General features: G+C 41.1%; 2 protein-coding genes and 1 pseudogene across 3 annotated transcripts; 1 reads left to right on the top strand and 2 right to left on the bottom strand.

The window, feature by feature from the left end:
• Positions 1–5768: 5768 nt before the first annotated feature.
• On the bottom strand, positions 5769–211300 carry PTPN14 (protein tyrosine phosphatase non-receptor type 14). 2 transcript variants are annotated; one of them, XM_054520476.2, is made up of 19 exons: positions 211123–211300; positions 122868–123195; positions 110079–110248; positions 73134–73231; positions 70188–70255; positions 60915–60985; positions 58507–58594; positions 54756–54844; positions 51766–51853; positions 50551–50633; positions 47852–47909; positions 43718–43796; positions 40257–41734; positions 34886–35029; positions 33151–33369; positions 29649–29777; positions 26422–26656; positions 21548–21711; positions 5769–15104 (listed from the first exon to the last, which is right to left on the bottom strand). In XM_054520476.2, the coding sequence occupies exons 2-19, from the start codon at positions 123039–123041 to the stop codon at positions 14976–14978; spliced, it is 3564 nt and encodes a 1187-aa protein (XP_054376451.1). In that variant the 5' UTR covers positions 123042–123195; positions 211123–211300; the 3' UTR covers positions 5769–14975. The 2 variants fall into 2 exon arrangements, with proteins under 2 accessions (XP_054376451.1, XP_054376447.1); XM_054520472.2 differs by lacking the exon at positions 211123–211300 and adding an exon at positions 209989–210677.
• LOC112133865 (AP-3 complex subunit sigma-1-like) lies at positions 141502–143173 on the bottom strand. The gene has a single exon (XM_054520484.2). It carries the CDS (start codon positions 142579–142581, stop codon positions 142150–142152), a length of 432 nt encoding a protein of 143 aa, XP_054376459.1. The 5' UTR covers positions 142582–143173; the 3' UTR covers positions 141502–142149.
• LOC134761314 (keratin, type I cytoskeletal 18-like) lies at positions 189188–192115 on the top strand (annotated as a pseudogene).
• Positions 211301–243088: the final 31788 nt, after the last annotated feature.

Genomic DNA, 243088 nt, shown 5'->3' with positions numbered 1-243088 from the left:
CTTGTTTGGGACCCTTTAATGTTGGGTGACTGATATGTTTTTGCCATGTCCCCACCCAAATCTCATTTTGAATTGTAGCTCCCATAATTCCCACGTGTTGTGGGAGGGACCTGGTGGGACATAATTGAATCATGGGGGTGGTTTCCCCCATACTGTTCTCATGGTAGTAAATAAGTCTCACAAGATCTGATGGTTTTATAAGGGGAAACCTCTTTCCCTTTGGCTCTCATTCTCTCTTATCTGCTGCCATGTAAGATGTGCCTTTTGCCTTCCGCCATGATTGTGAGGCCACCCCAGCCACATGACGTGTGAGTCCGTTAAACTTCTTTTTCTTTATACCCAGTCTGATAAAGACATACCCGAGACTGGGTATGTCTTTAACAGCAGTGTGAAAATGGACTAATACCATTAGGAGACACTTTGGTCCACCCAAACTTTCATAGTGCTGTATTAAGACCTTTGTTTTAACCCCATCAATGTCTGTCTTATTCATACCTTTTTTTGGTTTGTTTTTTTGAGATGAAGTCTCACTCTGTCACCCAGGCTGGAGTGCAATGGCATGATCTCAGCTTGCTGCAACCTCTGCCTCCCAGGTTCAAGCGATTCTCCTGCCTCAGCCTCCCAAGTAGCTGGGATTACAGGTGTGCACCACCATGCCCGGCTAATTTTTTTTATTTTTAGTAGATATGGGGTTTCACCATGTCGGCCAGGCTGGTCTCAAACTCCTAACCTCAGGTGATTCACCCACCTTGGCCTCCCAAAGTGCTGAAGTTACAGGCGTGAGCCACCACACCCGGCCTCATCCCATTTTTTAATAACCATTCAAGGTTTTCACCCTGCTGGGACAAGTCTCTTGACTCTTTCCCTTTCTTTTTGCTTTTTGTTTTGCCACTATCAATGTTTTCTTTATTCACTCCATTTCTTAACCATTTAAAAATTTCTACTCTCTTAGGATGAATCCCTGGACTCATCCCTCTACTTTTCACACCTATGCCTAATTCATATTTTCCTGTGAATCAGTCTAGTGTTTTAATTAGCATCAGTAAGAACCATGAGAGGAAGCAGAGATAGCAAATTTGATAGGGCTTCTAAGACTGTTGCTCAGTTTTGCAGCAGTAAAGTTATATGTGACACCCATGCAAAAGATGCCCATGCCTCTTAATCATAACATTGACCATGATCTTGGCAATGGGCATATTCAATGGGTGAGTGTCCCAATTACCAAAAAGCCAGTCCCACATGACTTGCATACACAGTTTATCAGGTACTTCATCAGAGTGTTGCTTTTAACATTTATAGGGGGAGTTGGACAACCTCACTTCTCAGAGTAAACATACCTCACAGTGCCTTTTATCCAGTCCACCAGGCTGGTTGTTTCTTCAGGAATAACCTGCTGTGTGTCTGTGTCAGATATAGCCATCTGCGATTGTTCCACAGTGAGCAGTGAGTCCTCTGTCAACCCAGACATGCTCTTCCGTTCTGCAGCATTCAAAACCAAAGATACTGTCTCTAAATCAGTTACTCTCAGAATCCACTTAAGTAAGGGTTTTTCAGGAAGCTGATGATATTGATCTACAAATGGGACAACTCTTCCACACTATCCCCCCTGGTTTCAATAGTTTATTGGTTGTACCTTCCCCCTACACACACCACCTTCTTAGTGACCAGACGTCTTAGAGTTACCCTTGTTGTCTCCACATAATTCTAGCCTTTGAGGGCAGCTTCAAGGCTAGTGGCCAAAGTTCAGACTGACCAAAATCTGAGTTTGGTTTAGCATCAAAGTCTATCCAGCACTCTTTTAATTTCACTTTAGCGATTACAGATATAACAAAAACCAAGGAGTTATATATTCTGCTCTATTCCTATTCATTTACATTTCCTTATGCATCCAATGAACCAATTCCTCAGCAGTTAGATCCACCTCCAAATTCCATTTGTAACTTAATTTTAGTCACTGATAACAGCACAGCTGTCATGCTGGTCCATATCGTGGGTGACCACATGACCACCCTGGAATCAAAGGTTCTGTGTCTCCCACCCTTTCATCCTTTTTCTTCCCAAACCACTTTTCCATTAGCTAGGACCATTCTAGTGAATCCTAAATTTTCTGACACTAAATAATCAGGGTCTTTCTAATCCCACTTCTGACACCAATATGAGCTGTTTTGACTCACAACAGTTCTGAAACCAAATGTGTGGTGTTTTTGTTTTTATGCCTCACAGCAACCATTCTCTAACTCTTCAGACACCAACTGTGTGTCCTACAATTCAATTCAACTCTGACACTAACTACCCAGAGTTAGTGTCAGAGACTACACTGGTTTAAGGGCTCAGTCCCACAAGACTGCCCTCACTTCAGATGCCAGTCACAAGTTATTCAGGTTCCCAGGTTAACCATACTTCTGTCTGACTTGGCTACAAAGTCAAGGGGTTCCCACAACACCTCCCCTATTTTATGTTCATTAATTTGCTAGAATGGCTCACAAAATTCTAGAACACACTTTACTTTCTATTACTGGTTTATTATAAAAAAGACAAATGAATAGGCCAATGAAGAGGGTGAACACAGGGTGAAGTACGGAAGGCTCCTGAGAGAAGCTTCTGTTCCCATGGAGTTGTGGTATGCCACACTCCTGGCATGTGGATGTATTCACCAACTCAGAAGCTCTCTGAATGCTATTGGTCAGGGGGTTTTATGGCAGTTCCATTACATAAGCATGATTGATTAATTAACCATTGAAATTGACTCAATCTCTAGGATCTCTTTCTTTCCAGAGGTTGGGGATGGGGCTGAAAGTTCTAAGCTCTTAATCAAGTCTTAGTCTTTCTGAAGGCCCGCCCCCCATCTTGAAGCTATCTAGGGGACCACTAAGAATTGTCTCACTACAGCTGGGCGTGGTGGCTTGCCTGTAATGCCGTTACTTTGGAAGGCCAAGGCAGGTGGATCACAAGGTCAGGAGATTGAGACCATCCTGGCTAACATGGTGAAACCCCGTCTCTACTAAAAATACAAAAAATTAGCCAGGCTTGGTGGCGGGCACCTGCAGTCCCAGCTACTCGGGAGGCTGAGGCAGGAGAATGGCATGAACCCGGGAGGCGGAGCTTGCAGTGAGCCGAGATCGCACCACTTCACTCCAGCCTGGAGGACAGAGCGAGACTCTGTCTCAAAAAAAAAAAAAAAATGTCTCACTAAAACAAAAGAGGCTCCTATCACACTAGATATGAAATTCCAAAATTTTCTGTGATACCACATGGCCATTGCTTGTTTTGCTATTTGTTAATGTCTTTCGTAATAACTTCTGAGCTCTGTATATATTGGGGTATTAGCTCCTTGTCATATATTAAAAATATTTTTATTCTAGTTTTCTATTAACTTTATTTTTCATGATCCTTGCTGTACAAAAGCAGTTTTCATCTTTAAGTGAAGAAAACTATTACTGGTTTATTGTAAAAAGTAATATTAATTTTTATTTAAATCTTTGCTCTAGCTAGAATTTTTTTTTTTTTTTTTTTTTTGAGACTGAGTCTCGCTCTGTTGCCCAGGCTGGAGTACAATAGCACAATCTCGGCTCACTACAACCTCTGCCTCCCAGGTTCAAATGATTCTCCTGTCTCAGCCTCCTAAGTAGCTGGGATTACAGACATGCGCCACCACGCCTGGCTAATTTTTGTATTTTTAGTAGAGACACGGTCTCACCACGTTGGTCAGGCTGGTCCCAAACTCCTGACCTCGTGATCCACCCACCTCGGCCTCCCAAAGTGCTGGGATTATAGGCGTGAGCCACCACGCCTGGCAGAATTGTTCAATAAGATATACAGGCCAAGCACGGTGGCTCATGTGTGTAATCCCAGCACTTTGGGAGTCCGAGGTGGGCTGATCACTTGAGCCCAGGAGTTCAGGATGAGCCTGTGCAACATGGCAAAATCCCATCTCTATAATAAATACAAAAATTAGCCAGGCATGGTGGTGCATGCCTGTAGTCCCAGCTACTCGGGAGGCTGAGGTGGGAGGATCACCTGCACCCAAGAGGCACAGGCTTCAGTAAGCCAAGATCGTGCCACTGCACTCCAGCCTGGGCGACAGAGCGAGACCCAGTCTCAAATAAATAAAAATAATAAAATATCCCATGGTATTCCTTAATAGATTTTAATTTTCATTTATTGAATTACTTGTTGAATTATTTATTATTTTCCCATGCTGATTTTGAAGGGTACCATTATCATTTCTCTAAGACTTTGGTTTATTTCTGCAGTATTTCATTCTACTGATCTATTCTTGTGCCAGTAAAATACTCTTTTATATTGTTGCACTGCAAAACTTTTAGTGTATACTAGGGCTAATCCTGGGTTCCCTTGAATTTTTCTGGTGGTGGTGTGATTTTTTTATTGGACTTGCACTACAGTCAGTGATATACAGAGAACTGGCCTCTTCATGAGTCTTCCTATTCAAGAATGTGGTAAGTTTATCAATTTGTCTAAGTTTTGCCTCAGAAGGAGTTTTGCTGTGTTTATACAAGTCTCATTTATTCTTTTTGTTAGATGTTTGTTTTCTTTAGCTGAGTTTTTTTTCCATTATGTTTCTTAACTAGTAAATCTGGCGAGTTTTTCCCATTTATTTTCATTAAATAAAATAAGAGGTAAAATCACATAAAATAGCCGTATTTGGTTCTGGTATTGTCATCTTATTGCATATTTGTGTGTGTGCGTTGCTGTTTCTTATATTTATCTTTAGTTTTGTGGGGAATTATTCTGTTTCTTTCTTTTTAAAAATTTTCTTCCCCAGCTCTGCTAACAGTATATTTGGAGACAAATACGTCTACTAGGTTACTGTTTTATCTCTCAATTATATAACAAACCTCTACTTTTTCTGTTTATCAACCAAAGAAAATAAACTGGTTCTATTTGCTCAGCTCACAAAAGAGAAAATGAATTAGTGTATCTGTTCTCCTGCCATTCTACCCGATTTATCTCCATTTTCATTGGCCTATTTTGTCTATTATCATCTTTTTTTAACATTATGTAGCCTTTCTTTCAATAATTATAATTGCTTTGTTGCCACAGTCGCCATAGAGAATTAAGTGTATGTTTAATGAGATTTGCTTGCCATATCCTTTCACCCCAGAGTGGCTTACAGTATTCTCATTTTTTTGATGTGAAACTAGTTGGGATCTCTGGTAGTTCAATAACCGCTTGTATAGTCATGGGGTTGTCAATGCATTACTGGGAGAAGTTGTTATACTTTTCTGTTACTTACCAAGGATACATAAAGCATCTACCCACATATGAGGGGTTCACCGTGTATGTGCTATGGTGGTTACTGGCTGAAAGTCTGGGACAGGACGGCCACCTTTAAACCTAGAGACAAGTTGAGCTGTTATAAAGCTGAAAGGCAAAAGCAAGAATTTAAATTTTCTACAGCAGCCTGGTTGGTGCCTGCCTTTTCCACATCAACAGTTTGGTACCTGAGTAAATGACAGTGAATGAGGAGTGAGGAGGGGCTTGGAGCTTAACGAGGCTTATTGCTGCATTTGTGAGAAAGACCCATTTCTATGTATTCTTCACTCCACTTGCCTAGTGATCACCCCTTTCAGGTTTCCTCTAACAGTGACAACCTTGGGAATTTCAAACTAAATCTTCAGTATGATAAGGTTATGCAGGACTAAAAAGTGGGTAGCAATAAATGGGCTTTAGAAAACAAAGCATGCAGGTTTTCCCAGGCACTTTCAACTAATGCAAACATATACAGTACAGAAAAGAGAAGATGTAACTGTTTTCTCTGAAAAAAAGGTTTATTGCATATGGAAATCAATAGATATCTTTTACAAAAAAAGGTTAGAATAAAGATCTCACATTTGTAAAGGCACATATGAAACATTTTATAGCAAGCACAAGGGCAGTGAGAACATCAACAAGGTCCAATATCTAAATAAGACTTTATAAAAACAGAGAGGAAACAGTGCAAAAAATACTGTCAAAGTCAGTTCTATACACCTCGTAACTGTGTATACAACTGGCAAGCATAAGCTTATTTACTGATATAAAATAGCACATAGAATAGCATACATAGTTTTATTTTAGGCTTTTCATATTATTAAATTGATAGGGAGTCTATACCAAAGTACAGTTGACATGAATATTGATAAAAAATCACTCCCCAGCTTAGGGAATGTCCTATAAACATCTCATCCCTCCCTCTGCTTACAACTACAGTTTGGTAGTAAGGAGACTGGGCTTCCATCTTGCAAGGTGGCAAGTGGCCACCACGGGTAGAATGTGCTCTCAGGATCCCAAGTCCCAACCTGGAATGCATTTCTTACTGCAACAACATAAGAGATGGTGATTAAATGTCTGGGTCAGCCCACAAAAGCCAACCAGATCTGGCTATCATAGCCCTCCATTTGGGCTGTGGTGGAGGTCAGTGGGCTTCTATGGGCTGACCCAAGAACCTTAAGAACAAACCGGTTTCTAAGTTGGGGACTTGTCTGTACATCATTTCAAAATGAAACCTAATAAATATCATTTGTTTTGAATGATACCAAAATTCACAACATTTTGTGAAACAAAGATCAAGGAAAGCATCAAAATACTGAAATAGGGAGCACAAGCCTAGTCCAGTGAAACAAACTAGATTAGCTTGTTACTTGATGTAACACAAGTTACATAAGGTTACACACGTTTATTAGTAATTTGCATATTTAAACCTTTTTTTCCACTGAAGTATCCTCAAGCACATTAATTAGCTATTGAAGGAACAAAGGACATACATAGGAACTCATCTCTGATGAAGAGTAACTTTATGTCAGAAAGGAGAAGGCTAATAAATTTTTAAGATTCCAAACAGTGGCAAGAAAGTTCAAAGGAAATTGCAGTAAAATTGTACAATGTTCAAGTTGAAAAAAAAATGGCTCTGAATTACAGCATTCAGTTCTATGCTCAAGGTATGTATTAGCTAACACTGCAGTTGTCAGAGGTGGGAGGCCCCTGAGAAATGCTGAGAACGCCAGGCACCCCAGCTCTGAGAGCCACCCTAGCTAAACTCAAAGCAGCATTCTTGAGATTTTAGCAAAAGGCTCCGCCCCAAGCCACAAAAAGATCCCAATCCAGTCTTTTCAGCTTTATCCTCTAAAACCTTTTGTCAGATGAGATAGCATTTGTGTTTCCCAGGAGGAGAAGGTTGGGGAAGAAAATGAAGATAGCTTACATACAGATTTTGGATGACCAGCTAATCTTACCCCTTCCTAGATAAGTGAAAACAGATAAAATGTTTCTGGGCAGCCCAAAGGTTTACCACCTGTTTCACTAGAATGGCCAGTCTGTGTAGAGGCTATAATGACGAAAGCATTCTCCCTGCAGGGAGAAGCTAGAAACAAATGGGTCTTCCTACACATCAGTCTGCCAAATGCAGCCTCTCTCAATCTATATAAGTTCACCTCGAAATAAATATTAAGTACTGCTGTCATCATTGTTTTAAACAGAGCGTCTTTCATTTCTTCTAATAGTGACTGATTCTATCAGCAAGGGAGCAAAAGGGTGAGAAAGGGAGCTTCCTGCTTGCTGAGTTTTCTAGCTATTTTCATTCTGGTTATTTTCATCCACCAGATCTTTTTTTTTTTTTTTTTTTTTGAGACAAAGTCTCACTCTGTTGCCCAGGCTGGAGTGCAGTGGCATGATCTCGGCTCACTGCAACCTCCACCTTCCGGGTTCAAGAAATTCTCCTGCCTCAGCCTCCTGAGTAGCTGGGATTACAGGCATGTGCCACCATGCCTGGCTATTTTTTTTTTTTTTTTTGTATTTTTAGTAGAGACGGGATTTCACCATGTTGGCCAGGCTGGTCTTGAACTCCTGACCTCAGGTGATCTGCCTGCCTCAGCCTCCCAAAGTGCTGGTTTGATTACAGGTGTGAGCCACCACATCTGGCCATTTGCCAGATCTTATTCTTTGAAACTATACTAACAATTTTTAAAAAATTAAAATAAGATTTCCTAATTACATATTTTGGAGAGGTTTAAGGCAATGATTCTCTGACGAGGTTTAACTCTTTCATCTGGGTTGCACTCATAGGGTAGGTAAAGAAAAGAAAAAGTGTACTATTGAGAGTTGATCCATAAAGCAGATGGGGAAATATGAAAAGGCAGCAGAGGCTGGGTGTGGTGGCTCACACCTGTAATCCCAGCACTTTGGGAGGCCGAGGGGGGTCATCACGAGGTCAGGAGTTTGAAATCAGTCTGGCCGACATGGCAAAACCCCGACTCTACTAAAAATATAAAAATTAGCCGGGTGTGGTGGTGCGCGCCTATAATCCTAGCTACTTGGGAGGCTGCACTCCAGCCTGCGCAACAGGAGCGAGACACGATCTCAAAAATTAAAAAAAAAAAAAAGAAAAAAAAGGCAGCAGACCCTAAGTGAACAAGGTGCTCATGGAATGAAGAGAGTGACAGCACACAACAGTCCCACCCATTCCCCTGAACAAGACAAGGAACACCAAAGTCACTGCATGTACATCCCAGTTTTGTTGCCTGAATATAAACATGACTTGCTCTAAAGGGGAATGTGCTCTGCAGCACCTCCGAGATCACAGGGGAGAAGAATCAAGAAATGCAAGAGCCGGGGCTGCTAACTCTGGGAGCCACATGGGTAAGCAGAATGCTCTGCTAACAAGCAAGGCAAGGAAAGGTTGCCAGCAGCAGGCGAGGGAAGATGGTGCTTTTGATCAGCAAATCCAGGCAAATATGATAAACCACACATCATAATCCATGACATTCATCAAGCTCTACCTCAACAGTGAAGACAGTTTAAAACTATGAGCTAGGGTGAAACAGACTCCAACACTGCCGCAGGCTTTCCCTAGCATGCCACTTGGTGGTTTCCATCACTCTGACATTACAGAAAGGGAGGCAGGGAGTAAGAGAGGCATTCCAGAGTTCAGAAAATTATTTGTGAAACAGAGAACTTTTGGATAGCAACTTCAGGACTGATGCAAAAATCCTTCCTCTCCCTCTTCCCATTTATAGAAACTCTTGGGCAAGTTTATGGCACTTCTGGGAAAGAATGATCCTGATGGCCCAAAGTGTGGCAGAAGGAGCAATGACTTTCTACACAAATGCTTGTCATATTCAGGCTGCCCAGTAGCTCCAGCCCTCCTGCCTTGTAACTCAATGTCCTTGAAATTTATTTTTAAAATGGGAAGGCTAAACAAAGCTCCAAACGGTAGGAACTGATGCACATCCTCCTCTTTACTGTACCAAACAACGATCATTTTCCAGTCTATGAAATCGATGGATGCCAGACACTCAATGCTAGGCTCATGGACATTTTAATAGGGAATATCTTAGTTTGGCCTTGAGAAAGAAGATGAAGCTATATTAAGCTGGAAAGATAAGAAAGGTAGTCTACTGAATTAAAATACTTACCTATCTGAGTTTCTAACAGAAACACAAAAGCTGAGAGCAGGCTGGATAAAGGCTGAGTGTTGATGGGGCAAGCTGGTGGTCAAGTTTCACAGGGCCCCCTGAATAACACTGACTTCTGGACAACACATTTGAGGTGGCAGAATTTGATGAAATTTCCCCCACATTTCTCCCTGGCATGTTGCTGTTACTTTCAACAGATGCCATCTGTAAGGTCCTTTGCCCCAAAATGTCTTAGAAGCTTAAGTAAAGACAAGAACTATTTTGCTTCCTTGCTCAGTGTTCAAGAGAAGTATCAAATGCAGTTTAACATCTTACAGCTTTATTTCCACCCTATAGGGCCAACTAGTTTGCCAACCATAAAGCTGTAGGCCATTGGAAAATTTGTGTGGTTTCTATGGAAGACCCAAATTTCTCCATTTGGAAACCATGCTGGATGAGCTGTTGCTCTGCTCATGAAAAGAAATCACTAAATAAGAGCATGATGAGTGTCTCAAAACCATTGGCAATACAATAAAACACAGCAGCAGAATAACTGTTGGTAAAACATGGGAATGCTCAATTCCCTAAAAGGGCTACCCTAAGAGCCCAACAGTAATTATGTGGTGCTTCCAGAAATTTCTTACTCTAGGAGCTCCATAGAGTTATTTCTGACACTGAGTAAGAACACAGGTCTGACCCAATCCTATCCCTTGAATCTGTGCTCCCTGGCACACATCCTAGAATGCCCTGTACCCTCTATACCCCCAACCCCCCAACACCCCCCACCTCAAGGGATTGACAGATCTTCCCCAAACGAAAATCAGTAATGAAACAGTTGTCGTTTATCAAAGGGGGCAATCAAGGACCCTCTGCGAATACCAGAATCCATGGATGTTCAAGTCTTTTATATAAAATGGCATAGTATTTGCATATAACCTATGCACATCTCTTGTATACTTCAAACCATCTCTAGATTATTTACAATACCTAACTCAATGCCCACACATCACTTCATTTGCGTGAATTCAATGTAGTATCCAGCACGTGGCAAATGCAACTTTTGGTTTTTGGAACTTTGTGGGTTTCCCCTCTTCCCCAAATATTTTTCAATCTCTACTTGGTTGAATATAGGGATGTGGAACCCACAGATATGGGTGGTCAACTGTACTCATCATCACCATCGAATACACCATTAGATGGGGAAAGAGAGACTAGAAGGCACATTCTGTTTTTTTGACAAAGGACACTTTTGGGACCCATACTTCACGTAACAAGTAGGCTGAGGTCAGCTAATACAGACTGCTCATCGGGAAAGGACAGCAGCTAAAAACCCCAAAGTGATATGCCTGATGGCCAAACTGGCTTAAGAGAAGCTGCAGTGCACTATCTACCTCTGCGACTTCCATGTCCCAGGAGACGGCCCATTCACCAAGTGATGCAAGGATCACTATGAGCAGGGCAGCACGTTCATGAAAAGAGCTGGGCCACCCAGGTACACCTTTTGTGTTCATTAGCACTGCTCTGGAGAAATGACATCTGGTGTTGAGACCCACAGTGTATCAGGGGGAAGATATAGGTGATCCATGCGAATACTGTCTATTGGCAGAAAATATGGTCCATTATTGGAAATTTCATATGGGTCAATCTATATTAAGCTGGAAAAATAATCAGCTGGATGAAAAGGCCAGCCTGCTGTACCCACTGGAGTTTATCACTGAAAAGCACAAGCTGAAAGACGGCAGGATAAAGGTTAGGTAGGTGTAAGCTGTGGTCAAGTCCTACAAGGCCCACCCTTAGCAGTCTACAAAGACCTTCTCTTCAGGCTGATAAAAGAGGGGGCCAGAGATAGCCAAGTGACTCTTAGGAAAACAATGGCAGTTTAGCTATAATTTTAAAAAGTGGTTACTCTTTTCAATCTACAAAATTAAAAGTAAAATTCTCTCAATTTAAGCTCCTCAAAAGCTTATGATTCAAAATATTCCATATAGGTGTTTTTACCTTCTCTGATCTTATTGTTTAACTCTGACTGAATAGAGCAGCTCATTCATCTTTACTACTATGTAATCAATGCTTAACATCCTTTTTTCATGCAACTAAATCCTCCTTTACTTCTTATCTGGGGAAAGACGTGCATACCAATGTCTATGCTATCTGTAAATGCTACCAGACTCTGGCTGAAAGATGGTATATCCAGTATATCCTTAGAAACCAAAGAAACCTCAGCAGGAGATTCCTCAGCTAAGCCAGCAGGCTCATCTTAAGGATGAAGACATCAAATTCAGCCCCCATGATTCAGGGACCATAGTAAACAAGGATGAATACCTCGGGTCAATGTATCCAAATGAATGTGGATGAAAGAAACCAAACAGTTCAATTGGAAAACCTCGAAAACAGCGGCTGGAAAATGTTTGATGGCTTTGTTGTGAGATGGTAACTTTTTTTTCCTCCATTTTAAATTTTCTCCCTTCAAATCCAAAGTGCAGCAATAGACACTGACAGCTCCAGCTTCAGACTTGATACATCATCAGGAAATCATTCCAAAAGCTCTAACTAGATAACTAATTTAATACACTTTGCTTCAAGGTTTATTCCTTGGCTTGCTTCCCAGATATAAAGCATCTCTGGGCAATTATTATGCAGATGCCACTGAAAGGACTTTAAATGGCTGCTGCTAATTTAACAGGAGATATGTTGGCATTTACTGGAGATGTGAAAAGGAATGCAAAATGTGCTAAAGAACCAAAGGCATTTGTTTTTAAAAGTGAAATATGTGGAACAACTCTTAAATGTTTTCTTTTGGGTTCCAATATAAACTTTGGCTAGAAAGTTGAATATTAAACCTACTTCCTCCCTGCATTTTGTACACTAATGAATATTCCCGTAGCATACAGCAGGGACAGTGGATGAATTTCAAGGAAGCCCATGAGCTCTGACGACCTCAAAGACACACCAGATCTATATACTGTCCACATGAGACATTTAACAGTGCCCACCTTGGGGCTTAGAGATAAAAGATAAATACTGATGTTGTTCATCATGCAATAAACCAGTAACTGAGACCACCTGCTAAAACATCCCTAACAGTAGAATACCCAAGGATGGAAAAATCTCCAAGGAAAGGAAACAAATACCTTTTTGCTTATTGATGAGCTTCTTATAATAAGGGTTATAAGCTCTGTTCCACTGAAAATACATGTAATACTAATGGTTTTCTTTCCAGGACATACAACAAAACTCCAGAATCTACAAAGATAGCAGATTACCGTCCTTCACTGAGTCTTCAGTCCTTGAAGTAGAAGACAGAGGTGAAGCCCTCCATCCCCAGATATTCTAACTGGAGTACAGCTACCACAACACCTGGCGAGGTTGAAACAGAGGATTCATATTCCAAAGAACTTAATGGGGAATATGCACCTGTTGGCATATGGTGATGGGATGTCACAAAGGTGTACTTTTTCTGGTTGATTTGATGTCACTCCTTCATCTTTTTAGCTCGGGGGGACAAAAGCAGCAATGAAGAAAGGCATATGGAACTCTCACAGCAGTCAATTCTAAGAAAAAAAACTGCAATTAAATTTTCCTTTCTCCTACATCTACAACTAGTTTTTCTTGACAACCTTTTTTCCTTTTTTTTTTTTTTTTTTGGAGGCAGGGTCTCTCCATAGCCCAGGCTGGACTGCAGTAGCAAGATCACAGCTCACTGCAGTCTCGACTTCTTAGAATCAGGTGATCCTCCCGCCTCAGCCTCCTGAGCAGCTGGGACTACCAGGGCATACCACCACGCCTGGCTAATTTTTGTACTTTTTGTAGAGACGGGGTTTCATCATGTTGCTCAGGCTGGTCTCAAACTCCTTAGCTCAAGCAATCTGCCCGCCTTGGCCTTTCAAAGTGCTGGGATTACAGGTGTGAACCACCGTGCCTGGCTGACTACAGTTTTTTAATTGCAGGTTTGTTCTTTGAACTGACCACTGTGGGCATTCCATGCCTTCCTCCACTGCTGCCTTTTTCCCGAGCTGAAAAGACAAGGAAGACGTGGCATCAAATTAACTAGAAAGAGCACGCCCTGTGACTTCCCATCACCACATAACAACAGGTGCATATCAAAGCTATACTCAAGAAAAAGTAGACACAGAATGATAAATCCCCCAAAATGCAGTAAGAGGAAAAAAGTACAAAACATGATTTATTGTGTACCAACCTTGGAAATTCAGAAGGACACTGACCAATGAAGCCACAGGAAGAAACTAAGAACTGGGCTTCAAAGTGAAGATAACTGACCAGAGAGTGGATTTTATGAAGGAGAGGAAAGAAGCACAGGGCTTCACCAGTGACAGTTCTACCATTGTTCATCAAGTGGCCCCAAGTTTGGACTATGGGGTCCTGAGTGGGATTAATTCTGATCTTGCAGGCCAAAGCCTGAAGATGATACCAGCACAGTGGGGGTCACATTTGATGTGTTTCCTGGCCAGGACTCCTATTATGTAGCTAAATGCCACACAGCTCCCATAAATCAGCTTCCCCATCTGTTTCCTTGATGACCTTTCCAATGACTTAGTGACCTCAACTTCCAGGTCTCTGTCCAGCACACACATCTTATGTAAATAAAAAACAATGATCATCAAGGCCCTGCCTGAAAAACACAATCCTCAAAGGCCCTGCCCGACTTCTTTCTCTTTCTAGGTCCGCTATCCTCTCTCAATCAGGGTAGAGCCTTAACTGCACAGATGGCCTGGTCCAGAGCCTCAATGCCACCAGACAGGGTCCTACTGAGCAAACAGGAGAGGTAGCAACAAATACCCAAGGTACAGTCACCAGCAGGGAAACACAAGCTCCAGAGCCCAGAATAAGGGGTGGTCAAGAAAAGCACAACACAGAGCTTGTCTTTCGGCCCCAAAGATGGCAATTACTGCACTGTAAAGGCAGCACTGTCTTTAGCTATTCTGTATTTAACTCAAGCTTGGGGGGGAAGTTAGGGTGGGGTGTGGGGAAGAGGAGACTACTGAGGATCAGGGGTGGAAATGAAGAAGAGAGGAAACTGTCTATCAAGGCTCATGAGCCCCAAAATATAAGAGAATCATGTTTGTTCCTTCAGACCCTTTTCTTTATATTTCAGGATGAATTCATTTTCTTACCGTCTTTGCTTTGGATATAAGCAATGAATGATGAATGAATCAAGCTGATAAACGAATTAAGCTGATGAATTTCATGGTTGGTTACAAATCTGGCTGCAATTTCACAAGAGATGTGCTCCCTCATTCCTCTGTCCCCAAAATGATCCAGCAGGCAACCTTACCTGCTGACATATATTACAATACAGATCAGTCAAGATGTGGTTCAAATGAAAAGTACTATATTACTGGGAAAACTGCATTATAATAATTCATAAAAGTTATTCCAAAGGGGAAAAAAATAAATTATCTCATATAAAATAATACATGGTATGCATGAATAATCTTGGCTACTCTCTTCAGAGAGCCTGTTTGCTGCCAGCCACCTGCACTTCTGCGTGGGGAGATGTTGTCTGGAGATCACTCTCCTCCAGCACGATGGGGCTGGGTCCCTCCTCCAGGAGCTGAACTGGGGGGATTAAATGAGTCTGGAGTTTTGGAGGAACTGGATGAGGACTTGGTAGACAAACTTGTACTGAGCGATGGTCTGGATCATGAACATCCTCTGCTCCCTGAGGAGCCTCAGCATCATGGGCACTTCCACCTTCTGCAAGAAGAGAGAGAAAGCACAAGGTCCTGAGACAGGAGGCTTCCCTTTGAGCGTTCCTCATTCCCTCATTCAGGAAGCACTCACCCACTGCCCATGTCCAGGTACAAGAGAAAGCAAGGGACTCTGCCCTGGCTGGGTTTTATGCATCAAACAGTTTATACCAGCAACTGGAGAACCTGGTCATCATGTGTCACTGGTGGGATATTTTAGTTTTATTTAATTTCAAATTTTCTGAGAGGGTCTTGCTGTGTCACCCAGGCTGGAGTACAGTGGCACAGTCATAGTTCACTGCAGCGTTCAACTCCTGGGCTCAAGCAATCCTCCTACCTGAGTCTCCCAAAGTGCTGGGGTTACAGGCGTGGGCCACCACACCTGTCCTGGTGTATTATTTTAAATACAGAGTAGTCTGCTGGATAAAACATAAAGCCTGGAGTTAGACCTGAATGGTACTCTCAACTCCCCCACCAGGATTTAAGACATCTCAGGGTCTTAGTCTCCTCATTTGTAAAATCAGGATAATAATGCTTTCCTCTAACAGCAGCGTGGCCTTGCCCTAGTTACATTTCCTCAGCAATAACATAGGGTATGAAATAACATCTGCCTCACGGGATCAAATGATGAAACACATATCAAGCATTTAGTGCACAGTGAATGCTTAATAAATATTACTTATTATTCCTTTTTTTGTTTGTTTGAGACAGAGTTTCACTCTTGTTGCCCAGGCTGGAGTATGATGGTGTGATCTCGGCTCACTGCAACCTCTGCCTCCCAGGTTCAAGAGATTCTCCTGCCTCAGCCTCCGGAGTAGCTGGGATTACAGGTGCGCACCACCACGCCCGGCTAATTTTTTGTATTTTTAGTAGAGACAGGGTTTCATCCTGTTGGCCAGGGTGGTCTCGAACTCCTGACCTCTGGTGATCCGCCCACTTTGGCCTCCCAAAGTCCTGGGATTACAGGCATGAGCCACTGCACCTGGCCTCATTATTCCTTTATTAACATTAATAAATGTTATTAATGCAATTATAATCTCACAGGACTGTGGTCATCATCAAGTGAGATAATTTAAGTGTGAACCTTTAAAATGTCAAAGCACCATCTCTGAACACCAGTCCTACTTGGAGTAAAAGCCTTTAACTGAGAACACTTTTTTTTTTTTTTTTTTTTTTGAGACGGAGTCTCCTTCTGTCTCCCAGGCTGGAGTGCAGTGGCTCAATCTCTGCTCACTGTAACCTCCGCCTCCCAGGTTCTAGCAATTCTCCTGCCTCAGCCTCCTGAGTAGCTGGGATTACAGGCACGCACCACCATGCCCGGCTAATTTTTTTTTTTTTTTTGTATTTTCAGTAGAGACAGGGTTTCAGCATGTTGGTCAGGCTGGTCTCGAACTCCTGACCTCGTGATCCGCCCGCCTCAGCCTCCCAAAGTGCTGGGATTATAAGCGTGAGCCACCGTGCCTGGCCGAGAACACCTTTTTTGAGACAGGGTCTTGTTCTGTCGCCCAGGCTAGAGTGCAGTGGTGCGATCATAACTCATTACAACATTGACCTCCTAGGCTCAAGCAATCCTCCCACTTCAGCCTCCTGAGTAGCTAGAACTATAGACACACAACACCACACCCGGCTAACTTTTAAAATTTTGTGTAGAGACGAGGTGTCACTCTGTTGCCCAGGCTGGTCTCAAACTCCTGAGCTCAAGCAATCCTCCAGCCTTGGCCTCTAAAAGTCTTAGCATTATGGGCATGAGCCACTGTGCCTGGCCTTGAGTCTTAAATGAGAACATTTTGAGTATTAAATGAGATTGCCTATGTGTGAATTCTTTGAGAATATATACAATGATATATACTATCATTAATGAAAGGAAATTAATACAGTGTCATGGGTACTTGAGCAGACCAGAGGCTGTCATAGTGTCCTCTCCCCTCATCTTCACCACGTCCATCCTCCTGGACTAGCCAGGACACATATGGCTGGAGCACCCCTGAGCTGTGGAAGCCATGGTGGCCTCAGCACATTCACTCTGCTCTGGGAGCTCTTAACCCAGGGCAAATGATGGCACCCAGGAAGTTTTCAAGGGCTAAGCAAGTGTTTAAAAGAAAATAATAAAAACTCAGCTGTATGCCTGACTTTCTAACCTTTGAACCTTAAAAAATAATTTCAGCTATTTCAAAACCATGTATAGTTATGACATGACATGTGCCATCAGTCACTCTTGTTCAACACCAACTAAGGAATGCACACCACAAACTTGTGATGTTGCCTGGGCTAGAGTGCAGTGGTGCAATCACAGTGGTGCAAAGGGACAAAGTCAAGTCCCTGCCTAATAAGAAAAGAAAAAAAAGGCATGTGAATCTTCGAACTATGAATCAAAATACAGAGCCTAGGTTATGAGCTTCTGATGGTAACAAGTAGGTCTCTGCCTAAATTATATTGCAAAGTGACCAGTATCATGAGATGTGACCTAGAGCCACCTAATAATGAACTTAATTTCATGTTTGATGAGTATTACTCTGTGGCACTGAAGATAAAAGAACAGAGAGAATAAGGCTGTTCTCCCCTACCCACCAAAGGTTTTAGCCAGGAGGCAGGATCACACTGGTGTTCAGAGCACAGGTTCTGAGTAAGGCTTCATCTGCTGAATCTCAGCTCTACCACTTCTTGGCTGTGGGAAGTGGGCACATTACTTCATTTACCTATGACTCAGTTTCTCTTATCTGAGGATACTGATATGGTCTTGGCTCTGTGTCTCCACCCAAATCTCATGTTGAATGGTAATCCCCAGTGTGGGGGGACGGACCTGGTGGGAGGTGATTGGAACATGGGGGCAGATTTCCCTCTTGCTGTTCTTGTGACAGTGAATTCTCATGAGATCTGGTTGTTTAAAAGTATGTTGCACTTCCCCCTTTGCTCTCTCTCTCCTGCTGCCATGTGAAGACGTGCTTAATTCCCCTTATCCTTCCACCATGATTGTAAGTTTCCTGAGGCCTTCCAGCCATGCTTCCTGTACAGCCCGCAGAATCACGAGTCAACTAAACCTCTTTTCTTCATAAATTACCCAGTCCTCAGGTAGTTCTTTATAGCAGTGTGAGAATGGACTAATACAGGTACTAACAGGACTTAGCTCACAGTGTCACTGCAAAGGCTACTTGTGTTAATACTATCAGGCTCTTAGAATAGTGAGTATACATGGTAAACACTAGACACAAGTTAGCTGTTACGATATTATTTTCAATGTTGTCACCATCACCACCTCCTCCACCACCACATCCTCCTCCTCCTCTACCATCATCCCCATCTCAATTACCTGTAGGACTGAGCCTAAATGACAGTATATTGTCTGATATGGACAAGTCTGGGGACATGACAAAGAAAGTTCTCCTGGTCTTCAATGAAAGGGTCCCAGCTGGCTTAAAGATTCATTCACTCCCACAGGCTCTGCTCTTAACTGCCCCCAAGCCAAGGAAGTACAAAGCAGTTGACACTTGCTCAATCTTGTCTAGAAGACATTTTCTCCTCCTCACTTTATGAAGGAGGTATAACTTATTCAAAAAAGCAGCAAGATCAAGATATCTGCCCTTTGGCTACTGAGATCCTAACCTTTTGTAATTAGCTGTAGCTGTAACAGACAGCTACATCCAGGGGACTGAGTGTCCTGCAGACCATAAAACGAGTGCTTTCTGAAAAACTCTATGCACCTTAAAAAGTCTCAGCTAACACTCAGTGACCGAAAGCACTGGGCCACAGGGAGCTTCCCAGAGCAGCCTGGGACAGCTGCCCCCACTCCCCACTGCACAGCTACCAACCTCATTGTAAGTGTCTGCGTTTCATTGGTTCCGCTCAACTTTTCTGTGTTTAGAATGAGACTGAGAGGGACAAGTCCAGGAAAAAGAAAGGCCATTTCATTGACAGAATTAAAACTGCATGAATTACAGACTAAAATATAAAGTATGCTAAATCCAGAAGCTGTGGAAAGAAGGCAAGGGAATTTGGACAGGAGAAAAATGGGGCCCACAATTTAATGTATATTTGTTAAAATCCTTGCTTGAAACACAAAATAAACTAAACATGGTCTACTCTTCTCCCGAAATAGGGGTTTGGATCTTACTAGCCAGGCCTGAAACAGTACCAGAACAAAAGGAGAGCATTTTTTCCCCCCTAACCATCTACCAATAGCAACCATGGGAAATAGGACAGATAAGACTGGCTATATTTGTGCTAGGGGAAGAGAAGTGAAAAATATGAGTCATCTTGCTATCTTTGAATATCAATGGGAACAGAAGTTCTTTTTGGGTTGACCACGTCCTAGCAAAGAATGTTCTGGCATGCAGTTGGGCACTGAGGAAATCCGCTATGTTTGGACACACCATAGAGCATTTACCCACCCTGAGCCTTCACCAAGTCCACAGGAGGCCACACTGGCCAAATCCCTCACTCCAAACTGTTCCGGATTTGATATGCCTTGTCTGTGTTCTGCCAGACCAATAACATCTGGTGTTCAGTGAGCCCCCATGTCATTGCCTCACTGAGGCTCAGCCTTTGATGGGTCTCCAAAGAGCTCAGAACAGAATAGTCTTTCATGTCACACAAGACAGAATGGCTTCTTGAGTTGAAAAGGGGAAGTGGGGAGCGGAGCACAGGGAATGGGGAAAGAAGTGGAGTGGCCAGGCTTACGCCTGTAATCCCATCAACTCGGGAGACCGAGGTGGAAGGACTACTTGAGCCTAGGAGTTTGAGACCAGCCTAGGCAACATAGCAAAACCCTGTCTCAAAAAAAAAGAAAAAAAAGAAAAGAAAACAAGGGGGGAATTTGGTGACAAAAGTGATATGAAGGGAAGGAAAGGATGATTAGGTGGGGAAGGTGATGATGAGGCCCTCAAGCCATGCACACACTGATTCTACCTCATCTTATTTTGTCTTCCTAGCAATGGATGGATTGAGACTCAGTGGCAGATTACTCATTGTTCTAGAGATTTCTAGAGACCTCTAGTAGTGACAGGAATAGAGAGGCAAACAATAAAAAAATCCTATATGGGGCAAAGTGGTAAAAACTCAGAGGGCAATGACATTTCTGTTATGTAGTCTCAACTGATTCCATGATGAGCATTTCGCTCAAGCTTTGTTTTATGTTTTTCTAACATTAGGCTACAGTTGGGATTGCCCCTTTTCCAATTTTTAGCAGCACAAACATTCATTCCCATGGACAGACTAGAAGAGTCTCAAAATTATCTTTTCATAGGCAGAGAGTTTAATGTCTAAGCTTAGCATTTGTTGTTTTCCTGGATGATTCAATATGACAAACTTCATGTAGCAATATTTAATCTGATTTTCAAACGATTCATGCTATTGAATAAATAGGTATATTATCATATAAATTCCTCCACAGAGTTGCAACAAATCATTCTGTAATTTAAAAACTACCAAACCACAAGTTTCCTTTAATTTTTCAAGCCATATAATTTGAAAACTGAGTAAGAACCAAATCTTATTCAGCGTTTGGAGGCAGAGTGAAGACAGGAAATAACTCTGGACCCAGACACAGAAGACCTTGCTTCTGGCTTCAGTACCACTGCGTAAGAGCCACATGGCGCTAGACAAATCATGTAATTATTTCTGGGCCTCAGTTTCCTATTCTGTGAAACAGGAAGAGTGACATGTTCATGGCTCCTCTACTTGGCTGATATGGCAGGCAAAAGCCCCTTAAAACTTCTAGTGTCCCACGTAGTTAGAAGGTAGAGCTATTCCTTAGCTTTTGACTGCTGTTTGTCTCACCTACACAAAATCGAAAGTCTCTCAGTGTAACTCCCTAATCCTATAGCAGCAAAGGAATGCCATGCACCTTGTGTGCACAGGCTCAGCAGCACCCCACTTCTGCAGGGAGAAGGGGTAGGGTGACCTGCCGATGCAAAGACGGGGATGTTTGCATGCTCAAAGTATCTACTCTGCTCCGCTACACCATGCAACAACCAGACTAGACAAGCAAACAACCTCCCAAACCTCACTCTGAAGAATGAAAAACATTTTCCAAGTAGACACATTTTCACCTAGGATTTAGGCCAGAACACATCCTAGAAATGCAAGATGCATCGAAACTATATGGGGTCAAATAACTCACCATGGAAAATTACCCACAATAAAACCAGGCTATCTACAAAATGCCAAAGACTTCTGGAAGTAGAAGCCGCCTAAGATCACATTTTCTAAGTGTTTTCTATTGCATACCCTCATTTCTCCTCTTTTATCTGGGTATCTACACAGAGCAGTGGGAGGGCAAAAAGATAAGGAGGGCTGTAAATGTCAGAGTCAAACTAGGAACCAGGAGCCTGGAAAACTCTGGTCGGGAGAGAGGAAATTAACCACTGAAAATGCAAGGGCACAGGCAAAGGTTTGGCCAGGGTGTAGACTTGTTCCCAAGGTGGAGTATCCGGAGAGAAGCCCAGAATGACTCACTTCGTTATGCTCCAAGCAGTAGATCATCAGCTCAGAAAGAATGAGCACGCCGGTCCTTCCCACCCCAGCACTACAGTGGACCACGATGGGCGGGTGCCGGTTCTTGGTGCCTTCCAGCATGCTGTTGGTATGGCGACGGACCGACTGGATCTCCTCCAAGTAGGCTGCAGGACAAAATGCAAATTCTGTCACCAAAGTCCTCCATGGCTTCGCATGTAAGTTGGGGAGCGGGGAGCAGACGAGAACTGATGGTGAATGTGTGTGTATGTGTTTTTTTAAGTGACAATAATTTATAGTTCTTACAAGACACTAATTATTTGGCTGGTACCCAATGTACAGTCCTGGATCCAGAAAGGACCAGCTGGGAGTCAATTAGTTCATGGGAGAATTTGTTCTTTAAATTAAATAGTTCTTTTTTAAAAATTAAATTCTGTTTTCCTCTCTGCAAATCCCTAAGTCCCTCAAGCAGATGATTCTAGACATTACTTACAGCAATTCCTGCTATTAACAGACTGGGATCAGAACAACTGCTAAGTCCCCTTGAAACGCCCGCCTGTCAGAGCCAATTTCTGGTGGGGAGAGATCATCCATCTGCCCCTTCTTCCTTCCCCTCACTGATGAGTGAATGTCAACTGAGGCTTGACTTCATTTTCGGATTTTAAAGTAGACTTTGGGGAGTCTGCGTTTCAGCATGGATTCCACGGGGCTATGTGAGTAGCCCAAGATGAACCCCCTTTCTAGAGGCAACATGTGTGTGAGGTGGAGGGGGTCATGATACCCCCCCCATGCCTTCTAGCATCTGCTTGGCTCAGCAGGGCTGTGCAGGGAGGGGTATGTTCATGACTCCAATTGGGCACAAAAGAAAAATCACAGGATTCCAAGCCTTAATGACTTTTTTCACAACCATGACAAAAGAGAAAAGTATAGAAATATAATCCTCAGATACTCCAAAAACCCCCAAAATTTAATTAATAATTTAGATTTTGTAGTAGCTCAGGACAGAAACAGGTTTAAAGGTTCTTGATACTCAGTGAACCTCATCCTAAAGCGAAAGTGTAAACCAGACGATAGGGGAAATGTTTACATTGTAGAAGAGAAATAAGTAGGTTTGAACCATTCAAATAATTTCAAAGCACCTGTTTACAGACATATATAAATAATCCATACTTTCCTTTATAAACTTATCTAATTATAAAATAATCTGAAGTGGTTTACCAAAAAACCAAACTATTATTATCACTACTACTACTGCTATGATGATGACTAGTAGTAGTTATTAGTACTAGTCATAGCAGTACTACTAGTAGTAGTAACGTACAATGAGATAGGACAAAACAAAAAAGAAAGAAGGGCTGGGCGCGGTGGCTCATGCCTGTAATCCCAGCACTTTAGGAGGCTGAGGCGGGCGGATCACCTGAGGTCAGGAGTTCAAGACCAGCCTGACCAAGATGATGAAACCCTGTCTCTATTAAAAATACAAAAATCAGTCGGACATGGTGGCATGAGCCTGTAATCCCAGCTAGTAATTCCAGCTACTCAGGAGGCTGAGACAGGAGAATTGCTTAAAACCAGGAGGCGGAGGTTGCAGTGAGCCAAGATCCTGCCATTGCACCCAAGCCTGGGCAACAAGAGCAAAACTCCATCTCAATTAAAAAAAGAAAAAGAAAAGGAGACGCCGTGAGATGAACAGAGGGAGTAGTTACTATTAGGTACCAATACAAGCTAGATATTGTGTGTGGAATCTTCTTTACAATTTTTCTGGGAGGGGGAAAAGACATTAGGCAACTGAGTATTCTATCTGACCAAAGGCAATATTTACATACAAAAGACAAAGCTTTACTTGAGCTAAATTTAAGGAGAAAAATAAAAGAAATGTTGGGTAATACAGTAGATGCCACTTTCAAATAGAGCTTTTCATGTAATGAAGAGAAGGTGGATTCAAAGGATGTTTCCTCTATCAGTCATATTAATAAAGTTCCTTGTGCTGTAACTCAATAAAGACTTCTGGAGGGCAGTAAACAATTTGGCTCAGGTACTCTGCATCCACGTAATCTAATTTAAACATGGGCAAAAATATTTTAAAACCTAGGAGAAACAGATTCAACAATGCTAATGCCCTGCACAGAATACGTGTATGGACTTTCCTAAAAGCATAATACATACATTTACATTCTTTAAAAATACTATGTATTGGCCGGGCGTGGTGGCTCACGCTTGTAATCCCAGCACTTTGGGAGGCAGAGGCGGGTGGATCACGAGGTCAGGAGATCGAGACCCCGTCTCTACTAAAAATACAAAAAATTAGCCAGGCGTGGTGGTGGGCGCCTGTAGTCCCAGCTACTCAGAGAGGCTGAGGCAGGATAATGGTGTGAACCCGGGAGGCGGAGCTTGCAGTGAGCCGAGATTGCACCACTGCACTCCAGCCTGGGTGACAGAGTGAGACTCTGTCTCAAAAAAAAAAAAAAAAAACTATGTATTTTTCGGTAATTTAGACAGGCTTTCCTTAACTGGTTCTGATTTAAAAGACTATACTTTAAAGTGCCTTATAAGCTCACTCTTTCATCAGAGCTGTTAGCCAATCAACGAACTGATCTATTTATATTATTTCCCTTTTCTGCTTCTTGGAGAAAATTTTAATAAGTCAATTAGCACGTGATCAGCTGAAAGAAATACAATGAGCACTGTTAGGAAGAAGGGACATTCTGCAAAGGTCACTGCCCTTATTTCAAGCTACAGATAACAAGCCATTTGACTTCAGGCAAATCACAAGTCCTCTCTGGATCTTACTCTAGATTCTCTGATTCCAATCATCCTTCTACTCTCTGCTTTCAGTGCCAAACCCCTCAAGTACCATCGTCACTTTCAGGAAATGAAATGCTTGTATTGCTGGATAAGTACACATTGGAATATTTATTGGAACTTGTAAATCAGTATTTTTAGGTCTTGAGAACGTGTTCTTTCCCTCTGTCATTCCCCTTTTCTCCCATTCTAAATGAATACCAAAATAAAATCAAGGTTTTGACATTATCCAACATCTGGATCATGGTCCCTCCATGGCGGTCACAGGTCTTCCACTAGCTGGAGAGTCAACAACAGAGCAGGCACAAGGCTACAGGGAGCATCTGGGGCTCCCTTCCAGGTGGATGAGTAAAGAATGGGGTTTCCTGACAAGCACAAGACAGTTAGGCGAGCATGTGGAAAGCAAGAGGGAGAGAGCTGCAGCCACCGCTGAAAAGCAGAGGAGGGTATCAGATCTCATCTTTGGACGATGATGACTGGCCTGTCTTTCCCATTAGGCTCTGTGTGCCTCGAAAGCGAAGACTGAATGAACTCAGTGTCATCTCTGCATTCTCAGAGCCCGATCCAGTGCCTGGCATGTAGTGGGTACATGTCCAATTTGGGGCCTTTCAAATAAAAATACTGCACATAATCTGGTGAATTAGTTTCTAATATAACCACATTCTAAAAATAGTTTCAAAAACTACAAGAGGGTTTCAATACTTCTTAGTGTCTTCATAAAAATATGAGAAAGTACTGAGATGTACAACTGTAGAGAAATATAGGGCTTGTGAGATGCAAACCTTCATGTAAAAAATTTTTTTAATGTTATTCATTTATATTTATTTATTTATTTTTGAGATGGAGTTTTGCTCTTGTAGCCCAGACTGGAGTGCAATGATGCAATCTCGGTTCACTGCAACCTCCGCCTCCCAGGTTCAAGCAATTTTCCTGCCTCAGCCTCCCCAGTAGCTGGGATTACAGACATGTGCCACCACACCTGGCTAATTTTGTATTTTTAGTAGAGAAGGGGTTTCACCATGTTGGCCATGCTGGTCTCAAACTCCTCACCTCGGGTGATCTGCCCACCTCGGCCTCCCAAAGTGCTGGGATTACAGGTGTGAGCCACCACACCTGGCCTATTTTTAAATTTTATTTCTCCTTTTTTTTAAAATGTGCTAAAGTGGACACAACATAAAATTTACCAGTTTAACCATTTTTAAGTACACAGTTCAGTGGCATTAAGCATATTCATAGTTGTGCAACCATCACCATCATCCATGTCCAGTGCTTTTTCCCTGTCCCAAACAGAAATGTTGCACCCATCAAATGGTAATTCCTGCCTGGGCACAGTGGCTCACACTTGTAATCCCTGCAATTTGGGAGGCTGATGCGGGCAGATCACTTGAGGCCAGGAGTTCAAGACTAGCCTGGCGAACATGGTGAAACCTCATCTCTACTAAAAATACAAAAATTAGCTAGACATGGTGGCTGTGCCTATAGTCCCAGCTACTCGGGAGGCTGAGGCAGGAGAATTGCTTGAACTTGAGAGGCGGAGGTTGCAGTGAGCTGAGATTCTGCCACTGCACTCCAGCCTGGGTGACAGAGTGAGACTCTGCCTCAAAAAAAATTTGTAATTTCCCAATCCCCCTTTGCCCTAGCCCCTGGTAACCTCTTACCTCCTTTCTGTCTCTGACCTTGCCTATTCTAGGAACCTCATATAAGTGGAATCACACAGTTTTTGTCCTTTTGTGACTGGATGATTTCCACTCAGCATCATTCCTCAAGGTTCATCCTTGTTGTAACATGTGTCAGAATAGTTACTGATTAAATGAGTAGCTAAAGGTCTGAATCAAGGTAGAGCCAAAATGTTGATCATAGTCTTAGCTTATGTGCATGAAAGGTAAACAGAATAAGTGACATGTATTATTATACTCTGTTCTACATAATAAGAAAGGAATATATATTTCAATATTATAATACTTTTGCCACTTAAGAGAAAGCATCCTCTTTTTCCATTTCATCTCCAACGGATGGATTATTGACACAGATCATAAAAGTCAGTCAGGCAGCAGACTGGGAAGAAAAACACTTACATAAAAATCCTTGGACATCCTCTGGACAACCGTGATCTGGCCAGTCAGTATATTGCAAATGCCACACTGTCCTTTCTTGCCCAGACAAAAGGTGCTTGACCTTCAAGCCCGTGGTTGCATAGCAAACAGAATCCGTTCGAAACTTCGTGGTGACCTTGAACTTGCCATAGGTGGCTGAGCTGTGCTTGGAACCCAGTTTGGGCCAGTATCGGTGGCTTTTGGTTCGTCCACCCTCCTAAATCACATATAAAAGCAAAATTGGAAATAGGTCAAGGGAAGCTCTCATCTTTTTAATCCTAAAATATGAAGACAGAAGAAAATGCAAATAGCTTCTAAATCGCTAGTTCAGTAGCACTTTGCAGTGTCTACCACAGGGTAGATCCTATACATGGCTAGTTAAGACCAATAACACAATTTACGTGACAGTTACATCAATGGAAAATTTAAAAGATTCACAACCGAGGTGCAGTAGAATGTTAGAGAGAAGTGCAAGTGCAAAGTCTAGAAGCAGGAACAAGCTTGGTGCATTCAAGAAACAAAGGTCGGCCGGGCGTGGTGGCTCATGCCTGTAATCCCAGCACTTTGGGAGGCCGAGGCGCGCGGATCACAAGGTCAGGAGATTGAGACCATCCTGGCTAACACGGTGAAACCCCATCTCTACTAAAAATACAAAAAATTAGCCAGGCGCGGTGGCGGGCACCTGCAGTCCCAGCTGCTGGGGAGGCTGAGGCAGGAGAATGGCGTGAACCCGGGAGGTGGAGCTTGCAGTGACCCGAGATCACGCCATTGCACCCCAGCCTGGGCGACAGAGGGAGATTCCATCTCAAAAAATAAAAATAAAAATAAAGAAACGAAGGTCTTTGGGGTGGCTGGAGTGTGACATGTGAGGGGGTAGGCGGTCGGAGAGGAGACTGGAAAGGCCTCACAGTCCATGATGGAAAGTTTGGATTTCACCCCATGGGCATGGGAAGTCATTCAAAGGTTTTAAACAAGGCGGGAAGGGGTTCCAGCAATTGCCGTAGGTCACGCTACTCCTTTCGGATATGCAGCGCAGAGCTCTTTCTGTTACAGCCCACTGACTGCTGACGCTGTCTTTATCTAGTGTCGATCTCACATTTGTTTCAGCCTGACCAATGCGTTTTAGTTCAATCTACAACTAGAACTGAGAACAGCTGGTTACATCACCATTCTTTCTCCCTTGATTTTATAAACTTTTCTGAGAATATGTACTGTCAACCATTTACACAAGGTCTATGTTTCAGCTTTGCACAGTTTTAAAATCCCTGGAGAAGGGGAGGAGTGTGGAGGAGGTGGTAGCTGAGGAGATTCAGGGCAAGGAGTAGGTGGTGAGAGAGAAGGAGCACTGAACACATAGAACTGCAGTGGTGACGGGCTCTGGGAACTCTGATGGCTGTTTAGAGGAACATTAGAGTTCCTCTTGTAAAGCAACACATCTTTGTGGAATATATAAATTACCTTGCCTGGCTTCATTTGGTTTAATTGAGTCTCCTTAAGTTGGAAGCTTACCTTCCTCTTTTATTTACCAATCCTGTGAAAGCAGATTTACCTCAAATTTACATTTCTGCTGAGTGTCTAAATCAGTTATGGATTTTAAAAGACTGTAAGTCCCCAGCTGTCCCACAGATTACTAGATGCTACTTTGTCTTGGTAAGGCTGGCCCCTTGTCACTCCGGTCTCACCTCCAATGCCACTTCCCAGAGGGTCCTTGGCCACCCCCCTGATCTAAAGTAGCCCCCAGTCACTCTCTTTCTTAACCCTTTTTCCATTTTTAAAAGTTTTCTCCCTTGAATTTATGCTCCTATTAATAAGGTTTTTACTTCCAGCCTTCCAGCAAGTGTGCAACATGATACAGAGCCTGGAGCTCAGGGTTGCACATCATGAAGCCACCCTTTAGTAGGAGTCCCCTAGTGTGAATGACAGTTTTGCAGCTGAAACCCACATAAAGAGGAGGAGGGATGAGGCAGGAGGACCCTGTACTCACCCAGACCCACTCTGGGCTGTAGTTTTCCATTTCTGCCACGGCACTTACTGCTACCTGCACTGATTTTATTTGTTCACTTTTGAATGTCACTCCCACTAGGACATAAGCTCTATGGGGACAGGGATGGTGCCTGTCTGGTTTACCATGTACTCCTGAAGTTAGCACAGATGGTACGTTGTATTTAGGTGAATGAATGCCTTGCAATGGTGTGATCTGATAAGGTGATAAATCTATTCTAGAAGCTTTAAGGAGGATTCATTCTCTTTGTGGGAAGGTCAAACAGGTCAGCCCAGGGAAGTACAACTGGCTTTAAAGAGCCTGATGTCCCTTTCATTATTTTCTTCTAATGGACTGTGCTGAAAAGCAAATGCTCAAAACAGTCAATGAAGGAAAATATGACTTCTTCCTCCTCAATTTTCTTTGTTCCTGACGCCTTTAACATAGCTAGGAAAGGCCACTGCAATACCATGGATATTGGTAAACACACATGAAACTAGTCCCTTGAATGATTTCAAAACATAAACTGGAATTTAATGAAAGAAATAAAAGAAGGTGGTTAAAGAAATTTTGAGAATGTGACAAGAGAAGAAACACAACACTTCTCCCCGCAAAGACAGCAAGCTGAACACCGACTGGACTGACTGGCAGTGTAGGCTGGTTTTTTATAAATCACATAGAGTTCTCTAGTTACAGCAGAAAAACTATGTTTGGCTTGGCAAAAGAAGAAAAAGATATTTTTTCTTCCCCCAAAGAACAGAGGCCTCTCCAGGAACAACAGCTTCTGGTCTCTTTTTCAGCTGATAAGCATGGTGGCATGTGGAGCTGGGTGCCAGGGGTTGGGCATCTATGTCGATTTGCCCAGAGCAGCCTGAGACTCCCAAATTCCAGTGGAAAGATCACTGTTTTCATTTGGCACAGAAAGTCAGCGGGTTGAACTAAAGTCTGTCATTTTTGGTTTTCTGTTGTTTTATTTTCAGTTTAGTGCATTACAATCCAAGGAAAAGAGTTAAAAGCCGGAGGAAAAGCTACAACAATCGATTATCTCCAGGGGAAAAAATTATCTATCTGGAAGTAAGAAAATAGATGTATACCAAAGAGAAAAGCATTTGCAGAGAAACAGCACTGCACGAAGAAGCACAGGGTAGCAAAGCTGACAGCACAAAGCCCATCTTCCGGCCACCCTTTCCCCTGGGGAAAAGGACGTGGAGTAGGCCATTCCCCTTACCTCCTCTGCAGTGACCATGGCAATCACATTCACTCCCTGCTCCCACACCATCTGCCAGAAGTCATGGCACGTGTGTGGCAGGGGCCCCTGGGTGGCTATGTAGTGCCATTCTGCTCCGCCAACCACCACCTAAAAACCAAGAAAAGTATCGGTAAATAAACCCCAAGTCCGGACAACATTACCTGCTGAACACCTGTCCATCTGTATCCACCTTAAAACCTTGGATATATTTTTGGGGCCAAATGAATTAGTTCAATTAACAAAAACCCTGAGACTACAGAGGCTAGTGTAGTGACACATTCTCACATGAAAATACTTTTTGTCACTCAGGCCTATTAAAATATTTACCTAATCCTGATTTTTGAGACTGAGTCTTGCTCTGTTGCCCAGGCGGGAGTGCAGTGGCACAATCTTGGCTCACTGCAACCTCCACCTCCTGGGTTCAAGCAATTCTCCTGTCTTAGACTCCCAAAGAGCTGGGATTACAGGTACTCACCATCATGCCCGGCTAATTTTTGTATTTTTGTAGAGATGGGGTTTCACCATGTTGCCAGGCTGGTTTTGAACTCTTGACTTCAAGTGATCCGCCCATCTCAGCCCCCCAAAGTGCTGGGATTACAGGCCTGAGTCACCAGGCTTGGCCTTTACCTGATCTTTGTTTGCAACTCACAGTATATGCAAACTAGTGCCTATTAAAAACCATACACATACACACATGTATATATGCATATATATGAACATGTATAACTTAGGATTTACTTGTTACAGAAATAATAGTTAATGCTTACTATGTGCAGTGTACTCTGACACTTTCCATTGTTTTTTCTAGTCTATTTCATGGAAACACACACACACACACACACACACACACGGTCATGACCACTAAACTGATTTCACATTCTACTACTGTGTTGTAATCCAGTTTGAAAAGCAGTGCTTCATGGCATCCAATTAAACAACAAAAACCAACAACAACAAAAAACGACCATGAAACAACATCCCTTTTGGAGCATTATCTTTCTCCTGTGGATCTGAGATGAAGTGTATCATCAACCTCTGCTGTCACTGCTGCTCTGTGGTGCCATGCACGGCAGAGATGCTATGAATGCTCTTGTCAACAGCATATATTTTATCAATAACTTCACCATGGTAGTACCACGGCATCCAACTGAACTACAGTCATGACATGACTTTGCATAATAAAATTATTACCCCTGCAGCTCAGGGTGATCAGGGGAAGATAATTCTACAGCTATAAATACTAGCTGCAGAGAACCATAAATAAGAAGTTGTACCCAAAGTGTTAAAGGTCATGCTGTCAAGGTGAAACGGTGGCCTTTGGAGGAATTCTTTCTGTTCTCTCTTCCAGGTGTGTGCCTTGATATTGCAAAGTCAGGTCCCTTCTACATCTATACAATGCAGATCTCTGGAGAGTTCAAAAAGCAATGAAGTAATCATTGTTTGAAACTTTTTCCCCTCATTTATTTGATAAAATTGTATGCTAACTTGGTTCAAACAAAAACCATGTAAGTTATTGTCTCATTACACAAGACATGTTTAGGTCAAAGCTGGCAAGAAAAATCCATTTTCCAAATACTGGTGGGAGATAACATTCATATATTTGCTGGCTAGGAGTTTGGTTTATCCGTGGAATTGTGATTTTAAACATTAGCTTCTCTGGCACCCAATGTATAGGAAACATAAATACTTCCAGAGAATGCTGCTGCTGCCTGGGGCCTTTCAGTATATTCCAAGTATTGACAGGAGGGTATTAAAAACTGCATTAAAAACACAACAGGCAGTGCTGCTGAGGTAGATTTCACAGATGTGATTCCACCTCTGGAGCAAATAAATCTCTGTTCTGTGTTAACGGCTGCTTGGAACCCAGGGGGGAAAACATTGGCAAAATATACTTCTCTATTCCAAAACACAGGGACAAGTTCTTGCAAGCTCCATGGGTCTATTAAATGCACCCATGTCTAACCCGGATCCACAGCATGAAATGCGGGCCACAGAGAATACCAACGAAGGGAATGCTTCTCGGTTAACAAGGCCTGATGGGCACAGTTTATACAAAGTGACAGCTTTTTTCAGAGAGCAGATGGAAAATAGTGGAAGAGATCTGGCCAAAAGAAGAAGATAATATAATATTTCTATGTAAGATTTTCATAGACACTCTATCAAGAAGCAGCTGTGTGATGTGCATCTTTGTTGGAATACATTACTTTGGTCATTGTTTCATAATATAAACTAAGCCCATGAAACCCACCACTGACAGTTTATTTAAGAGTTTCCTAGAGTTCATTTTTTACTTCTCACTCTCAAAAATCCAAGTTAAAATTAGTAATATGACCTATGATAGTAACTCTTTTATATTTCTTTTGACAGTACTTTCTAATTATTAAAAACTATGGTTATCTGTGTATATTAATAAAAATAGTATATACCCAAACATACTATACTTTTCCCATTCTGTATCAAAACTAGTTATAATTGATACACAAGCTAGATATCTAACTAGCCTTTTACAGGCTTAAAAAAAACCTGTTAATAATTCTGCTACAGTTGAGAAGTCCAATGAGGAAAGCAAATAATTCTAGACAAGGCCGAAAACAGGTTTCTAAGGCTATTGATCACAGTGGACTATTAATTGAAACTTGTGTTATTTAACAACACCTATAACACTGGCTTTAACATTAATAGATGAACAAATCTCCCACTTCAGAGTTCAGAGCAAATGGTGACATTCTAAATAAGTATCCTCTGTTAACGGGGACTCTGAGGAAGGTAAGCTATTTAAGAAACATTTAACTACAGGTACACATGTATCCATAAGTCAAAGTTTTTAACTGCAGAAGTGCTAAACTGTGTAATACTGACATATAAAGGTTTGAAGTATTTGAAATAATAACAAAAATTTAGTAACACAAATTAATTGACTAATGTGGCAAATCTTTCAAGATTCAATATTAACCACACTTTTATAGTGTAGGTGAAAATTACTCCACTCTTCTAAATACCATGCAATAATAGGACTTGCGCTTTTATAAAATGCATAACCTGCAGTATTATAAGGGAGAAACAATGGTTTCTATTGTTATTGAACATAACACTTTAATGTCAGTAATGCAATACCTGTAACTTCCAAAGTCTCCAGCACCTGCTAATTACAAACTGAAAAGGATAATCTTCAGTTTTTACTGTGAGTATAGAGAGAGTTACAGCCCACAGAGAGAAGGAAAAGTTAAAGCCTCTGTAATGAGCAAGCTTCAGAAATCGCTGACCTGAGTTTCTTCCTGAGGCTGCTAGACTTCCTTCTCTCTGCAGTGATAGACATGCCCTTCCACTTGACTAAGAAAAGCACAGGAGTTCAAAAACAATCCCTGAGGGTCTGGGGACAAGCCAAAAGGTACAGTTGCAGCCCACACATTTTCTTCTCCCCGCATTTTTACCTTTAACCCAGCCATCTTTAACAAACCTTCTAACAGGCTTGCCTTCTTACCTTGATGTGGGAGGCGTTAATGTATCCTGTGTTATTTTCTTTGGTTGGTATCAGCTCTACTCGATTCTCCTCATAGGGGACAACTTCACGGATTCGGCTGCGCTCGGCATTTTCTGGCAGAGCTGCTGTGCTGAAAATGCCATTCGCCTTTTTCTTTGGAATTTGCTCATATTCTGTGAACACCATTCCCTCTTCTAGTTTCTTCTTCAGGGTTCTGAACTGCAACAGAAATTGATCTTCAGCTCTCTAAATTATCTGATCCAAAAACTCAATGAAACAATCAAATTTCTTTAAATATTCAGCGATTGTGTTGATAAGAGATTTCAAGTTGTACAATCAATATTTGGTTTGTCTCATTATCAACCATATTGATATTTTCCCTTGTCTAATAACCATTTTCCTTCTTACTCATATTATAAGTAGAACAAATCTGCAAGAACTAGCAAGAGCTGAAATACAAAAATCAGTATTTTTGCTATTAACAACTCTGTTTAAAGTCCTAACGATAAAGAGACTCTTAATTATCCAAACATCCTTTTCTCCACCTATATAGCTGCTTTTTAAGATGATACTGGTCCACAGTTCTATAGCTCTGAGGATTAAATCTCTCTTTTTTCCTCCTCCCTGGCCAAACTACTAATTACAATAACATGGTATTAATTGGGTTAAATGATTCCTCTGAAGTCCCTTCTGGCTTTAAAAACATTCTAATTCTGGATACATACTAGCAGAAATCGAACACCCTGGTGTTATTAGTACTCTATTACATTTATACAACCTGCTTCTTAACCTTCTGACAGCAACTTCGGGAACTAAGGATACACCTTTCTTCACTTCTGAAACACTACTATGCAGCTGCTTTCTGCTTTTCAAAACCCATGTTCTCACAATGCATTATCCAGACAATTATAAATCAGCCTCATTTTATGGTCATACAAGGGGACAGCATTTTTAAAGAACTCTATAAATGCTTGGATACGAGGTCATGTCTTTTGAGGGAAACATGGATGGAGCTGGAGGCTATTATCCTTAGCAAACTAATGCAGAAACAGAAAACCAAATACTGTATGTTCTCACTTATAAGTGGGAGCTAAATGATAAGAATTTATGAACACAAAGAAGGAAACAACAGACACTGGGGCCTACTTGAGGGTGGAGGGTGGAAGGAGGGAGAAGAACAGAAAGGATAACCATGGGGTACTGGGCTTAATACCTGGGTGATGAAATAATACGTACAACAAACCCCTGTGACATGTGCTTACCTATGTAATAAACCTTCACATGTGCCCCCAAAACTAAAATAAAAGTTTAAAAAAATAAAAAATAAAAATAAATGCTTGGATAAAATAATCACTTCCTAAGAAGCGGCAATTGCTCACAAAAATCATAGAAATTCAGAGCTACCGCAAGTGTTTAACTTGTGCATTTTACAAAACAGGAAGCGGGCCCAAAGAAGTTGAGTGACTTGACCAAGTCCTACAGCATGTTAGGGGCTGCTGGTTTTAGTCAACCAATGATCCGCCAACCGGACAAAGCAGGAAGACCAGAATGGAGAAACATGAGATGCTGGAAGGGACTGATTTAATGCAACACAGTTATACCTGATCTTCCTAATCTCAGATTGAAGAAAGAATGCATCACACAAATCTCAGTGCTGGCATATTCGGGCAAGGAGGGTGTTTTGGGATCCCAAGACTACAGAGAAGGAATCACATTTGACAAGCCTGCCACTTACCCTCTCGTCCATGGGAACCCGGCTGGCATCAACTCGATTCTCTTCCCGCCCTGAGACTCGAGCCACCGAGAGCCCGTTCAACGCTGCCAACATCAGCGGCCTCTTCTGTGCCTCCAGGCCTGCCATCTTCTGCTTCTCTAGATTCTTGCGGCAAGAAAAGGCATGTGCTCATTGTTTATAATACTAGTAGAATGTTGGAATGTGTTTTAATCTCCTCAAATCTGTAACTCCCCAGCCAAGGAATGCAGACAATCACCATCAGTAGGGCAAATTCAAACACAGCCTTCCCACTATTCCCACTGGGCCCCTGGAAGCCAGTTCCTACAGGACTCCTGAGCTTTTATTCTTAATTAACTCCTTAGCTAGATAGACCAATAAATAAGAAAAAAGACTCCCTACAAATACACCCTGCCATAGGGCAAAACAAAACAAAACAAAACAAAAACAAAATAGGGTACATGCGATACACTTTAGAAAGACAAGGATGACAGGCAAGGAAAAGAGAAACAGGGTTATATGAATCATCTAATCCAATCACAGTGACAGACCTTCTGCACAGATGGAATGGAGCAAAACTTGTAAAACAGTTTGTTGTTGATTGAGAGATCCACACAGATAAACTGTAGAGAAAAATCTTCCTAAGTTTCCGTCCTGATGGGCTAATGCTGAGGACGTTAATTCTATAATTAATCTCTGGTCCTTGGAATACCTAAGGGTGGTGTCATCCCCAGAATTGAGAGCTGATGTGGTTTAGCAAACCCACTAACACCAAAGCCTGGCTGGGGTCATCTAAGATGATCCACAGGCATTACCCTTCAGGCTTCACCCAGAGGGCCCACAATAACAGAGACTGTGCCTCCCAACACAGATGGTGGGACATCACTGCATGCCACTGAGCTATGGGGGAACATGGACTCCGGCACTGAGCAGACCACTTAAGGAAAGGTTTTGATGTTTACACCTGGTCCTGGTTTGTGGCTTTTTGATTTCCATCCTCTCTGCCCTCACCTCTAAATTGAAATTGGATTGGGCAGGGCTGGTTTTTAGCCTCCTGCTGTGCTTCCTCAGGTCCTTGAAACTGACCGAGTATGAAAAAGATCTCTTTATGCTCACTTCAAGCAAGCCACGAAGGGCCTTTCCTAAAACTAAGTGTGTCTTTGAAGTTAAGGGAAGAACACAGGCATTCCTCATAGAAGCAGATGAGTTTTGCAGGGTTTAGGATTTTGATTCACACTGAAGGGCAACCAATTTGCAGATTCATTTGACTGACACAGATGAAGAGCCATTGAATCCTTGGTTTCTTTTCAAGCCTTGAGAGACTTTTTTCCTTATTCTATGATGTATAAATTCACTCCCCAGGAAGAGGTCTTGACGGAGCCATCCCACAGGGTTATGAATTATTCTAATTGCGGGTGGGAGGACTGCATGACGCCCTTCCATGTGTCTCTACAATGTCACCTACAATCAGAATGAAGCCTGTGTGAGTGACACTGACAACAGGATGCCTGTCCTGGTGGCAGCCGACTCATCAGACAAACCAAAGGAGTATCTCAGAGGAGGTTACTGGGAGAAAGTGAGAAAAGCACTGTGAAAGGAAAATACCTTGGGCCCCAAATCACTAAGCTAAAAGGAAAAGTCAAGCTGGGAACTGCTTGGGCAAACCTGCCTCCCATTCTATTCAAAGTCACCCCTCTGCTCACTGAGATAAATGCATATCTGATTGCCTCCTTTGGAGAGGCTAATCAGAAACAAAAGAATGCAACCATTTGCCTCTCACCTACCTGTGACATGGAAGCCCCCTCCCTACTTCAAGTCTTCCTGCCTTTGCTTCAAGTTGTCCTGCCTTTCCAGACAGAACCAATATTGACTGATGTCTCATGTCTCCCTAAAATGTATAAAACCAAGCCATGCCCTGACCACCTTGGGCACATGTCATCAGGACCTCCTGAGGCTGTGTCACAGGTGTGTACCCTCAACCTTGCCCTCAACCTTGGCAGAATAAACTTTCCACATTAACTGAGACCTGTCTCAGATTTTCTGGGTTTACAGTACCCAAGGACTTGCCACCAAAAGATATAATATTCTTACAAATGGCCCTGGTCTCGCAATTCTCGGGAACCCCCGGGGGAAGATTCTGGATTAAAATTTTTAGGTCTGTGTTTGCTTGCTGCTAGTTTTGGGGAGAAAGAGTTTTTCTTTTTTTTTTTTTTATTTCTGTCACCTCTTTCACTTGGGAATCTATTTTCACTGCTCTCCAAAGTTTTGAGAAGGCAATAGTTCTGGAAAATGGGTCCTGAGCTCCTCTCAGCAGTCCTGCTTTCTTTCTACCTGCACTGTAAGGCGACCCTAACTGGGTCTAAGACAAAAAGTAATTAACTTGTCTTTCTTGGGAAAGGATTATTACTCAGTGATAAATCAAAGTATGTCCCTTTGATCCTTCTCACTCACCCTATCAGCTTGTTACCAGAGATAAAAAATAATAATAATAATTCACAAGCTCTGATCTGTGATCAAGGGCCTTTTCTTCTCAGTGCATCAACTTCTGGCTAGGGGACTACAAGCAGGGAAGTATCTTCAAGGAAGCAGTAGGAGCCAGAATGAGGAACTACAAAAGCGGCTGAACCATCCATCAAATAGACAAGCAGCTCCAGGAGAGCTGCCCAGAGGGCAAATTCTCACCATACCTGCACACCCCGCCAGCCCCTGAGTTTTCTTTTGCTAAAAGTTTCTCATTGTGTTCTGATCAAGAGGGCCCTTAGAATGGCCATCACCTCTCATGAATTCCCATCGAGCTGGCAAAAACTGCCCATAGTGAGGAGAGCAGAGAAGTATCTGACCTGTGGGGATGCTGCTTAGGCTACAGGGTGAGTTTTTGCATTAAAAACAAAACAGATGGAGACTCATCTTGGGTTCAAAGCCACTGGCATTGTCACCACCTTGCCTGGCCTCCTGGCTCACTGAAGAAGCTCCTAATCCACCTCTAAGTTCTGCCGGTGTCCTTGAGCTCCTGAGTGTAGCAGATTTGGGGAAAAAAAAAAATCAACAGGGAAAATGAAGTAGAAATGGGGTAATTATTTTCTTGAACTAAAGGTTAATGGCTAAAATTTGCTAGTCATTATTACCCACATGAATGGAATGGAAAAGCATCTGGAGAAAAAACAATAGTGAAAATCTCCTTGTTCCTTTGTGATAATGCAAGGAGCTCTAAGGAGGAGACCCGTGCCAAGATTTTGGCTACAGGCTATTTGTTTAATACGAGTAACAAGAGAAGAGGATGAATACAACCAAAATGAGGTTATGGGACCATGTGGACATCATTAAGTATCAAGTTGGCAGGGGAAATAGCTAAATTAAATGCTTAGACTGATAGGTTCTTGATGCTAATGTTGCTTTTAAGTGGTCTGGAAGAAGTATTGAAAAATAATTTTCTACCAATAAATTGCTTTCTTCCATGCTGGGAAAGCTCTCTCCCAACAGCACCCACCCATACATTTCTTCCATTCCAAGCCAAAGGTTTTCTTTGCTAGAGGCAAAGATACACCTTGCACAATTTCCTTCTAGGTTTGCAAAAAGTCATGCCTGTATAAAAATCTCTTAGCACTACTCTAGTGGGGCTGGCCAGAACTGTGAGGTTGAGAATGTTCTTAAGGTTTTCCAAAAGTAACAAGGTTGCTACAGATTCAATTTCTGACCCCAGGAACTTGGCTTCCTTAAATCCTTGGGCCTTGATTGTTCTTTTCAGGTTGAATCCCAGTGATGGGTTAGGAAGACCTGGAAATGAAGGTGGCCTAATGGAATCCATCAAAGCAAATTTTAAGTTACTACTGTTTTGGAGTTCCTAAAATTAGGCTTGGCTACCTTATGGTGCAGCCATGGTGAATGAAGAGAAGTCAATCTGGCTTTGATTAGTTCTAGTTAATAGGTTTTTTTTAAAAAAGGAGTGAAAATGTTCATGGCAAGCAGCAATGGAGATTTTTTTTGTTTTTCTGAGACGGGGTCTTGTTCTGTCATCCAGGCTGGAGTGCAGTGGCGCCATCTCAGCTCACAGCAACCTCCGCCTCGTGGGTTCAAGTGATTCTCCTGCCTCCCTCCTGAGTAACTGGGATTACAGGTGCACGCCACCACACCCAGCTAATTTTTGTATTTTTAGTAGAGATGGGGTTTCACCATGTTGGTCAGGCTGGTCTTGAACTCCTGACCTTGTGATCTGCCCACCTCGGCCTCCCAAAGTGCTGGGATTACAGGCGTGAGCCACAGCGCCCAGCCGAGATTTTTTAAAGTAGCTATAATCCAAACATTTTCTCATTAGTAAGAGCAGATTCGCTTCGTTGTTCTACATGCGTCTGCATAGTCCTGTTCTGACAACTTAACTGTCTCCCCAGATTGTACAATATATTTTTTTAAAGCAATGAGGTTTAGTCCTGTCATCCAGGCTGGAGTGCAGTGGCAAAATCATAGGTCACTAAAGCCTTGAATTCCTGGGCTCAAGCGATCCTCCCACCTCAGCCTCCTGATTAGCCAGGACTACATGCTCCTGCCGTCATGTCTGGCTGGTTCTTTTTTTTTATTATTTTATTTTAGAGATGAGATCTCATTATACTGCCCAGGCTGGCTTCATACTCCTGGCTTCAAGTGCTCTTCCTACCTCAGCCTCCCAAGTAGCTGGGACTACAGGTGTCCCCCACCATACCTGGCTCTGTACATATTATGAAGAAGAGCTATTCATGTCTAATACTAGGATGGATCTTCAAGTGGTAATATGTATGTATATATGTATGTGTGTATTCACGTATGTGTGTGAATTTTTGATAGAATAAGTTCAATGGAGATTTACCCAATTACTAAGTTATATATCCAATTACTATAATTTTCTTGAATCTGTGTGAAACATCTATTGAAAGAAAATCTGAATAGAAAGCTAGACATATCACAGTCCAGACAATATTGGTGAGTCTTGACTTGTGGATCTATACAGAAGGCGGTATAGGGATGTTGCTCTTTAATATCTAACTGGATGTGGGGGACAGCTTTCCTTCAAGAAAACAAAACACTAAAAGACACAGCAAGGTGAGCTTCCCCAATACCAGCTTACCCAATTGGAAGTCTGAGCCTTGAATAAACAGCAAAATGCTGGCTCAGGCACTGGCCTCAATAACGTACCAAGTACACCTGTTAGAAGCCACAAATGAGAATGGAAGATTTATCTGAAAGGGCAAAAACTCAACATTTTGTGTAATAAAGTACTACCTTTTAAATGCTCAATGCTTCCTTAAAAACCTACCACATTCCCTGCATAAGCCCTGCCCCTTGCTCAGTGCCTGAAGCATGTGCGTTCACACTGGAAAATGCCCCGGGAGAGGAGGACACTCACCCTGATCATCATCTCTCTCTCTATAATGCTGTCTTCCAGGGAAAACATTTCAGACACAGGTCTCTCCTTCACGGGCTCTTTTTTGACCCGCTCCTTCACGCTAGTCAGGTCGGGTTCCGAGATGGATGGGCCAAGAGAGGCCCCGTTGACAGCCGTTGGGTCAGTCCGAGACACGCTGATGGCCTTGGCCGGCCCATGCCTCAGCACCCTGGCTCTGGCCATGGCGGGAGGAAGGCTGGCTTGGTCCTGCCTCAAAGCCCCATTGCTCACACTCTTCCTTGGGCCGGGGTACTCAGGCGGGGGCTTGTTGGGGATGCGGGCCAGGGCCGCCTGCAGCTGGGCACTGTACTCCATCTTCTCCCGGAGCATGGGGATCTGGGGCACCGATTCTGGAGCCTCCTCCTCCTCCTCCTCGCTCTCGCTGCTGTGGATCAGCATGGTGGCATCAGAGAAGGTCTTCTTGTGGTGATACTGAGGGAGCTGGGGGACCTCGTGGCTGCCTGACCCCTCCTCGGGCGGTCCCTGCTCCCGGAGCGTGTTGCGGCGAGCCATGGGGAGGTGGAGCGACTTGAGCGTCATGGCCTCCATGCCCCGCACCATGCTGTTCATCACCTCCAGGCTGTGGCGCTTGTTCACCGTGCCGTGGTGCTTGGTGGCCGTGAGGGGCTCGCTCACCTCCTGGAGAGACTGATGGACCACCGGAGAGCTGTCCTCTTGGAAGGTCTTCACCGAAAGCTGCACCTTCCGGGTCACCAGGTCCGGGCTGCTGCCGCTGACGTACTTGTGGCGGTGGCTGGCCAGGTCTGGGGTGCTGGTGGCAGGTCGTGGCCGTGGGTAGGGGGGCGGTGGCCTGAAGAGATAGTTCTTAAGCATGTGGGCCGTGCTGTAGTTATGGCTGCCCTGAAGCTGCATGTTGGCCAGTTCTGGGGTGCTCACTGTGTGCGAGATGGCGCTTGCCCCCGGCTTGCTTGGTACCACATTATTCTTTGGGTTCCTCTGGTCAGATGGACTGACAAGTTTGTTGCTGTAGACCCCCTGTGGCCCATAAGGGACAGTGTAGGGGTGCCTCTCCCGCATCTCCGGTTGGCTGTACACCAGATCCTCTGGCTGGTTGTAGGCATGGGTGTTGATGATGTTGAGGTTTCTCAGAGACTGGCTCTGGCTGTCTGTATGCAGGATCCCCCTCTTCATCTGGCGCATGACTGTCTCATAATCGGGGGTTGGCCTGTACGAGGGCACGATGATCGCGCTGTGCCGGTGGCTCGGGATGTAGTCGGCCCGCATGATGTCACTCCCAGGGATACTGAGGTTGGAGGATACAGGGGAGGCCTGGATGAAACTTTGCGAGCAGTTGAGGGAGTTGACGCTGTGAACGCTACACACGCTGCCATTGGTGACAGTGCCATTTAAATAATTTAAGTCCAGGCTGTTGTGAGAGTTGCAATACAAGGCTTCTTCATTCCCGTGAAAAATGCTGTCTACAAGAAGTCAAACAAAGGCACGTGAACCTCCAAGCCATCCTGCCACAACAAAGTACATCCTCATACTCATGAGGTGACTTTTAATTTAAATAAGTCATAAAAAGTGAAATCCCATGGTCTCCACCCACATGTTCTATAGAATAACGGATACTATCTTGGATGAAATGCCAACATACAGAAAGAACACCTTAAGACATACTGAAAAGAAAAAGGGAACCTAATGGAAGAAGGCATGCACATATTTGGAGTAAGTGTCGCTTGAGGAAGTTCTCAATTTTGCCATAAGCTTTGAAATCAGGCACCAACAATGGCCCTCCAGCTGGGGAGACCTGTCCTCTTGTGCAGGGCTCGGCAACAGGACTGAATACTTAGACAAGACAGTCAAGAACTTTAATAGGGCAATAGATTTCAATTACTAAGTACTCCGAGCTGCTCTTCCTGACGGCAATGGAAAAAGCCCCTTCACCCAGGGGACTGCAGGGCATTCTAAAGACACAAAACAAATGAAGTAGCCAGGGTGTCAGCACAGCTAGTTCATCCTGAGCAGCAATAAAGGGCAAAATTAGAATCAAGAGTTCTTTTCGGTAATTCCCCAAATCCCCTCTAGATCTGGTTTCATCACTTAGGTCAATTCAAGTAAAAATTAATTATAGTTTAAAGAGGTACCTAAAGAGAGAAAAAGCAGATTTCTAAAATCAGGCCCATTCTAGGTGTCTGGTGTTCTCTTACACACACACACACCCCCCAAGGAAGGCAACCTCTTGCCTTTCTGTGGCCAAAATATATTCATTTTCACACTAAAGATTTAAACATGAGAAAAACAGAGAAACAGAAAATCAGAGAAGGTGAAAAACAGAAAAGGTGACTGAAGACATTCGACTGTCTGAAGAGGAGGAATGTGGAAAGAGATCTGATCAGATGACACAGGAACAAAAAACAGGGGGAACACAGAGACAAATGTGCCGCAATTTATCTGCCTCCCATGGGGTTTGGCGCCTTCCCATAGAAATGTGGTAACTTTGCCAGTCTCCTTATAAAAAGTACTATTTTTATTAAATTAAATAGTCTTGATTGTCTTGGTTTTCATGCTCACACTTTCAGACAGCAGAGGATTCAAAATGGCCAGGAGTTGATAACGTAGAAACTATATTATCCATTTACTACATTTCCAACATCCAAGGTTTTCTACCATCTCTCTTTTTGAAATGCAGTTAGCATAATGATTACAAGTTACCGATTTTCATATATAAGTTCCATCATTAATCTCTCTGTATTCCAATTTCTATAACTGTAAAATAGAAATAATAATAGTACCTACAGGTTTATTTTAAGGATGACATAAGACAATATATAGCAAGTACTTACAGCAATACCACAAGTGCTCTATGAATGTTAGTTGTTATCATGAAGTCATTACTAGCAGAAGAAGCTTTTTCACACATTTTGCATGGGAGGTGTTTTGGGAGAAACAGAGGAATAAAACAGATTTACCTTACTCAGAGAAGAAAAAAGCAAGTGTACCAAGAAAGGGGCTGGAGAAAGAGATGAGAAAAACAGCTAAAAGAAAAGGCTGACTTTGTTTATTTCTTCCAATTATTCCGCATGCCCATCTTCTACGTCACCACGAAAAGCTGAGTGACTGCCACGAACTTTCTGATACTGGCAATGAAGGTGAAGTGCATTCACTTGGGCTGAGCTGTCACACTCTCTTCTCTAAGCTCCCTTAGGAAAGGGAGGAGAAAAGGACTTGCTCGCTGCCTTGGCCCCGACTCCCTGAGCAGCCAATACTGGGGAAATTTTTTGATCAGAGGTAACTGATAGTCTAGGCCTTCCACAAATTGAAGCCGTTAGCTACTGTCATTCAGACGATGACAAAGTTGAAAAGAAGGCATCCCTGTCATCTTTTTTTAAAGCCTTCTTTACTGCTTACTGGTATTCAACTTTTTGTCTTAAGAAGGGAGAACAGCAAGCCAGAGTTACCTTGCGAGGTGTGCGTTTCCGAGTAGTGCTCACCACACTGGACATGAACAGGAGGCAGGATGTACGGCTGCTGCCTGGGCTGAAACAGAGAACACAGAGGAGGTGGGGAGGCCTGGGCAGACACGGCCAGTGACTCACACAGCCGGCCCAGGCACATGGCAGTCCCGCCACGTTGTCAGGGAGGCTCGTGGCAGCCGCTGTCCCCGCCACCCCTTTGACTCAACCTTCTTCTACCCATCTGCACTCCCATCTCATCACTAAGTTTGGAACTGGAGAAACGGCAAGGGAGAAATGAAGTTGGTTCAAGATCAGAAAGAGAAAGAGGTTACCATCAAAGACTAAATGTAACCATTTACTATCTATATTCTAATATACTTGCAAAGTTCTCTATGCTTTCTTTCACAAGAATAACTTTTAGAAAAGGCAAATTATTCAAGGCAGGCAGATTGACTGAGCTCGGGAGTTCAAGACCAGCCTGGGCAACACATTGAAACGCCATTTCTATTAAAAATACAAAAATTAGCCAGGCATGGGTGGCTCATGCCTGTAGTCCGAGCTACTTGTGAGCTGAGGCAGGAGAATCACTTGAACGTGGGAGATGGAGGTTGCAGTGAGCCGCGATCGCGCCACTGCACTTCAGGTTGGGCAACAGATTGAGACTTCGTCTCCGAGGAAAAAAAAAAAATTATCTGGGCGTGGCGATGTGCACCTGTAGTCCCAGCTACTTGGGAGGCTGAGGCGTGAGAGTCGTTGAACCTGGGCGGCGGAGGTTGCAGTAAGCCAAGATCATGCTACTGCACTCGAGCCTAGCGACAGAGCAAGACTCTGTCAAAAAAAAAAAAAAAAAAGAAAGAAAGAGAAAGTAAATTATTATAACCCATCTCAGAAATGAGAATAAGGGGGACACCTGTTTTGTTCTCAAAATTCCATTCACAAGCTCCTACACATCAGCATAGCTGTGCCTGAGACCCCAGTTCACAGCTCTACATCAACCTTAAATAGGAACAGGGTTAGTGTTAAGCTGAGCCCAGGGTGAATCTATTTAAATATCTAAAATGTGGCCCACAACAATGAGTGTGTAGCTCTCAAGACCACTTGCTGACCTTCCCCATTGCAGAACCAAGTGTGCAACGGGCCCTGTCTACCCACTACCGCAGTGCAGAATCTTTTCCACAGTCTCTTAAAGATGGCTATTTAGACTGAACCTGAATAACTTCATGCTGCAGAAGAGGGACAAGCTTTCAGAGAAAAAAACAAAACAAAACAAAAAAACTTCAATGGATTAAATATTTGGTGAACCAACAAAGGAAAGACGGTTATGCACTAATGTAATCCAGAGCAAGCCATTAAACCTCAGTCGGTCTCAGTTTCCTGTCAGTCAAATCAAGCTCCTCTCTCCCCCTACCTCAAGCATTATCCATTTTATTTACGTATTGAGGTTCCAGGTAAAAATTTGTTTGAAATAAGAGTTTTGATTTGCGAGGGAAAAAACCCTCAAAACCCTTATGTTTGTAAGCCACCAAACAGGATAATCTTTCATATTTCTTTTCTTTTTCTTTTTTTTTATTTTCTGAGACATTGTCTCACTCTATTGCCCAGGCTGGAGTGCAGTGGCACAATCTCGGCTCACTGCAACCTCCGCCCTCCCGGGTTCAAGAGATTCTCGCTCATGCCTCAGCCTCCCTAGCAGCTGGGATTACAGGCGCTGTGCCACCATGCCCTTCTAGTTTTTGTGTTTTTAGTGGAGACGGGGTTTCACCATGTTGGCCAGGCTGGTCTTGAACTCTTGACTTCAAGTGATCCACCCGCCTTGGCCTCCCAAAGTGCTGGGATTACAGGCGTGAGCTACCGTGCCCAGCCAATCTCTTATATTTCTATTAGCCTTATAGATTTTAAAGGTTACTATTTTGAGAGAAGAATCTGAGATCAAACCAAGAAACCCAAATCCAGCAGGGGTCACACTTTCTCAGCATCCCTCAATGGAAGAAACGCACTGGCCAAGAGCTTGAAGCTGGGTGAATAACTCATCATTTTCTCTGCCACAAACAATGCTTGATCTTCAAAGGGGTAATAAAAAAAGGGATCCAAGAATTAAAAGGAATCAAGACAGAAGAAATGAAGAACTGAAATCAATCTAAGAAAGCAGTTCGGGCCTACCAAAGAAAAGGTGCTATATTCCCAAGTCTCCCTTTGGCTGATTTTTGAGTTGCAATTTAAAAATATTTTTCCTTTTCTTGGCAATACATAATTCAACTAAATTTTTCCATGGTCGCACAATCATTTTAAGGCTTTAAAGAAAAACACAGTGGGGAGAGATTTGTACAAGGGAATAGAAATACACGGCAAGGCAAAATTGGTTTACTGTCTTTTCTTGCCTTATTTAAAAAAATCCAATAAGTAAGTTACGGTTTATGAACTGACATAAATGAGCAGACTTATGCCAGTTCACAAACAGCATTGTCAAAGGACAATAATAGCTAATCCCTCAAACATCATTTCAGGATTATATTATTTATTTCATCTCTTTATATATTCTAATACATTATTCCATTTCTTCCCAGACCTGCTAATAGAGAAACAAACTTGACGCCAAAATATAGACAGAAGAGGGCAGGTGAAAAACAGCAATGAGAAGTCCTGGTTATCAGCAAGGAAGCCAAGAGACAATGTTATTTGCTTTTACTCATTCATTGTGAGAAACTCTTGGTGAAATGGTTTAAACCTAAAGGACAGGGGAAAGAGGGAAGCCATGAATTGGATCAGAATTCCTATAAACTGTCTTCATCCGAATAAAATAGGTAAGCCTCTGCATCCTCTCTGGATAATGAGGACAAGATAAGATCACAAGAGAGCTTTAAAACACTTTGCCTCCCATAAGGTTTCAAGGGTGTAAATGAAAAATTATTTTGCTAATAAAGACATCTATACTCTAAAGAAGGGAAAAGGAAGATAACATTCATAAAGGAGAAGAATAAATAAATCAGTGCCATGAACACATCTATTGGTACTCAGGGGAAAGCCCAAGGTATCTCTTAGATCTCCAGGGCCCAGGACCACATGTGAGCTATTGTACATAATACTGAGAGAAATAATATTCACACAGGCACTCAGGAATTACTGCGATGATACAATGGCTCAACTCAAGAATTCAGAGTCCACATCTAAGCATTTTCCAGGAAATAAATTTTTCTTAAAACGTTCCCTTCAAAAGACAACTTAAAGACATGCTATAATGTATACATTGAATATGAAGAAAAATTCAATTGCATTCTATCAACTTGAAAGAATTGTTGATCTAGAGAAGTTAAAAGGTCATATGTTTATCTTGATTTTGTGTAAAAAAATCATAACCTAAAATAAAAGAATTGTGAGTTAAAACAAATGGAAAACATTGAAGGAAACCAATTCTTAACATCTGTTATCCTTGAGTAATCCTCAAAATAAAACACAGCCTAAGACAGAACACATGCATTGAAATTAATTGTGTTTCCTTATTCACATGATGAGGAGAGCAGCTTAAAACAAACAAACAAAGAAGAAAGCAGCAGCTAAAGCTAGGTCAATTCAAACTCTGCTGGCTAATTAAAGCCTAAAATTATGGAAGTGCTTTGGAAATCTGATTTTTTTTAAAAGGCCTAAAATTAGGAAATATGCAACCAATTTTCCCCATCAGATACTCTGCCTGAGACCATCAACTAGATCCGTTCAATTTTTGCTCACTTAGAAGGCATTTTCTCACTAGTTTATTAAGCTCTCTCTACAGCAGTGAACACAAAGGAATTTGTGGAGCTCGTAACTGAAGATGTATCTTCACACAACAACCGGAACAGATGAGCAAGGGAATGAAAACACACCATGGGCTGTATGCGGATGGAACATGGTCCCACGGGCCTGGAATAAGACCTACCCTCAGGGTAAACCCTCAGCCTCAGCCACACTTAGAGTAGTGGTGGGCACGGATGGGTCCAAGGGGGACAAAATGGGTGTGCATCGCACCTGCTTGACAGAATGACGCCTCTGTGTTCTCACAAAATTTCACCTCATCATGATGCCCTCATCATCCCCCCACCTCAAATTAATAACAAAGAATGCTCAACAGTCAGATCACTTGATCACTGCAGCTTCTATACGTACCAGAGAGGACCGGCTCCAGGTGGGCTGGCGTCTGATGGGGGGTGGAGAATTTGACTGTCTACATGAAGAGGTGAAAAAATGAGCATGGTTATTATTGATATAAAAAGACCAGATAGACAAGGGAGGGAGAAGAAGAGAATAAACAAGACTGGTAATCGTTACATCAAAACATAAACGTGGCTTATTTCTGGGTGGTAACACTAAGAACAATCTTGATTTCCTTTGTTTTTCTTTATTTTCAAAATGTTTGGATAGGATACTTTTAGAATAAATTTTACAAAGTAATATTAAACAAATGGAGGCTTATTTGTATAGAAAGACTGAGGGAAATAAGCCAGACTGAAAAATATCACATTACATGGATTTTAAAAAATTGTACTTTTTCTACTGTTGTATATATGTAAAATCTTTCAGGTTTTAAAAAAAATGCAAGAAAAAATATTTTTAAAATACTTCCAGTCAAATGAAAATACAAAATAGATACAATATTTTTAGTGTGACCATATAAAGATACTTTTTATTAAGATAATACATTTTACAAACATTGATCAGATATTTTCCAGACTAAGAACCAACATATTTTTAAATGTAGAGATTAAAAAATGAATTGGAAGTATTAGCAAATTCTTGAGAGTTGAAATCAAAGACGCCTTCAAGCAACAGGTCCCAAATGCTGTAATATTTTCCCTCGTTCTCAGTGTTACCATAAAAAAAAAAAAAAAAAAAAACCAGGACATGTACAGTTTTTTATTAAGGTAAGTTCTTCAATTTAAAGGACTCTCCTTATTCTGAGATTTCATCCTTCCTACTTTTTTGGCGATAAAATACCTTTTATGAAATGATGGCAGTAATATAGCAATGGTGGATTTTTAAATGACTGGCTAAATAATACAATATTATCAGACCTATGTTATATATACTGCCTCCTAATTTTTCTCCCTATATCAAGAAATTGAGGAGCCACTCAATTGAGCTATACCTCCAAATGACAAGCAGCAGCTCTGCAGGAGCAGAAAAATCAATAACGATCTTTTAGAGGTCAGAGAGTATCACCCTCTGGAGAAGGATGCTGCTGTGCATGCATGGAGAAGGATGCTGTTAAGATTATGCCAGTTCACAGAACTCCAGAGGGATGCCCCAGGCCATAATATCATGCTGGAATGCTGAACTACATATGGAATTTAATGGGAGAGAGAGAGAGAGAGAGTGAGTGAGTGTGTGCGTGTAATTTTGAGAGTGTGCCCCAGGTTTTAATCAGGTAAGAGGTTAGGAACCTCTTATACTTGGTTAGGAAGAAGAAAGAAATAGTTATTACAGAAGCAGAATTGAGAAACAGAATTTCTTCTTAGTTTTCAGACTAATACGTGATGTTCACTAATACTGGAGGAAAAGACCACAAAAGAAAAATAAACACTCCGTAAATTTTATAGTAAAACCATCTGCTGAGCTGTGGTTAAATCAGAAGACAAGAGTAAAATCCAGTTCTCAGTTTTTAAATTCACCCTACAGAAGTCAAGGATAGCATTCTTGTTCATGTCAAAGACACCCCCAGAAGTCAAAGGCAACAGCAGAGTAGAAATACACAGAAGTGACCTATCAGGAACCTGCTCAAGAGAATGGTGTGGTGGGACACATGCGAGAATGTGTCTAGAAGAAACATACAGCCACTTCACTTGCCACTCCCCGATCAGGCCTTCTTCTGACTCACATTTGCAAACCAAGCGGGTAGGCCTAATACTATCAGACATACTTTCAGACCCCGACAGTGACCAATTGCAGTGACTGGCTTGAAAGAGCCTCCACGGTGTGGAGAAAAAAGTCTGCCATGACCTGGCGCTCCAGCTATAAAGCAGCCGCATTCTTCAGCAGGAACTGCTCTAGGACAATACTCTACATACTCTCGGATGTGTCCACTGTGGGAGTGGAAAAGCAGTTCTTCTCTTGCATTTATAACCCTGACGCTCTTTGAAACAAAATTAAACACATTGGGCGCCCAAACCACTGAATGTATTCGGCTGAGGAACGTCTTTTGAAGGTAACCAAGAAAAAGACAACGATAGAGTGAGTCCCAGCACGCTCCATCTGAGGTCAGGCCGCATTTAAGTGCCCTCATCACATGCCTCTTTATCATCTTTATTTCCAAATTAAATTAAAAAAATACACACGGATTTGTGACACCTATGAGTGTCTTCCACATCTTCCTCTAATTACCCTGGCCTCTCATTTACAGTCAGATGACATGACCCAGGAGCACACGCAGGGTTAGCCAACTGTGTAAGCGACACGGGGCTGAGGATGACAGGAGCGTCTTCTCTTTCAAGCTAGCTCGTCACTCTGTTACCCACTTCTGAACACACTCCGCGTCTGACACGAAGGGGCACCCTGGCAAATTGGGAACTGCTCCGCTTCTCCAAACTCCTAGCAGAGGGTTGGAAAGGCGCTAATGTGGGCCAACCCATCCAGGCAGCCAAGCATTCACAGTCAATTTGTGAATTATTCTCTCGCTGGGCATATGCACGACACTAGACAGTCTTCATCATTAAAGTTTTCATTCCTGCCCTGGCTTTAGCTTACTTCATTAGCTTCTACAAGGAACAAGGAAAAACAGTTAATAGGAAAAGAGATCTACAGCACCCCAAAAGGACATTGATTTAATCTGACAAAGCCATCCAGTCGGGGGGGACTAAATGTTTACTTACTCAGTGCAGATTTTGTTTTGTTTGTAAAACTTGTGTCGTGTGGCAAACAACCGAGAAATATACTTGGCATTTTCGATATCATCCTTGGAAAAGAAGAGACAGCGAAAAAAATAAACATTTGTTGAATTAGTTATACATTTCATTAAGATTCTTCTGAGAAGGGACACATCCCTTCCAACCTTCATCTCAAGCACAAAATAATACATGGGCCAGCAAAGTAAACCAACCTGCTGAATTTCAGAGCAGCTATGCCTACAAAGCCTGCCAAAGACTGGCAGAACCTGCTGTCTGCTAAGGAATCCCTATGTCCAAAGTGCTGGGGTGACACTGATGAACCGGCATGTCTTTACGTAATTCCCAACCAAGTGCTTTCAAAATAAATAACTGAATCAAGGCACAGCATAGAATAAACACCAGACTTCATTAAATTGGAGGCAGAGAGATGCCTTGGCTCTCAAGGAGGCACTCAACAGAAGGTCAGTCCCTCAGCTACTTCAGATTAAGCTAAGGCTATTATGGGAAAGAAAACTCAGGTCCTCCAGCAAAAGCAAATGGAATGCAATAGAATCAGGGGTCACTAGATGAGGGCTGTAACCAGAGTGCTGAGGAAGGCGGCACGCCAGACAATGTGATCCATCACACATAAGGCAGTTGGAGGGACCAGAGTCCTAGAGTCAAAAGTCAGCTTGGAAACCTGGTATTTTATTTTATTTTATTATTTTATTTTGTGAGACGGAGTTTAGCTCTGTTGTCCAGGCTGAGTGCAGCAGCGCGATCTCGGCTCATTGCAACCTCTGCCTCTCGGGTTCAAGCGATTCTCCTGCCTCAGCCTCCCGAGTAGCTGGGACTACAGGTGCCTGCCACCACACACGGGTAATTTTTGTATTTTTAGCAAAGATGGGGTTTCGCCACATTGGCCAGGCTGGTCTCGAACTCCTGACCTCAAGTGATCCACCGGCCTCAGCCTCCCAAAGTGCTGGGATTACAGGCATGAGCCACTGCGTCTGGCCGGAAACCTGGTATTTTAAACATGAGTATTTAATCACCACTATCCTGGAATGAGTAATGATAGCATTGACCAAGTATTAGAAAGCATCTCTTCAAGAGAGTATTTATTATTTCAAGATAGGGAGAGCAAGGAAAGGACATTAGGAGTTGAAAAGTCCAAAACCGGTGTCTTGTCAGACCCTGCCTCTGTTTGTCTGTTTTGCTTACCGTGTGAAAGAGGGCAGTCTCTTCTTTGTTGATGAGCTCCACTAGAATGGTCGACTTGTTATGAGTGATATTCCCCATGTCATTCCACCTGGTCAAAAGAAATGTCACTGTGTTTACCCAAAGATGTTCCAGGCATTTATGATACAGCAGAGGAGGGCTGTTTGCTGCTATCGAGTCTCATTTTACAAACTATGATTTAACTATTTTTTAAGTGAAATGTTCTTTCAAAAGAGAAAAGAAAATGCAACACATATCCATTCAAATCGCTAAAAATTCTATGTAAAATTTGTCTAGACATCGCTATCTATAAACTATAGTTTTCTTTGTGACTAGCAATGAGGAAAATCTGCAAGGGACTTTTGCTTCTCCCTCTCCCATTTTCTCACATTTCCAAAGTGACAAAACATTTCCCATGCTCACCACTTTGTAATGACGGAAGAGCACGTATTATTAAAAAGTCGTGTGTTTCCAGGAACCTAAACAGAAGAATCCACATATTCTGTATTGCAATATGCACTACAGATTCATGATGCCACTAAGAAAAAATGCCTGTTGAAGCAGGAATGACAAGAGAGAGCTTTCAGGCTATAGAATAAACTTTTTGACTTTTGGACTTAGTGTCAGCTCCATATGCCTGCCGGTAAGTATAAATCAATTGACTCTTTAATGTGCCTACACTTTGGGACCCAACACACACACACACACACACACACACACAAACATACACACACACCAACACACACACAAGGAGATATACCAAAATAAGCACCAGATGAGGAAAGATAAGCTACTGCTTCCCATCCTACTTGGAACCAATTTCTAACCATCTTTTACCCTTCACCTGGTGCCCCAACCTATAATTCCCTGCCACCGCTTTGTCACTGATATGATGCATCTGCTCATTAATACTTCTACCATCCTCTGTTTGGATAATAATTTTCAGACTCAACTCTGGGAGTCACCTTCTCTAGGAATCCCTTCATCATATCCCCCTACCCACACATGAGGAGAAGAGCCCACTGCAGTCCCCTACCGGTCACCACATTGCATTATAATTTTTACTTCTGTGACGAGATCTCTAATGAGACCAAGTAGACCACAGGCTCCATACTGGGAGCAGGGATTCTGCCTTCTTCATTTCTGTGTTCCAAGCACTGAATCGAGTACCTGGCACAGATCACTCAATAAATGTTTGCTAGAAGAATAAAAAGCAATAATATTGCCTCTCCACTGTATAGAGTCCAATTCTTACATCAGCTCTTTATGGCAGCTATTTTTGCTCCCACTTTAAAAATGCGGCAATATAGACACAAATAAGTACCTGACTTAGCACGTTTACTCTCTGTGTCAAGGATGGATGAGTTCTTTACCTGGGGTTTCCAGCCTTTCCTCCAGTCATCATTCCCTTATACCAGTACTAAATGTTTTTAGATACCTCTGCTGGGGCAATACTCTCTAATAGTGCTGCACCCAGCTTGCTTCGCAACCTACAGTTCTATCAGATTACATCTACGTGGATTCATAGCTACATGCTCCTTAGTGAAGGTCTCTAGAGATAAGAGATATTTGGTTTCCTCTGGCTTCATTCTTTCAAAGCAACTGCTGAAATCCTAGATATACTCAGAGCCCCACCACATGACTTCATCTAGTGGTATAATTAACATGACACTACAGTAGATGTGAATTCTCATCTTGTAGTGGTTTCAAGATAAATGAAAAGGTCTGGAAGCAGTTTCTAACCAAACTAAGCAAAACCTGTGAGTGGCTTATGCTCATGAAATTTCCAAATTGCAATTTTCTTCTATTTCACTTCAATAGCTGATGTGCAAGACTTGTTTACTTCTCTGCTGTGCTGTAGGTTCAAACAGAAACTGAAACATTGATTTAACTATGAAGAACTGGTAGAACACAATGCCTGGATAGCTTTGAATGGGTATAAAAATTTATAGTTACAACTCTGCACATATTTACATATTTTCCTCAATTAATTTATACTTTGTGGCAGATATATGGAGCTGACACTAAGTCCAAAAGTCAAAAAGTTTATTCTATAGCCCGAAAGATCTCTCTTGTCACTCCTGCTTCAATAATGTCTCTATTCAGAGAGCAAGATAATATCATAAAAACAATGACAGACTGGGGATCTAGGAAAATAAAAGCCTACCAGGAAGCTTTTGGTTAGAAAACTGTCTCAAAATGACCTACTGTAGTTACTGATCCAGAGAGTACATGGCCAGTTAAGAGTCACTTCCAGAAGGTGGGCTATGCTTGCCTCCAAGAGCCATCTTTGATAGTGTGCCCTGGATACACAGATCCACCTAACAGACACACATACAAGAAAGCTGTTCTTCCAATCATGGGCCATGTTGCCCTTGTAAATGAAAGCTAGAACACAGTTTTTCAGATCGCTGGCATATGATAAAATCTATGGGCACCAATACAAAGCAAGCATACTGACGTGAAATGCAGGGGGGAGACGGCTGCATCTCTACACTGGTGCCATTCCTGATAAATGGAAAAGAGGACTGAAGTGTCAAAATAATGAAAAGTACCAAAGCCCCCTAATTCATCATAATAAATAGATTGCTTTTTCAAAACACATTTTTAAAACTAATCACCTTTTGTTCACATAAAAATCAGTTTGCACTCTTGTGGCACAGGTGGTTCAGAACAATGGAAAGAAGTGTTCAGATGTAATGACTGACTGGAGAGCCAGTTTTCAACCAGACTCACGAAGTTTAGTTTCACGCTTCTAACTCAATAGGGTTCAGCAATGTAGTTCCTGGAATCAGGTGGGATGGGTTTCTACGAAAAGTGAGATGAATTTAACTGCTTAAATCCTGCAGAGGGCTCACCTTATATGAGCTGAGAGAAGTCAAACCTTATCCACAGTTTGGCTCTTAACTCATTTGGATGTTAATGTAACATTAACATTATAGTTCCTCAAGGTGAAAAAGAAAAAAGAAAAACAAACAAACAAATAAGACTACCTGTATATTACTGCTTGTCTTCCAATTCTGTTCCTCACGAAAATCCCCATAAAGAAAATGCCAAGGTGTACACAGTTTCCATGATTGTCCTGGGTAAGACCAACAAAAGATACTTGTGATGACCCATGTTCACTGCAACATTATTCACAATAGCTAAGATATGGAATCAACCTGAGCGTCCATCCACAGACGCATGGATAAAGAAAACGTGGTACATGTGTACAAGGGAGTACCATTCAGCCTTAAAACAGAACAAAATTGGCATTTGCCACAATACAGATGGAACTGGAGAACACAATGCTAAATGAAATAAGCCAGGTACAGAAAGACAAATAACACATGTTCTCACTTATACATGGAATCTAAAAAATTGAACTCATAGAAGGATAGAGTATAATGGTGGTTACCAGAGGCTGGAGAATGGGAGGAATGGGGAGACGATGGTCAAAGGAAATCAAGCCTTGTTAGACAGGAAGACTAAGTTCAAGATATCATTGTGACCATAGCACAGTTAGTAACAATATATTGGTGTTTGTTGTTGTTTGTTTGTTTTGAAACAAGGTCTCACTGTTGCCCAGGGTGGAGAGCAGTGGCATGATTTTGGCTCACTGCAGCCTTGACCTCCTGGGCTCAGACAATCCTCCTACCTTAGTCTCCCAAGTAGCTAGGACTACAAGCATGCACCACCATGCCCCGCTAATTTTTTTTTTTTTTTTCCAGACAGGGTCTTGCTATGCTGCCCAGGCTAGTGATCCTCCATCCTCGGCCTCCCATAGTGTTGGGATTACAGGTGTGAGCCACTGTGCCCGGCGACAATGTATTGTATTCTTGAAATCACTAAAAGAGTAAATTTTTTTTGAGACGTAGTCTCACTCTGTTGCCAGGCTGGGGTGCAGTGGCGTGATCCCGGCTAACTGCAACCTCCACCTCCCAGCAGGTTCAAGCGATTCTCCTGCCTCAGCCTCCTGAGTGGCTGGGACTACAGGTACATGCCACCACGCCTGGCTAATTTTTGTATTTTTAGTAGAGACAGAGTTTCACCATGTTGGCCAGGATGGTCTCGACCTCTTGACCGCATGATCCACCCGCCTCGGACTCCCAAAGTGCTGGGATTACAGGCGTGAGCCACCGTGCCCGGCCTAAAGGAGTAAATTTTAAGTGTTCTAACCACAAAGAAGTATGTGAGGTAATGCATATGTTAACTGGTTTGATTTAGCCACTCCACAATATACACATATTTCAAAACCCACAGGTATCACATCCCATTTCTCACCCATGAGTAGAATAAATTATAGATGACATCATAGCAATAAGGTGACCAGATGTGTCGGCAGAGTCAGGTCCTACAGGAACTCACCCACCACACATCCTAGTGGACTATATATAGAGAGAGATAGATTTTTTTTTTCCTTTTTTCTCAATTTGTCACAACACATGTCCAGTTTAAGAGAGAAGCTCTGGATTTTCTCAGATTCATTGGCATTTGGATTTTCTCTTTCATGAACATCTATTGATGTCTTTTATTTTTTAACCTTACCAAAGTTTTTGTTTTTTAAATCGTTATACATGCAATAATTTGAAGAGTTGAATATTCTTCAGGGCTTGTTTAAAGGAAGCCAAGAGGAGACCTGGCCCTACCACTTCCTCTGCCCAGAGGCCAAAACTTTCACCTGTTAAAGCTCTCGATGTGTCTCTTTGTAGCTACCATCTCTGGCCCTTTCAGTGCAGAAACTCCCATTCCTCAGTGCAGGGATATTTTCTCGAATAATTACCTTTTGTTTCCCTTGTTCACACTTTTTAGAACTCCCATTATTCAAATACTGGACATCCGGGACAGGTCCTCTAATTCTTTTATCTCCCGTCCCCGACTTACCATTACTTTGTTTTTTGGTGAGACTTTCTCAGTTTTATCTTCTAACCTGTCTATTAAGTTGTACACTTCTGATATCACATTTTAAATTTCAGAGTTCATTTTTGTTTTCTAGATGCATCTAAGTACCTTATTCCTTCAAGGAGGCAAAATTAAAAAAAATATACATCCTGAGGCTCACTGGATAGTATTTTGAGCAGGGGGTTCTTCTTCCTGTACAACATCTGCATCTGCCAGTCCACTGCTGCTCTTCTACTCTTGAAAATTTTTGAGGAACCACTCATGGAAAAGTCCATGCTAAATTCAAGTATTTTTCCTAGGATATATCATGACATGCTTTTTATTTTGTCAATAAGAACCTGTACCAATCAAAAGAGACTCCAGTCCTACTCACAGTCTTTCCCTGCCTATTTTCTTGTCTGCTTTTTCACTTATTGCAGAGCTGACCACATCACCACCCCTACTGATACTGTTGCTCCCACCTTCATCCTTGGGTCACCAGGAATCATGCGGTCTACAGGTGGTCACCTTAGATATGCACACATATGTGGGGGGAAAGAGAGGAAAAAGAGGCAGTCCAGCTCAGTTACCCCAGCTTGGCAATGAGTCAGAAGCGCCTATCTTCCAACTCAGAGGAAGGTATTATAACCCTGTTGGTCCCACTAAAGAAAGAACATACTAGAAAGCACATCAGAACCAACCACAGCAGATTTCAACATGACCTCAACTGCCCCTGTTTCCTGCAGTCCACATTAAAAAACAACACAAGCAAATTGCCATAACAAAACCTCCAACTTCCAGGGATTGAGAAGTCAGTTTTCTAAAAGCAGAGAAAAGTTTACTCTGATTTTTCTATGACCCAAAATATGACTATATATGGGCTGCAGAAATATAAGTGGGACGCAGATGGCTTCATAAGGCATTATTGCAAGGAAAATGGATTACAACCCTATGAAGGGCAGCTATTAGAGAAGCAAAAGAAAATTAAACAAATCCAAAAAAGAGCCATTTAGCCCTTTCTGAAAGCTGCGGCCACCCTGCTCGATTCCACTTGATGCACATGGGCAGTTCTCATTAAGGCAAATTGCAAACGTGCAACAGAGGGGGAACTGAACACTTATAAAACAGCCAGTGGAGATAGTCTGGAGTGAAATGTTTGTGCTGAAATTGCACGCATCTCCCAAATTGCTGAAATGTGCCAGTTGCTTTAGGTTTCTGATAAATCTCCATTTTTTGTAAAGTTGGTCAACAGAGAGCGGAAAATGAGTTTGGATGATGGGCTCAGCTCTATAAATGACTATGCTCCATGACCCCCCCAACCACATCCACTTCAGGAGGTGGATGTGCTGCAAAGGATGCGATGTGCTATAGCAGTTTCCTAGGCATAGTTTCCATAAAACACCAAAGGGGTTGGGAACCCACAATGGAGGGCCCTATAAAGCTGGAGAAATAAAGCATGATTGTATACAAGAAACGTTTCATTCTACCTCACAAATGATTATCCCTGTGTTGGCTCAATGAAGAGAAAAAGAGAATAAGAAAACTACTGACTAGAGTCTTCATTAATGTTACACATGACATTGGCTACTTGTCCTGTTATAAGGCTGGATATCAGCCTTGATACCTCCAAGGTGCCGGATTGGCTGATGCTTGGTACTCACTTAGATGGACTGTCTTATTCTGCTGAGGACCATGGCAAACTTCAAAATGTCTTGGTTAAGAAAAAGCATTTGTTTATCTATAATAAATTGGACTTGTCAACTAATGCTGCACAGCAAAAAGAAGGCCAAGCCATTCTGGCCCACTGCTATCAACACTGATTTTCCAAATGCCAGTACCGGTCTGAGAAGGTTAAAGCCAGCATAGGGCACAGCATATTACCTTTACAGGGAAGATTTCCTGTCCAAATCCATCCAAACGTTCAACTTCATTGATGTACATCAGTTCAGCTTCTGCTGGCAGGATTCCACTAAAATCAAAATAGCATCGAAGGAAGAAATGGTTAAGGGCAGCCAGTGGAAGATCCCACTCTCCTGATGGCAAATTCCAGAGCTGTGGTTTAGCTCTAGTTTCTGGGAAGAGCAATCATTACCCAACTGTGAGGGTAGGGTGCATTACTAAGTAATTCATTAACATCTTTCCCAGTAGCCTTTTACTCAACAGAGAATAATAAGAGGAAGGTAAAGTATTTAATTAAGAGCCACAGCCCTAAAAACATGAAATCATTATTCCAGACATCCCTTCGAATATGTTGCCTACTTTAAAAAGAAGTTATTTTTCTCCCATCTGGGAGAAATCTTCATTATTAAAAAAAAAAAAGAAAAAAAAGGAAAAAGTTTATCATGAGGATAATATTTTGGGAGTCAAATGGCCATGGCTCATGCCTATAATCCCAGCACTTTGGGAGGCCGAGGAAGGCGGATCACTTGAGGTCAGGCAATCGAGATCAGCCTGGCCCATATGGTGAAACCCCGTCTCCACTAAAAATACAAAAATTAGCTGGGTGTGGCGGTGCATGTGCCTGTAATCCCAGCTGCTCGAGAGTCTGAGGCAGAAGAATTGCTTGAACCCTGGAGGTGGAGGTTGCAGTGGACGGAGATCGCACCACTGCACTCCAGTCTGGTTGACAGAGGGAGACTCTGTCAAAAAAAAAACCAAAAAAACAAAAATAAACAAACAAACAAACAAAAGCCATGATGAGAGAACTTAGAATCACTGTATAGGCCTTGATATCAAACTCTTGGTGCTTCCCTGAATTAAAGCTTTTCTCTTTTTCTTTCCTTCACCTGCCTGCCACCCAACACAGCACTTCAGGTCTTCACTCTCTCAGCACAGGCTGCCTCAGGCTTCCCAGATTCTCGAGGGAAGGGAGGGAGGGAGGGAGGGAGGGAGGGAGGGAGGGAGGGAGGGAAGGAGGAAGGGAGGGAAGGAAGGGAGGAAGGGAGGGAGGGAGGGAGGGAGGGAGGGAGGGAGGGAAGGGAGGGAGGGAGGGAGGGAGGGAGGGAGGGAGGGAGGGAAGGGAGGGAGGGAGGGAGGGAAGGGAGGGAGGGAGGGAGGAAGGGAGGAAGGGAGGGAAGGGAGGGAAGGGAGGGAGGGAGGGAGGGAGGGAAGGAAGGGAGGGAGGGAGGGAGGGAGGAAGGGAGGAAGGGAGGAAGGGAGGAAAGGAGGAAGGGAGGGAGGGAGGGAGGGAGGGAAGGAAGGGAGGGAGGGAGGGAGGGAAGGAAGGGAGGGAGGGAAGGAAGGAAGGGAGGAAGGGAGGGAGGGAGGGAGGGAGGGAGGGAAGGAAGGGAGGGAGGGAGGGAAGGAAGGGAGGGAGGGAAGGAAGGAAGGGAGGAAGGGAGGGAGGGAGGGAAGGAAGGAAGGGAGGAAGGGAGGGAGGGAGGGAAGGAAGGGAGGGAGGGAAGGAAGGAAGGGAGGAAGGGAGGGAGGGAGGGAGGGAGGGAGGGAAGGAAGGGAGGGAGGGAGGGAAGGAAGGGAGGGAGGGAAGGAAGGAAGGGAGGAAGGGAGGGAGGGAGGGAAGGAAGGAAGGGAGGAAGGGAGGGAGGGAGGGAAGGAAGGAAGGGAGGAAGGGAGGAAAGGAGGAAGGAAAGGAGGGAGGGAGGAAGGGAGGGAGGGAGGGAGGGAGGGAAGGAACGGAGGGAGGGAGGGAGGGAAGGAAGGAAGGAAGGAAGGGAGGGAGGGAGGGAAGGAAGGAAGGAAGGAAGGGAGGAAGGGAAGGAAGGGAGGAAGGGAGGAAAGGAGGAAGGAAAGGAGGAAGGGAGGAAGGAAGGAAAGGAGGAGGGGAGGGAGGGAGGGAGGGAAGGAGGGAAGGAAGGAAGGGAGGAAAGGAGGAAGGGAGGGAGGGAGGGAGGGAAGGAAGGAAGGGAGGAAGGGAGGGAGGGAAGGAAGGAAGGGAGGAAGGGAGGAAAGGAGGAAGGAAAGGAGGAAGGGAGGGAGGGAGGGAGGGAGGGAAGGGAGGGAGGGAGGGAGGGAAGGAAGGAAGGGAGGAAGGGAGGGAGGGAGGGAAGGAAGGGAGGGAGGGAGGGAGGGAGGGAAGGAAGGGAGGAAGGGAGGAAAGGAGGAAGGAAAGGAGGAAGGGAGGGAGGGAGGGAGGGAAGGAAGGAACGGAGCAGTTTTCAAGTTGACATTCACCTTTGCAGAACGGAAGTACAGAGCTGAGTCACGTGGTGGAATAAATACAAGTGTGTTGGCTCAAGCCCAGAGTTGCTGATAGGGAGATGGATACCTCCTGCCCCATGGGCAGTAAACATCTGTTGTGCAGGCAGCCCCTTACCCTCTGCCTGCCTTACCTGTGGGCTTTGTGTTCTTGGGCTACCTTCTGGGTCAGCTCCTCCAGAACAGCCTCTTCCAGGGCCAAATCCTATAAGAATAGAAAGTGCTTAAGGTCACACGAGGGTGTGGGCATTTGCTATTTTGCTTGCAAATCTTAAAGCTCCCTTCCTCAGACGTTAATGATTAGTCACATTTCCTCAATATCTCCTTTACTGCTGTAGAATTAAAGGTTGTAATTTTTAGAACTGAGTTATGATTTCTACTGTTATAACATGGCTCTCCATTATAACAAGTTATTTCCAGGTATATTTTGGGTTGCCGCGTAAGTTCTGTGGTGCCAGGGAATAGCTCTTTTCATTCATTCTTCCTTATCTGCCTGCCTCTCAGATGTATGTTTATAAAAAATGCTTTGCATGTGCTTACATATTTCTAATGATCGGGGTATAAGCCAATGAGTTTCCAGGCCATCATCCCTTCAAAAGTTGAGCCTAGGAAGGGACTGTGCCAGGCCTTTCTGTATACCAGGAAACGAATTCAAAACTACTGAAGGCAGAGTAGGCTCATTCTGATATTACTTGATGGTCACAGGGGCAGAGGAAGCCATGATGGCTAAAACATCTCCAGAGAGCTCTGTAAGGCAACAGGTGTGTAGCTGACTAGTCAGCCTCTCTACCAGCTGAACCCCAGGCCCCTGGAACCCGTGACATGCTGACTACTGTGGGCTCAGAAGAACCAATTACACATATTTTTTCCCAACTCCCCTTCCATAACACCACGGTGGGAGGATTTACATCATGGAAATGGACTTGCTAAATGCTGGCCAGGGAAGCACTGCTTAGGACGGTGAGACAGAATCAAGAGGAATAATCCAAAATGGGCAGACCAAAGCAATACTTTCTGGAGAATTTGATAGAGGTAGAAATTCTAGAGTTTGTCTCATGCCTGTGGTGGCCTGGAGCTCAAGCCCCAAGCCAGTTGCCTCTAGCTTTCCCGGGCAGCAGATCCCACGCATTCCAGGCTAGTAAGCACCAAGAAGGGCACAGATGGGCACCATTTTTCTGTGAGATCCAGAGGGGATGTCAGAAGGAACTCTGAGCTACACCCTGATGCTTACCTGAAGCTCATCCTACTAGGATGGGAGGTAGGGACTGATGTTTTGGCAGAAATTATACCAAATGCCCCATTCCCTTGATTCTAAAATACCATTTATATAAAGACTCATCTCCAACTTAACTTTTCATGGATGAAAACACTACCCCTAAAAATGTACACCTCAAAACTGTGAAACACATCCCATCTCAAATCATTAAAATGTGAAAAATCAATATATTTTAACACTGGAAAGCAAAGACATAATTATATGCTAAAAATTCTATAGCTCTGCACGTCCTGCTAATTCTAGAGTTCACGAGAAACTTTAGAGCAGACAGGGAATTATGACAGCTCTTACTTTTCACGTAACCGATTAATTTGCGGTTTCCTGTTTAGCCATCCATTGAAATGACTCAAGTCCATGACAGGAAATAAGCTCAACATTTTTAGTTTCATGTTGTGGAGTACCAAAGATATCATAAGGCTTAGAAAGTTAGCTATGTATGTGCATCTAGGTATTGAGTAAAAACCCCATTAATTTTGAAAAGCTAATGAAGGGCATGTGGCAACAGAATATAAAATAAAGTGAAGATCAAAAAGTGTTCCATTAAATCTCCGTTTCCTACTTTTAAAAAAGAAGCCCAAAGGTACCCCCTCTGCTATTGTTCTCAACTTAACCGCCTCCATCTGCACCTGGGGCCTCCCTGAGGTATGTGCCCCGCCAGGGAGAGGGCGAGCATGGCCCTGTGGGAATGAAAAATGGCAGAATGCATGCCTGTACACAGCCACACACCTGTGGAGCGCCCTGTGTACTTGACTTTGTTCTTTTCTCTGCTGAAGAAATGCCATTTAACAAATGCAGTTACTTTATAAGATCAAACACAGCCATTCATCCTATCTTTCCTCCCCCACCAAAGGAATGCATTCTCTTTGAAAGCTCCAGTGGAACCAAGGAGAAAGTTTACACCCTTCTAAGACTACCCCCGGCCTACTCAGCAAGGTCAACACCTGGGCCTGGCATGCAGACCATTCTTCAATGTGACTCAGCTTCCCCTTCCAGACCTCCTTGCCCAAGAGGTCAAGCCCCAGGCTGACGCCTCTTCTAACACACACGGCTTTTACATTTCCATTCTCCCTCTGGGAGAACCATCCCATCACATCATGCAGTATGAAATGCCACATCATCCTGACGTCCTGTCTCAGCTACCACTTCCCTCAATAGGGCTCTCCTCTCTCCCCAGCTGGACATAAGCATTTTCGCCTTTTGACCTACCTCTTCCCCTTGTGCGTGTCTCTTCTCGTATTCTGCCTACTGCATTTCTTACACAGTTATGTGTATACTCGTCTTATCCTTGATCCTTGTCTCCCACCCTCTATGAGAGTACAGGCTCCTCAAGGGCAGCAATTCTTCTTCGTATCACTTAAGGGACCTATCATAGGGCTTTTGTGCAATGACAGCTTATAAGGGCTAAATATATAGTAAGTGATCAATACATGCTTCTTGAACTGAACTCACTATGCGACATGTAAATTTCATATTGTCAAACAAAAGTTTAATTACACAGAGCTGATTAACAATCACTTGTACCTTCTGCCTGTGCTCTGTCTGTTCACATAACAAAATCCAAAGAAAAAAAAAGCATAGAGTGATGTTACCTGGAAAACACACTCCTCAACGGCCTTATATTTGCAAGACATAGAGACAGAATAATAGTGCTAATAACAATAACAATATGACAACTAAATAAACAGTTATTGAGAATTTACCATGTGGCAACTTGTATTATGTATTTCATACTAGGTATTTCACATGTATTATGTCTTTTAATGCTCACAACGAAATTAGGCTTGTTATTCTCATTTTTAGATGAGAAAACTGAGGGTTGGAGAGGTTAAATAACTTGCCCAAAGTCATATAGCCAATAAGGGGCACAGCTGGGATAGGGTCACAGCACTGCCTAGCAAAGGTGCCATGAACTTGCCAACCACAGGTCACAGTGCACCCAGGATACAATGGGGCAGGGACAGCGGCTGAAAGTGGACAGCTGATAACTAAAGCCTAGGAATATTCACAACTCAGATAAGGCTTCTGCCACATCATCTTCAGCATCCAACAGGACTTTTTGGGATGACGAAAGTGTTCCATATCTGAGCTTTCCAATACAGTAGCCTCTAGACACATGCGGCTATGGTGCACTAAAAATGTAGCCAAGGCCGTTGCAGTGGCTCAGCCTGTAATACCGGCACTTGGGGAGGCCAAGGAGGGCAGCTCACTTGAGGCCAGGAGTTTGAGACCAGCCTAGCCAACATGGTGAAATCCCATCTCTACTAAAAATACAAAAATTAGCTAGGCATGGTGGCACGTGCCAGTTGTCACAGGAGGGACTTAGGCTGAGGCAGGAGAATCGCTTGAACCCAGGAGGCGGAGATTGCAGTGAGCTGAGATTGCGCCACCGCACTCCAGCCTGGGTGACAGAGCGAGATTGTCTAAAAAAAAAAAAAAAAAAGTAGCCAATGCAATCTAGCAACTAAATTTTTAATTTTATTTAACTTGCATTAATTTAAATTTGAATGTAAATATCCACATACGGTTAGCGGCTACCACCCTGAAGAGAGCCATTTTAGATCCAAGAATAACAATGTCAATATTTGTCTGTCCAATGATGAGATTTATGAAGTTTATGCTGTTTACATATCTGATTTGCCTAGAGTTTAGTGGAAACAGTCTCATTCTGAAAGAGGTATGTTGCACAAAATAACTCCTTTACTACTTCATAGCACTTTAACCTGTCAGAGCATTTTACCATCTACAAACTCATAAATATCATGCTGGTAATCACCTTTGAAAACTCTGAGAAGCACCCAAACCTGGTCTCTTCCTAAAGGCAACGTAATAAAGGCCTTTAATGAGAGTAAGGCGAATAAAAAGTAGGAAATTATCAACCCTCCAATACCAACTACCCCATTTGACACAAACATGTACACACTGTAAAATTCTAAGGTTTGAGCCTCACTTTCCTCCCACCAAGCACGTTGGGAAACACCCTGACTTTTGGGATGAGCTTCTGAGACATTAGAAATGTTGACTCAAGCATACTGACATTAAGCCCTATGAAGAACTGCTCTGTTAAGTAACATGTTAATCTCTGGAGTTTCATTTAATGAGCAGAATTAATAAGGTATGAAAACAGCAGGCACAGCAGATAATACCACTGTTTACTTGGAGGGAAATAAAATAAGAATGGAGGCTGGACACAGTGGCTCACGCCTGTAATCCCAGCACTTTGGGAAGCTGAGGCGGGTGGATCACCTGAGGTTAGGAGTTCAAGACCAGCCTGGCCAACATGGTGAAACCCCGTCTCTACTAAAAAAACAAAAAATTAGCTGGGCATGGTGGTGGGCACCTGTAATCCCAGCTACTCGGGAGGCTGAGGCAGGAAGCGGAGGTTGTAGTGAGCTGAGATGGTGCCATTGCACTCCAGCCTGGCAACAAGAGTGAAACTCCGTCTCAAAAAAAAAAAAAAAAAAAAAAAAGAACGAATGGAGTTATTCATGAAAAGTTAGAGATGTGCAATATTCCCTAACCATTAAGACCAAGATTAGCTTTGGACCAATTTAGACTGACCTCATGCACTAATATGGATAATTCTAGACTTACCTATCCTAGTCTCTCAAAACCTAAAACCTTTGTCACCAGACACTCTACTTTCTCCCATACGCCATCACTGATAAGTTGACAGATTTTACCTATTTTACTTCAAAATATCCCTTGCTTTGCTTTCTTGTTTTTCTTTCACTAACACCTAAATTATATCCTTTGCCCAGAATACAACAGATTCCCAGCTGACCAGCTCGAATCCAGCAGTTCTCAAAGTGTGGGGTCTGCAGAACTCGAAGGAGCCCATGCATTCTAACTCCTCAGAAGTTTCCAGTCTCATCTGCCACAACTCCCCTCCAGTAGCTACAGTCAAACCAGCCAGTGGATGCTTTCTGAACACCCAGGCCACACTGCCTCTGCTCCTTCTCTGTCTAAATCATTCCTTGCTCCCTATCTCTTTGCCTAATAGCTCACATGCCATTAGTCTTTCAGCCTTCCCTAATCCCCCAAGGGCATGTGACCTCTCCCCATATAAAATTTTGATCACACTTTATCACGCTTGGCTTTTTATTCTGATTTTGCAAACTTCCTATTTAACCAACCACTCTGTAGTATCCTTGAAAACAAGAACCATTTCTTATATAATTTCATCCCCTGGGTGTTAGTCTCCCAGGTCAGTGCTTGGGGTGAAAGAGTTGACCGAAAAAATAAGTAGTGAATGATCATGATTTCTGAAACCAGAGCCAGAATGTTGATTGGTTATAGCTGTTCCCTAAAAATGACTTTCAAAAAATTTTAATCCCTCCTCATTAACACTCTTCTCTTTTACTCTGAAGCTACCCACCAACAAACCAACCAACCAACCAACAAAAATTTCCCAGGGGTTAAAACCTAGTCTTATCTTTACTTCAACCCAGGAATGGGCATTTTACTTTATTGATTCATTCTAAAATGTTTGTGAGCACAGGCTGTGTGCCAACAGGGTCCCTGTTTAAAGACCACAGAACTGACCATCTAGCTGACAATAATAAATACATACATATGTACATACATAAGAATGAATAACGCCAGATACAGAACTACACATAGGAAAACTGGTTTAACAGGAAGGATGGTGAGGGTGTATGAGACAGGTGGTCAAGGAAAGGAAGAACTCTCTGGGAGGTAATATTTGAATTGCGACCTCAATGTCATAAAGATCTGGAGCAGGGCATTCCAGGCAGAGGAAACCCACCTACAAAGGCTCTGGGGTAAGAAGCAGCTCAGTACGTTCAGAAAAAAAAAGAGCCAGCGTGCCAGAGGGTAGAGAGTAAATGAGAGAGAGGGAAGCAAAGCAGGGAAATGACTTTTTTGTTAAAACAAAACAAACCTTTAATTCTATTGACAAATAATAATTGCATCTATTTATGGTACAATGTGATGTTGTGACACATGTATATATTGTGGAATTGGCAAGTTAGTCTAATTAACATATCCATCATCTCTTATAATTATCATTTCTTTGTGGTGGGAACATTTAAAATCTACTCTTTTAGCAATTTTGTAATACACATTATTATCAACGATAGTCACCTTGCTGTGCAACAGATCACCAGAATTTATTCCTGACTTTGTACCCTTCGATCAACATTTCCTCCTTCCACCCAACACTCAGCTTTGGTAACCACCATTCCACTCTCTACATCTGTAAGTTCAACTTCTTTTGATTCCACATGCAAGTGGGCAGTATTTGTCTTTCTGTGCCTGATTTTTCACTTAGCATAACGTGCTCTACATTCATCCATCTTACGGCAAATGACAAAATTCTGTTCTAAGGCCAAATAGTATTCCATTGTGTGTATACACCATTTTTACCCATTGATCTGCTGGTGAGAACTTAGGTTGTTTCCATATCTTGGCAATCATGAATAATGTGGCAATGATCATGGGAGTGTAGACATCTCTTTGACATACCATTTCATTTTCTTTAGATATATACCCAGAAGTGAGACTGCTGGATTATATGGTAGTTCTATTTTTAATTTTTCAAGGAACCTCTAAACTGTTTTCCAAAATGGCTGGAAGTTATACCTCCTTTAGGCCTCATGCTCAATAACACTTGTTATCTTTTACTCCTCATGCTCAATACTCAAGACTTTACTCCTCACGCTCAATACTCCTCATGCTCAGTAAGACTTTACTCCTCATACTCAGTACCACTTGTTATTGTTCATCTTTCTGATAACAGCCAATGTAACAGGTGTGAGGTGGTATTTCATTGTGGTTTTAATTTGCATTTCCCTGATGATTAGTGATGCTGGGCATTTTTCATATGTCTGTTGGCCTTCTGTATATTTCTTTTGAGAAACGTCTATTCAGGTCCTGTGACCATTTTTTTAATAGGGCTATTTGTTTTCTTGTTGAGTAGTTTGAGTTCCTTATATATTTTGAGCCCCTTATCTGATGTATAATTTGCAAATATTTTCTTTCAATGTGTGGGTTGTCTCTTTATCTCTGTTGTTTCCTTGTTGTACAGAAGCTTTTTAGTTTGATGCAATCTCATTTATTTATTTTTACTTTTGTTGCCTATGTTTTTGGGGTCATATGCAAGAAATCGCTGCCCAGACCAACGTCATGTAGCTTTTCCCCCATGTTTTCTTCTAGTGTTTTATACTTTCAGGTCTTACATGTAAGTCTTTTTTTTTTTTTTTTTTGAGACAAAGTCTTGCTTTGTCGCTAGGCTGGAGTGCAGTGGCACAATCTCGGCTCACTGCAACCTCCACTTCCTGGGTTCAAGTGATTCTCCTGCCTCAGCCTCCTGAGTAGCTGGGACTAGAGGCGTGCGCCACCAAGCCCAGCTAATTTTTGTATTTTTTTTATTTTTATTTTTATTTTTTTTATCTTTCAATTTGCATTTCCATTTATTCAAATATCATCACATTGAACGCTGTTAATTATACTCTATTGTTCAAGACATCACATTTATGTCTTTTTATAGTGGCATCAGTAGAGACACTGACAGATGATATTCAGCCTCCCTCTATTGGGGAACAAGGCGAAAACATTAACCTGATTAACCCATGTTACTTCTCTGGAATTATTAGTGAATGTTTGTTTTTCTTTTTCATGCCACCAATATTTGTTACACCTTACAGCTTATTATACATACGCATGTGTTTGAAAGCTAGGAGATTTCAATTTACTTTGTCTGGCAGCTCTTCCCTAAGTAATTTTTTTTTTTTATTATTACTACACTTTAGGTTTTATGGTACATGTGCACAATGTGCAGGTAAGTTACATATGTATACATGTGCCATGCTGGTGCGCTGCACCCATTAACTCGTCATCTAGCATTAGGTATATCTCCCAATGCTATCCCTCTCCCCTCCCCCCTAATTTTTGTATTTTTAGTAGAGATGGGGTTTCACCATATTGTCCAGGATGGTCTCCATCTTTTGACCTTGTGATCCGGCCACCTAGGCCCCCCACAGTGCTGGGATTATGGGCGTGAGCCACCGCGCCTGGCCACATTTAAGTCTTTAATACATTTTGAATTTATTTTTGTACAAAGGGTGAGATAAGGATCCAAATTCAGTCCTCTGCACGTAGACGGCCAGTTTTCCCAGCACCAATTGCTGAAGATACTGCCCTTTCACCAGTGTGTTCTTGGCCCCTCTGTTGAAAAATCTATTGGTTTTAGATGTGTGTGATTTACTTCTGGGCATTCTATTCTTTTCCATTGGTCATTGTGTCTATTTTTTTGCTAGTCCCATATTGTTTTAATTACTACAGCTTTGAAATACAGTTTGAAATAAGGTAGTGTGGTATCTCCTCCTTAGTTCTTTTGCTCAAAATTACTTGGGCTATTTGGGGTCTTTGGTGATTCCATATGAATTTTAGGATTGTTTTCTATTTTCCTGAAGAATGATGTTGGAATTTTGATAGGGATTGCATTAATTTGTAGATTACTTTTGGCAGACATTTTAACATTATTGATTCTTCTGATCCACAAAGATGGGGTATCTTTCCATTTGTGTCATCTTAAATTTATTTCATCAATGTTTTATAGTTTCCAGCATACAGAATTTTCACCTCCTCAGTTAAATTTACTCCTAGGTATTTTTTTTTTAATGCCATTGTAAATGGGATTGTTTTCTGCCAACTCTCACTACTTCTATTAAACATAGTACTGGAAGTCCTAGCCAGAGCAATTAGGCAAGAGAAATAAAAAGCAGCCAAATGAGAAAGGAAGAAGTAAAATTGTGCTTGATGATGACATGATCTTATATGTAGAAAACCCTAAAGATTCCACAAAAAAACTGACAGAACTGAGAAACAAATTTAGTAAAGTTTCAGGTTACAAAATCAGCATAGAAAAATCAGTAGCATTTTTATACACTAATAAGAAACTATCTGAAAAAGAAATTAGGGAAGTGTCTTGAGGCAGAAGGAGGCATTTATACCTTCTCAGTGTGTTTTATAAAACTTGCCCCTACTTTATAAACCCATCGACTTTTTCCCCAGGGAACATGCATATGTAAATTCCTTAAATTTTCTAAGGAAAGAACTAAATGTCCAAAGAAGATAGAAAATTAATTAAGAAAAATGAAATTACACTTACCATAGGAAATAGCACATACTCTCTGAGGAAATCTTGAGAATCAAACTGATTATAGTCTCCAAAATCAGCTGAGAAGAAAAGAAGATGGAAGGGCAGTATTCATTATATGAAATTAAAGATGGAATAAAATAGGGCAAACTCATCACCACATTATTCTTCACATTTCATCCTATTTCTCACTACTATTAAATAAAAATAGTGCCAAGATATGTTTGACATAGTTACTTTTATCTAACAATATGGTAAATATCAGCATGTAAGCACCACTACATGAATTTTTAGAAATAATGAAGAAATTTGAAAACAATTCCTAAAGGCCATTTAAAAAAATTTAAACAAACCTATATCTATCTGTTTGTTAAATATGCATCAACTCATATCATAAGAATATCTGCCAAGAAGACTTTTTAACTCAAGGTTAATCGGGAGAACTGAAGAGCCAAACCCATCTGCATCTTTTCATATATATGCAGCTGGAAATTCCCACTGTAAATCACCCTTGGCAAGCAACCTCAAATATCTTTACACCTTCTAAATAACTTCACATGTTACAAGATGCCAAAAATTCTGTTTTCCCTGTTTTCATGTCACCGTGGTACAGTTTGAGCACATGCTAAATGAAATATATAAAGTCTTGCTTCTTATCTTGCTTGCTCTCCTAAAAACTAAACCTGCATGAAATTTTAATTTCATGTAAAATATTTAGCATCAGATAGAAATGGATCCGGGTATCTTTAAGGTAACAAGAGACATAGGATGAGAGGATACACACCCCATGCACCAATGTTGAGAAGTTGCTAGAAGGTAAAAAATAAACGTCAACCTACAAACTCAGCATGTAACAAATTACCAATTAGGTGCAGCATTCAAGAATAGCAAACATCACTCGCTCTGCCTATTTCCAAGTTCAATAATTGATTATCACATTCCACCACAACTTATATTTCTGTTAATGTATCTTTCAAAAAACGCAATAAGCGTTCTCAAAAAAAAGTTATTTGAAAAGGATTAGTTAGAGGAGGTTTCATCAGACTGAACAGCTAGCTTCAAGGACCCAACAAAAAGGGAATCCGGAGTAAGTTCACCAAATTCCTCAAGGATCCTCCAATATCCAGGATGCCCACAATAAGCCTAATGATTGAGTAGTGACAGGAAAGAGTACATGCAGTAAACAAAGCTTTTTATTTATTTATTTACTTTTTCAGAGACAGGGTCTTGCTTTGTCATCTGGGCTGGGGTGCAGTGAATTGATCATAGCCCACTGCAGCCTCAAACTCCTGGACTCAGGCGATCCTCCCACCTCAGTCTCCTGAGTAGCTGGGACTACAGGTGCACACCACCATGCTGGGCTAATTTTTTATTTTTACTTTTTTTCGTAGAGACAGGGTCTCGTTTTGTTGCCCAGGGTGGTCTCAAATTCTTGGTTTCAAGTAATCCTCTCGCCTTGGCCTCCCAAAGTGCTGGAATTACAGGCATGAGCCACCACATCCAGCCCAATGAAAGCTTTTTAAAAGAAGAAAGACCCAATTTGACAATGAGGGACATATTGATCTTTCCCATTATTTCAACAATGCTACCTCTGATTTCTCTATCATAACTGGCAGTTGTTTCTTCCCCTCCAGTCTTTAAGCAGACAGAGGTGATACATCAGATTTTGCCTGTTTCCACCCACAGAATTACAACAGAAGCTAACTGTATAGAAATTGTACTCCTAACAGAAATTGTTAAGTTGTTAATACTTCAGAATGAAAGAGGTCAGGAGAAGGGCTGCCTCTTCAGACACTTAGATCTGAGATGATTCAATTCAGTCCAATGTCTGGGATGGGAAGTCAGTTCCCACCTTCTAAAACAACAGTCCATGCAGGAAGAACCCAGCTGCTGGCTGGCTCACACTTGCAGAGAAGCTGGTTTTCAAGAAAATGACTAAAAGGAAAAGTTTCTTTTCAAAAACTATATTACCATCTTCTTGCTTTTTTAAAAAAATGTTTTTAATTTTTACTTTTTGAGACAGAGTCTAGCTTTGTCACCCAGGCTGGAGTGTGGTGGTGTGATCTCAGCTCACTGTAACCTCCACCTCCCAGGTTCAAGCGATTCTCGTGCTCCAGCCTCCTGAGTAGCTGGAATTACAGGTGTGCGCCACCATGCTTGGCTAATTTTTGTATTTTTATTAGAGACAAGGTTTTACCATGTTGGCCAGGCTGGTCTCGAACCCCTGACCTCCAGTGATTCACCCGCCTCAACCTCCCAAAGTGCTGGGATTACAGGCGTGAGCCACCGCGCTCGCCTAGCTTGCTTTCAATATGGCCTATCTTGCTTTCGATATAACTGAAGGCAGTTAAGCCACCACTCAATAAACCATAATGTATAAAATATACATATAAAGTCCCACACATAACAATTTAGAGAAGGCAAAAAACAGCTATGTAATATAAACCTATATAGGATGGGTTGAAAGATAAATTCAGTCCAATACACATTTGTTGTTTCATGTTACAATCATGGATTTTAAATTTACCTCTTTAACTGCATTAGAATACATTATACTATAATGTTTAAAGCTATCACACTCAAAGAAGTTGTGATAGTAACACCTTTGCAGCATCAAGCCACAGAATATGACCACATTGTGCCTTGGAATAATTCTGAGAAAATGTTCCACAAACCCTGAAATGTAGCCTTAATTAAAGGCAGAATAAAAGCTGGTATTTCCTCAAATAAAACTGTAATTATACAAGCATGAGCAGTTTGCAAACAGCTTTGAGAAATCTACCGCCCAGCCACCAAAAATCACTAACTTTGCATTTTTCACGTAAGATAACTTGAAATAAAAAGGGAGCATTACCAAGGGATCATTTAAGTAAATCTAACTTCTCACTCTGAGAGGCCGGCAACACCATGATCAAACAGAAAATGGAATTTCACATGCTGCTCATAACTATGTCTTACCTTGCACAGCTAGGCCGGCTAGCCGAATCACCTGGTCCAATGTACATCGTAATCGCCCTTCAAGCACATCTTTTTTGACTTGCAGGTAATACTGATATCTGTTCATGGGAATAGAGGAACAAACAACCTTAAAAACACATACTTGGAATATATTCCCACAACATAGATGCCTCTAGATGTAAAACCTTGTGTACGCAGCAGGACATGCCTGTGATGCTGATAAAGGTCATTTCTATAAAAGATGGAAAGTGACCTCTGCCTGTATTTATCTTTGTTTGATGTAGCAGGTGCCACATCCTGTTCATTCTGAGCTTGAGAGGATTCTCATCACATCACTTATTTGTAGGCCAGCAGGATAAACTACTGATAAGGACCAGGTCCTCATAACAGAGTCCAAGAATGAAAATACTTTTGCACACCTGGAGACCCATAACAACACGACTGCCAAAGCTACATTCAACAGTGTGCGTTCCTGAATGCATTCTAGAAACACATCACCTTTCAAACTCATAAGTTTGGTAAGGCAGATCACAAACAGGCCAAATAATTTGTAATTCCACTAAAAAATCAAATACAGTTTTCACCTTACACATCTGTGAATCAGAAAAATCTAATCTGATGCAACCTTCCAAACTGAAGTAAATTCTCAAACCAGCAAAGTACAGATGGACAGAATCGTGCTCAAACACATCAAGTCTCAGACTAGACAAGTGCCCTCAGGAGCTAATACAGTGTACTGTTTCCCTACCAATAAAAAAGCACTCTTAGAATTACCTAAAACATTTAGAAAATTTCTCACTCGACGTTTATTTCCCAGGACTCCACTTCCTTTGACCATACTCTCAACACACAATCACAACTACAACAATCACACTTCTCTAGCATTAATTCCTGGTAAATGCTAACAATCCTTTTGCTCCTGGTAACTATAACTCTGTATTTTAACTTCACTTTGGCATCTCAATCAAGGGAACCCATAAGTGAACCAAAGCCCAACTTTCCTGGAGAGAGGCAATCGGCGCTGAGAGCTAATTACTGCTGGCTCTACCATGCTGATGTCACAGGCATCATTATACAACAGTCAATCCAATGCCTATTTGAGGGAAGGAACTGGGCTCCGTGCATGCTCCAGTAGAGTCCTTCTCCTCTCCTCTTGGGTGTACTAAACAGGATAAAGACAGCCATGCCACTCTTTGGCGGGAAAAACCTATACTTAAATCAGAAGGGCAAACACTGGGAGTTACTTAAAAATCCTTTTTAGTCAAACCTAATATGGGCTAGAAAAAAATCACAAAGCAAAACAAAAAGCAAAATCTCAAAGTAGGAAAGAATGGTAAATTTCACCAATTCCTACTAATTATAAAATGTTTGAATCTCATCTACATGCCATTCATTCCTCCTCATCTTTCTGGAGTGGTTTTGACTTATTTGCTGCTCTCCAAGCCAGAAAGACAAACAGATATTTTAACCCATAGCTATCATGCATGCACTTTCTATGGGTGCAAGTCTGCTAGATGCTGAGTAGTATCTTGGAGAGTGCTAAAACAGTCTCCACCTCACAAGAATGCATATATCTTTTTGATCACTGTGATCATGTTTTTGTCTAGTGTACTATCCAAGGGTTCAGTGATTAAGAACCAAGGAGTAAAACATCTGAAAAGGTGTTAACCTGGCATTATCTGCCAGAGGTAGAGCTTTGTTACCTGTTATCTTGGAGATGAAAATGATCAGCTAAGATTATTTATTAGAGAATACCTTTGGGAGTAGACCAGTAACCAATTAATCTGCCACCAAAACAATAGCTCTAGTTCTTAAAAATCTGCTGCTTCCAACTTTCATCTATAGCTATCATTTCTATAATGTGTCAGCAAGTTCTGTTACAGATCCATTCTATCCTAGGAAACAGTGACTCACAATCCACTAGCAAGGAACACCAGGAACGTTCCTAATCATGTAGGTTGGCTGTAGGATTTTGCTGGAATATAAAAATAAGGAGCTGAAGCAAGCAGGGCTCTCTCCTGGAAGCCATCCAAACTAGGAGAGAATCTAAACAGCAGCAATGATAGGGTGCTATTACCACGAGATTGTGGGTACTACTGTGTAAGACTGCAGAAACGAGAATGAAATTCAAACCACTTTGGAAATTGTTTGGCTGGTACAATTTTGCACAAAAGGCAGTTTTATAAAATATTATAATTCTATCAAATATGATGACTAAATTTGACAACAGGAGTTGAAATTCTGTTTCTAGAATGCCTGCTCTTTGCTTATTTCTCATTAGCAATTCAATTATAACAGTAGTAAACTATAACAGTGAATTCTATTTTGGAAGCATGCAATTTCATGGAAGTATACTCCACCCTGTCATAGCTTTGGGTGGAGGGGAAAAGGAAAAAAAAAAAAAAAAAAAACAATTTTCATGCCAGGAAAGTAAGTATTTGCCAACTTTCCAAAGAGATCCTCTCTGAAAATCCAAGCTCACAAGGAAAACTTTCTAATATTTTTCATATTCAAAGACCTGGAAATAGTCCATCTGACTCTTGAGGCCCAATGAATGGTTTTAGGTTAGGATTCTGCTCCTCCTCTAAGAATTGGTGAACATAATTATGCTTCTCAAATAAAGGTAAAATTTTGTATTTTCAAATTTTTAAATTTTGTTTTTAAAGATTAACTTTTTATTAAATACAGATTTCTCGGGGTGAAATAAAAAAAGCGTCCTAATAATCAGTGTTATCTATTGGGAACTAACATGCTATGACCTAGTCTCTGGAGGCCTCATCTATCTGGAATCTCCTCATCTGATGGTAAGAAAATAACTGACTTTTCCAAGTCACTTCCTCCCATAGGAGTTTGACATAGTACTTTTGACAGAGGTATCAAAGGATCCCTTCAAAATTATAGCCCATAACAATATCTTCAACATTTAGAGATTAATTGCTAAGATCTTTATGCTCTCTTTTAAATTCATGTATGAGGAATTTATCCCAGCACGTCTGCAACTGTGTTTTACTTGCAGTTCTGTTCATTCTCCTCAGAGTGAGCAGGTCCGTGTGGTGTTCTGAAAGGCATGGGCGGTATTACCACAGAACTACAAATAAGGCACCAGGAACTCAGAGGCCGGGTATGCATTGCTTTTAAAATATCTCACCCACCCCTCCCCACAAGTGAAATCTTCATTCCAAGTCCAGTTCAGCAGATGTGCCCAAAACAGGATACAGCCATGTAAAATGGTTAAAGCCTTGGCATCTGATTTTGGTCACACTACCACCCTAGGATGCAACATGCTCAGCATAAGTCACAGGATGGTGAAGACAGGAGAAGCAGGGCCCTTGCCACGGTTCCAAATGTCTGCTGCCTTCCCAACAGGGTCATGCGTGCCTACCTTGTTATACCTGGGACTAGCTTTGGGGCCAGTGAAATGGGAATGGAAGCGGGAAGTGATTATTGCTTCCAAGCAAAAGTGTCCACAGCCAGTGACCGGTTCTCCACCTCTGCTTCCCTTTGCCCTGAGACCTGCAGTGAGCAGGGAGGGCAGGTTGCTCAGTGAGCCTGCGCCCTGGGCAAAGACAGCTGGGAACAGAGGCTCAGATGACCCACAGTGGACCTGTCAGGTGGGCAGCAAATAAACCTTTGTTTGTGAAAGCCACAGAGGCTTGGGGGCCATACATCACTGCAGCATGATGGAGCCTAAGCTATTTAATAAGGGAAGGATTTTTAAATTCCCAGTCCAATCCTTTCATTTTTTAGAGAAGGCAACTATGTTGAGGGAGGAGAATGACTCATCCAAGGTAATACTGCTTCCTTAAAGACATGGCCAGAACCAGATCTGAGCATGAACAACCACAGTGACGAAGGCAGGATCTGATCCCTGCTCATTCTGGGCAAACCACCGATTTCACTGAAGTCTAAAAATAAAAGTGAAAATAAAACACCACTACCCGGTGATTTTTATGATGCTTCTAAAGAAGGGCTTCAATCACCAAGCTTTTCCCCACCCCTACTTAGACAGTCTGTGCTACAGCATATGAGGCAAATGTTGAAATGAGAAACTTTTCCATAAAAATCCTATTACAGGACATGTTTCATACTGTGGCCAATGGTTATTCAGATCTGTTTTTTCTCCCGGCAGCAGCCTCTGAGATATTTCACTTTTCTGCCCCAGAGATAGAAGGAAGGGAAAGAAGATCGAGTTACACATTTTAACTACATGTTAATTTTCGAAGAAGTATGGAGGGATAGAACTAAAATCTACAGACCAGAGTTTCTGATTGTAGGCTCCCACCTGGAAGGAATGGCTGTGTCCAACAGCAGGTACAAACTGGGCCCTTATGTGTATGTATTTCTAAATGCAGATTTTTAAAAAGTAAAATGCAATGCGTCGTCAGTATCACGCACCGGTCTTTACGTGTTTACACTGAGCAGCTTCTATATCATCGATCATAAATAATGTTACCCAAATTTAATAGCATATATCAACCATTCATTACTCTTTCTCCCCCTACTGCTCAAGGAGGTCTGAGTAAGAAAGAAAACTTTCTTTCCTAGTTTGAAAAACAGGTTAGTGAAAGCACTCTGTAAGCTGTAACTACCAACCTGCAGAATCATTATCATCACGCACGGCTCCTGGTCTGCTCTTCCCTCCTCTAGAGTTCAAATTTAGTTAAACCAACTTATCTCTCCCCATAGGCACGGTCAATAGGGATGTGACAATTTGGAGAGAGGGGCCATCCTTAAATTCCTCACTTTTTGAAGACTTTCCATAAAACTACTGGAGTGGAGGACCAGACCAGGACCCGGAAAGACAAACTGTCCTGTCACTGTTATTGAGAGCAGGGTAAGACTTAAAATGTGCTTTCCTCACTAGAAAACTTCCCTCATAACTAGTAATATCAGAGGAATCTTGCTAGAATGTACTGGAACCCAGTTCTCTCAAGTGCAGCATGTACCAAAGTGCCAGACAGCATTGGTTTCTGGCTGATGTTATATTCTGCAAATGGAAACAAATGGAAACGTTTCTCTACTATAAAAGACAAAAAAGAGGGAAACGAGGACAAGTAGTCCTAGAGTCCTGGGGTACAGGAGAGCAAAGGGGAATAATTTAAAATCTTAGATTGACAGAGATACCCATAGGAGGGAACCAACACATTCCATCCATTCCAGTGGGTGTTCACAGCTGTAAATCCAGATAAAGGACAGGGTGGCCCATGCTGTTCTCGGTCTGCCAGGACCAGATAAATACTATGTATGCAGGCATGCAACCAGATAAACCTGAATGCCTCCCTCCCTCCATCCCTCTATCCTCAAAACTCTTGAGAAGAATTTCAGTTTATGACTACTAAAGTCTAATAATGCGTTTGATACCTGACCCATGCACTATCTAAAAGCTTTTACATTTAATGACTGTTCAAGTTGACAGTCAATTAAAAGCCTGCACTGTCTAACAAACTACAAAGCGAATACTCCTGCAACTATGCAAAACTGAAATAACCCCATAGGGAGGGGGAAAACACAAACAAACAAAAGGAAAAGCTAAAACTAAAACTCTAGCAAAGATACCCTTAAAAGGGAAAGTTTTTCTTCTAGGCTTTTTCGTACTATAAGCTAACACGTGTACATGCATGAGAAGAAAAGCATGTGCATATACCCAAACATAGACAAGATTTTCTTGGCAAATGTTCAAGTCTAGAAGTTTTCAACATTCATTGATCAATAAATACCCTATTTTGCCAGAGACACCCAACTTCTTAATAAGATTCCTTCAGTTTCAATGAGCCAAAGGATTGCAATTATTTCCTAAAAAGGATAAGATTTGTTTAAATGCATACAAAGACACACACAGGCCTTAACTAGTGAAAAAAGGCCAATGATAGCAAGGTGTTGCAAAAGAGAAAGACATGCCACAACCTGATCCTTGCTTTCTGCTCTTGAACTCTTGCATTAATTATAACAAATTACAGGGAATCCAAGTACTGTTTATAAGTATAATAAATTCCCTAATAGTAGCCTATCATCTAATCAGGGGTTCTGTTTAGAAAAGAAAAACTCATTTCTGAAACACATCATAGAGGGAGAGACAATGTCCTGACACCACTTCTTTCTGTCCTATCCTATGCTATTGGGTACAGATTTCTTTATAGCAATCAATCCACAGGATTTAAAAGAGCCTGACATGGTTCCCTGCTGAGGGCTATGATGCCCTGAACTAGGAAAACTGCCAACAGAAGTAGAAATAGTTAGCATCGAAAGAAAATACTGTGCTAAAGTGTCTGATGTTAAAATGAAATGAGTCTGTTTTGATCTGTCTTAAAAATCTCCAATGACTTGGGAAAGTTTTGCAGTTCCTTCAGAAGTTAAACACAGAATTATCACATGACTCAGCAACTATGCTTCTCAGTATATAGCCACACAAACTGAGAACACATGTTCACACAAAAACTGATAACATGAATGGCAATGTTATTCACAATAGCCAAAAAGAGGAAACAACCCAAAAGTAGCCAACACCTGATGGATGGATAAACAAAATGTGGTCTCTTTAAACAATGGAATATTATTCAGCCATAAAAAAGAATGATGTATCAATACATGCTGTAACATGGATGAACTTTGAGACATGATGCTAAGTAAAAGATGCCAGACACAAAGAGTCATCTTGTGTGATTCCACTCATAAGAAATGTCCAGAATAGGCAAATTCATAGACAGAAAATAGATGAATGGTTGCCAGAGGTTGAGGGAAGAGGAGGCTGAGGACTGCCTACTAACATTTTGAAATCAGACAGTGACAGTGGCTGCATAACTTTGTTAAAACACTAAAAGTCACTCAATTGTATACTTTAAAGTGGTTAAAATGATGGATTTACTCAGCACCATAAGACAGCGTGAGGAGAAAAAAAAATTTAATGGTGAATTTACATTATGTGGATTTTAGCTCAAAAAAAAAAACAGAACAAAACACCCAATGATCCTAATCAAGAAAAAATCCAAACTCTTGACACAGCACCCAGGCTCTTCACCATCCAGTCAAAACTATTTTTTTTTCCAACTTCATGTCTCACCACACACCCCATACCTGTGCTGTCATAAGTGTGTGGTGCTCCACAATAGTTGCCATGTTCTTTCCTGCCTCCTCGCCATTTCCTTGGTCTAACCGCCCTTGTCTATCCTCCTCCATTCGCCCAGTCATCTGTCCATGCTCCAAGGCTCAGAGGAAATGTATCTCCTCTCCAAAAGTTTCCCAAACCCTTTCAACAAGTTAGTGAACTCTTTCACATCCGCCACTATACTTCCCCCAGGCCTCTCCTGCACTGGCACCAGCGCCTCCCCAACTCTGTCATGATCAGTACCTGGCACTAAGTAGATGCTCAATAAACATTTCTGAGTAGATGAAATACTGACAGAGAGACAAAGACAGAAGAAAGGAGGGAGAAAGGGAGGAAGATTAATCACCTCCTACTAAAGCTATTAGATGTTATTTCTATAATATGAAAGAGCACCTAAAAATTCTAGAAATGGAACTAAGCAGGAAGTCTTGGGAAACTTGTCTTTATGCAAAGAGCAAAACTACTCCTTCAGTGTGAAATGTTTATTTATTTTTAAATGACTTAAACTGATCTCTGAGCTACCATGCAGCAAAGAAAGAACTCAAGGATGAATCACAGTCAGGGACCAACAGCATTAAACCAGGTGGGCAAAAGGAGCACAGATCAGGGAACACCAATGCTCCATGCTAATCAGCCAACCAAAACCACTCCTCTAAATTGCAGCTGTCAACTACGGAGCCTCATCCCTCTTACACTAGCCATAAATATGTCTTGACTCATAAGCTCAAAATACATATCTGCCTGCCCTGAAAATCATGTGTTCATAATACTACCTACAACTCACTGTAGGAAAAGGGAGCTCAAATTATATCTGGAAGCCGGGTGAGTCAATTGCCCAAAGATTTGTCTTCCTGGTAAACAGCCACGTTCCCGGCTAAGGATTCTGCATAACATCCTTGAAGCTTTGGTGAGCTACCAGGCGGAAGTACAGTGCTGTTATTACTGATATGCCTGGTCTGAAGGATAAAATACATAAAAATCAACAAATGAAAGGCAAGAAGATCATCTCTGTGAATGGCGCAAGTTCTTCTCTAGAATCCCTAATTAAAGGTAGTCCCTATCTTTTCACAGGTAAGCAACTGCTAAAAGATGTCAATTCTCTGTCGATGAAGTAATGTCCCAGAAATGAGTAGGAAATACTATGTGCTTAATAAATGTCTGATGAATGAATGAGGCAATGGAAGTAAATACTTAATTCTATGTCCCTCGAGACTATGACAAAAATGGAAAGAATAGAATTTCCTGCCAAAAGCAGAGGCTCATGTCAGTCATCTCAGCACTTTGGGGGGCTGAGGTGAGGAGATCGCTTCAGCCCAGACCAGCCTGGGCAACATGGCGAAACCCAAAAAAAAAAAACCAAACAACAAAACAAAAAAGGAGAGCGAAGAGGGAAAGGGGGAAGGGAAGAAGGGAGAGAGGGAGGGAGGGGAAGGAAAGTCAGCCAAACTAGCTGGACGTGGTGGCATGCACCTATAGTCCCAGCTACTCAGGAGGTGCAGGTGGGAGAATGAATTGAGCCCAGGAGTTTGGAGGCTGCGGTGAGTTGTGATTGCACCACTGCACTCCAAGCTGAGCAAAAGAATGAGACTGTCTCCCCGCAACACCCCCGCAAAAAAGAAAGATAAAGAAGAAGAAATTCCCAGCCCACGTTAAGTCATATGGCTAGGCACATTTCCAGTGACCACAGACTCTGTATGGATGGGAGCGCCATCTACATTCCTTACTCCAGCATCTCTGTCACTGTAACCATGAGCCCACTTTCCAAGTTTTGTCCCTAAGAGCCAGCCAAGCCTAACTTTAAACTTTGGTTGATGCTTTGTTTACTGGCCAGTCTAAGTTTTGAAAATTTCTAATTGCTAGCTTCCAGGCTTTAGTGCTTCATCACTGCAGGTGCCCCTACTCACCCCATGCTCTCTTAATCACTGAAGGCGCATTTTCTTATATTCACAGCTTAAAAATATCTGAGTACCTGCCGGGCATTGTGGCTCATGCCTGTAATCCCAGCACCTTGGGAGGCCGAGGTGGGTGGATCATTTGAGGTCAGGAGTTCAAAACCAGCTTGGCCAACATGGTGAAACCACGTCTCTACTAAAAATACAAAAATTAGCCAGGCATGGTGGCTCACGCCTGTAATTCCAGCTACTAGGGAGACTGAGGCAGAAAAATCTTGAACCTAGGAGGCAGAGGTTGCAGTGAGCAGAGATCGTGCCACTGCACTCCAGCCTGGGTGACAGAGTAAGACTCAGTTTCAAAACAAAACAGTAACAACAAAAAATCAGAGTACTGGCCGGGCACGGTGGCTCACACCTGTAATTCCAGCACTTTGGGAGGCCGAGGCAGGTGGATCACGAGGTCAGGAGTTCAAGACAGCCTGGCCAAGATGGTGAAACCTGTCTCTACGAAAAATACAAAAAGTAGCTGGGTGTGGTGGCAGGCACCTGTAATCCCAGCTACTCAGGAGGCTGAGGCAGAGAATTGCTTGAACTTGGGAGGTGGAGGTTGCAGTGAGCCGAGATTGCACCACTGCACTCCAGCCTGGGCAACAGAGTGAAACTCTATTAAAAAAAAAAAAAAAAAATCAGAGTACCACACAAGTAACCCATATTAAAAGAACACTTGAAAACACAGACATAAAAAAACAAACACAAAAGCTGGATGGAATGTTTATCAGAAATAGCAAAATAGGGGCTATCTGCTCAGAAGTCAGCAATATAAGAGATAATTCAGAGATCCTGCTGGATGACTTTAATTTCCATAGCATGGACCTGTGGTGAGACAATTGAGTGAGACATCTCACTTTCTTTCTTTCTTTCTTTTTCTTTTTTTTTTTTTTTTTAGACAGAGTCTTGCTCTGTTGCCCAGGAGGAATGCACTGGCGCAATCTTGGCTCATTGCAACCCCCATCTCCCAGGTTCAAGTGATTCTCCTGCCTCAGCCTCCCGAGTAGCTGGGACTAAATGTGTGCCACCACACCTGGCTAAATTTTTTTTTTTTTTTTTTGGTATTTTTAGTAGAGATGGGGTTTCGCCATGTAGGCAAGGCCAGTCTGGAACTTCTGACCTCAGACGATCAGCGTGCCTCGGCCTTCCAAAGTGCTAGGATTGCAGGTGTGAGACACCGTGCCCGGTCCGCCCACCCTACATTCCATGTGGCCACTATGATCCATGCTCAGCCTCTCCCCAATCACAGCAATTTAATAGTAAAGATTTTATGCATTTGTAATGATAACATGCCTATCCATCTCTATTTTTTTTTTTTTTTTTTTTAGTAGAGACAGGGGTTATGCCATGTTGGCCAGGCTGGTCTCGAATTCCTGGCCTCAAGTGATCCACCTGCCTCAGCCTCCCAAAGTGCTGGGATTACAGGCATGGGCGACCAGGTCCAGCCCATCAATCTCTATTTAGCACCCTACTAGCCCAGAAGTACCTTGAAGGCGGGAACCACCTCTCTCTATTCTATAACTCACAGACTCAGTAGATGATCCTAGACTTGGTAGTTGCACAAAAAGCATTATGATCATTTACTGACTCAGAGACACCTAGTGGGTAAAAAAGAATGCTTTTCTGGAAGTTAGCCACCCAAATAGTTTGCATAAAACAACACTGGACTCAGCAGAAAGAAAAAAACAAAATCACCTATATTCTAGGTATTACATAATATAAAGCCTTTCCCCAGTCAACAAATTGGAATAACTCATTCCGCCCTCTGTGTTCCCATTGATTTTGTAACTTTAACATGGTACTGATCAAACAACTTAATTATGTGCATCTATTTTGCCTCCCTTGCTGTTTTATCAGACTGCCTTGTTCATGTCTGTATTTCTCCCAACAGACCGCCTTACTATGCATTTACATTAAAGCAGGATATTATTATGGCCACATATTTAAAAGACAGTCAATTACATACTGGCTGAAAGAAACTTTACATTGTTCCTAGAGTACTATGAAAAAAATAATAAAAACACACCACATGTCTATCAAAAGCTTTGGAAGAATTGAATTCTCCACAATTGGAATTTTTAATAATTTCTCTAGATATTAAGAAATCAGAGCCTTCAAATAGTTATTAACAATGATAGCCTTTTGCATTTGTGGAGTTGTTTTCCAAGAATTGTCACGTGTAATATTTCCTGTCATTTAATATTTGCAACAACCCTGCAAGATAGCCACTATGGGTTCCATTTATCCACGGGGAAATGGAGCCTCCCAGGGGGTAGGTGACTTGCCAAGTCTTCTGATTTTACAGTCAAGTGCTCTTTTATTACAACATTGTGCCTGTGTAGTAGGTTAGTCTATAGTTTCTACAAGTCTGCAGCATAAATCTCAAAAAAAAAAAAAAAAAAAAAAGGAAGGAAGAAGAGAAAAAATCTACAGAAGGCTATAAACAGATTACAACATGAATCTGTTGACAACATAATGAATTTTTAATGTTAGAAATGAATAATTTTCTTTTGTAGAATCTTCAAAGCAGCTGAAGACATCAAATGTGGCAACAACTGCCAGAGATAAAATACCAAACCAGCAAACATCTCACTGCCCAAGAATCTAGTATCTATCTTCCTATGCTGTGATTTCTGCCAAAATCATGCTTGATATTTTCAAGCATGGAAATGTCTCTCTACAATTCTTCCTTTCAAACCCTTCTTGAGGCTCTAGGATTAAAGGAGGAGATACTTCATTTGTTAAATGCAATTTAAAAATCATTTTGAACATCCTTTCTTCTTTTAGAGTTTTAGTTTTCTAATTGCCTCAGTTTCTACAAGACCATCTTTTATAACTCTTGACACATAGTAAACTTTAAGTTAGAAACTGTAACTTCCCAGAGAGAAAAAAAATGATGGCCAAAGTGACAAGTGACTACACATGAAAATAGGAAATCCTTTGTTTAGGACATGGGTAGAGGGATGGGGGATTGCCAAGCAGAGAACTATAATTCCCAAATCAGAGAAATTCTTCAATTCTTTCATTTCATGAAAGAAGGCTGCTATAAACACATTCCTCCTTTTCATCCTAGACTTAAGAACTTAAAACTCTCTCATTAGAAACCAGAATAGGAGCGCATTAAATGTCTCTTTAGGAACCAAAAATTCAGGGGCGTGAAGCCCAGGGAGGATGCCAGTTTGGGGCAGTCAGTGGCTGTACGGGGCACACCCTGCGGGCATCAGGCCATATTCAAAGGACAGCACTCTCCAGAAAAGAAGTACTAAGTAGGTATTCAAATTCTCTCTTTAAAAACAAAAATAAAATAAAAAAATCTCAGCAGGCTTCTCCTAAAAAAAATTATGATTACAGGCCGGGCGTGGTGGCTCACGCCTGTAATCCCAGCACTTTGTGGGGCCAAGGCGGGCGGATCACAAGGTCAAGAGATCGAGACCATCCTGGCCAACATGGTAAAACCCCATCTCTACTAAAAATACAAAAATTAGCCAGGCGTGGTGTGCATGCCTATAGTCCCAGCTGCTCGGGAGGCTAAGGCAGGAGAATCACTTGAACCAGGGAGTTGGAATTTGCAGTGAGCCGAGATCGTGCCACTGCACTCCAGCTTGGCGACAGAGTGAGTCTCCATCTCAAAAAAAAAAAAAAAAAAAAAAAAAAAATTATGATCGCAGAAAATATAAGGCCTCCTATAATTTGTTAATGTGTTCATGAAACCAGCACAAAATGTATTGAATAGAAATCATTATAAAAGATGGCAGATTCTATTAACATTAGTATAATGATTTCTTATCCTTTTATAGTACTTTTATTTAAAAAGTAAACTAACTTAGTTTATTGGTAAAATATTAGAAGTATATACATACATATATTCCATTATTTATTCATTCATATTTGACAAAAGTTTAATGAGCACCTACTACATGCCAGGAGTTATTCTAGGCACTAGGGATATCACACTGAACAAAACAAACCCATTCTCTGCTCTTGCTCATGGAGCTCACAGTCGAGTGGAGAAGACAAGCAAAAATCAAGTAAATAAACAATAGGTCCAATGAGAAAAAAGCAGGCAAGAGACACAGAGAGGAACGAGGTAGGAGGTGGTCAAGAAAGGTTTCTCTGATAAAAGCGAACTCTGAGCAAAGATCTGAAAAAAAAAATGAGGAACTAGCAATGTGGATATTTGGGGGATGGAGGTTTTCACTTCAAACAAAGGGAAGGGCAAGTAGAAAGGCTTTCAGGAGAGCTAGTGTCGTGTATTCATGAATGCTCAAGAGGTCAATGTAGCAAAGAGTGAGCAAGAGGATGAATCGTTGGGCTGACAGAAAAGGCAGGAAGTGGTACAAACCACAAAAGGCCTCGCAGGGCACGGTAAGGGTTCTGACTACAGTAAGATGGCAAATCAGTGGAAGGTACTGAGCAAAGGAGCTGCATAAACAGGCACCCATTTAACAAGATGGTACTGGCTGCTTTGTAGACACTGGACTGTGAGGGGCAAGGGTGGAAGCGGAGATGCCAGTCAGAAAAAAAATGACAGCAGACTGGATTAGAGAGGTAGCAGTGGACGCAGAAGGAAGTAGTCAGAATCTAGACATATTTTGAAGGCTGGATGTGGTGTATGGGAGAAAGAATTCAAGGATGACTGCAAGATTTTTGGCCTGAGCAACTAAACTAAACCTTTCAGATAAAGACTTCTCACTTTTTCAAAACTGACAGACAAAATAGATTTGGGGGAAATGGATTTGACTGTCTTTTAAAAATTATAACCACATAATCTTTCATTAAAACCTACATGTTCAAAATAGTCATCAAACCACGTCAGTCAAACATTTGATCTAATCGTTTTCAAAGATGAAGTATCTTTGATATAATAATGGATTCTCCTTTTTTCTTTTTATAATCTTCCTCTTCCCTGTCCCTCAAATCCTCTGCCTCCTATTTTTGTAAAAGAACTACCTTTATAGAATGAAGTCCACACATATTTCCATCTGATTTCTATTATTTGAATTTTGAGTCCAGATTAAGAATGGCAAAGAGACTATGTAGTAAATGTGCAGTGAATAAGTGGACAGGTGGTAGGAATCAGGAAATGAAACACTGCTCTCACCCAGGGTTTGGCAAAATCTCTGGAAGGCCCAAATAAAGGGTATTTCCTTTCTTCCCACTTGAGCCCTATTATCAAACCACTATACTTTAAAAACATCATCATTTTTTGTAACTTTAAAAATGGTCTTTGCAGTATAACTTGATGAAAAGGCATGCACTAAAAAGATTGGGGAGAAAAAACAAGGTTGTGCAATTAATAATATAGTTACTAAGCCATGCATTTCTGCCATTTGAAGTTTCTTGTTTCTATGAAAACTCATCTAGAGCCACCACCGACTTTACCTAAGTCCAGTATATTTTCCTTACAGAATGAAATCCCAAATATTCCCTCACTTTTTCATGTTAGCCCGTTCCGTATAATTTTCATGAATTCTTAAAGGCATGACCATGCTTATAGACAGGATGATTTCCTCATAAAAGTCATGATCACAGATTTAAGTCTAAAGAAGAATATGATCATAAGTATATGCAAATAAGAATAAACATAATGGACTCCTTTACAGTTTGCCACCCAGAAATAGATGTGTTCACATGACCATCTTCTATATGTTTATCATCTTCTCAGTGAAGGAGATCTGTAATAATATTACATGAAAACAAGCTATTATTTAGGAATTAAAATACATTGCTTCACAATTGTTTGAGAGAATACAATACAATTTGGTAGCTGATTTTGATGATTCAGATAACTAGAGTACTATATGCTTTTATAATTCTTAATTTGAACTCTGTAAAAACATTGACCAAGTCATAAACTACCACAAATATTTGAAAAAAGGTGACTTCAGGAGGGAGATCAAGGACTTCATCTGTTTTGTTCAGTGCTGTATTACCAGTAACCAGAAGTTTCCTTGTATATAACAGATGCTCAGTAAATATTTATTTTTTATCCCCAAAATGATCTTCAAGTAAATACTTATTGAATGCACGCACGAACAATGAATGAAAAATCTTGATATTTTGCCCAAAATGGGCTGTCCAAGCCAACCTGAATATTAATTATGTAAAATTGTGTTAAGTTACACTACTTACTTCATGCTAAGGATCAATATAGGGTATCTGACAAAATAATTTTAGAAAGTACTAAAGGTAGACACATTTTTTCAAAACACAGGGTTTTATGAGAAGAAAGAAAAGGAATTTATTTTATAATGAACATATTGGGAATTCTAGATTAAGAAAATATTTTTCCTTAATGACCTCATCAGATTAAAATTCTAAAGAAGAAATTGCATGACTTAGTTTCAAGATACAGAAGGAGATTTCATCCTGTGAACGTGTGACCCAATAGTAATAGGGAAACCTTGAACTTTAAGAAATTCTTTAGCCGAAATATAAATCCAGGGCTATCTGTGCTACGATTATTTGCTTCCTACCACATTCTAGGTATCCTTGAGGACTTTGCACTGCAATTTTCCTCTCCTCTTACATAATTTCCTTGGCTCGGAATGCTCTCCCTTCACACTTTCCGCTCATCCATCAGTGAGCCCTTGATACTGATGGGAGCTACCGCTTTAGGTATTTGGGGGAGATAACAGGCTTATAGCCCCTGGTCCAGGCTGTTTTCCTGCCTAACAATGCTGACTCACCAAAATCCAATGTCTTCTTCAAAGCCCCAATTCCAGGGACATCTCTTGTCATGGTTAATTTTATGTGTCAATTTGGCTAGGCCACGATATCCATATATTTGGTCAAACATTCTTCTAGATGCTTCTGTGAAGGTATTTTTTGATGAGATTAACACATTTAAATCAGTAGACTTTGAGTAAAGCAGAATGCTTGCCACAATATGAATGGGCCTCGTCCAATCAGTTGAAGGTCTTACAGAGAAAAGATGGACCACCTAGAAGGAAGAATTTGTGTTTGGACTTGAACTGCAATCTTCCCTGGGTCTCCAGCCTGCTGGCCTGCCCTGCAGATTTTGCATTTGTCAAGTCTCCCCATTTATGTGAGCCAATTCCTTAAAATAAGTTTCTCTCCCTATTTACATATACATCTCATTAGTTCTGTTTCTCTGGAGATCACTGAATAATGCCCGTCTCCAAAGCTCCTCCTTATCATTCCACCCATGAAAGGTACCTTCAGCTGGCATCCAACACATACTAATATGTTGCTCAAATATTTTTATGTGACCATCTAATCTACCCAGATAGATTGAAAACCCCATTCAGCACAGGACTGACATCTTGTGCCACTCTATATCTTGCAGAATGCCCTATACTTTGGAAATAATTAATGTATTGAATGAATGCCCAGAGATGAGTCTGGAAGGCAAAGGAGGCTTCTAAGGCAAGAAGGAAAGAGGAAAAGGGAGATACTTCAAGTACTGCAAAGAGGAGAGGAAGAAGTGAGAAACCCAGGGTGTCCAGAGACACTGAATGGCACAGACAAGTAAAATAGGGCTATGTAAGGAAGCAGAAGACAAAAAGGAAGATAGAGGCTTGCCATGCTTCAAATGCCTCTGGATGTCTGTCTTTGTCTTCTAAGCAATGGTAAGACATTATGTATTTTTGACAAAGAAAGGAAAATGATGAAAGCAATCCTTTAGAAGGATGCTTTAGAGTTGGTATGTACACCACATTATATAAATGGGTGGTACAGATACAAATTAGGAGGTCAAATAATAATGATGATAGTGTTAGGTACTACAAAGTGTGCTTTTCTGTTTATCTTCTGTGTAATCTTCACAAGAGCTTCTGTTCATGGAGAAACTGAGTCTTAAGAAGGATAAATAACTCACCTGAGGTCATACAAAGAGTGAATGGCAGAGCAGAATTCAAATCCAAGTCTGTCTGACTGTAAAGCCTGTGCTCTTTACCACTTTGTTGTATTTAAGGCTGGAGGTAAGAAGACATAAATTGGGGGCAGAGTGGACTAGAATGGATTTAACTGGAAAGGCACAGCACATAGTGGTAAATGTGTGGATTCTGGAGCTACACTGTGTAGGCTTGGATCACAGCTCTGTCATGTACTCAAACTGTGCAGGCAAGTTACTCAATCTCTCTGTGCCTTAGTTTCCTATTCTGTGAAATCAGAATAATAGTACTAACTCAAAAAGTTGTTACGAGGGCTAAATGGGTTAATATGGATGAAGAGCATAGAATTGTGCTTGGCCATAAACACTCATGAAATGTCAGGAGTCATCATTGTTAATATTAAGAAAGATCAGCCAAGCACAGTGGCTCACGCCTGTAATCCCAGCACTTTGGGAGGACAAGACAGAAGGACTGCTTGAGCCCAGGAGTTCAAGATCAACCTGAGCAATACAGTGAGACCCTGTATCTACAAAAAAGTTTTTAAAAAATTAGCCAGGCATGGTGGCACATGCCTATAGTCCCAGCTACACCCAGGCTGAGGTAGGAGGATCTCCTGGGCCAGGAACTATGGGTCAGGAGGCTGCAGTGAACTATGATTGCAACACTGCACTACAGCCTGGATGAAGGAACGAGACCCTGTCTCAAGAAAAAAAAAAAAAAAAATCAATAGGATTTGCAACTAAATAAATGCCAGGATACTTGCTTTTATGATTACTGATATCCCTTGAGGGCCTCAAACATAAAAGGTACTTAACATTTGTTTAATGAATAACAAATTGAATACAGAAAGAAAGAAAAAAGAAACATAAGACCAAGTATTTAAGATTTCTCAGCCTTCCATTTTGCTTTTCATTTTGCTGGCAGTAATACAATTTTTGGAAAACTACTGACTTAAACTAGCATATGCATATTCAGCAGAAATAAGTACATTCATCAGAGCCTGTGTGAGACTGTCCGTAAGACATGTACTAGTAATGTTCACAGCAACACAGTTCCATTCGTAATAGCTCCCAAATGTAAACAATTCAAATGTCCTTTGTAGAATGGGTAAATTGTATGTCTTCCTTTGATGGAATATTATGCAGCAATGAAAATGAATGATCTCTATACACAACAATATAGATGACCCACAAAATGTTGATCAATGAAGTAAGACATCAAAGAGCATATACTGTATTACTCTACCTAAAAAGTTTTTTTTTAAAGAAAAGCAAAACTAATATATGGTATTAGAATTCAGGATCATGGTTATCCTGATCCATTGACACTGAGAGGGAGCACAAAGAAGGATTCTGAGTGGCTGGTGATGCTCTGATTCTTGATCTAGTGATTGACTGCATGGGTGTGTTCACTTTACAAAGATTCATTGAGCTGTACACTTTTCTTAGAGTCTCACTCTGTTGCCCAGGCTGGAATGCAGTGGCGCGATCTCGGTTCACTGCAAGCTCCGCCTCCCAGGTTCACACCATTCTCCTGCCTCAGCCTCCCGAGTAGCTGGGACTACAGGTGCCTACCACCATGCCCGGCTAATTTTTTTGTATTTTTAGTAGAGACGGGGTTTCACAGTGTTTGCCAGGATGGTCTTGATCTCCTAACATCGTGATCCACCTGTCTCGGCCTCCCAAAGTGCTGGGATTACAGGCGTGAGCCACCGCGCCCGGCCTCACTTTTCATTTTTGCACTTGTCTGTGCATATGTTATATTTCACCAAAAAGCCTATCTTAAAAAATGACTACTAGCACAAAGACAACAATTTGACTCCAAGTATGGAAATGTCTACCAAGCAGAGGTGGAGCTTGAAGAAACTGGCAGGGTCTAGTGTAACAAATGACATAAGGAAGTGGGGGGCTCTGGTGACAGATTTTCAATTTGTGACAGTGAAAGAATCTTGGAGCTACTTATAGAAAAATGGGATATTTAAAGGAGGATTTAAAGGCAAGAGAAGGCAGCAAATAACTAACAGTTCATCACTGTCTACCTTTCTGGTTACTACAAGGATTGACTGAGCCAGAATATTGTGGATAGAGATGACTGACAAATAGTCATCATCACCACTCTGAGGACACTGAAGCAAGAATGTAACAACAAGCAGAGGGGCCATAAATATACGCTTAAGAAAAAGGTTGTATTCTACTTATACGTCCAGTTCCCAGCACACAGCAGATATTCAATATATAAATGAATGAATGACTGTCTTCTGTCAGCAAGAAATCAAGAATAAGATGTGGGTAAATGGTACAAAGTTAGGCTACATCTGTCAAAAATTACTTCTAGAGCTGGGCGTGGTAGCTCATGCCTGTAGCTCTAGCACTTTGGGAGGCTGAGGCAGGAGGACTGCTTGAGCCGAGAGGTTCTAGACCAGCCTGGGCAACATAGTGAGACATTATTTCCACACACACACACACACACAAAAAAAAAAACTCAAAAAATTTAGCCAGGCGTGGTGGTGCATGCCTGTGTTCCCAGTTACTCGGGAGGCTGAGGTGGGAGGTTCACTTGAGCCCAGGACTTTAGCGCTACAGTGAGCTGTGATTGTGCCACTGTACTCCAGCCTGGGTGACAGAGTAAGACCCTGTCTCAAGAAAAACCCAAAAAAGTACTTCTAAAGGCTAAAGACAACTGAGCTGTATTGCACAGCAAATATAAAGACAGAAAAATTTAGAAGAAGGACAGGGTTTCAGTAAATAGGAGATTGCAAGATGAAAATAAGCAGGTCAGAGATGAGATAAGGTGAAGGTCACCAAAAGCCAAGGAAAGAGAGGATTTTGAGGAGTGGGCTCTCCATGTCTAACGTTGTCTAAAAGTGAGAAAAGGCCTCTGGCCCAGGGCTGGCAGTGTCCCTCTGGTAACCTTCAAGAGGCAAATATAAGCAAAATCAACGATGGACATGCTTTTCCAAGGACTCAAGAAGGAACAGATAAAAACTGATGAAAGCAATGAGTAAGTTAACAGAAAGCGAATCAAAAGAAAAAAAAAAAAGAAAAGGCATCCAATGGTAGTAGAGATATTAAATAGTAATTAGGAAGTATAAAAGTGTGAAATATTTTGTGGTTAATTTTTAATATAGAAAAAGCAAAATGTGGCTGGAAATCAAAAGCAAGGAATCTATGAGAAGCAGATATTAAAGATATTTGAAAATTACATGAAATTGGAGTCGCCCTGGATGAAGTGTTGAGGACCCAGAGAAAAGGTGGAAGAACCGAGAGCAGAATAGGGTGTTGGTCTTTGGGCTGCACACAGGGTGGGAGAGGGACCCATGGCCAAACATGTTTAGTGGAGGATGTGGCACAGGATGCCATTCCAAAAGCACATGCCTGGGCTTCTTTGCCCTAGTCAATAATCATGTGACTACAAGACTGGTTTCTTGAAAGAGGGATTCAATCTGACGATTTGTAACACCCTTATCCTTACAAAATTCTGTTTCTTAAGTGAAAGCCACAAGAGGAGAATTTGTACAACGCCCATGTGAATTTGTATTGGGCTGCATTCAAAGCCATCCTGGGCTGCATGTGGCCCGCGGGCTGCGGGTTGGACAAGCTTGATCTAGACAATTAAAAATATAGGAGTACTTCATTCCCATGATCAAAAGTGAAATTGATTCCCCCTCACCTACTTTAATGCTCTCTAATAAATTATTTATATGTTGGGCCAGGATGAAAAGAAGTAAAATGGTTCACTCCGGTAGTGTGTCTGCGTGTGTGTGTGTGTGTGTGTGTGTGTGTGTGTGTTGAGATAAAATGCAAGTATCACAGAGCAACAGGCAAGAATATCTGTAATTCAACCCACCATTCTTCTTCAGATGTTCAAAGCTTTAAATGAATTTCTAATCATATTCTAGTTATAATTATAATTATACAATGTCCTAAATTAGAAAATAATCATTTTAAAACAGAAAGGAAAAATACCTGCTTTAGAGTATAATGGTTAAATAGTTCATGAAACCCTTTTAAAAAAAGTATTCAGTGAACTGGGTGTAAACAATACAGATTTTCAAATTAACAAGGAAAAAACAAACAATCCCATTAAAAAACGGGCAAAGGACATGAACAGACACTTTTCAGAAGAAGACATATATGTGGCCAACAAGCATAAGAAAAAATGCTCATCACCACTAATCATTACAGAAATGCAAATCAAAACCACCATGAGGTATATACCACCTTACATCAGTCAGAATGGCTATTATTAAAAAGTCAAAAAATAACTGAGAAAAGGGAATGCTTATACACTGCTGGTGGGAATGTAAATTAGCCATGGTAAATCAGCCATGGTAAAAAGCAGTTTGGTGATTTCTCAAAGAACTTAAGGCAGAATTTCCATTCGACCCAGCAATCTCATTATGGGGTATATAACCAAAGGAATATAAATCATTCTATTATAAAGACACATGCACAGGTATGTTCACTGCAGCACCATTCACAATAGCAAAGACATGGAATCAACCTAAATATCCATCGGTGGTATACTGGATAATGAAAATGTGTTACATATACACCACGGAATACTATGCAGCCACAAAAAATGACAAGATCATGTCTGCAGCAACATGGATGCAGGTGGAGGTCATTATCCTAAGTGAGCTAACATAGGAACAGGAAACCAAATACTGCATGTTCTCACTTTTAAGTGGGAGCTAAATATTTAGTACACATGGACATAAAGAAGGGAATAACAAACACCAGGGCCTACTTGAGGATGGAGGGTGAGAGGAGGGTAAGGATTGAAAAACTACTTATCAGGTGCTATGCTTATTTTCTGGGTGATGAAATAATCTGTACACCAAACTCCTGAGACACACAATTTACCTATATAACAAACCCACACATATACCCATGTATCTAAAATAAAGTTAAAAAGAATACAGTTTTCTTTTACCTGGCATTTTCCAACTTGTGGTGGATAAAATATTTTCAAACCATATTTTTTAAAATAAGTGTGAGATTTTTGGTTAAAGACTGTTAGGGCTGGGTACAGTGGCTCATGCCTGTAATCCCAGCACTTTGGGAGGCTGAGGTGGGCAGATCACCTGAGGTCAGGAGTTCGAGACCAGCTGGCCAACATGGTGAAACCCTGTTTCTAAAAAAATTAGCTGGGCATGGTGGTGGGCACCTGTAATCCCAGCTACTGGGGAGGCTGAGGCAGGAGAATCACTTGAACCCGGGAGGCGGAGGTTGCAGTGAGCCGAGATCACACCATTGCACTCCAGCCTGGGCGACAGAGAGAGACTCCGTCTCAAAAAAAAAAAAAAAAAAAAAAAGTTTGTCAGAATATTAGCTCTCAGGATAATGCTTTCAAGTACTCTTAACAAGAGTCAGCACATCATAAAATCATGGGTGTGTTTGTATGCATGCAAACGCAACACACAAAATCTCTCAATGTATAGTAAGCAAGTAGTTGCAGATGTCTGGAAAATTAAGATAACTGCTATCTAGAACCAAGCCTCTCTGTATTTTTTTTTTACTTAAATATAGTGTACTTCTAGTTGGTAGCTGAAATCAAGTATTTCATGAACCAGTGCCAGAAATAATACTTTTTCAAAAAACTGATAATGGAAAGAAACAATGTTTTCACAACCTTGAATTTTATTTGGCTGAAATTATTTTATTGTTTTCTTAATTTACCTATTATTTCATCTTACACTTACCTAAATGCAATAAAAATCAATAAATCAGACAGTGACAAAAGAATTACTGAAATCCATGTGTAGAATTCTCAGTTTTGCAAAATTCTCACTTTAAAAATTAAAATTAAATCTGTAACTTCAAAGCCTGCAGAAACAGTGGGAAGTTGTGTTTAAGGTTTTAGGGTCCTAGAGTTAGTATAATTCATGCCAGTTATTATTATTCTTATAGGAATAATAAATTTAATAATAAATAATTAAGGATGCACAAAAGGCTAAATTCTTATGCAATAAATAGTATTTAATATATCTTTAAACCTATTTAGGAGATGTATTACTCTATTATATTATGCATAATCTATTGTGCATTATAGAAGTTTAACTATCTAGAAGGCTAAAATATTCTGAAAGAGAGGAAATACAATCAAACTGTACAAAATTGCTGTAGAAGAACCTTGAATTCTCCATTCCGTTCCTTGTAGGATCCCCCAGGAAGATGCCCACAATTTTTCTACTAAATAGGACCACGCCATCTATTCTCTAAATTCCTCAGCCTGAACCAGATGTTTTAAGCTTTGCAACTCTTTAATTCCTCCCCAGTTCCCCAAAATCCCCCGAGATTCTCCAACATCCATCTACTAACAGAAAAGACTAGCTACAGCTGAAAAGACATCAGGATACGGTTGTCTTCCATTTAACCAAACTTAAATGATAAGAATCACCCATGGCAATGATCAAAAACAGATTTTGATTCAGGGAGTCAGGACTGGGGTACAATAACCTATATATTTTTAAAAATGCCATAGGCAATACTGATGCACGTAATGTGAAGACCACATTCAAGGAACTGACAGGCCCCCAATGTCTTATTTTTATTTTTTAAATAACTGTCACTCATCAGGAGTCCATCATCTCTTTAAATAATCTTTCACTGGAATCTGTTTATCTTTTCAGACTACAGTCTCTTCAAGTTACAAGTACTGCGAGATTACCATTGGGTCAGCCTGGCCTGTCCTGTGGCAGCCAACCTGGCTTCCCTGTTCTGAACAGCTGCTCTGACCATCTGGGAAGCTGTGAGTGAGGCAAGGCCCGCTTTATCCTGTCTCCTTGCACGGGCGGGATAACCTTAGCCTTCCCACACTCGGCACAGGACACAGGACCAGCCCGCATCCTCTGCAGCAGATCTGCTCCCTCATATGGGACTGGGATGACGGTGGGGAATTCCCCTCTCTGGGAATATATGTCTATGATAACAACACAAAATGTTTGCTTAAATTATTGTTTGCAACTCCACTTTTGGGAATTGCCTGAGGGAATTAGGGACAAATTTGAAATTATCTTCAACAATATCAAATCATTTGTTTTGAGGGAGTAATTTTGAATTTTGGAACTCGTGAGTCAGTACGAAATTTGTACTCAGTAGAGTTTCTAGTAGGGTATGGTTTACAGTGATTTGGGTTTTACTAATCATTAATAATGTACGAAGCCTCACAGTGGCATTGTAATGTCTCAACCTCACTAGGCTGCACTCCATTTCCCAGAATGCTCTTCCCCAGGTTTTACTAATCATGAATAATGTACGAAGCCTCACAGTGGCATTGCAATGTCTCAACCTGACTAGGCTGCACTCCATTTCCCCGAATGTTCTTCCCCTATGTTTCTGGTTAGCGTGAGTCACAGAGAATCTTCTGCCAGGTGACTGATACCAGCACAGCTCTCTGAGGGATGCTGGTTTAAAAAAACAAATATTATTTGAAGACCTACTATATGCCGAGCACAATGGCAAGTGCTTTCTGAACTCATCCTTACAATAGCTTTGCTAGCATCATCTCCTGATTCTAAACACAAGAACTTAATTTTGGGGAGTTTACAGAGCCTGACCAAGAAACAAACACCAGAGAGTGAGGTCTTCAAGTCTGTTCTCCTTCTTTTTTCTTTTTTTTTCCCCCTACTTCCCACACTAATGTATGTTCTCCTTTGTAGTGTTTTTTTTTATTGTTTTATTTCCAGCTATTATTTTCCTTGAAGATTAAACCAAAATACTAGTTCTTTGCTGATTCCAACTATCATTCAAAACATACAGAGTTCTAGCAGATACATAACTTGCTTCAAATTTTTCATCAGTATCCTCATCAGTAGCTGTCTTTTCACAGTTGGCCATTTTATTTCAAGGATCCAAATTACTGACCTTTTTCATGTTTTCCTTAGACCTATGGGTTTCTCACATTAGTCACTGTCGTAAACATCTTTTCTACCTTCTTCAAAACATTTATGCTGGTCAAAAGCATTTGCTTCCAACATTGCTTCATCTCTGTGATTTTCTACTAAAGGACCATGTGTCTAATTCGCATTTCAGTTAAACTTACGTCAAAGTTGCTGGGATTTGCTCTGAATAACGGTAACTCATTTTTATGCTGGCAGCAAACGTCAGGCGAAATGTCTACTCACTCTCCCCAGCTGCAAGTACAAGATTGACGAGCTGACCTTGAGAGTTAGGAGGCTGTAAACTGAAACATGTTGCAACATGTCCCGCTATGATTACGCCTCCTCTGCTTTCACAAAGTACACCAGAAAGCAGTATCATTATTTGAGTCACACCTGGTAATTTGACACCTGCTGACACCTTTCTACTGTTTACTTGCAATGTCTCAATTTTCCACCCTTCTAAAGGACTTAGTGTCATCTGAAAGCTTGGCACTTTCACTATGTGCCCAGGGCTGGAGATCACTGATAAAGACATTAAATAAAACCCATTTTAGTTCCACTCTCTACATAATGCTCGCTATTTAAAGGACTCACTCAAAGAAGTGCCTGTTTCCCTCTACCCTTTGTTTCTTCTGTCTAAACTACTTCCTTCTCTTTGACAAAACTCATCCCTTCCAATTCCACAGTGTGTCTTAGCTGTTACAGCTAGGGGAGGGGAGGGGAGGATTGGCAAAGACTTTTTGAACGTTTAAATAAATCCTATCTATGGGCTCTCCCATGTCAGCATGCTTGGTTCACCTAAAACCATTCCAGAACCAGCTTAAGAGCCAGGCTTGTCAGTAAACAGCTGTGTTGACTATGGGCAGAGTCCCTTTATCTGTCTGTTTCTCAGTTTCTTCATCTGTAAAACAAAGCAACTGGTCTCTGTGATTTATTGATACATGGGGTCTCATATTTAGATATAAAACTCTATCATTCTGGTCTGTCTTGATATAAGGCAAAGGGCTCTTTCTCAAACAGGCTTTAAGATTTTTATGATTTTATGTTTAAGATTTGAATGATGTCTTTATTGGCCTATAAGACGCTTGGTACTCTTTCTATGCATGAACTTTTTATGGGTAATCAGAGATGAGACAGATATTGTGAGCAATAAAGAGAGGAAATCTGAATAATTTGAGCCATGGATCTGCAGTAGAAAGTTGACAGGTACATATAATCTAGCCCTCCAGAGTGATCTTTACATAGAAATAAAGTTTTCAAATGAGCACTTAGGGAAGTTATACTCTCACACTCAGCTCAACCACCTACAGTCTCTTATAGGCAGCTAAAGTGTTAATACAGCTGGACACTGAATGACATAAAATCAACTGGGTCAATGAAGAGATATGGGCTGACCCAAGTACTGAGATGCACTTCAAGTTATACAGAAAGTGCAAGTATCAGCAGTCAGGACCTAAATACCTACAAGGCCGGACAGGTCACAAGAATGTGTAAATGCTGCTGACTATTAACTCCCTAGCGAGTGGAGAACTAGGCCCAGTTAGACAGCACATGCCTCTCTGCAAGGCGTCCCAATTCAGTTCTTTCAAAAATGATCCTGGTGAAACAAAACCCACCTGAAGACCAGAATCAGCCCTCATAGTACTAGTTTATAATCTCTGATCTTACTGGTAGGTCAGCCCTCTGGATTTCTTTGTTGACTTTTTAATAGAACTAAACTCCCTGTTACTCTGATAAAGCCAGTGAAGAAAGGCATGAATGGATGTATTTCTCTGGCAAAGTAATATAAAAGACTCCATTTATGTGATGACCTAAATCTACTCCACTACTTGTTAGAGAAAAAACTTCTGTTATTTAAAAAACAAACAGTTCTTTTTCAGGGTGCCCACTTTATAGAGTTCTAGTGAAGACTGAAAAAGATAATAATCTGAGATACTTAGCATAGCATCTTGCACGTAAATGTTAGCTGCTACCATGACTACTACTGTTACATTATACCCGGTGATGGAACGCAACTACATTTTTCCACAGAACCACAAAGAACTATGATATCCTCAGGCTGGGGAAGTTTTGAGGTTTTGGATTCTTGTGCTTTCTAGATTCTGCTGCTGCTCAGACACTGTGAGTTTCTTTAACGTGTGGATGTAGCACATCTGTCACTTCCCTCCTCTCTCTCCACCCACTCCACTCCAACTGAATGTCCCAATGCTGACTATTCAGGAAAAAGGTAGAGCAAACAATTATAAAACATCTATTCTTTGCACCTCTTCCAACGTCAAGATTTTTTTAAAAATTCATTTTTGAAATTAACACACCATTCTCAATCCCACCCATCGTAATGATACCCCTACAATCTTGAGAATCCTTTATGGGGAAGCGGATGTCTCTTAAAAATTCATAAGGCACAGCCTGCACGCTTCAACATGACAAAACACCTCTTCACATAGCTTCTGTTGTTTTTCCCCCTTCTTTTCACACCTTTGTTAAAGGTAAACACTACAATGTGGCATCATCATATTCTACTCAAGCTTTAGAAAAAGTAGACTATTTTAACATTTTAACTCATGCTTTATTATAAACCTTTATTATTTCATGGGTTGAATTATTTAATCTTTCTCAGTCCTGCAATGTAACACTATAAAGAACAATTTGGAATCAATGAATGAACGAACAAATGAATGAATGTATCTTTGAAAATCAAGGAATTCACAAAGGATAAAAATCAATACCTCTGCTTAAGAACTTATTTTCAAAATAGCTCAATAGCACATTATTTTTGTTTGCTTTTGAGAAAAGTTCCAAATAGACCAAATACTAATAAACACATTAACTGTGTGATTTAAAGATGTAATAATAAAATTATCACTTCTTTGAAGTATACTAAACAGGTTAGTACCCCTTATGCAAAATGTTAGGGACGAGAAGTGTTTGGGATTTCAGATTTTGAAATATTTGCTATACTTACCCAGTAGAGCATCTCTCATCCAAAAATCAGAAATCCTAAGTGCTTCAACAAGCATTTCCTTTGAGCATCATGTTGGTGCTCAAAAAGTTTTCAAATTTGGTGCATTATAGATTTTGAATTTTTGAATTAGGGATGCTCAACCTATTTTTTTGGTAAACTTTGTTTTTCTAATGGTTAAAACATACATATAAGCATATCTTGCTTTATAAAGCATCTCAATCAAACATCTCAGATGCATTAAAGAACACAAACATTACATGAAGACTCCTTTTGAAATACGAATAATGCCTCTGATTTATTTCCTTTTGAAATTCTGAGTTTCCTCTTCATTATAGGACACCTACAATAAATAATAAGTTATGCCAAGTGATATTACAAAAGAACACTGATTTATTTTACTATTTGTTTTCCCTAAAGGGAAAGAATATCAGAGAAACAGCTAGATTATGTTTACGGCTAAGTTAACTTCATCTTATTTGTCTATACTTCATTGTTCTAGTAGCAGTAGGTTGCCTCAATAGCTAACTACCTAACTGCATATCTTTCTTTTTTGTTTTTTTCTCTTTGAGACGGAGTTTCACTCTTGTTGCCCAGACTGGAGTGCTATGGTGCGGTCTCGGCTCACCACAACCTCTTGCTCCTGGGTTCAAGCGATTCTCCCGCCTCAGCCTCCTGAGTAGCTGGGATTACAGGTATGTGCCACCATGCCCGGCTAATTTTGTATTTTTAGTAGAGACAGGGTTTCTCCACATTGGTCAGACTGGTCTCAAACTCCTGACCTCAAGTGATCCACCCGCCTCGGCCTCCCAAAGTGCTGGGATTACAGGCGTGAACCACTGCGCCCGGCCTAACTGCATATCTTTCACACCATATCTTTTTCTTAAGAGCAAAGAAAGAAACAAGAAGCAACTTCATGTATTTGGACAACTTGTACTATGAAGTAGGCATCTACTGTATAGTCTTGATTTATAGTCTTCTTCACAGTAAAACATAAGAAAATCCTAGTTGAGGATCAAGACAAGCTAATCCAATCAGCTTTCCTAAAAGAAATCAAATTGACTTTACACCACCTCCCCAATTCCTGCGAGGATTTCCCAGTGAGTCAGATCCAGAAGCAGAAATGGTTACCAGCGCTACATTTCTATTTTCTTATTTGCAAAGACAATGAAAATTTTAGTTTTGTTCCCCTGAGGGTTTATTAAATTTACTTTTTCTCTTTGATCACACCCATAACAGTATATTCAAATCAGTAAATCCACTGATACTTAAGAATAAATCTCAAGATAACAACAAAACAAGCAGAGGTGAATGAACAGAGATGCATGTATGAGGAACAGGAGGCTGTCCTTGTCCTGGGAAGGGCTGTTTACTTAATTTGCAGAGTCTAGTGCAAAGTGAAAATGCAGAATCCACTGTTGAAAAACCAAAAACTTCAGGATGGCAACAGTAGAGCACTAAACCAACTACAGGGCACTTCTGAGCATGGGGTACTGTGCAACTAACTGCACAGGTCACAGACCCATGAAGCTGGTCCTGGTCCCAGGACACATTTGCCTTGGATTTCACCAAAGCAGTGGCATAGCCTTCTCCTGGAAGTAAATAGGGTCAGCAATGTAGACTTTAAAGACAAATTCAAATAAACTTCTAGTAAATCAAATACACGGAAATGAAATAAAAGCTGCTTGGAGATACAGCTCTGTGGTGGGAGTGAGAGTGGGAGGGAGGTGGGGAGTTGAGACCTGTTTGTTATTACATTCCCTCTAACTAGCAAAGTGTCTAACGCAGAATAGGTACTTAATAAAGGTTGAAATAAAAAACAATGCAAATGACAACCAACTTATCTCATTTTGGGAAGCTAATTCTTCTTCCCTCCAAGGTTGCACTGTTTATTACAGACAGCCATCTTCTCTCATCACATTATACATTACATTAACCACAAAGAATGTTTGAGATTAGATCCCAATATCAACTGCATCTTAAAATATCTAAAATATCTGGCAGAAATAATTCCATTCTCAATAACCAACATAAAGAGAACAATTTCCCATTCACTAGCTGGAGCTGGCCAGGAGGAGAATTTGCTATTCTCAGCAAATTATATTATCCACAGGGAATTCATGCTGAATCTTAAGACTTGAAGGGAGTCCCTATATCCCAGCCCACGGGTAGACTTTAAATATCCATTAAAATGACATTTCAAAATAATACAAGAACTGAAAGAACTGGAGGAACAAAATAAAGGGTGTTGTAAAAGGAAATGGAAATACTACCATAATTAGAGCTTTTAAAACAGACACTTTAAACACTGGTTGAACACTAACTTGTTTACAACAGCACACAAGGCAGATTGCAGAAGTCTAAGGGGGAAAAGTACTGGTATTTATAAGAAAGAAAAGGTGAAGAAAGCTACTGTAAGGTCACTTCCTGAAACCTAGTTTAAGCACACACATGCACACACACACAGAGACACACACACACACACCAAAACACCATTTTAACCCTTATGAAGATATACAGCTTCACTTAGTCTGGATTACCCATCAATATGCCATGGGCGCAAATGTGTAACTGGAAAAAGGGGACCCCCATCATAGTTTAGAAACGCATTAACCTAACTCCCTTGTCACTTGCTTCACACACAGAAATGCACTTACCCTCTTTCTGGTACCTAAACAGCACAGCTTTAAATGTGGGCATTTATTCTCGGTTGAAAGACAACTTGTCCACTTGGTTCTTCCCAGACAGGAACTATCTTTAACATTTAAGAATGCTCCATGCAAGCCCATACAGAGATTAAGCATTTTAAAAATCCTCCTGGTGATAACTGCTAGGCAGTTTTACCTGGCTGACTAGAATACCCAGGACTTTGGAAGAACTGGGAGATGTACAATAGATCACTGATCCTAAGAGTAGGGGATACCCATAGCTGCTGAGAAGCACCAAAAGCAGACATAGCATCCACCAGATAGAGGGTACTTGGAACAGGTCCTGTAGACCTGATGTCTCTGCCAGATGTACGAGAGTGTACTAAAATCTTCCTTGGCAAACGGAATGACTGTGCTGGCTACAGCAGTAGTTGCACTCTGTCAATTCTGTAGAGTGCTCACCATTAATACGGTGGACAGCCCCACCCAAACAGGCAGGCTACTAAGATGTCCTGGATTATCTGACCTCATTAGGAAATGTTATCTGACCTCATTAGGACAATTAGAAGCTCCTGTGCACTGTGCAACCATACCATTCAACAGCGAGTAACACAAAGACAAACATGTTTTGGTTAAAAAAAAAAAACACACAAAATTAAAAATTTTAGAAAACATGCATGCACTCAGCAACTTAGAAGTTTGTAGCCTAAATTCACTCTTCAAAAATTAAGTTTTCTTTTAAAAGTTTTCTCCTTAGTGTTGAAGAAATTAACGAGGGACTTTCTTGCTTGAGGAAGACTTGGAAAAACCCCAGACCTAAACTAAAAGCAGTGATCTTGGCCAGCAATTTTCTGGCTTCCCCTTGCTATTATTAAGTATCCTTCTGTTTGAGTAAGAATTTATCCACCTCTCAGAAGCCATCTTTTTTCTTTCCGTGTCCAGAAAAATGTGAAAACCATGTGTTTATAATGAGCCTGTTGCTATGCAAATCATTAAAACACATTACAAAAATCTTTCCTTTGAGTCAGGAGAATATGCTGGGGAAGATGAACTGCTCAAGAGTCCCTTTGCTGGACAGAAAAGCTGGCAAAAAGGAATCTGAGAAGCAAAGCAAAATGGAAAAAATTACAGTGGTCCCATCCCTTGAGTCATTTTAACCAACAGGGGAAAACTAACATTTTCAAAGCCCCAAGGTAATAAATCTTACAGTTTGGAGTGGGGTTAACAAACTCAGTGGTTCTTAATCTCTTTAAGTCCTATGGTTTCATGACTCATCCCCCATCTGTCTACTAGAGTGTGTCCTTCTTTTCACTATTTTCCTTTAACACTTCTATAACAATATCAAGGGATTTCTTCTTTTTTCCTCGTATTTGTAGCCCTGTGTGTATTTTCCTTTTAATATATTTTGTTTTCTCATTCAATTAACACCTTAAAGTAGGGCCTGAGTTATCCATTTCTTATCCAACACAATCATAGTGTCTTGGCAGGTTTCCCTCACTTATGAAGGGACTTGCCCCTCAAAAGCCATATCTAGCAGATGAGACACAGTATGTCAAATTAATGTCAAAAAAAGCAGTGCTTCCTAATTTTCTAATTTAAACCAATTTGGACTTGATAATTTTAATAAAGCCAATCACTTTATTAAACAATTTGCAATCAATGTCATTCTCAAATTTTTGTTGTGTTGTTCTGAATATACTATTGACCTAAAAATTTCCATGGGTGCAATTCTCTGGGGACAATAAATTAAATAAACAGCTTTTAAATATATCTTCCTTTGACTCCTATGTGTCTTGATATATATATGGGTTCATATACACAGCAAAAAAAAAAAAAAAAGGAAAAACCAACCAGAGTATTAACCTAGACTCTTTATCCTTGTTCAGAGAGAAGAAATGGCGGTCATGACTAATGCTATAGAACCTGTTCTCAAACAAGTAGCCAAACCATTGCAAACATGTGTTGGGTGAAAACAAGTTTGGTTGGCTGCAGACAAAGGCTTATTTTTTCAGCACAGATGGTTGAATGGTTGCCTCCTCCAACGGGTTGCCCGCAAATGAAAGACAGATTTCTATTTCTAATCTATGCAAATATCTTACTCTGCAGGGCATCACAAAGACTAACTGTTTTGTGTCAGACACTGCAGATCCCAGGTGCTCTCAGAGATGCCAAAGCCCATCTCCACCTGAGATGCCTGGTAACTGGGATAACAGCGGATGACTGGAGAGTTAGTCATTAACCCGCTCCTAATGAATGTTGTTGGGGCCTTCTGTGAAACATTCCTCTGGAATCCTGCCCCACCACCACTGCTTCCCCTTGGCTGAGCTGCCTGGAAGGCAGTTTCAATATTCAGTTTGGACCTCAGATGCTGCTTAAACCTCCCAAGAAGGCTGAGATTCCCAAAGGCTCTTAAGGACTGTAGCATTTTTCACCTTGTGTTCAGCACATCTGTCCATCTCCAACACCACACCGAGAAAACTCAAGCATTTAAAAATGTTATTCTGTCCAAACCAGATCTCCTTTATTCTCTAGTCCATAAGCCTACAACCCATGGCATGTCTTGCTGAATCACACCTGATCGTTGTTGGTGGCCCTCAACCTTCCCAAATATATGTAATTCCTTTTTTCTTTTCTTCCTAACAACTTTTCTTTTATTTCTTACATTTTTTTTTCTCATGTTCCTCCATATTCCCAGCTTAAATCTTTTACTCACTCTGACTCCCCTTGGCACATTCCAGTTTTAGGGTCCCTTGCAGGCAACAAAAATTTCTGCAATGCTGCAAACATACACACATACTCACGCGCAGACAAAATGTTGCATGCTAATCCAACTCCTAACTTTCAACATTCTTTGCCATAAAGAGTTGGTTAGACCTGAAATCTACATAATTTAGTTCCAGTGCTTAAATCTAAAAATATCTTTCAAAGTTTAAAATTTTTGTTAGTTTTTCTGATCAAATGTCAGCAACACAGTTTGCTTCAAAATCCTGTGTTGGAAAACACTTCTTTCCCTCCTTATTAACCTTCATCTGAAATAAACCAGGCTAACTAAGCAATAAGAAATTCTAAAGAAAAAAGAAAAGTCCTTCCTAAATCCCACAGTTAATAACCACCACTACCAAAACTTTTTACTCTATACCTCCCTCTTTGAAATTTAAATACCTTTTGTTTTAGTCTATGAATGCAAATATTGACAGTCAAACAATGCAGCATTAAGTTTACTTCCTTGGAAAATCTAAAACTGTAAAGAGTTTTAGAGGTTAACTGATTCATTGATTCCTGAGGGTGGGTGAGTGTCAGAAACGCCAGACGAGCACTATTCTTTTTTTTTTTTTTTTTTTTTTTTTTGAGATGGAATCTCGCTCTGTCGCCCAGGCTGGAGTGCAGTGGCGCAATCACGGCTCACTGCAAGTTCCACCTCCCGGGTTCACGCCATTCTCCTGCCTCAGCCTCCTGAGTAGCTGGGACCACAGGCGCCTGCCACCACACCTGGCTAATTTTTTGTATTTTTAGTAGAGACAGGGTTTCACCGTGTTAGCCAGGATGGTCTCGATCTCCTGACCTCGTGATCCGCCCGCCTCTGTCTCCCAAAGTGCTGGGATTACAGGTGTGCCACCGTGTGTCAGACACTGCCCGGCCTATTCATTTTAAACAATAACATCCTCTTGATTCTCAGCTCTAGACATTATAACCAGACTTCTGGTACAGCTCTAGAATCATATGTATAATAAGTGCTCCAGGTAACTATGATATAGCAGGCCCTGGTCTTTTGAGAACCACTGATCTATTCCAACATCCTACGCAATATGGTGACTGCCTCTACAGGATACCACATGGGCCACCTGGTCCACACGACAACATTCACAGAGACCAGTGCTCTCACCCTTTTGTAAGTCTTGTTCCATTTTTAGATGGCTTAGTTATTAGAAACTGTATTCCTACATTGAGCCAAATAGTCAAAGTTCTTTGGCTTCTTGGACTTCACTTACTTAGACCCTAATTTTGTGCTCCAGAGCAGACAAAGAATTCCCCCTCCTACAAGAGTCTGTAAATATCTAAAGGCAGCTACTACTGTGCCCTTGTAAGACTTAATTTTTCTAAGCTTAAACAACCTTTTTCTTTTAACTTCATAAAGCATAACTTCTGAGTCCCTCTTTATTTCAACTGCTCTTTCTCACCAATAGGCCTTACAGGATAGGTCTGTCTAGAGTAACAATACTTCATTTTTCTTACAGTCGGAACTTTTTTCAATATGCACTAATTTCTAGTCCATGTTTCACCCTCATCACTCATTATCTTGCACTTAATGGCCGAGAGCCAAGAATCAGCAAGTATTTATTAACTTAATGCTGTGTTCCTAGCACCGTGTAAAGTACTCAAGGAGGATTCAAAAGCCAACGGAAATCACCACATTTTGAGGAGTTAATAATTTCTTGTACAGGAAGAACTTGGATATGTGAATCAACTTGAAAACAGGGAACAATGGTATGCAACAGAGTGCTTTAAATGTCTATCACATGAAAGACTGAACACTAGGTTTTTTGAATCAGGCTGTAAGCTAACTCACGGCCTCTGTTTGCAATTATGCCATCTATTTACAATAGCTTTTGATTTAAAAATAAAAAAAAAAAAAAGGAAAGAACGAAAGTGAAAAAATAAGCACTTTGGGAGGCCAAGGTAGAAGGATCACCTGAGGCCAGGAGTTCAAGATCAGCCTAGGAAATACAGCAAGACTTCATCTCTACAAAATTAGAAGAAAATTTAGGCAGGCTTGGTGGCACATGCCTGTAGTTCCAGCTTCTCAGGAGGCTGACGCAGGAGGATTGCAGGAGCCCAGGAGTTTGTGGCTGCAGTGAAATACGATTGTGCCACTGCACTCTGGTGTAAGTGATAGAGCAAGACTCTGTCTCAAAATAAATAAATAAAAGCCAAATTAAAGAAGTAAGCAGAGGCCGGGCGCAGTGGCTCACACCTGTCATCCTAGCACTTTGGAAGGCCAAGGCAGGCAGATCATTTGAGGTCATGAGTTCGAGACCAGCCTGGACAACATGATAAAACCCCGTCTCTACTATAAATACAAAAATTAGCCAGCCGTGGTGGCAGGCGCCTATAATCCCAGCCACTTGGGAGGCTGAGGCACGAGAATCGCTTGAACCTGGGAGGTGGAGGCTGCAGTAAGCCAAGATCATGCCACTGCACTCCAGCCTGGGTGACAGAGCAGGACTCCATCTCAAATTAAAAAAAAAAAAAAAAAAAAAAAAGAGAGAGAAAGCAAGCAGAATATTGCCTTAAAATATACTTAAAAATTGCAAGAGCATCCTTGTATTAGAAATTTAAAATCTAAAAACTACACAAAAGTCAGGTAGAATACTCTTCCTTCTTCAAAGCATGTCCCCGCATTGCTTCCCAAGCATTCAGAAAGACAAGGTCTGGATTAAAGGCAAAAAGTAAAGGGTTTATGTGATTCCTTTTCCTACCAGAAATATCCATTTGATGAGGAGACTTCCCAGGTATTTTAATGGAAAACTCTTACCAATAAATGAACTATACCAACACCAAAAAAATATACTTATTCCATTCACTGAACATGCTTTATGAACTTACACAAACTCCTCACTTGACAGATGAGAGGGGAAAACATCATTTCAAAGGCAGCAAACGGTTTCTCCAAGCTAAAGCAGACACTGAGTAGCTGGGTGGGACCAATACCTGGTTCTTCTCTTCTACTGCTGGCTTCTTGTCTCCTCTTATTTAGTAGGGACAATCATCAAAACTCTTGCTCTCACAACATTTTCCTCCTTAACTTTACTCCCACTTTTAGTTACCTTTCCAATCTTCAAATTCGAAGTCTGATACTACACTTTGTTTGGGGATATTTTTAGGAAAAGGGTGGACAAAACAGAATTAGGTTTTTGTTTTTGTTTTTGAGACAGGGTCTCAGTCTGTTGCCCAGGCTGCAGTACAGTGGCATGATCACGGCTCACTGCAGCCTTGAACTTCTGGGCTCAAGTGATCTTCCAACCTCAGTGTCCCGAGGAGCTGGAACTAAAAGCACAAAACACCATGCCTAGCTAGTTTTTATATTTTTTTCTTTCTGTAGAGACAGGGTCTTGCTATGCTGCCCAGGCTGGTCTCAAACTCTTGGCCTCAAGCTCTCTTCCCACCTCAGCTTCCCAAAGTGTTGATATTACAGGTATGAGCCACCACGCCTGGCCAGGTCATTAATTTTTTATTAAATTCTTGCATGCCTATTTTACCCACAGTCTCCAATGAATATTTCCATGCTGCTAGAGATGAAATTCTGCCTGGCTCAGGATCCCTACTGCCTTACCAGCATTACAGAAAACTGCTGGGGTTAGCTACATGGATTCAACCAAAACTCTAAAGCTGCAAAGCAATGAGTAAACAACCCCCAACTATTTTACCCTCTCCCCCACCACACACCCGCACCCACACCCACACACCCCTGAATCAACCAGCTCATCTACTTCATTGGAAGCTTCACAGTTAGTCAACACCCTTATATGGCACACAGGGGAAAAATGCACCTACCTTGTGGCCTCTTGCTGAAGCCATGACACATTTGGCACATAGAACATGACTCCAAAGAAAAGCAGAGGCTCATTAGCGAATTTGTCCAGATGTTTCTTCAGAGGTTTCTCCAGCTCCACCCATCGTGCTTGCTGGCTCTTGCTGAGAAACCAAAGGCCAAAGTAGTGCGTCTAGATAAAAGGGTGAAATAGGATCAGTTCGTGCTCACCACAAGCATCCCAAGGCCACACAAGAAACGAGACTCCAGCATGCTGCATCCCACCCTGCATTCCCCAGCCCATATACAAGATCCAGCTTTGACATCTAACTTTGGGACTAATTAAAAGAAACCACAACCACACACTACTGTAACGTACATGGAGTATCCAGATGCAGTATCCCTACTCATTACTACTGTTTGTGCTTGTAGATACCAATGCGCCCATGTGAGATAAGGGGAGTCGCGCAGGGAAGGGACAGTGCTGACTTTTCCCCTGATACCTGAAGACTGCCTTTTCTGTGTGCCTTCTGCATGCTTCATGATCTCACATGGAGCACACTGGCAAAGACCAACACTGCTCTTGCACCTGCTGCAACGTAACTTATTACTCAATTCCTAAGACAAAACGGCCTGCCAACTGAAAGCTTCTGCACTGTAGAATATTTTCATACAGTACCAGATTTTAACGGAGAATTTATTCACTCTTTTCATGTGCTTTAAAAAGTATCATCCTCTTCTACTTTATTATACACAAACTGCAGCAAATCTCTCCCCATATCAAGCTTTGAGAGAGGAAGGATCGCCTCTTCACAGCTGCTGCAGGAGCCCCTGGTGGCTGTTCTTGGCAGATTATGGTGGGATTTGTTAGATGAAAGTGAGATTTTCGCCCTTACACTTGAAGCCTAAACCAGTTTAGTTTTGAACAACATGCTAAATGATTAAAATAGGTACTTTTATGCACCCAATCCCATCGTTTATATTAATTCATGCTAGGATTTCAGGATTAGCACAACAATCACCAAAAAATAGATCACTGCTTTTGAAGATTCTTTTATATTTCAATTATAGCCTAGAACGGTTTACAGCACACCTGGAAATCTGCCTTCAAAAGAATGTTTTCATTACAATGTTTAATTTCCAAAGGCATTTTTATGCCGACATTCCCACTCCAGCTAGCTGCCCCAACATTACACAGATCAATCCCTGCCACAGCCCCACCAAAATCTCTCATGAAGCTTTGACTCTGACTTTACTAGAAAACCAGACGTGCCCTTGCCTACATAAAGCTGCAGACCCAGATGCTTTAAAGATATTTTAAATGGATTTACTTTGAGATGGGGGTAATGATTTGATCAGCTTTCCCCCACGATGTTCCAAAGGACAAGTTCACATCAGAAATCTCTGCATTTCTTGAGCAACAAAATGCCAACCAGGGCCAAGGTTATATTTCTATCAACTTAGACAAACTTACTTGGATGAATTCTGACCCTATTATTCAGTTCCTAGCTCTAGTGAGTCCATTAGTTGTTCCAACCTGAGTGATGACATAGAGGAAATGAAATGTAGCTGAATAGAAAGAAAACAGACTTTGAAGTCAGTCCATCTCCCATCTTTTGCACTCACTGTCTCAGTAACTTTACACAAGTCATTGAGCCTTCTAGACTCTCAGAGTTTTCTCCTCTGCAAAATGGGGATGATGGTTACAACTTTTGCCCACAGGCTCTGAGAGGTGTAAATGAGATAATGCCTGTCAATCACCTGCATGGCACATGGTAAGTAACTACTTAATAAGTAGTACCTTCTATTGCTGCTGCGCTGCACGACTACTACTCCTGTTACCACCACCACCACCACCACCACCGTCAACACCATCATCATCATCAGTAAATCAAAGCAGGTAAACTTCATGAATCTTTTTCATCAGCACTACTGACACCTCTGTGAACCAGAGAATTAGGAAACAGAGGTTATCTGGGAGTCAATGAGAAAAAGCAGGCAAAGGTAGAAGCTGGAACAACTACAAATAACATAAATATTTAAAAGGTGTAAGGAAAAAAAATCACAAAGCTATACCTCTACTAAGATTTTGAGGATCTCATGATAGATGATAATGGGACACTGGAACATCACTCTGATGCTATCCTCTGAGATCTATGACGTAGGCTTAAGCTAACCTTAACATGAAGTCATTTGGGTATTCAATTCAAGAAACTTATCTGAAAAGGGTCCAAAGTAGGTCTGCATTATACTGAATTCCTGTATGGAACACAGGGCTGTAAGAGGGTATTCCACGGTATTTTGGATGCCTAGGAGTGAGTCTCCATATAACAAATTATGTAACATATGTAATTAACATGCTATGCAGCAATTATTAAAGTTGGAAAAGAGCCCTTTTATAAGCATGAGTGGAGAAACACAGGGCAAGCTTCACAATTGCTTAACAGGCTAACCATGATTTATCATCTTTCACTAAAAGTAGTTTTGACATTTGGGAGATATTTTTATGGTCCACACTTCATTCAAATTAGTAATATTCAAATTATAGAGGGCCACAGTAACTGTATAAATGTTCTACAATCGATTTTTTAAAAACGGTTAAAATTTTTATTGCTTCTATGCCTTGAAAACTATTTTAAATTTCCTTTTATCATTCCCATCCATCCAGATCATTAAACCAGACCTGACCTCCACCCCAAAAATCCCTCAGAGAAAGAATATTCCATGGAGTATACACACACGAACATGTATGTGCACACATACAACACACACAAAATGCGCACTACAGCTGCACATACACACACTCCTGTGCATACACACATATGGATATGTTGAGGAGGATGATGAGGTACAAGAGAAATGATAGCAAGGCAATAATCTTGAGCCAGAGCTCTAAATAACAAAGTAAACCACTTCTAATAGAAAAACTTAATTCATGGCATAAATTTATCACTGCTGTTGCACAGCACCTTCCAGAGGACACAGAATATTTCAGGGTGACTCACCAGGTAATTATCCAGTGAAATAATTACATAACTATGGAAGAAATGGGGTGTCCAGTGCGGGGCAGAATTGGGGGAGGCAGGTAATCTGGAGGACAGAGTTTGTACCTACTCACAGCCAGAACATCCTAACTTTAGAACTGTCAAATTCAGTTCTCTAGCAGGAAGAAAAGTCCATCCCCACCCTGATTTTTGAAACTATGCCCAAGGTAACCTTTTCCATTCCCACCCTACTCCTCCTGTTCTTCCTCTAACTATTTTCCTACTCTGGAGTAGAAAGACCCTGCCTTGAAAGTCCAATACAGCACACGTTTATTCTCCCACGTCTACACAGTGCCTCACAGGAAATGGAATCAGAGCCTAGGCTCTCATTTCAACTAGCATGTGCACCAATCAACTTCCTGTGTATTATCCAAGGAACTACTAATCCTGTCAAGCCCAGCTGAGACCCCACCAGGCTGGTTTGTGGTTGACTTGCCAATTTAAACTCTAGCTCAATTTTGAAAGCTGAGCTTAGCTGCTAAACATTGCCACATGGTTGAAGAAAGCATGGTGGATGATTGCAAATAGAAACCACCTTCTCCATGACAACAAGAGGATCCCATCATATTACCTGAGTAAATGCCTGAAATATTTGTTCTGTTTACATCTCAGGCACCAAAAGTAAGCCAGACTCATTTAATCCTCATGATACCTCCTCTGGGTGAGGTATGAATCCCATTTTATTGCTCTAGTTTTCTTAAGAAAACTAGAACACACAGCTCTGGTGCCATGAGTTCTGCAATAAGTTTACTGCAATGATGAGAAAATAAGACAGAAGAGCCAGTCCTCAGGGACAAGAACCACATCCCTGAACCACTTACAAAAAATGCGCTGCGATGAAATCAAGTAGGGAAAGCCACACTAAAATGTCATTTTTATGTGAGCAGCTTCCTCATTTATTTGGTTTGGTGTACTGCATTTTAACACAGGAAACATACATTTAAGCATATACTAAAAAATCGGCTAGTTTCTTCAGTGGCAGATTGGTGTGTGGATACTACAGCGTCAAAATGTCCATCTTTTGGTATTATGGGAAGATTCTAGAGAATAAGGGCCCTTAAAAGTAGTTTTGGGGGCAGGGGACATATGGGAACTCTCTGTACCTTTTGCTCAATCTTGCTGTGAAACTAAAACTGCTCTAGAGAAAACTATTAAAAAATAGTTTGGGGTGGTTTTTATTTGTTTGTTCATTTATTTGTAAAGAGATGGTATAATCCCCCACATTAGCTATTAAAAGGGAAATATTTTTTGAGGGTTTTGTTTTTCCAGTTTTGTGACAATGGCACAGACTTTAATGCTATTTGTAAGAGGTTTAGATGCAGTCTTGGCAATTACCAAGGATTAAAGCCATGATCTTATCTCAAGCATTTTGAAGAGTTACTCATCCAGAAGCTAAAGTTTAAAATCTCTTGCATTAAGTTGTAATAGGTTGCCTATCTTACCCAGTAGTTCAGCTGTAAATTAAGAAACAGTTGGTGTGCTTCCACATAAAATATATGAATTACATATTATACAAGCACGAACAGTTTTACTGAGGCACGGAAAATACTTCAAAAGATGACTATAAGCAGACTCTGAAATAGCACTTCATGCAATTACATTCCAATGGCTTTGGAAAATAAGCCACTGTACATCAGTTGGATAACGGTAGAAAAGAACTTGTGTGTAAGCAACCTCTACTCTGGGTAGGTCTGAGATTTCTACAACTGACACATCTATAACTAACAACTGCACCCTCTTCATTTTCCTAGCCAATCTCTTTATAAAAATACAGGAAAAGAAACTGCAGAGTAACACAGACCCAAGAAGCAAGTCCCAAAGCCAAGAAAAACCACTCTTCTGAGACTGTACAACTCACCTAGAATACACAGAAAGATGAAGACGTACAAGTTAAGAATGGCAAATAGTTCACCTACAATCTCTATACCTAGAAAATGGAGATGCCGGTGCCATTACATTCTAGGACTGACATTAAGCTGATAATGTTTCACACTGTCATTTTTACAAAGACAAAAAGCAACACAAAACTTAAAGATGAGAAATCTCCCCCAGCAGTCTACTCTTCAGTAGATTCTTAATCAGCATTGATTATTTTAATCCTTTGCAAATACACACATATACTGACGTGATTAAACAACCTATAAAATACAGCAGAATTCCACTATTATCTGCCAGGGCATGAGGTGTTCCATTTAATCGAGTACCCCGCAAATCCCACATAAATTATTAATTGCCAAAAGATTAGCATGAAATCAAACCACAGAAATATTATTCATGTAAGTTAACTTTTATGTGATAATAGGAAATGCATGTTAAGTTTCTTATCTTTATAATCTCTAGTCATTATGAAAATAGCAAAATGTGGAAAATTTCTACTGTAGTGATAGCTTTGGGTAAAACAGCTTTTAGTAAAGATCAAAATATAAATTTGCAAAAGAAAAAGGGGATTAAATTAGAGGATAAGGACTTACTCTTTGAAATGATTATAGTTTGGTTTTTAAAAACTTTTTTACACTTTTTTAAAAACCGAGGCTCTTAGGTTTAGCCTTAGGAGAGAGCCGAGAGTTATGAAAGTCACCATTCTCCAGAGCACTGGATTTCCCCACAGCAGTTCTCTACCTCAAATAGGGTTTACCAATGAAGTGAAGGGTATCTCAGGCACCTTTGTTACATCATTTATCCTTCTTCCACCTGTTAAGTTAAAAGTGGAGCCAAGGTTATTCTAGCATATTTTTACATTTTATTAGAATGCTTGCACTCACTGTTACCATTAAATGCCCCCCTTGCCTTTCTTAGAACAGATCTGTTTAGCAGAAATAAAATGTGAGCTACATATTTAATTTTAAATCTTCTAGAAGCCACATTGATTTAAAAGTACCAAAAGTGAAATTACTTTTAATAAATATTACTTAAAACATGTTCAAAATATCATTGCAACCTGTACTCAAACATACATATAATTAATGAGTATTTTAGTTTTCTCATACTATGTCTTCAAAATCTGATGTGTTTTTACACCTACCACACATTTCAGTTCAAAATAGCCACATTTCACGTGTTCCATAACCACATGTGGCTACCATATTGGACAGCACAACCTTAAATTAACCCTAGCTGTTCAAGGAACTGAAAGACTTTGCTATTTTAACTCAATATAAGATCACAGTTTCATCTATATCTATATCTATATCTACATCTAGAGAGAGAGAGAGATTTGCTCTATCACCCAGGCTGGAGCGCAGTGGTGTGTTAATAGCTCACTGCAGCCTCGTTCTCCCGAGCTCAAGGGATCCTCCTGCCTCAGATTCCCAAGTAGCTGGGACTACAGGCATGCATCACCATGCCTGGCTAATTTTTTATTTTTTTTTGTAGAGATGGATCTCACTATGTTGCTCAGGCTGGTCTTGAACCCCTGAGCTCATCTGACCCTCCATCTTGGCCTCCCAGTGTTAGGACTATAGTTGTGAGCAACCACACCTGGCCCCAGTTTCTAATAATTAAAGTCATCTAAAAATGGAACAAGCAGACTTACAAAAGGGTGACAGCCCAGTCTCTGGAAGTGTCATGGCAGAGGCTGGATGGCTTGCGTGGTGTCTTGCAAAGAAGGCAGCCATATCGAGTGCTTCCTATGCCAGGCAGTGTGATACTGCGGCAACTATGAAAAACCAACTCTTTGAATCCTCCCAACAATTTGTAGAGGTGGCTACTATTACCATCTCCATTTTACAGATGAGAAAACTGAGGCACAGGGTACTTCAGTAGCTATTTAAGGTCACATGGCTAGTAAATGGCAGAACCAGGATTCAAACTCAGGCAGTTTGGTCCAAGCTGACATTCTTAGCCACTAAACTCTGCTGTGTTTTCATGTACTTCTTTTTTAAACCGTGAGAATTAGTCATAAGGCACCATTGTTTTAGCTCTTTTTCTCTTAACCTAGGCTAGTTATTTTCAAACTGAGATAGGGCTCCAGATATCCTATCTCCTCTGTAAAAGGCCCAGCTCTATTTACACATCCATGTTCCATCAAAGATTTGGAGAAAAGGGTTAAACTCACTGATCCAGACATATTATAATGACATTATCAGAATTCTGATTTTCTGAGCTTCCTGTATCTCTGGAACGTCTTTCTTAATAGAGCTCCCAAGCAGCAACTTATCCCTGATTTTTTCCTCATCTTTAAAACAACGAAAACACACTTTTCCTAAGCAGTTCATCTCATGACCTCTTGCCAGGTTTACAGTTGTGCCCACCGGCATCTCTGTTCCTCCCCTCTGATCCCCACTCTTTTCTTCTTTTTTTTTTTTTGAGACAGAGTCTCACTCTGTCACCCAGGCTGCAGTGCAGTGGCACGATCTCAATCTCGCCTCACTGCAACCTCCACCTCCCAGATTCAAGCGATTCTCCTGCCTCAGCCTCCTGAGTGGCTGGGATTACAGGCATGCACCACCATGCCCGGGTAATTTCTGTATTTTTAGTAGAGATGGGGTTTCACTATGTTGGCCAGGCTGGTCTCGAACTTCTGACTTCAGGCGATCCACCCGCCTCAGCCTCCCAAAGTGCTGGGATTACAGGCGTGAGCCACTGTGCCCAGCTGATCCCCACTCTTTTCTTTTTTTTTTTCTTTTGAGACGGTATCTCACTCTGCCACCAAGCTGGAGTGCAGTGGCGCAATCTTGGTTCACTGCAACCTCCAACTCCCTGGTTCAAGTGATTCTCCTCCCTCAGCCTCCCGAATAGCTGGGATTACAGGCATGTGCCACCATGCCCAGCTAATTTTTGTATTTTAGTAGGGACGGGGTTTCACCATGTTGGCCAGGATGGACTCGATCTCCTGACCTCGTGATCCGCCTGCCTCAGCCTCCCAAAGTGCTGGGATTACAGGCGTGAGCCACCACGCCTGGCCGATCCCCACTCTTTTCTACTACTGAGTTCCACTGAGTTCTTTACTTAACATGAAAGGTAACCATGTCATGCTCCTCCTTGGAGTCCTCTGATGACCTTACACTTCACAGCAATGTTTTATTCCCCACATAGTTCAAAAGAGTATTTTCTGGAAGGCTAAGATAACTGTGAAACACTTACTGGAACACCATTTTCTTTCTTTTACTATAGAATTGAGGAGAAAGTGTTTCCCAAAGCATTTTACCGTACTCCCTGTTCCCCCACTACAAGTCTCTGGGAACTAGAACAGTGGTGTCAGCTGCCAGGGTTTGAACCGGCCTCACAACTTGCCAGCCCAGTGACTGTGGGCAGGTCACCCTATGCTGCAGCCTCCCCATCTATAACACAGGAACAGCAAGAGTAGGGAGGGACACATCACAGACTTGTTATGAGAACTACATGAGCTGATATATGGAAACTGCTCAGCAGAGTATATACAATCAAAAGGTGGTAATTATCCTTTGTAACTTATTTTAGAAATACTATCCTATAGATCTAGTTAAAACTCCCTAGGCAGACACAGCAAACCCTTCAAAAGCAGACTCCATCCTGCCCCTTCCTCCTTTACCCTCCTTCACTTCCATGACCCTTTCATAAACACACATACACAACACACACACACACACATCAGTGCAAACAAACTGAACTCTGCCTTTCCCTGAAAATTCCCCTCCACACACACACACAGATCAATGCAAGCTGAACTCTGCCTTTCCCTGAAAATTCCAACACACACACACACACACACACAGATCAGTGCAAACTGAACTCTGCCTTTCCCTGAAAATTCTAACACACACACACACACACACCAGTGCAAACTGAATTCCACCTTTCCCTGAAAATTCCATGTTCTTTCCTGTTTCTGTACCGCAGCACAAGCCGTTCCCTTTGCTTTGTTTCTTGTTTGTCCTGTTCTCTAAACTCTAGGAGCAAAGACCTTATCTGTTTTCTGGGAGCAGGGACCCTATCACATTCAGCTTTCCCAGAGCATGACTGTTTGCTGACAATAGGAACCAGGCCTGGATCCTTCTGAATGCCACGTTAAATAGCAGCATATCGTATTTGTCCAAACCTATAGAATGTACAACACCAAAAGTAAGCCCTAATGTAAACTCTGGACTCTGGGTGATAATGATGTGCCAATGTAGGTTCAATAATCATAACAAATGTACCACTTGGGGGGTGATGGGTGATGTTGACAGTGGGGGAGGATGTACATGCACGGGGCCAGGAGTATATGGAAATTCTCTGTACCTTCCTCTCAATTTTACTGTGAATCTAAAATTGCTCTAAGAAATCAAAGTCTTAAAAATAAAAATAAAGTCTATTAAAAATTATCTAATAAAATTTAGTGGCAAAACAATTAATGTAAATAAAAAATTTAATAAAAAATTTTAATCTACCTATACATCCTTTCCTAATATAAAGCTATTACAAAATTTATGATATACCTAAACTATTTCTAATGGCAAAGCCAAATATCCACCATAATCTAGTTTCCAAGACTTCATAAAGGCTAAACATATTACCCTGGGCACAGTGTCTCACATCTATAATCCAGCACTTTGGGAGGCTGAGGTGGGAGGATCGCTTGAGCCCAGGAGTTTGAGACCAGTCTGGGCAATATAGTGAGATCCCACCCGTACAAAAACTTTAAAAATTTGCTGGGCATGGTGGCATGTGCCTGTAGTCTCAGCTACTTGGGAGGCTGAGGTGGGAGGATCACTCGAGCCCAGGAGGTTCAGGCTGTAGTGAGTCATGATCGTACCACTGCACTCCAGTCTGGGCAATAGAGCAAGATCCTGTCTCAACTGGAAAAAAAAAAAAAAAAAAAGATTAAATATATTTTGGCTGGGTGTGTGGCTTATACCTGTAATCCCAGCACTTTGGGAGACCAAGGCAGGAAGATCACTTGAGCCAGGAGGTAGAGGCTGAATGAGCCATGATCATGCCACTGCACTCCATCTTGTGCAATAGAGTTAGGCCCCAACACCCTTCCCAAAAAAGACTAAACTTTTTGTTATATGTTAGATTGGTTGTCACCTTCTCCTCTAAAGCAGCGTCGGCTCTATTTGAAAAACGACCCAAATACAAATTCAAGGTACGAGGAGCAGACCCTGTGTTCACCTCCTCTTACTCCTGCTTTTGGGTAGAGGATGCATTCTTCTTTAAGGTATGTTTGTGTAAAAGAAGAACAAAGTATCAGATTACTCTATCTGATCCTTTAATTCAGGAGTATCTAGAGGATTGATTCACAAAAGGGCACAACTTCAATGTTATCTGTCATGGAAGGAAAGCATAGAATTCAAAAAGAAAGTGATTTGGTCGAACGTGGATGCACCCATTAGGACGTGTCAAAATAAAGTCAGTATTAAACGCAAACTCCACCTCAGCAATGGAATGTCAATCACACTGCGGCACACACTTGGCAATGCACTGCTTTATTCTTTGTGATAAGGTAGTTGTGGGATGATCCAGGGTTGACTTTTGCCTTCTCACTGAGAAAACCAATAGTCTGTTGAAAGCCATTATTACCATACACATCTCCACACACCCCTCACCATTTGTTATAAACTCTAGCTTGACCTGGTGATTCAGAGGGATGCCTTCTCAGCCCCCAAAATGTTGGCTGCTCTTTCACATCCCTGGATCTTTGATAATCCAGTCCCCCACACTAAAGATGACATGGCCTTCTTTTCTACCTGCTGGACTCATACATATCCTTCAAGTTTTGGTTCAGAGTGAAGGCTTTGTTCATCTTCCATCAACTCTCTCACTCTCACCAGCAAGACTGCAGTGTTCGGTGGGCTGGATTGCGCACTGCACAACACTAAGGACAGCCATCGTCTTTTGGGCCTACCCCTGCATTCTATTTTAGCTTGGACCACATTCCATATTAACTGTTTATCTAAAGGCTGGACTCCCCTGTTGTTCTGTGCATGTCTTGAAGGTAAAATTGTGCCTTATTTATCTTCATTTCACCAAGTTCTAAAAAAGTGCCTGGCACAAGACGGTTGTTCAATATTTTCTTTAACAAAAAATGGGTTTTTTTTAAGTTGTTTATTAAGACTCTCAAATTTGAACAATTATAAATTATTAAACACAGCACTATACATTTTCCATACAGGAACTCTTTTAATATTTACAACAGCCCTGTGAAGTAAGCATTATTATTCTCATTTTATAGGTAGGAAACTTACGCCTCGAAAGATTCAGTAATTTTTCCATTGTCACCCAGCTAATAAATGACAGAAGAGTAAGCTGAACCCAAGACCAAGATTCCAATGCCTATACTTGTAACCACATGCTACACTGTCCCCCAATGCATATGAGGAATAATTAGTTGCTCTAATTTGAGTGACTGGAAGTACTTAAAAGTAAAAATACTAGTTTTCTATAAGAACTTAGACAAGTCTCTTCCCCAACCAGTATTTGTTTTTCCTTTATGCCCATGCACATATGCAAATGTGTGTTTAAATGTGTGTATCCTAATGTGTTGCCAACGGGAAAAAGAGAGCCAGCTACCAATCAACAAGATGAGAACATTTCACACATTTATTCTACTGTGGCAGTTACCAAGCTACTAATACATACATCCATTGTCCAAGACAGTCTCCTGCACAGAAAAATATACCTAAAAGGAATACCTGATCACTGAAACCAAAGTATAAACACCAAGAACAGCAGGAAACAGATGCATTTCAGGTCAAACAGTTTCCCTGAGAAAAACGGCCAGCCTGTGGAAGACATCTTTAGAAGGGACTTTCAGAGCAGGAAAGGGGAGAGGAAGACCCTCCTGGGCCCCCATTCCTTTGTAAGCAGGTGGAGAGAGGCCACACGCAATCACTTCCAACAGTGATTGCCACCCCTCTTCTGTCATCGAGGTCCTGGGCGATGCTGTCACTTGGACTCTCCAAGAGCCCAGGGACCTAGGACAATTACACACAGCTTTTCCTTGCCCTCAGGAATGTCTCAGCCTCAGGGGCTTGCAGTCATTCAGTATTGGCAACCACTCAACCATACCACCTTCCCCACTGATCAATACATCAGACAGCTCTCAAGACACAGATGCTGAAGTGTGGATTGCTCATAAAAGTCTCTTGTCCTAAACGTCTGTATGACTGAAAAAAGAAGGGCTTGGCTGGCATAAACAACATACTGCTCTGAAAGTCCCTTCTAAAGAGTGATAGCATGACTTTCTAAGTGGTCAGCCCTGCTTTTGCTTAAAAGCCATCTCACAGACGGCGTGAAGGCAACGAGGGCTGTGAGGAATCTTAAAAAGAACAAAACCTCTGTTTTACAGGCTCCCACAAAAAGCCTCACTGGTCATGCTCACTCTAAATGCTTTTTCTCTTTATTTGGTGGAGTTTTTTTTTTTTTTAGAGGAAAATATAGAAACAACCAAAAAAAAAAAAAAAGCAGCTGCATGCATCCGTATGTGGGCGTTTTTTCTCCTTAATGTGCAGCCAGAATGCCAAAATACCAGCTACCCACTCAATTGTTTTAAAGAGAGAAAATGACTTTGGTGGGGAGAGTCTCTCATTTTCAACTCCCCCAAAACCTCTTCCCCAGCTGAAATAAAAGGAAACCTGCCACGCCATGCAGCTCTAGGTGGTGTTCACATCAGCACAAGTCTCCCCATCCAATGATGGATAAGATCACAGCCGTGCTAAGAATAACAGGATTCTTATAAACACATGGTCGCTTAGGCCAAAAAACATGACAGATGCCAAGAAACAGATGGCTGGTCCCTTTGGTGAGTTCTCCTTCACATACCCAACACGCATGCACGCGCATATGCGCACACAGACACACCCCGCTTACCTCTCGCAGCTCCAGCCTCTGGGCCACAGCCTCCAGGCATTCTTGCCCTGTGCTTTCCACCGACAGCGTGCACTCGATAACATTGCTGTCCAGCAGGCGAATCCGTGTAACAAAGCAGTTCTTGCTCAGGACGTTGTAGCGCCGTGTCCGGCGGAGCTTCAGACCAAAAGGCATGGCTATGTGGTCCTCGGACGCCGCCCTCCTATCCTGGCGCACACGCCCCTGAGATGGCCTTAGCAGTTTCGTGACTGGAAAATTACACTATCACCTGTGCTCCTCCAGGCAGGGAAAAGGGTGTCCATGCCCAGTGTGGCCCTCTGGAAGATAGCTGTAAATGCAAAAGAAACGCCATGGTCATGCTCCAGAAGGGACCTGTCAATGGTACCATATTCCACAAACACAGAAGCACACACCCCCCCGCCGCCAACAGATCAACATTCAAGTTTGATAAGCGGCAAGTTCTGGAGCTCCTAAGTGTCTTGGCAGAGCCCATGCCCTATGCCTTATCTTACAAGGGTGATACGATAAAAGCTGCTTTACAGTTGAAGAAACGAAGGTTCAAAGAGATTAAAGAATTCATTCACAGGTGCACAGTGTAAATGGCAAAGCCAGAATTTAAATCAATGTCTACGTAACTTCAGTTCACATGCTTTTTTCACTATGCAATACTGTACACTCAAGAAAGTGCTAGGAGGCTGGGCGTGGTGGCTTATGCCTGTAATTCCAGCATTTTGGGAGGTTGAAGCGGAAGGGTTACTTAAGCCCAGGAGTCCAAGACCAGCCTGGACAACACAATGAGACCTTGTCTCTACAAAAAAAAAATAAAAAATAAAAAATAAAAATTAGCCAGGCATGATGGCATGTGCCTGTAGTCCCAGCTACTTGGGAGGCTGAGATGGGAGGATCTCTTGAGCCTGGGAGGCCAAGGCTGCAGTGACCCATGATCATGCCTGCACTCCAGCTTGGGCAACAGAGTAAGATTCTGTCTCAAATTAAAAAAAAATTAAATTAAATTAAAAAGCCCACTAGGAGTGGAACTTGAACACTGGTGTTTTGTTTTTTAAATTTCTAAATATATTGTCTCATTCCAACTTCATGAACAACCCTATGGTGTCTATTTTACAGATGAAAAAAGTAAGGTTTAATGACTTAAGTGCCTCACTGAATTTAAAATTTGATCTTGTTCCTCCTCACTCTTTGTAACACTGCCTCTTTACTTTTATTAACATTATTTACTTTTATTTTCATGTCTTATGTTTTAACTTTATTATTTACTTAGAATGAATGATAAAGTGGTGGGAATATGCATGTAATATAATCAGCTAGAATATGCATTTAATATAATCAGCTACTTCCCTTTTTTTTGTTAAAACTGATAATTTTATTTCCGCATGAAATTTACACATATAAAATGCAAGACAATATGCAAATAACCTAAGAATAACTTTTGGTACATTTATGGTATTTGCTGAAAATGTTTTTTTTAAGAATCAAATTCGTTTCCTAAGAGGTAACTGCTACACGTACTTAGAATCAACTGCAACTAGCAATGAGAAGATTTTTTTTTTTTGCTATTGTTTTTCATTATTTGTGGTATTCACATTCCTAAAGAGAAGGAAAGTATGTATAAGAAGATTTTATATACACTTCCTTTTTTTTTTTTTTTTTTGTGAAGACGGAGTCTCACCTTGTTGCCCAGGCTAGAGTGCAGTGGTGCAATCTTGGCTCAGCGCAACCTCCACCTCCCAGGTTCAAGAGATTCTCCTGCCTCAGCTTCCCAAGTAGCTGGGATTACAGGCATCCGCCATCACACCTGGCTTTTTTTTTTTTTTATTTTTAGTAGAGACAGAGTTTCACCATATTGGCCAGGCTGGTCTTGAACTCCTGAACTCATGTGATCCACCCGCCTTGGCCTCCCAAAGTACTGGGGTTATAAGCGTGAGCCAACGCACCCGGCCAGCTACTTTTTTTTTTTTTTTTTTAATGGAAAGATATGAATTATTCAAAGCACTTAAAAATCACAACTCTTTGTCCTTTTTTTAACAAATATTTTGACAGATGTGGGGAACCACCCTACCATCATCTTGTTCCTTTACAAAATCTTGATGCAAAAGTCCTGTAACCAAATCACAGATAATTTAATTTACTATTATAGTAACAAGACTTACTGACACCCTGATGTCCCACCAAATGAAAATGATGACATTATTGCCATGGACAACACAAGAATAAAATAACAACAAAAGTGGCCTTATTGCTTCACCCTGAGCCAGCAATCTTGCTGGGAGGCTCATTAAACTTGTCTTTCAAAGAAGCCAGAAATGTCCAGAAAGCTTTTCTGTCCAAATGTTCTGTTCTCCATTAAGCCCAATGGACTATCTCTTGCTCATCTGATTGTTTTGTTAACTTGATTCCCTAACTCAGGCAGATCCACTCAGGATTTACACTCTTCGTCCATCCGCCAACACAGGATTACCCCCTGAGCCCCCAAGACACTTGGATGTACAAACAGGAATAGCTACTACTTGTAGGAATTCTTAAAGTAATAAATAAAATGGCTTCAATATTTATAAACCACTCCCTGCCGGTACTCATGCCTCATGGAGGTTGTCAGGTTATAACCCTGCAACACAGCAAAACACACTCCTCAGCCTCCCACAGCAGGTCTTTGATACTTGCCGTGGGCACATTCCTTAACATGACAGGTATATGTTTTATGATGGCTTAAAATACATATGCTAGAAACTCTGGCTTGGTAAAATATATTAAAATTTCTAAATCACTTTATGTTGGCAGAGTATCACGTTTACCTCTAAGGTAAGCCAATCTGATTTCTTCATAGGTACGGAAAAGAATATGAAATGACCCACCCACCCCCCAACCCCAAGAAAAACAGCGGGGGGAGCCAAAATTCAAATATACAGCCCTTAGGTGTTTGCTACTCATGAATTCCCCTCAACTTATTAAAGCACAGAACAGAAGAGGCCAAGATTCAATTCCTGCATTAACCAGAGAGCCTCAAACAGAAAAATATTTGCTCTGTGGGCACAAGCCACATTTCTAACCCTGAGCCAGGCACTTTACATTTGGGTGTGTCTCACTGTAAACACCTAGGAAAGAATGTGGCTGGCTTGGTACACATTTATCCCAGCAAAAACAATCTCTACTACATATTCTATGGGACATCATTTGCAATGCATAACTAGCGAAATAAAAAGCTTTAAACAACATGTATAGATGATTGCAATTTTTATGATAAACAAAAACACACAAACAAGAAAGAATAAGTTCGGCAAAATTTTTATCTCAGAGCTACTTGATATTAAATAGAATTCTAACTTTATATATTTCTACATTGTTCTAGCATCTTACAGCTGCCTTATATTACTTTTGTAAATAAAGATTATTTTAAAGTACATTATCTACTGAAAATGGTGTATCAGGAGCAATGGCTTTATATTCATGGCTAGCAGATAATCTGGTAATATATCTCCTAGAAAACACATATTTTGATTTCTAAAAGACTTTTAAAATCTCCAGTTGACAAAAATACTTGCAAGATATGGTATCAACAAAATGTAAGAAAACTGGTCTGATCCTTTTAAAAGTCAATGTCATGAGACAAAAATTGAGCATGAGGAGGGGGAGGCAGTACAGGCTGCTGTAGAATAAAAGAGATTTAGGAATTATGAAAACAAAATGTAGTGTGTGAACCCTGACTAAATCCAGGTGTGAAAAAAAATAGCTGTAAAAGATACAGATAATTAGGGAAGTTTGAAATAGAAAACAGAAATTAGATGATATTAATGTATTTTTATTAATTTTCTTCAGATTTTGATAGAATTGTGGTTATGTAGGAGAATAGATAGAATTGTGTTAAGAGATGCCAGTGGATATATCAGGGGTAAAAAAAGTCATGATGCCTGTAACTTACTTTTCAATGTTTTTTTGAAAAACCAACACATACGGCTGGGTGCGGTGGCTCACGCCCGTAATCCTAGCACTTTGGGAGGCGAAGGCGGGTGGATCACCTGAGGTCAAGAGTTTGAGACCAGCCTGGCCAACATGGTGAAACCCTGTCTCTACAAAAAATACAAAAATTAGCCAGGCATGGTGGTGTGTGCCTATAATCCCAGCTACTCGGGAGGCTGAGGCAGAAGAATCGCTTGAACCCAGGAGGCAGAGGTTGCAGTGAGCTGAGATCGTGCTATTGCACTCCAGCCTGAGCAACAGAGCAAAAACTCTCAAAAAAAAAGAAAAGAAAAGAAAAACCGACACATACACCATACACACATAAGCACATCTATAAATTCAAAGTTAAAACAAATACACAAAATGTTAACAGTTGTTGAATCTGTGAGTATATAGATACTCACTCTACTGTTCTTTTAGGTTTTCTATATACCTAAAAGTTTTCATAATCAAAAGTTAAAAAGAAGGCAATCTTCAATGCAGATAGTAAACATGCTCATACCTAGTCACTGCTGAATTTAAATGATGCTGCCTCTTTCTATGGACTTCTCTGATCCTTAATATCACGGGTAATCTTTTCTGTCTGAATTCCCACAGCCATTGGTGCTTTTTTTAATATACTAATCTAGCTTATGTTAAAAATATCAACACACTTTGACACTAAAGTCCCTCAGAGGTAGAAACACATTTTTTTCACCTCTAACGCACACATCATTTACCTACATTAAAAGCTCATGACATTTTCACCCAGAACTTGCATAGCCACAGAGCTGTACTTCTGGAAAGAACTTTCAGGCACTCATTTAAGACATCTCTTACCTTTAGGAAAGGCTACACCTAAATTATCCCAGGTAAACAATCTGCTTGACACTAATCTATAACAATAGGATTAGAGAAGATCTCTTAGTCCCTTTCATTTCAACATTTTTATACTCTATGAATTTAGCCACTACTTTTAAGCTCTCAAAAAAGCCATTGCACATATGTCAAAGTTCCATATTTTAACCATCCACACAGGCGTAGAGTTCCACCCCAAACATAACTCAGCTCCCTGCTATATTTTATGCCCAATAGGAATACCTCTGCTTTGTCATTAGAGCAGGGAGTAAAATATCCACTATAAAATGGACTTGATGTGAAATCCACTCTAAGCATCTCCTTTCTGTTAAATAGTCTGGCTCCTGGAACCTTTCCAACTTTCCCCATGTGGCTCTCTGGGGCCCCATCATATTCATTTTATCACACATACATTAAAAAACCTGGAACTAAATGCTACATGCTCATAGAAAGGTCACAGGTTTAGACACTTTAGATTTTCCTAATAAAAACTGTTTTTCAAAAGAGATAAAAGTACAGAGCCCTCATTCTATTTACTGTAAGTTTTTTTTTTTTTTTTTTAAGAGAAAGGTCCATTAAAAATAAAAAGTCAGAGTGAGCCCTAATGGAAACTATGGACTTTGGGTGCTAGAGATGTGTCAATTTAGGTTCAATAATTGTAACCAAGGAACCACTCTAATGGGGGATGGTGATAGTGGGGGAGCATGGGGAAAGGCGGGGGTATGTGGGAAATCTTTAAGACTTCCGTTCAATTTTGCTGTGAACCTAAAAGTGCTCCCAAAAATCAAGTCTATTTTTAAAAATAAACAGAAATGTTACTTAATATATAGTTTTATTGATCTATTCTTTAAGAACATATCTAATAAACACTATTAAGCTGTAACTCTTGCTGAGACCCATTTATAGAAATTAAAGAAACTATACATCTATGGGAGGCCAAAGTGGGAGGGTCACTTGAGTCCAGGAATTCAAGAACAGCCTGGGCAAAATAGCGAGACTTTGACCCCACAAAATAAAAATAAAAACAATAGCTGGACGTGGTTTTGTGCACCTGTAGTCTCAGCTACTCAGGAGGCTGAGGCAGGAGGATCACTTGAGCCCGGGATTTTGAGGCTGCAGTGAGCTATAATCATGCCACTGCACCACAGCTGGGCAAAGAGCAAGACTCTATTCCTAAGTAAAATATAGATCATAAAGCTAACAATGCTGACTCCTAATTTTTTTCAATACTGTGATTATTTTCTAATTTCAAAACAATCTTCTAACCCTCTTTTTCCTAGGAACATCTCAGGGATCTAGAACTAGAAATACCATTTGACCCAGCCATCCCATTACTGGGTATATACCCAAAGGATTATAAATCATGCTGCTATAAAGACACATGCACACGTATGTTTATTGCAGCACTATTCACAATAGCAAAGACTTGGAACCAACCTAAATGTCCAACAACGATAGACTGGATTAAGAAAATGTGGCACATATACACCATGGAATACTATGCAGCCATAAAAAATGATGAGTTCATGTCCTTTGTAGGGACATGGATGAAACTGGAAACCATCATTCTCAGCAAACTATCGCAAGGACAAAAAACCAAACACCACATGTTCTCACTCATAGGTGGGAATTGAACAATGAGAACACATGGACACAGGAAGGGGAACATCACACACCGGGGACTGTTGTGGGGTGCGGGGAGCGGGGAGAGATAGCATTAGGAGATATACCTAATGCTAAATGACGAGTTAATGGGTGCAGCACACCAACATGGCACAGGTATACATATGTAACAAACCTGCACGTTGTGCACATGTACCCTAAAACTTAAAGTATAACAATAATAAAATTAAAAAATAAAAATAAATAAATAAATAAATGAATTGAAAAAAAAGAAAGAAAAGAAAAGTAGCCTGGGACACCATTGGGGTGACGGTTACAGTAAAAGCCCAGACTTCACCATTATGCAATATAGCCATGTAAAAAAACTGCACTTGGCCAAGCACGGTGACTAAGGCCTGTAATCCCAACACTTTTGGAGGCCGGGGCGAGTGGATCACTTGAGGTCAGGAGTTCAGGACCAGCCTGGCCAATATGGTAAAACCCCATCTCTACTAAAAATATGAAAAATTAGCCAGGTGTGGTGGCAGATGCCCATAATCCCAGCTACTCGGAAGGCTGAGGCAGGAGAGTCACTTGAACCCAGGAGGCAGAGGTTGCAGTGAGCCGAGATCGTGCCACTGCACTCCAGCTTGGGCAACAAGAGTGGAATTCCATCTCAAAAAAAAAAACAAAACTGCACTTGAGTGACCAACTGGGCCAACATGGCGAAACCCCATCTCTACTAAAAAAAATTATAAAAATTAGCCAGGCATGGTGGCAGGTGCCTGTAATCCCAGCTACTCGGGAGGCTGAGGCAGGAGAATCACTTGAACCTGGGAGGCGGAGGTTTCAGTGAACCAAGATCACACCACTGCACTCCAGCTTGGGTGACTAGAGCAAAATTCCATCTCAAAAAAACAAAACAAAACAAAAACTGCACTTGAACCCTCTAAATCTATTTTTTTTAAAGACTTAGACTTTCACCCTTCCGTGATGAAAGTAATTCGGAATACAAAGTACAGGGGGAATGACAGGGGAAGTGCAGTAAACTGTGAACTCTTCAGCTTCTAGGGTCTTTGTCTCAGTAAAGCAACTGGAAACTGAAAGCTAAAGACTAAAGAGAGGGAAAAATCCTCACTCGACTGAAGTTGAGCTGAGGGGTTCTAAGAACCAAGGTTTACTATTAAGGAGAGGAACATGCACAAACTTTCGTGCAAGTACTGGTTTTAACCAGAGAGGGGCAGAATGAATGGCAAAGTACTTATCCTCTTTTAGCCTCAGTCTACTCACCTATGAAGTTAATACACACCCTACCTATTTGTGAAAAGTAAATGAGAAAACAGTTCTAGTGAGCACTCAGGAAGTGTGGACAAGTTCCCTTCCTACTCTTCTCATAGTTTCAGAGTATGCTAGGTTTGCTCAAAGCATGGCCAAGCAGTTGTGCAAAGAGGAAGTTGAGTACTTGACCACCTACTGTAGAGAAAGTCTTTTAAAAGGTTAAAAATGAAGGTGGGGGGTGGGGCGGCAAAGCATATTGTTTAACATGAAGCTATGACAATCCCATGGAAAAACTGACCAAGTAGAATGCTGAATCATGCATTCTCTTAGTCCAACCACTGCTACCTGGTTATCCCACAAACTCAGACACCTGAAGCATAAAGGAGAGAATCTCAGACTAAATGTCCTCTGATGAGCCCATCCTGGGTGGGAAGAAGATTTCTTATTCTAGCCAACAGCACGTGTATCCAGTGTTGCCGACTGTTCTTTTTTTCCCCAGGGGAAATTGATATGAAATTCCCTTGGTCTTATAAAATCCATGAGGCCGTGTCTCTACAGTTCCTGGTGTATCACAGAATCTCTCATCCTACAATCACTCTCATGTGTGTCTCACCTCCCCAGTCAGAGTCCTGAAGGGAAAGACCTGTGTGAGCATCAGCTTTGTAACCTTCTATAATCATAACATGGAGCTTTATACATGGCAGGAAGTGAAATAAATATTTGTCATTGATATGGTTTGAATATATGTCCTCACTAAATCACATGTTGAATTGCAATCCCCGATGTCAGAGGTGTTTAAGTCATAGGGGTGGATCCCTTCTGGCTTGGTGCTATCCTCAGGATACTGAGTTCTCCTGAGATCTAGTTGTTGTAAAGTCTGGCACCTCCCCCGACCCCGCTCGCTCTCTTGCCTCCTCCTCTCCTGCCATATGCGACGCGTGCTCCCCTCCTTCACCTTCCACCATGATTGAAAGCTCCCTGAGGCCCTCACCAGAAGCAGAGCAGATGCTGGTGCCATGCTTCCTGTAGAGCCTGCAGAAGCATGAGCCAATTCAACCTCTTTTCTTGTAAGTTTCCGAGTCTGAGGTATTTCTTCATAGCCATGCAAGAACAGACTAACACAGTCATTATGAAGAAAGAATGAATCCTGAGATCACTGGCTTTTTGACACTAAGGCAGGGCAGGAGTCTCCAGCATGATCTCAGTGACTCTCCAAATCATTTAAGGAATCTGGAACCTTAGATGGGTCTGAGTTTTGGCTTCCTAAGAGAGGGTTAAGCTACAGAGAAAAGGGATGAGAGTTAAGTTATTCCACTGACTCATGCTTTTTCAGGGGAAAAAATTAAACTGGGGTTTCCAAAAGAACATTCCCACCACCGAAGTTTTCCTTTTCTAGCCCCTGATCTGTCTTATACTGGGGGTATTCTCACAGACAGAGATTGCACATCCAGGCAAGTTCCTTGCAATAAACACAATGGAACTACTGAGATGATAAAAAGTATTTTAGTATGCCCATGCTTGCTGAAAGCAATTTGTTGAGATATTTGCTCTGTAAACATCACATTTTAAAGGTCTTTTATATTGAATAGGCTACACTGCAAATGAACATACAGAAAACCTTCAGTCACTTCTGAAATTCACTTCTAAGTAGTCAATCAGCTTCCTAAGCTCTAAAGTGTAAGTTTCCATCTTTACCTATTAACTGTGGGTTTCCAGTATTTTGTTCTCTCATTTTAATTAAAAAAAAATTTTAAAGGTAGAAACACAAAGCAAAGAAAGACAGCTTTCTCACAATTTAGAAAAGGTCATTTGGCAGAGCAAGTAAATCTTTAAATATGATGGGTAAGCAGAGGAGAGATCTTTCACAAATATCAACCAAATGCAGCATATTCCTCTTTATTGAATTACCTGCACAGACTGTATTTAGTCTTTTATTGAATTACCTGCACAGGCAAATGAAAGACAGAAGTTCAAATCCAAATCCTAAACATGGTCACCACACTTTCTTTTTAGTTCCCATGCTATGCTATGTATACTTAACTCTTTATTTTTTTTCTTAAAGATAAGTTCTGAAATCACCAAAAGAAGCTAACTGCTATTCAATTGCATCCTATATTTACCAACAGTCTTTGGAATTTCTCCAGCATTCCATATTATTACAACTCCCAAGGACATCTCACAGAGCTATGTAATCTTGGTGAGGGTGTAAGAAAGGAAAAACTGATGCAACTAGTCTGTGCTGTGTATAAACCTGCAGAGGGCACAGCTCAGTTTTGATAGTACTAGGTCATTTTCCTAAGGAAAGGCTGAAAAAAAGGGATAAGGTGGGAGGGGATGGGAAATAAAAGAATACTAAAAATGTCTACTCTTATTTTCCTCTAAAGGAAGGCAGAAAGGAAATTAGTTTTGTGCAGTGCAAATGAGATTATTAGTTTCTTCTATCAATCAGTTTTAGAGCTGTACAGTACCCAAATCATATCCATACATCAAATTATTTTTAGCCAAGTAAAGCTTTTTCTGCAAGGTTTAAAACACAAGCCCCTGACTTTAGTTGCTAATGAAAATAACATCAACAACAAAGACTTTAAAAAGCACATTTTAAGATTCCATTATTTCCCTCCGAACTCACTTTTAGTCAGTGGTGAGATGGAAACTTGTCCTAAAACACATTTTCCATCTTTCTTACACACTAACCATGTAAATGACCTTTCAAGCCTTTCTAAAGCTGTATGTGAAATTGGAAAAGAAAGATTCCTACTGTGTTATAATTCATTACAGTAATACCTCACCTATACGAAACATGGCTACACAGCAACCTGATCTATGCAGAACACAGCCAAAAACCAAGAAATGGAGCCAAAACATCCTTTGAGCAGTTGAATATCACCAAATCCTTAATTCCAACATCATACGCTTTGCTCAGGAAACAAAAGAACACCCTCAGTTCATTTACTCTGACTTTAAGTACAGTTCTTTACAAGTTCCTTGACCTGACTTCTCAGCCCTTAACAGATTTCAAAGAGACAAGGGGCTGTTATTACAGACAAGCACATTGACATAGGATAAAATATGGCAACAAGGGAGGTGACATGTAAATGATTAACATACACACTCCACAGCATACAAATCAGTGTCCAAAACTCCCTGTAGTAAATAGGAACAATTAAATAGTACCCAGCATAATCTGTTTAAGAAAGAAGAAAATAAATACATTTTTAAGTAAGTCCCATCCATGGTGGTTAAAAAGCCTCCATAACCCGGAAGCACTTTCCCCAAAGAGGTGGTTCTCTATCTTGTACATTTCTAACACTTTCTGTGAACTCTTGGAGTAAGGGGGTGGCTTCAGCAGGCAATCTTCTAGGAGGACAAGTTAGTCTGAAAAAGCTCCCCCGATTATTGTTTAAAAAGATCATTTCTCCACCCCCTGCTTTAAGGATTACTGTCTTGAGATTTCCAGAGAGACACGATTTTCCCACAGGAAGCAACTTAGAACATGCAGGTTTTCATTTTTGACCTTAGCGAAACTTTCCTCTGAAGGCATTCTAAGTACATCTTGAATACTTATGGATAAAATAATGTTGTCTGGGATTTGCTTAAAAAATCACGGGGGTTTGGGAACTGGGTGGGGGTGCAGATGAGGCACCACTATGAGTTGACAGTTCTTGAAGGTGGGAGACAGGTATGTCAGGGGTCTCACCATTCTCTACAGCTTTGTATGTGCCTAAAATTTCCATAATAATAAGCTGGAGTTTGTAAAATAAAAAAATTTACTAAATGATACTTTTTAAAGTAACCTGGTAAAACAGATAACAGTGCTTACTAAAAAGGGTCAGAATTTTCCCTCCAAACTAACTCCTTTGTCCTTCCAAAACATAAGTTGGATTTCACTAGATAAAACCAAAAGCAATAGTTTTTCCCTTCATTATTAAAAGGCAGTAGGAAAAATTCTGTAAGTAAAATGACAAGTTCTTTAAAATATAAAGAACCATCAATTGGGCATAAAATAAAGGACTCTTCCTGGTCCAGCTTGCATAATCAATTCCATCAGAAGAATACCTGACTCTGGTTTACTCTCAAATGAGCTTTGTCTAGTCACGCCAGGAATGCTTTGTTGTAAGACACCCCACCCTTCTTTGAGAGATGTGCAATCTGCAACTCTTCAATTCCACTTATTTTTGCTGTCAGTATCTATATCCACAATGATGTATGTCCTGGAATGTCAGAGCTTATTACACCTAAAAATCAGAATGGGAAATTCCCCACAAGTGTCAGAGCACTAAGAAGGTGATAATGAGCACCGCCATTTGTGAAGCAGACACATTGACGGGGGCACTCTGCTGAGCACAATCTCAACACCCCTACGACGACAGGGCTACTCTTACTATATCACCCCATTTTACACACTAAGGACTGAGGCTAAAGAGAGGAAATAACTTCCCCCATGATCACTCAGTGACTAAAGGCAATCAAGTTCAAACCCAGAGCTCCATCTGACCCCATGTTCTTACCCAATGAACCATGCTGATATGACGCAGAAAGAGGGTTATCAGCTATGACCTTATGATATAAAAGTAACAATGACAATAGCAAGCACCCACATTCTACAAAAAACAACTGTGACATACCATCAGCAGTTTATCTTTGCTCATCCACAGAGGACATTACTCAGATATGGTGGAGGGGGCCCTGAGGCTGGCACCCAATTTCAGCCCAAGGAAGCTCTATCCAGAAGGCATGGTGGCAGAATCAGGGTCCCATCCCAGCCGTAGCACCCTGCTAGAGCCTCTTACCTAGATGGCCTATTCTACTGTACCACTGTGTTGTGGAGTGAGAGAACCTGAGCATGTCGCATAGTACCTCTTCAAAAACCAATTTGAAAAACACAATCACAAAGCAAATGGAAAGGTTTTCCAGCCAGGGCAGATGACTCACTCATCAAATAAAAAGAAACTCGCTGAGGATAAACATACCTTTAGCTTGCTTTGCTCTTTTCCGGAGATGTGCGCCCTGCAGGGACAGAAGTAGCCAAGAAAGAAGGGCTCTCCTAGAGAGACAGTTGCTTGTGATCTCCCTCAGCAAAGCTTTCCACACCTTCCTTTCCCCGTTTCCTTCCTCCCATGCCTGAGTGAGTTCCCTCAACTTCTCTCCCATGTCCAGGGTGTCACTTCCTATCCAAACAGTGAGCAGCAGCCAAGCCACTCTGCCAGCTCTCTCCATCTGGGTCTGAGCATCCAGCACTGAGCTTCCCTGGGAATGTCGCCTCATTCACCAGTTTCTCCAGCCCCACCAGCGAGCCTCACCCAGAAGCAGTCATTTCCATGCCTAAGCCACTTACACACTGCATAACCATGGGTCTGAAGCTGGCTCACTCCCTGCATTTCTAACACGGGGATGAAAACAGTCCCCACCACCTAGAGTTGTTGGGAGGGTTATGAGTTAATAATCTATAAATTCCTGGCACATGGTAAGCATTGTTTATGTGTTTGCTATCACCGCCATTATTATCCTTGCTACTTCACGGAATACTGCAGGAAGCCCAAGGAAACACACTGACTGCTAAACACCACAGCTGTAAAAATGTTTTCCCAACAAACCAATTGTTACAGAGCAGAGAATTTTTAAAGTGAAGGCTGTTCATCACAAAGAGAAAAAATATGAAACCAAAACATGCAACTACAGGTCTCACTGACTGGGAACCGTGACAGGGTGCCCAGTGGGTTTCAGATATGTGACCACTCCAGTGAATCAGTACAACCAAGTGGATTCTAGTGTATAACACAATCACTTCTCCAGAGCCAAGAAGCTGAATCAGAGGGGAAAAAGAATGAAAACAGGTATGAACTAGTATCAGCTGTTAAAGTTGTATAATCCCAACTGATGTAACCAAATGTTAATTACTAACAGGGAAAAACAAAGCTTCTAAACAGACATGGTCGTACTGCTCATTAAAGGCACACTGTGGCCACACATGCAAGCACATGCACCACAAACCCATTACAATTGTTCTTTCTTCTCTCTGTCCCCTGCCTTGTAAAGACACACACAACACACACATACCCCACACTACTTAAGTGGACACTTGGAACAACTTATGTTGTACTAAGTAGCTCTCAGTGACATTACAAAGGAAAAGAACCTGTCTAATGCTAACACAGTAACTTTACTGTTGTAAAAATAATTTGTTAGCATACTATCATTCCTGTTACCATCGGTGACCTCAAAACAAGATTTGTTCAGCTGCCTGCATTACTGCTGAGCAAGCCTGGGCCTCTAGAGACGAGATACTGCATGTGGGGATGGCTCTTCCCCTGTCTGCAAGCCTGTAGGGTGTAAGCACATTAAGGAACAAGAGAGCAAAAGTCAGGGCTTCAGTTTTCAAGTGGGACTCTTAGCTCTTAAAAACTGCAAGACTTAACTATGTACAATTTCTAACAAATCTGTATCTAATAAATACAGCAAATACTATACAGAGTAAACCTAATTCAAGAGACTCCTTTTGCTCTTCTGATTTATGTTGCAGAATGCTAAGGATTTCAAACCTCCCTACGAATAAACACCATTTACTAAAATTGTTGTACGTAAGCAATCCACAGAAAAATAAATGCGTACTTCTTCTTCAATTAGATTATAAAAGGGCAGAAACCAACAAAGTTTTATATATTATTTGCACCCCAAATCCCTTTGCACTATAATTAGCACTGACTCCGAATTCAGCAGTGTCACTCTGGGGAAACTTTCGTTGGAAATAAAAGCAATGAATCTTTAAAATTCTGTATAAGGATGCTGCATTCAACGTCATTTGTAGTAGAGGGTGGCAATTCGTAACAACCTCAGTATCCATAATATATAGTTCAAGTACATTTTGGCATATCTACGTTATTTAGGCTATTCTGCAGTTATTAAAAATTAGTTCAATCTATATTAGCTCTGAACAATGCTCATGATGTGTTACTAAGTAGGAAAAGTTGCAGAGTAATATATAAGGCAAAAACAAAGCAAATAAACCAGTTACCTTGTGTATGTTTAGGTTTATATGAGCTTGGAGAAAACCATGGAGTATTCCCATACTCAGAGGGATAAGAGGAGGAACAGAGAAGAAACATCTACTTTCTCTTACACAATCTTTGGATTATCACCGTTGTATTTGGAAAAAAAACAAAAAACAAAAAAACCTTAATCGCCTAACATATGCCCCTCCTAAATACTATATATAAGAAAATTTGGAAGAAGGGTTCCTTCAGTAAAACATTCATGATTCATTGATCGTTTCAGCTATAATAGCCTTTAAATGATTACTATGTGCCAAGAAGTGTGCTAAAGACTTACGTGTATTTTCTCGTTTATCTGCACATGCCCAATTTACAGATAAGGAAACTGAGGCTACATAACCTGGCCAAAGTTCTGGAGCTAGCAGGTGGCAAAGGCTGGCTCCAAAGCTCCATCTTTCACCATTACGTTATACCATAAGATGTACATTTACATAATAAAATAAATAATTAACTATTGTTACTTATTAATAAATAATATTTAGAGCACTCTCGCATCATCACATGGCTTTCAGCACCATATACAATCATACACTGACTAAAAACAAAATGCACAAAGTAGTACATTTTGCTTAAAAAAAAAACAGGATCAAGCATTCCTTTTTAAAATTAGAATTTTTTGGTCTGGCACAGTGGCTCATGCCTGTAATCCTGGCACTTTGGGAGATCGAGGTGGAATGATCACTAGAGTCCAGGAGTTTGTGACCAGCCTGGTCAACACAGCAAGACCCACATCTCTACAAAGAATTTAAAAATTAACTGAATGTGGTGGTGCATGCATGTAGTCTCAGCTACTCAGGAGGCTGAGGCAGGGGGATTGCTTGAGCCTAGGAGTTCAGGGCTGCAGCGAGCTATTGCATCACTGCCCTCCAACTGGGGAAACAGAGCAAAACCCTGTCTTTTTTTTTTTTTTTTGAGATGGAGTCTTGCTCTGTCGCCCAGGCTGGTGTGCAATGGTGTGATCTTGGCTCACTGCAACCTCTGCCTCCCAGGTTCAAATGATTCTCCTGCCTCAGTCTCCCATGTAGCTGGGATTATAGGCGCCCACCACCATGCCCAGCTAATTTTTGTATTTTTAGTGGAGATAGGGTTTCACCATGTTGGCCAGGCTGGTGTCAAACTCCTGACCTCAGTTCATCTACTGCCTCGGCCTCCCAAATTGCTGAGATTACAGGCGTGAGCCACTGCACCCGACCCTGTCTTTATTATCCCAAAAAAAAACCAAACAAACAAACAAACAAAAAAAGACTTATTAAAACAGCTTATGTCCTGAAATTTATTCTTTTGAATTATTAGGGTTAGAAAGCTCAGTCGCTTTCTACTTTACCTAAATATTTTAATAATCTTTAATATTTTCTGATTATAATTCATTATAAGAATATTGGAAATGATAGAACACTAAAAGAAAAAAATCACCCACGTCACCACCCACAAAGGACCAATATGAAAATGTTTGCATATTTTGTCTCATTATTTTAATTAAGTATGTTTAATTCATTGTGTAACTGAGATTGTACGATCTTATTTGATATCTTTCATTATTTATGATTACTATGTATTATTTTCTCATGCTATTAAAAATTTTTCAAAAACGATTTTAAACTGTTGCATAATATTCCAGTGTATGGATCACCATTTATTTAACGATTTGCTATTGTTGACAACTTAGGTTGGTTCTAATTTTTTGCTATTTTTCAAAAAGAGTTCCCTATACTTCTGATTCTTTCTTTGGAATAGATTCTTCAAGACTGTTATCGAGTCAAAAACTACACATTTTTAGAAGTCTCTTATTGCATACTCCTAAATTGCTTCCCAAATAACTGTTAAATGCAGAGGCTATCACAAATGACTATGATTTCCATTTCTTCACTTGTAAGATGACTGAAACAATATGTTTTCTTAACCACTTCAATAAAAAGAAAAGACCCACACTTGGAGTCAAAAGAACCAAGTTCTTGCTATAGCTTTTTTCTCTTACTGGGTTACCTTAAGCATGATTCCTCAAGATGGCAGAAAAGCTTTAGTAAAGGAGAATATCGATCCCAAAAGGGATACCTCAAAGTCTCAATGTCCTCATGTGACAGGAAGTCTAAGAAGTAGAAAGCCTCCCAAAATCCAGTCTGTAACAAATAGGTGAACTGTGAATCTTAGGCATGGCCCTGGATATGATCAACCATCAAAAATATCAACAATCCTATCTCTCAATAGCTACAGTGCCATGTCACAGCACCTCAACCTCGGAAGCAGATCTAAGGACAGCTTTTGAGAAATGTAATACTGTTGCCCCCCACCAAGTGTTAACTACAGAAACATTACTTGGCCCAAACATCCAATGACTGTACTCCCTTATATTTATATATCATTTTCTCAAAAACCATTATTCGCACAGCACATAATATTGATCTCAATATTCCCCAAAGAACAAGAAAAGACAACCTCTCTGCCTACCAAGTCGTATGAAGTGATAGGTAAGGATATGAATAGAGCAGCAGATATGCTGGGCGGCTGGGAAGAGAAGAGCCCACACAGAGGCAAGGGCGAGAAAGAAACAAGAAGCAGATGAAAATTTGCAACCATCCACACACTGTTCTAGGGCTCAGGATAATCTACAAAACGTGTCAAGTAAAAAAAGGAGAAAAGGAGATAAGGGTACATAATGGCTCAAAGAGAAAATAAGAACTTCAAGTAAGATTTTTTTGAGTAAAGATTATATCCAATCTCACTTTATTTCACATAAATGCAACATTTGAAACAGAAGCAATTGCAGGGTCAAACAAATGCAGCACAAGAATAAAAATTGCTGGGCGCGGTGGCTCACGCCTATAATCCCCAGCACTTTGGGAGGCCAAGGTGGGCAGATCATCTGAGGTCAGGATTTCGAGACCACCCTGGCCAACATGGTGAAACCCCATCTCTACTAAAAATACAAAAAAAAATTTAGCCGGGCGTGGTGGCATGCGCCTGTAGTCCCAGCTACTTGGGAGGCTGAGGCAGGAGAATTGCTCAAACCTGGGAAGCTGAGGTTGCAGTGAGCCAAGATCACACCATTGCACTCCAGCAAAACTCCATCTCAAAAAAAAAAAAAAAAAAAAAGAATAAAAATTAAAATATTCTAGTTATCTTTTACATATGATTTTTGAAAACTGTCTCATTTACACAGACACTGGAGCCTTACGAAGTCATTAGTTTTCTCAAGAGTACTGCTGCTCTGAAGTCAGATTGATAAACAAGGATTCCAATATAGACATTAAAATAGGCAAGAATGAGCTGGGCGCGGTGGCTAACACCCGTAATTCCAACACTTTGGGAGGCCAAGGAGGGTGGATCATGAGGTCAGGAGATCGAGATCACACTGGCTAACACAGTGAAACCCCATCTCTACTAAAAATACAAAAAAATTAGCCGGGCATGGTGGTGGGCACCTGTAGTCCCAGCTACTTGGGAGGCTGAGGCAGGAGAATGGCATGAACCCAGGAGGCGGAGCTTGCAGTAAGCTCAGATCACGCCACTGCACTCCAGCCTGGGTGACAGAGCGAGACTCCGTCTCAAAAAAAAAAAAAAAAAAAAGAAAGGCAAGAATGAAGACTTCTTTCTATTACCTGTGCATGGATACTTTCAAGACACTCAAGACAAAATGAACTGATTTGGACACACAAAAAAAGTAACGGTGCTTAGTCATTTATTAGCTAAATTAGAACCTGTAGGTGATGCTAAACACTATCAAATAAAAATTATTCAAGGTGACCATCTCTTGATAGCTCATTCCAGTAACAACTTTCTTGTGTGTGTGTGTGTGTGTGTGTGTGTGTGTGTGATAAAATGTACTTTTATTTACTTTGTTGAGTCAGAGGGTTGTAAAAAAAATTATTGCTAAAGTAGATATCAGGCAAACAGAAAGGTGCTTTAGAAGTCCAGTTACCTTGGAGTTTATTTAAACTAAGAGAAAAAAGTCATAATGTTTTCATGCAATACATACTTGGTTCTTTCAATAACAATTGTGTGACAAATAGCAGAAGGAATTAAGGAATGCTGCACTTGTGATCCATACAAAACACCAACATTTTAGGTTGTACATAATTAAAGAAATATCTGAAACACTTTTTAAAACACTGTAGTAGCCAATATATAGAGGCATGCTGTAGGTGGGCACCCGAATGCAGTTTAGAAAAGAAAAAAAAAATCACATAGGAACTACTCAATTTCTTTAAAATCACTGAGCAAGAAAAGCAACATTGAACTTTCACGCTGATTTTACACAACTTCTATACAGTACCTTGACTTAAATCCAAGAGCAAAAGTTAAAGACTCTCCTCCTCTATTTTTGGTAAACAACTGCACGGTAAACTTAGATGACTCTTCCCCCTGGATTTTACCTGGGAGTGGCCTTTTTACATTTTTTATTTAAAAGAGGGCAGGTTTGGCACTTTTATACTGATGTCACCAATGTCAATATTTCTTGGGATCTCAGGAAGATTCATATTCTTTACAGCTGATACAGCACGGACTGGGGCTCCCGCTAAGCCAGCCTCAGATTTTTCCAGCTTATTTTATGCATCAATTTGTGTAACAATCTCATTCATGTTTGTCTCCAATACCATTCTCCTCATCATTATTTCTGCAAGAATATTGTGAACCTTGTCTACATGGAAGATCAAATCCAGTTCACAGACATTTTCAAAACATTTGTCTAATGTTTCCACAAATACTTGAATTAGATCTAAAATGCCAAGTTCACTTTCTGAAGAATCCACATAGAAGACAAAATATATCGTTGCGTAATGTCTATAAATCAGTTTGTTCTCAGATCCTCCAATTAATAATCCCCCTTCTAGGAAATTACAAACATTTTCATCTCTCTTAGATACCAAATGGAAAGTCTCCCTGATGATTTGCTGTTGTGTATCTTCACTGTAGGGCTGGTAGAACTTGGAGAGCCACAGCTTCCTGTGGTTGTTGAAGATTAGGATCGCCTTGATCATGGCTGTGCTGGGCTGACTGGGTGGGCACTGGGGGCCAGGGCGGGAGCAGGCGCACAAGCCTTGCCTAGTAATCTCGCCGGCGACCCTTCCCCACCCGCCTCCAGTAACAACTTTCACTGTCTTGAAGTTTCTTCTTTGTAAAATATACTTACTCTACTGCTATTTTTATACTCTGCTATGCTATTTATAGACTCTACTGCTAATTTAATCTACTTCCTCTTGAAGTCTTTCATTTTAAAAGGGCAACTGGGTGCCATCTTCCCTACACTGCATCTTTATATATTTAACTCTCATTATGACACTCACTCCCTCATATTCTCCAATATAAATAATCCTACCTTTCTTACCTTTTCTTTTTAGGTATTATTTCTTCAACTTTTAACTATCTCAGTGGTTCTCTATTAACTCTAAATTCTCCTTGTCTTCTTAAGTTATAGTACTAAAATGAAACAAATTACCTTTACCACCTAACTCATAGAGATGGGCTTATTTAACAGAAAACACAGAGCAGACTAGTTGGATTTTCCCATAAAATCTGCATTTGAAAGAAAAGAGTTCTCACTAGAGAAAGACCCTTTCACCTCCAAAAGATAAGCATGCTATCATTTGTATCCAATAATAAAGAATAGGGCAAAAGGAAAAAGAAATCGTAGAATGGGTCTAGAAAATATAGGTGTATTTAGTTCCTTGCCTGGCATGGTTATTTTAATCCAGTCAATCATTAGGAATTTGGTGTTGGCTGTGGTGGCTCATGCCTGTAATCCCAGCACTTCAGGAAGCCAAGGCATGAGGATCTCTTGAGCCCAGGAGTTCAAGACCAGCCTGATCAACACAGTATCCCCGCATCTCTACAAAAAATTAAAAAATTAGCCAGGCATGGCAGCACACACCTGTGGTCCTAGCTCCTTGGGAAGCTGGGGCAGGAGAATAGCTTGTGTCTGGGAGATCAAGGGCTGCAGTGAGCTATGATCCTATGATTGCATTACTGCACTAAGCCTAGGTGACAGAGTAAGACCCTATCTCTTTAAAAAATAATAAATAAATATGAATTTGGAACTAGAAGTTAGGAGATGGCTGAATTAAAGTGGTAAAATGCAGGTGTTCCCATTTTTTCCCCAACTGAAAAATCGCTTCAAATCAATGAGAAAACAAGACACAGATGCAAAGAGTTCCATGTTTGATGAAACAAGGGGGTTTCAGAACCCCCCCCAACACAAAATATAAATGCAGAAGGTAAAAACCTGGCAGAGAAAGCTAAACTTGCTGTCTGTACACTTAATTTTAGAGACACAAGGAACCAGGTATTTTGTTTTGCGAGGGAAATGGGTAGGTTATGGGTAGGGAAGGACTTGAAAAGAGGAGACTTGTTTGAATGTCTTTATTCCTCTCCACGCAGATGGGAACAGAAAGTCATTAAAGGTCTCCAAGAGGGACGTCTTCAGGGGAAGCAAAAGTGCAAGGTGCTGAGATTATCTAAAAAGGTTGGACAATGTAGAAAGTTATACAAGAGGCGTTTGTTTCACAAAGCAGTTGGAAGTGTGTGGGAAGACTTAGATGTTCAAAGAAAACTAAGAGAATGAAAAGGTTAGGCATTTACTCAAGGAAAAACAAAAATGTGTTCAACAAAGAAAATGCCATCTAAACACCACACTTGTCTTAGCAGTAAACAATACTCACTTATTCATATTGAACAGAAAGCATTGAGCTGAGTCTAACCAGATTATTAATGCTGCTAATTATCCTGGAAGGACGGTGGAAGAGAAGATGGAGCATAAATGAGATTAAATCATTTATCACCCACCACCACCACCATCTTAGCTAACGTTATTGAGCACTTACTGCGTTTTGTATTTTTATTCTGATCACTTATAAGTGAGCCTCGTATCCCTCCCAGGAAGCTGCCACAAGACAAAAAGCACCATGAAGCCTTCTAAACACAAAACAGAGGAATGCTTCTAGGGGAAGGAAGGATCCCCTTGACTGCCTTGAAGGAAGCTTTGGAATTCTTTCAGAAAGGGGAACAAGAGGAGCATTTCATTCAATTTTGGGAAATCTGTGATAACCACTGGGATCAAGGCCTCATTAGACAAATGGTATGAAATTCTCCTTCCTGTAATTGCTGAGAACAGATGAATATGGAAGAGCTAATGGACTCTGAGCTGGCAGAAGTGGACCTACAGGTAAATTCAAGTACGACTGACCTAGACTTCCAACTCCTCACCTCCAACCACTGAGTAATACAGAGGCGAATGTAACCACAGACCTGGAGAGTTTCTGTACTGCGCCTAAATGCAAGAAGAGGAACCACCACAGGGCTGAAGACATCTAGTCTTTTATATTTCTTTTTTTTTTTTTTGAGACAGAGTCTCGCTCTGTCGCCCAGGCTGGAGTGCAGTGGCGCGATCTCAGCTCACTGCAAGCTCCACCTCCCGGGTTCACGCCACTCTCCTGCCTCAGCCTCCCGAGTAGCTGGGACTACAGGTGCCCGACGCCACACCCAGCTAATTTTTTGTATTTTTTAGTAGAGACGAGGTTTCACCGTGTTAGCCAGGATGGTCTCGATTTCCTGACCTCGTGATCCACCCGCCTTGGCCTCTCAAAGTGCTGGGATTACAGGCTTGAGCCACCGCACCCAGTCTAGTCTTTTATATTTCATTGGTGAGTCCTTGTTCACAGATATCCACAGGTGCTGGCACTTAGAATGATCAGAATTACTCTGCAGACAGGGGTAGAGGGAGGGGTGTTAATAAGTTATCATCAATAAATGTTCATGTCCCAAAACCATACCCTAATTTAACCAAAAATCATAGTTACCATCTATGGAGCACTTCCTCCATACTAAACTGTACATATGTTATCTCTCATACTCATGTCATCAACTCTGTAGAGGCATTATCCTCAGTCTACAGACCAGTAAATCAAACTTTACAGAGTCTAAGTAACTTACCTGAGATACGCTAGCTAGTGATGAAGCTCATACTGTCTCCATTAGGCTACATGGTCTCCCATCTTCCAGAATGTCTTAAAGTATGGGCCTTTATTGTGATTTTTCCTTAGATTCTAGTGGGATACAGCAAAGTAAGTCTCTACCAATGGAAATATAACTTACAGCTCACTGCCTGCTGACAGTGTTGTACAAAACTACTCACCACATTAGAGAAATAGATTCTTTGGAGTACTTAGGGTTGGGACAATAGGAACAAAGTTGCTAGACCACCCAGGGCCCAGAACAAAAAGGAAAAAAACTGAGATGAGAGGCAATGGGAGGCTAGAAATCAGAGTCTTTACCTAATGTATGTGTTTGCTGGAGGCACACACCCAGGGGCATTTGCTAAGCATTGTTCCCCTTCTGTTTGAAAAACAAAAACAACCTCCCTGAACCCTCTCCCATTCCCCCTAGTAGTGAACGTAGGCCAATCTCAATACTGTAGTGAAAAAAATAAATTAAAACATGCGAAAGTTCTCAGATGTTTACATGACAAACTGGCATATTCCATGTTTTAACTCTGGTACATCTCCGTAAATCTAGAAAAGTTGACCCCATGTCACCCAGATGCATCAACCTTCAGCTATTCGTATTAATTTACGTGCTTTGATCAGATCCCCAAAGCATCTATGTTTTTTTTTCACTCTACCACAAAATAATAAATACTGGAAAAAAATCTATATGCTTTTATATTTTCACAGGTAAGTGCAGAAATGAACACAAACTGCACTGCATCCACTTCTTTTAACCCAATTCCTATAATAAAACAAATTCAAGTAAAATATGCCTATTTTTCAAAGCACAATCCTAAAGTCACTAATTCATGGGTAGTTCACATATGACTAGAGAAAGAAAAGGAGAAGGAAAGACAGGAATTAAAGTGAAGGAAGGAGGAGGAGGCAGGGAACACCTTATGAGAGGTCCCCCAAACTTAGCCAGACTAGAATTAAAGAAGGTGCATCAAAGACTATTATATCCAGCTGGGTGCGGTGGCTCATGCCTGTAATCCCAGCACTTTGGGAGGCTGAAGTGGGCAGATCAGCTGAGGTCAGGAGTTTGAGACCAGCCTGGCCAACATGGTGAAACCCCGTCTCTGCTAAAAATACAAAAGTTAGCCAGGCATAGTGGCATGTGCCTGTAATCCCAGCTGCTCAGGAGGCTGAGGCAGGAGAATCACTTGAACCCTTGAACCCAGGAGGCAGAGGTTGCAATGAGCAGAGATCACGCCACTGCACCCCAGCCTGGGAGACAGAGCAAGACTCCGTCTCAAAAAAAACAAAAAAACAAAAAAACAACTGTTACATTCCAATTAGAAGAGCAACAGGGCAAAAAAGCTCCATCAACATATACTTTGCAAATAGTCTGTGAAGAAGGTTTGAAAGCACTTTGTTGAGAGCTAACATGTTAAGCAGTGACCTAAAAGATGAAAGATAAGCTGGCTGGGTTGTAGGGACCCTTCTCTAACACACCTGGGAAGAAGAGGTAGATGCTGTCCATATGATCTTGGGCCAATGGCAACATAAACAGCTGCGTTTGAGAGAGAACGAGGACCAAGCATTACAGGATCGCTTTCCTAGAGATGCTATGACATTCCTCCAACATTGCAGTCGTGTTAGCAAGAGCAGACAGATGCAGTGCAGAGTTGGGGCCTAAAGTCGACATCTAAAACACTGTACCCATTCAGCCCAAAGACCTTACCCTATAACAACAGTGAATGACACAAGGGAGAAAGCAAGGGCCCTATAAACCACACAACATAGAAGCCAACCTTTTAAACATTAAGAGCATCTCCACCCAAACTTGAATGAAATTTCATACTGAGCACAGATAATCTTCTACTTATGGGCCAAGAAAAGTAAGTTAAATTTGTTAAATTAAGATTACGTTTCAGAGTAATTTGACCCACATTTTTAACAGAAATTTATTATTACAAATATTTATCACGTACCTTGTAGGGGCCAGGCACTACACTAGACAATACGGATAAAACTGTTTAAGACAGACACAGCTGTGCTGCTCTCACAAAGCTCACCTACCATAAAACACTTTAATCATCTCCAAAACAACTCTCTGTACAGGCATACAAAAGAATCGAAATCACTAAAGCATCTAAGCAGGGCAATATCAGAGCTGAGCACATAAAAACCATGTAAAAGGAATGAAATAGCATGCTGTCATAAGTCTTATCTTTTTCTTAACAATATCTGCCCTTTGTAAAATGCCAAATACCAGAACATTCAGGAGCATCATTAACTTTCACCCATTTTCACTGAGCAACTGAACGGCGTCAGACACTGTGGATCTAAAGATGAGTACAACCTGGCTTTTGTCTTCAGAAAGCTCATAATCTAGTGGGGATGAATTCTTCAGGATCACAGAGGGCAAATGGCCTTCTCTGGAAAGAGGTTTTTGACAGCTGTGCTAAAGAAGATTTTTGCAAAAGTGACACTGTAATATTATTGCCTTTTCCTCAATACAAATTTTCCCATCACAAGCACAGAGATCAGAAAAGGCTCTTGACCTCTCTGCTATGTTGCAATACATTTCATCAAAATGAACTTGTTACCGCTTCTCGAAATATGAAATTCTCTCTATCCTTCCACCCAGCATTCAAAGACACAGAATTTCCCCTAGTTCATGGTGTAGCTAAGGCTGCATCGAAAGATAACATAAGGTGGTTTGAGAAAGGTCCTTTAAGATCTGGGCCTTGCCTACCTAAATAATGAGGAAAAGGAAGATAGTGACAATAATGATTAGTAACCGCAGCGTCAACGGACTGAGCATTTATGATGTGTCAAGCATGGTGTCAAGCACTTTCAGTTTGTTATATCATTCAGCCCTCGTAACAGTACTGAGGTAAGTATATTATTTATCCTCATGTTATGGGTGATGAAACTGAGGCTTGAGGAGGTTGAGATTTTGCTCAAGGACACAAAGCTAGGAAGCGGCAGAGCCGAACCCAAAACTGTATCCATCTGTACCATGCCTCCTCCCCTTGCCCACCCTTTTCCCATATGCGCCAGTCACCTGCAAAGAGCAGGAACCATGGAACCACCATACCATTTCTAATCTCCAAGCCTTTGAGTATTATTGCTTCTGAGAGGCCACACTTCCCAGTTTTCATCCAGTCAACTCCTATTTGTCTTTCAGAACGCGTTTGGAGTCAACTTTCCAGGAAAGTTCTCTAAATTGCCCCTCTCTAAGGTTTGATGCCTCATCTCTGGATTTGCTTAGCCCTGGACACGGACTCCCTCTCTTCCAGCATTTGTCCCACTGTGCCATGCAGTCATGAGCTGCTCAAGGTCATGGATCATTTTACATTCAACTCTGCAGCTCCAGAGCCTCGTAGGGTACTTACTAGCAGCAGGCATCACATCACTGTGTTGGCTGAATGAACAAATGCATGAAAAAGGGAACTGAAGTTAAGGACTTATTCTAGGATGGTCTCTCTGGAGCTAGAGATGCCTGAATTCAAGTCCTGACTCCACCTCTTATCAACTGGCCAATGTATTTAACCACTCTAAGCCTCAGTGTCTCATCTATAAAATAAAGGCTAACAGTAGCATCTAGCTCTAAAGCCTCTTCTGAGAGTTTAGATTTTGCAGCTTAGCTCAGTGACACATATGTTAATAAATGTTAGTTATTAGTAATAAAGTATAGGCCAAAGCCAAACCTCTTACAATAAACCACTTTGCCCTTGGTTCCCAGCTTTGCTTTCTCCTCCAGTCCCAAGGCTTTGAGCAAGTACAAAGTCACTCCTCTTACAATGAGGCAATGGGGTGGTGGAATCACTTCATCAACCAACCCAGGTCCCTTCCAGAGCTAGACATTTAAAGATCCTTTAGGTTTTTCCACAAAGTTACAAGGGGGAAATGTTTCACATATAACCTTGAAGTAAATCTTTTCTCCCAAAATAAGCATTTCCCTGGGAATTGATACCCCAGCTGAGAATAAAGCAGCTGTTGCTGTTAACATTTACCTTTGACAGAGCACTATGAATTGTGTTATGTTGATCATCAGATCACAGTAAAACTGTAGAGTTAAAAATCATATTGTTTCATGCCATATTCAACAAAGCATCTTTGGCTAGAAATAAGACAAAAGAGTGTCTCCCATTGTGTATGCATAAATGAGAATACTATGGAAGATGTTAGAATTCGCAGTTATATTTGTGTTCCTTTAAGAAACACAAATTGTGGCTCACACCTGTAATCCCAATACTTTGGGAGGCCAAGGCTGGCAGATCATTTGAGGGCAGAAGTTCACGACCAGCCTAGCCAACATGGTGAAACCCTGTCTCTACTAAAAATACAAAAGTTAGCCAGGCGTGGTGGTGCATGCCTGTAATCACAGCTACTTCGGAGGCTACAGCAGAAGAATCACTTGAACCCAGGAGGTGGAGGTTGCGGTGAGCTGAGATTGCGCCACTGCACTCCAGCCTGGGTGACAGAGCGAGACCTTGTCTCAAAAAGAAAAAAAAAAAAAAAGAAAGAAAGAAACACAAATTGCTTAATATGGCATAACCCCCTACCCAGTGGCATGGGCAAGATTTTTTAAATTATATTTTCTTTAATATGATTTTTAAATCCATAGATGATAGTAACGATGTTAGGACTGAGAATGGCCTCGTAAAACTCTAAAACCAAACTTCATTTTGTATGCTCTCACAATGCTGCAATGTAATGTTAGTTCACAGATAAAACTGCTATGTATGAGCTCTATTTACAGTGGCTGCGGGCTGCCTGTGCTGCCAGGGTATTCCAACTTTTATTCACTGGTCAATAAAGCAGAGGTCCCCAACCTTTTTGACACTAGGGACTGGTTTCAAGGAAGACAATCTTTCCACAAATGGGAGTGGGGAGCAATGGTTTTGGAATAAAACCATTGCACCTCAGATCATCAGGCATGAGTTAAATTCTCATAAGGAGTATGCAACCTAGATCCCTGGCTTGAGCTGTTCATGATAGGGTTCCTGCTCCTATGAGAATCAACTGCTGCTGTGGAACCAACAGGAGGCGGAGCTCAGGCGGTACTCATCTCCTCCTGTGAGGCCAGTTCCTAACAGGTCACGGACTCGTACTGGTCTGGGACCCCTGTGATAAAGCACAACTGGATGGCCCTCTAGGCTTACAATGAAAAACTTCAGCACTTACAAAGCTGGATTTGGACAAGAAAGCTGGATTTGGACAAGACAGGAACACAAGACAGATTTCCCCAAGTCTAGTTCATCTGGGTCACCTGCCAGAGCAAACGTTCACCTGCTTCCTTCCATTCTTTTCTTTTCTATCCTCCCTCTCAAAAGCAGTTTAGTTACTACACTGGATCTTGGTTTAAAGACCCAGGTGTCATATCTCACAAATACAGCACTTACAGCCACATCTAGATTACTCAGTCTACTCTTAAACCCTGACTTGTCGCTTCCATTTTCAGGCTGCCCATCCTCATTTCAAATGGAGGATTTTCTTTTTCTACTCCATTCTCTACTTATTTCCATTTTGGTGTGAGATTTAATTTTAAAATATGATATTCATTAATTCATTTAATGAAGACACATTTACTAAAGGAACCTATCAAATGCAGGATACTGTGTTAAAAAAAAAAAAAAAAAAAAAACCTTCGGGAGAATATAATAATGAGTAAAAGATCATCCCTGCCCCCCAAAAGGCAGAAGAAATAAGAAGACATGTCCACAACCATGTAGCTATCACTTAGGAGATAGATGGCCCCTAGGAAAATCAGTTTGGGCCTCTGGCATCTGCAGATTCAGCATCTGTAAATTCAACCCCAAAGGTCCATAACATAATGAGTTACAAACCTGTAGAGACACACATATAACACTGATTTAATTTTAATGGCACAATTCATTTAAATGCCTTTATAAATGATTTTAGCTTTGTGTGACCCTAAGGAGAATCAGATTAAAGTTTTGTGTACACGTTGGGACATTTGATGATGACAGAGTGTAACAATGGTATTATCAAATGAGGCATTCCTTGCTGGTGCCGCATGCCTGGCTACAAAGAATGTGTTGTTGGCCAGGCATGGTGGCTCACACCTGTAACCAAAGCCCTTTGGGAGGCCATGGCAGGTGGATCACTTGAGGCCAGGAGTTTGATACCAGCCTGGCCAACATGGCAAAACCCCATCTCGATTAAAGATACAAAAATTAGCTGGGGGTGGTGGTGCATGCCTGTAATCCTAGCTACTCAGGAGGCTGAGGCATGAGAATTGCAAGGCAGAGGTTGCAGTGAGCCAAGATCACACTACAGCATTCCAGCCCAGGCAACAGAGCAAGAATCTGTCTCAAAAAAAAAAAAAAAAAAAAAGAATGCGGCAGAATTCACAACACGTAGCAGGAGGGTATGGGGGTATGAGAAAGGTGCCATTAAGGAAACTGAGCTAAGGCTTTATTTATGTCTAGCAGGATTCCAACAGGCAGTGGTGGTGACTGTTTTCAGAGGGGGGATGATCATTCCCAGTGTTTCTAATTCCTAAGTGGGAAAGCAAGACATATTTGGAGGTCAGAAGGCACAAATCGGGCTGGCTGCAGGGCAGAGGGGTCCTGGGTGCAAGGAAGCCTCAGAAGGGACTGCCTACGAGGTTCTGACTGGGGACAGCTGCAAGTGAAGCCAATGGTCAGAGTGATGGCCTGGGCGATGTGTTGGAAACAGGAACTTCTGATCAAGAACCTGCAGGTGGAAGGGCTCCAAGAGATGAAAAAGAAGTGAATCAGTTTCTTGGGGAACTTCCAAGCTGTTCCTCCATGGTGGTTGTACTAATTTACATTCCCACCAACCATGTACAAGACAACACAAAGGATAAATCCTTGAGGGGATGGGTACCCCATTTTCCATGATGTGATTATTATGTATTATATGCGTGTATCAAAATAGCTCATGTGCTCCATAAGTATATATACTTACCATGTACCCACAAAAATTAAAAATAAAAAAGTATTAAAAAAAGAAATGAATTAGGCAATCAATAAAGAGTCATCACATTCCAATGAATTAGGAGAGATGTCGAGAGAGCAAAACAGGAAACTGATCTTTTATACATAACTGTAATCTATTCAGAGACACAGTGGGATCAGTGACAATGATACATGCTAACATACTGACCCAGGTTAAACACACTTTACATGTAAGACTCATATATATAAGGTCACACATATATGGTCAAGATTTCAAATGTGAAATGACAGAATTATTACACTAGTAAGATCTTTCACAGAATATATTCTTGTTGGCATCTATCAAAAAAAGTAAGAACAACTTCTGCACCTGCACCCCAGAACTTAAAATTTAAAAAATTTAAAAATACAAATACAAATAAAAAGTTTTTTAAAAAGAACCACTTCTAAAGGTGTAGCACTCAATTTACATGGACACATCAAAGAAAGAGAACCAAAGAAATCACTGGCAGCACTCCACCAGTGTCCTCTCCCATCCTTAGTGCCTTCCTTTTCCTCTTCTTTCTTTTTTTTGAGACGGAGTCTCACACTGTTGCCCAGGCTAGAGTGCATAGGCGCGATCTCAGCTCACTGCAAGCTCCACCTCCCAGGTTCACGCCATTCTCCTGCCTCAGCCTCCTGAGTAGCTGGGACTACAGGCGCCCGCCACCACGCCCAGCTAATTTTTTGTGTTTTTAGTAGAGACGGGGTTTCACCATGTTAGCCAGGATGGTCTCTCTCGATCTGCTGACCTCGTGATCCGCCCGCCTTGGCTTCCCAAAGTGCTGGGATTACAGGCGTGAGTCACAGCGCCCGGCCCCTCTTCTCTCTTTCTTACCTTACTCCTTGTACCAGTCATCTTGTTGTCAGCCCTATTACATAGGCTAAAGTTCCTCAAGCTTAGAGAGGCTGGCGATTCCTGCCATATAAGCATACACTTTAATGCTTTTTGGTCAAAATAGGAACAAGCCCTAGATGTACTTCTTTTTACCCTGCCAAGTTAGCCAACTTTAACTTTATGCTCTATTGTGTTGCACTATTATCTAACATTAAGCTCTTTTTTTGCAAGGGTAGAAAGAGATGACACTAGGCAATTGGTCATATAAATGAAGTTTTACATGAACAAAGCAGGGAGAACTAAAGCTAACAAAATGTTTGGACGTCTAAAGGAAGAGTGGCCTCTCATGATGTTTCTAAGACTGAGTTACCACTACACTACTGAATGGAAGGGAGGGAAGGGGGAAGGGCAGTTCTGTTCCTTGACAATATTCAAGGAAAAGGAAGACCAAAGTATAATTAGAAACACTGACCATGTGTCATCTTCACCACAAGTGAACCTGAGGGATGGAGATGCCTGAAAGACCTGGAATTCTTCTTGCTTGACTCATGAAACTCAACAGGTCTTAGAGATGACTGCACATTAAAATCACTTTGGACCAAGAAGCAACTGTCTGAGAACTGGGACCAGCATTAGTGGTGAGATGTATTTTCTCTTCTCTCAGCATCATCCCAGGAAGGGACACACAGAGTTACTCATTCAGGTGAAAAAATCTAAAGACACTACACTAGTAAAAAGCTTGGGATCTGAAGAAAGAGCCCTGAATTTCAATACTATGAATTTCAGCCAACTGTAAAATCTTTGGCATACTATTTAAACTCTCTGAGCCTCGGTTTCCTCATCTGTAAGATGAAAACAGTAACTACATGTCACAGCGTCAGTGAAAAGATTAGATAAGATAATGTATATAAAGCACTATCAGAGTCCCTGGCCCAGATAACAATGCCTAATAATTACCTATTACTGCAGCTATTACAAGTAGGGGAACAGTGGTTTAAAAATCAACACTGAAGGAATAAAAAGGAGATTTGAAAGATGACACCAAAACCAAAATTTAACTCAAATCTTCTGAAGCAAACTAAGTACCATTAAGGAGAGGAACAAAATCTGCAGTAATTCAAGAGTCTAAAAAAAGTGTTCCATTAAGCTACTCCAGGAGAAACGGTACTTAGACAAGACTGACGTTATCAAATTAAGATGGGGGAGGAAAAGTGCTTTTTAGAATAGTTATCATGTGCTAATTTATTTTATTATTTATTTATTTATTTACTTTGTGACGGAAATTCACTCTTGTTGCCCAGGCTGGAGTGCAATGATGCGATCTCAGCTCACCGCAACCTCCACCTCCCGGGTTCAAGCGATGCTCCTGCCTCAGCCTCCCGAGTAGCTGGGATTACAGGCACATGCCACCATGCCCAGCTAATTTTATATTTTTAGTAGAGACGAGGTTTCACCATGTTGGTCAGGCCGGTCTCGAACTCCCGACCTCCGGTGATCTGCCCTGCCTCGGCCTCCCAAAGTGCTGGGATTACAGGCATGAGCCACCACACTTGGCCTCATGTGCTATTTTAATACATTTTTCACACCCACAGATAAACAACACTTCATGTTTCTTTTCTAAACAAAAAAAAACTCTCCTGGCATTCTTGGTCCTGAGCTTATAATTTGCTCAGTAATTTTCCATTTCAGTTTTGTGCTCACAGATTTAGAAATGTACTTCATTTCCTAACAAAAATACTTATGCTCTGCAGTATTTATTGCTTCTGCATAACTGGATCCCAGTGAACAGATGAGAGAGGTATCCAAGAGGAAACGTGGAATAATAGTGTGCAAAGTGTTCTAGAGCAGAAGGTCACACTGCGGAACATACTTTATAACTGTAACAGGATACGGCTTAGCTCAGTGTTAGGCTTAGCCCAGGATAGGGCTTAGCCCAGCCCTGTCAGGGGAGCTCAACCAAGGTCCTCAGGGGCAAGGAATTCTAGTTATACTGCACACTGACCTCACGCATGACCCATACCAACTCACTGAAACCCCTCGGGGAAAATGAGTTACTAGTACCTGCCCTGCTCCCCAAACTTCCAATGGAATAGCAAATTATGGGTTTTCTGTTTCTTGTTTTCAGCAGCACCTTTATTTTCAAATGAAATATTACAGATAAAAGCAGAACTGATTTGATGACACCTGTATATTCTTTTTAAACACTCCTTACTCCCTACCCAAGTGCTGGGATACCTAAGGGACGAGAGAACACTGTTAGAAAGTAAATGACAGCTGGAGAGAGATTTTTAAAGTTCTAAAGAACAATTTATCCATAATCTGAATTTCTATGATTCAGTTTTAACTTAATATCTAACTTGATCTATATTCCACAGAACTGCTTTGGTAAGTCATAAAAATCCTATATAAAAATATATCAATTTTCATGATTAAACTACAGAGGAAAAGAAATAAAGTTCAATCATTCCTTCAGTCTAGCTCAGTCTTAGTAAGAAAACAAAATCATAAAAGTGCTAGAAAAAAAAAACATAAGAAAATACATTTTTAAATTGGAGGATCTTTGTAAATAAGATCCAAAACTGAGAGACCATACAGATTTTATTAAATAAATTAAAATTCCTGTATGGCTAAAGACAACAAGAAATAAGTTAGCAAACGACAACCTGGTCTCCAGAAATTGAGCTCTATTGGGGGGTGGGGGTGGGGGAGAAGAAAGAAAGAAAGAAAACAACAACCTGGAGGAAAATACTTGCAATATATGTAACAGACAAAAAAGTTAATATCAAAGAAATCTCAGTAATTGATCAGAAACTAGAAAAATGGAAAATTTATAGCTGAAAGACACACAGCTAAGAAGCATATGAAGACATTCAACCTTACCATCAGGAAAATGTAAATTAAACATGCACAAGAAGCAATGTTTTTAATCTATCAAGTTAAAAAAATTAAAGAGATCATTTTCAGAGCTGATGAGGACAGTGAGGCTATTTATTGGAACACACACAGGTAAAACATTTTTAAGCAGAAATTTGGCATTATCCATCAAAATTTAAGTGTGTATAGCATTTAACCCAGTCATTCCACTTTTAATCTATGCTACAAGGTTCTACATACATCTATGAAAAAGGATGTCATTTTTGCATTATTTATAATACGCAAAACATGATATCACTGGAAGCCTATGGGACCTGGTGCAAAGGTACAAACATTTATAAGAACTAGAATGATCTATACTTACTCCTGAGACAGGCAGCTTACCACATATTACTGAGTGGCAAAAGCAAATGCAGCATTATGCATAGTATAATTTTGTTTCTAATCTCTTTTTTCAAAACTTTCTTTACATTTCGTATTATGTATACATACATGCATAGGAAAAGTTCTGTGAGGAAATACCCCAAAGCCATCAGCTATTCTTAGGGGGGAAAAAAAGGAAAATATAAAACTATATCAGCATGTTGCTGTCAATTTCTTTAGAAACACACATGAGAGAGAGAGAGAAACACACAATGAGAGAGAAAAGGACAAAAGAAATGATGGCCATGAGTACTCATAGCTGACAGGGTTCTGGGTGATTTTTATTTTCTGCTTTATAAAATGTTTTATATTTCTTATATTTTCTATAATGATCATTATTACTTTTATATTCAGAAAAATAATACAAGTTATGCTTAAAATATTATAACAAAGTACTGGGGGAAGTATTTCTTATTTAAAACTAAGAAAATAGTATCTACTGAATGTTATTGTTTCTGTCCCTAGAGCTAGATAAAAATCACAGGGCAAAGCCAAGAGTTAAGCTCCTCCTTGCTCTTTCCCTTCTAACGCTGTGAGTCTCCTAACATGGCACACAAACATGATACTGTAGAGATTCATTCTAATAAAAGCATATCACTGAGTACAGGCTCTGCTATCCCAGGTCAATAAGAGCTGGAATAATTGTGGAAGGTTTCATGGAAGAAGGCAAGACTCAGTTGGATCTTAAATAATTCAGAGGGATGTAAGAGAGAAAGGGCAAGAAACTAAAAGTTCCTCAGATTACCTTATTATCCATATTTTTTCAACCTAATAGCTCTCAATGTTTGAAAACTGCCACATAAACTTACCTAGCCTCCAAAAAGAGAATCAAATATGATTACTCAATAATGAAATATATGGAAACATATCTAAATATGCATATATACTTAACATATTATATATCTAAAGATGCATATTTAAAAATTCTCAATTTCCCATCCACAAGAAAATGTGTTCAAAGCCAATAGTCTACACGGCACCACAATATATTGCTGATAATTTGGTATAATTTCCATGGCAAACAATTTGGCCATATAAATTAAAATTTAAAATACCCATATGCCCATACCCTTTAAAATTTTTTTTTTTCCTGCGAGATCCTTGTTCTGATTTAAGAGATAGGGTCTCACTCTGTTGCCCAAGCTGGAGTACAGTGGTGTGATCATAGCTCATAACAGCCTTGACCTCCTGGACTCAAGTGATCCTCCCACTTCAGCCTCCTGAAAAGCTACGACTACAGGTATGCGCCACCACCCTTGGCTAATTTTTTTATTTTATAGAGACAGTCTCACCATGTTGTTCAGGCTGGCCTCAAACTCCTGGATTCAAGCCATCCTCCCACCTCTGCCTCCCAAAGTACTGGGATAACAGATGGTAGCCACCACACCCGGCGGCCCACACCCTTTGACCTAGCATTACACTGACAGGAATTTATTCTAAGACTCATACTTGTGTGAGAAAATTCTTCGTTCACTGCAAAATCTGCAACCTAGAAACTGCACCACAGAGAGGTTACGTGGACAGTCTGTGCATGTAACAGAAAAAAATGAATGAGGAGGCTCGCTATATACTAGAATTAATGCCTGTCAAAATAAGAGACCATAGTGATATAGAACCCTAGAGAGACTGATCAGTAGAATGAGTGTGTGGAAAAAGAGGGTAGGCATATATATATGGGGTATACATACAAAATATCTCTGAAGAATATATTAATAACTGCCGAGCAGGAGTGGAATGAAAACTTTTTACTGTATGCCAAAAAGATTTGTACTTTTAAAATTTGCATCATGTTCATCTTTCAGCCATTCAAACAAAAACAAACATAATTTAATTTTAACGCATTTTATCTCTTCCCTCAAAAGAAAACTTCAAAGCTAACACTTTACATGGTAAAACTATCCATTTATGTGAATTCAGAAAGTTTGCCAAAGTTCACATAACTGCAGTTTTTTAAATGGTAAGGCTATCAAATGCTCCATAAATTTGTTATATTATTTCTAATTTAAGCATTCTTTTTTTTAGATTGCCTATGAGACAACTCTTAAGAAGAAAATAATACTCAGTTTTGTTTTATGTCTCAAATACAGAAAAGCCTCTTCACATTACAGGAAACTCAACTTCAAAAGCCATTACATTTCCTACAGGAACTCTTACCCTCGTGACACTTCTGTGCCAGCAGGCTTGAGGAGGGGAAAGGGCAAATGGTTCTACCTTCCAGAGCGTTTCAGTAACACTCTTGAAGCAACATCATCTAGAATGAGAAAATGTCACACATTTGTGGACAATGTGTGACATTTTCTCATTCTAGATGATGGATCACAATTCCAGTTTACGGCATTTTTGCTTTATATTTTATTCTAATGTATCAATAAGGATATGCCCAAGAATCAAAGTTTCCAGAAAAATATTCCCCCAAATATGTAAGACATACCCACATGTGTCCATATTCTTGTATATTTGTGGCAATTGTCAAAGACACTGGAAAAATAATCTTAGCAGCCTGGGACAAAGGCAGACTCTGGAAACAAACTCTTAATTAGAAGGAGCCAGAGATCTACCCTCTTCCCTTCCTAAATAAGCTGCAATCTCAACAACATCCCATGTCAACTCAAACTTTGTTTAAACACCCAGATTTTCTTAGTTCTTTTGGATTCAACTCTCTACTTGAGAGGCTTCTTATAATCAGATCCATCTTTCCGGCAACAAAGAAAGCCACCAACACCCTCCTCCTTCAACTCAGTGAACTGGCAGCTCTTTTATGGTTCCAAATACAAGTGGCTTGAGGCATCGGCTCACTGAGTGAAGTGCTGAAATCTCTCTCAAGAAGGACAACCTCCTAATGTTTCAGAACCACTGAGGGGCAGACAGAAGCAATCAATTCACCACAGGTCTCACCAGATTTTAACCGATATAAGGCACCTTGGCTCTCACAGAAGGGGAAAAGGGGATAATCTGTTACAGCCTATCTAAGGTCTTCATTAAAAAAGAAAAAAAAATATTGAAAGAAATCTGAAGCCAGCAAATGACTGCCCTGACTACCCTGGAATGACAACATCTGTGGGGCATGTGGAGCCTCAGGTCCCTCATCATTAACATGAAGAAAAGGCAGATTAGCTTGGAAGGATGGCTGTGAGCATTAGAGGAAAGGTTTAAAAACATCTGGTCCTTGGTAATTATTCATTACTGCTAGAAACTATGTAAAACACTAACAATGAAAAGATTCACCATGCTCAAAAGCAGCTTGAGAAAACTAAATATAGCAAAGATAAAAATGTATTCTTCATTGATAGGCTGTACAATTTCAAGGCAACACCAAAGTTCAAGGAATAATGTGATAAATAGTGCAATTCGTCTCATGGAACTGGGTAAAATGCCAAATTAAAATTTTCATATTTTAATAATGTTACAGTGTGACTGTTATTAAGCCATATGAGAGCTGGTTAAACACAGGAAACTTAATCCATGAAAAAAGAGTAACAGAGTAAGTATTCAAGTATTCTTTTTTTTTTTTTTCTTTTTGGAGACGGAGTTTCACTCTTTTCGCCCAGACTGCAGTCCAGTGGCGCTCTCAGCTCAGTGCAACCTCTGCCTCCCAGGTTCAAGCGATTCTTCTGCCTCAGCCTCCCGAGTAGCTGGGACTACAGGTGCCCACCACCACGCCCAGCTAATTTTTTGTATTTTTTAGTAGAGACGGGGTTTCGCCATGTTGGGCAGGCTGGTCTTGAACTCCTGACCTCAAGTGATCCACCCTCCTCAGCCTCCCAAAGTGCTGGGATTATAGGCGTGAACGACCACGCCCAGCCCAAAACAGAGTAAGTATTCTATGAACAATTATGCTATAAACTCCTTCAGAGGTAACCCTATGCCTCTCTTTTTCCCGTTGAACTCCCACCTAACACTGTTCCTGGAACAATAAACAATATTTAGTGGCTCAATAAATACTAATTAAGGAAATGAATTGGGATCACCAGGTGTAGTATAGAGAAAAACCAAGTTAAATCCATTTTTCATGGCACATAACTTCAAAAGTTATTTTTTAGGCCAGGCGCGGTGGCTCACACCTGTAATCCCAGCACTTTGGGAGGCCAAGGCGGGCGGATCACAAGTTCAGGAGATCCAGACCATCCTGGCTAACACGGTGAAACCCCGTCTCTATAAAAAATACAGAAAATTAGCCAGGCGGGGTGGTGGGCGCCTGTAGTCCCAGCTACTGGGGTGGCTGAGGCAGGAGAATGGCATGAACCCAGGAGGCGGAGCTTGCAGTGAGCCGAGACTGCGCCACTGCCCTCCAGCCTGGGTGACAGTGCAAGGCTCTGTCTCAAAAAAAAAAAGAAAAAAAGAAAAAAGAAAAAAGTTATTTTTCAAACCACTTTATAAGGTATGATTGACATACAAAAAGTTGCACATATTTAATGCATAGAACTGAATTTGGGAGTTCTCATAAAGATTTTTCATCCCTGGAGGGTTGTTAAATAGGTGCTTCTATGGAGGGAAGACAGCTGGACCCCCTATTCCACCATCCTACTGATGGCAGTAGGGTCATTTTGAAGAAGTTTTACCATGATAATTAAGAGCCTGAGATTAACAGAGAGAGATCTGTGTTAAACCCAACTCTGTTCTTTACTAGCCAAACAATGATGTGCATTTTATAAACCTGTTTTCCTATATGCAAAATAGCTTCATTGTCCTATAATACAATACAGCTCAGAGTGGTAAACAAGAAAAACATATGCAAATAGTGTCCAACACACAGCAGGTCTTGAAAAATATTTGTGATAATCATTCAACTTATTTTTTATTTTTAGAGACAAGATCTCACTATGTTGCCCAGGCTGGTCTCGTACTCCTGGTATCAAGTAACCCTCCCACCTCAGCCTCCCAAAGTGCTGGGATTACAGGCAGGAGCCACTGTGCGGAGCCAACTAAACAGTTTTAGCATTTAAATGTTAAGAAAAAATGTTGAAGACTTGGAACAAATGATCAAAATAAAGACAGAGTGATTTAGTTGTGTAAAAAAGTGTTCCATAATAAAATATAGTACAATAATGTTAAAAATAACAATATCACAGAAAAAAATAGGGAAAACATAACTGAAACTGTGTTATCCTTATGTCAATTATTTGCATAGGATGTATTTAGGCTTCCCTCAGTTTTTACAGAACATCTTAGAAAAATTAAGTAAAAAGTTGCTCAAATCTGTCATTTTAAAAACCTATTAGTATTGATTATTGAAAATATATATTACCAGCCTAACTCTGCAAAAGTTGACAAAGTATCTCTAAAGGAAATTCCAACCAAAAGGATAAGATCCAATTAAATGAGAGATTCAGAGTTTTAAATTCACACTGTGAAAATTATATTAGCATACACCTGGAGAAACATGTCACTAAAAGCAAATTTAAATATAATTTTTGTTAAAAATAAGCAATAACAATAATAAAATGGCAAACACTATACAGTATTTATTATGAAAGGCACTATTCTAAGTACTTTACGGGAACTCATTAAATCTTCAAAACTAATATCTAATGACATGTAAGAGATAATCTGTCCTAAGTATATGTGAGTATTGAAGTAGGGAAAGACGTTGACTTCTTTTTTAGATATGGCATCTTTGACACAGCTCAGTAATCAGAAGGACTGAATCTTAGAAGAGACTGCAGCCAGAATTTAATGGCAGCTGCCTCGCTTCCATTTTTATATCTAATATGTAGACGTATATTTGTAAGACCAAATAAACATTTAAAATAGAGTTTAAGAAACAGAAAACTCAAAATTGGCATTCTATTTTCACTTCAAATCTCGGTACAGAATTATTACATTTCAGTCAGCTCTCCTCAGGTTCATTCTTCCCTTTCCTCTCTCAAAGCAAAGTGCAGCACTGTCATATGTGGTCTTGTGATCCCACTAGTATGATGTTGGTCAATGAACAATTAGTCGGTGTAATTTGGTAAAATCCTATGATGTATTTAGCTGCAGGAAAAACACACACTAATGTCAGCAATGCTGTGAGTCATTTTATTTTATCTGCATATAAAGTGTTTGTATGTGTTCAGCAGCAAACACACCTGACATCATCTACTTCAATAAGGTTTGCCTTATGGCTTTTTGTTTATTTATTTTAGATCAAAGGTGAGTCTCTGAGCTTCCACAGTAAGGACAAGCCTAGAGCAAATGATGCTTCTTGGGACTCTCACCATTTTGTACATAGAGCTTTCTTGTGATGGAGAAGTGTGAGAAATAGTCAGGAAACTTGGGTGCCTTCCTCAAACATACCTCTTCTGTAGAACTAGAGAATGGTCATTGGAATGCTGCGAATAATGTCACCACTTCCCAATTCCTCCCCAACTAGTAATGAGAACGTGGAAAACTCAGCTTAAAACTAAAGAAAAATCTCTTTCAATTTACATTATAGAACATTGAACAACTGCCACTGCCTCTCCGTTAGCCCTACCTCTGCGAAGACCTTTATACTACACTCGAGGAGTCAGACATACAATAGGAAGGCGACCCACAGTCAATCACCACATAGCCAGATAGGAAACCTTTTAGCCATGGTTGCATCCAAGCACATGGCAAGCACCTGGCAACGGGTAGCTGCCTCAAACACACCATTCCTGAGAACAGACTCAGCATCAGCTACTTCTGATGCATTATACTCTCCTGATCTTAAAGCAAAACCCTGGAAGCCTGTGCTCTTCCTGTCGCACCAAAACTGCCTTCTGCCCTCAATCATTTTCCCGTAGCTGTCATGTCCAACTTGACGCAAGCAAATGGCAGGCACCCAGGAACAGGGCTCTTAGGACCACAATGTCCACAGAGCGATGTCCCAGCCCCATCTCTGAATGGCAAGAGTAGCACACCCATTAGCCATGGAATCGTACTAAGACACTTTCACTAAATTACATTATTTCCAAGGCACCACCCTGCTAGGCCCTGGGGAAATGATGGTGAACGAGGCAAGGCACCAGCCTGAATGAGCTTAATCGAGGGGAGACCAATCCCAGGATAAGGGCTGGGTACAGAATGCTGGGGAATTTTCCTGCAGGAGGTAAGGTAACATACTGAATCTGCAGACACGTAGGATTGGCTTGGACTAGGAAAAAGGAACTACCTTAGAGTAACGGGAAAGACTTGGTACTTACTGCATAAAGAGAGTGAAGGAAAATGAGTTTAGGTTGATCCAAACCCCTAGTGTGTTTAACTTCATCAGAGGTGACACCCTCACCAAGGTAGGGAATATAGGAGAAAAGACAGGTTTGAGGAAAAAGTAGATGAATTCTAAGAATTCTCTGTTTAAGATACTTGTGGCCAGTCTCACAGAAAGATCCTGACAAGCAGCTGAAATTTGGGGGCTCCCAAAGAGAGGTCTGAGTTACGTATGAGTTCAATGTGGCGGTCATGTGAACAAACCCAGCTGTGAACACCCGCCAGGGAAAAAAAAAAAAGTGTGACAGGAGGACATGGGATCCAATGCTAGATGACACCTGACACCTACATTCAATGGGTGACCAGCAGGAGGAGAACTTTCAACAAACAGTGAAAGGGAACACCCAATGAAGCAGGAGAAACATCTCGAGCAGGGGACTACTCGAGATGGTAACGCTTCAAGGAGAAGGATCTGGTCAATGTCCAATTCCAAAGGGAGGTCAGATAAGGACTGAAAAACATTCACCATGGCCAACAGGAGATGGCTGGTCCCTTCGTGGGGGGGGTGGGGTGGTCAGTGCCCACACAGTGGTGGAGCTGCCAGCTGCGACGTAAGGAGCTGAGGATGGAATGGGAGATGCAGCAGCCTCAGAACTTTCTCAAGAGGCTTAGCTACAAAGAAAAGAGCTCAGCCTTTCATTACTTTTTCTTAATAGTTTGCAGCTGGGTGCAGTCTCACACCTGTAACCCCAAAACTTTGAGAGGCCAAAGCTGGAGGATTGCTTGAACTCAGAAATTTGAGACATGCCTGGGCGACACAGCAAGACCTCACCTCTCCCAAAACTTTTTAAAATTAGCCGATGTGGTGGCATGTGTCTGTAGTCCCAGCTACTGGGGAGGCTGAGGCAGGAGGATCACTTGAGTCTGGGAGTTTGAGGCTGCAGTAAGTTATGATTGTGCCACTGGACTCCTGCCTGGACAACAGAGTTAGACTTTGTCTCAAAAAAATCGAGTTTGTAATAAGCAAAAAATATTCCAACTCAGAGTGAATAGTCAGTTCAGCACAGACTTACAATGAACTCTCTCAGGGTAAACCTAAGCCCAGACACAGAGACAGAGAGACACTGGCCACGTAACCATGCATCCACTGCTTAGGCAGCAGTGAGATTACTATGAAGAAGGGAAGCCAAGGACAATTCCTTCGATTACTAAGGAAAGGAAACTAAGACTCTGATAACAAGTTAGGAATCATCAATAGCATTAATAGAAAAACTTCTCAGAACTGGGAAGAGCCAATTTCTGCTAGCTTTTTTCCTAAATATAAAAACTGGCCAGGCATGGTGGCTCACACCCTGTAACCTCAATGCTATGGGAGGCCACAGTCGGAGGATTGCTTGAGGCCAGGAATTCGCGACCAGATTGGGCAACACAGGAGGCCCCGACTCTTAATTTTTTTTTTTTTTTTTTAAATGAGCTGGGTGTTGGTGGCATGTGCCTATATAATTGCAGCTACTCCCGAGGCTGAGACGGGAGGACCACCTGAGTTGCAGAGTTCAGGGTTGCAGTAAGTTGTGGGTGCCACTGCACTCCAACCTGGAAGACAGAGATCCTGTGTCTAAAAGAAGAAAATAAATAAATAAATAAATAAATATAAAAACTATTTCTAATGGTTACAGAATGTTTTTTAAGTAGGCAAGAATGCCAAAACCTTTAATTGGAAGTGACAAATGGTAAAAGTGAAACTGCATCTTTGTGGTAGTGGGGTTCTGCCAGGTGGCCAATGCTCGTTAACCAGGGATACAGGTGGCTCTCTCCCTGGAGTCAGCCATCAGATAACTGACGCTGCACCCAGCCCAAAACAGCCCCTGTGAGGGGAGGGAGACCTCAAATTTTTCTTTGCTCCCTTTATTTTCTTTTAAAAATCTTTTTCCAGTCCAGATGACCGGTCCTCATAAATAAGAATGTCTCAGTGGCATGTGCAGCATAACACACCAACATCTGCTAACAAGAACTGGGTTTTTTTTTTTTTTTTTCATGTTTTGTACTGAGGAAAGGACCACTTTATATTGTCTCCACACAGCTGTGTTTAAGTTAAATGAAAATTCGATAGCAATCATTCTACTAGTCTCTAAAAGATGACAAACTATTCATGAACATCACCTGCTTTCTTTGCCAGGAATGAGTCATAAAACTTCTGTGATATGTAAATGTTATTTGCAAAAGAAAAAAAACTTCACAGTTCCACATACTTTAAAAAACAAACTATGAAAGGTATATCGTCTTAGTCAAAGGTAAGGAATGGTTAACCATTATTCATTCTGAGCAGTAGGTCTCATCAAAGATTAGGTGTATCTCTGGAATGTTGCAGGGGTTAACCATTAACCCACTGGCTAACAATCTCCACTACCATGCCCCATCCCAATCCTTTTCAGCCCTCCATGTCTGCAAACCAGAAAGGCAGGAATGCCTCCTGTCTCTAAGGCTACAGATATGATTAATCCTGCATCAATGCTCTATCAGTAAAGGACATCTCAGAAGTCAAGACACAGCATATATACCTTTTTATAATTAATCCTGAGTCAGTATAGCTCATCCTAGAATAACATTTTCAAGACATATATAGAACACCTTTTAACAATGAAACTACAAATTAGCTGTCACAGAGTTAAATTTATTCTTCTCTAGGATTTAGGGACAGTAGACATGACCACTATTTGCACCAAACTGATGTAATCAACTTTCTTTTGTTCCAGTCAATATCAATTACAGGCATATCTTGGAGACATTGTGGGTTTGGCTCCATACCACTGCAATAAAATGAATCTCACAATAAAGCAAGTCACACAAACTTTTTGCTTTCCCAGTGCATATAAAAGTTATGTTTGTTTTACACTATTAGTCTATAAAAGTGTGCAAAAGCGTCATGTCTAAAAAGCCAATGTACCTTAATTTTAAAATGCTTTATTGTAGTCCCCACTACTCAGGAGGCTGAGACGGAAGGATCCATTGAGCCCAGGAGTTCCAGGCTGCAGTGAGCTATGATTGAACCTGTCAATAGTCGCAGCACACCAGCCTGTGCAACATAATGAGACTCTATCTCTAAAAAAAAAAAAAAATACTGTATTGCTAAAAAAAAAAAGGCTAAAGATCATCTAAGCCTTCAGCAAGTCCTAATGTTTTTGCTGGTGGAGGGTCTTGCCTTGATGTTGATGGCTGCTGATCAGCATGGTGGCTGCTGGAAGTTGGGTGGCTATGGCCATTTCTTAAAATAAAGACAATGAAGTTTGACACATCAGTTGACTATTCCTTTCATGAAAGATTTCTCCGGAGAACTCAATGCTGTTTGACAGCATTTTACCCACAGTAGAATATCTTTCCAAATTGGAGTCAATCCTCTCACACCCTGCCACTGCTTTATCAACTAAGTATATGTTATATTCTAAATCCTTTCTTGTCATTTTAACAATGTTCACAGCATCATCACCAGAAGTAGATTCCATCTCAGGAAACCACTTTTTTTGCTCATCCATAAAAAGTAACTCCTCATGCTTTCAAGTTTTACCATGAGACTGCAGCAATTCAGTCCCATATTCAGGCTCCACTTCTAATTCTAGTTCTCTTGCTATTTCCACCATCTCTGCAGTTACTTCCTCTGCTAAAGTTTGAACCCCTCAAAATCATTCATGACAGTTGGAATCAACGTCTTCCAAACTCCTGTTATTATTATTTTAACTTCCTTTCATGAATTGGGAATGTTGTTTATGGCACTGAGAATGGTAAATCTGTTCCAGGTTTGCAATTTACTCTGCCCAGATCCATCACAGGAAACACTATCTACAGCAGCTATAGCCTTAAAAAATGTATTTCTTAAATAACAAGACTTGAAAGTCAAAATTACTCCTTGATCCATGGGCTGCTGAATGGATGCTGTGTTAGCAAGCATGAAAGCAACGTTCATCTTCTTATACATCCCCATCAGAACTCTTGGGTGACAAGATGCATTGTCAATGAGCACCCAATATTTTGAAAGAAATTTTGTTTGAGCCGTAGGTCTCAACAGTGAGCTTAAAATATTCAGTAAACCATGCTGAAAACAGATGTGCTATCGTCCAGGCTTTGTTTTTCCATTTATAGAGCATAGGTAGAGTAGATTTAGAAAATTCTTAAAGACTCGGATTTGGGGAATGATCACTGAGCACTTACTTCAACTTAAAGTCATCAGCTGCAATAGCCCCTAAGAAGAAAGTCAGCCTGTCCCTTGAAGTTTTGAAGCCAGGCACTGAATTCTCCCTAGCTATGAAATTTCTAGAAAAGGCTGCTTCATCCACATTGAAAATCTGTTATTTAGTGTAGCCACCTTCATCAGTGATCTTAGCTAGATCTTCTGGATAACTTGCTGCAGCTTCTACATCAGCACTTGCTGCTTAAACTTGCATTTTCATGTTATGGAAACAGCTTCTTTCCTTAAACTTCATCAATCAACCTCTGCTAGCTCCAGCTTTTCTTCTGCAGCTTCCTCACCTCTCTCAGTCTTCACAGAATTAAAGAGTTAGGGCTTAGCTCGGGATTAGGCTTTAGCTTAAGGAAAGTTTGTGGTTGGTTCAATCTATCCAGACCACTCAATTTTTCTCCCTATTAGCAATAAGGCTGTTTTGCTGTCTAATCATTCATGTGGTTCACTGGAGTAGCAATTTTTATTTCTTTCAAGAACTTTTCCTTTAAGTCACAACTTGGCAAACTGGCACAAGAGGATTATAAATCATGCTACTATAAAGACACATGCACACGTATGTTTACTGCAGCACTATTCACAATAGCAAAGACTTGGAACCAACCCAAATGTCCATCAATGATAGACTGGATTAAGAAAATGTGGCACATATACACCATGGAATACTATGCAGCCATAAAAAAGGATGAGTTCATGTCCTTTGTAGGGACATGGATGAAGCTGGAAACCATCATTCTGAGCAAACTATCGCAAGGACAGAAAACCAAACACCACATGTTCTCACTCATAGGTGGGAAATGAACAATGTGAACACTTGGACACAGGGCGGGGAACATCACACACCCGGGCCTTTCAGGTAGCTTTCAGGCTATCTTGGCTTTCAATATGTCTCCCTCACTAAATTTAATCATTTCTAGATGTTGCTGAGGTAACTGTAGGGTTCTTAATTGGCCTAATTTCAATAGTTGTGTCTCAGGGAATAGGAAGGCGGGAGGAGAGGGAGAGATAAGGGAGGGAGTGGCTGGGACATAGAACAGTCAAAACACACACAACTTTTATCAATTTAGTTTGCCATCTTATGTGGCACAGTTCGTGACACCCCAAAACAACTACAACATTAACATCAAAGATCCCTGATCACAGATCACTTTAACAGATATCAAGATAATGAAAGCGTCTGAAATATTGTGAGAAATGCCAAAATGTGACACAGAGACTTGGAGTAAGCACATGCTATTGGAAAAACAGACTTGCTCAATGCATGGTTGTCACAAACCTTCCATCTATAGAAGAAAACAGCAATATCTGTGAAATGCAATAAAATGGTGTATGCCTGTAATGACATTGTAATGAAATATAAAGATTACTTATTTACTTTTCCTATAGGTCCACTTTAGTTTTTTAGTCCTTTCTGAATACACTAAACTCTGCCATTATCAGATGGTTCAGCTTTCTGAATAAAAACTCACACTCAGTTCTACTTCTTCTTCACCTGATTTGCCCTCCCAATCTCACCCCAAAAAGTTTAATCAGCTTCCATAGAGAAGCGCTCTCAGGATGTAAGGCAACCCCTCTACTTTGGACACATAGCTAGAGACCATCTCCATATGTTTGGACTTGGTCTGGGCAGTTCTATACCTTGGCTACCACACAGTAGGTCCTCTGTGAATGAATGATCTGTCCTCCAAGTGCTTAAAGCCAGAGGCCAGAGTCCCCAGGTATAGTTACCAATTTTTGTTTTTTTTAAGAGATGAGGTCTTGCTCTGTCACCCAGGTTGCAGTGCAGTGGCACAATCACAGCTCACTGCAGCCTCGAACTGCTGGGCTCAAGCAAGTCTCCCACCTCAGCTCCTGAGTATCTACAACTACAGGCACACATGCCACCAGGCCAAACTAAGTTTTTGTTGTTTTTTTTTTATTTTTAAAACCACATCTCGCTGTGTTGCCCAAGCTGATCTCAAACTCCTGGCCTCAAGCGATCCTCCTGCTTTCCAAGTCACTAGGATTACAAGGCATAAGCCACTGCTAGTTTCTGATTCTTTAACAGCTTCTGAAGTTAGGCTGAATGGATAACCTTTTGCCTCTCTGTGCAAAAAAGCAATCACCTTGAGAAGATTTTCCCGTGCTACAAAAGATACTAATAAAAAATACGTTTTTATAACTCTTCAAAACTCACACTTAAATTGTGTGACTCAATTTTAAAACACAGACTACCAAATTGTAAAATACAAAAGCATCACTAATAAGCACATGAAAAGATGCTTAGCATCACTAATCATCAGTAGAAATCAAAACCACAATAAGACAATGAGGTATCACCTCACAGGATGGCCCTTATCAAAAAAAAAAGAAAAGAAAAGAAAAGAAAAGAAGTGTTGGCGAGGATGTGGGAAAAATTAGAACTCTTGTGCACTGTTGGTGGGAATACAGAATGGTGCAGCTGCTACAGAAAACAGTTCAGCAGTACCTTTAAAAAATTAAAAACAGAATTCCCTTAGGATCTATGGATTCTCTTTCTGAGTATAGACCCAAAAGAATTTAAAACAGAGTCTTGAAGCGATATTTGCACACCCATGTCACTGCAGCATTATTCATGGCAGGCAAAAGGTGGAAGCAACCCAAGTGTCCATCAACACATGAATTGTTGGATAAACAACTTGTGGTCTATACATACAATGGAAGGAAATCCTGATACATGCTACGACATGGATGAACCTTGAGGATATTATACTGAGTGGATTAAGCGTTCTGTCTTTTTTTAGATTCTGTAATTCTCTGTTTGGCATCCATCACAGGGCCAATTGCTATAAACTACATTGTATTATTTTCCGCCTTCTTGATGGTCTTGGATTTGTGGCCTTGCTGACTGGGGAAAGACTGCATCTCCCAGGGCTAGTCAATTCTTAGAGGGCTAGTAAATTCTGAGGCCCCTGGCCCAGCACATCTTCCACAGGCAAACTCACCAACTCAGTGCCCACACCCCCAACCATCTCCTTTATCAAAAGCCAGTGTCCCGCCTTGCCTTAAATCCACCCAGGGCCACCCACCAGACTGCTGTACCCCACAGCCTACCAGATTTACTCAAATTTGCCAGTCTTAGCTGCTTACCCTGTCCTACCTCACCTTTCTTAAGGAAAACAAAATCAGGGTTTGGCCTAGGCTGTCCCCTCACTCCTTCTGCCTCCTAACCAATCCTGCTGCTTCTCCATGTGGCCCTATAGGGTCTGGCATGCTCCTTCTTCTTAGGAAATTTAATAAAATTAAAATCCCTTGGGTACAACTGACACAATCAGTCAGTCACAAAAAGCCAAATTCTTTATGATTCCATTTATATGAACTATCTAAAGTAGTCAAGTTCATGGAAACAGAGCAGAATGGGGGTTACCAGGGGCTGAGGGCAGGAGAAAATGGAGAGGTGTTGTTTAATGGGTAGAGTTTCAGTTTTGCAAGATGAAAATTTCTGGAGATCTGCAGCACAACTAATGAGCTGCACACTTAAAAAATTTTATGTGTTTTTCACTACAACGTTTTTAGATGCTAAAAAATATACATATTATTTTTTGAGACAGCATCTCGCTCTGTTGCCCAGGCTAGAGTGCAGTAATGCAATCTTGGCTCACTGCAACCTCTCTCTCCAGGCTCAAGCAATCCTCCCACCTCAGCCTCTCAAGTAGCTGGGACCACAGGCGCACATCATCATGCCCGGTTAATTTTTGTGTTTTTTTGTAGAGACAAGTTTTTGCCATGTTGGCCAGGCTGGTCTTGAACTCCTAGACTCATGCGATCTGCCCACCTCAGCCTCCCAAAATACTGAGATTACAGGCATGAGCTACCGCATCCAGCCAAAAAATAAGTTTTTAAATCAATTTTAAAATCCCCACCAAGAATCCTGGTCCAAACACCAATTCAAACTAGAAGGATGTAACCTTTGAAGTACATATGGTCTATATACTTAGCTGAAAAATGAAAAATGATCTGGTCTGGGATAGGAAGCAGCAGAAAAACCTAAAAGGTAGTTGGGGGAAGCAGTAGAAAAGTTGGAAACTGGCCGCCTGTAAGTGTAATGCAGTCCACAAATATTCATTCAATCATCTGTTCAACAAACAAGTACTTAATACCTACTATGTGCCAAGCACTGTTCTAGATGCTGTGCAAGTGGCAGTAAACAAAACAGATTTAAGACCCTGCTTACAATCTGATGTTTGTTTGGCTCAGTGTTCTTTAAAAATTTGAACACGTTGCCACCATTTAAACATCAAAATATCTCACATAAAAATACTGATTTCCATTAGCTCTTCAAAAAAAAAAAAAAATCTGATAGCACTGGCCTGAACTTCAGCCTAGGCACAATTATCTAGGACTTAACTGACTACCCTCATTGACAGGGCAAGCATTCTCTTCTTGGCCACAGTCCCACCACTCTCTGTGTGCTACGGGTGTGCTTTACTCATTTACTCTTCCTGCCTAGCCCCGTAGGCATTAGGATTTTTAACCTGCATTCCATCTTGTGCCTGGGCTTCCAAGTCAGATTTCACAAAGTTCGAATCCCACATCTGTTACTGCTAGCTATGTCAGTTGAGCTATATTTTTTCTGTCTCGGTTTCTCGATCGGTAAAATGGGGGCAATAATAATGGTATCTGTTTCATAGCATTGTCATAAAGATTAAATGAGATAATGTGTGCAAGGTGTGTAGCACAGTACTTGGCAAAAGTCGATTCTCATTAAATTCCTGATATTTTTATTATTTTTGGTTGTTGTGTTATTACTCTTGTTCACCATCACCATCATTAGAACCAGCAGCAGCAGCAGGATTGCAAGAAAAATACTTAAAATAGGGACAGAATTTCAGGACCTGCCCAATTGTGAAAGGTCCCCTTCTTGTACCATTCCTCCCCCTCCCTCAATTTTCCTTTTTTCTCTCCTTGTCTTTTTTTAAATCCAGGATAATTTTGAAAGTTGACTCAGTTAACTCCAGGGGGTCTTTTATCATCTGGATGCTCCCAGGCTACAAATTCCAGAGCAGCGGGCAGAGTCAACATATAACCTCAGGAGGCAAAATTAACAGTCTGAGGTAGTCCTCAAACAGGATAAAACACCCTATTTTAAAGGCAATAAACCTAGTGCTTGAAAGCCCTCAAACGCTCTACAAAGATATCATGAAGCAACGACTATGATTTTAAGACATGCCGCATGTATGGGTCCTACCGATGCATAAGAATTGCTCTGGGCCACTCACCCACCATCCTTTAGACGCAGCATTTGAGGGAAGATTTTCCAAATTTGCCATATAGACTTAGAGCAGTCCTCGATGGATAGGAAAGTATGAACCAGTGGTTTTACAACTGAAAAGACACCAGGGAATTTGTAAAGGTGCAGATTCCCAGCAGATTCCCAGACTCTCTCTACTAGACAGTCTGATTCCCTGAGCCTGGGGTCCCCCTCGATGGTGCCGGTGCCTGAGTTTTAATGTGCTCCCGGGCAGGCGGGCGGGGCTGACTCAGGCAGTCCCCACACTACTGAAAATAATACTGAGGAGGTATGCCAACTCCTCCATCATCCGAACAAGCCTTCACCCCATGACCCCAGCTCAAACCACTTTGTGCAGCACCACACATTTAAGGCTGCAAAAGAGACTTGCAGTGTGCCCTCCAGTCCTTCCTCTTTAAAAGGGAACTAAGAACTGTTGAGAGAATTGAACAAAGCAGAGAATCTGAGAGCCCCTAAACCCAGCGTGTGGACCAGAGCAGGCACTGGAGGCATCGGTACAAGTCACATACTAAGCAGAACTTTGTTCGGTCGCCTGGCAGCTCCTCTCCTGTAGCCAACAATAAACAAGCATCCATCTCTCTCCATCATCCACTGCCATGACTGAGCAGGACTAACAGTAAGAACAGAAATTCTTCCTCCTATTACATCTTCTAAATAAATCAAATGGCAACGGAGCCCAGGGAATGGCAGCTTTTCCATGCCTTTTGACCAGTCAACTATCAATAAATCAGGAGAAAAATCCCTCCGTAAGCAGAAAAAAGCCTTATTTCAGTGATTAAAAGACAATGAAAAATTTACACATTAGTTAATGGAGTTTTTAAAAACTGAGTTCAGCATTTGGGAGAAAAAATACTCTTAGATGTAAAAGTATCCACTAGTCACTTTTTTTTTTTTTTTTTAAGGATAATATGTCTATCTTCCTGCCAGCACCACACTCTTTTGTTTACTGGAGATTTGTAGTGAGTTTTGAAATTAGAAAAGGTGAGTCTTCCTATTTTTTTTCAAGATTGTTTGACTACTAAGGGTATATTGTAATTCTATATATATTTTAGGATCAGCTTCTCTATTTAAGAAAAAAAAATAAGCCAGTAGGGTTTTAGTAAAGATTGCACTGAATCTATATATTGCTTTGTGTAGTGCTATCATGTTAATAATAGCTTCCAATTCATAAGTAGGGAATATCTTTTCATTTATTTAAATCTGATATTTCTGTCATTGATGTTTTGTGGTTTTTCAGTGTGCCTCCTTGGAGAAATTTGTTTCTAAATATTTCAACATTTTTAGTGCTATTGCAACAGGAATTGTTTTCTGAATTTCTTCTTAGCATTCTTTATTGCTAGCATAAAAACAAATGATTCTCAAATGTGAAAAAAAGAAAAAAAAAACTGAGTTCAGGATACTTACTGAATTTTTAATCCCATAAAAGGGATTTTCCTTTCTACTTCCTTCTCTTGAGAAACATCTTGCTATTTCACTGACCCTGGAAAAGTTACCTTTGGCAAAGTACAATTTTCCTGGAAAAACTGCAATTGGGCTGATATTCTCAGTTAGGCCTGCTATATCTGATAAAGAGCTTTGTACTCAACTTTTCAAAGCTCTTAATACCTAGGTATAATTTCCTGCACTTCTCTTTCGAAAACATAAAAGCAGGAAGTACACCTCCACCTCACCCCAGAGGAGCTAGATTAACCCTGCCACTGCCAAGTTCTCAAGAAAATTTCTCTGTATTGGCACCTGCATAGCTGATGAGCCCAATATTAAAAGAAAAACAAATTTTTGCTTCTACAGTGTCTTCACCCTTCCTTTTTTCACAGTTGAAGCCACACTATTGAAGGGGCATGAATAATTTCTCTACGATGTCTTGTGTGTTTTGGTTTTGTTTTCAATGCCAACAACGCAAGAGGCCAAGGTACCATATACGAATTGAAAAGTAATTCACAGCCCTTCAGAGTATCCTTTGCAAGGATGGCAGTGACCAGTGAGAGACATTGCTGTCCCCACTGAAATATATTTAAAAAAGTCATCACTGTGCAATGTATGCTGGGCTGATATGACATCTGCCAGAAAGCTAGCATTCCTATAAAAGTGGACAGTTTATTAAGATATGTTGACTTTCCTGCTGGACATCATTCTTGCCAGATTAGCACCAGAGCAAAACAAACACAAAATGTGGCTGGTAAAGTTTGTTTGAAGTTACCTACTACTAAAAGCTTACCGCGGCAATACATAGTACTACCAGGACTGTAAATATTTATTTTCCTTGGGAATAGATTCAAAGGAAATAGAAAGGCAGTGTTTGTTTGAAAACACTGGATTAATTTTGATATTAAAAAAAAACTCAGAGAGGCAGGCAGGTGCTAAGTGTTCCACCTAGGGAAATTCTAATCTTTACAAACAGAAAAGGCACACACATTCCTTTGCTACTATCATATCCCCACTTGATAGCAATTCCTGTTCCCCACCCCACCCCACTCCACCTACGCTACGCACCAGGCATACTCCTCCTGGCTTCTGGAATATGCCTTGAACTTTAAGGCACCTGCTCTCCTCTCTCACAGTTCATGTTCCCTCTTTCCTCCTGGAGAAATTCTTTCTCATCTTCCCGCAAATATGTCCTATCCATCCTTCCAGGCCCAGCTATCTCCTCCTCTCCTAAGGCTGTCACCTGCCATCCAGTTAAATGTAATCGGTCCTACCTCTAAGCCTTTACAATGTCGTGTCCACATCTTTCACAGGGCAATCGCCAGCCCTGCACAGCTACCTCCTTCTGCCTCAAGGACACGGTCACCTCCATTTCTGTGAAGGCATGGTCAGTGTACTATAAAATTTCCCCATAAATAAACTTTATGTATGTATGACAAACTGCATGATATGTCTTCCTTTCTGAAATAATTACTGCATCAAAACTTAAGGATCCTAAATGGAGAAGGGAAAAGCCTTCAAGTATGTCTCCTTGGCACACTAACCACGAAGGTTAAGATTAACTCAAGACAAAGTGCACACTGAATCTAAAGGAGCTTGAGATGGTACTGCTAGGTCAACTCACCAAATTTAATGAGCATAATATTTAAAAAAAAAAAAAGAAAGAAAAAACCTAAAGTAAGAAATACCGAAAAATCTAATCATAGCACTAGCCAGAGGCCATAAATGAAAATATGCAGGAACACATCAGCAAAGTGAAACTTACCTTTCTTCTGAGATGACATGGAAAGAAAAATATAACTGGAGGCAGGAGGAGTAGGGAGGGAAAGGGACCCTTCCCTAGTCCCTCTAGACTACAGAAAGCTTTATATCCGTGATCCGAGGCAGGCGGATTGCTTGAGCTCAGGAGTTTGAGACCAGCCTGGCCAACATACCGAAACTGTGTCTCTATAAAAAATACAAAAATTATCCAGGAGTGGTGGCACGTGCCTGTAATCCCAGCTACTCTAGAGGCTAAGGTGGGAGGATCACTTGAGCCTGGGAGGCGCGGGTTGCAGTGAGCCAAGATCGTGCCACTGCACTCCAGCCTGGGTGACAGAGACTCGATCTCTAAAGATAAAATAAAATATAGAAAGCTTATAATATAAAGACCTCTAAAGAAGGTACTTAAAATATAAAAAACTTATAAAATCCTCCCCAGAAGGAACAATGTGTTGGTATCTTTTCATAACCCCTCAGCTACCATATTTATTTCACCTAGCACATGGTAAACAATAAACGTTTGCCAAAAGATTGAACGGGGTACTGTATCCGAAAATCCATCATGGATGGGATGGATTTCTCTTCCCGAGGATGAAATTATTGTTTTGGAGAGAATGGAAAAACACATCATGTAAAAATGTCAGAGATATTTCTACCCAACTAAAATACGACACCAATATATCCAAACCACTACTCTCTATTCACCACTACTAATAAAAGAAACTCCCTAACCAGATTCAGAAACAGCCCTTTTAGAATCTGACAAATGATATCCCCAGAATGACAATACTTTATTTCACATCTTCATTTCATTAAGGTCATTAAGCATATTAAATGTTACATTACATAAAATATTCCAAATATAGGCTTTTGTCTTGAAGAGTATTATCCTCTATTATCCACTGTGGTAGATGATCTATTTCACAAAGAACGAAAAACAGTAGATAATGACCAAGGAATTTATTCATACAGAGAGGATGAGACTTCAAAAATGAACTTCCTCTGGGTTCTCTTGAGCCCAAGGACTGAAACCATCTAAAATCCCACTAGGCAGATGGGTTGGCTGGGTGCAAGTGGGACAGAACAAGGAAGGGGTACAGTTACCCTATTATTTGTGCTACTTCTAAATACAACAGCTATTCACTTTATTTTAGATAAAGTTATATTCAGCTAAACTGAAACAAAAAAAGAGGTAAAATTAAGTAACTACTCTACCCAAAAAAAAGTCTTTACGTTCAGGCAGCAAGATAAATAAATGTTAGTTTGAGGAAAATGTCCTAAGAATATCTGCCTTGTGTTCTGTTTTATATTTTAGGTATGTTGGCTTTAAACTAATTTCCTAGATAATTTGATCATTGCCTTTAATTAAAAAGAACAAAACGAAACAGGCCAGGCACAGTAGCTCATGCCTGTAAATCCTAGCACTTTGGGAGTCCAAGGCAAGCAGATCACCTGAGGTCAGGAGTTCAAGACCAGCCTGGCCAACATGGTGAAACCCCACCTCCACTAAAAATACAAAATCAGCCAGGCATGGTGGTGGGCACCTGTAATCTCAGCTACTTGGGAGGCTGAGGCAGGAGAATTGCTTGAACCTGGGAGATGGAGGTTGCAGTGAGCTGAGATCATGCCACTGCACTCCAGCCTGGGTGACAGAGCAAGACTCTGTCTCAAAAAACAAAACAAAACTAAACTCAAGAATCAAGAGGGAAGCACCTTTATACAGCATTGCATTCCTCTATCAAAGCCCTCACCACTCCAAAAATGATCTGATTGAGTCTGTTCCCCCACCCTTATCTCCAACTAGAAGCACCTTATTTATTTTCAGAGTTCCTGCCCCATACTTGCAACACAGTGAGTTCTCAATAATGCTTGCTGGTCCATAATATACTGAAGTAACTTCCTAATATACATTGATACATTCCAGGGACGGTTTCAGATACTAAAGCACTCTTATTTGTACAGCAGGCTAACACCAAATTATTCTTATTTATTTGTTAAACCAATCCTGCCTAGCCTTCTGCTAGGTGATAGATAATCATTTGCATATACTGTTTTTTGAGTAGCATATTACATGAAAGTTCTTTCAAATTAATCTGGATTATTAATATTCACAAAGAGTTTTAACCCTCCCACCCCATGAAATCTTTTATTCAAAATATAAGCAAGCAGGCTGGGTGCCGTGGCTCACGCTTGTCATCCTAGCACTTTGGGAGGCCAAGGGGGGCAGATGGCTTTAGCGCAGGAGTTCAAAACCACCTGGGCAACAAAGAAAGTTCTGTCTCTACAAAAAATAAAAAATTAGCTGGGCATGGTGGCTAGCGCCTATAGTACCAGCTACTTGGGAGGGTGAGGTGGGAGGATCCCTTGAGCCCACGGGGTTCAAGGCTGCAGTAAGCTATGATCGTGCCACTGCACTCCAGCCTGAGTGACAGAGCAAAACCCTGTCTCAGAAAAAAAAAAAAAAAAAAAATATATATATATATATATATATATATATATATATATATATATGCAGAACAGTCAGGTATGAATCAGTCTGTCTGCCCCTCATTTGGTAGAGATGCAATGAGAAAATGAACTACAACTAAGCCGGCAATGACTACTGACCCCAGAGCTTACTATGTGGCAGGCTTTCTTGAGGAGAAAAGGTTATGAACATCTTATCCAAAGAAACTGTCCTCTTTTCTTTCTTTTGATTCTCTACAAACTAATCTAAACCAATAAATATATAGTAACAATAAAAATGACAAAACTGAGAAGGTTTTAGAATGCTTTTGTTTTAAATTAGACTGTGGTAAGCAATGGAATCAAGTCGTCAACTCCAGCATAACAGATACAACACTAAGAATGGTGGAACAGAAGTTTTGATTCAAGAAAGTTACACAAAAAGAAGAATTTTCAGCAAAACAGAATTTAAATACTTCAGGATGCCTGGAATCTAAAAGAAAATGTCAAGTAGTTCAGCAGCAGGTGGGAACAGAAAGGGCCTCATTACATTCCTCATCAAACTCACCCATGGCCACTGCACTGATGGCCATCTCTCCACGGTGGGAAGAGAGGAGCAGGCTAAATGCAATCTACAGGCCCCCTCCAGTCCCTGCTTTTACTGTTCTGCATGCCCCATATACTTTCCTCCATCACTCTGACTTGTTGAGTTTATTGGGATCAGTCTTGTGATTAAGTGCCTTGTAAATAAATACAAAACATTTCACCAGTTCACTCAAATGTTTTACTGCCTGACCTCCTGCTTGGAGGTTACACATGGAGCTGATGAAAAGAATGTCATAAGCATTCTTTTCTACCCACCTGGACTAAATTGTTATTTACCCCAGGCCAGTGTCTCTTTAAAGAAGCTAAAATTGCCTTCCTTCTTTCTGTATCACTGGGGTAAATAAAACAGATTCACAATGCCTAACAGCTCCACGTGTCATTTCACAGAAGGCAGTTGAGGGAAAAAGAGTCATCTGTTTTCCTAAGTAGAAAATGAAATTTATCTTTGGAGAAATAACAGTTTCTTTAAAGGAAGCTCAATGCAATTTAAAAAACAAAAACACGTTTTCTTGAAAACACATGAACAGTGAGAGATCCATGGCCCACATGGCATGTTAATCGCTTTATAAAAATATTTCTCATATAAATGCATACACGAGTATGTTGTTTTCATAAACTACTTGACAGCCCCTTAGTTAATGGCAAAAAGGACTTCTCAGCTACCCGCTCTAGCTAAGGTATAGAAAAGAGCCTTCTGATATAATATTACATCCAATTAAAACGGCAGATCCCTTCTTTGAGAGAAAAAGACGTATAAATACTAAATATGACAGTATAAACAAACAGAAACAAGAAAGAACAGCCGGGCGTGGTGGCTCACACCTGTAATCCCAGCACTTCGGGAGACCAAAATAGGTGGATCACCTGAGGTCAGGAGTTTGAAACCAGCCTGGCTAACATGGTGAAACCCCATTTCTACTAAAAAATACAAAAAATTAGGTGGGTGTGGTGGTGTGCGCCTGTAATTCCAGCTACTCAGGAGGCTGAGACAAGAGAACCGCCTGAACCCGGGAGGCGGAGGTTGCAGTGAGCCGAGATAGTGCCACTGCACTCCAGCTTGGGCAACAAGAGCGAAGCTCCAACTCAAAACACACACACACACGAACGAAAGAACTAGAAGAGTTCAATAAGAAAAATGACTAAAGGTAGGCAAATACGCAGTTAGGAAAAGTATGGGCAGAACTGATGCAGCACGTCCCCCAGTTGTTTGTCAGAAGGTACCTAAAACCATGTTTCATAAGATTTTTTTTTTTTACTTAATCTGCAACAAAATATAAATCTGAAGCTTTTGTTTTTGTTTTTGTTTTTGAGATGGAGTCTCACTCTGTTGCCCAGGCTGGAGGGCAGTGGCACGATCTCGGCTCACTGCAACCTCCGCTTCCCAGGTTCAAGCAGTTCTCCTGTCTCAGCCTCCCTAGTAGCTGGAATTAGAGGTGTGCACCATCATACTTGGCTAATTTTTGTATTTTTAGTAGAGACAGAGTTTCGCCATGTTGGCCAGGCTGGTCTTGAACTCCTGGCCTCAAGTGATCTGCCCGCCTCAGCCTCCCAAAGTGCTGAGATTACAGGTGTGAACCACTATGTCCGGCTTGAAGCTTCTTATATCATCTTTTCCCCACAACTATGAGAGATTTCATACCAGTAATGTAGCATCTTAAGGATCAAAAGTAGCTTCAATGGAATATGGAAACCTTCGGCAAGTTTGGAAGTTGGTACAATCACTACCAAAGTAAGCTTCAATTAAACTAATATCTCGTTTTCAAAAACAGTAACTTGCAAAATGGCCAGTCAACAAACAGCTAATTCAACTCAAATAACTATCGGTGTTCAGAAAAGGAACAAGCAGGATACAAACATCCAAGCCCGCAGAACATAACCACTAAATATATATGCAATACATCTTTTCTATCAGGTTCTGAAACAAATTTGCTGTCCTAATTATATTCAGTTTAAACCAGCGTAAAAAACAGTTAACATTCATTGAGCCTACACCAAATGGTGGTAAGTGGAGGAGGTTGCTGAGAAGTGCAGTTAACCAATTCAAGGCCATTGTAAATAAAGGACAAGAAAAGTGAAAATGAAGACCACCAGAAGGCAAAAATAAAGACCGCAAGCAGTAAAAGCTTTACTTATAAACAAAAGACAACCAATTGTGAAAATAAATGCCATGGTGTTTTAAATGACTTAATGTGGGCAACTCCTTGTTTAAGACGGCATAAAATTGCAGGTGATATCAATTACATTTAAAATGCTGGCAAGATAAGACTGAGGAGAAAGAAGGCAGTCACTCGGCCTATTCAGAAGCCGAGATCTTTTGAAATTGCAGTGGTGATGAGAAGCTGACTACAGACCAAAATAATGAAAATTATTCTCACTCCCAAGACTCAATCACATTTAGTGAGGCACCTAAGGTTATGGGAGATTGATGTGCTATTCATCCTTGGACAATCCTTACATTGTCACAATATAGGATCTACAAGGACAGGCCAGATCCATCTTTACAGACGCAGTGCCCTTGAACCTGGCATCCCGAGGTCAACACAGTCTCTCACAGAAACACATCCACTTCCCCGCATAGCCCCATATCATCCCATTTTTCTTATATACCTCTTATTGGAAGTCCTTCCTAACCAAGAATGGACCCAGAGCAATCTGTCATGCACTGCATGACAACATCTCAATTAATGACAGACCACATACACGACAGTGGCCCCAGAAGATTATAATACCATATTTTTCCTGTGCTCTTTCTATGTTTCAATACACAGATACTTACCATTATGTTACAACTGTCTACAGTATTCAGTACAGTAACATGCTATACAGGTCTGTAGCCTAGGAGCAATAGGCTACAGCATCTAGCCTAGGTGTGTAGTAGGCTCTACCATCTAGGTTTGTGTAAATATATTCTATAATGTTTGCTCAACGACTAAATTGCCTAATGAGTCAATTCTCAGAACATACCCCCTTGTTAAGCAACCACAGATTTGACAACTAGGGGCCCTGAGTATAGTTTCAGTGACCCCACTTCTGGGGGTATCCGGGCTGCTGGCCCCAGGAGTACTGGCCACCGCCACAAAGCCTGGAGTCTCTCTTCCTCCTCCTGCTGTGGCTGACCAGGATCCTTGAGTTCCTGTCACTGAACACTAGGGCTGGGAATCTCTTTTTGCACTGAAATAGTATTTGAGAGTAACCAGATTTTTTTTTTTTTTTTTTTTTTGAGATGGAGTCTTGCTCTGTCACCCAGGCTGGAGTGCAGTGGTGCAATCACGGCTCACTGCAACCTCTGCCTCCTGGGTTCAAGTGATTCTCCTGCCTCAGCCTCCCAAGTAGCTGGGATTATAGGCATGCACCAACACGCCTGGCTAATTTTTGTATTTTTAGTAGAGACGGGGTTTCACCATGTTGGCCAGGCTGGTCTCAAACTCCTCACCTTGGGTGATATACCTGCCTTGGCCTCCCAAAGTGCTGGGATTACAGGCGTGAGCCACCATGTCCGGCTGACTAGACTTTATAGTATGCTACATAAGAGGCAAGAAGGCTTTTGCCAGACAGCTGAGAACTAAAGCACCAATTTTCACATCGTTCTATAAGAAAATCAATTCCTCATTGCAAGCTGATTTACAAGTTTTTGAAACTACTTCTATATGAAGTGGGCCTAGAAGAGGAAACAGTATGCATGTATCAAGGCAGTAAAAGTGAAGAGGGCTGGGCGTGGTGGCTCATGCCTGTAATCCCAGCTACTTGGGAGGCTGAGACAGTAGGATTGCTTGAGTCCAGGAGTTGAAGACCAGCCTGGGCAAAAAAACAAGACTCTGTCTCTAACAAAAATGTAAAAATTAACTAGGCAGGATGCTGCGCACCTGTAGTCCCAGCTCCTTGAAAGGCTAAGGCAAGAGGATCCCTTGAGCCCAGGAGGTCAAGGCTGCAGTGGGCTATGATTGTGCCACTGCATTCCAGCCCGGACAACAAAGAGAGAACCTATCTCTTAAAAAAAGGGGGGAGGGCAGGTGGAGAAGGATTCAAAATATAATAGGATCAATGGAAAGACAACATATCTCCTGTGAAATTTATTTTTTCAGACTATGCTCCTCTCCAGCAACCTCTAACATATCAGCTATGGCTTCCCATTTCAAAATCCTTCACCCACCTCCCAATCTTCTCTTTTCTCTCTTGTCTATCACATCCTGTTCTCTAGAGATTTCCAGCCCAGAATTTGAAACACCCCAAATGTCTCAAATTATTTCAAAATAAGTTATGAAACTTTCAAAACAAATTAATGTAGTAAGTGTACACTATAAAGGAATCTGCCGTGGAGCGTGTCAGGAAACCTAAAACCCTGGAGATCATGTTGCAATTCCAAAAAGGAAGCAAAATACAGCTCAGGAGAGGCCAAGGAGGTATATATGTAACATATAGCAGTCCCACAAACACTTTAAAGAACTACACAGAATCAGCACTAAATCTCTGCGAAGATTCAGAAGTCGGTGCCAGCACTGTGACAGAAGGCAATGTTTTGCAGAGGGCAGTGGAGGTACAACAGAATATGTATCTTTTTCCACGGTGGAGCAAAACTTCGGCTAAATTCTACTAAACCTCTTACCCCAACCACTTCCAACCTCTGACAGGACACTTTTCTAAAATGATCCCAACAATCCTGGTGAACCTCTGAAAATATATCCAAACAAAATTAATTGTAATGTAAACAAATGTAAAAACAAGTATACTGCATACATTATAGTCCCATTTCTCATGGGAAGGGTCAGCTGCGAATGCTAAGATCATTCAAATAACATGAATTATCACTGCAAAACAAAAGTTTAAATTTACTATTTAAATTTGCTACTTGAATCTTTCCTAGACAAAAACAAACCTGGCAACTAGTTTCTTCTGAAGAGTAAACAGCACAGAAGTTTCCTCTTTCACTCTGACCGCAAATTCAACCACAGAGTTAAAACAGAAAGTTTTCTAGAATTCATGAATCTGTACAGAGGTGTTCAGCTGGGAACCTTAGGAATCACATTCTACTAGATCAACTAAGTCAACAAAGACAAAGAAACTGAGTCATGGGTGGCTAAGTAACTTGCCTAAAACCAAAACAGCTAATTAGTGACTTGGGACTCAGGTTTCTGAAATTCCACAGGCGTGCACTTTCCACTAGACCACATGGGTGAGGATGGGGGATGGTAGGAGAAGGTGCAAAAATTCAAAATGGACTTGGCCCGTTACACATCTACCCAGAGTAGTTTCATCTTACATGGCCTAAGGGACTCTCAAGGAACAAGCTAGAGTCAACTTTTTTTTTTTTTTTTTTTAAGACGGAGGCTTGCGCTGTCGCCCAGGCTAGAGTGCAGTGGCATGATCTCGGCTCGCTGCAGCCCCTGTCTCCTGGGTTCCAGCGATTCTCCTGCCTCAGCCTCCTGGGTAGCTGGGATTACAGGCACACACCACCACGCCCAGCTAATTTTTGTATTTTTAGTAGACACGGGTTTTCACCAAGTTGGCCAGGCTGGTCTCGAACTCCTGACTTCAGGTGATCCGCCTGCTTCCACCTCCCAAAGAGCTGGGATTACAGGCGTGAGCCGCCACGCCCGGCCAAGCTAGAGTCACTTCTAATGGTGCCTGGGTAGCGTTTTTAGACAATAAAGTGACTAACATTAATTTGGAGTCAGAGTATACACATACCAACAGTAATTCAAATATCATTCCAAAAGTCACTATTTGATTTTCTAAAGGTCAGATAGGAATTAAAGGAAAAATGCCATTTGAATATATTCAATTGCCAATAAAATATACACTCCAAGGAGACTGACTACCCTTAGAATCTGTTAAGTAAGGACTCAAGGTCCCCAGACAATTAAAAGAAAAAAAAAAAAATAGAAAAAGAGAGAGAGCTCTGGTAGAAAAAAAAAAAAAAAACCAACGGTTCTTAGATCACCACAACCACAGCAATGAAAGGAACCCAAGATTATATCCAAGTACTGACTGGCCCAAACACAGCAGAGAAGAAGAGGCATTCTGATTATCAAAGTGTTTGAAAAATCCAGGTTTAGTTTAGGTTTGAGATGTGGGGAAGAAGTAATGAGACAGAAAAAAGGAAAAAATAGAAAACCAGAAGAGAGGAAAGAAAGTCATTAAGTGGTAAAGAGAGCAGGTGGGCCGTGCGCAGTGGCTCATGCCTGTAATCCCAGCACTTTGGGAGGCCAACGCGGGCAGATCACCTGAGGTTGGTAGTTTGAGACCAGCCTGACCAACATTGAGAAACCCTGTCTCTACTAAAAATATAAAATTAGCTGGGCATGGTGGCACATGCCTGTAATCCCAGCTACTGGGTAGGCTGAGTCAGGAGAATCACTTGAACCCAGGAGACAGAGGTTGTGATGAGCCAAGATCACGTCATTGCACTCCAGCCTGGGCAACAAGAGCAAAACTCCGTCTCCAAAAAAAAAAAAAAAAAAAGAGAGAGCAGGTGATAAGGCGAGAAGGTGCAGATCTCAGAGCCTTGGCAAGAAAGCCCCCGCCTTCAGCAGAGGAAAGCTCCGGTCAAGACATACGCATTAGACCAGATGGTAAAGGACATTTGTAGGTTTCTGTCTGCGTGCAGGCAGAGGTTTCTACAGAATATATTGGGTCTATACTTTTGCTCTCCCTGTTCCAGAACTTGATCTTATGCATTCGATCAGGAGTGACCAATGCCAACTCAGAAATTTATACTGCGAAGCCCTAATTCTCAAGGGGACTCAGCTCATTCTTAACCCAAAAGGCCTAGTATCTGGGGAAATCACTTCAGAATTCAAAAATTCTGAATAAAGGGATTTAATCACCCTAACCATTATAATGAAAGGAGGATAGGCTTGAAGCATGCATCAATAATTCCACTGCCATTTCAGAGTCTTCTCTAAAAATTAATTATATATTTTTTAACAATTTCCTTTTTAGCATTCCTTTCTATTAACCAAAAACTTCTATTGACATAACAGTGTTTCCTCTTACTTCCAAGATTCTGAGCGGTCATGTGGCTAAAACATGGACTGGATCTCAGACTAAGGCAGAAATGCATGCTGAGGAACACATGCCTAGTCAAACACAATGAAGGAGAAAAATCTATAAGGTGGTGGGGAAAGTAGGTAAGCTGAACTTGCAGACTATCAGCCAAATGCAGTCTGGTGGTTTTAAAATGTTTTTCTCTTCATAGCTTTTTTACCAAAAGTCTGTAAGGAACATTTAAGCATCAGTAAGATACACAGAAAGAAGAATGGTTACAATATTGAAAATAGTAACACTGATAAGCACTTCTCTCGACAGCTTCTCTCTAAAGTCACTTCTCTCTAAAGTCAAAAGTTACTGAGCACCTACCAAGGATCAATAATGCAATAAGACACTCTAAGTCATCGATATCTTAATAAATATTTAATATTCATCTATAAAACAAAACAGTGACTAAATACAGCCTTACAAATTATAAAATCTGGCAGTATGTAAACTAGGCAATCCTTGGAAGAGAAGTTTTGGCAACAAAGAACATAAAAATATATATGTTATTTTATTTCATGCATTAAACCTACTCCTGGGAATTCAACCCAAAGGAATAACTGGAAAGAAAAAAAGATACTATATGTACAAAGACGTTAATGGTATTTTATTTATAGTAGTCAAACAAACACCTGAAAATAACCCAAATAGTCAACAAATGGAAATTGTTAATTATAACATACTACTCAATGAGCTATACATCTATTAACATTATAAGTATACTAAGAATATGTGGCAACAGAGAAAAGTGTGACTAAAAAGATAAATGGGAAGAAAAGCAGAAAAAGTATTCTCACAATATATTGCTCTATGTGACTATTATTCTAAATATATGACATGATTACAGTTATATAATTAATAGAAAGTTTAGAAATAATATATAAAAACACAGTGGATATACTTGAGTGGTAGGGTAATAGGTTTTAATATTCTTGAGATACTTTAAGAACTGAGGTATGGGGGCTGGGCGCGGTGGCTCACGCCTCTAATGCCAGCACTTTGGGAGGCCGAGGTGAGCGGATCATTGGAGGTCAGGAATTCAAGACCAGCTTGGCCAATATGGTGAAACCCCGTCTCTACTAAAAATACAAAAATTAGCCAGGTGTGGTGGTATATGCCTATAATCCCAGCTACTCAAGAGATTGAGGCACAAGAATCACTTAAATCTGGGAGGTGGAGGCTGCAGTGAGCTGAGATCGTGCCATTGCACTCCAGCCTGGGTGACAGAGCAAGACGCCATCTCAAAAAAAAAGAATTGAGGTATGGTTGTTTTTAAAAATGGGCTTTAGCTTGATGACACCCACAGCCTATGTAAGTCAAGAAGATGGGGCTGGGTATGGTGGCTCACACCTGTAGTTCTAAGACTTTGGGAGGCCAAGGTGGGAAAATTACTTGAAGCCAGGAGTTTGAGACCAGCCTGGAGAATATAGCAAGATCTTCATCTCTACCAAAAAAAAAAATTAAAAATTAAAAAAGCTGAGGTGGGAGGATCACTTAAGCCCAGGAGTTCGAGGCTGCAGTGAACTATGATCACACCACTATACTCTAGCCTGGGCATGACAGTGTGAGACCCTGTCTCTCTGCCAAAAATAGTCAAGAAGATGGATCCTAATCCCCATGGTCATACATACCTGACCAAAAGTATGTGTTTCAGAGACGAAGGTCTTCAAAGCAGCAGAGTGAAGGAGAAAAGACCATTGGTCACACAGAAGTTGGCTATCTATTTGACAACTGAGTACACTAGCAAAATAGAGCGTGCTGCATAGGTTTTCCTTCTACAGAGACATGGGAGAAATTAACACAGTTTTGGCTACCATCCTCCTTATAAACAACCTCTAATAACTTGTGGACATCAACAAACATGTGCTGGGGACGGTGGCTCATGCCTGTAGTCCCAGCACTTTGGGAGACTGAGGTGGGCAGGTCACTTGACGCCAGGAGTTTGAGACCAGCCTGGCCAACATGGCAAAACCCCATCTCTACTAAGAATACAAAAATTAGCCGGGCATGGTGGCACATGCCTGTAGTCTCAACTACTTGGAAGGCTGAAGCATGAGAATTGCTTGAACCTGGAAGGTGAAGGTTGCAGTGAGCCGAAGTGGCACCACTGCACTCCAGCCTGGGCGAAAGAGCGTGTCTCAAAAAAAAAAAAAATACTAACCACTATATGACAATGGATTCTAAAGAACCACAAATTTGCCATATGTTTTAAAAAGCTATTCCTTGCATTGAACATTCACTGTTGGTAATGGATAAACCTCTACTTAAGAAAAACAGAGCTGACTTCAGATACCTTATAGATACAGGTATGTTAAAACAGACTAATAGTCACAGGCCTTCTTAGGTCAACAACTACAACATATTGTCTGTTAATTACCCATCAGCTTAGGCCAGAAGCAGATTTCACTGGTAGGCCAACATTCGGGCTAGGAGGGAAGAAAACAGGAATGGAAGGAAAATGCAAGAGAAAGGAGAAAGTATTAGGGAGTGAACATGGTAACACTAACTCTTTGGGGGCAACACAGTGCAGGGTCCCATAAGTGATCAATCCGTAACCAAAAAGCTCTATAAACCTATAATACTTTTTTTCTTTTCTTTTCTTTTTTTTTTTTCGAGACAGGGTCTCCTTCGGTCACCCAGGCTGGTGTGCATCAGTGGTGGGATCTCAGCTTACAGCAACCTCTGCCTCCAAGGCTCAAGCAATCCTCCCACCTCAGTCTCCAAAGAAGCTGGGACTACAGGGGTGCACCACCATGCCTGGCTACTTTTTGTATTTTTTGTAGAGATGGGGTTTCACCACGTTGCCCAGACCGGTCTCGAACTCCTGGGCTCAAGCAATCCACCCACATTGACCTCCCAAAGTGCTGGGATCGCAGGCATGCACCATGACGCCTGGCCCTATAATATGTTTTACACCCTTAGCCTCAACTCTTCCAAAATAAATAATTCATTGAAGGAGGATATATTCCAAAGATAAGCACTCCTTTTGTTGTCAAAACTATTAGCAGTTTATGAAAATATTTACGACGAGCATGATAACCTTTAAGAGTTCAGTAGTAACCTAGTTTTTATAAATTCAGCCAAGATATCTAACAATTCAATATAAACAAGCACCCTATTTTACTGCACTAATTTTTTAAAGCTTTTACTCTGTAATTACTTAACTTCTATATTAATATAAAACATCCTCATTCCCATTTACTCTGAACCTCAGTACCAACTTTTCCTCAAATATTTACCTCCTAAAAAATCAAAACTTCATAAACAAACGGGTCCTTACCTTTCAAAAGAAATTTGCAATGAATTCCAGGGAGACTCATATAAAATGAACTGAAATTGAAATAAAATCCATTCCAGGAAAAAAAATCCAAAGACTTTCATAGCAAATCTATTCAAGTTCACATTTCTTCAACACTAATCCAAGTCTTAATAGTCACATCATTAATACTCTTAATACTCACATTTTTAACATTCTGCCACCAGCAACTACTACTGTTCAAATAAACTCTGGTTCACACACTGATGTCTGCTTCACACATCAACTTGCTTCTCCCACACTTGCACTTGCTTCCCACAGAGCTGTAACAATTTCTTACAAGTTTTACCAGGCTGTGTCCCAAAATAAAGAGAATGGATTCTTCCGTTCTGAGGATTTTTGACATTTCTCCGCCAAATGAGGGAGGAGGCATTTGCACTCCAACAGTAGTTTCAAGACCCAACTATCATTTCCAAAACCCATCTCTACAACCCAGCCTAACACACACACACACACACACACACACACACACACATTCTCTGCCTATTCTGCCAATGGACTCTGAATTGAGTGGCCTGAAGATTTCTCGCATCTGCCCTGCAAGTCTTCTTGCCCCTGCTGTGAAGTCTCAGAGCCTTAAATGAGGAACTATAACCCAGGATATTTATGGGTCTGTCTAGACACCATTATTTCTGAGCAGATGCCAAAGACAAGTGTAACAGCAGGCAACATGACACTTGTAAGTTAAACCAAATGAGGGGATACAGTCAGTAATAAAAAGCTTTCATTTACAGTTTGTGGGGGGAAAGCTGTAGGAAAGACCAGTTCTTATGTTTCAGGTGGTATTTTGTATGTAAACCATATGGCAATAGGCAATTCTGAAAACCATGAATTAAAGCCATCCAATATTAGGCAACAGGGCAATAAATAAATTCCCTCCTAAGACTTTAAAATATGAAACAAAACTCAGCAATCTGAGCAGGTTTGACCACTTGTTCAATTCTGTAGTGATAATTACTATGATTTGATTGAGATAAAAGTTATAAAACCTTGTATCAAGTATGTTTTGTTTTTACTTTTCACTGTCTTATTTTAATGTCAGAATAAATATGTATTGAAGTAGTAGTATACTGAGGTCGTTGGCAAAGCCTGGGTCCTGTCCTCTCGCTCTCTTCCCCAGACAGCATGAGTTTCACCACTTGCTCCAACTTCTCCACCAATTACTGGTCCCTGGGCTCCGTCCAGCCACCCAGCTGGTCAACAGCATGGCCAGGGTCTATGCAAGTGCCAGGGGCTCTAGTTTCCAGATCTCCATGTCCTGCTCCACCAGCTTCTGGGATGGCTTGGGGTCCCAGGGCCTGGCCACAGGGATGGCTGGGGGTCTGGCAGGAATAGGAGGCATCCAGAACGAGAAGGAGACCATGCAAAGCCTGAAAGACCGCCTGGCCTCCTACCTGGACAGACTGAGGAGCCTGGAGATCGAGAACTGGAGGCGAGAGAGCAAAATCTGGGAGCACCTGGAGAAGAAGGGACCCCAGGTCAGAGACTGGGGGCCATTACTTCAAGATCATCGAGGACCTGAGGGCTCGGATCTTAGCAAATACTGTGGACAATGCCTGCATCGTTCTGCAGATTGACAATGCCCATCTTGCTGCTGATGACTTTAGAGTCAAGTATGAGACAGACTCTCACGTGCCAGTCTGTGGAGAGCAGCATTATGGGCTCTGCAAAGTCACTGATGACACCAATGTCACTTGGCCGCAGCTGGAGACAGAGATCGAGGCTCTCAAGGAGGAGCTCCTCTTCATGAAGAACCAAGAAGATGAACTAAAAGACCTACGAGCCCAGATTGCCAGCTCTGGGTTGACCATGGAGGTAGATGCCCCCAAATCTCAGGACCTCGCCAAGATCATGGCAGACATCTGGGCCCAATATGACGAGCTGGCTCGGAAGAACCGAGAGGAGCTGGACAAGTGCTGGTCTCAGCGGAATGAGGAGAGCACCACAGTGGTCACCACGCAGTCCGCTGAGGTTGGAGCTGCTGAGATGACGCTCATGGAAGCTGGGACGTACAGTCCAGTCCTTGGGGATCGACCTGGACTCCATGAAAAATCTGAAGGCCAGCTTGGAGAACAGCCCAAGGGAGGTGGAGGTCCGCTACACCCTGCAGATGGAGCAGCTCAACGGGATCCTGCTGCACCTGGCGTCGGAGCTGGCCCAGACCCAGGAAGAGGGGCGACACCAGGCCCGGGAGTGCCCTGCTGAACATCAAGGTCAAGCTGGAGGCTAGGATCACCACCTACCGCTGCCTGCTGGAAGATGGTGAGGACTTCAATCCTCAATCTTGGTGATGGACAGCAGCAACTCTATGAAAACCATTCAAAAGACCACCACCTGCCGCAAAGTGAGTGGCAAAGTGGTGTCTCAGACCAACACACTAAAGTTCTGAGACATTAAGCCAGCAGAAGCAGGGTACCCTTTGGGGAGCAGGAGGCCAATAAAAAGTTCACGGGTTTAAGAAAAAAAAAAAAAGGCCGGGCGCGGTGGCTCACACCTGTAATCCCAGCACTTTGGGAGGCCCAGGCGGACGGATCACGAGGTCAGGAAATCGAGACGATCCTGGCTAACACGGTGAAACCCCGTCTCTACTAAAAATACAAAAACAAAAAATTAGCGGGGTGTGGTGGCGAGCGCCTGTAGTCCCAACTACTCCGGAGACTGAGGCGGGAGAATGGCGTGAGCTGGGGAGGCAGAGCTTGCAGTGAGCCGAGATCACGCCACTGCACTCCAGCCTGGGAGACAGAGCGAGACTCCGTCTCAAAAAACAAAAAAAAAAAACAGAAAAAAAGTAGTATACTGAGAAAAATATAGGGCCAAGAAAACAAGGAGGATGAAAATGAGTTTTTTTTTTGTATTTTTTAATGACTTTCAAACAAGCTAAAAAAATTATAAGTGTCTCTTGTTTTACTCAATGTAATAGATCAATAACAATATAATTAGTTCTAAATTTTTTTAATACCATCATTCGTAATTACAAAAATTAAATGGTAAGCAATTATGAAATTAACAAAATGAAAATTTCAAAACCCAGCACTAGCAGGATATGAGGAAAGTTGTAAACTTAAAGATTGATGATGGTGCTATAAGCTGACAGTTTTTCCAGGGAGCAATCTGGCCATATGTAACAAGATCTACAAGCAATTCATGCCTCTAACCCACAGAACCTACCTTGGAAACTAAACCCTAATGAAATAGTCTCCAAGTAAAATAAGTGTAATTTGTTCATCAATGTTTATAGTGATGCTTTTCGTAAAAGTTAAAATGGGGAAAATCTGAGTATCAAGACACAAGAGAATGGTTAAATAACCAATCGTGGTATAATAAAAGACGGAATTAGCCAGGCACGGTGGCTCACGCCTGTAATCCCAGCACTTTGGGAGGCCGAGGCGGGCGGATCACGAGATCAGGAGATGGAGACCATCCTGGCTAACACGGTGAAACCCCATCTCTACTAAAAATACAAAAGATTAGCCAGGTGTGGTCACGGGCGCCTGTAGTCCCAGCTACTCGGGAGGCTGAGGCAGGAGAATGGCGTGAACCCGGGAGGCGGAGCTTGCAGTGAGCCGAGATCGCGCCACTGCACTCCAGCCTGGGCGACAAAGCGAGACTCCGTCTCAAAAAAATAAATAAATAAATAAAAGACAGAATTATAGACCCCGAATCTTTGCTCCCTTCCTATAAGATATCCCATCTAGTTCCCTGTGACTTGCCTGGGAATCATGTGGGATGAGTGGAAGTCCTCAACCCAGTGATTCTTGGCTTGGTCATGTGATATACTTTGGCCAATGGGATGTGAAGAGACAACCTATTCACCATCCCCTCGCACAACAGCTTTCAATGCGGTTACATGCTTCTCATTACACGACCACTCTTTGATGACAATAATTTGTCATCAAAACATGACAAGTTATACAGCAGCGGATATAGCAAACATGTATTTGAAAAAAGCTCATGAAAAAGTAAATAAAAAATAGGTAGACACAAAAGATATCGATATAAGGCAAGCCAATGAATACCATAAATTAATTGAAAATGATATAATCATTTATAATTATTTTTGTCAATGAAGTATGTGTTTCTACTTCATCTGCACCTACATCTATATCGCCACATCTTTTCATTCTCATTTAGATGCTACCTCTTTATATTTTTCAACAATTCTGTACACACCATATTCATAACAGAAATATTTCTATCCAATACACTTTGTCTGCTTCAATGACATAAAGATTAGTGAACACTTATCGCAAAAGTAAATCTAGTGCAACGGTTATTATTCAACCTTTCACATGTACGATTTAGGATTCAACAATTCTTTTGTCAGATTATAAAGAAGGCAACTGTAAAAAACAGACAAAAGCAAGAGTTAGAAGAAAGTATTTGCTGGGCTGGGCATGGTGGCTCACACCTGTAATCCCAGCACTTTGGGAGGCTGAGGAGGGCAGATCACCTGATGTCAGAAATTGGAGACCAGCCTGGCCAATATAGTGAAACCCCATCTCTACTAAAAAATACAAAAGTTAGCCGGGCCTAGTGGCGCATGCCGGTAATCCCAGCTACTCAGGAGGTTGAGGCAGGAGAATTGCTTGAACCTGGGAAGCGGAGGTTGCAGTGAGCCGAGATCACGCCATTGCACTCCAGCCTGCACAACACAGTGAGACTCCGTCTCAAAAAAAAAAAAAAAGGATTTGCTGGGATAATCCACTTCTCTGTCATCAAACATTGTGTGAAAGCAAGATCTCAAAGACCCTCACGTATCTGAGGGTAAAGCTGTGTTACCACTGAATTTATCTTTATGACCTACATTAGAAATTCTATTGCACCTGTATGATTCAAGAATCACAAAAATGTTCACTGTATCAATCTCACTCATAATTAATCCTAAAATAAATTCAACAGCAAAAAAATTATTAATGCGAATCATTTTCACTATCATCTTCTATGCGATAGCAAGAAATGTAAAATGTGTATACTTTCAATAATAACAACAACAAAAAAAGGCCAGGTACAGTGGCTCACACCTATAATCCCAGCATTTTGGAAGGCCAAGGCGGGGGTGGGGAGGGGGTGGGGGTGGGAGAGATCACTTGGGGCCAGGAGTTCGAGACCAGCCTGGCAACATGATGAAACCCGTCACTACGAAAAATAAAAAAATTTGGCACAGGATGCTGGCATACACCTATGGTCTTAGCTACTCAGGAGGCTGAGGTGGAAGGATTGTTTGAGCCCCAGGAATTCAAGGTTGCAGTGAGCTATAATCACACCACTGCACTCTGGCCTGGGCAACAGAGCAAGACCTTGTCTTTAAAAAATTAATTAATTAGTTTTTTTAAAAAATATTAAGAGGATTTATAGTATATCAATTGTAAAGATACTACAAATATTAGTTATTAAGACTACAAGTTAGCTGGGCTTGGTGGCTCACACCTATAATCCCAGCACTTTGGGAGGCTGAGGCAGGAGGATCACTTGAGCCCAAGAGTTCGAGACCAGCCTGCGTAACCTAGTGATAACCTGTCTCTACAAAAAAATAAAAAATTAGCTAGGCATGGTAGCACATGCCTGTATTCCTAGCTACTCAGGAGGCTGAGGTAGGAGGATCTCAAGATCTTGTCTCAAAAAAATTAAAAAAATACAGAAATTATGCATATATTATGAAGGAGTATATAAAATTACAACTATGAAATTATGTCTACACATGAACATTAACGATTAGGTTGATGTCAAAGTAACTGTGGGTTTTGCCATTACTTTTAATAGCAAAAACTGTGATTACTTTTGCGCCAACCTATAAAAAACATCAAAAAATTTTTAAATAGCTGGTCATAGGTTTGTGGCTAAGTTTATACCAATTTTTTAAACATGCTGATACACCGAGAGAAAAAATGTCTAATATTTGTATTTACAAAATCTGTACTTGCTATGAAATATACCCACGTTTCTCAGTTACAAAAGAATCTGGTATGCTTCAAGTTTCTAAAAACAATTTCTGTTAAATATCTTTTCTAATTAGGACAACCTTGAGTTAGTAAACGAAGCACATCCAGTTTGATTTTTATCATTTCCTGATAACTTGAGCTCATTCCTGGAACATCAATGGTTCTTACTATATTCCCTAATTTAAAGATGGTACCTTTCACTGCTAGGGAAAATAATGGGTACCCCTGGTAGATACTAATGAGCAGAAGGGCTGCTGCAGATCAGGTCTAGGTAATGTTTTCCTTTTTGAGGAAGTGGTGATGAAGAGTGGATACAAGCACAAGCTCTGGATTCATGCCCAGATTTGACACTAGGCTCCATCATTCACTAGTATTTGCATGCCATGATGTTACATAGTAAACCAGTATTTATTTACTAGCTGTAGGATCTTCTGCAAGTTACTTAGCCTTTCTAAGCCCGAGTTGTCTCATCTATAATAGGCCAATGATAGTGCTTACTTCACAGGGTTGCCGTAAGGATCAAGAAAGATAATCCACTTCAAGTGCTGGACAAAGCACTTGCACATGGTAAGTACTATACTAACTAAATGCCAATTAATATCAGTCTCTCTCTGCTGGTCATCTAAGGTGTCATCAGGCTTACATCTTACCATCACCTATAACTACTTTTACTTTCTGTCTCTAACCACTTTTCCTCCAGTCCTCTTAGGCATCACTGAAGACCTAGGGCTCGTAAGAGTAGTTTGATAACCATCTATGACGGTGCTGTCCAAAAGAAATATAATGTGATCCATAAATGCAAGCCACCTATGTAATTGTCGATTCCCTTGTAGTCACATATAAAAGTAAATCAAGACAGGTGAAATTAATATTGACAACAGATTTATCTCAGTATACACAAAATATTATGTCAACATATAATAAATAAAAAATTATGAGATATTTTACTTTTTTTTTTTATAACAAGTCTTCAAGGTCGCGTGTGTATTTGACACTGACAGCAATATCCCAACTCAGACTAGCCACATTTCAAATGCCAAACAGCCACATGGGGCTAAAGGCTATGTTATTAGTTGCTGATTCTTTTCAAGATTATGACCACAGAAAAACATCTCCACTTTCGAAAACATCAAAATGCATTTATTAAACAAGCTGATGGATAGAAAAAAGGAAAGAATGAATGGAAGGAGGAAGAAACACATGTACTTGACCTACACAGACTTCTGAGCCTAACGTGGTGGTTAAGAACTTGGGCTGTGGAATCAGAGAGAACGGGTTCACGTGCCACTTATTCCACTTACTAGCTGTGAGAGCTGAGCAAATAACTTCTTTAATTCTCACATTCCTCAAGGATAAACTATAGATAAAAATAACATCTCTTTCATAATGTTGTTACAAGTTTAAAGGTTATAGCAGAAAGGGGGTTTCTATACATAAAGCTCTGCTGTATAAAAGGCCAAAGATAGGAGTGGGGAAAACTGACGAAGAGAATACTGAGCAAATTAGCTTGACATCAGTAAAGAGGCCATGGTGGAGAAAAGCTGTTCATATTATTTATATTCACAATGCCTGTTACGTGCCCAATTACACAAAACAATTTGAACAGAGGCAGCTATTAATAAAATAATTGCAATGGCATTTCTAAAGCTCTCAGTGGCTTACAACTCCCCAGCCTCCTTGCTTGCTTGCTTCTTGGCAGTATTCTAAGTAAGTGGGGGAGACAGAGGGCTGAAGGCCAGAATTTGCAGAACCAAGATTTTTCCGTAGTGTATATATTAATATTAACCACATTTTCTAGCCTCCATAAGCCAAATTGATATATCTGAATTTTTCTTTGAAGGATGAGATTCTCACAGTGTCTCAAATTTAAACTGAACATTACTCTTCAATGTACTATAAAGACATAAAATTAAACTAAATGCCTACTGCTCTTTAAACTTTTCTTGAAAATTGATTTTGTGAATAATTCCTGATATTTTGCTTTGAGTTTGCTCTTGTTATGTGCTACAAAACACAAAAGTCTAGCTATGTAAAAAATTAAAGTTAGTTCTGGTCTGCTAATGATGACTTTAAATGTTGAATCATTTTAATGATCCAAGTCACTACATGGTCTAAATTAGATGTTGAGTTTCTTAAAGACCACAAACATGTCTTCTCTATTCCAGGTACCTTCTAAACCAAGATTTCTCTGATAGGTATTCCATTTACTATTAGTGCCCTTCCATATTACAGGTGTTCCATAACATAGATTTTTTTTTAAAAGATTCTTACTAAAATGAATTTAGCTTTGAAACATTTTCATTTACTGCAGGACTTCTCAGAGCCTTTAATGTCAACACACACAGATTTCAAAGTACTGAGCTCAGTCACTATTATAGTTTTATCATCTACAAATGAGAAAAAATGCAAACCAAGAACCAAACAATAAGGAGATAGCCTAATTGCCCCATGGAAATAGGTGGTCTTTGCATTTCTGGCCTGATGTGCTGCTCACTGTGCATTTCTCTCTTCTATCAAAGCCAAAAAGATATTAATGTTGAATACATATATAGTAATTAATCTATCAGAATCCTCCAAACTAATTTATTCCAAAGGAATCATTTACTATTATTTGAGCTAATTTATTCCAAAGGAAGGAAGGGAAGAAGGAGGAGGAGGGAGGAGTGAGAAAGGGAATAAAGAAGAGGGAGGAGGGAAGAGGGGCAGAGGTAGGAAACCAGTTTGAATAACGACTAAATGTTAGTGCATATTCACGGGCAAAGCTAAAATTCCTAAACACATTCACAAAGATGAAGGGGCACAAAGTACACACTAACCTGGCACTCAGAAAACATGCCTCATTTTAGGAACAACCAAACAGCTGCTCAGCAGAAGCACTGCACAAATCATCCTCCCCAGCCTTTATTTTTAGACACTTCTTAAGTAAAACAATAATTTTCTAAAGAATATAATTAAGACTGGTAGATGTCATTTCATTATTTTGGAGTTTTAATTTGTTTCACATCAGTCCCATTTTTCCCCTCATAAATCACATAATTATATAATATTCCATAAGAAATTCCTTACCTTTGAATAAAATAATGTATATGATCTTTTAAAAATGTACTGATTTAAAAAGCACAATCCACCCAGGATGTTAGTCATTATAACCCACGGATTTAAACACACAGGGAGTCTAAAAGTCAGCCCCATTTTTCAAATGATAAATTGAAGACTTGCTTATGTGTCAAAAAAGGTGTACCTTCATCATTTAAAGCACATTTTACAAAATGTATAATGCAAAAGAATAGGCCTAATAGATCACAGTATTTCCTGGGCAGAAGGGAATGCTAATTGCCTCCTGGAGTCTTAAATGAAACCTAATTGCTGGCTTGAGCTGTCACCACTGACCCTAGAAACACCCTTCATAAACCTAATATGGCATAATCCTCCTTTATTATGGTTATTACAGCTCTTCAGTGGGACACATCTGCCACAAAAATAAACTCTGCAGCTTCTCCTCTAAATGGAGGTGTCACTTCTCCACCCCAGAGCAAGCAGCGCTGATGGCAGAAAGCACTCTGTACAAGTGGTACCACTTTGCAGCCTAGAGCTACTTCCCAACTGGGACTCACACACGTCCACAGATACTACTACAGAAACCATGAAGCTACTCCATGGTGATGGGGGAAAAGAGAAGACAAGGAGCACAAACAGCTATTTATTTATTTTTTTAAAAAATCCACCACCATAAAGCAAATGGGAAAAGCAGACGAAGAGTATCTAATACAAATCATGGGTTTGAGCTAGGAAATCCATGTGTAAATCCATTAGATTTACAAACAAAATTTCAGATATTGAACCCAAGAAATATTCCTTTCAATTTGTTTTGAAGTTTTTTTGGACACACTCTTAAAAAAATTACTTCAATTAAAAACATTTCTCTTACATCTATTACTCATCAATTCCCTAAACATTTATTGAACATGTACTCTGCATCAGATGCCATAAACCTAAGGATAAATAAATTACAAAATATGTCTCCAAAGGTGTGAAAATAAGCAAACAGTACAGTACTGTAGGAAGGCAGAGAAGATGACAATGATAATATAACTATTATTAGGGATATTGTTATCCCTAACAATAAAAAGGGAACATCAGATAAAACCTCCAAAAAGGACATAAAAATCATATAAACATTAAAGAATCAGAAAGAGATTATTATGTGATCAGATGTAAAAAAAAAAATCGCAGTGGGGGCAGGAAGTAACAGTAACAGCATAAATCAAAGCAACAAGGTTTCAACCCTGAGAAATGTTTGGAGAAGGTTCACAGGGAGCCAAGAGATATTTAGGGGAGAGGCCAGACAAAGCTAGGAAGTTAGGTGCGATCAAGAGCTATGCAGAGCCCTGACTGTGTTCACAGCTGATCTCACCTGCTCTTCCCTCCCACATCCCTGAATGTGAGAGATTGAGAGTTGAGGGGTTAGTTTCTTGATCTTGTCCAAATTTAGTGAAATGTGGAAGTCAACCAGGCCAATGATGGAATTAAATGTAAACTCCAAGAGGGCTTTCACAGGCCACAGGGTTCCAGTGACTTGGGTAACAGATGTTATTCTTAGCTCAACTGTTACATGATGGTGATTTACCTGTCCATTTCCTATCCAAAAGCCCATCAGAAAGCATTATTTAGAGAAAACCACTTTACATTGTTGTTAAACTCCTGATTGCTGCTCTTAAGAATATATACATATGTATTCATGGGAACATTTTTTCTCAATATTTGTATGATTCGCTTATTGTATTGTGCTGAGTGAGCTCCTGTGTGCTTCAGACAAAAATAAATGAGACTTTCTGTTTACATTTTAAAAAAAGAGCTATGCAGAGCCTTGAGTGCTCTGCTAGAGAGTGTGTACTTTAATCATAAGCAGTTTTTAAAATGAAATATTTTAGAAGGGAGAATGTAATAAACACACGTTTCCATCACTCAGCTTAGGAAACAAAACAGTATCACATGTCTGTCCTCACCTCCACCCTTGCTCACCATATCCTGTATTTTGTGTTTATTCTTCTGGTATTTCCTTATACCTTTACTACATACACACACATATATGCATGTATGTTATATGTACACACACATATGTATGCATGTATGTTATATATATAGTAAAAGTAAAAAGAAAATGTGTGTGCGCATGTGTGTGTGTGTAAACAATATATGGTCGCAAGAAAGATTTTAAGCAGGAGAGTGAAAATATCAGACATATCTTAGAAAAGACTCTAGCATAGAAGGTAGACTGGTGCCTGCACCAAGAGAGCGGACAGCTTACACAAACTGGTGCCACAACAGGTGTCTGTCATAGTGACGCAGGAGGGGCAGCCTCAGCCTCACAGGGCACTCTTGGGCAAGGGGCAGGCAGACCTGCATGGACAGTTACAGGCAGGGACATGGGGGAGTAAAGCAGTGGCAGTTCCCAGGCAGCTGACAGGCCAGTGAGGGGGTGAGGCAGGTTAACCAGGACACAGAGCACAGTGAGGTCAATGTCAAGGCCAGAATGGCAAGAGGGCCTGACCCAGAGAGAGATTAGGGAAGGCTGCCCAGAGAAAGCGGTATTGAAGGAGGGCTCGGACGGATGGTTTTGATAGGCAATGATGAGTGTTAGGATTTTTAGGCAAGGAAACAGCACAACATTAGGTAGAAAATGACTGGGCCCGTTCAGGAAACACCTGCAGTTTGGCATAACCCTGAGGAATAGTGGGACATAAATCTGAAGAAATCAGACGCCCGCCTGGGAATCATTTGTGGAGAACCTTAAGCATCAAGCTGAAGTATATACGTAATTCATGACAAATTCACTTTCATGACCATGAAATCTGCCTTAATCCCTTTGACTTAGGAGCTAAAATAATGGTGAGAGCCAAGCTTGTGATTTGGGGGGGAAATATCGATGATATCACTGCTGCTTATTATAGTTCTATAAGTAGAACAGGCTGTCTTGGATATGAGTGGGCTGGCAAATCTGCCTTGACATGATGTCATAGGGTCTCTCCATCTTTCTCTCACTGTAAAAACTAGTAACTTTGAGTTTGAATAATGGGGGATTCTGCCTTTTTCCTTTTCTATATGATACAAAAGACAATAATGCATAGGAAGGAAATTAAGCATATTCTAATCAGTAAATCCAAAACTGAAAGGTTTCGATCTTAACCCTGAGATGTTCCTCCTTCCTAACCCTTCAGTGATATTTATTCTCCCATGATCAACAACATTTCCTAGACTTAAAAATGAGAGGAAAAATTACCGTGTTTTTTAAGTATCCAAGTATAGCAAAACAATATTAAGAACCATAGTATGAGTAACTTCAGAAAATAGCTTAAAAATGGAATTTGTCTCCTCAAATGAACAAAGATAATAAGATATGTATAATACATACTGATATCTGTTTAATTTTTAAAAATTACATATAGTCATTAACAAGATGTAATTTTCCCAGAGCATAGTAATTATTTATCAAAGAATAAATAATAAATTACAAACTAGGCTGAGCTCTTATCCCTCAGGTCAGCATTTCAGAAATGCATTCATTCACTGATTCTATAACACTTTTTTTTTTTTTAGATGGAGTCTCGCTCTGTCTCCCAGGCTGGTGTGCAGTGGTGCCATCTTGGCTCACTGCAACCTCCGCCTCCTGGGTTCAAGTGATTCTCCTGAGTAGCTGGGACTACAGGCACATGCCACCACGCCCAGCTAATTTTTGTATTTTTAGTAGAGACGGGGGTTATTACTGTGTTGGCCAGGATGGTCTCGATCTCTTGACCTCATGATCCGCTTGCCTCAGCCTCCCAAAATCCTGGGATTACAGGTGTGAGCCACTGCGCCTGGCCACACTTTTTAAAAATAATCAACTCCAATTCATTATCTGCAAAATGGCAACATGATGATCATCATCACGGCTATGGCTACCCAACCTCCACATAAGATGAACTGAATAAGATCCCTACCAGAGAGGCTTGTAACTTAGTAGAGGAGATGGGAAGGTAAACAAGCATAATACAGTAAACTTACTAATGTTGGTAATTTCAAAGTGCTATGGGACTATAAAGAAAGGAATGGGCTGGGCACAGGGGCCCACGCCTGGAATCCCAATACTTTGGGAGGCCGAAGTAGGAGGATCGCTTGAGCCCAAGAGTTCAGGACCAGCCTGGATTTGAACATAGGGAGACGCCGTCTGTACAAAAATTTTTTAAAAATTAGCCAGGCAAGGTGGCTGGCACCTGTGGTCCCAGCTACTTGAGAGGCTGAGGTAGGAGGATCACTTAAATCCAGAAGGTCAAGTTACAGTGAGCCATGATCACCCCACTGCACTCCAGCCTTGGTGACAAGGCAAAACTCTGTCAAAGAAAGAAGGAAAAGAAGAAAAAGAAAGAGCAAGAAAAGAAAGGCTGGGCTCAGTGGCTCATGCCTGTAATCCCAACCCTTTGGGAGGCCAAGGTGGGAGGATCACCTGAGGTCAGGAGTTCGAGACCAGCCCGGCCAACACGGCAAAACTCCATCTCTACTAAAAATAAAAAAAAATTAGCCAGATGTGGTGGCTGTGTGCCTGTAATCCCAGCTACTCAGGAGGCTGAGGTAGGAGAATCGCTTGAACCTGGGAGGTGGAGGTTGCAGTGAGCCGAGATAGCACTGCTGCACTCCAGCCTGGGAGACAGAGCAAGACTCCATCTCAAAAAGAGAAAGAAAAAAAAGAAAGGAACGGAAGAAAGTGAAAGAGAGACAGAGAGAGAGAAAAAAGAGGAGGGAAGAGGAGGTGAGAGAGAAAAAAGAGGAGGGAAGGGGAGATGAGAGAGAAAAAAGAGGAGGGAAGGGGAGGTGAGAGAGAGAAAAGAAAGGAAAGGAAGGATTCAGTGGGGAGGAGCAGAGTGAAGGTAGAGCCTTAGTTGACCACAAAGAGGTTAAGCAGGCAGGAAGGGGTAAGACCACTCTGGGTCTGAATGTAACAAAGGAGAAGAGAATTAAACACCACTAAGTGTTAGGGGCACTAGCACAGATAGAGAGAAAGAGCAGCAGATGGGTATGACAAGATAGTCAGGAATCCATATCATAAGGGGAAAAACAAGTGAAAGACTTTAAATAGTACTCAAAAAAGTAAAATCTTCAAAAATTTGTGATCAAAAACCCTTTTTGCAGTGCTAAAAGAGTAAAAATAATTTTCTGCTGCTATAATAGAATATCGCAGATTAGGTAATTTATAAAGAGCAGAAGTTTATTTGGCTCACAGTTCTGGAGGCTGGAAAAGTCCAAAAGCATGGTGCTGGTATTTGGCCAGGGTCATCCTATGGTGCAAAGCTGGAAGGCAGAGGCAAGCACAGAACATGGAGAAAGGCACCAGGGGCCAGACTCCCTTTATCACAATCTACTCTTGAGATAACAAATCTGACATTAATCCCTTCATGAAGGCTCCTCCTAATCACCTCTTAAAGGTCCCACCTTTTAACACTGTTTACAATGGCAATCAAATTTTACCATGAGTTTTGGAGGGGACATTCAAACCACAGCAATGCTCTTGGAACAATCTCAAGAGGCCAGTAAGGATGGAGGGAAAGGAGCAAATGGAAAATACTTTTACAGACTCAAACTCGAAGGGACCTAATGACTGATGGGATTTGTTACTGGGGTTTGAGAAAGGGATTGAGGGTGCTAAGAATGACAAGTTGAAGAAAACGCCAAATGCCTGGCTTGAGCAGCTAACTCAATAGATAGCAATGTCACTGAGATAGGTAATTTGGAAGCAGCACATTTTGTGACAAGAAACCGGGGAGTTCAAGTTGGGACAGGTAGGATTTGGCATGTATAGCAGACACTCAGATGGATCTAAGCACCAGATAAACCCAACTGTTTGGTAGCAAGCAGAGAGGTCTGGACTAGAGATGATAGCCAAGGAGATCCAGTAACATGGAAACATCTAATTAGTGCTTTACATGAACCTGGCTAGGAATACAAGGCCATTAACCGAGCCTCTCTGCAGCTCTAAAGCAACCAGGAATGGAATCATTCAAACTGGTGCAGTGAAAAAGTGACCACCATACCAAGCCTGAGGAACAGGGGTGGGTGAACCAAGCAAGACTTCTTGGCTCAGTGCTTCTCAAAATGCAGTTGGTCAGGACCAAGAGCATCACCCAGGAGCTCTTTGGAAATGGAAATTCTCAGGCCTACCTTAAACGTGCTGAATCCAGAAACCAAGGTAGGCATGGGGAACGGCAACCTTTGTTTAACAAGCCCTGCAGGTGATGCTCACTGGAGGTTGACAATCTACTGCCTTGGCTAATGCCCCAATTACTTGAGGAATGTAGTGTGAACAAATTAACCCCCAGAGATGAATTTTCAAGGACACAAGGAAATTAAGTAGAAGTAAAGTACACATTTCATACGAAAATATGCATTAGGAACTTTGGCTAATTTTCAACTGTAAGTAATTTTCCCTGTGAACGCAAAACTTATAAGGCAAAGTAGATCAAGTCAGTAGCCCACATGGTATGGCTTCCTAACTTAGGAATACAGTTCAGCACTAAAATCTCAAAGAATCTAAATGTGAAGAGGATATTTTTCTACTTAGAGATGATGCTACATCATCAAAGGATCCCTTTCTCGTTTTCTCACCAGACTCCTCCCTATTGACCAACGTAAAGCATTTATGGGATGGCCAGCTAGGGTTACGGCTCTCTGGATATGCAGTAGTCCTCTGGGTCAAGCTAATTGACCAGGCTCAGGATGAAACTCTTGACCTGGGCCTAATTTAGCCCCTAAGGAAACTAAGCTAAATCAACCACATATCAAATTTTACATGTAAGGTTGATCTAAGAATGGCTATGAAATGTTTTTTCCAATTGCAAGGATCCTGAAGAAAATCAAACAAAAGCTTGAGGGGGAAGAAAAGTCAAGAAACACAGGACCAACAGGACAAAGGAAAGGAAAGTAAAACAATGTTAATATGTCATTTATAACCCAACTTAGAGCCAGAACTACCCTTATCACACAAAAAGGCACTTAATCACTATTACCTTTTACACAGCTACTTTGTGTCCTTCGTCCACAAGCATTGCATCATATCCTTTAATTCAGAATTATAAATAATTATAAGATTATTTATTTTCATAATCAGCATGCATGCAATATATGGCAAAGGCACTGCTGGTCTGGGCAAGATACATTTCCTCTCCCCTCCTGTTGCAAAAATCCAGGTCAGGCCTGCCTTTTCCTGGGCTCTCTCCCCAATTCCCCAAAGGGGTAGGATACCTTCATATGATCTCCAGGCCTGCACGCAATCCTGCAGAAAAGATTTAACCAATTCTTTGCCACCCTGTTTCAAGAACACACGCTGCATACCTGCCCTTTCTTCTAACATTGTTCTAACATTGTTCATTTCTTCTAACATTCCCTCCCGCTTTGAGGTTGATATGAAGATCAATGATTTAATGTTTGTCAAATACTCTAGGCTTCTCAGATGAAAGACAACATTAAAGTTCAAATAACCAGTGGCTGGCATTACAGTAGAGGTGTTGCAGTTTACTCTTTATATTTGGGCTTCAAAAAGGGAAATCAAGGCTGCAAAGATACAGCAGCTAGCTTTTGTACTCTTGTTAAAGGCAGACAGAGTTATCCTAACATTCTTTAATTAACTAGATTTCAACATTAGAAATACAAGGATCCTTATATAAAACACTGGACTGTCATTACAGTAAGAAGTATACAAGGAAAAGGATCTTGTTCTCTGCTCTTCTAATCTCTCAGTGGCTTTCCCTCCTCAAACTTCTCTACTGCCTGGTCCCCCACCTCTCAATTTCCTCTTGTAGGAGGAGCCACATGGCAGCTGCCAGAAAACATGTTCGTTTTGAGCCAATAGGCTGAAAAAAAAAAAAAAAAGTCAAAAATAAAGCTTTATGTGTATGTTGGCACACATGTGAATTCAGGCTGCTGAAAAAAATAACACACAAAGAGCACATTCATGGCCACATACAAGTCCTTGAACATATAAATAGCCATCCTTGACCTATTCTGTGTGAGGTACTGTTATACAGCATGACACTGAATTCTCCATACATACCCCGACAGGCCAAATGTTAGCAGATCCATTTTGCAGATGAAGAAACTGAGGCTCAGAAGGGCTATGACATTCATCCAACATCACACAGCTAAAAAATGACAGAGCTAGAATTCCAACCTAGCTATATTTCAAACTCCCAAACCTGGACCGCCTGCTCCAGCACACTGACAGCCAGGAAAAGCTACACAACTTGCCACACATACCCCTTGGACCACTCAATAAGCCCTCCATGCGATATATACAGAGGAAGCGTAAATTAAATCAATTTAAATCCGTAAGGGAAGATCCAAAAGCGTATTTTAACATCAACTTGAACCTCCTCCCTACCAAAGCTTTCGTGTTTGTTTTCCCTCATTCCTTAAATGGCTAATTAAGTATTTCATCTTATCTCTTTTTCATGCCTTATCTCTAACAAAGCTCACAGCACTGTTCTGAGGCTTAAAATTAATTTTTTAAAAACACAGCATTTGGTGACTAAGTAATGAAGCTCAAACGCAAGAATTTGATGAAATCCTTGTTCAAAAACGACAAGAATATGGAACCCAGGAGGGCTATAATATGCAATCAAAGGGTTGATGTTTGCTTCCCCGGAGCAAACTTAAACCTCTAATAAGGAAGGAAGGCACTGGAAAATAAAAAATCCTCATAGTTCTTGACACTTAGCCCATCCGTTCAGGGCAAGTAAGAATTATTCTAAAAATTCTGATTTTTCTCTGAATTCCTTATGGTGCTTCCCTATTAAAAGTCTAACTGTCCTTTCTATTACAGCTACAAGCATGACACAGTATGCACAAACCTGAATAACTCAAGTGTTAATAATAATTACATGTTTAAGCCAATGACGGAAACTGGGCAAATGCCTGGGATTAGTGGGAATGGGCTTCTCTTCAGCCATTTCTCTCATGCAGGTCCCTACACCTTCAGGAAAACTTCCGTGAAGGGGCTGTTCTTGAGATAAGAAAAGATGCTGGTAGAGGGGCTTGGACAAACACCCAAAGTTGTAGGAAGTCAGTGTGTTCTTCCCACTCTGATGTACTGGCCTGAGGTCACCAAAAGCTGGATGTCTGCCACCTCAGCCAGGACTCAGCCACTATGAACAATACTACAACACCACTGCAGTCCAGTGAAGAGACACCCTTGAAAGGCAAACCACGTACAGAATGCTACTGCATTGTAAGAAACTTTTCTAGGCAGGATTTGCTGAATCCTGGGCCATTAGGCTACAAAAATGTGCAAGATAGTGTTTTCTATTTTCATAAAGTTTCAGAGAAAAGAACGACTTTAGCACAACTGTGCTAAAGCAATAGTAATGACTTAAAAGCAGAGAAAAGTATAACAAACTTAGTGACATACAGATGAACTAATTTTGCACCTCATGGCCACCCATTCAGACTGGGCAAAAAGGGCATCATGCCATTCAGCTCCCACTCATTAAGGCTGTCATTTCTACGGCATAAGCTTCAACCCCATCACCAAAAAATTAGGTAACTTTATAATACAAGGTCCGTAATGCTGCGGTATTACCACACCTACGGCTGTCAAACAGCCTTTTTAAAAAAGGAATCATTGCTTGAATGTGGGGGACAAAAAAGAAGAAGAATCAATACCATTTTAATGAAACCGAGCATGGGCCAATTAAAATTTAGATGATCATACAACAGCCGCTTGTGGTAAAACAGCAGCAGGCATGGAGGTGTATCCAAAGAGGGAGGCCTTGGCTCCTCTGTAAGCTACTTGTGGTTCCCATAAGTGGCTAACGTGCTTCTAGATTAATTTCTGATATTGGGGGTAGAGAGAATGCTATCCCAGCAACACTGCACCAACATGGCCATAAATGCCCCTCGGGCCCCCAGATGGCTAGGGAAACTTTCTATCCTTCTTGTGTTCACTCTGCACTAGCTGTTTCCTCTGCCTGGAATACACCCTCCAGATGAGCATAACCTCCATCCTCTAAGAGCAGTGCACGCCTCACCAGGACCAAGCTCGCCTCAGATTCTCACAGAACCCCTCTTCCACACATTATCATTCTTCACCGGCCTTCAAGTTTCCTCCACTAGGCTGCAGACTCCTGCCCTGTGATCTCATTTAGCATCTTTCTATCCTCTGTTCCCAGCAGAGTAGAAGCTGGGTTTGTTGGATGAATGACTAAACTAATCCATTTCAAGAAGTTAACACATTGGTGGAAACTCTGTAACTGCCCGCACCTGCAGTTTAGAGATTCCTCACTTTCACAAAGAACCTGCGACAGCCAGTCCCTCGACTTAAGCAGAAACCCCACAATCTCTGAAATTGTAGGTGGGGATGAGAAGCTTGGAGAACAGGAACCGAAGGAAGTAAGAGGGAAAAGGAGGTAGGGGCAGCGTTACCTCACTGCTCTCTCCAAACGAAAAGGTGCAAACCCCATTTACAAGTATTCAAACCTGAGATCTGGGGGTCACGTGGGGAAGGAGAGGCTGTTAATACCTACAACTTTGAAAGTTTGGGGTGGAGACCTGATCTGAAATTGTTTGGCCACAGCTTTTTTCTACGAGCCAGCCCGACCACCCAAGTAGGAGACTCGACGCCCAGGAGTTTGGTGGCACCACTGGGGCCTAGTGAGAAGGCAGGAAAACTCCGCTCCCCTCAAGATTCCTTCCCGGTGGTGGTGGGGGGTGATTGGGGGCGTCGGGCAGCCGCATCCCCTCTACCGCTGCAGCGACCGCGACGTCGTTCGTCTTTCATCCTCTAGCCCCCAAGGTCTAGGTATCTCCAGTTGCCCTTCCGAGGCCCTCTCTCGTTCCCAAAACGCTGAAGGGAATGGAGACAAGGGACCAGGGTGTGGGTTTAACCACAAACTCCCCAGACGGCGCTCACCTTCCAGCTGGCTCCCGGGACAAGCTTTGCGCCTCACCGCGGGCAGCTCCCACCGCGAGATAACACCCCTGCGGCCCCGCCACCCGGCGCCCCCGGCTGCCCTGCCAGGCGTCCCGGGCCGCCAATCGCAAGTTGGCGTTGCCAGCGTCTGCCCAAGTCATCTGCAGGGCGCCCGGAGCGCCGAGGCGGCCTCCAACCTCGGGCCCGACTCCCGGCTTGGACGGGGCTTACCTGCTTACATGGCCCCCGTGGCGCCCCGGAGTCCCGCGCGGAAAGGCTGTCCTTCGCGGCGGCGGAGCCCCGATTCCCCACGGAATTGATTCCAGTGACTGGCGGAGGAGGGGCGAAGGGAAGGAGCCGCAGGAGGCGCAAGGGGAGGGAGGTTTCCGCCGCGATCCCGGCGCGAGAGTCGGAGCAGAGGCGCACCAGGGGAGAAAAGGAGAAAAACCTAAGCACGGGGCTGTCCCGCCCGAGGAGGCCGGGGAGGATGGCTCAGCTGGGAGGGGAAGGAGCGCCAGTGACCACTTGATGTCTGTCTAGGGCTCCCCGAGGACCTGAACCAGGAGAGCAGGCGGCTGAGCCCGGAGGAGCACAGCAACCTGCCCCCGAGTCTGCGCCCGCTGCGCTCACTCCGCGGAGAAAAAGTTGGAAAGAACTTTGAGGGGCCGGGAAAGCCAGAGCGGCAGGAAATGCGAGCGGCCGGGAGAGGAGGGAGGAAGGGGCCGTGCGAGTGGGAGGCGACGGAGCAGGCGCCGGCGGCCACGGCTCCCCCACCCAAGAGCCGGGCTCGGCGGCGCTGGGGGCCGGGAGGCGGAGGGAGCGCGGGGCGCGCGGCCGGGGGCGGGGAGGAATGCGGCCCGGGAGGGCGCGCGCCGGGGGCGCCGCGGGCGCGCGCTGAAACGTGGAGCCCCAGCTCCCGAGCTCCCGAGCTGGAGGCGCGCCGTCCTTGGGGACGTCACAGCGCTGGAATCCGAGGAATGCCGGGCAGCAGGAGCTCCTTCTGCAGGCCCGGAGAAGTCGCACACTTTTAACGGGGTAGTTTTGGAAAATGTTTTAAAAGGTGGGGGCCGAGGACGGAGGACAGGATGAAACTCCCTGGAGTAAGAGACGTGGAAGTGGAGAGGGCAAGGCGACCGCAGCCACCCCAACCCTGGGCTGCTCCAGCCGCTGGGGAGAAAGAGTCAAGGAAAGGAAGAGCCCACCTAGACTTCCGAGGACCGCAGAGACGGGGCGGCGGCAGGAACTTGCCCACCCCGACCTACATTCAGGATAGTCCACCTTATATTGGGGAACCCTCCAAGCAGGACGTTTCATGCAGCCACTCCACAAGGGAAAACAGACCAGGAGAAAGTAAGGTGGCCTCACCAAGTAGGCAATCTCAGAGATCTCTCCCTAGAACCTCTGGGTACTGGACCCGGTGTCTTAGCCTTCTCTCCCTGCCCCCTCCTGCCCCGTAGGAATGATAAAAAGCAGCCTGTGTGTTGAGAGTTGGAAAATGTCGTTTTCCCGGTTTGTTCCATGCCACAGAATCGCCCCACCCTGCTTGGGTAGGCACTGGGAGGGAACTTCCTTAGCACTTTCGGAGGTGGAGTTAATGAGACGCAGCTGGTATGATGGAAAAAGCTCGGAGCCAGGCGACTGAACCTGGGTTTTAGGCCCTGCCCGATTGGATAACTGAGGAGTATCCCAGCCCCTGAGATCCTAGGTTTCTGTTGCTGCAAAATTAAAGAATTTGTCTAGATTTCTGTGGTCCTTTGCATTGCTACAAACATGTCTTGGGATTTATCTCGGTAAGATTCCAGTCCTTTGTTGAAAAGGGACCTTGAAGTCGTTGTCACATAATGCATTGTCCCAAATCACTTCAGTGTCCGGCAACTCATGCAAAAATTCCTGGCCTCTTGGGGAAGAAAACTGGAAACCAAAAAGCGCGGTGGCTCACACTTGTAATCCCAGCACTTTGGGAAGCCAAGGCGGGCGGAATGGCTGAGCTCAGAAGTTCGATACCCGGGCAACACGGTGAAACCCCGTCTCCACTAAAATTCAAAAAATTTTTCGGGCATGGCGGCGTGCGCCTGTAATCCCAGCTACTCGGGGGCTGAGGCAGGATAATTGCTTGAACCTGGGAGGCGGAGGTTGCAGTGAGCCGAGATCGCGCCACTGCACTCCAGCCTGGGCTACAGGGCCAGACTCCATCTCAAAAAAATAAAATAAAATAAATAAATCCGTAGTGACTCTGATTTTCTTCGAGCATCTGCCAATCTCTAGAACTGTAAAGAATTAGAGAAAACGCCGAGTGCAATGCAAAAGTGATGGAAAGAAAAGGTTGAAGGGAAATCAACTTTCTCACATTTTAAAGGAAATAGCTGTACAGACGTGCTGGGTTTCCAAAGAAAACGTTAGGCAGTGCCTGACTGTGTTCCAGAAAGTGTGGAAAGCACTCCCCCATTCCTAGATGAGGAAAGTGAGGCATGAAGAAATTACCTGTCTCACTGAGGGTCATACAACTAGGAAGATATGATCAGGGCCCTAGTCTGTCAGGCCTAAAGAGCATGCTCTTCATCTCTTTGAAATTGGACCCAAACAGGATTAGGATTAAAGATAAGAAAATGCCTTCAGGCTCTCAATGTAAAACTCTGGCTTTTGCTCTTTCCTGGGAGATGGGAGGCCTCTTGCTTGGTGTCTTTTCTAGTGAAAAGACACTAGGAAATATATTGTGTTGCTCCAACATCACTGTGCTACCAAACTGAGCACAGCACCCTGAGGCTGTTGTGGCATAAAAGAAGCAGCAAAGGACTTGTTGTCCTTCTTGGGCAGACACAAGGGTTCCAGTTCTGCCTCTGACCAGCCTTGGGACCCTGATCAAGCCACTTCACCTCTAGGCCTGAATTTATTTTCTAAGTGGAGTGTGGCAAAGAGGGCAGAGCTTGGTTGGAATAGTTCATCTCTGAGGTCTTTCCCAGGACTAAACTTGCGTCAAAGTACACTTCTCCAGATAGATGGCATGCCTATGGAGGAAGCTAAGCAATAAAGCCAGTGGATAAAGCCAGTGTCTGGGGACAGGACTGTTTTCACACCGCCTTCAGATGAAAATCAATGTTGAGACTCCAATGAATGTGGCTGAGTGTTCAATGACTTTACTTAAAAGCTTTACTTAAAAGCTAAGATTTAGCACTAACCCTGCGGACGCATTTTAAAAATTTAGATAATTTTACTTACAGAAAGACAGTCTGGGCAACATGGCGAAACCCCAACTCTACACAAAATGCAAAAATTAGTCAGGCATGGTAGCTCGAGGCTTGTAGTCCCAGCTACTAGAGAGGCTGAGGTGGGAGGATTGCATGAACCCGGGAGGCCGAGGCTGCAGTAAGCTGAGATCACACCACTGCACTCCAGCCTGGGTGACAGAGTGAGATCCTCTCTTGAAAAAGAAAAAAATATGCGTTATTAACTTAAAAGCCTATAAAGTGTATCTGACCAGCCATATTTCTTTTTCTTTAGAATAGATCACAGAAAGGCAATACAAATAAGAATATTTTCTAAGGCCGGGCGCGCTGGTGGCTCACACCTATAATCCCAGCGCTTTGGGAGGCCGAGGCGGGTGGATCACAAGGTCAGGAGATCGAGACCACGGTGAAACCCCGTCTCTACTAAAAATACAAAAATTAGCCAGGCGTGGTGGTGGGCACCTGCAGTCCCATCTACTCGGGAGGCTGAGGCAGGAGAATGGCGTGAACCTGGGAGGTGGAGCTTGCAGTGAGCCAAGATCACACCACTACACTCCAGCCTGGGCTACAATGCGACACTCCGTCTCAAAAAAAAAAAAAAAAAAAAGAATATTTTCTAAATAGAAAGTACAGCTTGAAGTGACAAAAACCTTTCATTCTCAGGATAAATATATAAAAGCTAGTCTCAAGCTTCTTTCAAAGAAGAAAAAAGAAACCCATTTCCTAAATCTATGTCACACTCAAGTCTCCTTATACCACATCAGGGTGAAAAGGAATTTGACTCATGGAATAGGTCCTGAACACATCACTACATGTTTGCTTTAAAGCTTTGCAATTGTAAGAACTTATCAATATTACATTTCTCAAAGCAATTATCAACTTCTTATAAGCCCAATTCAAACTACAAATACAAAGAAGAATCCCGTGGGCTTCCACGATTCCTCCCAGCCCCAATGTGTTCCTCTCATTAATGCATTCATTTTACACCTTCAAAGATGCTGAAGCCACTGAAAGCAGAACAAGTTCCCCAAATCAAAGCCAACTGGAAAGTAAGCCTGCTTTGTTAAGAAAACTCTGATGATCTCTAGGGGCCTTTTACAAATTTTTAAGTTTTATATATACATGTATGTATATATTCCAGCTTAATTCCAATTCCTAAAAGGATGTTTGGCAACTTGGAGTAATGGAGAGAAGTGGGAAGCTTTTTCAAATATACAACCCCTCTGAATCCTCTGCTTTTGTATCTTATGCCCTGGGTCTAGGGTAGAGATGGGTTATGGTGGGAGTTGGGAGGAGTGTAGTATTTTTAGACAGTGTTTTACGAAGACACAATTCACATTCAATAAAAAGCACAACTCTTAAGTGTAGATGCAGCTTGAAGACATTTTCATATGTATACATGCATGGGGCCACCACCCAGGTCAAGATATAGAAAACGTCCATCTCCTCAGGAAATTCCCTTGTGTGACTTTTTAGTCAGTATCACCCTTCTACCACCATAGATTTGTTTTGCTGGTTATTAAACTTCACATAAATGGAATCATATTGTGTGTGTGTGTGTGTGTGTGTGTGTGTGATACATATAAATTTGGAGGAGGAGGAAACACCAGAGCTCCTCCTCTCTACACATGTGAGGACACGATGAGAAGCCTGCAAGCCAAGGAGAGAGATCTCATCAGAAACCAACCCTGACAGCACCTAATCTTGGACTTTCAGCCTCCAGAACTGTGAGAAAATTAATTTCTGTTGTGTAAGCTACATAGCCTGTGGTATTTTGTTACTGTTTTGTTATTGCAGCTCAGTCAGACTAATACGCCGAGGTAAGTGGTTGCGGGGTGTGTGTGTGTGTGTGTGTGTGTTTGCTTTAACATGGAAATAAACTTGAGACTTCAAGTGCCCTGTATTTATATGTGTACCAGGCCATGCAGTACCTAAGTACATGATAGAGCCAAGATTCAAACCTGGACCTTTCTCATTCCAGTTTGTGTTCTTTCTATTCCACCTTGTTGCTGTACAGATTATTCAGCACTGCTGTATGTCAGGAATAGCATTAGGAGGTAGCAGAAAGTATATGGTGAAAACAGAAAATAAAAGCATTAGCAGGATAGTGTGTGTGTTTAAAATTCTCCATCACCAAAGTTTACCAGGGGACAACTGGTACTTCGCTGATATCAAATTGGGCTAATGGGAAAAGACATGTCTAGGGTACGTGTCTCCAGTTGTTTTAAATCCTTTTTTCACGTTCTTCTGAGTGCAGCCATTACAAAGGGGAATGGAAGCTGCTACTGTAAGATCAGAGAACAAGTCCTTTCGAAGGACTTTGATACCTAGGTACTATTTATTTTGTTAGTTTCCAAGATTCCTATGAGTTAATGTCCTCACCTATTAGCCACGTGGAGTCCAAGAAGCGGCAGGTTAGGTGAAGGGTCCTTCTAGCACACAGGAGGCTGCCCCTAGCTGGCCTGAAGTCACATTTTCTTGACTTTCTCAGAGTGTGGAATAGTTTTTGTTCGTGACATCAATCTCCAAAAGTCAGAAATACCCTAATCTCTAAGCATAGTTAGTTATTAATTTCTCATTCATGAACTGAGCTAAACTGTTCTTCGTGCTGTTTATCTCTCTACCTGGGCCAACTCCTAGGAAGGTACACAGCTATAGAATTCACTGTGACTGGCCAAGGAGCCATGAACACCTTCACTGAGTTGAAGCAGGTAAATGATATCTGTAATTAGCCCCATTTAGTACTCTCCAAAATATCTACTTGCTGCCATTTTGTGGCATGATAGTGAGAATAGATGTCAGGTGAAATCATTGTTCATAGGAGATAAAGTGATGATGTTGTAAGAAGTCAAGTCAGCCAGGACATTTCTGACTTAAGTAGTCAGCAGATACCCCGCCTCCAATATGTACATTTTTTTTAGTCCTTTCCCACCAAACTTGGAAGAAAATTATTTGAAGCTGGGAGTCTTTCCCTTCTCATAATGATGATGTTTAGATCAAAGGGGCCAGTCCAGATGTAGCCCTCTTGCTGACACTGTCTCTGGTAATATTTGTAGCTGCACTGACTTTCTGAAACTGTATCTTATTTGAAGGAAAAGCCTGAGAGAGCCGAATTTAAGTCTTTTTTTTTTTCTTTTGAGACAGAGTCTCACTCTGTCACCAGGCCAGAGTGCAGTGGCGCGATCTCGGCTCACTGCAACTTCTGCCTCTGGGGTTCAAGCAATTCTCCCGCCTCAGCCTCTCGAGTAGCTGGGACTACAGGCACCTGCCACCACACCAGGCTAATTTTTTGTATTTTTAGTAGAGATGGGGTTTCACCGTGTTAGCCAGGATGGTCTCCATCTCCTGACCTCGTGATCCACCGGCCTTGGCCTCCCAAAGTGCTGGGATTACAGGCATGAGCCACCACACCCGGCCAGATTTAAGTCTTATGGGCCACTGACTCTTCTCTTTATAGTAGTCCTAGATGCCAAATTTAAATAAAGCCCTAAATAGGTGGCAATTCATTCATTTGTCTTTTATATCCCTAGTTCTGGGCTTTTAAAAAAAATTTTATGCGTGGACTATGAGATTTAATGTTTTTTTTTAATGTACTTTAAACACCTAGATAAAGCTGTCAACAAATAATAATGCAAACCAGATTCATGAAGATGAAACCTGGATAGGCTTCCAGACTGGTTACAAATTCAGAGGTGTCTGGAAAGTCAAATAAGAACAGGGATGCATTTGTTTCCGATATCAGCAGCTGTGACCAGAACACCTCTCTGAGAGGTACGGGACCTGAAAGGAATCTTCTGCTGTGATTAGTGACAAGGAACAACCTTCACTGGGGGAGGAAGGATCGAGTTGTGTTTGGGATGCCTTTCTAAAGAACATGGCCACCCCAGCCTGAAGGGGTGAGATAGGGTTACCCACGGGGTATGGGCAGGGTTGTGTAAGAGAATCCAACAGCGCTAAATCAAAACCTCCCCCAAGACCGGCTGCTTCCTGGCTGCCTCCCCTAGAATGAGGGGGTGACTCAGAGTGTGACTGACTCTGGTACTTCAAACATGTCTGAGTAACTCCCACAGACCTGGACAAGGGCAATTAGAGGACTGGTTTGGAATGACCACTGAGGATTGAAAGATACTTCCTGTGGCCAGTAGAGAAAAGGCAAATTGTCTGGGAAACTCAGTTTTAAGATGTCTTCTGCCTCAACTGTGAGGCAGATGTGTCTTCTAAAATAATAAATCTTAGAAGCCAGAAAAAGCAGATTAACATATGAAAGCAAACGCTGGACTTCACTCCATGATGGACACCTCTGATTTCATGTGACGTGCAAGACAAAAATTTTCAGATGGTGAAAGAGGAACTGACTTTTTTTTTTTTTTGAAATGGAGTCTTGCTCTGTTGCCCAGGCTGGAGTGCAGTGGTGCAATCTCGGCTCACTGCAGCCTCTGCTTCCCAGCTTCTAGCAATTCTCCTGCCTCAGCCTCCCAAGTAGCTGGGATTACAGGTGTGCACCACCACGCCTGGCTAATTTTCGTATTTTTAGTAGAGACTGGGTTTCACCATATTGGCCAGGCTGGTCTCAAACTCCTGAGCTCAAGTGATCCACTTGGCTCGGACCCCCAAAATGCTGGGATTGCAGTACGTGCCACCGCACCCAACCCAACAAATATTTATTAAATGAAAAAATAAAATTTTTATTATTTTTATTAGAGTCTCTTCTCACATAAAAATAACTGCCAGTTATTTTCCTGTGCTCCAAATTCTACATCTATTCTTTTATTTAATCTTTATAACAACCCTAGGAGATAGGTGTTACAATCGCTTCCGTTTATAGATAAGGAAACTAAGGATTAAAGAGATGAAGTAACTTGTCTCTTTTTGTTGCTATTTTTAGATTGTGGTTTTCCATATTTTCAGGATTTTGATATTTGTTTGTTTATTTAGGATCTCGTCGCATAGAGTTGAGACACCCACACTTTATCCTCATTCCTAACACATTCTCTTCCTCACTTCAAGCACTGCCTCTCTTCTGTTTATTTTATAATTCTTCCTCCTTTATTCCCTATTCCTAACTAACTTCTCCCCCTGCAGCCCGGCTTCTGAGGTAGTGCAGCTAAGGCAGTAAATCGCAGTTAATCATATACAGTATACTCAAGCTAGATTGCCTAGGCTGACCTCCTTGCTTTGCAGTTTACTAGCTGTGTGACATGAGGAAGTTCTCTGTCATTAATTACTTGAACAATTTGCTTCCCGCCATTTTGTTTTTTCTTCCGGTATTTCTAATAGACTTGGACACCTGATTATCAAATTTCCTCATTTTCTCTTTTTTTTTTCCCCATTCTCTATCCTTATCCTTTCCTAATGCATCCCAGGGTAACTCCTTGACCTAATCTTCCAGATCATGTCTTTATTAGATACCTTCAATATTGAAGCAATCCATCAAATTCTTTATTCAGTAACTGCAGGATTCATTCTCAATATTTCTAATTCTTTTACTGAACTATTCTCACTTCATGTTGCTAGTATCTTCTCTCAACTTTTCAAGCATATTTATTCTTTTCTTAAATGTTATTTTTAATTGATACATAATAAATGTACATATTTTCATGGCACTTGTGATAATTTAATACATTCATATAATTTGTAAAGATCAAATCAGTTAAATTGAAATATCCGTCACCTTAAATCAATCTTTCTTTCTTTCTTTCTTTTTTTGAGACAATCTTGCTGTGTCACCCAGGCTGGAGTGCAGTGGCACAATCTCAGCTCACTGCAACCTCTGCCTCCCGTGTTGAAGCAATTCTCCTGCCTCAGCCTCCTTAGTAGCTGGGACGACAGACACCTGCCATCACAGCCAGCTAATTTTTTTTTATATATATATTTTTTGATAGAAACAAGTTTTCACCATGTTGGCCAGGCTGGTCTCGAACTCCTGGCCTCAAGTGATCCACTCGCCTTGGCCTCCCAAAGTGCTGGGTGGGATTACAGGCATGAGTCACTGCACCCAGCCAAATATTTCTTTTCTTTATGCTAGAAATTATTTTCTTCCAGATATTTCTAAATGTATGACAGATTATTGTTATTATTTTTGTTTGAAATTCTTTTTCTGTTTTCCACTAGTTCTACCTTCTCTGGCTTAAGCTGTTTCATTGGTTTGTTGTTTCTCAAACTTGCAGTTCTCAGAATTTTCCCTCTGAGCTCATCCTTGTTCCATGGACATGGGGCACAAGTCTGGCCAAGCGTGTGCTTCTCCAGGTGAATTAGTGTCTATGTTGTTGTGTGTGATTATGTGAGGGGCATAGCATTGTGCTCAACTGGTCTCCAAGCAACCTCTGAATAATCTTTTATTGGACACAGCCACTCTATCATAAGTGGATGCCCACAGGGTAGTGAGAGCAGGGATGTATGTGTGTGTGCGGTGGTGAGGGGGTTAATTATCAGGGGCTGGTCAAACCAACTACATGCATTGCCATCTGCTCATAAGCACACTAAGTTATGGCACTGCCTTGCAGCTATCGTGCTGCCACTAGCCTGTACTGTTAATGTCCTGCCTCTGCAGTACCAAGTTGGGGGTGGCACAGGGAATCTGCCTAGAGGATGAGGAAACGGCAAAACTAAAACAAAATTTTTCCCAAACCCATTCCCTATTTGTGACCTCAGACCCTCTTCATCTGCTAACCAGTGGACCAAATCAACTTCTATCCACCCCAAGGATTTCTGCGGTTTGTTGCTGAGCACAGCCTGAAGATCCATCATCTCCTCTATCTTCCTGCAGCATCTCCTCTATCTTCCTGCAGCATCTCCTCCAGGAGACAACTCTCAGTCTGTGCTGCTGTGCTGCTTGTCTTTTCTTCCCTTTTTTTTTTTTTTTTTTTTTTTTTTCAGATGGAATCTCGCTCTGTTATCAGGCAGGAGTGCGGTGGCGCGATCTTGGCTCACTGCAACCTCCGCCTCCCGGGTTCAAGCAATTCTTCTGCCTCAGCCTCCTGAGTAGCTGGGACTACAGGCATGCGCTATCAGGCCCAGCTAATTTTTGTATTTTTAGTAGAGATGGGGTTTCACCATGTTGGCCAGGATCGTCTTCATCTCCTGACCTCGTGATATGCTCCCCTCGGCCTCCCAAAGTGCTGGGATTACAGGCGTGAGCCACTGCGCCCGGCCCATGCTGCTTTTCTGTCTTGTCCCAAACCAGAAGCCTTGTAAGTTTTCCAAGATCACCAAGCTGGTCAATGATAGAGCTGGGACTCAAACTCTAATCTATTTGACTCTAAACCTTGTGCTTTTAACCCCAGCACTACACTCAGGGTTTTCTGAGACTTTAAAGATGATCAGGTCAAATTATCCATTCAGCTAAAAATTTTATTTTATTCCAAATATTTCCTACTAAAGGAAACCTGGGCTCCTTGGAGAAATGGCAAACTCTTGGTCTCAGGGTGAAAAATATACAAGAAAACTTGCAAAAGAACATGGGTTTTGGTGTGATTTTTATCCTTCACTGTGTTAATGTGGTATATCACATTAGTGAATTTCATATGTTGAACTGTCCCTGCATCCGAGGAATAAATCCCACTTGGTCATGGTGTATGGTCCTTTTACTGGGCTGTTGAATTTGTTTTTTTGCTAGCATTTTGTTGAGGATTTGTATATTTATACTCAAAAGGAATATTGGCCTGTAATTTTCTTTTCTTGTGGCGTCCTTGTCTGGCTTTGGTATCAAGGTTTCAAAATATATTGCAAAGCCATAGTATTTAAAACAGTATGCTACTGGCATAAAGACAGACATATAGGCCTATGAAATAAAACAGAGGTCCCAGAAAAAAATCCACACATATATGGTCAATTGTTCTTCAACAAGGTTGCCAAGAATACATAATGAGGAAAGGACAGTTTCTTCAACAGATTGTGTTGGGAAAACTGGATATCCCCATGCAAAAGAATGAAACTGGACCCATATCTTACACCATATGCAAAAATCAACTCAAAACACACTAAATACTGAAATGTAAGTCGTGAAACTGTAAAAGTTCTAGAAGAAAACATAGGGGAAAACTTCATGATACTGGCCTTGGCAATGATTTTGTGCATATGATCCCAAAAGCACAGGTAACAAAAGCAAAAACAGACAAGTGAGACTACAACAAACTGAAAAGCTTCTGTACAGCAAAATAATCAACAGAGTGAAAAGGTAACCTACAAAATTGGAGAAAATATTTGCTAACTGTATATCTAATAAGGGGTTAATTCCCAAAATATGTAAGGAACTCTTACAACTCAGTTGCAAAAATCTAACAACCTGATTTTAAAAAGGGCTAAAAACCTGAATAGAGGCTGGGTGTGGTGGCTCACACCTATAATTCCAGCATTTTGGAAGGCCAAGGAGGGAGGACTGCTTGAACCTAGGAGTTCAAGACCAGCCTGGGCAACAAAGTGAGATCCCATGTATACAAAAAATTAAAAAAATCGGACATGGTGCATGTGTCTGTACTCCCAGCTACAGAAGGGCGTATTGCTTCAGCCCAAGAGACTGAAGTTGCAGTGATGACCCGTGATCACAGCCCTGTACTCCAGCCTGAGCAACAGAGCAAGATCCTGTCTCAAAAACAAAATAGCACAAAAGTTATACATAACCGAAGGACCAAATGACTCAGAAACTACCTTGAAATACACTTTCGTGGCTCAAGAAGGGCCAATTTTACCATCAACAGGAAAATAATGGCAATTAGTTGAAACACTTCAACTGTGTTTAAATCCCTAAGTTCACGATGGTGCAAGAAAAAAAAAAAGTAATTAGTCACCAATGAAACCAAGTTATTATTTTGAAAATCGATTAATGGCTAGAAATAAATCATTCATCTTTTTTTCTAAAAACTGATACCACTGATTAGTCATAGATGAGAATGGGTTTTCCATTATGGAAATATTCTAGATAATAAATGAAAAAGGATGATAAAATTAAAATACCACTATTTTGTGGCTTTTGGTACAGTAATGGATCCAGGCATGAGTATCAGTGGTTGCTTAACATGACAAAAACAGAGATGATCAGACATGAGACTATCACCATTTTGTTCTGAGAAAGATAGCCTCAGTCTATCAAATCTGTAGAATAGATTCAGCTACCAATTTACAAAAAATACGTGAACAGAGGAATATGTTCAAACAGACTCAGACACAATCAGAGGAATCTAGCCTGTGGAAAACAATAGCAAAATTTTTTTTTTTTTTTGAGACGGAGTCTCACTGTTGCCCAGGCTGGAGTGCAATGGCACGATCTCGGCTCACTGAAACCTCCGCCTCCCAGGTTCAAGTAATTCTTCTGCCTCAGACTCCCAAGTAGCTGGGATTACAGGTGTGTGCCACCACAACCAGCTAAATTTTGTATTTTTAGTAGAGATGGGATTTCACCATGGTGGCCAGGCTGGTCTCGAACTCCTGACCTCGTGATCCACCTGCCTCAGCCTCCCAAAGTGCTGGGATTACAGGCGTGAGCCACCACGCCCGGCCAGGAAATTTTTTTTTAACAAATACATTTCAAAAAGAGGGGGAACAAATAGGAGGACTCTATAGATTAAAAAGGACTTAAAAGACATATCAACTATCTATCTCATGTGACCTTACTTGTATCCTAATTCAAATAAACTCTAAAACAAGAAAGCCATTTATGCTCTTTATGAAGAAATTTGCACACTGGCTAGATAGATATTAAGGAATTATTGTAAAATATTTTAGATGTGATAGCTGGCATTGAGTTTATGTAACATTAAAGAATCCTTCTCTTTTAGAGTATTATTGAAATACTTATGGTTGAAATGTTCTGGCATCTGGGTTTTGTTTCCAAATAACACAGACGTGGGAAAGGGGTATATAGGTAAAGAAAGATTGGGCAATGAGTTGATGACTGATGAAGCTGGGTGATGGCTATGTGGGGGTTCATTATACTATTATGTATTATGTTTAATTTTGGATAAGTATGAAATAATAATAAAGTTAAAAACCTAAAAGTTTTTAAGAGAAATATATATTACAAAATAATATATTTTCTTTCTCTCTCACTCTTTTTTTTTTTTCTTTTTTGAGACGAGGTCTTGTTCTGTCACCCAGGCTGGAGTGCAGTGGTGCAATCTTGGTTCCCTGCAATCTCTGCTACCCTCCTGCCCCCACGGCTCAAGCATCCATCCTCCATCCTCCCACCTCAGCCTCCTGAGTAGCTGGGACCATTTTTTTGTGTTTTTAGTAGAGATGGGGTCTCTGCCATGTTGCCCAGGCTAGTCTCGAAATCCTGGGCTCAAGTGATCCACCTGCATCGGCCTCCCAAAGCAAATAATATGTTTTCATCTCAAACAATGTTGAAGTACATAATTAAAAGATGGGTTGTCTGTTTTGATATCCCATTTCTGTCTTAACATTCCCTGAAGGTAATCACTTTATACTGATGCAGACAAAAGTTTTATGTCTGCAGACAAAAGTTTTACTGATGCAGACAAAAGTACATATATGTATATATAATACATTATATGTAAATAATGTATTATGAATTATATATTTATATATGTAAATATATTTTGGTGCAAGAAAAATCTGAAGTTAAACCTTAGCTACTATAAAATGCTGACTGTGAGTCATTCCACATATTTGGGTGAGACAAGTTTTTTTTTTTTAGTTCTATATATATATACATATATATATGTATCTCAAACTGTTAACAATATGGAGAAAAAGTGACATTTTTGTTTGTGTCAAATTTGGGATTTGAACTTGTCAGAGTAAGTTCAAAGGTGTCTCACTTTGGAGAAAGCACAATATAAAAATTTTGAACTTACGAAACGAATTTGTTTTGGATTGGTTAGAAGAAATCTTCACTAAAAACAAGTAGCCATATATAACCAAGGGCTCCCTTAAATTGTGAATGCCACTACTGATTTTGATTTTTTACATTTTGCTAAATTTAGGCACAACTCTTCAAACACACCCCATGGTTTATGATCTGGATTTGAAGTCAGGAGACCTGAGTCTTTAGACAGATAACCTTTGTGTTGGGCATAAAAATAACTGGTCAATCCTATTAATTCAGTTTTTTTAAGCATCTGTTTCAGCTAGAATTATTCCATTAAAATTGCTGGTTAGTAAATCACAGTAGACTTGTCCAGGAAAGAAAAGGAGAAAATAAAACTCAGCAAGCATAAAAACCTAAATAGAAACTAAGTATCATATCTACATGGACCTTACTTAAAAACACTTAGTGTGTGCATGGATCTTATTATTCTATCTTCTGACAAGAAGCAGAAAGATGAATTTGCAGGGTCCTTATGCATGCAGGGAACCACCTACTCCCACCCATCTGTTAAGGCAGCTCCATATGTTCTACAAAATCAATGTAATCTTTTTGTTAAAATTTCTCCAATTAGGGAGATAATGTTTCTGTCCAGTTTTCCCACAAACTCCTTATAAACAGTAGAATTTAATCTATTACAAGCTATATGCAGATTAATATTGACTAATGGGAATAATTTTTTTCCATGTACATAAGGTAATGTTAACATGAATTCAAAAACTTTTTTTTTTGAGATGGGCTCTCGCTTTGTTAGCCAGACTGAAGTGCAGTGGTGCAATCACAGCTCACCGCAGCCTTGAGCTCCCAGATTCAAGTAATCTCTTGCCTCAGCCACCTGAGTAGTTGGGACCACAGATGCGTGCCACCATGCCAGGCTAATTTTTTTTTTTTTTTTTTTTTAGTAGGGATGGGGTCTCTCTATGTTACCCAGGCTGATGTCAAACTCGTGAGCTCAAGTGATCTTCTACTTCAGCCTCCCAAAGTGCTGGATTTACAGGCATGAGCCACTGTGGCTGGCCTCAAAAACATTTAATAAGCCCCTGCTGTTTGCTAAATGATGATAATACAAGGTTGAGTAAGACATGTTTTGGGCTGAACTTTTAAAACATCTTCCATATTTAGACCGAAACAGGTCTTTGTCATCATCTTTCTCTCTTCCTGTACTTAATAAAGCATTTTGAATAAATACATGAAATTTGATAATGTTGAAGAATGTGTTTTTTAAAAAATAATAGAATATAGGGGAAATGTTCAATAGCTAATTTTCTTGAAGAATATTACTACCACATTTTTCTGTATTCTTTAAAGAAGAATCATTCAAATTAAATGATGCTTGACATAAAACTTCAACAAATATTATGACATCATGAAATGAAAACAGAATAAGATTCCAGAAAACAATCCTCAGTAGAAACATTGAACATCATTTCTCTAAAATAGCATTTTTCTGTAAGAGCTATAAATGAAACATAGAAGAATATTCTAACTTCATAATTCCTAAAATATGAAAATCATACAAAGGAAGTAAACGATGCAAAAATAAGGACCCAAATATTTCAATATAAATAATAGCTGTTCTGCAAAGTGAGTTACATTCCTCTGTGTATTTAATATATGACTGAATACGTGCCTTTATTGATTTGCAGCCAGCAAATGCACTGGTATCAATTTTAGTGTAGAAAGCAAATGTTACAAAAAAAAAGTTTGAGAAATTCCGTATATCTGTGGAGGATTAGTCATTTCTTAAATTCTGTAACCAAGAACATAAATGTTAATATATATTTGTACAAAACTATCAGTTTCTTCAAAAATGTGCAGAAATAACTGACTTATTAAAAAATTGGCAGGATAGGAATTTATGATTCATATGTAAGCGACCCTCCATTCCAGCTGTTGGTAGCCATGCCTGGGCTCCGGCCTCCCTGTGTGACACATGGTGAGCTCACCACTGTGTCTTAGCAAGAGTTTGTAAGGGGAGAAAGTGACATTTTCACTTGTACTAAAATTGAGATTTCATCACAGAAGTTCAGCGGTGCCTTACTTTGGAGAAAACCTAATATAAAAATTCCAAACTTATGAAATACATATTTTGGGGGTGGCTTCTCATTCAAGGTAAATCACCAGAGCTATCAACATAGGCTTTTAATTATGTGCAGAAGCATTGATTATTAAGTATGAATTCAATATCTACACTAATTTTCTTACCCACACCTTTGATTTAGGATTGGGACATGAGGTCAGACATATGTGATTATGACAAGTTGTAACAGCTGGCTGTGTGACTCTACAGTTCACTTATAGGCCCTTATTACCCTAAAAATACAATAAGGGGAATTGGCCTGAAGACTTCTTTAATTCTAAAATTGTATGATTTGCTGATTTCTCTAAGATAAACTCTCTGGTGCATTTCTGGCCTCAGACGTTCATAGTTTCCTCACATGTTCCTTCCTCCAAATGTCTGATTTTAAAGAGCAGTGGTTTTGGCTAATGCTGTAGGAACTACGCTAGTAGTGGGTTTCCCACAGTTCTAGGACTATAGCTATCTTACGTCTGGGTTTTTCAGGAAATACCAATAAAAAATAATCGCCTAGTCTCCAAACGCCAGCACGAGATCCGGGTACTGAGGTGCCCTACAGATAAAATATACTGACTGTCTCTAAAAAGTTAATACATAAAATTTCTTCAATTTCCTGTGTATCTCTCACACAGTTTTTTAAACTTCTAGTGCCTGTTACCACTTGTCTATTAGTGGAAAATAGCAGTGTAAACAAGTAGCAAATTAACATATGTGGGAAAACACAGAAGACCACTGACTTTTAATTCTCTGTTTATGCCTATAAACTTATGGCTATAATTTTCTATTTCTACACATCCCATCATTATTTATTAATTCAACAGCTATATCTTGAACTCTTACTATCTGCCAGGCCTCATGCTGGGCTCTAGTTACAAGTGCACAAAACTAGACAGGCTCTTTGCCTCATGGAAGCTACAGTCCCACATGGACATAAATGTCAAATAAATTATTATGCCAAATGTATTCATAATTGAAAATTGAGTTAAATGTCATGAAGTAAAAAAGGAAAAACAATATTAAGGAAGAAAATAAGTCTTCATACCCAGAACTTGGGATATTTGAATCTTCAAAGCAATTCATCCTTTACATAGGGTGCCTCCTATAGATAATGCATGGTCTCTGAGGCCAGGCTGGGGAGTGCAGAACAGCCTGTCCTTCTTTTATATCCTCAGGTGCCCAGGTATCAACTTTTCTTTTTCCTCCTTCAGGAAAACAACAACAACAACAAACAGGCCCTTGTGTATATCAGGTTATGAAAAGTGATACCTAGCAGGTCCAGTGACCACCTAGAATTAGCCGTGACAGTGGGCTCCCTGTTGCACGTTGTACATGGCAAGTGAGAAAGCATTAAGTAGATTACTAGACATCAAGACTCACAGCTAGGCCACGGGGCCAAACCCTGTGTTTGTTTTTCTGTCCTCATTTTGCTCGGCTTCTTGGCAGCATTTCACATGTTGACTTAGACCTCTTTCCTGAAGCACAACTCCTCTTGGAACATTCATTTTTGTTTTTGGCTTTTTTCCCCATCCCTCTAGCTGTTCCTTCTCTACCTTATCTCTAAATGTTATTACCTAGGGTTCAGCCCTGAGTACTCTGTGTCTTCTCTCCTCGATTAATCACATCCATTCATGTAGCTTCAGATGCCATCTGTATACTATGACTCCCAAATTTATATCTCATTTTGAACCTTCTCTTCTGAGCTCCACTATCAAAACTGAACACTTGGCTGGGCACAGTGGCTCACACATGTAATCCCAGCACTTTGGGAGGCCGAGGTGGGCGGATCACCTGAGGTCAGTAGTTTGAGACCAGCCTGGCCAACATGGTGAAACCCCGTCTCTACCAAAAATACAAAAAAAAAAAAAAAATAGCCAGTCATGGTGGCACTTGCCCGTAATCCCAGCTACTCAGGGGGCTGAGGCAGGAGAATCACTTGAACCCCAGAGGTGGAGGTTGCAGTGAACTGAGATCGTGCCACTACACTCCAGCCTGAGTGAGAGAGAGAGACTCCATCTCAAAAAACAAAAAAACAAAAAACAAAACAAAACAAAACCTGAACACATCATTTGCATGCCTTGTGTTCCTCCCTCAGTCTACCCTGTTGCATTAAATAACACCGCTATCTACCCAGTTGTTCAAACCAGAAATCTAGGAACATCCTTGATGCCCTTACCTCCCACCACCTTCTTCATCCATCCCATCATGTCATGTCCAATCAGCTCACCTCTTCCCACACTCTGCCAACACACTAGGCCAAGCTACCATCATTTTCCACCTGAAACGCTACAGTCACCTTCTAAGTGTTTGTCTGCCTCCATTCTTGGCCCCTCCAATCTCTTTTCCATGATGCAGCCATTTTTCTCCAAGTTAAAAACCTTCAATGGCTTCCTACAGTAGTTTGAAAAATAAGCCCAAATATTTTACTATGAATCCTGCATGATCTAACCTCTGCAAACCTCTCCAACCTCATCCTGAGTCATCACTGTGCACTGTGCCCGACATACTGATTTCTTTTTCATGACCTTATTTCTGCCAAAGTTTTTCCTATCTCAGGGCCCTTGGATATGCTCTTCCATGTGTAAGGGGCATGGTTAATCTCTGCTTTTCACATAGTTGGCTCCCTATCCGTTGAAGGCTCAGTTTAAATATCACTTCCTCAGGTCTTCCAGATCACTCTCTGTATCAGGGTTCTCCAGAGAAACAGAACCAGTCGGATGGATGGATGGACGGACAGATGGATGGACAGACAGATAGATGGATAGGTGGGTAGGTAGATTAGATAGATAGATAGATAGATAGATAGACAGACAGACAGACAGACAGACAGATGCTTTCACATTGTCAGGGCTGGCAGGTCTGAAATTTGTAGCAAAGGCTGGCAGGCTGGAAACTCTTGGGCAGGAGCTGCAGTCATGGGGCAGAATTTCTTCTCTTCCTCAGGGAAATCTTAGTTTTGCTCTTAAGCCCTTTTAACTGATTGTATGAGGCTCATCCACATTATCCAAGATAATCTCCTTTACTTAAAGTCAACTGCTTGTAGATATTAACCAGATCTACAAAATACCTCCACAGCAACGCCTAGATTAGTGTTTGATTGAAAACTGGGTACTATAGCCTCACCAAGTTGACACATAAAGCTAGCCAATCACTCTCTGCTAGAAAGATTTGACTCTTTTCCATCTTTATGCAATTGGCGTATGCATCTTATTTCCTCATATCAGTATCTTGATAAGAGCCTAGAATATTTTCCTTATTAATGTTCCCAGGGCTGGACTGAGACACTTTTGACATGCAATAGACTTTCTGGGCTAGGGAATTGCTTTTATAAACTCCCCCTCACCTGTATTTTTCCATTCCAAAATGTTGCCAATTAGAGATAATGTTTAAGCATCAAACGCTGTAAAAATGTAAACTCTGCAAGTAGTAGTGATGGTTATCCTGCTATTGGGAATTCTAAGCAGGTCTTGGTAAAGAAAGGAAAAAGGAAGATGTTTGTCCAGTTCACAGTTTTGAGTCAGGCTCACTCTGACTCACAGAAAAGTACCTCCTATGACTCCTTTTCCTTCTAGCCTCTACTGTTTATATCTTTGCTTTAATTTCCTCCTCTCTCTTCACCATGGATTCCTATAACTCCAAATAGCCTTTTTTTGCACTCAAAACTGATTATTTCAGAATACTTAATGTCTGAAGTACCCCCAAATTAGCATCCAGATGTGTTATTTAGCATTCGTGAATACTGAAATTTTCCTTGCAAGAAAAGAGTTCTTCTATAATGATAGAACAATGACGCACTTTCCCTCTTATACAATAATAGGAAGAGTACACATTGTAAAATGGCAGAGGAAAACATTGTTTGAAAGAGACAGAGCCTCAATCAATTAATAGGCATGTCCTGCAAAAAGCAGTGCAAAACTCCCCCTTACCAGATAATGGGAGGGAGAGTGGAGATGGAGAAGTTCACTTACTGTAGTCAGGTGACTTCTTTAGCCATAATGACGCTAAGGTTCTTAAACTTGGCAAAATCTGAGGTATTGACACATTGGAAGCAGACAAAGACTAGACATGACTTTCATTAATTCTCATCCATATTACATAAGTGACATCTACAATCTTTGCACAGTGAAGGGATGAGAGGGAAACTAGTTGGGTTGTCAGTCATGTGAACCACTTGCTTTGCCTCCTCCTTCTGATAATGATCTTCCACCCAACTGATTGAACACTCAGGGCTGGGAGAAGGCAGGAGTGGTGACAGGATATTATCTGCAATTTGGTCTGCTTTTCTTATCTTTAGAAGTACCAACAGAAGGGAACAGAGGTTGAAATTAATGAGGTGGAAATGGGATTCTGAATTATCAGTGCATTTTAATCATCTCTGCTCACCCTTGCAGGTTGACTGCACTCAATTTCCTTTAGACTTCCCTAGGTAGAGAAGTCTACATTCATGAGAAAGAATAATTTCTCTCCTGGAAGCTCTATTCCCTGTATTATTTTTAAGGGAGATTTTAAAACTTAAGGAGGCCTCAGTAGAAAAACATTTCTACATTTGTTTCTTCGAAAAAGACTTTAAAACATCATTTGCCAATAGAGAAAGGGTTTTCCCTACTGTTTTTGGAGCACATTTCTGAAAAGTCCCTCTCCGTGATTCCTCTGCATATGTCCTTCAGAGAAGAGGAATGTAAGTAGCATAACATGCCCTCGATGCACTGATTTCTCCCTTGGTTTGTCTTGTCCTGGTCAGAGAAATAGCTTCCACTCTTTTGGATTGCTTTTAAATTCTAATGTCAGAGAACTTCCGTAAAAACCAAATATGGGCCTAGGTTGACGTGCAGCAGATTGAGAAGTTGAAATAACATATTGCCTGGACGCAACAGCTGTGAAAAGTCCGTCAGTTAGATTCTGTGGGTACGGTAAACAATGATAAAAGTCAGGCAGAGAGATCATAAAATTATGATTTTTTTTAAAGAAAAAAGTAAAGCCAGGAAAGAAAAGGCCTTTGTCTCTGGTTGACCAGCTAGCCCAAAGCTTCTACCAGAAATAGTGAAAACTGTAGTAACTTGATGTTGGCTTACAGAGAGGAGACTGCCATGTGAGTTGAGGCTTTTTAGAGGACTTGGGCTGGGCCTGGAAGGAGGTGAAGGGCTGGGTTCAAGAGAGGTGGGGAAAGAGAATTCCAAGCAGGGTTTGAAAGACGGCATAGAAATCAGGATGAGCACAGTGGTGGTGATGGAGAACTGGGGAAGGGTCAGAAGGTTCTGAAAGAGGGGCAGGAACAGGCCTCAGCGTGCCTGGGTGGTGGCCTGCGTTGGTTCTTTCTGGCGGAAAGCCTTCGTTAAGAACTTTTGAACTGCCAAGGAAATTAGTCCCCAATTCAGCTGAGTTAAAATTCAGCTCCCCCTGTCCCTCCACCTGCCCTATCCCCATTACCTGATTTCAAGATTCTGTCCTTTCACCATAAGATCTTTAAAACTGCTGAACTGATGGGGCAGAAAAGAAAATGTGAACTGTTTTTCCTAAGCAATTAATTTGAGCCTGCTGTTTAAATAACTACTGTTCTAGTATTCTCTCAACTTGTTTTCCACTTAAATTTCAAAGCAGACTCATAGCTACTCCAGACAAGGACCAGTTCTGGAATTCTACCTCCCTCTCTTCCTGTTTCTCTCTCTCTCTCTCTCTCTCACACACACACACACACACACACACACACACACACACACACACACACTGCTGGCATTACAACCTATCCCCCTTACCCACAGTTTCTAGTAGGTTCTGACCTGGGATCCATTTAATATAGCACTAGCTGGTGAAGGCAGTGAAGGAAATCCTAGCATTTAACTTTCAGCTCATAAAAAACATATGTCCATGTATACAAGCTTCAAAGGAAAGCGCAGAATTATCTTCTCACTTGGAAAAACTCTGCCATTTCCCCCATGAAAAAGAAAAACATGCTGGCCCAAGAATCTTGCCATCTTCTTCCTCTTCCTCCTCTTTCTCTTCCTCTCCCCACCCTCCATTCTTCTTATTTTTTCTTGTTTTTGAAACCTACTAACAAGATTCCAGGTAATGTTTAAAGGTTTCCAGGTTTGGTTCTCAAGTGTTCTGAAACATTCCTTTTTGGGATGTACATGGGTGTGCGGATCTTTATCAGATATGATCTTTGCCCAAATGCCTCAGTCCATGCTCTGTTATCACCAAGTGAAATCCAAATCTCTGCGAAGAACTTTTTTTTTTTTTTTTTTAATAACACCTGGCCTGGCACACAAAGCCTTAAGGGCTGAAATCCATGGCAGATTCTCCAACTACAAGAATCAAACCATTCATCATCGTCTAGCCTTCACGTCTGCCAGCCAAGAAGGAACAGGAAGTTCGCTTGTGAGTTGCAGGAGTACGGAATGCGAAACTCCAAGCAGTTACTTGCTGTGGTTTTAAGTTTTTGTCTTGGAAGTTAAGAACAATGTGAACCTCTCTTCTAAATAGCATTCTAGTCAATAAATACCTACCTGGCACCTCAAGCCTTTGAACTTGCTGTAGTCTGTACCTTAGCACAACATTTTAACACATATTAGTTTTTAAAGCAAATCTAATATGAGTACTAGTGTATAAATTGCCCACATTGCCTGGCTGATTAGGTTGCTATTTAAGACTGAGCAGATTAAATATCCTCTCTAAAAATTCTTAGTAGGCATTTTCAGCCTTTATGTATACCTCAGCAAGCTACCGCATAACATTTCTCATGGGTCACACTCGATTTATAGTTTATCAATTTATAGAGGGGTGTGGTGGGGTGGCAGTTTGAGAGGAAGGGTCTGGGCTTACCAGGGTTAACATATATGTGCATTTCGACTATATGCTTGCTGGCAATCCAATTTAATAGCTCATTTTCAAATCCTTTCTTGGAAAAGGAATTCAGATTACATAATCATGAAAAACAAACCTGTTGCCACCCAGCATGAGCCAACATGTTACAGTACTTTATGGCCTAAGGTTATTAAGCAAGCACCCAGTTTCATGAGCCAGAGAGAAGATTGGGAACATTTAAAATCGATCAGCTTTGTTAAAGCTATGCTGCTTAGTAGAAATGACAACAGGCAATTCACCTTTCTTGAGTTCATAATACCTTAAGACCTTGGATTTATTAAATAGGTGCTTGTTTACTGCTAATGAGGGCTGTATGATCATTAGCAACCTAGAAGCCTACTGAGTAATTCTTTACATTAGCTCCTTTTAATGGGAAGACTACCTCGGCTATTCCTAGCTATCCTCAAGATTCCCATCAACTGTGTCTTTCACTGTGAAGCTTTCTTTTACATTGCACCATGGGCTGAGTGAAGTAATGAACTCTGATCTGGTATAACTGCCCACAAACATAAATTGTCTATTATTTCAACTGAAAAATCTCTGTATTCTAGGTTTTTAAATTTTTCATTTTGGGTGCACTTGGAGATAAGACTGTGAACTCTATTTTAATCTACGTTTCCTGGTTTAAGGGCCATATACAGATATTGTCCTAAAACTCCTGCTTCAAGTTTCCAAAGGAAATCTATTAACATCAGCTGTGGGTCTAGATAGGTGGTGAGACATGAAGAGTGGTTACTTTCTTATTTTAGACAGGTAACCAAAAAAGAATGCTTTTGTGCCTGAAGCAAGACATTGACCTAAATTTCTATTTTCAACACAGAAGTGAAAAAAAGAAAACAATCTGACTCATCAAATTAGGCAACAATCAACTCACCATATAACCTTTCTTGTGGTTAATATACCTTATGAACTTGCTATGAGGTATAAAAATTGCCTCCATTCTTCCAGCAGAAATCACAGTTGACTAGATGACACAACCTATGCAGAAGAGCAGGAGAGTAAGTACCAATAACTATATTTTGTGTATTCACCAGGTAGCGTGGTGCTAAGAGCTTTACACAAATTATTTCACATAATCCTCAGAACAACCCCCTTAGCTGGATAAGGGTGAAGCAAGGTTGAGTAATTTGCCCAACACCTCACAGCTAGCAAGCTGTAGTGCTGGGACCTGTCTTTGGTTTAATTCCTACACTCTAGGCTGTGCTACTTCCTGGTTATCAGACTACATAGGGATCTAGAAGGTAAAAAATCACTCCTGAACTGCTATGGCTGACAGGTGACCTTTACGTATCCTGAATATATATTCTGTTTTATTTGCCTTTCACTAAATAATACCTTTTCTCTGGTAATTAAAGAGTCGCTGGGCACGGTGGCTCAGGCCTGTAATCCCAGCACTTTGGGAGGCCGAGGAAAGTGGATCACCTGAGGTCAGGAGTTTGAGACCAGCCTGACCAACATGGAGAAACCCCATCTCTACTAAAAATACAAAATTAGCTGGGTGTGGTGGCACATGCCTGTAATCCCAGCTACTTGGGAGGCTGAGGCAGAAGAATTGCTTGAGCCCAGGAGGCAGAGAGGTTGTGGTGAGTTGAGATCATGCCATTTCACTCCAGCCTGGGCAACAAGAGTGAAGCTCCATCTCAAAACAAACAAACAAACAAACAAAGAGTCATGCTAATCCAAAAAGTGTTGCTTCATTGTTTTTTAAAATACTGAAGTGTTAATGTTTTCTGGTTCTAGAATCTCAGAAGCAATTTCTCCCAGAAGGAACTATAGGGTAATTTTATACCCCTTCTCTCTCTAGTACCAGCCAAGAGAGAAAAGCTGGGTTCCTTCAGCTTCTCCTCCTTCTCCAACTTTCAGCAAGCAAAAGAGATAGAAATATTGCCCCAGTTTATTTGTGGTTCATTTGCATTTCACCTTGTCCACTGAGCTCTAGGGTGGGTGATACAGTTTGGCTCTGTGTCCACACCCAAATCTCATCTTGAATTGTACTCTCATATTTCCCACATGTTGTGGGAGGGACCTAGCGGGAGATAATTTGAATCATGGGGTGGTTTCCCCCATACTATTCTTGTAGTGAGTAAATCTCACAAGATCTGATGGTTTTATCATGGGTTTCTGTTTTTGCATCTTCCTCATTTTCTCTTGCTCTTGCCACCACCATGTAAGAAGTGCCTTTTGCCTCCTGTCACGACTCTGAGGCCTCCCAGCCATATGAAACTGTAAGTCCAATTAAACCTCTTTTTTTTTTCCCGGTATCGGGTATGTCTTTATCAGCAGTGTGAAAATGGACTAATACAGTAAATTGGTACCAGGAGTGGGGTGTTGCTGAAAAGATACCCAAAAATGTGGAAGCAATTTTTGGACCTGGGTAACAGGCAGAGGTTGGAGCAGTTTGGAGGGTTCAGAAGAAGACAGGAACTTCCTAGAGACTTATTCCATGGTTTTGACAAAAATACTGATAATGATATGAACAATGAAATCCAGGCTGAGGTGATCGCAGACGGAGATGAGGAACTTGTTGAAAACTGAAGCAAAGGTAACTCTTGTTATGTTTTAGCAAAGAGGCTGGCAGCATTTTGCCCCTGACCTAGAGATTTGCAGAACTTTGAACTTGAGAAATGATTTAGGGTAACTGCTGGAAGAAATTTCTAAGCAGCAAATTATTCAAGATGTGACTTGGGTGCTGATAAAGGCATTCAGTTTTAAAAGGGAAGCAGAGCATAAAAGTTCATAAGATTTGCAGCCTGACAATGCGATAGAAAAGAAAATCTTATTTCCTGAGGAGAAATTTAAGCCAGCTGCCGATACTTGCATAAGTAACAAGGAGCTGAATGTTAATCCTCAAGACAATGGGGAAAATGTCTCCAGGGCATGTCAGAGACCTTTGTGGCAGCCTCTCCGATCACAGACCTAGAGGTCTAGGAGGAGAAAATGGTTTCATGGGCAGGGCCCAGGGTCCCCATGTTGTGTGCAGTCTAAGGACTTGGTGCCCTGCATCCCAGCCGCTCCAGTTGTGGCTGAAAGAGGTCAACATAGAACTCAGGCTGTGGCTTCAGAGGGTGCAAGCCCCAAGCCTTGGCAGCTTCCACATGGTGTGGAGCCTGTGGGTGCACAGAAAGGCAAGAATGGGGGTTTGGGAACCCCCATCCAGATTTCAGAAGATGTATGGAGATGCCTGGATGCCAGACAGAAGTTTGCTGCAAGGGTGAGTCTCTCGTGGAGACCCTCTGCTAGGGCAGTGCAGAAAGAAAATGTGGAATTGGAGTCCCCACACCTAGTGGAGCTGTGAGAAGAGGGCTACCATCCTCCAGACCCCAGAATGGTAGATCCACCTACAGCTTGCACTGTGTGCCTGGAAAAGCAGCAGATACTCAATGTCAGCCTGTGAAAGCAGCTGGGAAGGAGGCTGTACCCTGCAAAGCCACAGGGCAGAGCTGCCCAGAGACCATGGGAACCCACCTCTTGTATCAGCATGACCTGGATGTGAGACCTGGAGTCAAAGGAGATCATTTTGGAACTTTAAACTTTGACTGCCCTGCTGGATTTCAGACTTGCATGGGCACTGTACCCCCTTTTGTTTTGGCCAATTTCTCCCACTTGGAATGGCTGTATTTACCCAATACCTGCTCCCCATTGTATCTAGGAAGCAACTAGCTTGCTTTTGATTTTACAGGCTTATAGGTGGAAGGGACTTGCCTTGTCTCAGGTGAGACTGAACTGTGGACTTGGGTTAATGCTGAAATGAGTTAAGACTTCAGGGAACTGTTGGGAAGGCATGATTGGTTTTGAAATGTGAGGACATGAGATTTGGAGGGCCAGGGGAGGAATGATATGGTTTGTTTCTGTGTCCCCACCCAAATCTTATCTTGAATTGTACTCCCATAATTCCCATGTGTTGTGGGAGGGACCCAGTGGAAGATAATTTGATTCATGTGGGCAGTTTCCCCTATACTGTTTTCATGGTAGTGAATAAGTCTCACGAGATCTGATGGTTTTATCAGGGGTTTCCACTTTTGCATCTTCCTCATTTTCTCTTGTGGCAGCCATGTAAGAAGGGCCTTTCACCTCTGGCCATGATTCTGAGGCCTCCCCAGCCATGCGGAACTGTAAGTCCAATTAAACCTCTTTTTCTTCCCAGTCTCTGGTATGTCTTTATCAGCAGCATGAAAATGGACTAATACAGTGTGAGGCAGAAAGAAAAATGTTTATCCTCCAACTTTTTATTGCTTCTCATTTCCTGACAACTTTCTTTTACCAAATAGCTGAAAGTGTACAGTTAGATGATTTTCAACTATTTGGGAGTTCTTTCATTCATTCACAAATTTCACATATATTTGTTGTAAACTCACTATGTGCCTGGCATTGAACTAGATGTTGTTTCAATGCTTGGCTTTTTTTTTTTTTTTTTTTTTTTTTTGAGACAGGGTCTCACTCTGTCACCCAGGCTGAAGTGCAGTGTCATGATCTTGGCTCACTGCAACCTCCACCTCCCGGGTTCAAGCGATTCTCCTGCCTCAGCCTCCTGAGTAGCTTGGATTATAGGCACGTGCCAACATGCCTGGCTAATTTTTGTATTTTTAGTAGAGATGGGATTTTATCATGTTGGCCAGTCTGGTCTTGAACTCCTAACCTAGGGTGATCTGCCCGCCTCGGACTCCCAAAGTGCTGGGATTACAGGTGTAAGCCACTGTGCTCGGCCCATATTCATGTACTTTAAATAAAGTACTTTGAATAGCTGTGTTTTTTGCCAATACTCTGTTACTGAGATATTTCTACAGAGTGTATTTTTTTTAATGTGGTCTTATTGTTTTAATTTTTTTCATAAAGTTGCCTACTTTTTTTTTTTGAGACAGAGTCTCACTCTGTCTCCCAGGCTGGAGTGCAGTGGCACAATCACAGCTCACTGCAGCCTTGACCTCCTGGGCTCAAGTGATCCTCCTGCCTCAGCCTCCCAAGTAGCTGGTACTACAGTTGCACACCACCACACACAACTAATTTTTATATTTTTTGTACAGTCAAAGTTTTGTCATGTTGCCCAGGCTGGTCTAGAACTCCTGGACTCAAGTGATCGGCTCACTTCGACCTCCCAAAGTGTTGAGATTATGGGCGTGAGCCATCACACCTGGCCTGTTATACTCTTTTTCAATTGACTCTACCATCTAGCTTAGAATATTTTCAATTGAGAAATTACTCTTTCTTCAGGTGGTGAGGCTTATGGTAAGCTCAGAACAAATTCTGCTAAATGAAGGAAATTTTCAATATTATTCTTTCTATTTGAAATGTGTAAATATTTCAGCATAACTATTTTCCCAGATATGATACCTCCTGTTTGCCTCCATTCAGAGTAGATTTCTTTAACTAATAGTTTTACAAGACAAAACTTGTTAGTAAGTTGTCTCCATACTTTAAAATATTTTGTATATAGATGCTTCACAATTGTTAGTTTTTGTAGTTTCATTCCATTCTGGCATAGAATATAAATTTATGAAATTGTTTTTACAAGAAGCTTCATCAAAAGATTATTCCACAAATGAAGTCAGTGTGGCAATTCCTCAGGGATCTAGAACTAGAAATACCATTTGACCCAGCCATCCCATTACTGTGTATATACCCAAAGGACTATAAATCATGCTGCTATAAAGACACATGCACATGTATGTTTATTGCGGCACTATTCACAATAGCAAAGACTTGGAACCAACCCAAATGTCCAACAACGATAGACTGGATTAAGAAAATGTGGCACATATACACCATGGAATACTATGCAGCCATAAAAAATGATGAGTTCATGTCCTTTGTAGGGACATGGATGAAATTGGAAATCAGCATTCTCAGTAAACTATCGCAAGGACAAAAAACCAAACACCACATGTTCTCACTCATAGGTGGGAATTGAACAATGAGAACACATGGACACAGGAAGGGGAACATCACACTCTGGGGACTGTTGTGGGGTGGTGGAAGGGGGGAGGGATAGCATTAGGAGATATACCTAATGCTAAATGACAAGTTAATGGGTGCAGCACACCAGCATGGCACATGTATACATATGTAACTAACATGCACATTGTGCACATGTACTCTAAAACTTAGAGTAATAATAATAAAATAAAATAAAATAAAATAAAGATTATTCCACAAATATAGATATTCTAAGGCACAATTATAGAATTTCAAAATTAAACACTGTAAATGGATTAAGCTTTCCTTATTTATTTACTCAAGTCTTCCCTTGCTTTTATAGGATAAATTTTAATATCTCTTTGCTTCCAAGTTTTTGTTTTGTTTTAGAGACAGGGTCTCACTATGTTGTCCAGGTTAGACTCGAACTCGTAGGCTCAAGAAATTCTTCTGCTTCAGCCTCCTGAATGTCTGGCACTACAGACACCCAACCATGTCTGGCTTGGTTCCAAGTTTTGTTTTCAATAATAGTATTTCTCTAAAAGCTTTCTAGAACATTTCTGCTTTATAGATTTCTTATTTATCAATAAACTAATTGACAATAAATATAATGTGTGCATCACCAGAATTTGTATTTATATGATCCTCACAAATTTTGTCACTGAATTTGCAATAGCAGACACAATAAAGTCAGATGAACTTTCAAAAGCTTTGAGTCACTGAATTTCATGAAAATATTGAACAATTATTGGAATTAATTAAATTTTAATTTGAAGCAGCTGGTGACACATAAAACAGAAATCATGAGCTGTTTGCAGAGTTCTGTTAATTAAACCAAATATATTAGCAGCTATTGCTTCATATTTCATGCCTGTTGAAGAAAAGCTTAAAATAACAGCTAAGGTTTGAAGTAAATTCTGGGGCCTCCTTAACATATTTATGTCTTCTAATTTTCATTACTATAGGCCCCAAGGAGGCTGGTAAATTTTGGCAAATATTTTATGCACGTTATATTTCATCGTCAACTTTATTTCGAAATGAGAAATCTGCACTTGAAATTTCATTAAACATGCCTTTTTTGCTTTGTTTTGTTTTTTGAGCTCTTTGTTGCTGAGAGAGTTCATCACATTTTTGAAAAGTGTTACCAAATGATAGGGTAAATAAATAGTTGTAGATTTACCCTATCTAGTATATGCCAAAACCATTCTAGCAGGATTGCTCACACTACTTTGTGTAAGCTTTATAGTAGGCATGCTTAGCCTCCACTTCCTGCATGTATTTTACATTCACCACATTTCTAATTTCCCACACTTCACACTGACCCCACTGTCTGGCAGATTGGCAGCCTTGTGCCTTAATCATCTTGCAGGCCCCACCTGGGGCCAAGGCACAACTGACTCATACACCAGATGGGTGCCAGGGACAGCAGCAACAAATATTTCTCCCACATCCTTTGGGATGAAAAGTTAGTTGTCCTAAGTCACCGTATGCAACCACACTTTGTTTTTTCAAGCCAGCATGAGATATGCCGCTATCCTTAAAATGGAGGAGTTAGTTACCTGTGCCTTAAGAAAGGTTTAAGAAAAGTGAAAGAAGTTATCACTGATAGCTCAGACTTAACCACTTGTTAAGTGTTGAACTCTATTTATGGCACATGTATCTCACACACTATTAGGGAAGACTATGCTACAATATGGAAGTACAAAGTTGATGCAGGGCAGATGACCCCCAAATTGGGGTTTAGCCAGGGAGGAATTCAAGGGCAAGCCAGCGGTAGATATTGAAGTGGCGGAGTTACAGCTCCAGGAGTCCTGCAGCTCTGTGACTGCTCCTGCAGAGCAGGGCTACTCCACAGGCAGTGTGCTGAGAGTAGTAGCTGAGGGCAATTCTGAAGTCAAATTTATACCCACTTTAATTTACATGCAAACTAAGAGGTGATTAACGCAGAAATTCCTAGAAAAAGGGTGGTAACTTCTGGGTGTTGCCATGGCAATGGTAAACTGACATGGCACACTGATGGGCATGTCCTATATGGAAAGGTGTTTCCGCCCCATCTCTGTTTTAACTAGTCCTCAATTAGGTCAGGTGTCTGAGTCCTGCCTCCAGAGTCGAGTCCTACCTCCTACTTCAAAGTTATCCACTAAACCAGTCCTGGCTTATTTTAATGCAGCTAATAATAACAATCTTTTGTTAAAACGACAACAGCAACAACTCTGGGACACATGTTAAACCAGAGAGGTGCCAGGAAAATAGAAGTCAACCAGGAAATATGTATATGTTATCTGTTGACCACACAGATGCTTGCTTCATTCATAAAAAGGATTTCTGTAATCTACCCCAATACCTAGGTATGGCCTCAAATTAAACATTAAAAAACATTTTTCCATATTATTCTTAGGGGCATTAAAGCTGTATTCCTGATTTAGGGAATTCCTTCACTTTCATTCCAAGATGTGAAGACACCTGGTCATAGAGGTCAGGAGAATCACGCACTTTAGTCCATGGTTAATCTAACACCTGGGTCAAAACTATTATCGAAAATGAGATAGAGACAAATTGATCCTTAACTTAGTCACACGATGATAAAAACTTGCTCCTTGAGCAAACTTGTCTTGCAAGTCGCGAGGTTTATTTTGGCTACAACATTGTCTTTTTGGAGACTTGGGCTTGTAAGAGCCACTTTTTTTGAGGATCAAGCTTCCAACCAAGAAAGGGAAAATATAACATACATTGATTTTCACACTTTGGAAGAAATAAGCATTAGATAAGCATTTTTCCTAAGGAGCTACCGAGATTTTAAAAATATATGAATTATTTTAGTTCATTTGTAAAAATGACTATTGCAAGAGTTATAAGAATGTGTTTTAAATTTCTGTGAAGTAATCGATTCCAGAATGATGATGTTTTCTCTTTTTAAAGTTTTTAAATTTGCTTTTCTTCCCTGATTAACTTGTGCGAATTTTTAGAAATACAGTTGACCCTTGAACAACATGGGTTTGAATGGTATAGGTCCATTTATATGAGGGTTTTTTTCCAATAAACATATTTAAAAAATTTTTGGAGATTTTTGACAAATTGAAAAAACTTGCAGACAAACCACATACTCTAAAAATATCAAAACATTAAGAAAAAGATACGTTACAAATGCATAACATATATGTAGCTACTAGTCTATTTTATCATTTACTACCGTAAAATATGCCCAAATTTATTATAAAAAGTTAAAATGTATTAAAACTTATGCCTATGAACACAGACTGTGCATGGTACCATTCAGTTGAGAGAAATGTAAACCAACGTAAAAATGCAGTACTAAATCATAACTGCATAAAATTAACTGTAGTACATACTGTACTACTGTGATAATTTCATAACCACCTTCTGTTGCTATTGCATTGAGCTCAAGTGCTGTATCAACTTAAAATGCTGTGTGAGGCTATTCATCTCCACGGGGGCAGTTCATCTCCAGTAAATTTCATATCACAATAAAAAGTTAACTTTCATGCTTGTTGTATATTTTTCATCATGTTTAGTGTAATATTGTAAACTTTGAATAACACCATGGAACCCATACAAAGTGCTGCTAGTGATACTGGTAGTACTCCCAGGACAGAGAGAAGGTAATGACATTACAAGAAAAAGCTGAATTGCTTGATATAAAAGTTGAATTGCACAACCTGTAGATTGAGGTCGGCAGCTGCAGTTGCCCACCATTTCAGACAGATGATTCATCTTGTAAACTTATGATATTGATAAATACAGTGCAGTACTATAAGTGTATTTTCTCTTCTTTATGATTTTCCTAATAACAATTTTTTTTTTTTTTTTTTGAGACGGAGTCTTGCTCTGTCACCAGGCTGGAGTGCAGTAGCGCGATCTCAGCTCACTGCAGTCTCTGTCTCCTGGGTTCAAGCAATTCTCCTGCCTCAGCCTCCTGAGTAGCTGGGATTACAGACACATGCCACCACTCTCAGTTAATTATTGTATTTTTAGTACAGACAGGGTTTCACCATGTTGGCCAGGATGGTCTTGATCTCCTGACTTCATGATCCGTCCACCTCAGCCTCCCAAAGTGCTGGGATTACAGGTGTGAGCCACCGCACCCGGCCAAAATTTTTTTCTCTAGCTCATTTTATTACTGTATGAATACAGTATATAATACACATAACATACAAAATATGTGTTAATCGACTGCCTATGTTATTGGTAAGGCTTCCAGTCCACAGTAGGCCATTAGTAGTTAAGTTTTTGGGGAGTCAAAAGTTTTGCACAGAGTGGGTTTGGCACCCCTAACCACTCCCCCCCACCACTGTGTTGTTCAAGCATTGACTGTATCTCAATCTTGCTGACTTCAGCTGTAAAATGAGGATCTAGACTAGTGGATGTTCAGTGTTCATTCTAGTTTCCCAAACTCATCTTTTATGTCTTTTTTGAATATCT

This window comes from Pongo abelii, chromosome 1 (assembly GCF_028885655.2).
Source record: "Pongo abelii isolate AG06213 chromosome 1, NHGRI_mPonAbe1-v2.0_pri, whole genome shotgun sequence".
In the NCBI taxonomy this organism is placed as follows: domain Eukaryota; kingdom Metazoa; phylum Chordata; class Mammalia; order Primates; family Hominidae; genus Pongo; species Pongo abelii.
Note: the sequence above shows the minus strand (reverse complement) of the source record. Positions and strands in the feature narration are given on the sequence as shown.

Coding starts and splice junctions, on each gene's coding strand:
- PTPN14 (XM_054520476.2), bottom strand. CDS start 123,041: ATGCCTTTTGGTCTGAAGCTCCGCCGGACACGGCGCTACAACGTCCTG. Junction 50,634..51,765: donor AGACTGCCCTCTTTCACACG/GTAAGCAAAACA, acceptor TTCTTTTCCAAG/GATGATATCGAAAATGCCAA. Junction 33,370..34,885: donor GGGTTCCCATGGACGAGAGG/GTAAGTGGCAGG, acceptor TTTCTGTTGCAG/TTCAGAACCCTGAAGAAGAA.
- LOC112133865 (XM_054520484.2), bottom strand. CDS start 142,581: ATGATCAAGGCGATCCTAATCTTCAACAACCACAGGAAGCTGTGGCTC.